The 288,358-nt window shown below is 39.3% G+C and overlaps 3 protein-coding genes across 3 annotated transcripts in view; 1 reads left to right on the top strand and 2 right to left on the bottom strand.

Annotated features, from left to right (window-relative positions):
* grin2aa (glutamate receptor, ionotropic, N-methyl D-aspartate 2A, a) overlaps positions 1-20,432 on the bottom strand; it is a 206,997-nt gene extending 186,565 nt beyond the window's left edge. Inside the window, exons 1-2 of the mRNA XM_059348942.1 lie at positions 19,781-20,432; positions 7,894-8,391 (exon numbers count right to left, since the gene is read on the bottom strand). Of these exons, the coding sequence (XP_059204925.1) occupies positions 7,894-8,388 (495 nt within the window). The 5' untranslated portion in view covers positions 8,389-8,391; positions 19,781-20,432. The remainder of the gene's footprint in view (positions 1-7,893; positions 8,392-19,780) is intronic.
* A 28,274-nt stretch (positions 20,433-48,706) lies between these two features.
* Positions 48,707-211,753, bottom strand: cacna1ha (calcium channel, voltage-dependent, T type, alpha 1H subunit a). Its single transcript, XM_059347414.1, has 38 exons — positions 211,713-211,753; positions 139,180-139,292; positions 137,460-137,593; positions 136,069-136,166; positions 127,689-127,848; positions 123,039-123,351; positions 118,014-118,106; positions 116,532-116,770; positions 114,971-115,503; positions 108,783-108,949; positions 107,369-107,563; positions 98,618-98,769; positions 96,578-96,763; positions 95,714-95,831; positions 93,125-93,280; positions 90,812-90,899; positions 90,417-90,700; positions 88,344-88,706; positions 85,250-85,353; positions 84,879-84,996; positions 83,825-83,893; positions 83,491-83,675; positions 82,648-82,774; positions 81,996-82,121; positions 80,770-80,859; positions 79,175-79,388; positions 74,670-74,821; positions 73,155-73,264; positions 72,465-72,598; positions 71,092-71,162; positions 67,127-67,205; positions 62,202-62,323; positions 60,698-60,871; positions 59,681-59,821; positions 57,520-57,688; positions 53,274-53,431; positions 52,447-52,607; positions 48,707-52,365 (listed from the first exon to the last, which is right to left on the bottom strand). The coding sequence occupies exons 2-38, from the start codon at positions 139,270-139,272 to the stop codon at positions 51,240-51,242; spliced, it is 7,002 nt and encodes a 2,333-aa protein (XP_059203397.1). The 5' UTR covers positions 139,273-139,292; positions 211,713-211,753; the 3' UTR covers positions 48,707-51,239.
* Positions 211,754-285,971: 74,218 nt separating this feature from the next.
* Positions 285,972-288,358, top strand: part of b9d1 (B9 protein domain 1) — a 3,718-nt gene continuing 1,331 nt past the window's right edge. Inside the window, exons 1-5 of the mRNA XM_059347811.1 lie at positions 285,972-286,220; positions 286,368-286,436; positions 287,299-287,407; positions 287,534-287,630; positions 288,074-288,136. Coding sequence (XP_059203794.1) covers positions 286,158-286,220; positions 286,368-286,436; positions 287,299-287,407; positions 287,534-287,630; positions 288,074-288,136 — 401 coding nt within the window. The 5' untranslated portion in view covers positions 285,972-286,157. The remainder of the gene's footprint in view (positions 286,221-286,367; positions 286,437-287,298; positions 287,408-287,533; positions 287,631-288,073; positions 288,137-288,358) is intronic.

The following is a 288,358-nucleotide window of genomic DNA, read 5'->3' as shown; positions in this document are numbered from 1 at the left end:
GGCTTACCGAGGTAATAGGATATGTGACAACACCCCAGTGATGTCATTATCGCAGTCTGGGCCCACACAAACACACACACACACACACACACAGCCAATTATAGACACACAAATACAAATCGCCTTTGTTGGAAAGGTATTGATAAAGTACACGCACATACACATATATACAGTAGCAGCAGAGGTGTGTGGCAGTGCGGCTGTGGTTTAGCAGGCTGAAGACGCTCTAGTTAAATGACAGTGTGATTTAAGCCAAACAAAAACAAACGTCTCCACGCAGTAATTGGACAAACTCATGAGTGATATCATAAAATGTTATTTCTATCCACTCTCTCAGCCTCCCTCTCTCTCTCTCCCTCTCTCCTTCCCTCCCTTCCGCTCTGATTTGCTATTTGACACGAGCAGGAAGCAACAAACATCAGAGTGCTTGTCTATGTGTGTTTGTGCGTGTGTGTGTGTGTGTGTGTGTGTGTGTGCGTGTGTGTGTATGTGTGTAATTATACCGCCTGAGGGGAGACAACAACAGGGATGGATGAATAATGTCCTTTGATCACAATAACACCGCGCACACACACAAATGTTTGCATCTACTACATTAATGCTGGCAGTTACATCGGGTGTGTGTGGTTAGTTGGTATTAAAAAAAAAGTTTTTTCAGCCACAAGCTTCCAGCCACCAGCAGCAATGACAGCTGCCATGAAACACATACACACATTTAGGCACAAGTACAAGGAGTACAAGAGCAATAGAGGTTATCAATATAAATGATCAGAAAGCTCTGCTCATCCTGGGATCTATTGACAAATGTCACCATTATGGATCAATCAATGACACAATTCAAGCCTGTTGGCGAGTGTCTGCTTGTGCGTCACAGTTTAATTAGGTAAATGGAAACATTGAGTAACGGTGACTGATACAGGGTTTCACTTTCAGTCCCACTTGTAAGCTGTAAGTCTGCACACAGTATAGAAATAACAATATTTTTCAGCTCTTAGGAATCGCTACCAAGCTATCATGTCAAATAAAGCCTTTTTAGTTTTTCCAAAGCACTGTCACCCCGTTCATCAATGGTGGCAAGCTACATGCAAGGCATTGGTCTAAGCCTCCTTGACAATTTATCCACTAGCAGCAAAAAGCAAAATAGTCAAAAGCTGCTGTGTGGTGAATGTACTACCAACAGGTTAAAGAACCTAGAACTAAATTTTTATAAACTGCCGAACCGAAAAAACAACCTTTTAAGAGGACAAATGTGGATAAGAACATAGCCTACAGTTACAATGAGGAAAACTGTGCTGAAACTATATAAAACTCTATGAAACTCTGTATATTAAACATTAACTTTTAGACAATCATAGGCTCAAACGCTAACAAAATGTCTGTTTATATTAAAACATATCATATTATTATTTTAGCACTCTTTGTCTACCAGAAAGGAAAAGTTGGTCGTTAGCAAGCTACTGCTAGCTACTGCTAGCTAATATTCACTGTTGTTCTCTTTAAAGTTTACATACAAGTTTACATTTTACATTTAATCATTTAGCTGACGCTTTTATCCAAATCGACTTACAGAAAAAGGGAAACAATCAAGGTATTACATTTTATAAAAACTCTGGGTTCTTAAAATTGTTGGTATTACATTTTACCACAAAACAGCTAGGCCACAAATCACCATTTTCTGTTTCTTTGCTAGCAGACGAAATTGCACCTTTTTTCAATGCAAGTCAATGGAGAGCTATAGTTTGTTTTTTTATAAGACTGTGGTAACATATGAGTGCTGGACCTAGTGGCTCCCATCAGACAACCTAGAAAAATAAGAGAAGAGCAAAAACTAAGCTAACGCTAACCCTGTAAAGCTAATGACATGGGCTTTGAACCGCTTTCAGACTTTTAAGTCTTTAATTCTCAAAAATATGATCGTCAAATATAAAGATTTACTTGGATTACCTTTAGCATTTGGCCTGTGGCCTTGTGCCTACTAATCACAGCCGTGATGATATACAGTACAACAACACTCCCTTTCCTGTTATATTACTTAATTAGACACCAATGTTTATTTTACTGGGGAAATAGCTTTGATTTTAGGGTTGGCTAACAAGTGACAAGTTCAAAACCTTGATATTGTTTTAGTGTCTTTTTCAGTTTTTAGTAGAGGACTAATCAGGGAGTCTCAGGCTTTCCTTTGAATACCAAAGCATATGAAAGTCTGTGCTCCACTAAGCATCAGACACTATATTCATTAATTTGTTTGAATCGATGAATAATTAATTAATCAACCCATGTAAATGAAGTGTCACTTGTTTAAGACGCTCAAGGGATGAATTCATAAGTGATAATACTGTGTGTGTGAGTGTTAATATTTTGCACATCTATCGTTGTACCAATTTGAGTTTTAGAACCAGGGAGTCAGCACAGTTTTGGAATGAGAGGACATTTTGGCTGGTCCTCACTTTGGGACAAACATCTAAATGGCTGTTCGGGGATGCAGATTAGAATTAGGTTTAGGTTAATGGAAGGTTAAGGGTTAAGGTTGGGCATTTAGTTGTGATGATTAAGGTTAAGGTGAGGGGGCAGGGAAAGCACTATGAGTCCTCAATGAGTCTGTGAGTCCACAAAAGTATAGATAGACAAACGTGTGTGTGTGTGTGTGTGGCAGTTGAGGTGACATCACCTTGCAGGAACAAAGGCAGGACTGATGTGGCACCATACAGAACACACACACACACAAATTGATATCAGTGTTATACTGCTGAGAAACATTAAAGAGTGTCACAATATTTTATACCTCTTTGAACACTTTTTGTTTTATTCAGAAGCAAATTGTTTGTTTTTCTTCAAGAAGCGAGAAAGAAAGGGCCATCTCCCATCGCTGCTGTTAACACATCTGGTGCATACGGACCATGATTAAATTCACAAGGCGTGCGCTAAAAAAACCAAGAGGAAAAGAAAACAGTTGCAGCGGCAGCGGCAAAAGACAAATCAAACTGGATGTGTCAATACGCAGCTCTAAGTTAGAGCAGACACTAACAAAGACTAAAGGAATACAGAGAGCGTTCGTGACCAACATGATCCAGTTGCCGTTATTGACCTCTGAGCCAGTCGATAACCATTTAGTGTGAGAATTACATGAAGCCAATCAACAAGCAGGGCCAGACATCCACCTACGCAATTACACCGGGTAAAGGAATGAGAAAGCACTTGTCTTAAAAAGTTGAGAGAGAGAGAAAGGAGAGAGCAAAAGCGACAAAATCACAAGAGACAACAGAGTAAAAAGGTAAGAAATGTCAGCAATGAGCAAAATAATACAAACTGAAGTTTTTTCTTCTACCCACACAGTTTTAAAGGAGATGCCAGGGTGGTACCTTTATAGTGGATTGCTGAGAATGCAGTAGGGAGAAGACTTTTTTTTTTCCTTAATCAATAATGTATTCTTTTCAATACAGGCGAGTGATGCATTATTCAACAAAGGCTGAGAGATGTATGGAAGGGACAAACGCAGGCAGATACTGCAACATTTATCTAATTAACAGGAATGAAAGACAGAGATGAGGATGGAGGGATGGGCTTAGGGACAACACAAGCAAAAAAAAAGACAAGAAAGGAAAGACAGAGAGGAGATGAGGCGTAAATAGTGCCTTTTTTAAATAGGGAAGCTCTTAGATAGTATTCTCTAGAGGTTGATGTGGAAATGGCTTTGACTGGAAGTCCTCAGCACCAGGAGATTTAGTCTCAAAGTGACGGGCAAAAGGATGCACACACACTCGCAGTATATTGAGTGCACGCTGAGGCATTAAGGCATATATACGCTGGGAAATTTCATGCATGTCTATGCACACACAAGTACGAAGGCGTAATCGTGAATAGACAAACACACTGAGGGTCTTACAAGGCGTAATCATTGGAGGCGAGCTTCTTCTCATATTTCACATGAGGATTAGCGAAAATCTGCATGGAACAAGGCGGCAGAAAGACTCGGCTACTTACACTTCAGAGGGTAACAGTATAAACCTTAACCTACAGAGGGTGAGGAGTTATATAAACTGTTAAAGGAGGGTAAAAGACTATGTAAACCTTACAAGGAGAGGATACAGCAGAGGACACACTAGAAGAATCTTAATCCCTGTTTGGGATGGAAACACACTGCAGCACTCACTAAACATATTTAACTCTTGTTATTTTTGTGTGGGGTTGTGGATATCACACACTTAACACTATCACAGACATTATCCTGCTCACTCTGAATATAAGAGATGCCAGGACCTCTAATCATATAATAAATTGCTCAGTCTAACATATGAGATACATTTAAGGTGGTCTGATGTATTCCACTCAGGTCTATTGACTAAAAAGTATTTTTTTTAGCAAAATAGGAATACAAATGTTTATATATGGTGGCAACTAGTGCTGAAAGATTAGTTGGTACATTTTTATAATAGATTAAATCATTCATCACAGAAATATGCCAAATTAATCTTCCTTCTTAAAAGGGATTTGGATTGTGGACTGTTCGGTCCCAAAGAAAAGAGCAATTTGAAGAAGTCATCTTGTTTTTTGGGGATTTTTTTTCTCTTTTTACTATTTCAGGACATGTTATAGAATAAATGTTTAACTGAGCCTTTCAAAGTCCTGCCGCTTTTTTGTTCTGTGCTCCAATAACAGTTGAGTAAGCTCGGCCAAACACAGAACCTCTGTCAACTTTATTATTGTATGCTAGACGTGTGCTACGAACAAAAGATCCTTCGCTCCTACAGCTATCAGGCTTTCTCATTCTTCCAGAGATTCTACCAGACTAAATTTCCCCTCGTGGATAAATAAAGTAATTTTGATTTTGATTGATTTGATGTGCTAGACTTGTACTATGTGTTAGACTTGTGCTATGTGCTAGACTTGTGCTATGTGCTAGATTTATGCTATATGCTAGACTTGTGCTATGTGCTAGACTTGTGCTATGTGCTAGATTTATGCTATATGCTAGACTTGTGCTATGTGCTAAACTTGTGCTATGTGCTAGACTTGTGCTATAGCCTATGCTAAACTTGTGCTTTATGCTAGACTAGTGCTATGTGCTAAACTTGTACTATGTGCTAGACTTGTACTATGTGCTAGACATTTGCTATGTGCTAGACGTGTGCTATGTGCTAGACTTGTGCTATATGCTAAACTTGTGCTTTATGCTAGACTTGTACTAGACTTGTGCTCTGTGCTAGACTTGTGCTATATGCTAGACTTGTGCTATATGCTAGACTTGTGCTATATGCTAGACTTGTGCTATGTGCTAGATTTGTGCTATGTGCTAGACTTGTACTATGTGCTAGACTTGTACTATGTGCTAGACATTTGCTATGTGCTAGATGTGTGCTATGTGCTAGACTTGTGCTTTATGCTAGACTTGTGCTATATGCTGGACTTGTGCTATATGCACGAGTACTATGTGCTAGGGATTTTGAAGACTATTTAAAAATGTGTCAGGAGGACCTGTGACCATTGTATATAGTCACATCTTAAGTTAGCTAGTGTCAACAAAAAGCTAGCTAACTAACTTCAAGAGGAGTAAGCCACAGAAAACAGTCAGACAGGTCTGCTCCCTCCTTATTTATGTTGTTACGTTTAAGAGATTTGGAAAGAGTCAGAGATAGTTGCGAACATATTTTTAATATGTCATGAATTATTGCTTGCCAAAAAAGATTGCGGCTACTGTTCCTTTGCTTATATTATCTCTGTAAGGCTTCATGCCACCACAAAGTAACTTTTGGTGTTATTTATTTGTATATACATGACATTTAGCAAGTATTGTAGTCCTAGCTGATTTTTCTGTTCAACTTGGCAGTTAGTAAAGGGGGCAGTACCTTGAACCAGAAAATCGAAACCATAAATTGAGAAATTATTTTATAATGAAAACAATAAGTTGCTAATAACAACTAAGAGGGCCAAACTTCCACCCTGGATATCCTATTAGAAAACATGGTGTAGGCCAACCATGATTGTCCTGTAAAGTGTCCTCAGATACACAGTACATTAAATGTTATCTTGTGAAATTCCCTAAAATGTCCAGAAGAAACAAAGCCGTGACAGTGATGGTGAACTTCACCCATTGTGAAGTGAATTTAAAGCTAGCAGATAGACAGATAAGCTTGGAGCCGAGTTGGAAAATGGGAGAAAGAAAACAAAGAGAAGACAAAGTGGTGGGTCGAGCACTTTAAAGTGGATTATTTTCTCCTCATCTGCTCCTGCAGAGGAAACACTCCTGCTGTCAAGGAGCTGAATTGCTGCTGTTTCAATGACACTCGCTGACAGGGGACATGAGGTGTGTGTGTGTGCGTGACTGTGTGAGTGTGTGTGTGTGTGTGCTGCTGAAGGAGGTGGTGTGTGGCAGGTGCCAATCAGGACATTCTGTAATTCCTCTCTACTCAACCTCGCCTCTGGTCAAGCCGCGAGATTATCCCCCACCCTTCATTTCCCCCTCCACCCCTCTCCACCCCTCTATTTCAACACTCGCCTCCCTCCTGTTCTGCCCTCTCCTCCAACACTTAGCCCCTTCTCTCCTTTCCCTCCTCTTAAAGGTGCCACGTGTAGCATTACAGGATCAATAAACCATTACCGCAGTAACTTTAAGACATTTGTATATTTACTGCAAACAAACAAGATAGTCGCTGAGAGGTTCTACAGTTTCAGTCGACCCTCTGCACCGCATGTTTTATTGTGGGCCACAGGGCCGGATTTGGTGGGAAATCTGCTGGAGCGCCTAAGAGAGAGATTGCTCTATGGCATGAAATAGGGAGAAGGATGCTATTCTTTCAGTTCGACTGGTGCTAAAGATTTGTGATTTTCTCGCACTGGCGGATCTTGAGGAAAAAGAAAGGTTTATAGAAAAACAATTCATCCTCTTTAGGGAAGAGAAAGAAAAGACAAACACACACTAGTGGCACTTGGTTATAAGAAAGAAACTAGGATTTATCAAAAGTGTGGTAGTCATTTTGAAATAGCACTAACAATGCCACTGGATAATAAGCCCTATTTTGTTTGTTTACAATAATTACACCAAGATATGTGTTGATAATTTGACAATGGACACATTTGTGTTACAAAATGCTATATGTAGCATCTTTAAGTCTGGCTAACACACTGTCTGGTAAGCCTTCTTTGATCTTCTGGGCAAATAACACAGATAAGAATATCCTTATTGTGAATCAGATGAATCCCAGGAGCTAAGCACTGCCTCATGAATCCACGGTATCGTGTGCTGCTCATCTATTCCTATTCACAGCTCAAAGTGATTGGCAGGCGCGGGGCATTGCCTATTCAAATGTGAGAACCAATCAGAATGAATGGAGACATCCAAGATTCCAGCTCACTGCACCACGCAGTTGCAGTTAGTCAAACTTGCAAACACCCACCCCTTTCCAAATGTCTTCACCTTCTCCTCCTCAGTCGCCCATTCTTCCTCTCTTTTTTTCTCTACCTGCTTTTCAAAAACTTCTGCCCAATCCTCCAGCACTTCTCAGCACATACTTACCTCATCCTCCTACCCCTTTACTTCCTCCACGTCATCTCTTTCTGCCGATGGTTCTTATACAAGTTTCTTTCTCCTGATACCAGCTATGCTGATATTTTAATTGGCAAGGTTTTTCTCCAATCTGTTGCTCTGGACAGCCCCAACCGCAAATACGAAAAAGGGGACAGGTAAGTGTGTGCTGGATTTTCTCGGCTCAGCAAAGACTCGGAGCCAGAACTCTTGGCTAATCACTCCAAACCAAAAGCAACCATTCAATCATCAATAAATTGCACATTTTTAAGACACCCATTCACCCACTCGCACAACTTCATCCATTCATCAACAACATCCATATAGTCAAACACTCTTCAAGCGATCATTCGTCCGCCCATCACCCCACATACCTTATCCGCCATGATCATGGACGACCCTCCATGGATGCCCAGGATTGGTATGAGCGTCTGCGATGAAATAAAATCCAAAATCTGGGCGATGGCCTCCTGGTCAGTGCCATCCCCAAACACCACGCCGTGGATCTTTGTCCCGGACATCAGGTCGCACATGTGGGTGATGATGCTTTTCGGGTCGGTCTCGTTGACCAGCAGTGTGACCACGTTGACGTCGATGGGGTCCTCCTTGCTCCACAGTGCCCGGATGTCCCGGTCTGAGATGTAGCGTGTGCGTCCCAAGATCACCGCAATGTTCAGGACCGGCACTTTTTCTGAGGCCCCGCCGCCACCTCGCTGCTTTTGAGCCGCCACGGGGTCCGCGATCAGGGTCACCGCCACCAGGAGAGCCAAGGACAGTAGCACACTATTACTACCACTGCTACTGCTGCTCCTTCTACTCCTCCTCTTACTCCTTTTGCTGCTGAGGGACATACTGCCAAACCACTTCATCCCCTGCATGGGAAAAGGATGATGGGAAAACGGAACAGATGAAGACAGATCAGAAAGAGGGAAGGAGGTGGCAGAGAGAAGTGTGGAAAGATGATGGCAGAGAGAAGAAGACATGGGAGATAAATTGTTAATGCACTGCTCTTTAAGCCCACACATTCAGGTTGCATCTTTCTTTTTTATTCCACTTCTTCTCAGTAACGTTATTAAACACATAAAACTTGTGGGGAAGGAGATGGCCTTGAGAGGAAGTTGCGGAGGGGTGAGAGAAAGAGAAGATGACTAACAAGTATATTCTTTATGGTCACGACGCTACCAACAGATGATTCAGGAGCAAGCTGTGCTGTTCAGAAGAGGCCGGAAGACAATTTTGCAGTTTACACATGTAATATCTTAAAACTCCACCTTCAGGATAGATTCATGCACAACTTATAGGGTGCTATTAACGCTTCTAACAGACAAGTTTACTAAACACTTTCTGCCAGTTGGTTGATTTAGTTAATTGGTTATTTGCAATGTTATGTGGGACAATAATATTATGTGCATGTAATCCAACTATTGGATAGATTGCTGTGACGTTTCATGCAGACATTGACCATACATCATAAGGTGACATTTTCATTTGTCCAATAATTTAGTACTTACACAACTATTGCCATCCCCTTCAGCTGTACTACGTGTTTAGTGCTACTTAGCAAATGTTAGCATGTTAACCCACAAAACTAGGGTGGTGAACATGGTGAATATTATATCTGCATGGTAGCATTGTCATTCCCCACATGCTAAAGTTAGTATTCAGCTGAAAACATAGCTGTGAGAGTTGCATGTGCACCAAATGCACTTTTGACCATGTTTTATAGATTGTTTTCAAAGGGCCATTAGTTTTGTTCAGATATAGTTGATATTTTAAATTGGGTCAAACATTTCAGCTTCTGAACGGGGATCAAACAGAGAAGCCATTATGTCCTTACTGCATTTAACCTACTGTTGTGAACATATATATATATAACTATAAAACTGGCATCCCATTATCATACTTGTATTTGTAATTAAATGCCTAATAGAAGAGACATCACAGTGCAGAATTAAAAAATTCATCTTTTCTCTTTTCTCTCTTACTTTTTTCTTTTTTAATAAAGTCAGTTACACATGCCCCATGAAACTGATGCTGGTTTTGAACATTTCTTCACCTGCTTTTATTAGATTCTTATATAAATGATTCAACACACAGAGTGGTGTCACAGCTGCGAGACACATACGCGGATCATTTTGTATCGAAGGTAAGTAAGAGACAAATTACATAAGGGCTGAGAAAGAAAGAACAGGCTGATATCAACCAGTGAGTGCTATAAATAATTTGGGATGCCACTGCAGGCCTCGGACAGGGGGGCGGAGGGTTTCAGGGGGGTTCCCTCATTTGAAACAATTGAGTGTGCATGTGTGACTCTGCACCAACCAGAGCAGAGAAGTGCAGTGGCATCATCATCGCACACACATCCAACATGGTCTCACAGAAATCAGTGAAATAGCCACGGATTTCGCTTAACTCAAAATCCGTGGAATAGCCACGGAATCGCTCAAATTTCCGTGAAACTGACACGGATTTCGCTACAATGCAAGTTAATGACAGTCATATCCCGTGGCTATTCCAACATACAAAGTGATTATGTACATTCACTGAGTGAAGATTTAGAAAATAAAACATATATTTCTCGCTAGAAATGTGATCAAAATCCATTTTTATGCAGAAACTAAGTCAAAATATTGATTTTTCACTAAAAATGAGAGAACTGTCCGCCATGTTTTTTGTTCTGACCGCCGGGACCTTGAAAGTCACGTGACTTGGAACAAACCAATAGGAAAAAATATCCATTGAATAGCCACGGGATATGTCAATAACTTGCATTGTAGCGAAATCCGTGTCAGTTTCATAGAAATTTGAGCGATTCCGTGGCTATTCCACGGATTTTGAGTTAAGCGAAATTCGTGGCTATTTCACGGATTTCTGTGAGACCAGGTTCCACACATCACAATCTGAACCACCCTCCTCCCTACAGAGATAACACTCACTGGACCTCCTTGGATGTCCAACGCTCAGGGAGCATAAAACATTGAGTGAGTATGTGTGTGTGTGTGTGTGTGTGTGTGTGTGTGTGTAGGTTTATTATCATGTGTAAGACATATGAGCAGGTGTGCTGAACAGTAGAGCGTGAGTGAAATCAGAAGGGCATGAAACATATGGTCACATAATGTGTCCATGTGCAGTGTGACGATTTATGGATTGGCTGACAGGCTGCGTGTTTTTGCGTCTGTGCGGTGCCTGTTGGTGCGTGATTGATTCACGGGAGCCGTCGTTTATCAAAACTAGCAAAGATTTAAGCACCGAGATCATAAGATCCCTCATTTCAAAGGGTTCCTGCCCATTAACATAAGCTGCAAAACAACACTGTGAAAAACACAGTGACACATCCCTATGTTGCCTACCAATGTTTTTTTTCACAAGTAACCAGTAATAAAGAGTGACTCATCGAGATTTAATGGAACCAAGGACATGATGTTTTCAAACCTTTGTCTCTTTGTTAACAGGATAGCACAAAATGTTAGACCAAAGCCAATAGAACAAGTTGGTAGTGTCAAAAATGATGTTACCTTTTTTGAGCACCAGCTTTATAGGTCACTCTGTCAGTCTGTCAGTCAGTCCAGAAAATATCCCCGCCCTCTAGCAGCCACAGTTTTCATCCTAGGAGGCTAAAATTTGGCATGGAGGTCAATTATTTGTGTCTTTGTTTTTATGATAACTGGCCAAATGGGGGCTACAAGGTCTTATAGTGGTTGCCACACAGCAACAGGGTCGCCAGTTTGAATCCAGCCTGCGGCTCTTCTGTGTAGAGTTTGCATGTTCTCCCTGTGTCAGCGTGGGTTCTCACCAGGTACTCCGGCTTCCTCCCACAGTCTAAAAACATGCACTTAGGTTTAATTGGTGACTCTTAATTGCCCGTAGGAGTGAATGAGAGTGTGATTGTCTGTCTCTATGTGTCAGCCCTGTGATACTCTAAGGACCTGTCCAGGGTGTACCCCGCCTCTCACCCAATGTCGGTTAAGGATAATGAAGGAATGATTTAATGATTTTAATGAATTATATATTGATTGTAAATATTGTTCAATGATTGTAAATATTGCTTTCTTTTATTGTTATTAGTTTTTCTTTTCTTTTAAAATGAATAATAGAATTATGATAATTTATTGTAAATATTGCTTTCCTTATCTTGTTTTTTTTTTTTTTTTGATGCTTGCTTTGGCAATATATACATTGTTACATCATGCCAATAAAGCCAATTGAATTGAATTGAATTGAATGAATAAATGGTCAAAATGGTAACGAATGTAGCTAATCGCAAGACGGTATGTGGCTTCCTAGGGGATTTACAGACTTGTAACAGATTTTGCGGAAAGGTTGGTCATGAGCCAAAAGGCAGCTGATTAACTCTTCCTGCCAACTGGCACAAAAGAGGGAGTGGCCTAAACATAGCTTGGCCAAACTGAACTTTTGTGGGAGGCATCATTGCACTCAGAGGAGAGTTTCTTTCTCAATGTGAGTTACACCCCATCTTTCTAAGCCACGCCATTTCCTTACTGATTAACTGTTTGTTTTAAACACTTGTGAGAGGCATCATTGGTCTCAGCAGTTTCTGTTTCAGTGGTTTTCTGTGCCAACCAACGTCTGCCAACTGCTGTTTAACTGACCCTCTGAGTTTCTCAATTGTCATAAACTTTTTTATGTGTCCTTAACGGACCTTTTTGGTGAGTAATGGAATGGAATTTTTTTTTTTTAATATTTGAAGTTTCCCATTACTGTCCACCCCTGCCTGCACCAAAAAAGACAAAACTGTGGACTCATTGTCTATTTCTAAGTATGATGGTGGTTTTAGATTATTTTCTGTGGGCTAGGATTTGTCATACCTTGTGATTCTGTAATGAAATTGAGACTCTAGCGGAAGGCTCTGTTGTGAGCTGAATAATGCATGTGGGCTCACTGTGTCATCCTGTGTTTTTAAAACAAGCCGAGGACTGCTTGTCCCTCCCTGCCCAACTGAGCATAAACACTGTTAGAGCAGACCTGAGGATGAATCATCCAAATCTCGGTCCATTCACTGCAGAGAGAGCACACCGATGCCTAATAGATTCCTACAGTAGTGTCTGTCAAAAAGTCGTCATCTTCCGTCACATAGAAGCTGCAGGATTACGTGAAGGCTTGCCTTGACAGTTTGTGAAATCACTTAATTCTATAGGATGGATATTGATTTCTCGGTGGAACCATGGAAGACTTTCTCTAAATCCTGCCTCATACATTTACACATGTTCACATTCAGTATAAGCACAGCCTCCTGTACTGTTGGTCAATGAACAGCTTGACCAAGCACCCATGTTGCTGGCGTGCTGCAAGGGGGCCTACTCTTCCTGTCATGAGGCGTTTAATGCAAGACTTCCAGTTGAAGGACTGTCTTCGTAATTGCTGGACCATCCTGCTGCTGCAGCTGCTGCTATTATCATTCTAAATATTACATTTCACTATTAATATAACCGTATCAGCTGGACCATCAAACTGTTAAAATGCTTTCCATCAGCAGTTTCTGGAGGTTACAGAAGAGAGATTAACAGAAACTCGGAGCAAAGGAGCTGAATAAGACATGGTCCGGACTGCACCAATACTGTACATACAGGGATTTGGGTGAAAACTCAACATGGTCTCACAGGAATCTGTGAAATAGCCACAGATTTGCTGAACTCAAAATCCGTGGAATAGCCACGGAATCACTCAAATTTCCATGAAACTGACACGGATTTCACTACAATGCAATATAATGACAGTCATATCCCGTGGCTATTCCAACATACAAAGTGATGATGTACATTCACTGAGTGAATATTTAGAAAATAAAACATATATTTCTCGCTAGAAATGTGATCAAAATCCATTTTTATGCAGAAACTAAGTCAAAATATTGATTTTTTCACTAAAAATGAGAGAACTGTCCGTGTTTTTTGTTCTGACCGCCGGGACCTTAAAAGTCACGTGACTTGGAACAAACCAATAGGAAAAAATATCCATGGAATAGCCACGGGATATGACTGTCATTAACTTGCATTGTAGCGAAATCCGTGTCCGTTTCACGGAAATTTGAGTGATTCCGTGGCTATTCCACGGATTTTGAGTTAAGCGAATCGGTGGCTATTTCACGGATACACTGTGTACGTATGAACTGAGGATGGTATAAAGCTAGAAAACATATTTAGAGAAAACACTCACACATATATATTACTGTAGGAGGCTACAGTAATGATGTATGGCAAAATCAGAATTAGAAAACATTAAAAAAGAAAAAAAGGTCAAACTGGTACCGATTTGGCACATTATGATATTTATAGTAACCGGCGAGTCCATTGTTGAAAAGATTATCTTTCAGTTCCAAAGGGTGGTTTGGAAATCTGACTAACAAAAGAGTGTGTTTTTTTCTATTTTTGCCTGTCTTAACTCTGCAGCATCACAGGGGGATTTTAGGGGGGAAAGGATAGCAGGAAAAGGGCAGAAGAGGAGAAAAATAGGGAGAGGAAGTAAGGGCAATGCAGAGAAAAAGTATAGTGAGAGAGACACGTATACAAAAGGAAAGAGGGAGAAACAGAGAGAGAGAGAGAGAGAGAGAGAGAGAGAGAGAGAGAGAGAGAGAGCATCCTCAGCCAAATCGGATTGGGGCAGTTTGTCGTCACACAAAGGCTACCGTTTCTTGGCACCACAACAGTAAATGATGTTTGGCAGGCACATCCATATTACTGGCTATTGTGCACGCACACACACACACACACACACAGACACACACACACACACTTCCTCATACAAGTGCATGTTTGTATACCAAATCTAAAAATAATCAGTGATCAGTGAATAAGAAAGTAAAATAGAATAAAGGTGGGGTTTTTCTTTAGGTGTTCAGAAAATCAGAAGCATACTCTACACACACACACATATACACACACACACTAGCACTGAAATCTCTCTAACCACAATTCCCACATGGAGTCACAGCCACAAAGCCCTCGTTTCTGGTCCACGCACAACCAGATTTCACGCGCATCAATAATTCAGCCGCATTATCTTTACATGATGATTAATATGATTGCATTTACTGCGGCGGTCACATTCGTTCTTCCCTCTATCTTCCTAAATGGCATTAAAATTAGATTAACATACAGTACACACTCTATGGTTATGATTTATTTACAGAGTCAGGGCTGGAATGGGTGATACTGAGGATGATAAGTGTATGTTTTACGACGCCACGGCCCAGAGGACGCATGTGTGTACATACGTTCTGGTTTGTAGAAGACTGCACTTAATATTGTATGTTTTTACTCCAACCCACATTGGCTCCTCCAGTCATTCCCCTGGCCTTCATCTATTTACTTATCTGTCCACCCTTCCCTTGATCTTTCATACTGCTTTTATATTCTCCCACCTTCAATCACTTTCCCCCCACTGTATTGATTTAAACAATTATTTGTTAAATAATAAATGTTTTAATACCCCTCAAATACATAGTAATTTGCATTTTCTTGTGAATATACTGAAAAAATTTCAACAAGATTACATCAAACCAATGGAAGACCTTTTCAGATAGTATACAATCATCTACTGGTTATATGCAAACTACAGATAACTACAGAGACTAATCTAATAATTTATTGCGCTTTTTTTATTTTGCTTTATTTTTTGGAACCAGAAGTTCCAAAATTAGGGTGGAGGGAGCTGAAGTAAAAAGCTAAGGCTAGCACTAGCATGGTTCCAAAACATTGTCGTTGACGTTGTCTAAAACGTAAATAAAACAATTGCCATGCAATTATTTGCTAATCCTTTGTAACATATCTTCAATTTAAAACTATACAAATACATTATATATAATAAATATAATAATGATATATAATATATTTAATGTTCAAATCGATAAACTTGAGCTGATAAACTAGCAAGTGCTAGTGCTTTTTATACACATACACTTTGAATTCTAAATTTGACGCAACAGTTTTCTTACAAAGTGTTCCAACTTTTTATTATTGCGGTTGGCTAAACGAATGCTGAACAAGACATGTTAAGGCAACAAAAAAAGTTAAATTAACACACAACTCGCAAGTGAGACCATTAATGTGTTAGGAAAATGTTGACTAAGCGAATAATCAAGTGAAAAGAGGGGAATTTTCTCATAGACATCTATACAATCAGACTAATTTTTTGGGCGACCAGTGAAGTTGCCCCCTGCTGGTCATTGGAAAGAATGCAGGATTAAGGATCTTGGGCTTCACTAATCAAACCCTCTTGGTTTTTAGGTATCTCTGCTGTCTAAATTGTGTGTAATGGGGAAAAGGGATAAAAAATAATCTGACATCAACGTGAGTAGTTATGATACATGGGCAAAAGTATACTGGTTATTGGCTATTTAGTTCCAGTGAAGAGAAATCTTAATGCAATTAACATTTCAATTATTCAACAGTGTGTGGTGTTGCCCGCCATAAAAAATAAAAAAATAATTTATGTTGCCTCTGTCAGTGACCGACCTCACTAGCCCTCTTGTGACTGAATGCTCGCAGCAAAGTTCAAAACTCCTTCCAATAGACTGTTTTAATAGCAGCATATTAATTCCCATGCCGTTTCAAAGACTTGTCATTAAAAGGTCCCATATGGGTCATATTTTCAGCTGTTCCTCAGTCCTTCATCTGCCTCCTCGTATTCAGTTGAGGAACATTTTTTCCCATTTACTGACCTTTTTAAACTTTAACCAGCTGTGTCTGGGATCAGGAAACTAGGGGTATTGAGTTTCCTCCTTCTCCCTCTGGTTTTGGCTCATTAGTCGCTTTCCGCCCTGTTCTACTGTCTCAACGCTGTATTGCAAAGAATTCTCAAATAGTTTGATTCTAAAATAACTTGACTTTGTTTTTTTCATTTATTCCTTCCCAAGACATTTCCCCTTTCTGCCATCTCTCTCTTATTCCTATTTCTCTCCGCTAATTCCATTCCCCAGGTTCTGTATCCTTCCATCCCTTTTCTATTTCAAGAGTTTCATTCTAAAATGGGATTCTGCCATTTGAAGAAAACAGACACCAAGAAAAAGGAATTGTATGAATGCAAATGTGCTGCTGGAGTTCAGAACTGTCTTCAGGTCTTTGCATACAAAGTGACAATGTTTGGAAGGATTATAAATGTTTTTTTAAAGAACAGAAGACCATTTTGCATTCTTGTTTTTGTTAAGTGGATACATAATGATTTAAACTGAGAAATAATGAATTTATGTATGTAATATGCTTTTCTTTTCTACCTTTTTATTATAAAAAGGATCACTTGCATGCCATTCTCATCTCCTGTCACATTGGTCTTCCTCTGCTGCACAGAAAGTGATGCATTTATACATTTACAGCATCAGCAACTTATTTTAGATAGTTCAAAATACATGCAGAAATTGATATTTAGCACAATCAGTGATTGACACCCTAGGCTTAACTGATGAGGAACTGAAACTAAGGGACATTACAGAAAATCTGCATCACGAAGCACCAGGAATGACATCACAGTGCCACCGACAGCGTCTGACTGACTGTTGGCCTATGGGAAGTGCAGTTCTGAAACAAAGAGGATGCTCCAATTATTGTGCCAGAATTAAAGAGGCACAGCAAAATCAGTTCTACTACAGAGCCTGTGAAAACAGTTGCAGGTCTTTGGTTGCTCTGGGGGAGCTTCCCAAAGTTGCCAAAATAACCCAAGTGATGTCATCAGAATAATCTGGCTTGGGCTGGCAAAAAAACTGCTACAAACTGGTGGAATCTGAAAGAAAGCAGGCAGGGAGGTTTTTATCAAAAGACGCTGCCAGGACTCATTATGTGAAGAAAAGGATCCAGTGTTCTTGCAGCTTGAACAAGACTGAGAACTATCATTTTAGTTGCCCAAACTTTGCTGGAGCGTCCCCTTGAAGTACGATTCCCCACCTCTATGGACATTCTTCTCCTTTGTCAGCTCATTCCTCTATCTATTTTCTCTCCCAGCCATTCCCTCATTCAATCCCTCTCCCTCTCTCCCAGGCCCCAGCCATCTGCTCTGTGTGCCCTGACGTGTGCATGAGCACCCATGAGAAGCCCAGTGGAAGTAATCGTCTGCTACCACTCAGGCTTCAACATGTTGTCTGCCCACTGCACATACCTCTTTAGCTCCCTGCGAACCCACTATGTGTGTGTGTGTGTGTGTGTGTGTGTGTGTGTGAGAGAGAGAGAGAGAGAGAGGCCGACAAAGAAAGAAGTGAGACCACTAGTATTATCTTATATAATGGGAGTGAACAGTGTTGCTCTCTCTCTCTCTGCACCTGATGCCCAATACACACCTATGCCTCCCTGCTCTGTTAGAATATGAATGTGCTACAATATGTCTCCTTGCTCGTTTACTTTCAGTTCTTCAGTGCTAATTGCATCAGTCAGTTTCTGCTTCATTAGCATGCAAAAGGCCCGTAGTAGAACATTGTCTCTCTTTCTGAATTTCAATTTGCTTTATAGTCATGTTGCAGAAAGGAAAATAGTGGATAAAGAATGATTTTCATAACACAAACAAATAATATATCGTTAGATGTAGGCTGACAGGTTATTTGTTATCTGTCCGTGTGGCTTTGTGGCAGCAGGCAACAAAGTGAGCTTCCAGTCCTGCAGGGCTTCTGCCTTTGCCCAACAGGAAAGAGATCTTTTCTCTGAAGCCACCTCTGAGGGCCGGAGTCAGAGGTGATTTCAGACTTTATTCAGCCATGAACAATGCTGATGAATTTGAAACACAGCGGTGCTGCCTTCGCCGGAGCAATCTGTTCGCTTCTTGATGGCGACTTGATTTTAACCCTTTGGATTTCATTTTAGAAGAAGTATCCCCTGACTGACTAACTTCAGAGCTGTGTTATTAGTGTCTCCATCTATATGCAAATAAAGCTGTATTAAAAATCCATCACATCTACCTCTCTCTCGCTCACTCTGTCTCACTCATCCTCTTTTATTCTCTCATATTCTTTGTTTCTGCACATTTCTCTCTCTCTTACTGTTGTGTAACGGGCAAAAAATTAATGCAATGATACTTCTTAAATGCACACAGGCACAAACACACGTACACTTGCTGAATGTTAAAAGCAGGCAGATCATAATCAGAATGGTAATGGTCCACACAGTGGGGCCCCAATCTGCATTTAGGGAGGTATTGGGTTAATACATTATTTCCTTTTGCTGTCATAAAAATATGGATTGCCCTTCCACGGGCTGCAGCTGGCGCCTTTACATAGAGAGAGAGGGAGAGAGAGCTTCTCTGTGATAGGAGAACTGCGCTTCAACAACGTGACTGAATCCGGAGAACAGGAGAGAGGGAGAGGAGGGGAGAGGAGATGTAAATTCATTTGGATCTCCCCATTATGTTCAATGGGGAACAACACAATACAAGTGCGACCCCTACTGGTATAACGTTGGCCTGCCTCCTCAACTCCTCTTGGCCAAGACGCTCCTATACATAGTGAAAGATTTTTTTTTTTTCGGGTAAAGCCCGTGTTCACTTTTCTGTCACGTTTTGGGAGCGCACATGCGCAAGATTTTGCCCCAAAAATAGGATTATAAGTTAGAAAATGCATGGTGCGTTTTTTTTTTGGAGATCTCCATCAATCAAACGCTGACTATTCGTCCTGTTATGGGATGGAGAAGAAGAGCTGGAAGTTGTTCCAACCAGAGGCGCAACCAAAACACCGCAATGTGTAATCCAACCTCTGGATAAAATCGCCAGAAAGCAGCCATTCTTTATTTTAGTGTGACGTGTGTGAAACTCATCTTGTTTCTGTAAAACCGGGTTCACAGCGTGATAATTTGGGGGTGCGTGTATCTAACTACCAAACGATGCACGCTCCTTTCTATTTCACCTGCACAGTCAGTTTCTGGGTGTACATAAATTAATCGCAAATGGATAAACGTGTTTAGTCTTTTTTGGCCGGCTGATAAATGCTGTATACAGATGCGCTTTGAAGCAGCCTGCGCTGCGCTCACTGCGCCAGCGTTATTAAATATTAGAAATTTATTACACTTGACGTACCAGCTGGGAGATGATCATTTGATTTTTATTTTTTATTTTTTTTGCGTGTCATAATGCGTGCCTCGCGTCGTTTAAACCCCGTGTTTTAGGGACAACTGTGGTGTGGTGTGGTGTGGGTGCCGCACTTTGGATAAGGGACGCCTGTGGGTAAAACCCGCACGGCGCCCGCTGATCAAGAGTGGTGGGGGTTAGAGACAGAGACGGTGCATGATCATCACAACCCAAATTCAGGGGGAAAATAACAGACAAAGTACTTACAGCATCTCCCTTCCACAGAGCTCCAAAACAGTGGTGTGAGATGACATTGCAACAGTCCCCCTCTCTCCTCTGAGCCTCTGATGGGGATCGCACTCACAAACACTGCACAACAGGAGAAGAAGAAGAATCTCTTGCAATGAATTATTTCCACCGTGTCCAAAAAAAAAGCTCAATGAAATCCCCCGTTTTATCACTTCACAGGCGCGCAGCTGCGATTAAAAATCACTGTTGTTGTAATCCAATCTTCATTGTGTGTGCGCCTACCGCTGATTCTCCACTGCAATCTCTGCTGGCCCCGCGCATTGTGGGGGGCTCAACCTGCCTCTGGAATGATTACAGCTCCCGGTATCCCGTTATTCCTGTCCCGGGCGAGGAGAGGAAGAGGCAGGTGAGCAGCCGCCGGACGCACACATAGACGCACACGCACATTGACTACAGTAGAGGCTCCGGCAGCCTCCAAACCGTGCATGGGACCTTCTCCCAACGTCTCTCTCGCTCTCTTTCTCTCTCTATCTCTCTCTCTCTCGTCGTGCACGTGTATGTGTGTGTTAGAGCACGCGTGCACGCGCGTGCGTTTGATTTGGCGTGTTGTCTATGTGTATGCTTGCGCGCTTCTGCAGAGGCAGGGGCAGCTGGATAGATAGACGGACTGTCGGTCCGTCGGTCTGTCGCGCTCCCTCTCTCTCTCTCTCTCTCTCTCTCTCTCTCTCTCTCTCTCTCTCTCTCTCTCCCCTGCTCTCTGCGCTAAAGCTCCTTCAGGGAGTAGCTCAGTCAAAGAAGAGACGGATAGGCTACAGGCAGAGTTGGGATGAATCGCAAATGATTCAGACAGCAATTTTTACCCTCCTCTCTCAGACATCTCCATTCTCATTTTTGTCAAGAATAACCCTCTCTTTGCCAAACAACTGTCTTCCTCCATTCATGCCCTTCTGGGATTCCTAAACACTCATTACATCCGGAAAACTTGACCACAGCTGGGCAGATAGGAGTATAGAAAAGTATACACCAACCAGTGAGCAAAAGACAATATTAGCCTAATACATTGCTAATGAAAGCCAATTTTCACCCAGCACTACTGAGTTAAAATGTGGAAACACTAGTAGTCAGGCGGCTTAGGACCAGATTTTGGAAGAATGGGGACACGGCGGACAAAAATACCACATTTTTTCCACATGCTCTCTATCTCCATAGGTTTCAATTTTTGGTAGGAGCCACTTCATCAAGATTGCGGATCGGAGATGGCAGCCATATAAAGTCTATGAGAACCAATATATCTTCCAAGCCACTTAGAAGGTCAATCTTGGTGTCAAAATACACATTTTCTGTTAGGGAAAAATGTATATACAAGATCTGACATGAGATGAAAGCGTTCCTTTGATTTTTTTTTTAGCAGTGTACATGGCAGATAATCCGCACTCTCCCGGGAACATAGATTCCAAACATTTTCAACTCAGGATTCCTGCTGCAGCACTTGAAGTGAGTTGCCTACCAGTCTGGGTGAAAATGAACATATCTATTTGTTCAAATAATCACCTAGTGATTTTCTCAATAGCTTTAAATGACGCCTTGACCCAGAAAATGTATATTTTGACACCAAGATGGACCTTCTAAGGGGCTTGGAAGATATATTGGTTCTCATAGACTTTATATGGCTGCCATCTCCTATCTGCAATATTGATGAAGTGGCTCCTTCCAAAAATTGATACTTATGGTGATAGGGAACATGTAGAAAAAATTTGGTGATTTTGTCCGGTGCGTCCCCCAACTTGTGAATGCGTGGACACCAATCAGTCTGTAAATAAAAGCAGGTTAACAATGTTTTCTTGAGCTTATTGAAAAGAATTAACCAACTGCTGGAAACAAAAACTCATGTTTCACGAAATATGTTGTCAAATGTTGATGTGTCGTGAAATACAAGAGGTCGTGTTGCCTGCCTGCGAATTTCCACTGAATGGTCCTCCGTTGCTAGGTAAAGTTTTTGGCTCATTAGTCCGGTGTTTTGCGAGGCAACTTAGCGTACTGTTGCTCAGGTTGCGTAGCGGGTTAACTTTAACTACTTCCGATCTAAAAACAGAAGACACAAACTTTTGGTTCCTGCTTCGCTAACATCCGTGAATATTCATAAAGTCCATGCTGCTATCATCTTTGTGAAATTAGAAACTCTGACTTAACTTGCTTTAAGAGACACACTTTAAGAAAATGGTTCAAATTACAGCAACAAGGGCGAAAAATACTAATTTGTAGTAGGGCTGGGCGATATATCGATATAAAAAATACTGATATATTTTTAAATGTGATATAAGCATTTTTTGACCATAATAGACATACTATAGTATGAGTTTTTTTTTTTTTTTTTTTCGAGGAAGTCATTTCGGACATCTCACAATGTGGTAATTTTATGCTATTTTTTGACCCATGAGTCCTGGGATTCGAACCAGTGCCCTGAGGTAACAAGCTGATTCCCTAACCTTTAGGCCACAGACCATGCGTATAATTGTTTTTTTCAGCTACTTTTGGACAAACTACACCACCATTGGCCTATTCTATTTCATAAGCTATTTTTATTTAAGATACGTTTTTATTTGAATGTGCACTTTATGAATCTTTGATTATCATTATTATTATTTTTAAAGGTACTCCTGTTATACAGTATTCATGTTCACTTAAATAAACACTTTGACACATTTGCTCTCACTTTGAGATAAAAATATCCGGATATATATCGGATATCGATATTCAGCCTAAATATATCGGGATATGACTTTTGGTCCATATCGCCCAGCCCTAATTTGTAGTGCTACTAAAATGCTGTATTCCATGGAATTGATAGATTTGTAATTTATGCTTTAGGGAGGCTTGGTGGCTAGTATTGTTGCCTCACAATAAGAAGTTTGTGATTCAACTCCTGCATAGGGCCTTTCAGTGTGGACTACATGTTCTCTCCATATTTCTGCTGGTGTCCTCTGGGTGTTGTGGTTTCTGTCCTCTGGGTGTTGTGGTTTCTGTCCACCACCTAAATAATGTATGATGAGTTAAAGGAATCATCAACATTTATATTTTTCCTCTTACATGTAGGTCTGTTTATAGGTCTAATTTGTTTTGGTTTGCTTTGGAAGTATCATTTGTAGAGATGTCTGCCTTCCCTTGAATATAATGGGGCTAGATTGGCTTTGTTCTTCAAAGTGCCTGCATTTTAAAATCTCAATAGCAATGTCTCTTTCCAGAAATCATGATCCGGTAACTCCAAATAATCCACACCCCATGTGGTGAGTAGTTTTATGTTTGACATTTTTTATAGTATAGTTCCTGCATGAAACCACTCACAACAACGTTTGTAGATTATCTTGAGTAAATGGGTCATGGTTTCCAGAAAGAAACATTGCTGTTGAGTTTTTAAAATGTAATTTTTTAAGCACTTTGAGCTCCACAACACAAGTGTATTCCCATTGTATTTGAGGGAAGGCTCACATCTCTCAGCCGATATGTCCAACTCCCCCCATCCCCAGTGTATAACAGGACTTTGTGGTCTTGCCAATTTTCTCAGACTTTACAAATTCAGACATACAAATGTTTTAATGGGCAGGCTTCCCACATGTAGTAAACTGATAAACAAACTGGCTCCAAACTAAAATTGGAGTTCCCCTCTAAAGTACAGTGAGTATGAATAAGTAGACTCTGGCAGCATTAAGATACATAAGTCAATAAGAATAATGAGTTTATGCTCAGGATCCCACCTATAAGATCTCCAAAAAAAAAGAAAAGCCAAAACATAAGACAGTTTAAAAACAAATATAAAGACATCATCTTTACAAAGTACAGAAATTTAGAAAAGCCTCTGTAACATGGACATATGTAGACTGTAATTTTGTAATATACATAGTAATTGTATTTATGTTTATATTTATATATATATATATAGTAATTTACAATATATACATGTATAAGTATTCACAATGTAATATAAATTGTTTATAGTATATGTATATATATAATTATTTATAATATTTGTATGTGACTATATTGATTATTCACATATGTATGTATATACTGACCCGTTAAGGGGTAGGACTAGATACGTTTTTTTTACTTCTTCCTACCCCCTTTCGAGCTTGCAGAAAGTGTCTGTTTTTTTCATTTTTTTTTTGCTTTTTTGTTTTGTTTTTTATTTATTCATCTATTAATATAAACTTATTGCTTGCATGTTCGAAATAAAGACAATCAATCAATCAATCTATCTATCTATCTATCTATCTATCTATCTATCTATCTATCTATCTATCTATCTATCTATCTATCTATCTATCTATCTATCTATCTATCTATCTATCTATCCTCTGCATCTAGCATCTTAGCAGGCTCAGCAGTAGAGGATCTCTACCTCTCCATGGCTTAGAAGCTGTCATGTGAATTTCCACCTCTCTCTCTCTCCCTCTCTCTCTTCCTCCCTCCCTCTCTCTCCCTCTGAAGAGAGCAGCACGGAGGAGAGAGAGCCTCAGTGAGAGACATAGAGAGGAGATGAGAGAGGGAGGGGGTGTAATACTGGCTTCACAAATGGGTATATAGTCACAATTCACACCTGACTGAGCAAACGACTATCAAACGATTGGAGAGGCTCAAAGAAGGCAGCGTTGGGTGCATGTCAGTGTGTGTGTGTGTGTGTGTGTGTGTGTGTGTGTACATGTGGGTGAGTTTGGGTTCTGGTCACTTGTTCTCTTGCAGTGTGTGGATGTAACATAAATCCATGCTATTTATGCATCTTGCAGCTTAAAATGAGGCTATTTTAGAATGCATTATGGGGGGGCTGATGCACTATGAAACCACACTTGTATTCGAGGAAGGCAAACAAACAAGTTTTATCTTCCAGTGATTCCTGTTACTGCACAAAACAAAACTGTAGTAATCTTAACAGGACAGGCCATACATACACTAACAAAGACCACAGCGGACCTGTAAGTAGAAAGGCCGTGATACAAATGTCACAGAATGCCATTGTGACATTAGAAATGCCATTTGTCTCAGTCAGGTTACTATGAACTCATTATTTGGTATCACAAACACATCATAGCATGTCCCTATGGGAATGTTACTGTGATACCAGTGAAGTACCATAAGGTCACACAATCTGAATATTAAGCAGTCTGGAGCATATATAGGAAGACTTTAAGGCTATTAAAACAGGAAATTGGAAACAGGCACATTAGGAAAGCAGATTCAAATTGTATAGAGCAGGGGTGTCAAACTCTGGCCCGTGGGCCAAATTTGGCCCGCAGTGTAATTTTATTTGGCCCACGAGGCAATACCAAATTATTATATTATTATTGTAAATTAATGACATTGATGTGTTTTTTATTTGAAATTTGATTTTGCATGTCTGCACTATATAGTTATATATTGTATGTTAATAAGCGTTGCTGGTTCCATATTTAATGTTAAAGCAAAACATGTTTGGTATATATTAAAAGGTTTATTTGTTCAATGTTGGCCCGCGATTTTATTCAAGTTTTAAATTTTGGCCCATTGTGTATTTGAGTTTGACACCCCTGGTATAGAGCATTTAAATAGAAAAACACAATTTGAAGGATAATAAGAATGCAATGAAGTAACAATAAAACTCTAAAAGTATTGCACATCACATATATCTTAGTTCTCCCCCTTGGTATATGATAACAATATTCTCATGGCTTGACATTTTTCCACTATACGCATCCCTTTGTGCAGCCTTCCCACAGTGCATTGCAGTCTGCCTGGTCAGAAAGTCTGTCAGTATTGATTTGACACATATATGGAGATGCAATAGCCTACATTTGACCAGTGACCTGTTTGTCATTTTCAGTTATTAGTCAGTAAGCTGCAGGGTATACACAGAGTGTAGACTCTGTTAGTTTCTTTAAGGGTCACAGTGAGGCTGATATGTATAAGAGAAGCCGGCGGTCAGATCAGCAGTCTACCATGACCTCTGCAAGCACACGCAAACTTTCACACTTTGCAATGTCTTTTTGTTGGTATTTTTTTAAAGTTAAGTAAACCACAGTGCTGCAAGTTCAGTTTTTATATTAAAATATTACTGGTATGCAAAGAAGTTTTGAAGGCAATATTTTATTTGCTGTTTAAACATTCAGTGAGATTTATCTTCTTTCAAGATAATCTCGATTGTTTTTCTGTTCCGTGAGATAACAAGTAGAGTGACAGAGAGTAAGCGTAGCAGCAAAGTCAGGAGTCAGATTTTCATCTGTAAAGGCAGAAAAGGGTGTATGACAGAGAACAAAAGGTGAGTTTAAGTGTCAGGAATAAAATATTCAAACCACAGATGGTTTGATATCATCAGTGTTTGACAATTTCTTCATTTCGCATCCATTTTGAAGTTGCTAATCCAGGTCAGAGGTGCAGAGACAACAGGTGAAGAACAGCAACCCATAAAACTCCTCCTTCACAGGCGGAGCTGGTTTCATACATCAGCATGTCTGCTGTTTGTACCTGAGGTGAAGGTGCTTTTCCACTCTGCCTGCGTCACTGTAACTGTTCCCGTGCAAATCAGCGATCATGGTCCACTGAAGCCAGAAGGACAATGTCAGGCGTCCCGATGCCTCCGTATTGGACCCTTTCCAGACAGTTTGGCTGTACCTTCTTGTACATGAATATCACAGAGAGGAAAGGAGGCACGACACATCCGTACCGTGAAAGCATTTGAATAAATGCTAATAAGGCTCGTTCAGTGCTCATAATACCTACAGCAAGTCCCTCAGGATTACAGAGGTAACATTGTCACAAGCTTTGCAGAAATCCACAAAACCAACATACAGGATTGGCAAAAATCCCATGAAACCCTAATTATCTGCGGAAGGATAAACTATTTATCGAAATTATTAACTATTTTGGGAACACAGGAGCCTAGCTCCTATCTAAGCTCCTTTGCTTCCTAAAAAAGTCCCTGCCCTTGTGAGAGCACTGCCCAGGAAGTGTTAGCGGCACCAACTTACCCCTCCACCACTGCCTCTTTGACGTTCCATTTAGAAACTACCATCCTCCACACCATTGCAATGTGGAATTGATGTATCTGACAATTTCTGTAACTTTACAAAACAAGACTGCTTCCCACAAACAATGCTCCCAAAGGCAGATTATTATGACCCATATTTGCATTTATTGTTACCCACTGCGTAGACTGCAAGCATTTTAGAGATGTTTTTTCCCTCATGTCTCACATGACAGATACACTCTCATGTTAACGCATGCAGCAGTCTGCACGTCCTGTAGTGTTGGTAGCAATTACAATGGCACCAAAGGAGTAATGCGCCTTTTGTACCGAGGCAGTTCAAGGGCTGGGTTGGAGTCGGTGCCTGAGCTCGTACAAGTTCCTCACTTTTATTTTTTTATTTTTATTTTTTTATTGGTGAAATGACGTAACAAACAAGGTGACATGAGAGACAAATACACTACACCATGTGGACCACAAGTAGAGACAGCAGACATACAGCGCAAACAACAACAAAGAAAAACATAAATTATAAACGATTTGCACAGAGGCATCACAGGTGTATGTGTGCGTGTGGGTGTGTGTGTGTGTGTGTGCGTGTGTGCGTGTGTGTATGTGGATGAGAGGCAGATGCTACGACATATATATAAAAATATATAACATGGCTCATTTATATGTATCACACAATGAAAATAAATAGGCAAACAAAGCAAGAAGCGCTAACGAGAGAAAACAAATAAACAAGAATAAATAAAATAACTAAACTACCAACTAAATAAATAAAAAATAATAATAATAATAATATAAAAAATAATAATAATAATTATATATATACCCACATATATACATAAAAAAAAGTTCCTCACTTTTCGACGCCAAAGAACCAGCTCTCGGCCTGGAAAACTAGTTCCAGAGCTGCACCAAGTCTTTGCTGGTCTTGAACCACGAGATGTTGGGGCTGGGGGTGGGACTTATCTTAACCAACGAGACCAAAGAAAATGTTGTGGCCACCATTTTTAAAAACACAGAGCTTCACTATGGACACAAAATGCTTCAATGTTTTATTAAATTAATTATAATGCTCGAAGTTTGTTGCTAGCGTTTCTGTTAAAGCGAAGATATATACAGACATATACAGTGATGTAATGATGTGGCTTTCTACCCTGTTGAAAAGCAAACAGGTTCTGTGAAGGTTCGTAAGTTCAAGCACCAGCCCATACATAGATACTTGGTTTAACATAACCGAGTATCTATGTATGATAGTAAAGTATTGTAACAAATGACACTGAAACCCAAACGATGATCTTTTTCTAAACCAAACCACAAAGTTTTGTTGCAAAAACTAGACCAAACTGCACCCATTTCCAACAAGTTCTCCAACTTAAACGACAGAAGAGGTCGTGTGTTAGTATCACCCATTACGACATATACTGTAGGTACGTATCACAGCTCACGTTTCACGGCACATACTAAAATATAATTGCGCGTTCCAAAAATAGCACACACTTACGGTTCGCGGTTATAAAAAAAGGCTGCAGTTTCTGTCGATTTATGTTGTAAAACCACTGACCTTAGGTTTAGGGCAAAAACCTTGGTAAGGCATTATAAACGACAGTTTAAACAGTAAATAAATGTTCGTAAATGCCGGAAGTGAAGTAGTTACGAGGATCACGTGACTACCGCAAGTTACGTAAAAAACGCAAGCTACCTTCAAAAACGTGATTCATGTAACTTACGTTAACAACGTAACTTAAGTTAATTATCGTTTACTTTTGTTTTCACACGGGACTCGAACCCCACTCTCCCAGATGAAGAGAGCAAGATGGCGGCGGACGCATTGCAGCGGTTGGTGAAATACGCCAATATCAATCGTTTTTTGCTGCCTTTACACACAACCTATATTGATATATTGAACAGCCTGCCCATTTCACTACTTCAGTGCCATGTGTTAAGGTAAGTTCATGCTGCTGTGAGGCTCTGACTATGTGGTGTAAGGGGTTGTCCGACTCGTCAACCTGACATTCACGCCACTTTTCATTCTTTACACAACTATCTCGTCACTTTGTGTGCAACCTATGAAGGCTTTCCAGGGGAGACTTCCTGAAAATATGTGATATTATCCCCATATTTAAACAATATGCTATATACTGTCCTACAAGACCTAACTGCAGTAACTACATTTTTGGTTGAAATTAACTAAAATTGAACTCCTTGAAGTCTGTTTATCTTGTGACAAAGGTTTAGATTTCAATTTTGCTTTATTACAGAGAAATAATGATATCAAAATTGCAGTAACTGCAGAATCCAACTCAAAACCAAAGCAGACTGCAGTAAGTTCACTTACCGCGGTCTGATACAGTGTAGCCTTGTATTTCTTCATTGTGTTGAATTGTGAAGACAAAAATAATAGAAATTATAAGTTTATTTGATAGGGAAATTATCTAGATACTGATTGAGTAAAAAAGTAAGATATAATTACACGAAAATGAAAATATAACACCACTTTATAATATTAAGTCTAAAATACACAAATCTTTAAAAAGATTTTTTAAATACATTTATAACAAAATCAATTTGAGAATGTTTATTCACTGAAAACAAAATATAAATGTGTGTAGTTACTGCACTCTGTTCTTGTTTTTACTATTAGAACATTTTACAGCAATGCAAAGCCAGAGTGTAGTAACTACATGTTTTGGGGTCAAAGGTCAAATGAATTGTCATGATTTTTGAGTATAAATATTACATCATCAATTCATGTAGAAATAAGTGTCATATCACTTACCTACTTATAACCCATTTGGCTAGCCAGTTAAAAAAAACATTAAGAAACTTTAAAGCAGTTTTTCTCAGTTTTACCCTTTACATAGTCACTGCAGTTAGACTTTGTAGGGCAGTATAGCTATAAACACTTATGCTTTTCAGCCTGATTTGACAACTTGTTGTCGTCTTTTCTAGTATGGCCCAGCCTTTAGGGTGGAGTTTGCAGTACTAGATGTTTCTGACTTGTCAAACACAAGCCCCGTCCTTCGTCTGCTCACATAAACTCCCAGAGCTGTCTGCATTTCAGATGGTGTTTTATTTAGACTGAACCCGACCCGAGTTATCAGGGTTGATCTGAAAATCCCCGGGCCTCAGTAAAGCAGTGTCCTCATGCAAGGTCCCTTCATGAACCATCAAGAAAAAAAATCTGTTTTGTTCCTTTTGTTGATGTTCAAAATCAACATTCTGAAGGCTTGTAAAAGAAAACTGTTGTGTTCTGACTCCAGCTATGAATGGACAGAGCTGGACGTGGGTGGGACTGAAGGTGTCTGTATGTGATTGTGTGTGTGTGTGTGTGTGTGTGTGTGTGTGTGTGTGTGTGTGTGTGTGTGTGTGTTGGCTTGGGGATACCAGTGGTGGCAGACATGCTGGGCTGCCATGTGTGTGGGAGTGTGTTTGTGTGTGTGTGTGTGTGACATGCTGGGGGGAGGGAGGCGAGGGGTGTTACCAGGTCACCAAACAGCTGTCTGGGAGACAGAATGGCCGCGAGGGGTGTGCAACACACACACGCTCACACACACACACACGTAGGGAGGGAGAGAGGGTAACTCAACCACAAATATGAAACAGACAGACAGGGAAACAGATGCTACAGTATCTAGCGCACACACCACTGCAGCGGAACATACACAGATCAATTAGTTTGCCTTATATTTCCTGATCCTTTTATTGAGAGTATAAGTCATAACTTCCTGTGGTGTTGCATATGCTGTAATCTGATAATAGAAATAAATCAATAATGTCTCTCTCTATCAGACATGCACACTGACACACTAACAAATCTATAGTATAACTAGCAGAGGTCCTCGATCCTTTTACAGCCAAGGACACCTTAGAAAATAAAGACTATGTATCATTTTTGTGCTAATAAGTTGACATCTTTTTTTTTTTTGCACTTGGAATGCATTTCAGACCATACACACACACATAGAACACACATAACCTAATTATTTTAAATGCAAATACAAAAAAATAAAAAACACATAAAACCAACATGGTCTCACAGGAATCACTCAAATTTCCGTGAACTGACACGGATTTTGCTACAATGCAAGTTAATGACAGTCATATCCCGTGGCTATTCCAACATACAAAGTGATTATGTACATTCACTGAGTGAATATTTAGAAAATAAAACATATATTTCTCGCTAGAAATGTGATTAAAATCAATTTTTATGCAGAAAGTCAAAATATTGATTTTTTTTTTTTTGTTCTGACCGCCGGGACCTTGAAAGTCACGTGACTTGGAACAAACCAATAGGAAAAAATATCCATGGAATAGCCACGGGATATGACATCATCACATGACGTAATTAAATTGCATTGTAGCGAAATCCGTGTCAGTTTCACGGATATTTGAGTGATTCCGTGGCTATTCCACGGATTTTGAGTGAAGCGAATCCGTGGCTATTTCACGGATTCCTGTGAGACCAGGTTCTATAAAACACAATAAAATAATACAAAGTGAACATTAATAGGTCTAGCTGTGGAATTGAAAATGATAGGCCTATAAAATAGTTTGAGGAAAGTAGGTAGTCTGTCTGAAAAAGTAATGAATGATAAAAATATAATCATAAAATAAGTGCAGGGTACGTCCAAAATTTAAGTCCTGCACATCCCATAAGGGGACACTAACTTTTACTTTGAAAGGTCGCGATGGAGGGAAAGAGACAGAGGAGAGACAGAAAGTGGCGTAATTCATACGATTAGGTGGCAGATAAATGTCAGTGGTAAAAGAGGATGAAGGGCAGAAAAAAATAACTTTTTTGTGTATTGAAGAAGAATCGAAAAGACACGTTGTTGTCCTAATAGCACCGTCTGTCTCCACCTGAGCATTTGAAACCCCATTAAGTTGTCAATTTTTCATCTATATACAGGGAATGATTGATAACACAAAAATGAATAAAAAGGATATGCTCAATGATGAATGAGTTGACCAAATCCACATTTCAAAAATGAAACTTAATGTCCCCTTAAATTGATAAACAGCACATTGGGAATGAAGTCCTGAAATGGACTCTGAAGATAATCAGTTTCAGCTACTCATTTGGAATCTCATTGCAATATAATCATTGAAGTGAAACAGCCGTACTTCTTATTATTTTGTGTTGTATTCAGTAGTACAAGATGTCAGGTATTCAGCATCCACCCACACTTTTCTCTGAGTGCTTCCAGACTAAGCACCTATAAGCCTCATTAGCTACCAATGGCATAATATGATGAGATCAGAAATGATTCCGCTTCCCTAAGCAGCATGACTTCATCCTTGATTGTTACTGCGCCACTGGTTGCATCACGAAATACCACCAATCTTGACCTTTCGCTGCATCACGGCATAGTTTATTCTGTGAACTCTGAACATAAATACTCTCCGTGCCACCATGCCAAATGCTGTTGTTGTTGTTTTAAAGTCAAGCTGGTTTTTCTTGTTCGAAAAGATGCAGTTTTATGGTGTTAAGAGAGGAAACCTGCAACCTGCTTTATTGCCTCACTAGGGATATTTTTTAAATAAAGTTTGCGATCATTGTTGTTATGTTAATGCCTGTGGCTCAGATTCTGGCAAGGGTGAGAGTATTTTATTTTCATATATATATATATATATATATATATATATATATATATATATATATATATACATATATATACATATATATACATTCTCATATATATATATGAAAATGTTTATAGCAGGCTTTTAATCTAGAGTCTTGGCTTCAAAATTGTTTTTTTTTGTTTACTATTTTCCATCAGATTGAGACTCATGTTTACCCTATGGTGTAAATGCATGCTTTTTTCAAGGTTTCCAGTAGAGTTGTTGCTGCTGTAATATAGAAAAAAAATGCATCAAAATCCATGTTGTTGTTAATCATTGACATATCTCTGACTGCAAAAGAAATTCCCTTAGCATTGACCATACAGAACATAATTACATTTTTGTTGATGCTAGGGGGAATTTTAAATAAATGAATTTTTTTTTTTATTAGGCTAACAATCTGGCATTTAACGGGTTTAAATAAAGTTAATAAAGTTAGTACAAAAACTGTTGTTGATTAAAAAAAATCTGATACAGTGAAATTGGAAATGACCCATAATACATATCGATTTTAAAGTATTGTTTTTAACATGCTATTACACTTTTGAAAGCATCAAAATCAATGTTGTTGCTAATAATTCGCACACCCTAGACTGTGAAAAAAAAAAAATATCCAGCATTTACAATAATTACATTTTTTTGTATTTTTTTATATAAAAAAACAGTATGATTATGTAAATGAACTGTCATTTAAGGGATTAAAATTCTGAAAACTAAAGAACATTTGGAAGATAAGATCAGGACCAATACTGACTGAAAGATTTAACTAATGAAAGTAGAAAATAATACAAATATCTAGTATTTTTAAAGCAGTTCTTGACATTTTGGTGGGTTTTAGAGAAACTTGGCACAAGGGTAATCAGGGCTAATCTGTTCATGAAGAGTGTTTGTAGTTTCTAGTAGTAGTTTTTATGCATGCACCAACAGAAAACATCTATTTCTGTCTAACTGTACTCATGGCCACAACAAGGATCATATATATATATATATATCCAATATATGTATATATATCCAAGTAAAATCCAACTCAAAACCTAAGCAGACTGCACCTACCGCGGCCTGATAAAGTCTTCATTGTGTTGAATAGTAAAGACAAGAAGACATTCTACGTTTATTTAATAGGGAAATTATTATCTTGATAGTGATTAAGTAAAAAAAGTTTGAGAAAATTATATTAAGTCTAAAATATAACATTTATAATATTAAATCTAAAATACACAACTCTTAAGTTTTTAACACTTTTTAATACACTTATAACATAGTCAATTTGAGAATGTTTATTCACTAAAAACAAATATAAAAATATTGACTTAAAGATTTAACTAATGAAAGTGGAAAATAATACAAATATATAGTATTTTTAAAGCAGTTCTTGACATTTTGGTGGGTTTTAGAGAAACTTGGCACAAGGTTAATCAGGCTAATCTGTTCATGAAGAGTGTTTGTAGTTTCTAGTAGTAGTTTTTATGCATGTACCAACAGAAAACATCTATTCCTGTCTAACTGTACTCATGGGCACAACAAGGATCACCCACACACCTCTCATCTCGGCCCAACAGCCGCACTAGTGGTGAAGCAGGGACTTCATCCTCAGAGCCGGCCCAAGCCACCATGGGGCCCTAAGCAGAATTCGATTTTGGGGCCCTCTATTTCTGCCAATAATATTGGTTGTTGATCATTCACACACCTACTATAAACTCATTGCGGCTCTAGCAGTGTTGTTTACATTATCATTTGTCAGCCTGATATGTCTTCACACATTTATGGGGGTGGCCCAGTTAATTACATAAATAGTACTAATGAATGAATGATGTCCAGGGCGTCACATATGGTTTTTAATCTCAAAATGTAGCACATTCAACTAGAAGAGTGAGCTAGGGTTGATTTAAACATCGTTCCAAATGGTAAAACATTATAAAAAAACCTACATTATATCTATTTAAGTAAAAGTGTCATCTGGTTTATTATTTTTGGCTTCAAAAAAACTGCAACAGCAATGTGCATAAATAAATAAATAAATAAAGAGCAACAACAAATAAAATCAATAAGAGATATCTATATATACCATATAACATCTTTACTTCTTGACTAAGTCAACCAGCTCCGCTTGACTTTTTCCCAATTGACTAACTGTCTATAGGTATAGTGACATGCCTTATGGGGAATCTGAGAGGAATAATAAATATATTTTTGAATTGCTCTCGGGGGCCCCCTAGTGGCCATGGGGCCCTAAGCAGTCGCTTAGTTCGCTTATGCCTTGGGCCGGCTCTGTTCATCCTCCACCAGTAGAGTCCACTCATGCTACTGGTCTCACTGGTGTCTCTTGTCACTATCTCTCCTGTGTTGGCACAGAAGCATTGGAGTCTATAAAAATTCAGCATCTAGTGGCGGAAGGTGCGGTGCTGATTTGGAGTGAAGTAAAAGCCAAGGAGGCACAGCAACGCCTCCGAGCCAAACTAGCTAAATTAGTCATCTCACTGGTACAAGAAGAAGATGACACTTTACCCTCTGATACAGCAGCCACAACAGATATGAGTTATGCTCCACCCCAGAGGACACAGACTGAGTCTCATGAGCAGCCAAGAACCATCAGACTCCTGAGACTGCTTCTTGTCAAACCCATGGACTGACGAGAAAAAACAAAAGCGCTAACCAAAGTGTACACAACACCTCGGTGGAGAATGAACTCGACACACAGTTGTGTCTCCTCCACCAGACTTTCCTCTACACAGGCCACACCAGCTCTCCCACATGGGACCAAGACACACAGACTACTTTGTATCTCTTTATCGTTGTTTTGTGTCTCTTTGTAGTCATTTTGTGTCTCTGTAGTATATTTGTGTCTCTTTATAGTCACTTTGTGTCTCTTTATCGTTTTGTTTCTCTTTGTAGTCATGGTGTGTCTCTTTATAGTTGTTTGTGTCATTTTGTGTCTCTTTGTTGTAATTTTGTGTCTCTGTAGTATATTTGTGTCTTTATAGTTGTAATTTTGTGTCTCTGTAGTATATTTGTGTCTTTATAGTTGTTTTGTGTCTCCTTATAGTTGTTTGTGTCATTTTGTCTCTTTGTTGTAATTTTGTGTCTCTTTATAGTTGTTTTGTGTCTCTTTTATAGTTGTTTTGAGTCTCTTTGTTGTCATTTTGTGTCTCTTTGTTGTCTATTTGTGTCTCTTTATAGTTGTTTTGTGTCACTTGGTCGTTTTGTCTCTTTATAGTTTTGTGTCTTTTTGTAGTAATTTTGTGTCTCATTATAGTCGTTTGTGTCATTTTGTGTCTCTGTTATAATTTTGTGTCTCTTTGTTGTAATTTTGGGTCTCTTTATAGTTGTTTTGTGTCACTTGGTCGTTGTTTTGTCTCTTAATAGTTGTTTTGTGTGTCTTTGTCGTTGTTTTGTCTCTTTATAGTTGTTTTGTATCTCTTTGTAGTTGTTTTGTGCCTCTTGAGGCACTTTCACAAGCCAAAGTTTAGTCCTTGAACTTTGGTGCAGTTAAATCCTTGTTAGGGTTCCTTGATCACATGTGAACGGTCCAAGCGTACTCTGGTGCGGATAACTTGCGAGCGAGGGTCTCTGCGAGGTTCCGAACAAACCCTAGTGCGCCATGATGCCACTGTGTGACCACTCTGACCAAATTTCAGTAAAACGAACCACACAAAACGCGGATTGTGGGCGACCTGCACAGGCATTTTGTGAGATGTACACAGAGCGACAGATGCAACTGGGCTGGGAGAGGATGGACTTGATTTGAATTGATTGGTTTGATTGACATATGGGCCATTGATTTGTAGGAACCAGACTAATCAAACAGACTTAGCTTATGAAAGCGCCCTTTGTGGTCCTTTTTACTCTCTATAGTTACTTTCTGTAGTTGTTTTGTGTCTCTTTGTGTTTGTTTAGTGTCTCCTGGTGTCTCCTTGTGGTTCCTTTCTCTCTTTGAAGTAGTTTTTTTATGATGCTTTGTGATCATTTTGGGTCTCTTTGTGGTCATTTTTACTCTCTCTGTAGTTGTTTTGTGTCTCTTTGTCGTCACTTTGTCTCTGTATTTGTTTAGTGTCTCCTCGTGTCAAGTTGTGGTCCCATTGTGTCACTTTGTCACTGTTTTTTGTCTCTTTGTGGTCATTTTAGGCCTTTGTAGTAGTTTTGTGTCTCATTGCAGCACTGCTGTGTCTGTGTAGTTGTTTTGGCCTCTTTGTAATCATTTTGTGTCTGGTTGTGGTTGTTTTATATTTCTTGTGGTCATTTTGCATCTCTTCCTGGTTGGTATGTGTGTCTTCGACTGACATTTTGTAGGTGAAGGCCAGGGGGGCCCCTGACACTTGTGGCCCCTGGGGTTGTGCCTGTTAGACCCGTTCAGTAATCCATCCATGATTTTACTGCACCCACTTCTAATGTTATGCTGAGCCAAATCATAAAATATTTAGACTGTCGACTTCACCAAAACAGACAACCTGCATACTACAGTATATAGCAGGGCTGTCAAACTCAAATACACAATGGGCCAAAATGTAAAACTTGAATAAAATCGCGGGCCAACATTGAACAAATAAACCTTTTAATATATACCAAACATGTTTTGCTTTAACATTAAATATGGAACCAGCAACGCTTATAAACATACAATATATAACAAAATAGTGCAGACATGCGAAATCAAATTTCAAATAAAAAACACATCAATGTCATTAATTTATTAAATAAAAATTTAATAAAAATCGTATGCCTCTTTTCTATTTGCATCCTAATGCATCCTTAATACATTTAAAAATAAAATAACAATAATAAATCTAGTATTAGCGGTAAATGCGCCGTATAATACCGGCGGGTCAGCTTTTATAGTACAATAATAATATAATAATTTGATATTGGCTCGCGGGCCAAATAAATTTACACTGCGGGCCAAATTCGGCCCGCGGGCCAGAGTTTGACACCCCTGGTATATAGGAATACATGATGAAATATAAAAATGTATAGCAGATGCTGATGAAACGGAGCAGATCACAGAACAGAAGAAAATGCTCAGCAACAGACAGGTTGATATTTACAGTCCATGTGGCACAGCTTTGTCCTGATGTGAGCCATGGACTGTAGAAACACAATCATCATTATAATGAAAAAATTACAATGACCACAACTTTGATTTCCTGAGGGAGTCTTAAGCCAAATGTCTGTCTGAGCAGGTAAGTGCTTAGTCAATTGTTCCTCCTTTAACGTGGTAAACCGCCTGAAACTGATCACTTGGGGCTGAGTGAAGACGTTCCACAATAGCAGATCAGTTTGAACAACGTCCCAGTGGTGTACTTGGCATGTCACAGAATTTGACTCTTGGCTGCAGGTGGTAAAAATAAGGTTAGTTTTGTCACAGAGGACTGTTCAGGAGAGGGGGTTTGTTGGATGTTTGTAACCAAGTTGTTTGAAATGATTCATCACTGCTGATTCTAAATCTTCATTCAAAGCCCCTTTCTGCTTCTCTGTGAAAAATAGCCCCAGCAGCCTATTGCTCAGCTGAGAGAGATGGAAACTGTTTGAGTGTGGGACACAGTTTTGATCTGTAATTCAAGTTGAAAAAACGGAAACAATTCCTCAGTAGCCAAAAATAAAATGTTTGTATCTTAGGCTACGTTTACACGAGGACGGTCTGAACAGAAGACGCAAAAGTGGCGTTGCGTCTTCACTTTTTTTCCTCGTTTAGACGAGCGTTTTCAGGAGGAAATCTGCGTGCATACGATGACGCAAAAGTGTGTGAAATTCGATTGTATGCATGCCAGGCGGCATCACTTAAAGCGATAAGAGCATCTTTGGGCATACAGAAGTTTTCACGCCACACATTTTCATCAGCTACTCCTTCCACAAAGTTCTCCACCATCACTAGATCTCCCAGGTCTCGTTCACAGCCGTCTGGCTCGCCTCCCACCAATTGCTGCATCCAAAATGTGATGGAGGTAATTCCAGATCCTTCTCTGTTCACTAATACTATCTGTACATATCCTGGACATTTGGTGGAAAGACTCCTGTAAGTTTATTAGAGCTGCCAGAGCAGCTTGAAGGTCCGACGCATGGAAATAATCCCACGTTTGTTTATTTTCCTGTACTGGAGCATGTATGTGACGTAAACACATACGTGACGTGAGCAGATCTGATCAGAGTTTTGTGTCTTGTCAGTGTAGACGACACGCTACGGCGGAGCGTATTTAACTTTTCCACTTTGGAGGGTGGTTTCAGATTTTTACGTCTTTAAGCCCCAAAAACGCCGTCACCGTCTAAACGAAAGGCACTTCCGATAAAATATTTTGTTGTTTTCACCCGCGAGCGTCCTTGTGTGACCGGGACCTTATATTGTCTCTTTTTTTCTTTTAAATTAACTCCAGATGCCTTAAATGTTCTTTATCATCCAAATCTGCTCTTACCCAGCTGTGCTGAATGATGAATCCCACTTAACTATAATTTATAATTAGCATAGGCAATGTCCCTAAACACCATATAAGGGCAGGTGTTCAGGCCCATGCACAAGAATTGGAGAGACGCCACCAAAAGAGTAGTGGTGAAAAAATCATAAAAATGAAATAAACTTAAACAAAGTTAAAGTGATTTCTACCAAAAACCCAGCTAAAACTATAATCATGGATTTTATTAATACAATAATAAACGATATATAATAATCTTAAATCTTGTGTTATATTCATGCATTTTTATGTTGAATTAAAACATATGTTTACTCGTGTTGGTCAGTAATTTGTACACTATGAAATAAGACGTTTCTTCTTATCTTGGTATGGATGCTTTTGACTACTTTTGACTAAAATGTTCTTGCTAAAATGAGGAAACACCAGTGAACCTCAGAAATCAGTGGGTATGACCCAAATAAGAACAAATCATGAATATCTCAGAAAAAAGAGGACATACTGTATCAATTCCTGTATGAGGTGCTTAGACTATAGACCAGTGGTGGAATGTAACTAAGTACATTTACTCAAATACCGTACTTAAGTACAATTTTCAGGTACTTGTACTTTACTTGAGTATTTCCATTTTATATAACTTTATACTTCTACTTCACTACATTTTGAGGCAAATATTGTACTTTTTACTCCACTACATTTAGCCTACAGCTTTAGTTACTTCTGAGGTCAAGATTTAACATGAATATATATATATATATATATATATATATATATATATATATATAAAAACTATAAACTATAAACTAAATATAAAATAAAAACTTTATAACAGTAGATTAAGAAGTTAAAATGAGCTCATTCTTTGCTAAATTAAAATGCTGCTTACATAAATGCATCAATAATGATGATCTAATAATATATTTGGAATATATAAATATGTTTGATACTTTAAGAACGTTCTGATGCTGATACTTTTGTACTTTTACTTGTTCTCGTTTGGGGTGTTGCAACTCTGACTAAACACCAAGTTAAACCATTGCCAATGAAGACAGAGCTGTAGAAAGTTTGATCTTTTACTGTCACACTTCTTCATTAACATGTTGGTGAAAACTGCAAATAAAGCAAAACATATTTTAACATAAACATTACAACAAACACAGCTGTAAACATGATTGCTGCCTGCTTGTATATAATTGTAAATGAAAATGCTTTTAACTTAATTTATCAAATACATTCATTTATGAAATCACTGCTTATATATTAACATGTCAAATGCAAAATCAAACTTACGGCATTGCCTCTATGATGCTTCAGAGTGGATGTGCAGATTCATGCAACACATGTCTGCTTTTATTTGTTCCAGTCAAACAGGAAGTAACTAAACAGGAAGTTACTAAATAGGATTTGATCCAAGAGGAAGTGACTAAACAGGATGTGGCATCATAGTATTAAGTAAACAAATAATAAAAAGTTACAAAATAAATCTGTAAACTTTAAGTAATCATCCACTTCTTGTTTCCAACTAAAATGAAATACCAATAAATTATCTAAGGTAAAAATTACAAAAAGCGTTAAAGGCGACCTATGTGAGGAACTCTATCAATAAACACCTGTCTTTAGTTCAATCCTTTGGCAGAAGAAGAACAAGAACAAAAACCAACATAAATGTGATCATGTAATTGTGTGGATCCTGTCATCCAACTTTTTACTATTACTATTTACTACTATTTTTATTCTAATCTGACTCTATTTTATTGTATCTTGTGTGTTTAGTGTAACAATTTTGGTAATTTTGTTTATTTTTTAGTCATTTTGTGTCTTCTGTGGTTTTTTTTGGTCATTTTGTCTTCTCATTTTGTGTCTTTTTTGGTCATTTTATGTCTTTTTTTTAGTCATTTAGTCCAACATAAAATGTGATTTTGACTCTTAAAACAAGATAAATTATGTAACACTTCTAAATATATATATATATATATATATATATATATATATATATATATATTTTTTTTTTTTTTTTTTTTTTACTTGTTTTTTTTTTATCTTGGTAAGAAACAAATAATTTGCAGTGCACTCTGCTCGGGCCAGTTCGTCACTGCTTGCAGCTTTAATTTATCTTGTTTTAAGAGCAATTTCTTATTTTAAGTGTATAACATGCTTATTTCTAGATTAAAATAATCTTAATTTAAGAAATCTTGTCAAGTGAAATTATTTGTCTGACCTATGTGAGGTCACTTAGAACTCTATCAATAAACATCTGTCTTTAGTTCAGTGCTTTGGCAGAAGAAGAACAAGTTCTGCAATTGCTGCCTCAGAAAGCTCTTCACACTGCCCTGGTCGGTTGTCTTTACTTCAACCTTTCTTACATGGCCATCCGGTCACTGTCACATTCCAGGGAATGTGACAGTGACCTTGGCCATGGGCCAGCAGTTGCGGGTGGTCTGTTTGTCCCTAAGCAGAACTAGAACTCCAACTTGAAGGTTTCTGCGTGGCACTGTCCACTTTTGTCTGGGTTGCAAGGACGGTAAGTATTCTCGGCTTCAGCGGGTCCAGAAGTGGTTTGCAAGAGCCTGAACTTGTCTCCATTGCTTTGTGTTGAGATCTTGTCTGAGAAGTCTCTAGGTGGAGGTGGAACTCCTGACCTCTGTGTGAGGAGCATTGATGGTGAGAGGCAGAAGGGCTTTTCTGGGTCTGTCGACACAGGTATGAGTGGTCTTGCATTTACAATTGCAGTGACTTCGGCCATTAGTGTGCAAAGCACTTCATGCGCCAGGCGAGTGTTAAGCTCTCAAGATCTCCATCCTTTTTCCACCACTGCTATAGACGATATATAAAAAATAGTGGATATAGTCTCTGTGATGTCATAAATTGGTTTGTCCTGGTTTTGGTCCTTGTTTGTCATGTTTAAGTCTGAAGTTGCAGTGTTATCAAAAATAAATAAATTAATAAAGTGAGACGTAGGGTCATTTTTGTCATTATTGATTATATGGTCTGACTTCTTTTTGCAGTCAGTGGAGTCGCCCCCTGCTGGCCGTTAGAAAGAATGCAGGTTAAAGTCACTTCCACATTGACTTCACTTTCAGCTCACAGGTTTGCACTTTATGAGGCCCAGTGTTTTCCCTACGTTGGTGAATTTTCCCATTTTCTAAATGGTGGGTGCCTCTCATCGACCAAGACACAGAAAATATATTTTATTGATCTGATGTAAAAGGTCAGCATCAGCTACACAGAAACACCCCGAGGCTGCTGGGGATTCAGTGTCTTGCTCAAGCACACTTCAGCAGTGTATTTGTCAGCTGTAACAGGGATTTACACCCAGGCCCTGCTGCCATTCTGGATACTAAATTTCCTTTGTGGCTTCATAACTACCGTCCCACCTGACAACGCTGTCATATCACCACCTGACAAAGCTGCTTCACACAGATTCTTAGCAGGTGCTGAAAGAGGAAACTTTTTGAAGAGTGGTATGACCGATCTTGTGGGTGCGTTTTGCTGAACAGCCAACTGTGGATATCCAATTAAAAGCTGATAGCGGATGTTTCATGACACCATAAAGATGGAAAAGCTGGCTGGCTGACAGCAGACTGTTACCAGGTGACTGACTTGTTTGAAGAGAAGATAAGTGCAGCGGCATATGGAGATGGGTGCGAGTCTATCTGCAAGGCTGGCTTTTTAAACCGCGCTTCAGAGAGAGTATAAGCCAGAAAGAGAGATGTTTCTTTAATGGTTGCAGCCAAAGTCAGTCTTTGAATGAAGCTTTGACCAGCTAATTTCAATCGTGGAGAAGCAGAGCTGCACTGAGACCCAGAATGTGTCTGTTAACACATCAAAAGGCAGCGCTGTCTGAAATGAACAAAAAGCTCGAGACTGATTTTATTACAAATGGGCAATAAATTAAAATTAAATTTGCAACAGGAAATCCATTAACCAGACAAAAGGCCTCGGTAAATAGTGGCATTTTAAAAGAAAAGCTATTAGCAGGCAGTGCGGCTCGTGTCACAGGAGGAGGAGGGGCGGGAGGCTTTTTTATTTTTTCTCAGAATCTGTCATCTTGACCTTTACTTCTCACAGGAACATATTACAACTGACATTGCTTCACTAACAAACACACATGCTCTCAAAGCAACTCAGCACAGTCACATTTTTTATTCAACTGCGTATATCACATTCAGCAGCACCATCTAGTGTTGGAGTGAATGGATTTACTGTGGGAGTCATGAGGTAACATGCTGCAGCAGAACCATGTGAGCTGATGGCCTGGAAGTACAGTTTGTAGCCTACCAAGCGCTAGTTGCTCCCCTCTGACCTATTTTATTCTGATATATTACATCATTGGCCTTCTGAAAACGCCAAACTGATTGGGACGGGTTGGTGAAAGATGTTACACTAAAAACTAAATAAAGAAATAGAGAAGAAACCTGATTGGAGCAAATATACTCCATATTAACTTGGGACAAACTACAAAACTGCAGGTTCAGTTGCCCTGAGCCTGATATTTGATACTGACTTCAATGATGTTAGATAATGTTCTTCATGGGGCTTCCACCAACTCTCAGACTCTTTATTTGACAATCAAATGTTGCCACCTAGTGGTTGTAATACTTCATTACAGTACAAAGGCAACAGTATAACCCTTTTAACAAGAACAACAAGGCAATTTAAAGTGCTTTACATCAAACAAAAACTCATTAAGAAAAGCTATAAAAGAAACACAATGTAATTAAAAAAGACACACATGAAAATTATTTTAAAAAGAAAACTTAACTTCTAAACTCTCATTCCAAGAACTGAGAGTCGTCTTGGGCTATTTTGTCCATTTTTGAATCATTTTTTATCCTGCCTTTACACACCACATAAAAATGTTTAAATGCCATGTTGGTATATTTTTTTCAGCACAACCTCACCTATATGACCTAATAATAATTGATTTTTTATGCTGACCTACTGGATCAACATTTTGAACCAAAAAGAAACAAAGAAAAACCAACATAAATGTGATCTTGTGATTGTGTGTGATCCTGTCATCCAACTCTGGTTTTTATTCTAGTGGGACTATTTTATTTGTGTCTTGTGTGGTCAGCGTAACAATTTTGGTCATTTTGTGTAGTTTTTAGTCATTTTGTGTCTTCTTCTGTGTTTTATTGGTCATTTTGTCTTCTCATTTTGAGTGTTTTTGGGTCATTTTGTGTCTTTTTTGATAATTGTGTGTCTTTTTTTAGTCCTTTAGTCGAACATAAAATGTGATTTTGACTCTTAAAACAAGATAAATTAATTTATCTTATTTTAAGAGTTAATTTCTTATTTTAAGTGTACAACATGCTTATTTCTAGATTTAATAATCTTAATTCAAGAAATCTTGTCAAGTGAAATAATCTGTCCATGCAGCAGGATAATTTCCCTCAGGTTTAGTGTTTTTATCATGTTTTTAGACACACCTTTTTTGCAGTATACTTAACATACTTTTATGTGGTTTTATTTATGCATACACATTGTGAATTCATATATTGTGTAACTAGTAACTAAAGCTAAAGGAAGTGGTGTAAAAAGTATGATATTTATCTCTAAAATGTAGTGACGTAGAAGTATAAAGTGACATATATTAGTAAAAGTACTATTACAGCACTGTGAAATGACTCCACTACAAGTAAAAGTCCTGCATTCAAAACTTATTGAAGTAAAAGTACAAAAGTATCAGCATCAAAATGTTCTTCTCCTGAAGTCCAGGAGATTTTGGTTCAAATTTGTCAACTTCCTATGCATTCATTTCTGTCTCTGTTTTTTCAAATTTTAGTACAGTATAAAGCTGCCAGGAACCCAAAATACAAACAAAAGACACAGGTTTCTATGGAAATGTATCTTTTTTTAAATTTATTTTTTTACTATTTATACACACAAAAACAGCAGAAAAAATAATAGATAAATAAAAATATAAAACAGTCTATTTGCATGTAAATTAAAAATAGTAATAGTTTTCATTGTAGAAAGAAAATTCACATTTTAAAAATGGTCTAGAAACATAAATGGCACTTTTAACAGGCTTTCTCAGCTTGTCTGTTATATAAATACAGTTAATACTGTAAATAAAACATGCTCAGTATATTTTCAATGAATCGATGGACTCCAGAGGGTTAAAGTATCAAATGTAAAAGTACTCGTTATGCAGAATGGACCCTCTCTGATTATTAAATATGTTCCAAATATATTACATTATTTGTACTGATACTTCTATGTAAGCAGTGTTTTCATGGGCTACACGGTGGTCTAATGTTTAGCGTTCTGGTCTCACAGCAAGAGGGACGCTGGTTCGACTCCGGCCTGCGGTTTGCGTGTTCTCCCCCGTGTCAGTGTGGGTTCTCACCAGCTACTGTGGCTTCCTCCCACAGTCCAGAAACATGCAGCGTAGGTTTAATTGGTGACTCTAAATTGCCCGTAGGAGTGAATGAGAGTGTGATTGTCTGTCTCTATGTGTCAGCCCTGTGATAGTCTGGAGACCTGTCCAGGGTGAACCCCGCCTCTCACCCAATGTCAGCTGGGATCGGCTCCAGCCCTCCATGACCCGAGTGCAGATAAGTGGTTAAGGATAATGAATGAATGTGTACTGTATGTTCTTACGCATCAGATCCAATCTGCTTTTGCCCTTGGTGCATTTTATCCCTTGCTGATGTCACTACAACAGTGTAGAATACCGTGACCGGTTTGGTCTCATAACTTTGACCCTTTCACTGTATTTTCACTTAATGACATAATGTTTATTTGAACGTTTTGTTCAGTAAAAATGTCTTGTTCAGCGTTTGGTTGGACTAACAGACACTCCAAGGAGTCGCTGTTCAGTTTTCTGAGGTCAGTAACATACACTTTGTTTTTTGCTAGCCAAAACTTACATCCCAGTTAATGCTAACATGAATTAGCAGCAGCTTCTCTCAGTCAGGTTGAGGTGTAGAGAGGCTGTAGTCAGTGATCAGATCCCTCTCCTCCTCCACAGTCCAAATATGGTCTGCTCCCCGTATCGGAAACAAGATGGCGACGGGTGTAACGCTGAACTCGATGCTTCCAACGGGCCACAAACCAATGGGTGACGTCACAGTGACTACGTCCATTATTGATATACAGTCTGTGGCATGAACACAGCGACAAGAAACACAGCAAGCTCTACTCCTTCCATCTCGGCGTCCCTTTGCTTATTGTTTACATTTTTGCATCTCCTGTGTTAAATCTGTCGCATATGTGATGTCACAATCAAAACTGTTGATAAGTGATTACGCGACGATTGAAAACCATGCGCCTTTTTTTGTAATGGAGACACGCTGAGTCAGCGGCCATTTGAGAGTGTGTGGCCTGAAGCTTTCCGGGTGGCCACTTTTACCTTTAACTCACCTACTTTTTACGGAAACGCGCCTATACACCAGTATTGTTCTTCCATAAATTTCAAAATAAAATATTGGCAGATATGCTGTACGGACAGAGACAGATTATCGGTCTAGTACACACCGAAGGAACTAATCATTAATCGGCAAATTAACAGCAACACCAGAAAATAAACCACACGTGTATCAGGAATAAAAAAATCTTGTATTTTTTTAATTGACAGGGAAACATCCTTCAGGACAACGGTTGGTCATCACACAATAATCAGCAACGATACAATGTAGAGAGTCCGACTGTGTGTCGAGCCTTTAAACACCTCCCCTGTCCCCTCCCGTCTCCCTCTGTCACAGGGAATAATGGAGGGCTTATTATTGCAGACACGTTGGCTCTCCTCTGACAGATAGAACACACCTCCTCCCCTCCTTGTAAGGCTTGGGGGGTTTGGGGGTGGGGGTGCCTGGGCCAATCACTGAAGGGTTATAAAAACGAAAGAAAGAAAGAAAGAAAACACAAGGCTTCTGATTCATCAAAGTCAAGTTCTATCACAGTTTGAACTTTTCTGGAGTCTGGTTTCGTTGCGTCGGGAGCGTGATCGGCCGGACCAGCTCGGTGTCAACTCAGAAAACAACTTATCACTATCTGTCCGTTACAGAGCGTCAGGGCTGAGGCTACTCCTACATAAAATATACATCAGTTAATTAGTTTCACCATCACCAGAGATCTAGCATGTTTAGAGTATCAGGAGGAAAAGTGAAAAAAGGCTCACCTCAACATTAAATAACGTTGGTTCTGAACAAAATCGAACCAACTAGGTTTCCATGTCTCTCTATAAAACTGTATAAAGAGGAGCTCTGTCCTCATACAGTAAATAACCACCCAGTATTGCATTGGACAATAAAGAATAGGGTCGTTTAATCAGTATTTTATCAGATACCAATTAATCAGAGCCCAGTGCAATTAGGTAGTCAATCTACAAATGGAAACATCTGAAAATGCAAATATCAAAATCTCTAAAACATCCAGATGATTCTTTCCCAAAAGAGTTTTTTTTTCTTAAATCAGAACATGCAATAGTCAAAACTGTTTCCTCAAAAACAGGATTTAAATACTGAGATCCAAAGATCTGTAAATCGTAAGAACAATTATGCAGTCACTCTACCAAACTGTGTCGATTAATATGGCAATATGCTGTACTGTAAGATCGGGGTTGTCTGCACTAAGTCAAATAAGAGCGAGACAGAAAGAGGCTGTCCTCAGACTACTTAAAACCTCCCAATGCGGACGATCTGTGCAGGAAGAGGACATGAAACAGGACAAAGCAGTTGCACAATAACAGTGTGTTCGAGCACATACTGTGTTCAAATGAGTTTAAACCAGGGGACGACCGGCTGTGCCATGTACAGGAGGGAGGACAACATCTCAGAATCCAACATCAGATGTGCTTCTGTGTGTCAGGACTGGAAGAAAGAGTGCTATCGAAAGATCAACAACTGTCTATGCAACATGCTCGCTGTTATCTGGTATTTATATTCGTACTCCAGCCAAGGATGACAACCAATCACAGGGCTGCCCTAAAAGTCCAAGGTGTCCAAGGTCCTTTAGCAAACTGAAGCTGACCTACAATGGTTCCATTCTTCTTTTTTTATTCCACTATGTTCCCTCTACATGCATACTGCTTGGGAGATGTAAAGCTGATGACAGAGAATGATAATCTGATGATAATATATGATAAACTGGACCTTTTTCTTCATTTTTTCATCACTGACCTCATGTTTACACAGGTTTCTGCAGGTATAAGCAACCTCTGGAAGCCAATTTTCATCAGTGTGATTCAAAGGAAGATTAAATAATTGGATTTAGAAATTGTCTCAAATTGCTTTTTGAAACTATTAAGAATATTGATTGAATAATGTTACTTTCTGAAGATGAGAAACTTTCTCAAAATAATGAGTTAGTATCTCAAAAGGACAAACCTGCGCAAAGTCATGAGGAACTTTTTTAGAATAATGACTTAGTGTCTCGAAATATAAAGAAACTTAATCAGAATAAGAAACATTCTCAAAATAATGATTTAGTATTTTGAAATGAGAAACTTTCTCAAAATGACGTGGTAACTCAAAATAATGAGAAAACTTTCTAAAAAATAATGAGAAACATTCTAAAAATAATGAGAAGCTTTCTAAAAATAATCAAACTTTCTAAAAAAAAAAAATCAGAAAATTAAAAAAAAAAAAAATCAGAAACTTTCTAAAAATAATCAGAAACTTTCTGAAAAATAATGAGAAACTTTCTAAAAAATAATTAGAAACATTCTAAAAAATAATCAGAAACTATCTTAAAATAATGAGAAACTTTTTAAAGATAATGAGAAATTTTCTAAAAATAATAATTTTGAGATACTAACTTATTATTTTGAGAAAGTTTTTCTCATTGTTTTTTTTTTCCTGGCAGAAATGGGCTTCCATGGCAACCTCTTACAGCCTTGTAATGCTAGTTTTAGCATGACGTAGGGCCAATTTTCTATGCGCTGGGCAAGTTTTATACATTTTTTAAACAACGTGAATAAAAATATATGACATGAATAAAATGTACTGGTTGCTATACTATTTCAGAGTTTTTACCAACCTTCAGAGACCATCTATCATCAAGTTAATATCAACACTTTTCATTTTGTCCGACAGTACTTATATAAGGTGGATACATTTGTAGCATATGAAACACTGGGCCTGCGGTGATTATGGTGCAGCATCAAAGCACTTTGGTTTTCACTCAGAAAACTGAATAGTTGTGCATGTTACATGCTGATCAGAAGAAATAAAGACGCTGACCCAGCCAGCTGCCTTTATAAGAGGAATCCTAAGTAGCTAACAAGCATGCTTCATGTGTACCTGTGCACAAAAAAAGAATAAAATACATATTGTGCTGTGTCGAATAAATGTATGGCTTGGTAAGAAAACACCCAGTCACCGGAAGGAAAATGCTGTTTGCCATTCACACAGGTTGACTCAACATAACTGATATGTAGGTAACAAATCAAACCTTATGTGGTGAGATTGGAGTGGAAATAAAAATCAAGGGGTGATAAATGAGTTATTCAATCCTCAGCAGAGATGCATGTCACTCTTCTGTTTACACAATCAGCGAGCGGGCCGGAGCTTTTAGAGAAATCTACAGTACCTAACACTGCTTCCAGCCGCACCCGTGCCACACGCAGGGGGCAAGTACCTACAGTAGCATGAACACTAGAGATAGAAATACTCTCGATCATCATATAAAAATGGGTTTATATCATATATAGTAGTTCTACAGTATGTACGAACACAAAGAGTGTGGTTGTTTTATGTGTGGATGTTACTATATTTTCCACAAGTATATATTATTATTGCACTCTGGCTACACATATTTAGTAAGTTAGTTAGTTTGGTTGTCTTTAGATGTACAGAAACACTAAGTGGTGTCACAGCTGATCCAGCTTGAAAACAGCTGCAGAAGGGGGGCTCAGAGATGACTTTTTTTTAATGATGGTGATATATGTTTTTAAATATTTTTCCTTAGTCAGCAGCTCACAGAGATTTAGCTGCCTGCAAGAAGTTATTTTAGAATTTATCTGGACAAAAAAATCTAATTGAAATATGGCTGCAACCAATGGTTATTTCTATTATGTGCTGATTCTTGATTAATTGTTTGGTCTATAAAATGTCAGAAAATAGTGAAAATTGTTAGTCCCAATTACTCAAAGTCAAGGGTGATGTCTTAACATGTCTTGTTTTGTCGGTCCAAATGCACAGACATTCAGTTTATTGTGATATAAAACAGACAAAAGCAGAAAATCTCCATATTTGAGAGGCTGAAAACAGCATCTTCTGCCATTTGTGCATTAAAAATGCTTTAACAATTAATCAATTATCAAAATAGTTGATTTTTCTTTCAGTAAAATGACTAACTGATATGTCAACTAATAATTTCAGCTCTAAATTGAAGTTTTTTAACTGCAAGTTGGTAAAACATATTCAATTGAATTTAGCTTGCATCACTGAGCCCGCTTCTTAAGACTGTTATTTAGACACAAAATACATAGAAATCTGAGACAAAGCTACAGAAACACATCACACCCCTGTTCTCTTCGTTCTCTTTTTCAAAATAGAAAAATAAAATCCCAATCCTCGACCTCAGCTAGCCTGTAGAGAGGAGGGTCGGTCTCCCTCGCTGCTCTCTCCGGTTTGAAAAGAAACATACATTCACAAGAGGACAACAGAGGAAAAACAAGCAACTTGAAATTCAAATTTGTGTGCAAAAAACATTTTTAGATCTCTATAAAAATATGTGCATATGGATAGAGCTATTTTTAAATCTCACCAAATACAGTATTTTCCTTTATTTACACTGCACAGATACACAAATAAACAAACACTACAGCTCTGCCCTGCTTCCCCTCTCTGTCGTTGCAGGCGTAAGAATAACATGGCCGACTTCCATGACGACAGATTTGACAATACTCGCACGTAGGAAAACGCAGACACGCTCACTCACACACACGCTTCTGCTCTGATCAATGTGATCGAGGAGCAGAGGAGGGGCAAGCAGAACTTCTGTAGAAAACCTGAAGTTGCATATCCCACAATTCCCCCCCAACGCTCGCATTTCGCAAACCACTTCCTGTAAAAAGGTCAGAGGTCGTCAGCCAGACGCTGCTTCCTGATTGGCTCGCGTGGGTGGGGACAAAAAAACTTTGGCTACGGAGTTAGGTGGCTTTAGTCCTGGTGTGTTTTTAGTATTAGTCCCCAAACACACCATGTACAGTGGGTACTGTTTGACTGGTACAACCTCGTGGATCTGCTGTCCTTCAAGCTGGGTTCGGGAAAATGGATCCACTGTCTTTTTATTCTTTGACGGGACTGTACCAGCGTCTCTCTGGAAAGAATAAGTCTTTTCAGTATCCATCCAAACAAAAAAACAAAAAAAATTCCCTCTCCCAGTAGACTTTCACTTTCTCCCCAGCACCAATCTCTGCTGAGGTCAGCCGAGGCCCCTCTACTCCAACCTTAGAGATTTAGGACCAATGAAATCACTTCCTGAAGGCAAAGCCCGCTGTTCATTGGGCGGTCCTCCGATTCTTTGCACTGAATCCTGCACCGCTTCCCAGTCTGTTGTCGAAAGGGGAAGAGCAGGTGGCCGTATCGCTGTCTGATAGGCCGGCTGACAGGTATCTGGACTGTGGTTGGTCGAAGGTGAACTGGGGGAGGGGGATGTAGTCCCCCGTGAGAGGCGAGCGCCTCGCGGCGGGGGAGAGGGATCGCGTCTGTGAGAAAGGCATCGGGACGAGAGGTGCGTGAGGCTGGATGAAGATGTTGGGGCTGATGGGGATGTGCGGCAGCGTGGGTGTGGATGCGTGCGGCGGGGTGTGTGTCGGAGTGGGTGTCAGTGTGTGTGTCGGTGAGTGTGCTTGCATCGGGACGTGGATGGGTGTGAGCTGCGCGTGCATCGGGGAGTGCATCTGTGTGCGAATCTGTGAATCTGCGTCTGACTGTGTGTGCGGGGTCAAGTCGTAGGACGGCGTCCTGCGTCTCAGCATCATGCTGCAGTCAGCCAGTTTTGGCGGCGAGGCGATGTGGGGGTGTTCCCTCTCCGAGGGCGGGTGGATGGATATACAAGGAGGACTCATCTTCTTCTTCCTGTGGCCGCCCCCGACCGACTGCACCCTCACAGGAAACCCCTGACCGACTTTTTCCGCGCGGTGGGCCTCTCGTGTGAAGTGTTGGTCGTGGCCGGCGATGACGGCCTGAGGGAGGCAGACCTCAATAGAGTGGCGCCGATGGTCGTCCGGGTAACCAGCAGACAGTGACGACGGCTTCTCCAGGAAGGCGGGGTTGTCGATGCTCAAACCCTTCCTAAAGTCTGTCAATCCTGCGCCGAGCAGACTGAGCGCGCTCCTCGAGGAGGAAGGTGGCAGCGGGGGAGCAGGAGAGGAGGAGGTGGAGGAGGAGTTGAGAGCGCCGTAGGGAGAGAGGGAGTGGCTGCGGCCGGCCTTCCCTCTAGTCTCCTGCTCTCCTCCCTCCTGGTCTCGCCACCTGTGGCGGGCCGAGCTGGTGATGTGGTACACCTCCTCGTCCGCCGGGTCGCAGAGGGAGACGGCGGAGGGCGGTCGAGGTCTCCGTAGGCTCGGGGGCCGTAGGGGGAGACGCGGGGAGGGAGGGGGAGGGAGGAGAAGCGAGGGGGAAGATGGTGGAGGAGGGAGGGAGTGAGAGGGGGAGGACAGGAGGGGATGCAGGGAAGAGGGAGGAGGGAGGGAGAAGGCGGACGGGGAGCAGGGTGGGAGGGAGAGAGCTGAGGGGGAGGAGGGAGGAGGAGGAGGGAGAGGAGATGGGGAGGTGTGAGGGGAGAGGGGAGGCAGATGGACGGGGTTGGGCCTCTCCTGTTGCTCACAACCATGAGACTCAACAGAATCCACTTTAACTGCCACCTGCAACATAAAAAACACACCGCCGTGAAACTTCCCATCAATATACACTACTGGTCAAAAGTTTTAGAACACACCAACTTTTCCAGAATTGAATTGAAAATGATGCAGTTTAATGTCTCAGTGTACTCTGAAATTAATGCAAATTTGCAACATTTAAAATTCTTTATTGAGCATGATAGTGTTTTGAAAGTAAAAAAAGATTCAAAATCACATTTTATGTTGGACTAAAGGACTAAAAAAAGACACAAAATTACCAAAAAAAGACACAAAATGACTAAAAAAAGAAACAAAATGACCCAAAAAAGACACAAAATGACTTACAAAGACATGAATAGAATAAAAAAATGGACAAAATAGCCCAAGACTCCATAGAGTTAAGTTGTTAACCCATTTCTTGTTCCCTGAAAAGGCCTACTTGTATAATTCTGAAATGTACATTATTTTTCAGATTTGGTTAAGCTTACCTTTTTTTATTTACCTCTGGCAGTTCACCACTTACCTTTGTACCCTTTCCTGTTTACCTGTTCATTTGACTTGAACTGCTTGAATTTCAATAAAAAACTGGAAAAATTGGGGTGTTCTAAAACTTTTGACCGGTAGTGTATATTAATGTTATTATTATAATATGTGAACATGACTGTGAAAGTAAGACATGGGGTCTCTCACCTGTCTGCGCAGGGCCTGTGGGGAGGGGTTGGGCGTGGGCGGGGCGATGCGGGGCAGGGTGAGGGTGGGAGTCGACCGAGGGTGAACGGGGGAAACGTCCGGTACCTGCAGCAGCGTGCGACTCTCACATGGCTGGGAGTGGACCGACGTCACTGAGCCTGAAGGTACACCAGTAAAGTGTTTGAATCGCACACAAAATGCAATCACATGTACACATTCTGAATGCAAACACATGCATTGTTGCAGAAACACATGCATATGTGTGCAAAATCACACATCACGTACTATTTCCTGTTACTTTGGGAACTTATTGTATTTGAGAGATGATTCCAAAAGTATAACATCCCTAACACTTTATTTTGACAGAATATTTGGGTTTCAGCAGCAACAAAAAGAAAGTTGCTTCCAACAATTACAATTGCTTCAAATCTGCTGTCAAGATAAAGTGTTTTCTCAATGACAAATCATCAGCACATACAGCAGGGTGCTCATACAAACAGAAACATTAATAGTAAAGTTGCAGAACTGAGCTGATTTGGTCAATAGATCCTGGTTACATTCACAGCTCCATGTGACTGTATTTAGATGCCAGCGAACATATAGCACTCTAATGCATCATACCAGTGTGATTGCAAAGAGATTATTAATCCAATCTGTGATTGATAACTGCTGTGGGACTGTGTAACCAGGGTCTGAGGCATTCTGCACACACAGGTCCAGTCCACCTGTGAGTTCAGATCATAGACTGTATATATAAAGATGGACGACATGACAGCTCCCAAGAAGTGAAGCCAAAACATTACAATCGCCCCCTGGTGGCTGGCTGCAGTATAGTTCGTAACCCCACCCCCTCAAATCAAAGTTCACATAAATTAAAATTTCCTGAAGATGGTTTCTGTCCTTTTAAGGTAAAGGTTTTGCTAAGTTTGCATTTAATTGGTTATTTGATGCTATTAAACAGGGATCTGATGTCATGATTGACAGCTGTGATTGTCTCCCATTGGGTAAGGCAGGTGTATGGGCGCAACCTTGATATTGAAACTCCACCAGCTGATCATTACTGCACAGACTCTGGCTCCAAATGACATCACTAGTGCAAGATGGCAGCGGCCATATCTGGGATATTTTGGCTTCATTTTTGTATAATGGGAGGAAGTGAAGACAGTCCATATTTACATACATTTTATGGTTCAGTTGTAATGAAAGAAAAACGGGTTAAAATCATTGCAGCAAAGTCAGAGTCAGATCTCAAACAAGTTCATTTTCATCGGTTGTTTCAGGCCAAGCTGTGAAGCCACTTGATTGGAAGTGTACTAGTTTAATCTTAAAAAAAGTGAAAGGTACACAAAGCACCACAGCTGTGAAGATTACTTTTTTTAATGTAGTTTTGTGACTTTGCAGCTTGGCCGTTAAGTGAACCGTCATTCTCGTCGAGTATTGAGCCATTCAGCTGAGCAGATGAGCCTGTGTGAAGGTTCACATTGTTATCAGCTCATCCACTGCAGTCAGTACCTTGGGACAGAGCAGGGCCTGTCCACAGCCTGGCCACAACATGCCATTAGAATCTGACTGCAGATAAAACAGTGCTTGTCAGTGCTGAGACTTGTGCTGTCAGCAAGTTAATACTTCTAATTCGTTTTGTGTCTTGTGTGTTAAGACCCAAGCCCAACTGGAAAGAAAAGCATCTAATTCCCACTGAATGGAAAATAAAAAAAAAGTTTGAGTTTACAAAGGAACACTGTTAACCATTGTGAGATGTACAAAACATAAAATGGTTTATTATATAAGAACTCCTCACTGGTGCAGCCAATTGATTTTTCCAGTTGCATAATAAGTTAAATATAAATCATTCAATGTGTGACAAATGACTTTAGGTCAAATGCGAGTATATCTGGAAGGTCCAAGAGCTGTTTTGTCAATATTTTTTTTTACCAAACTACATCCAGATGACAAAGTAATATTCTAAATAAATCAGGTTATTCATTAAATAAGGAGGTACAGGATACAAGGAGCTTCTAATCTATTGTCAGGACTATATTTTTTATTTCCCCCCTCCTTTCCTCGCCTCATGTCATGCTGTATTTATTTTCTTTCATCTCTGTCTTCCTGTCCTGTTCACCTCTTTGTCATATTGCATGTGTGTTTTATATGTTTTCAGACGGGTTGATGGCAAATTTCGTTGTACTAATACTCGTTACTCTGTGCAATGACAATAAAGGCTTCTGATTCTGATAATATTCTGTTGACAAACTATCCTTCTGTAGCTCCAAACTCTCTCTTGCTTTTGTAATACCTCCAACTTCAGCACTTCACTTCAGTTTTCTTCCAGAGCTTCCACCTGTCTCTGTCTAAGTTCAAATCTGCATCGCTGCTGAAGCCCAAACCTGTTTTCTTTCCAGGTTTCTGTCCTAATTAAAAGCAACAAAGGTACATTTATCTACATATGTATCTAAAACTGTCATGTCAGCGAAGGTGAACAAAGCATTTTGTTAACATTCAACAACTAAAGCTCTTATGAGGCTTGATCCTGTGCAAATGGCTCATTGACTCATGGAAGATATCGTGATGTAAGGCTGAGAACACATTCAGACTGTGCAGGTTGTACTGAACTGTGAACCACTGATTAAAAAAATAAACATTCTAATACTTAAAGCATTTGTAGACTTGTGTGGGACTGATGGGAATTAAAATTAAATCATAGCATTAGCCCACTGTGGCTGTAGTTTAGTTTAGTTAATTAGTTTAGATTGTCTTTCATTTATGTGTCATGCCAAACATCTGATCCATCCCACACAGGATTACAAGACACGAATATTTTAGAAAACATACATTTGGTAACACATACAAAAAAACAAAGAAAAAAAAAAAATATGGCATTAAAAAGAATGTTTAGATTATTTCAAACAGCATATCTGTCAGCTTTGATTTTAATTTGGCAGCTGGAAACATGCGTACATCATGGAATAACTCTAGTCCTTGTAGAGTTTATTGAATATTATAAGCATCTACACTAGCTCTCAAAAGTTTGGGATCACCAAGAAAATGTATGTTGTTTTCCATGAGAGTAGGAAAAAACAAAACTGTTTTATTCATGAAATGAGTTACAAAATGACTCGAAAATATAGTAAAGACACTGACAAGGGTAAAAATAATCTTTTAACGTGAACAAATCTCCAACTTACCTCTAGATGCTCAACCAGCCTAAAGAAGGATCATTTTATTGCTTCTCAAATCATCACCTGTGCTAACATAATGCTCAGGTGTTTTAATGATCGATGAGCCTTTCAACACTACAAACGTGGATTAACATAATGTGCCACTGGAACACAGGAGTGATGGTTGCTGACAGTAAATAACATATTTCATAAGAAAATCAGCCGTTTCCACCCCATTAACAATGTCTAGACCAGGGGTCTCAAACTCAAAATACCTGGGGGCCGCTGGAGGCAGTATCAAAATGACCAAAAAAAGACACAAAAAGACTGAAAAAACACAAAATTACTTAAAAAAGACACAAAATTACCAAAAAAAGACACAAAATTACAAAAAAAGACACAAAATTACAAAAAATACACAAAATTACTAAAAAAAAGACACAAAATGACAGAAAAAACAAAATTATGAGAAAAAGACAAAATTACCAAAAAAGGACACAAAATTACAAAAAAAAGACACAAAATTACCAAAATTACCTTCTTCCGGTAACAACAACACGGCAGATAATAAACGGTCCGGTAGCAGCTGCCTTTCTTTTTGTTAACGTCGTCATAGAAACAAGTGAAACAAAGCTCCAGCTGGAGCAATAAAGGGACCTTCCACACACAACACGGTAAAGTGGCATTCATATAAAACTAACATTAAACTTTCATATCAAGGTGGGGGCCACAAAATATCATCACGAGGGCCGCAACTGGCCCACGGGCCGCGAGTTTGAGACCCATGGTCTAGACTGTATGTCTGTTATTTAAAAAAAAAATTAAATTGTGCTTTTCTTTAAAAAATAAGGACATTTCTAAGTGACGCCAAACTTTTGAGCGGTAGTGTACAAAAGAAAACTAAGGGCAAAAAACAGCTGGAAACATCATGGAACACTTTTATTCATTGAGGAGTTTATTGAATATTATTAGCATCTATGTGTGTGGGTGTCCAAACCAATGACAAAATGCTGATTTCATGTTTAATATTTATATCCTGAACAGAAAACACACATAGATAAAGTCATTCTTCTTCTTGTGAGATGTTTTACCTGAATGCTGGTGCTGGGGACTGAGCTCTACCTCCTCCAGAGGGTAGGGGGCGCTGGCGGGCCGAACAGGTCGGAACATGTAGCTGTCGTTAGGCAGAGAGTGCATCCTGGATACAGACATCTTCTTTGACGACAGCAGATCGTCGTCACCGTACTGCACCTCCTCCTCCTACAGGGGGAGACAGAGACCACACATTGTAGCACTGAATGTATGTTTATGCAGTAATAGTGCCTATATTTATTCATTGATAATCATACTACTACATGCAACAATTTATTTAACCTATTTAACATAATAAAATATACTTTCTCCAATGTGCAATATCTGTAAAATGCAAAGTACTTTCAGGAAAATAAACAAACACAAAAAATATATAATAAGAAATGCCAAATAGCAGAAATGTATGTATAGAATGTGTATAGAATGTATGTACAGTAGTGTTCAAAATAATAGCAGTCCAATGTGACTAACCAGATTAATCCAGGTTTTTAGTATATTTCTGTCTGCCGTTGACTTTACAAACTCAAAACTGTTTTGTACAAACTTCTTTTTTTCTAGGATTTAGCAATCCTGTGAATCACTAAGCTAATATTTAGTTGTATAACCACAGTTTTTTATAACTGCTTCACTTCTGTGTGGCATGGAGTCAAGCAACTTGTGGCTCCTTTCAGCTGTTATTCCACTCCAAGATTCTCTAACAACATTCATCAATTCATTTACATTTCTTGGTTTTGCTTCAGAAACAGCATTTTTGATGTCACCCCACAAGTTCTCAACTGGATTAAGGTCCACTCCATAACATCAATGTTGTTGGTTTGGAACCAAGATTTTGCTGGTTTACTAGTGTGTTTGGGGTTATTGTCTTGTTGAAACACCCATTTCAAGGGCATGTCCTCTTCAGCATAAGGCAACATGACCTCTTCAAGTATTTTGCCAAATGCAAACTGATCCATGATCCCTGGTATGTGATAAATAGGCCCAACACCATAGTAGAGAAACATGCCCATATCATGATGCTTCACTGTCTTCACTGTGTTCTGGGGCTTGAATTCACAGTTTGGGGCTCGTCTCACAAACTGTCTGCGGCCCTTGGACCCAAAAAGAACAATTTTACTCTCATCAGTCCACAAAATGTTCCTCCATTTCTCTTTAGGCCAGTTGATGTGTTCTTTGGCAGATTGTAACTCTTCTGCACATGCCTTTTTTTAACAGAGGGACTTTGCGGGGGATTCTTATAAATAGATTATCTTCACACAGACGTCTTCTAACTGTCACAGCACTTACAGGTAACTCCAGACTGTCTCTGATCATCCTGGAGCTGATCATTGGCTGAGCCTTTACCATTCTGCTTATTCTTCCATCCATTTTGATGGTTGTCTTCCGTTTTCTGCCATGTGTCTCTGGTTTTGCTCTCCATTTTAAAGCATTGGAGATCATTTTAGCTGAACAGCCTATAATTGTTTGCACCTCTCTGACAATAAGTTTTCCCCTCTCCAATCAACTTTTTAATCAAAGTAAGCTGTTCTTCTGAACAACGTCTTGAACGACCCATTCTCCTCAGGCTTTCAAAGAGAAATGCATGTTCAACAAGTGCTGGCTTCATCCTTAAATAGAGGCCACCTGATTCACACCTGTTTTTTCACAAAATTGATGACCTCACTGATTGAATGCCACACTGCTATTTTTTTTAACACACCCCTTTCAGCTAATTGCCCAATAGCACAGCCTTAAGAGCTGCATATCATGGATGCTGGGTCTTGTTGGTTTTCTGAGAATCTACTGCACCTACTGGTACCTTGTTTGCCATGTAGCAATAAAAAATATACTAAAAACCTGGATTAATCTGGTTAGTCACATTGGACTGCTATTATTTTGAACACTACTGTATATGTCTTATTTTTGATATACTTATTCTGTCTTCTATATCTATGCGTCTCTGTCTTGAGCTGCTGTGACAACTTAATTTACCAACTGCGAGATAAATTAAGCCAAATCTTGTCTTATCTTATTGCAACACAAACTGATATACAATTAAGCAATTAAATAAAAAAGAACAAATTCATAAACATGTATGGCATGCAGCCATTGATGTTTTTTTCATTGCACCCCAAAACACAGTGGCAGCTTCAGGGTTATTCAGGTTCCCTAAATGAGTCCTACCTGTCCAGGTGAATGTGGACATGGCCCAACGTAGGTTCCTGCTGTCGAACTGTTGTTGGAGTTTGTGCTTAATTTGCGTTGCCTCTCCATCGCCATCTCCAAGGCGATCTCTGCATCCATCTCTGCATCTTCTTTAGCCTCCTGCAAAAGTACATTTTACTCGATTATTATGTTTTCAATGTATATATCCATCAAAAAGTTGTCAAAACTTTAATGAGACAATAACCAACACATAAATATCATCAAATGTACGTGTCTCTACCTGTGGTGGAATGTAACTAAGTACATTTACTCAACTACTGTACTTAAGTATATTTTTGAGGTACTTTATGTAACTTTATACTTCTACTTCACTACACTGCAAATTATTTGGTTCTTACCAAGATAAAAAAACTGAGATTTAGAAGGGTTAGATAATAGATCTTGTTTTAAGAGTTTATTTCTTATTTTAAGTGTTCAGCATGTTTATTTCTAGATTTAACAATCTTAATTCAAGAAATCTTGTCAAGTGAAATTATCTGTCCATGCAGCAAGATCATTTCCCTCAGATTTAGTGTTTTTATCTTGTTTTTAGACAGCTCTTTTTTGCAGTGTACATTTTGAGACCAATGTTGTACTTTTTACTCCACTACCAGCTTATGTTACTTTTCAGGTCGAAGACAAAAAACATGATAAATTTAAAGTGATTGGACTTTTTTTAAATGAAAATCTCATAACAATAAGTAGTTTAAATAAGCCCTGACATTACAAAATGAATTGACATAAATGCATCAATAATAATAATCTAATAATATACATAGAATAACATTACAACTAACAATCTGAGTTGGGCCATTCTGCATAACATGTATTTTTACTTTTGATACTTTAAGTGCATGTTGATGCTGATACTTTTCTACTTTTACTTAAGTAAATTAAAAATGCATGACCTCTACTTGTCGTGGAGTAATTTCACAGTGTGCATATGTATGTGTCTGCATTTGTACACCTTTTCTGGGTCAAAGCCTTTCTAGTTACCTTGTTGCTTTCCTCCAGATGTTTCATCAGAACAGCCACCACCACATTGACCAGCACAAACTGGGCCATGAGCACAAAAGTGACAAAGTAAATGGGAGAGATATAAGGCAGGTAGGGGAGGCAGCTTGTCTGCTGTTTGTCTGTTGGATCTTTGGGACACTCCCTTAACGTGTCCTTCAAAAATACAGAGGAGGATTCACAAAGAAAGAGAGAGAGAGAAAGAAAGGAGAAAAGGGGAATAAAAATTAATACCACACACACATAATCAGTTATAATCTCTGAATGTTCACAATTTAACCACTATGTGTCCTTAAGACCAGAGGCTATATCACAAAGCTTTGAAATTTTACCTCTTGGTTAGATGATAAAGAACCTCATTTAGAAACTTCATAAAATTTGAAAGGATTTAAGGAAAAACAAGGACAGTGGGAGTGATGTAGGGCAGCAGAGTGTGTGTTGGAATAGCAGCTGCTGTTACTGTCTTTACACACACATCTAGTGTACATCTGCTCCGGCTGCTGCTCTAACACTTTGCTTTGTTCTTGTGCAGGTTGGCATGTGTGAAATGAAAGTGAGTGATGACAAACTATATATACTTTTCCTAAAGAAATAAATAGGAAAAGTATACCATGTTGAATAAAACAAATATTACAGTACATATAAAAGTATATACATATATATATATATAGTTTTTTAAAGGAAAAGAAGTGGATGAATGGCATCCTGAATAAGAAAATACACGGAAAAAAATGCAAATTAAATCTAACAAAATTTTGAAATGCTGCATTAAAGAAAATGCGAAGTTTCCACCAACTGGTTTAGAGCATATTAACAAAGCTGCATTAACGCACTTTGGTCAGAAGATGGCGGTGTAATGTATTCCTGTCGGCTAATCCTTCAGTAAACAGTAGAAGTAGAAATTGTGCAAGAGGGAAAAAACAACAACAAAAAAGAAGTTGCTAATAATCAGACAACTTTGGCCACCCACTAGAGAAAATAGAGAGAACTCTCTAGGAATAAGATTCAATTGGGAAACTTATAATTGTTCTTTCATGTTCGCTACATCAGAACTTATTTGGAAAAAGCATTTCTATGTCCCGTTTAGTGCATTGATTAATTATTTTTTGAAAAGGACAAAAACTACCTCAATTTTGGTGTTTCTATCAAGCTTTATTAAAAAATAAAAAAGGGTGAGAATAGATTGGATCAATATCAATTTCACATTACTGTTCGACACAAAAAATCAACAAAATATTTATATGATCAACATTTATAGCCAGAGAAAAAGTTATTCTCAATATTGTTCTACATAGCATATCTTTTAATAAAAACTCAAGATGTGAAAGTGTTGACATTGCTCAGCTCTAAGCCACTTTATTATGTCATAATTGGTTTTGGAGGTCATTGCTCTCTCTGTGGTTATGGGATAATCTACTCATCATTTATGCAAGTCTGTGTGTGTGCAAGTGTGTGTGTGTGTGTGTGTGTGTGTGTGTGTTCATACTTTCATAATCCCATTCCAGTTGTCTCCGGTGGACACTCGAAACAGTGTGAGGAAGGCCATGCCGAAGTTCTCAAAGGTTGCGTGACGACTCAGACCCTCACATGGGTTGTCGTCAGTGCACTCTAATCAACACACAGACACAGACAGACATTAATTACACCACAAAGCAATAACTGGAATAAAAGCAACATGATCTCACAGAAATCCGTGAAATAGCCACGGATTTCGCTTAACTCAAAATCCGTAAAATAGCCACGGAATTGCTCAAATTTCCGTGAAACTGACACGGATTTCGCTACAATGCAAGTTAATGGCATAGTCATATCCCGTGGCTATTCCAACATACAAAGTGATTATGTACATTCACTGAGTGAATATTTAGAAAATAAAACATATATTTCTCGCTACAAATGTGATCAAAATCCATTTTTATGCAGAAACTAAGTCAAAATATTGATTTTTCACTAAAAATGAGAGAACTGTCCGCCATGTTTTTTGTTCTGACCGCTGGGACCTTGAAAGTCACGTGACTTGGAACAAACCAATAGCCACGGGATATGACTGTCATTAACTTGCATTGTAGCGAAATCCGTGTCAGTTTCACGGAAATTTGAGCGATTCCGTGGCTATTCCACGGATTTCTGTGAGACCAGGTTGAATAAAAGTGAGCTTAATTGTACAAGTGTACACGCAGTGATGACTGAAGACACGTGGCATGTCCCTGTGGACGTGATAGAGGAGAAGAGAACAAAGTCTCCTTTAGTCTCAGGGTCAATTTGACAGAAAAGCCCTCAGGAGCTTGTTTACAGGATATAAACAGGCACCAGGAGACGTCTTCCTTTGTTTGGAGACACAGGTCACATTAGCAGGACGCTGGAGGGACGCAAGACGAGTGTTTTGTACCTGGTTTCTTAGTCTAAGGATCGACCACCAGGAGAGAAATAAGAGGTGTGCAGCTCAGAGAAAAGAATGTTACCATAAAAATAAAATAGAACCAAATACACACATACATACAGTACCAGTTAAATGTTTGGACACGCCGTCTCATTCAATGTTATTCTTTACTTTTTATTATTTTCAACATTGTAGATTAATTACATTAGATTGTTTTTATTGTATTCATGCATATTTTATTTTGTGCGGGCAGTACATTTTACATTTTATTTTATTTATTTTTATCCCATTTTTAATTTATTTTATCTTATTGCATCTTACTGTTCTATTGTTTACTACATCTCTTTGTATTGTGTTATGTATTTATTGTTTGGGCAGCACTTTGGAAACCTTGTGTTTGCTAAAATTGTGCTATATAAACAAAGTGGATTTGGATTTGGATTAATACTGAAGACATCAAAATTATATTGTTAACACATGTGGAATTATGTGGTTAAAAAAAGTGTTAAACAAACCAGAATATGTTTAATATTTGAGACTTTTTCGAAGAGTTAATTTGTGGAATTTCTTGTAAGCAAAAGGCAGCTACTTTAAAGAATCTAAAAAATGAAAAAAATTCTGGGTGTTTAACACTTTTTTGTTGACTACATAATTCCATATGTGTTCCATTATAGTTTTCATCTTCAGTATTATTAGAAGGTATCATAAAAAATAAAGAAAAACCATTGAATGAGGTGCTTCCATACTTTTGACTGGTACTGTATGTGTTTATATTAAAATGCCACAGAGTAAAAGTTGCACAGATTCTTTAAAATAAACTGGTATGAATGAGTATTTGAGTCTCAGCTATAAATGAATGTGTCGTCAACCGTTCCTCCAGCAGGCAGAAATAACTTATTCTCAAAGTCTGAGTCATGGCTCAGTGGCGAGAGGACGGGGATTCATCTGGGCATTAGATTTCAAGAGAGCGGAAATTCGATTTAGATTCAATTTGAAATAAATTCAATACCAGCTATCGGCACCGAAGCTTGAATCCAGAGCTGTGAGTTTTAACATTCAACCCCTTATTCTCTCCCCTTTCATTCTTATTTCCCCTGCCTATGACCTTCTCTTATCTGCTCACACAGTTTAGACTCCCACAGTGGCAACATACAGCACACTATCAACAATGTCTGAGCTCTCCCAGAGGAACTTCAGCTTTTACACTGGCTTTGTTCCTGTCTGAGGGCACAAAGATTTCATGAGCCAATTAAGCCAGTTATTGGTGGCCAGTTATATATCAACAGTGTGGAGCGGGAAAAAAACGGTAACACTTTACAATAACCTACGGAAGCTCTGAACCGCAAGTGAAGAAATTTTTTTTTGAGATGTTATCTTGTTATCTCGAGATCATATCTCGTTATTTCAAGATAATATCTCATTATTTCGAGATAATACACATATGTAAAAAAAAAAAAAAGAATTAAAAAAAAAAAAATCTTCCAAATTTTTTTTTTCTTCAGATATTATCTCATTATTTCGAGATAATATCTCGTAATTACGAGATAATATCTCGTTATTTCGAGATAATATCTTGTTAACTATACATAAATATATATATAACTAACTATAAACTTACATTAATATACCAATTATTTGTCATTTATAAATTATGTAGTTAGTTAAACATTAATAAATTATGTATTTACCAGTCTAAAAGGCCTATAAATGGTTTATAAATGATGATTAAACATTAATAAACTATCTGTTTACCATTTATAAATGATGGTTATTGTCAAGTGTTACCAAAAAACCCTTCAAAAGCTCGTACAAGTGGACTATTCTATATCTGCACTGCAAAAAAGCCAACTTGTATTTTTTGGCCTAAAACAGTGATTTAATTTGGTAAAACTTGGAAATATAAATTATTGACATTTAGGGCAATAATGTAAGTTAGCACAACAAAGGAAGCCAGTTGTCTGCTCAAAAACAAGTTGGTGAGTTGTTGTTACTTATATCTTTAAGTTGGGGTTCACAACAAGGGACAATAGTTCTGATAACTCTTATTTCTTTGTTGTGAAATCCGGTCATTAGCGAACGCTAGCGGCTAACTGATGCTAGCGGCTAACTGATGCTAGCTGCGCTGCTTGTTACAGCTACAAGAGCAGCCATTAGCGTATCAATGCTAACTCAAAATTGTGGTTGCAAACATTAGCTGACATTTCATAGCGGCGTTACAATCGTGCCAGAGAAATTCAGAGTCGAGCAAACTCAAAAACAAAAATATTTAGTTTAATTGTCCAACTTAAAATTTTATCGAAGTTTGTTGCCTTGAAACTTGGAGTTCACCCAACTTTTCTTTTTTTGCAGTGTGGTTGCTTTGCATTTACTGTCAGCTAACACATCATCACAGTCCACTAATGGAAAAAAGTGAAGTTCCTTTATTGAAAAGCTTTCATGGGGAAACTAAAAAAACGAGCAGAAGAAGAAGAGATGTGTTTTGAATGTTGTTGCTTAACCTTTGTGCTTCCTTAGGGACATTTCTGGCTTTTAATTTATTCATTTCAAATAATTTTGGCTGAGAAAGTGCCTTAAGCATGGGTGTGTCATTTTATTTATTTATCTTCTAGTTTGGAAATTCAAATTCTGCTTTAATAATAATGAATAATAATAAACTGCTAATTCAAAATACAGACACACACACGTATGGGCAAAAAAATGTTCCCAGTGTCCCCATAGAAAAACAGATAAAAAGGACAATTTTTGATCTTACAAAGAGTTTTTAAATTATTTTTCACCAGAATGAGCCATGAGCTCATGTTTGGCCTATGGGGCAAACACATGCTAATTTTCTGGTTCCCACTGGAGATGTCCTGCTGTGTTATGGGGCACTGCAGTGTTTGATGCAACACATTAAAATTAATGACCCACAAAAAAAAGACAAAATAATACCAACTTAAAAATGCATGAAAGTGAATGTCTCTAATCACCGACAAAGCCCAGACTGTGGAAAATAAAAATAAAAATCCCCACTTAACAAGTATTTTCTCCATGTTAAGTGGGGATTTTTATTTTTGGTTGTTTGGTTGTTTTTCAGCCCATAACAACTGTGGCATTATGTAAACAAACTGGCATTTACAGGTTTAAAATTCTGAAAATTGAAAAATATTTGGTAGGGATTATCTGGACAAAAGTTGGTTAAAAGATTGAACTTAATATAATTAATATATAATTTTATGATGAACTAGAGGGAATGTTTTAAAGGGATGCACAAGTTAATGTAAAATTCAACTAAATGTAAAAAGTTATTAAAAAGATAAGGTGAGGAACTCAACATACTGTAACTTCCAATGATGACTGGGCAAAAACTGGTTCAGCACAATACGATCTTGTGCATACGATGTAAAAAATAATAGTTTTTAATCCTGACCAAGCTGTATTGGAATATCCCCCACACCAGAACCAAAATATAAATCACCCCTTCAGCTCTGTAAGCCCTAAAACAGGATTTAAAGTTTGGCACAGATAGGGAAAGGAAGGCATTCGGCACATCCAAATGCTTTCGTCAGCAGCTTGATAAAAGCATAAATAATAGAAAAAAATGGAGAGGGGTTTTTACTTCAAGTGGAAAACAGACATCCATTTCTTTTTCCCAGTGTCGAGTGAAAGCACAATAACATTTCACAGAGAGTAACCTCTTCATCACCAAGTCTTTCTCATTTTATCCTCCGAGAATGTTTCGGTAATCCTCACCAATTGTTGCGCTTTTGGAGAAAATGACTCTGGCCTATTGAGGAAGCAATATGTAAATAAATGTGATCATGCAAATGTGATCTTTCCTTGTTAGAAACAGGCCTCTGATGTGAGAGTGGCGGAGAGAAGGAGAGACAGGAGAGACAGATGGGGGAGAGAGGGAGGATTCAACAGAGACAGTTCAGGCGGGGAAATTTGCTGTAAGTCGTGACTGTGGTAGTAATGACTGGATTCAAAAAGTCTTTTCTGAGGGAGCTTGGAGACTGTGTTGTATGTATTTTTCCAGTAGTGTGACTGACCCAGTTTGCCAAAGAGCTCCACTCCCAGCGCAGCGTAGATGAAGAAGAGCAGCATGAAGAGGAGACCGAGATTTCCCACCTGGAGGCAAAAAACATGTTAGATCTTCCTCTATAAACCAAACACTAATGTAAATACTGCTTCTTTAAAGCTGCAGGGAACTTTATTTCCTTTTATTTATTCCATCTGACACACATACTGTATTATTAAGGTAGAGATGTTAGTTTTCAAGAAGACTTTAACCCATAAGAACCCACGGTGACACGGGTGTCACAAACATTTTAAATGTTCTAGTAATGTTCATGTATGTTTTCTCAAGTACATAAGTGTGTTTTTCAGTGTTCTACAGCTACAGTAGCGCGTTGAGAAGCCGTCCAATGAGGCAGTGTTATTTATATTGATTTATTATTGATTTATTATTATTTTGTTACTTAAAAACAAATCTAAAATGGAATTTGTTGTCTAACAGCACTATTAAAGTCACAATTATGATATATGTTATGGAGATGAAAACAAAAAGGCAAATGGTTATTTGCTTTTATTTATTATTGATTTATTATTATTTTGTTACTTAAAAAGACATCTGAAAAATAATTTGTTGTTAAACAGCACTATTAAAGTCACAATTATGATAAATGTGGAGATGGAGAGGAAAAAGGAAAATTTGTGTCTCTGTAAGCAGAAAATGTGTCTAGTTTATTTGAGTTTCATTTAAAAATAAGAAATATCATAAACATGAATACCATAAACGCCCAATGTAACATATATATGTCACATCACAGATCTTTGACATTTAGAGGTAGTATTTTTTTTAAAACATCACAAATGTGTTCTATGTGGTCCACTTGGTCTGAGGTATATCCCCCAATATTTACCTTTAAGGATTAGTGGGTCTGGGTTCTTATGGGTTAAAATCTAAAATTATCAAGGGTTACAATGAAATTTGATTGAATTTGATTTTTCAGTTTAAGGTATCATGTGTTTTGTAACAATGTGAATTACTTAGTTAATGTAATGTATATAATGTAATGTATATGCATGTAGATGGTACAGGAGAGGCAAAAATAAGCCTTGGGGCTTCAGCCTATTCCTTTTTCGGTTGCTGTCTGATGGATTCTTTTATAAAACATGATTTTTCTTTGTTGTCTTTATTTTTATTTTTATTTTTTTTGTAACCGAAATAAAGCATTCATTCAGAATTCATTCAGAAAACAGGACATGCACAATTTTTTCCCATTTTTAATCAAAATCTGCATACATTAATAAACTTCCTGTAGGACATTAACCCTATTAACCCCACACGTCCTGGCAGGTTTAAAAAGCATGTTTTTGGTAAAAAATTATAAAAATTATAGGCAAAATGGTAAAAACACAGATAATCACTGGATTTTCATTTATCTGTCAGTCTTTAAACAAAGCATGTGCAATGAATGCTCCATTAATAAAAATGCCCAAATCTACTGCTTATGGAAATGTGAAGAGATTCAAAACATTTTGAGCTCAGTGTTAAAGTAGATCTCTCAGATCACAACTTCCCCTGTACTTTTTGCCTTAAGTTATGTATTTTAGATATTTATCCAGATGACTGTACTCTATCTTGTAATGAAAACAAATGGTTGACCTTTGTTTACTACAGGCCAAACACTGTACTGCATTGTGTTGGAAGAATGTTGGTTGCCCCTCTTTTAACCACTGGTTATATAACATCGAGTTTGGCTCTTGAGAAACTGACCTATATTGTTAGAAAGAGAGCTTCTGAATTTTACAACATTTGGAAGATATTTCTGGAACTGTTGAGGAGTGGAGATACGGATGAGGCAGTGGGAGAATAAGATAATGAAAAATGTCTGATTTGGTGTTGGGAATGTACTCTGTAACCTACATTAAAAATATATTTTTTTCTGTTTAATTTTATTTTGCTATATTATTTATCTATTGCTATCTACATTTGTTGAATTATTAATTCAGTTTGGTCCTTACAGTATTATTAATATTTTAATTATCATTTCATTACTGCCATATGTTCATTATGTTTTAAGTGTTGGATGTTGTTGAATTAAGACAAAAAAAACAAAACGATCAATATATGTTTTTAAAAAAGAACAAAAACAACAAATCTAAGCTTAGAATCGTAAAGTTATCATGTCTCATTTTGTCAAATTTAGCAAAAAACAATAAACAATTGAACTAACCAAATCCTGTAAAAAGCATAAAATTCTGTGTTCCTCACCGCAAATGGGAAGCCATAAATGACCAGCAGTCACATGACAAGAATTCAGTGAAACTTTGACTGAACTCTGTGTTTACACAGATATGAGCAGAGAGGACAAGAGCATTAATTAACATTAAATGATTACTTTTTTAATGATTTATTGCATAATACTGTGTTACTGCACAAAGACATTATTATAGTGCTCTTGTCATAGAGGTGCAGCACTCATATTTTGTAGTGACAAACAAAGCCACAATGAATAAATTGTGTCAGGAGCGAAAGACGCCCTGAAACTGCTTGAAAAGCAACACACACTAACCATTTTTGAAATTAACAGGCGGATGTGTTCTGTGTTTTTGCTAGCTAGGAATCACAGAAAGCTCTGGCATTTTCTATCAAAACTCTGAGCTGAGTTATTGACAGCTGAAAAAGAACCTGTAGTGCTGTAATTAAATACCTTCTGAAGGTTTTTTCAGGCAGATCCTGTGATCATAATGTACTTTCTATGACTACACCTGCATCATTCCCTCACAGATTCCACAGCATGTTGCCTTTTATCCACTACCTTAAAAGTCTCTTCTTGTGCAATCTGTGCCCTGATGTTTATATCCGTACACTTGACATTTAGAAAAAAGCAGAACAATGGAGTCTGTCACTGCATGTGCATCATAATCTGTGGTGCAGCTGCTCTTTGCCTCCAAGAACTGTGCCAGGCAGCCCGAGAGAGAGCCCTGAGATACTCCCACAACATCCGGGGACGTCCTTTAAAAGGAGTGTGTCGACAGAAAAAGCTCACAGAGGAAGATCAGGGAGGAAGTCGGCTGTATAGTCCCTCAAGGATCAAGGTCTAATGCAGGGGTGTCAAACTCCGGCCCGCGGGCCAAATTTGGCCCGCAGTGTAATTTTATTTGGCCCGCGAGGCAATACCAAATTATTATATTATTATTGTACTATAAAAGCTGACCCGCTGGTATTATACGGCGCATTTACCGCTAATACTAGATTTATTATTGTTATTTTATTTTTAAATGTATTTACCTGTTGAAAAACTTTATTTTGATATTTAAATCAGAAGGATGCAAATAGAAAAGAGACATACGATTTTTATTTAATTTTTATTTAATAAATTAATGACATTGATGTGTTTTTTATTTGAAATTTGATTTTGCATGTCTGCACTATTTAGTTATATATTGTATGTTTATAAGCGTTGCCTGTTCCATATTTAATGTTAAAGCAAAACATGTTTGGTACATATTAAAAGGTTTATTTGTTCAATGTTGGCCCGCGATTTAAATTTTGGCCCATTGTGTATTTGAGTTTGACACCCCTGGTCTAATGCATGCAAAAATGGCGTAAAAAGTGATATCTATAATATTTATTTGAATCACTAATTGACAGTGACTGGTTTCTTTGTACTCAGCTGCACCATCTACTTTTATTGTGCCTTAAATTTACTGCACATGGGACTAATTTTGTGTCTGGCATTTATCATCATGCACATTTTATAATGAAACCAAATGTAGTGCACAGTTAAGTTGCAGTGGGGTTCACAATGAGACATATTAGGGTCAGGGTACAAACTTTGGGATATGACTTGAGTTAAATATTCATCAGAGAGCATAAATCTTTCAGAGAGCTCTCTATTCCAAACAAAACCTTCATATTTACCCTGCATTCATAAAATAAACCATAAATAAACCAAACACCGAAACCACTCTTTTGTGTTTGAGACCCCGCAGAGTCAGAGCTTACCTGTGGCAGCGCTTGCATGACAGTATCCAGCAGAGATCGCATCCCTGTGGCCATCTTGAGAAGTTTTAGCACTGCAGAGAGACACAGGAGCAGTCTTAAACAGCCAGCTCTTGCTGTTTTCCGTTGGCCCATTTGCTGAAGAATTTACAATGTCACGGCATGATACTAGTACAGCAGGGAGGCACTCGGATTTGTTCTATATTTATCGGTAGAAGCCAGGAGGCATCTGTGACATATAACTTCTTAAATGCTGAATTTACAAGCATATACAAAAAAAATACTTGGTGATAAAATGTGCTTCACAACATCATTAATGTTTATGATGAGTGTCAGTCCGTAGTGATGATTCACAAACTCTTCTGTAAATGTATACTAGATAAATAGGCTTTGACTGTCAGTGTGTCAGTGTTTTGTTGACTAAGGCTACCTTCAGGGGACACATAGGGGTATTAAGACCAGTTAAGTAGGGACAGCTTGTCCAAAATAGATGATGGTTAAGGTGAGGATTATGTTAAATTTGGCATGAAGTGATTATAATAAGGATTAGGGTCTTTATGTAACTATATTGTCCCCAAAAGTAACCTATCTAAAGCATGTGTGTGTGAGAGTATAACTTGTACTTGCGTTGTGGGGACATACCTCTACTTTTACAGTCACATTGTGGGGACTTGCCTTCCTTATGGGGACAAAATGCAAGTCTGCATAATGGACATTATTAAACTTAAGGGTAAAGTCTTTGTTTAATGTCAAACCTCCAGGAAATGAATGTAAGTTGATGCGATGTCTTCCAAAGTGTTAAAAAAAACACAGCGAGTGAGTGTTTGTGTGTGTGTGTGTGTGTGTGTGTGTGTGTGTTCTTGTACTTCCTACATAGTGAGGACCGGAAGACGTTTTTAACCAACAGAGTGGGGACATTTTTGCAAAGTGAGGACATTTTGGCCGATCCTCTCAAAAATGAGAGTTTAAAATTAACTGAAACTGTATTGTGTGGTTACAAAACTAACTAAAACTTACTAAAATTATAGTGAAATGTCCTTCGTTTTCATCTTTGTCAACTTTTTGCAGATCCATAAGACAAAGGAAATAAAGGCAAAATTTACTGTGACCTTTTTTAATCTCCCACCCAACAAATACCCCATTACAAAAAAACTAAAACTAAACTAAAACTAATCATTTCAAAAAAATAAATACTAAACTAAAACTAGCAAACCCACTCTAAAAACTCATTAAAACTAACTGAATTTGAAAACAAAAATTCACAATAAAATTAAAACTTTTAACCTTGCAAGGGAATTTACTATGACAATGAGGGCCCTCACAAAGATAGAAGTACAAGAATGTGTGTGTGTGTGTGTGTGTGTGTGTGTGTTTACCTCGTGCTATCCTGAGTACTCTCATGATCCTGATGATGGTAGGATTTATGGGCAGAGCTGCATTCATTTTTAGCTCCTCCAGAGTGATGCCCATGATGGACAGCGCAACTATCGCTATATCCAGCTGGTTCCACCTAAACACACACACACAGACTTGTTTCAACATTTTAGGCAAAAATAGTAGCCCACCACATAGTTGCCACCTTAGTATAAAATTAGAATGCTATGGATGTACACATTATTTCACGGCACATACAGTACAGGACAAAAGTTTGGACACACCTTCTCATTCAATGCGTTTCCTTTATTTTCATGACTATTTACATTGTAAATTCATCAAAACTATTAATGAACACATGTGGAATTATGTACTTAACAAAAAAGTGTGAAATAACTGAGAACATGTCTTATATTCTAGTAAGCAAAGGGTGGCTACTTTGAGGAATCTAAAATACAAGACATGTTTTCAGATATTTCACACTTTTTTTGTTAAGTACATAATTCCATATGTGTTCATTCATAGTTTTGATGCCTTCAGTGAGAATCTACAATGTAAATAGTCATGAAATAAAGAAAAACGCATTGAATGAGAAGGTGTGTCCAAACTTTTGTCCTGTACTGTATATGGTAATCTTGAAATTATGACATATAAATATCTATTACACTCGGGTATTGTGTGCACTGTGTTACCTGTCTTTGAAGAACCTTTGTATCCCGAACGCTGCCAGTTTGAGCAGGGCCTCCACGATGAAGATGCAGGTGAACACGTAGTTGCAGTACTTCAGAACCTCCTCTAAGTACTGAACACACACAAACACATGCAGAGAATTATCTCTCCAAGACTAAAAGCTTATTCATTTTCTGCGGCAATTCTCAATAACTATTTTTAGTTTATAACCAACACATTCTGAAAGCTATTAAGAGTTTTTAATTTTTGTAAATAAAATTCAAGTTTATTTGGAGAACAAAGTCAATTCCAATTCCATTTCCAAGCAACAGCTTCTCTGAAGCCCAAAGTTTATCACTGCTCTCAGGGAAGATCGTGGCATCTCTCCACAAATACATCAACAACTTTTGGCTTTTCTAGAGGAAAACAATCAGTGGCAGTGCTCAGCTTATGACTGTGGAGTTGTTTTATCTGACAACCAATGCTAAATTGATGCTGGGTCAACACAGTAGGATTATTTTTGGCAGAAAATCCAAAACACTGCAGATTTATAGCACATTGTCACTTGGCTAAAGCGAGCCAACACTTCAGTCATCATTAGAGAGTAGTTCTCAACCTTAACATGCATGTTGTCCGCGACCCCCGCTCACTGAACAGAATCTCACAGGCACAGTTCAGATCACCCAAAAAAGAAACAAAATGACCAAAAAAGACACAAAATGACCAAAAAAATAAACAAAATAACCCAAAAAAGAAAAAAAATGACAGAAAAAAGACACAAAATGACCAAAAAAAGGAAAGAAAATGACCACAAATTGACCACAAAATGACAAAAAAAACCCCAAAATGACCAGAAAAAGGAAAGAAAATGACCAAAAAAGACACAAATTGACCACAAAATGAACAAAAAAACCACAAAATGACCAGAAAATACACAAAACGACTAAAAAAAGATATAAAATGACTAAAAAAAACACAAAATGACCACAAAAGACACAAAATGACCAAAAAAAGACACAAATTGACCAAAAAAGACAAAAAATGACAAAAAAAAGAAACAAAATAACCCAAAAAAGAAAAAAAGTTACCAAAACAAGACACAAAATGACCAAAAAAAAAAAGGAAAGAAAATGACCAAAAAAAACACAAATTGACCACAAAATGACAAAAACACACACACAAAATGACCAGAAAATACACAAAACAACTAAAAAGAGATACAAAATGACTAAAAAAAAACACAAAATGACCAAAAAAAGACATTAAGTGACCAAAAAGACTAAAACACATTAACACATGAACACTTTAACACAGAGCTGACTTCCAAAATGATTTGGCAACCCCCAGAAATCATCTCGCGACCCCAATTGGGGTCCCAACCCCAAGGTTGAGAACAGCTGCATTAGAGGACAGTTAGACACATGTGGAAAGTTTATTCTACAAACTGCAACAATTAACTGTGTATTAAAATAAAATTAACGGAATGGCTGCCGAGGAGCATCAGCCAGAAAAAAAGTTTATTTTCCTGTAAAGATTACCTTGGGCTGATCGTAGTGCTCGATGCTCATGGTGAAGACGTTGATGCAGATGATGAAGGTGATGAAGAGGTCCAGGTAGTGGCTGGTACACAGTGTGTGGATGGACAGACGCAGGGGAGAGTAGTCGGCATAGTAAGGCCTCTGCTTGGCCTCTGGAGATCACAAACAAAACACAAACAAATATATGCAAAGACGACAGAAAAAGACACAAATGTCAGAAGACGGACAGACAGAAAGAGTGAAACTGTGAGTAACTGTGCTCTGAAATACTAAAATGTGTCCAGTGCTGGGCCCAGGAAGGTGCAGGGGCCAGGGAAAGGGAACCACCACTTCTTCATCTTTTTGCTCAGGCTGCAAAAGTCAATATTAAATAATTAAATTAATAAATACAAAAAATAAATAAAAAAATATGCCTATGAAGTAAATTCTTAATAAATGTACACTGTAAAACCCAACGTTGCTTGTTTGTTATTATAACTAATTTTTCCTTTTCAATACAACAAAGATTTGTGCAAAAAGTCATTTTAACTTAAAATATTAAGTCAAATAGCAAGATTAATTTGAGTTAACTACATTGTCTTTGTTGTCTCGACATAAAATTATTTCGCAGCATGGACACTCAAATATTTAAGTTGAAACAAAAGTTGGGTTTTACAGTGTAGATACAAATATATAAATGAATCAAAATAAGCCAATGGCATTATGAAATAAACATGCCCTGAAACATATAAATGTGAAATTAGGGGGGGAAAAGTCCCCTGAAATAAATAAGAGTAAGGCATTTAAATATGTATAGCTGTATTTATTTGTCTCAGGATTTATATCATATCCATAAATATGTATTCCATAGGCATATTTATTTATTTGTTTAATATTGACATATATAGCATTCCATGAAATCCCCCTACTATGTCCTGTGTCCCTTGTCACTGGTGGTGTCCCCTTTTTCCATTCTCGCCCCTGCCCCTCACACAGTCTGTGCCCACCACTGTCTGTATGGTATGTTCAAATAAGACAGGACATGAGAGTCACACCAAAGCTATATTACTAATTTAAAAATTTGCAAACAGAATTAAAATGGATCAAATGACACACACTGCAGTTCATTAGCTCATGTGACTCATGCAGATTACAACCACTCCTCACCTGCTACAAGCCATTTTTTATCATTTAAATAATCGTTCTTTCTACCCGTCTATGGTAAACAGATCCCTGACCTGTTCTGTATTGGACTAAAGGATGTAACAAACAGGCTGTTTTCTGAGATATTTCACAGGGCTCCTTTAATGGGAGCATTATTGTGAAAGTCGTAGCCTCTACAATAATTATATTCTTGTCAGGGCAAGAAGGTCTTGCTACGTATTCTGACCTTTCTGGGAAGTCTCCATTAAAATCCAGACTACAGACCAGACTTTCTGATAGGTGCGCTGCTCCTCTTAGAAGGGCGCAGTGAGATGCATTACAGCCTCAGAATAATAAACAGACTTTAAGTATAAGTGTAGCTGCAATTATGAAGAAAGCTCAGAGGTGGACAGGACTAAGCAATATGCATCGACTGGTTAAAAGAAGTGGACGTAGCCTCCGGGTCTGAAATGTGAAGCCGATGCGGAAGTGGGCTGAACCTCAGTCAGATTGTTTAGAAGTCTATGGGAAAATTACCCCACGTCTCAGTTGATTTATTACCTCAGTAAATATTCTTCTAATGAGTTTATGGTCTCAATTACGAGTTGCAAGTCTTATTCAATACAGCGAAATGTGCTCTTTGTAAAGCATGGTCCCATTTACAGTGAAATAGAGGAAAAAGCAGGGTATGCTTAAGGGTGTGGCTACCTTGTGATTGCCAAGGTGTTACCATGGAGACCTGTCAATCAAATTAGAGGCGTAGTAATGCAAATACATGGCACTGTGTACATTTAAATAGCCGCTAACTTGTTTTTTGGGTGTCCACATTTTGATCTGTTAACTTTGAACCAGTGTTCTTTCAGGTCATGAAAGTTAATTGTACATTTTCAATTTGGTTGAGTAAAAATGTCTAGTTCAGCCTTTTGTTGAACTACATCCTACAACACACTTTTAAGAGGCAACTATTAGCTACATACATTTTGTTTTAAGCTTGTTTTATTCGCTAGCCAAAATTACCATCTAAATTAACCCATAAGAACCCAGACCTATTTATCCTTAAAGGAAAATTATGGGGGATATACCTCAGACCAAGTGGACTACATAGAACACATTTATGATGATTAAAAAAAATACTACCCCTAAATGTCAAAGATCTGTGATGTGACATATATACAATACATTGGGCGTTTATAGTATTTGTGTTCATAATATTTCTTATTTAAAAATAAATAAACTAGACACATTTTCTGCTTACAGAAACACAAATTTGCCTTTTTCTTTGCAACTCCACAACATTTATCAAAATTGTGACATTAATAGTGCTGTTTGACAATAAATAATTTTTCAGATTTGTTTTTAAGTAACACATTAATAAATAAAAACAAATAACCATTTGCCTTTTTGTTTGCATCTCCATAACATATATCAAAATTGTGACAGGAAATATGGTCAGAAGAAGTGAAATGCAATACAGGACACCGTATTAATGGGTTAGAATTGTTAAATGGGTTTAATCTTAGATTCTAGAATATTCTCCGTTTGTTACAAGGGTGTCACCATGGGTTCTTATGGGTTAATATCACAGTTGCACCTTGCTAATCAAGCTAGTTAGCTAGTGCTAGCCTTCGCTATCCCTTGCTCCTTCACCGTCTCATCCAAATATGATCACTTCTGTCTGCAGAAGATGGCAACAGCCATAATTCAGCAAATGGATAACACCATGATAGCTACATCCACATCTTTAAAGTCTGCGTCAAAATGCGACGTTTATGAAGCTTAGCACTCAAAATCCCTATGAACATACTGTATGTATATCTGTTTGGATAGACTGTGTACTCACATGTCCATATATGGTAAATGATGATTGCATTAATGGTACGTGCATGTTTATGTCACCTTCCCAAGTCCACCATGCCCTGTCTGTCGACGACATGCTTACATGCCTTTAATGTAAAGGGCAATGTCTATGGCTGAGAGGGGCTGCAAGGGTACGTTCAACAATGCAATTAGTAAATACTTTTTGAATAAATACCAATTTATATTTTATGGTACAATTTTCCATGTTGTTTCTAACTGAATTGTGAAGTTGCAGAACATGACTGTGATGTTCAACATACACTTGAGCCACTATTCATCACTACAGACATTTTTAAACCCCTCACAATAATCTCAATAGTCCAAAACTTCCAAACACTTATTTTGATCGCTGAGTAAACTGTTTGCATGGCCAAAACATGGAGTTTGGAGTTTTTCTCTGAGACAACTGATTAGATTAGAGCAGTTTTAGACCAGTGAGACATGTTACTAACACAAGATGAAAAGACCAGCGCTCTGCTCACACCATATACTGCCTTTCTAGTGTAATTCTGTGATTGATGTGTTGGGTAGTTGAGTATAATTTAGTGTTGTAGCCAAATGTGGGTGCTCTTTGATGTTTCAGCCAATACAAACCATGTGCTTCTACCAATTTCTTTTTCTCTTTTCCTTCAGCTCAACATATTACCACAATAAAAGAGTCCTCACAAAATGCTGCTTTGTAGTGTGAGCAGCTTTTGCAATAGGTGGTGTGTGTCTGATGTTTCTGCCAGCATTTGCTTGTATTCTCTACAAGCTGGAACTAAAAAAATCCTCCATATCTAACAAACTTAACATCTTCGAACAGCTCTATTACCCAGGGTATTTGCAGGTATAGCAGCCAAAACGTCTGCTATGTTTCTGAGTCTGCCAGTCAAAGCAATTTTACAGGAAATGTCCTTTTCTTCTACCCGTGTCGAGGCACGCCGCAGGATCAGGGTTGCACATGCACCCGGAGGAAGGGAAGGGGCATTGGTGTTTCACTGATCGCAATTTTGCTAGCAAAATTTCCTGATAAACATGGAGGAAAGCAGCAACCTCATTTGGCTTCACATGCATTAATTGTTGTCATTATTCATTAGCACTGGTATTAAAAAAATGTTTTATCTTAAAGGAAATAATTCAAGCATTTTAGAAATTAAATAGAAACTAAAGATTATTGCATTTTGGCTATCTTTTGACACAACAGCAGTGGCAGTTTGGTTATTTTAAGGGTGAGCAAACAATTTTTTTGAAAGATTAACACAAATGTAGAGTTAAGAGGTTGGTTAGGTTGGCCCGATTTCCAAAGTTTTGCATGCAGTGTTAGGGGAGGGTTAGGGGAGGGCTGCAGTCATGCAGTTTCATGCATCAGACTGACGTAGCCTACGCCTTCTGTCAGTGATTAATCACTGTCTGCGTCAGCTAGCCAGTCTCTCCCTCTTCTTTAGTCTGAATACATTTCCCTTTTTTCTTTCTCTGTCATTCTCTTTCTCTTTTTTTTTTCAGGCTCTGAAAGCAGGCAGTGCTCAGAAAAATAGACTACCGACCAGCCCCTCCATTCTCCTTACTCCTGCGCTTTTTCTCTATCATTTTGAGCCTCTTCTCTTCCCGTAAGCGAGCCTCCTCCTCTTCCTGGTCCTGCCGGCACTTGTGGAAGTTCTCCACCACGACGCCGACAAACATGTTGAGGACGAAGAAGCTGACGATGAGGAGGAAGGAGATGAAGTAGAGCAGCATCCAGGGGTTGTGGTTCCTTACAGGCTGGGAAGAGAAGAAGAGGAGAGTAGAGTAAGGGCCCAATCAGACAGAGTGCTTTTTTTTTGCAAGTTGCCTCATCTTTTTTTTATTCAGTGTTGCTTGGCAACCAGGAAATCAATGTCCTAAGCTTAACTGTTTGGAGTAAACTCACAGATCTGGCGCATTACCTTTTGTGTTTTTAGCATAAAAATGGAAAGGCAGAGGGCACTTGCTCTGGCTGAGAGGCTGTTCTCAAATATTATGTTTGGGATCTCGAGACCCTCAGAACGACTTGAGATGTTTTTTTAATTTTTTTATTTTTTATTAAAGTATTTATATAATTTTTAATTTTTCAACATATAATACAAACACTTACAAACAGCCGAGACAGACACCAAAAACAGACAGGAAAAAAATAAATAAATAAATAAAAAAAAAAAATTAAATTAAATTAAAAAAACAACAAAAAAATAAAAAAAAACTGGCAGTCAACCCAAAACGAGGACAACAACATATGCTTACTGTACTCTCCTTAATGTATTGAACTTGAGATGTTTAGGATGCTTACACAAAAACTTAACCAATGCAAAAAGCCATCCCAGGCTGCTTTTTTGGTGTATGTATTGTTTAGTAGGAACAGAAAGGCCCGGAACTATTCTGAACTGGTTTAAACAGATAATGTTAAGCCTCACAGTGTGCTATCAGCTGGTAGAATAATGTGAATTCTCTGAAAATACCTGGGTAAACTTTATAGAATTAAAAAGGATCACTTCACAGTCAGTGTAGTGGTTTTAAGAGTGCTGATAATATCACAAATTAAGGTTTTTATCCTGCGGTTTCCAGACGCTAGATTTATTATGTTGTTGCAAACATAATAAATGACTATTTCAGCACATTACACCACAGGCAGCCTGTATCTGAGGACAGCCTCATCAATTGAAGCTTTGAAGTGCTCTAAACTCACCTTTTGCTCAGAATCTGTTAACTAATCTTGCTGCCATTAAATCCCACTCTTTTTCACTTTATACTCAAAGCATCCAGTGGAGATTATAGTGTCTACTATAACATCTACTTTGCATTTCAGTTCTACTATGTCAAGCCTATTTACAGTACATTTTATTACTGATTATGCTGAAATAATTAATTTTATGATATTTTATATACAGCTGCACAGTGTGCTCTTAACCAAGAGTGGGCTTACAATAAAATAAGCAGCATGAAGCACAGTTTTGGGAAATTGGTTTCCTATATTGTTTTATAAAGTGACATAAAATGTGTTGTATAATATCCAAGGAGAGAGGAGTGTGCAGAGTGTGGTTCAGGCTTCATGGAGCTGAAACGGAGCCATTAAAAAATGAATTATAACAGTTCTGCAGAATGACTCGGCACATTCCTGCATCGTTACCTGTTGGTCGACTCCCACTGCATCCAGCCCGTCATACATGATGTTGACCCAGCCATCCTTACAGGACAGCACAAACAAAGACATCAGAGCCTGAGAAGGAAACATATAAGTCAAAACACAGGGATTTACCTGCTCATATTGTTATCACACTAATGTTATTTTTTCTCCTCGTAGAAGATCCTTTTCACTTTCAATAAAGCTTTACCTTGACGTTAGACAGCCTTTTCCATTCAGGATCAGAAGCTCTACATCAATCTATGCTCTTTTCAAAGTCACCAGACTCCATTGACAAAAACAATAATTTTATCTCACAAAACACAGGATTTAGTGGTTAACCACTGCCTCAATTGTTTAGTTTGTTTGCATTAATGTGTGGCTTTGGTAAATCCAAACTAACCATTTAAAACACCAAAGTCACACAATAACACAAACAAACAAACAAACTAATCGAGGCATCGGTAGACCAGCAACTCCTGTGTTCTGTGAGGTGAAATTCCTGTTTCTGTCAAAGGAGTCTGGTGGCTTTCAGTAAAACTTCAGTTCCTAGTTGGAAAGAGCTGTTTGACGTCAGAAATTATTGTAAATAAAAGTGTTTATGAAGTTTCTAATCCTAGAATGTAAGACAACCCTACAAATTAAAGACGTGGTCGTATAAGTGGGGCAGAGGTTAATCAGCATTTTTTTTTAAAAATATAAACAGGAAAAACACAAATTGCTTCCTATGTTATACTGTACCACTCCTGTAACCACAGATCCTTATTAAGAACCTAAGCTAATAATGTATTTACAGTACTACAGTACAGTACTACTATTAGCAACTTTATTTGTTTTTGTAGCCTGTAAATGGTAAATGGACTGCACTTATATAGCGCTTTTATCCAAAGCGCTTTACACTACAGACAGTGCTCATTCACCCCTTCACACACACATTCATGCTGGTGGCAGAGGCTACTCTACATGGTGCCACCTGCCACCATCAAGAATTAATTCACACACCGATGAACGCAGCATCAGGAGCCATTTGGGGTTCAGTATCTTGTCCAAGGATACTTCGACATGTAGGCTGCCATGGTCAGGGATCGAACCTCCGACCTTCCAGTGGTTACCCGTTCTATCAACTGAACCACAGCTGCCACAGCCTGTGTTGGCTTGAACACTAATCCCTTCCCTTCCTTCCTCTCCTCCCCTCTCGCTCCCTTTCTCCCCCCTAATCCATCACTCCGTACCTGAACCAGGTTGTCGAAGTTGTACTTTCTGCGTACCCAGCGGTAGCCGGCATCGTCACAGTCAGACTTGTTGGTGATGTTTTTCGTGTCCAGACCTTCACAGTGAAAGAACTTCCCTTTGAACAGCTAGAGAGCAGCATAAAGAGACAGAGAGAGAGAGAAAGGTCTGCAGGGCTATTTGGCTGCCATTTCCACATTACCTCTACTGTGCTGGAGCTTACGGCTTTTTAAACATCCAACTATGAATGCGAGCAATACAAAGACGTTTCATAGAGCGCATTCTTATCGGTGGTTTTCCCTGAGTGCTCGGCTAAAAGCTGGCCTGGGGGTCATGTTGTCCCTTTTCACACTTAACCCAATTGTCCTTCTTTTAAAACTCCCACTCTTAAGGAACAATTGCCAATTGGATATTCCAGACACTTCCAATCTGCCCTCAAGCCATAATCACATATGCAGCTGCTCAACTAGACTGACATTTAAGCTATAAAGGGTAAAAGGTTTTGTCCACAAGCTTAGAAAAAAAATAATGACAGAGCAGTTATCATCAGTGCAGCGTGTGCTTTGGAACTCTACCTAGCATACACGTCTGTGTAGTCAATTTGTGACTTGTTTAAAGCAAGCACCAGTTTGTTTGTGTAGGAATGCAAACTACCTGCACCCCCAAGATGCCGAAGACAATAAAGAAGGCGCAACAGATGAGGACAATGTTTCCGATGGGTCTAAGAGAGGTGATAAGTGTCTCCACAACCAGCTTCAGTCCCGGGGCTCGGCTGATTACCCTGCAAAACACAAATAAACACATTGAAATGCAGTGGTGGAATGTAACTAAGTACATTTACTCAAGTACTATACTTGAGTACAATTTTGAGGTACCTGTACTTTACTTGAGTATTTCCATTTTATGTAACTTTATACTTCTACTCCACTACATTTTGAGGCAAATATTGTAGTTTTTACACCACTACATTTAGCCGACAGCTTTAGTTACTTTTCAGGTCGATATTTAACATAAAAAACATGATAAAGTTAAAGTGATTAAACATTTTAAACCTCATAACACTAGGCCTATATTACATAGTTAAAATGACTCCTATTTTAACCAAATTAAAACGCTGCTTCCAAAAAGCATCAATACAAATAATCTACCATATGTAGAATGTATAAAACAATCTGAGTGGGTCCATTCTGCATAATAAGTACTTTTACTTTAAGTACATTTTGATGCTGATACTTTTGTACTTTTACTAAAGTAAGTTTTTAATACAGGACTTTTACTTATAGTGGAGTCATTTCACAGTGTGGTATTAGTACTTTTACTTAAGTAAGGGATCTGAGTACTTCTTCCACCACTGTTGAAATGTTTGTTTGTCACTGAAAATATAGTCCAGTACCTTCACACACAAATACAAGTGATAGAAATATGAAATACGGTGGGGTGTTTCCTGTATGTCTACACAAACCAATACCTTCATATACACACAAATGCACTGTGTACCTCAGTGGGCGTAGTGTTCTCAGCAGGCGTAGGACTCGGAGGATGCCCAGGATCCTGTTTCCGCCAGAATAGGCCAGAGACACCAGAATGTCGATCAGAGACACAAACACCAACAAACCATCCAGAACGTTCCAGCTGGACTGGAGGTAAGTCTGCTTCCCAAAGCAGAAACCCAGAGCTACAACCTGCAGAAACCATTAAAGAATTATAACAACGTCACTTTAAGCTTTAAATCAGATCTATTACTTGTAAGCTATTGAAGCAGAATCAAAATGTTAAAACATTTACACAGCACATACAACAAACTACACTTTTTCACCACAGTGTTGTTTACCTTAATGGCCATCTCTGCCAGGAAGATCACAGTGAAAACGTTGTTGGAAATAGTCAGAAACAGGCGCTCCTGAAGAAGAGAGGGTCATCAGCATAAGACAATAATGATCGCTTTTAACCCCTTGCTGGCTGTTGGATTTTATGCCGTTTTATTTCCTTTCATAGGCTTAAGGTAACAGACAATATATTGATATCACAGGAAGATCGAAGGAATCCATTGGTACTATGCCATTACATCTTGCGGGGAAGGGAGTCAATTTTAGGCTATTTTAGCAAAGACGTGGCATGTGTGGCATTGACTGTTGACCTGCTATCTCCCGCTAAAAATCCACCACCCAAAACCCCCAATTCTTCATAAAGGTGCCTAAGCAAGTACTGTTTAGTGTTCTCCACATTTATCATGTTACTATAAGATCGTAATGTACTGTGGCTCGCTTTTAGCCTTAGTGTTGCTAGGTTAGTGAGTTTCTATATTTGTATCTATTTGTATCTACTGGAGTAAATCCAAAGGTGCAAACACATCAGGGGTAAAAAGTTGGCAAACTTCAAAAACTCATCAGATATTCACAAAAACTGCAATTTTAGCTAAAAGGTAACACATTTCACCCCTGAAATTAGTATTAAAAGGCCCTAGTCTGGTGAATGTACAGGAGTCTATTGGCTCATGTTACACATTTAACCAGTGGAAATCTGAGAAAAGTTTACATAGAAATTTGTGGAAACAATGGACAGCACATCCTCTTTCAATTAACCAAAACATGCAGTTTTACGTTGGTTTTGTTTGAAAGCCAAAAAAGCTAAATAATGGGCAGTAACTGCTGAATACACAACAGCTACAGAGAGAGAGAGATATTTATTTTTAATATATATATAATATATTAACCTGATAATAACTAAATGTAAGAGATGTCAGTAAAGAACTGGTCTGCAGCCAGAGTAGAATGTTTCATTCAATATTTAAGAAAAGTGTATCAGTTCTGAAAGACTGAACAGCATAAACACTACAGGAAGTGAGTGTGTGTGTGTGTGTGTGTGTGTGTGTGTGTGTGTGCTACCTTGGTTTGTATTTCAGGTCTTTCCAGAGCAATGGTGATGCAGTTGAGGAAGATGAAAACCAGAACCACATGGTCAAACCAGTGGTGAGAGATCACACTTTGGCACCAGCCACGGACTCTAAACACACACACACACAGCACAGAGGCATTTATAAAACGTCTATGCTCGGTTAAAGCTATTGACCAAATAATTAGCAGTGAAAAAGCAGTAAAAGAAGAAAAATGAGAAAGGGGAACTGAGACAATTAAATAAAGCAATGAGAAGAAAAGAAGAGGAGAAAGGGAGGAGGGAAGCCAACTGAAACCAGAACCATACAGATTGATGAGCGTGTGTGTGTGTGTGTGTGTGTGTGTGTGTGTGTGAGACTCACTTGCTCTCTGGAGAGAACAAGTACAGCGTCCAGTCTTCGTGCTCTTTGCACCAGCGGGGCTTCATATCACGCAGCTCTTTTTTGAGCCAGCACCAGAAAGAACTCTGCAGAGGTGAGAGGTCACATGTTAACATGATCACCATCATCTAAACTAAAGCCACAATCACCCAGTGAAAGCCTATTCTAAACATGTACAATACTAAAATACTAAACTTTATTCCCATTCATATCCGTTATGCACAATAGTGAGAGTGTCTTTAGAATAAGTGGCAGCGTTGCTAAAGGGGAAATGCATCTTTAATCCTCTCCACAGATGGATCGCTGCCCAAGCTAAACCAGAAGTCGTAATCCAATTTCATTGTTCCTAACCCTCCAGCAAAAAACAGTAGTCCCAAATGAGACATATAACTGTTATAGTATTTAGTATGTACTTGTTCAAGAACTGATGAGATGTTACCTAGACAGTGAAAAACCTTCAGCTGTGGAATAACTGAGGAACCTCTACTGATCCCATAGATATGGTCAATAAAAAATTAAAATATTAAACATTATATAAATGCATGTTTTATAACTTTGCAGTGTGTTTGACAGCATCAATAGCTGCACTACGAGGAACATACTTTTCCAATCAACAACCATTAAAAGCATTAAAAAACATTGAGGTTCTGTAAGCTGTCTTGGTTTTGAGTGGAGTGAGTCTGAATTTCAGATGTTTGGAGAGAGGGAGTTCGAGAGAATTGGGGCAGCAGTGGCAAAGGCTCTGTCCCCAACGGTGCGGTGCTTGGTCCTGGGGACGTGAAGAAGAAGTGGCTCTACTCCGAGATCCCTCTGGATGTCTGAGCTCCTCCACCTATGGAGAAACCGTGTCTCGGCCACTTGTATCTGCAATCTCACCCTTCGGTCACTACCCAAAGCTTAGAACCACAGGTAAGGGTTGGAACGTAGACTGACTTAATCACAATAGTCCAGTAAAACTCCTGCATCACTCTACCCTCACTCGTGAGCAAGACCCCGAGATACTTGAACTCATTCGCTCTCCCAAACCCAGAGGGGGGAAGTCCAGAACCATGGCCTCAGACTTGGAGCTGCTGACCCTCATCCCTACCGCTTCACACTCGGCTGCAACCGCCCCAGTGTGAAAAAAACTCTGATATAACAGATGTTACTCCTGTCAGAAATTCAGGGACACTTGGTCTGCCTTAATAGAATTCACTACACAAACATGAATTCAAGAATGCATTTGAAGATTTGAGGGTATATGTATACATATTTAAATTTATTTATTTATTTTTTCTCTCCAATCTGTTTACCTCTTGTGTGTACGAGGAGGTTGGGTGTGTATGCTTAAATGTTTGTGTAAATTTGCTGGGGAAAAAAAGTATAAATTAAGGCTAAAAGACAAAAACAAAACAATGCAAAGTGTAATTTGAGTTTCCACAGTGTTGCTGATGTTAGCCCTTTCACATTTAAATCTACGGGGGCAAAATAAACAAGTGTTTTCTTGCATAAGTGGAGAAGGAGATAGCTCCACAACTCTCAACTTAGCTCCAACACAAGCTCGATACAAAGTGTTGTAAAACTCATTAAAGTTTCTAATAAAACAAATAGAGGGAAGCTTGGGTGCACAGCTTCTGTACAGTACTTTAGGATTCTAATTAAAAACAGCCCAAAGTCAAGCCTCTCAGCTTATTTGGCACACTGCCGCTTGTGTGTGTGTTTGTACAGTATGTGTGTGTGTGTGTGTGTGTGTGTGTGTGTGTGTGTGTGTGGATGAGAATAACCTGCTGCTCAGATATCCTTGTAGCTGAAATCCATAATCTCTGACATACACACACACACACACACACACACACAAAGCACTACATTTATATACACATCTCAACTGGCATATGCACACTGATATACATACACACAAACACACACACACACACACACACACACACACCCGTACGTGCATACACTGGCGGAGGATCTGTTTTAAGCCTCCTGTTTTCAGCTTGTCCTGGGAGAGGCCTTTTGTTTCAGTGGATTTCATGGCTTTATAAACTCAATTTAGAGCCAATAAAAGCATCAACACTGTCGCAACAGAGGTCATCCAAAACCATTGGGGAGCACACCCTTCTCCGCCTCACACACACACGCAAGCATACGCAAATGTACAACCGCATGTTCCCGTGCATACACAAGTGGTTTTGTTCCCACTGAGAAAACAATTACAGTCCAAGCCAATCAATTACAGCATGACAATAAGCGTCCCTGCAGGCCTTGCAGCACACACATCATAATATCTCAAAGTAGAGAGAGACAAAGGGCAAAGGAGACAAAGAGGAACTGAGGAAGTAGAGAAAGACTGGGAGAAAAAACTGAAATAAAATATGTAAACCGAGCCGAAGAGGGCAGATTAAGAGATTAAGAATTTACATATGAGAGAAAAACCACTGAGGCGTTCAGGAAACTTGTCACCAGACAGAAAAAAACTGAGCTTTGTATGTAATTGTAAAACAATCCTCCATGTAAATAAAGCATCATCAACATTAGATATGATCTTTAACCCTATAAAGCCTGAACCGTGAAATAATTGCCAGAAAATTCTAAATTTTCAAAACTGGAGTGTTTGTTGAACCGGCTAACCTTTTTTTTAATTCAATATCAATTTTCATATATGAATTTAATTTGGATCATATTTGACACATCAGGTCTTTTTGTGCAATTTGTTGCTCACAATTTGCTTTTCTTGAACTAACATAATCACATAAAACCTAATATTTTTAACCAAATAAAACTTTGACTTTCCTTTTAACATTTTCCTAAAACATACAAAATCTTTTTTTCCATATAAAACAACATCGTACATCTGCTGATATGAAGTTTTCACGCAGCAATGACAGATCCACCAGTGGAACCAGCAAATCATTTTTGTTACATCTGGTATTTTTGTGAAATTTGTTGCTCAGTTTTTTTAATTGTCAATTCATGTGTTAATTTGGTTTTTCAGGAAAAAAATATCACACTGATGATGTAGAGGTCTCAAAAACGTATGTATCAAATATGATACACTTGGCTTTATACGGTTAAATGACTTGTGATTACTTACATCATCATCCAAGTCATCTTCAGGAGAGGAGTCGTCCTTGGTGTCGCAGTTCACGTTGGGGTCATAGTTCAGGGTCCGTCCGTTACAGTCGCCGTACTCCGCTATGATGGACGGGCAGAGAGTGGACGCCTGCAGCAGCTCCAAGGTCTCCGGCCGGAGTCTGTTGTTTGCCCCGGCCTCCGCCCTGTTCTCCTCCCCACCATCTTCCTCCTCTCCTCCCTCCCCAGACAGCAGGCTCTCCCTCTCTCCGCTGGTGTCTCGCCGTTTGAGGCTCGGCGCTCTTCCCAGGCTGTTCCAGCTGGAGCGCCGGCTTCCCCAAGAGCGGGGAGGAAGAGGGGAGCGCCGGCCGGGGCTTGAGAGGTTCTGCGGGGACAGGAAATAGGGGTGAGCATAAAGTGTGGGGCTATTGAAGTGTCTGAGCAAGAGTTGTAGTATTTTCAGAAGCACTATCTGGACATTGAGGGGAAAAAGCTGCTTTTGACTCAATTCTCAACTTCTAATGTTTGTTTCTTTGCAGAGAATCTACCATTCTGATTTTCATAAAATAGGATTTTCATAAGGCCAAAGAAGATCCAATTTGTTAGAAAGCCCATGCTGTTAATGTGTTGTTAACTTGTTCCATTCAGTTTTCATATGTCCCATGCTCTCCAACGCACCATAGCTGTTCCTAAGCTATTGGATGCACCATACTTGTGAATTGCCCAGGCGGCAACCTCCGGGTCTGAGCAGGGAGACAAAACCAGGAAGTACCTTAAGCTGCATTCTACCGAAAATTCCAGCAGGGGGCGCTAAGTTTGGATGCAAAAGCATTTCTGTCCATTCATTTCAATGCAAAATGAGAAAACTTCTCACTTGGTTTATTACCTCAGAATTTTTTTAGGACAACACTATGGTCTCAATCACTAGTAAAACATCTTCTTTCAAGACAATTTCATGTTAATAGTTCAAATAATGGCCCCATTTAGAAGAAAATAGAAGATAAAGAATCGTATGATTTGGGGCGTGGAGACAACCCCCTCTCTCCTTTTTACTTTTACAATTTTGGAGCAGCTCTGAATCACAGGGTGAATACAAAATTATTTTTTACTTCACTGCATGTTGGAAAATTGATTCCCTGCCTGGAAAAAATTCATGTGAACGATCCCTCAAACTAACCAACAAACAAACAGAAAACACAACCTCCTTGGTCGAGATAATAAAAAGAAAAACCTTTCTCCTGTAAAAATTGGACTTGTGAGATGAGCTCCTTCTCAGTCCTCTGAACAGTTTTTAGGGATTCAGGAAGTCCTTCATGGTGGTGGAGCTGATTGATTAGTGGGTCCCCCGTAGATTGAAACATTCAAAGCTTGTGATTAACTCCAGTGTTCCCTCATGGGACAAGAGTCAATGGTTCTTCAAGTCCTTTGTGGGTCTCCATTTGGATCCACTGGGGGTTTACCTCATATGCCTGTCTAGTCCTTGGCTGCTGCTTAGTAAGTGGGTTATGCAGCCACCATGTTTTGTATTTGCATCCATCTCGTAGCCATTTCTTATAATACTTCTTTTCCAAATCACACACTATATATATATATATATATATATATATATATATATATATATATATATACATATATATATATATACAGTACAGGCCAAAAATATGGACACACCTTCTCGTTCAATGCGTTTCCTTTATTTTCATGACTATTTACATTGTAGATTCATCAAAACTATTAATGAACACGTGGAATTATGTACTTAACAAAAAAGTGTGAAATAACTGAAAACATGTCTTATATTCTAGTAAGCAAAGGGTGGCTACTTTGAGGAATCTAAAATGCAAGACATGTTTTCAGTTATTTCACACTTTTTTGTTAAGTACATAATTCCATATGTGTTCATTCATAGTTTTGATGCCTTCAGTTGAGAATCTACAATGTAAATAGTCATGAAAATAAAGAAAAACGCATTGAATGAGAAGGTGTGTCCAAACTTTTGGCCTGTACTGTATATTATAACACTTCCTTAAAATACTGTTTATACAACCTACATTTTCTTTTTAAAGACTAATTGCTGGTGTTTGATAGAACCCACCAGAGAATGCTGGTCGAAGGCCAAAGGATCCATGGAGGTGGAGCTGCCACGGCGGGACTCTACATGACCGCTTCCTGCCTCGGAAAACCCCAGTCCCATCTCCCCGTACTGAGGCACCTCCTCACTGTGCATGAGCTCCTCTCCCAGGATGGACTCGGGTCCCAGAGAGCTCTTGGGAGTGGGCATTGGTGTGGCCGCCGTGCGCATGATTATTGGAGGAGCCATGGAGCCGCGAGGGTCAACGTGACCGTTGGCTGTCATCATTAGAGAGTACATCTTTAGCTCTGTGGTATGGAGGAATAAAGCCATTATTATAGCCACCATGTGCTCATACAGCTCAGAAAATATCAGCAAATTTTAATGAAATTTCATGTATTTTCTGTCATTTAACCTACCGGTGTCTCTCAGCTGTTCCACCTTCTCGTCCTCCTCAAAGTTGTCCGATTTCTTCTCGTCATCTGACTCCGACCGATTTGCATCACCCTACAACACACATAAGCACATTTTTTCACCGTGCCCCTGGTGCACAACATGACAACGGCGTTGAATGAGGAAGAACTGATTAACTAAAATGATCAGTGGGTGTGTTTGGGGCAGGTTATAATCTTCCATCTCTCATCCTTTTTAAAAGCAGCGGTGCCTTACAGGATGTGGCAGTTTGGTAATTGAGAGTCTGGACCTGCGGACCTCAGATGGCTCCACAGGGAGTTAATTAACAGTGAGAAAATGCCCTCATATCATATTGCATTCACACAGTTGTGGAAAGAAGATGCTTGTTAAGAATTAGACATTCCTCTTTACTGTTCCCCTGACATTACTGCCATAATTGTAAAAGTCTTCTGTATATTATCCGCATTCAGAACTTAAAATTTGCATATTGTTTCCACTTAATTAGGTACAACTTGCTAGTACCAGATTGGACCTCTTTTTGAGTTCAGAACTGCCTTAATTCTTGGTGGCATAAATTCAACAAGGTCCTTAAGAGATTTTGGTCCATATTGACATGACAGCATCAGTTCATGCAGATTTCTTGGCTGCACATCCATGATGTAAATCTTGTGTTCCATCACATCCCAAACACTTCTTTTGTCCAGTTTTTGAGAATTGTAGCCTCAGTTTCCTGTTCTTAGCTGAGAGCAGTGGCACCTGGTGTGCTCTTCTGCTGCTGTAGTCCACCTGTTCAAGGTTTCGTGTGTTGTGCAACATGAGAAGCTCTTCTGCAAACCTCTGTTGTAACAAGTGGTTATCTGAGTTACTAGTGGTGTTTCCATTAAAGTCGAGGCGAATTTAGAAGCAAAATTTTGAAATATCCCATGAAAGAAAATGCGAATTATGGACGTTTCCTGGCTTAGAGCGAATAAACAAAGCTGCATAAAGGAACTTTCCCCAGAAGATGGCAGTGTAATGTACTGCTGTAGGCTAATCCGTCAGTAAACAGTAGAAGAAGAAGAGAGAAAACAACAACAAAAATAAGCCGTGTTTCCTTTAGGGGGAAAGGTGGCCACCTGGAAAGTCTCCTCTCAAATGTCCGCTCACTCTGCGTGTCTCCACTACAAAAAGGCCCCCAGAGGGATTTACGAGACTCCGGAGGTGACGTATGGTTTTCGACCGCACAACGGATTAAACACCGGTGACACAACAGTGGTCGCTGTCACTCACTGTGCACAAAGTCAGCAGCTGATCATAAAGAAAGCAGCATGGCTAATGAAGCACAGCTTCTCCGCTGATCAAAAACATTGTGATCGTGAATTAACCGGCATCGCTAACTGTGCACAGAGTGTCCGGTGCTTATTGTAAACAAACAGAGATCGCTAAGTGAACACCTCCTGCAGCAGCAGCACATAAACACTGTACTGCTACAGAGCTAACTGTTAGCCTGTTAGCACATACACACTGTACTGCTACAGAGCTAACTGTTAGCTGGCTCTCTGACCGCAGCTGGGAGAGAATGCTGCAGGAGGAATGTGCCGCTTTGACTCGTTCTGACACCTCTTAACGAGCCGCCGGCCCCCGCAGCTCCTTAAGAAGAGATGAAAAGTTTCTAATTATAGCAACAAAGTCGCTAAGTTGGCAACACTGCTTCGCCGGCTTTTACAAATGGTGCGTGTTGTTGTGGCATCGAATACTACGTCACATCCTGCTTAGCGATCTATCCAATCAGTAACCAGGTTTTTTTCAAGGGAGAAAAAAGTCCCTGCTCTTCATTTTTTAAAAGGACAAAAAAACACCTCAAGCAAGCAGAAAAACTTTTATGCGCATTTTCAAAAGTTTTATCAAATTTTGTTTTTTCCATCAAGCTTTTCTCATGCAAATCTTCAAAATGCTCATAGAAATTTGTTATTGGAAACACGACTCCTGTTGACTTTCTATCAGCTCAAATGAGTCTGGTCATTTTCTCTGACCTCTGCCATCAACAAGGCATTTAGTCTCACAGGACCATTCTCTATAAACCCCACAGATGGCTGTGTGGATAAAAACCCCCAAAAAAACCAGCAGATCAGATCAGCATTTTATGAAATAGCAAAACCAACAACCCCATTCTGATACTTGATGAACTTTTGTGGATTGTTTTGACCACATCAACACATCGAGTCACTGTCACATTAGTTGGCCAATTAGATATTAACAAGCAGCTGAACAGGTGTACCTAATAAAGTTTCAATAAATTAAATTCACTGAATTAAATATTGCAGTAAAGTTGTTCTCACCTCAGCCTGGAAGCCTTCAACCAAGATGGCCACAAGTAAATTGAAGAGGACATAGTTGCCGAAAGTCATGAGAGCAACAAAGTAGAGAGCGGCCCATGGAGAGGTGGAGGCCATGCCGTTATACAACACCACATTCCAGTCCTCCTGTGTAAGAATCTATAGAATAAATGAAACACAAAACCAGGTTTAGGGATGTGAAATTTAAGGGTCCACAGACGAAAAAAGAAGGCACAGAATGAGACAGAAATGGAGACAGATGGAGAGGTAAGGTGGGAAATGGAGGAATATTAGCCTATACAGCCCTCATGGGTTTTATTCGCTTTATAAAATTCAGTACGGAGCTGCTTTTATTGCCATCATGCGGCAATACTTTAACGTCATGCATATGGGATTACCACAATGTGTACGTGGGCGTGTGTGTGTGTGTTTGCGTGCGCCTGTGCTTAAATCAATGTGAATGATGAAAGCGTTTAAAACTAGGCCGGTGTGCATGATGCAGCATGAAAGCTCACTCCGTCTCTGCCCACTCATTAAGCGCTGTGGCAGGAAGGCAATTCACCGCGCCGTGTCTGTGTGAATGTGTCTATGCACATATGCATGTGTAGCCACTTCCCCAGGAGAAGAACTATAGTAAGTATATAGTGAGCGTAACGCCTTCACATGACAGTCAGTTCTGGATAAAATGCTTTTTCAGCATCACACTCCCACACACACACACACAAAAAGTGAGACAGTCCACTGCATTCTGTGTTCCACCTTTCTGCTGACGCATCCAGTAGAGAAAAGGGGACAATCTATCTGGAGCGATTGAACAATATCTCCCCATAGGGAGAAAGGGAAGAAATAGAAATGATAGTGGAAGAGGGTGTGCATAAGCAGAATTTCTCATTTCACAGCATTTGACTAATGAGCAGAACTTGGCAGTTGAGTTTGGCATACACACACACAAATACACACATGAAAACACTCAGCTTGACACATTGATTTGGGATGGCCAAGGAGTACACATGGCCTGTGTTTGGATAAAAATACACAAACGTCCAGTTGATCTCTTACTAATAAACTGTTGGAAGGATGTGATGCTGCAGCTCATATTTTTTCCTCTTATCATGCATTGAGGTCACTGAGTCACTCGTGGGCTCTTGTTTTAGGTAAGCTAGTTATATACCTGTTTGCTGCAGAGAGTATAGCCTAGGGAAGGGCGTTTGGAAGAAACCTGCCAACACGAGCATCAATAATGTTAACCATCAATTGATCGATTAATCGCTGCATGCATATGTGGGCAAAATAAAAGATATATATATATAGAGAGAGTACTATGAAAAAGCCTGTTTTGATAACAGATGCTTTTATTTTGAAAGGACGAAAAGAGATTTCCGGTCGATCTTAATACTAATACTATTAATTAATACTACTACTACTAATTAATATACTAGTAATTCATGCTAGCAAGGTTTGATACAGTAAGCTAGTTTTACTCAAATTAATATTCTTGTATTTCTCTGTGTTTTATGGTTGGTATTGCAACTTTCGGTTTGCAAACTGTAGCTTCATCCAACTTAATTCTCAGCTCATTGGCTTTTGACATACGGCCACAGAACTGAGCACTCGGCCGTGTTTCAGTTCAATGAGTACTGATACGCAGTCAGAGAAAAAATAAAAATTCAAAAATACAGATCGATTATAAATTCCTACCAAATTCTTAACGACCATTAATCGCTTATCGATTAATTCTTTCTATCCCTAGTTTAGCCGTCTATTTTCTGTGACCTTTTGAATCACATACTCATCATAATCTATACAAATACACAAAGCATCCAGAATAGAGATGGACAGGGAGGTCCTGTTGAGTTTTAGGTTGAGTTCTATCTTTGTGGCTTGGGTTTGTTCAGCACTAAATCCTTCTTCTCTTTATTTTCCTTGTTGCTGTTGCTGTAAACCCAGAGTCTGAAATATTTCAGGTATACCCTGTGTTTTTCTTATTATTTACTTTTTTAGGTGTTTTTTTTGTTTACTCTTTCTGTCTTATTTTTTTGCAGGGGCTTACCATGTACAATGTTGATATATATTCCACAAGATATTGGTGCTTGTCATGTTATGTTAATCATCAAAAAAAAAAAAAAAAGCAAAGCATCTGAACTGCAGATAGACAGACCAGAAAAGTTTACTCAGAAGAGTGCAGATTTTATTGGAATGGAACAAAAGCTTAAATATATAATAAGTTTGTGTTATTTTGCTCCGATCAAACAATTCTGGCTGTTGTTGCACCGAAATGATAAGCCTTTCGTTGTCCAGATCGGGTAGGATCAAGATCCAGGCTAGTAGCATGCAGGATTAGCTGCTGACAGACAGACAGACAGACAGACAGACAGACACACACACACACACACACACTGAGCTAACACCTGGGAGAGGTAATTTTTACTGACAGTACAGGAGCGTAGCTGAGTAAAATCTTACATGAAGTCAGTATCAGTGCAGTTATGGCAAATCAATATGACTTAGAAAAAAGTGAGTGAGCAAGTCAATTTGTGGACTAGAGCCAACAAGTCCAAAAACATAGTAGTACTGTTTGAATGAAAAATTAACCTGGAATACAGTGACGATGGCCCACAGCAGAGAGTCGAAGTTCTTGCGGTCTGAGATGGTTTCTCCATTCTCTGTCTCCTGATTGAACTTACAGCCAAAGAGATGCATGCCCAGTATACTGTAAAAAAAAAAAAAAATGCAATCATACTTTTGTGTGTTTAACATCAATAAAATGAGAGGATGTGTGTATTCTGACGTAGACCAATAAGGAATATATAGATAGATAGATAGATAGATAGCTAGATAGATGATAGATAGATAGATAGATAGATAGATAGATAGATAGATAGATAGATAGATAGATAGATAGATAGATAGATAGATAGATAGATAGATAGATAGATAGATAGATAGATAGATAGATAGATAGATAGATAGATAGATAGATAGATAGATAGATAGATAGATAGATAGACTTTATTTATCCCAAGCTGGGAAATTACAGTGTAGCAGCAGCATTACACACATAGACAATGACAACACAATTAAATAAAAAGAACAACCTAGGCATACTTCAAGCAATAAAATATAAAAATACAATAAAAATACAATAAAATATAAAGTGTCTAAAGAAGGAGTAGAATAGAATTCCAGTGCAGAATAAATATGAATATACACTATAAAAATGTTGGTGCTATGAAACAAATAAGGTGCAATGAACAGTGTGCATAAAGAACACATAAAGTGCATAGACGGTATGTAATGAACCAGGCTATTATTTGTTATTGTACAGTGTGATGGCATGTGGAAGGAAAGATTTTTTATATCTGTCCCTATGAAGGCGGAGCTGGAGCAGCCTGTGAGAGAAGCTGCTCCGCTGTCTTTCTACTGTGTGATGGAGAGCTCTGCTGTATGAGTGCGTACCTGAAGGTGAAGATGAAAAGCATCAGCAGCATGCAGAACGTGGCCACGTTGTCCATGGTCTTCATCAGCACCACCAGCTGTCTCCTCAGGGCGGGCAGGAAGCGAACCAGCTTCAGAACCCGCAGCAGACGAAATGTTCGCAGGACTGACAACCCACCGTCCGCCTGACCGATTATCTCCCACACACTGTCAAACACAAATTTGTATAAAACTGTCACACCGCAGTGAGGTGGTGTTGTATTTTGTGTTCTGGTCTTGTTATTTTCTGTTTTATTTTGAAATAGTGACTCTCCTCTCGTTTCAGGTCACTTGCCCTTCCCCGTGTGTCATCTGTCTGATTGTCTCCCCTAATTACAGATTGTGTTCACCGGGTGCTCCCTTCCCTCCATGTGCTCCAATAGTCTGTTGCTGTGTTTCAATACCCATACTTCCATGAGTACACTTAAACGCAGTACAGTATCCGCACTTACTAAGTACGCAGATTTCAGCAGGTGAGTGTTGTTCCAAATCTAATCCTCCATAGTGCACTTACTGGAAATGACGCTCGCGACAGCCGCCGCGGCTCGTCACCCGCGAAAAACTTCCGGCTTTGAACGGCGAAAAAATTATCCTTTGTGTTGTTTAATCTTTACTTCTACAATCTGGCAATATGGCTCCGTTAACGCAGCAAATGTGGAGAATGCGCCGCCATTACAAACATTTTTTTCGAGCTGAGCGGCTCTGCCTGGCTCCGCCTCTTCCGCTACATAGACAAGATGGCGGCCGTTGAGTGCGTATAGTGTACATCGTTCCACACTCAACGTTTTGACTATTATGAGGGCAACATCCGGGTCCTTTAAGTTCACTTCTTTTCGCCGTGATCGGAATCGAAACACCATGCGTACTCAAACTAAGTATAGTAAGTACGGGAAGTATGGGTATTGGAACACAGCATGTGTTTCCCTTGTCTTGGTCCAGTGTGTTTGACCCGTCACCATACCAGCCAGTTATCTCGTTCTAGCCACAGCCACAGCTTGTCTTGTTTTCGCCTATTAGTATTCCTCGCAAGAGTGATTTTTCTTTGTAATTGTTAGTGTAGTGCAGTTCTTAGTTTTTAGCTTTTCGTGTCAGCTTTGTTTTTCCTCCTTTTGGAGTAAATTTGTGTTCTTTATTATTTTTCCCCCTTTAGTCCTTATCCAGTTTTTCATAGTGTTTTTGTAGAATCCTTTATTTTTCCTACCAGGATTTGTAGGTGTTTTTATTTATTTTTGATTTCCCCTTGTGAGTTGAGTTAGTTTTCCCCCTTATCTTAGACTAGGATTTATCTATTTAGTTTTTAGTGTAGATATGTTCTGTGTTTTTTCCACCTTTGGAGCGACTTTTCTTTGTTAAGCTTCATCTCAGAGTCAGGAGTTTCATAGCCCTTTTCTTTCACTCTGTGAGGATTTACCCTGCTGCATTTCTTGAATAAAGAAACTTTTAAGTCCACCTGCTCTGTATCTGAGTCCTGACTTGAGCCCGGCCTGACAAAAACATTATTGGACAACCTCAGAGTTAAAGGTTATATTTGGTGACTTCAGTCTAAATTAACTATGTATGAAACTATAATTCTAGAGAAAAAAAGACAATATTAAAAATATGGAGATTTTGGAGATAATTTCCTGTCAGTACCAGAACTAACCCAGCCACATATCAAACTGTCCCCTGATGCAAAATGAACTCTGTCAAACTAAATGACAGCCACACAGCAAACCTCGAATCCCGACCCGATCAAATATCTGCTGCTGCAGCAAGCAAAGCCGCTCCTGTGTGATCCATCATGAGTGTGTCAATCTGAGCTATTGTAAAGACGGATGCTGCAGCAGTGAACCTGACACACGAAACGCACTGACTGACAAGCTGGAGAGGAAATAAGAACAGAGGGCGGCTCCAAGGCCGAGCACAGTCGTCTGGCTTGTGAATCTATGTTGGATGGAGCCACCGTTTTGTTTTTTTTACTGTGAGTTTTGTTTTTGCCTTGACTTTGATGATATAAATATTCTGATAAAGATTTATTATTACCTGATGATCACAATGATGCTGTCGAATATGTTGTATGGGTTCTTGATGTATCCAAACAAGCCAAAAGCCAGCAGCATGAAGCCCATCTCCAGGACGAACATGCTGGTGAAAACGATGTTACTGATCTCTAACACATCTGTCAACTCCTCGGGCTGGAAGGAGAGAAGAGGGAAGCATGGAAGAAGAAGACAGGGAGGGGGATAAAAGAGATGGAGGAAAAAGGAAGCAAGAAAGCAAGGAGACAGGAAAGAAATAATAGAGCAAGAAGAAAGAGAGGAGGAAAGGAGGTATAAAGGCAAGGAGGCATTCAAGAAAGAAAGGCAAGAAATAAGAGAGCAAGAAGAAATAGAAGCAAGAAATAATGAGAGAGAAAGAAGGAAAGAAGGCAAGCAAGGAAGCAGGCAAGAAAAAAACAGACAAGCAAGAAAGCAAGAAGGCAGGAAAGAAAGAAAGAAAGAAAGAAAAAGACAAAAATAGGAGAGTAAGAAGAATCAAAAGCAAGAGAGGAAGAAAGGGAGGAAAGAAAGAAGAAAAAAGAATGAAAGACAAAAAATAGGAGAGCAAAAAGAAACAAAAGCAAGAGAGAAAGTGAGAGGGGGGAAACAAACAAACAAACAAACGAAAGAGACAAAAAATAGGAGAGCAAGAAGAAACAAAAGCAAGAGAGAGGTAGGGAAGGAAGTAACAATGACAAGAGATAAGAGAAAGAAAGAAAGAAAGAAAGAAAGAAAGAAAGAAAGAAAGAAAGAAAGAAAGAAAGAAAGAAAGAAAGAAAGAAAGAAAGAAAAGGAGAAAAAGAAAGAGTTAGTTAATATCTGCACTCTTTTATCCCTGAGCTGTGGAACCTGTTTGGTCTTAGTGCCCTGAGCTGAGACATTATCAATCAAGTTCAGAGCTGCAGTCACGCCCAATCAATCAAATGGGAGCAACAGCACCAATCCATCACTGCTGATCTACTCCACTTACCTCTCAGTACAGTCAGTGATCCGGCTAGATGTGACTGCGGCCCTCTCATAAAGCATGTAGTCAATTCTTTTGTGGAAAACAGCAATTTTGTGCTCTGCTAAATGCATCGCGGGCCACATCCTCAACTTTTCTTCAAAGAGACATTTTGCCAGAGCTGCATCAGTGATCGTAATGTGCTTAATGTGATTAAAAGTCATGACTCCAGTTCTTTATCCATCCGACACTGAGACTGTTTCACTGAGGCAGGGCGGTGTTTGTATTGTGCGTTTCTCACCTTGCCAAAGGTGTTAAATGGTCCGTTAAATAGCAACAACTTATGTATGATTCTTGTCTACAAGGCTGAAAAGAAATAACATCTTCTTGTGATGCTCTCTTGTAATAAACACACTTTTACTCCTCCTGCCTTGTGTCATGATTTAATGCCGACAACCTTTGTGCAGTCGTGACAGAATTTGCAAATAATTCAAAATTATGATCCCCTGACGACTGAATCACTCTGAACCATAAATTATCACACTCTATAGTGTGCCTCACTGTTTCTAAAGCCCTTTAGCTTATGATCCACAGTTTAATTTTCATGTCACGCGTTGCAGTCTCATTAAAATTAATTGTGATTCTTTTCATGTGGGGATCAACATGCAAGAGGCCCAAAGCCCATTTTGTGTCCGCGTCTAATGGCATATAAAATCAGGCAGACTATATTCTGGACTAATAAACACACTGACAAGATTAATGTATACAATCCTGGACAGTAGATAGGGGCTAACCTTCAGCCTGGGTTATTCTGCACTATCAGCACACTGCAGACACACTCAGAGCGCGATTTGTGTTTATTGTTGTTGGAAACACATCATGCATACAAATATGTTCCACAAAACTCCAATCAAGGAGATAAATGAGGTTTTCCCATCACAATCATACTAGTCAATTGTGTGAAAATAATTTAAAATACAATCATCCATATTTATAATTTCATATTATTATTATGTATGATGCTTTCTTCTGGTAGACTTATAATACTATATAGGATATAATACTAAATAATATAACATTTTTATTAAATCATAACTTTTACAGCCATTCACTGCTGCTTCTGCTAAAGTACAGCTGAGGATGATGATGACAGATAGAGGGCGCCAGACTACACAGCACACCTCACATCTCCTCACACCACACACACACACACACACACACACACACACACACACACACAAAACCTCAACTCCAAGCTTTTACAATCAACTTTCAAGACTTTTACGGAAAAAGAATAATCATGAAAGTAACAAAGTACATTAACTTACTTGCAGTGCTTAAGTATATGTTTGGGTTTATGTTTTTTGATATTTTCCTTTTAAGCTACTAAAACATATACTTAAAATGTCTTTTTTATTCCACAACATTTATCTGACAGCTACATTTCAAATGTGTGGTAAAACTGTAAAAACTTTTATGCACATTTTTGAAAGTTTTATCTGATTCTGGTGTTCCCATCCAGCATGAAAATCTTAAACATGCGCATAGAAATTTGTTGATGGAGACTGGACTAATGTTTCATTCAGTGTATTGATAAATATTCTAATTTTATACTGTGATTGCTAAAACACACACATTTACCCAAACAGTTTCCAGAAACAGAGAATGTCTAAACAAGGGGTCAGAAACCTTAGGAACGGGTGTCACAACTGCCACGCAGTAGCAAGAGAGTTTTTTGAAAATGTTGAAGTTCCTTCTCATCTGCATGCCTAATAACCTAAGATAAGATATTTATTTATTAGTCCAACAACTGAGATTCAGTGTAACAGCAGCAAAAACTGACCTCTCGGATAAGGATGGCAGTTTGTTACAGTTAATTCTCCTTCTTTGACATTTGCTGCTATTGCATCACTTTGTAAACGAGGGAATGCCAATTAATGCAGTTATAATGGGAACTGTGCATATAATTTGTAACCAGAGCGGGTAAAAAACCCCACTATTTATTAAGTTTATTCCTGATGAACCAGTTGATTTCAACTCTAAAATGATGTTTTCATGACCTTTAAGTACCAGATGGACTCATTACCCAGCACTTTCTTGGTCAAATCACAACTTTATACCCCTTAAGAGCCTAGAGGGGGTCGGGACTCCAGGTTTGGAACCAGTGGCCTTTATGGACAGAATAAATCTGGTAAATTAAAACAACAGATCCATTGTAGATTGTTTTTGATGTAGTGTCATAATTAAACTTGATATGGCACACAACAAGAAAATGTAAAAATGGTAATTGATATCAAAAAGGTTGCTAAACCCCTGCAGTAAAGGGTATGTGAGTGTGAGTGTGTGTGTGTGTGTGTGTGTGTGTGTGTGTGTGTGTTTGTGTGTTCGTGTGTGTGTTCGTGTGTGCGTTATGAGGGGCATTTTATGCCAGCGAACTATACTAAAACGTGTGTACAGCGGCTATGTGATGACATCAAAGCTCTAACGAGGGTGTGCAAATTCCATTGACTTTCAATGGACAAACGAGCAGACACTGCACACGCTTGTTGCGCATACGCTCATGGCGGCTGCGTGACGGGTGAACTACGCCTCAAATACGTGACATGAACACCAGTGTGACTGTTAAGTACATTTCTACATGAGCGTACAAGCACGCGCTGTGTGGTGTTTGTGGAAATAAAATAGCGATGGGTCATTTGTGCCGTCCCACGAGCGTATGGAGCGGACGCCTGACGCACGCTCGTCTCAAGGTACAGAACAATAATTATTGACATAATGATGACACATTTTTAGTTTTACAGCTAACGTTATGGCCTATAAGTGCAATTAAACTTCACTACACTGCATGTAGTAAAGTGTGACACCGACAGCCAGTTCCCAGCTTCGTGAGTAATTTTATGCGCGCATACAGTTCATTACGCACCAGGTGTTTACTTAACTTGCTATTAGGTAGGTTTACGTGCCTGCAGACACCATAATCGCTGTCACCGCTGAATATTAAGTAGCCATGTGGACCCATCCAATGAATATTAAGTAGCCATGTGGAACAGTCTGTTCACAATATTATTCCATCAGACCTCATATCTACACTGTTTAACCGAATTTGGCACCTATGCACAGTCCCATTTTTTTAAAGACATTTGTAGTTAACTTATAAGGTAAAACATTTTTTTATGCTGCATTTTGCTGACTTTTCCTTTAAATCGTGCATCAGGCACTTCCCTCAAAACTCTCTCTCTCTGTCTCTCCCCCTCTCTCTCTCTCTCTCTCTGTCTTAAGGTTTGAATGATATGGAATTGATATTTAATGATAGCAAGGCTGAAAGGGATAATTAAAATAATTTCAGCTACTAAAATAAAAATATCCTGACAGCTCTCTTGGGGCTTGGGGTTCATCTATAAGTTATGCTTTCTTATAAACAATCCCGTATGAACCTGAGACTGTGTGTAACAGTTGATCTGCGTAGATATGCCACAGGACATAGAAAATAATGATCCAGTGGACCTCGTGAGTAAATGCGCACAGCCTCTTCCTCAGTTTGGCGCCTTGAGCAATGATACAGTCCCTGATATACTCTTATAGGTGTACACATGTGACACGCATTAACACGTGTGTCACTATTGTCCTAAAGCCAACGCTTCAGACGCCATAACGTGTGCACGTGTAGACCAAAATAGCCTAAACTGTCTCATCGCTCTCTTTTGGTAATACATGGACTGCTTTAATTGTGAAGTGAAGCAGCTGTTAAACTCAAAATTCGTCATCATAAAGTCAATAATTATTTATAAATTGAGACAAACGTGCGCACAAGCGTCCGCTGCATTTGTTCATGGTATGACACTTGTCACCAGTCTCCCCTTCATTATCTGATGTACTCGCAATACACGTGCCTGTACGCACACATATTTATCAGTCTTTATGCAGGCGCAGACGACGCGGTTACGCCGTTTCAGTATAGTTCGCAGGCACAAAATGCCCCCCATAGTGTGTGTGTGTGTGTGTGTGTGTGTGTGTGTGTGCGATTACTTCCAACCGCTAGTATAACTGTGACCTCACTGTCAATTTAAACTGGGTTGCTGCATGAGGAATATACCTTCAGTGCAGTACAAGGTTGTGTAATATTAAAGCACGCAGCATCTCTCTCTGTATCGCTACTATTTTCAGCTGACGAGCTATTGAGTTAATTGGGACAGTCGTGAGCCTTGAAAGCAGAAACTATGCAAAAATAAAAGGGCACGAAAGTAACACCAGGGATTTCGAGTACAACTTTCGCCGTCCTGCATGGTGAGGAAAACAATGCCATGTTTATTTATTTTTTATAAGAGCTTGGCAGACAATAGAGAGACTATCTGTTTGCTGTCCTGGCTGTTTGTTCAAATTGTCTTTCACTGTCCAGCTAGCACATAAAAAACTTTAAAGCACTTCACCGAAGCTTTAAAAGAGCTCTCAGTCAGCTATTCTACCCCAAGCAGTCACAATCCCAGACTCACATATAGTATATTATTATTTAACAGTGGGCTACTAGTGGCAGTTTCATTACCTTTGTGGCCCTCGCGCTAGAGAAATGAAAGAGCGGACTGCTGACTCGCAGGGCAATCATTTCCATATGCTACACAGCAGTTTTTATGCCTGCTAGGATAACATATGTATCTTTACAGTGTGCTGAGGGGGGATAATATAATGTGGCTGATATAGTAGATTAAAACAATGCTAAATAAAATACAGCAATAGCTGAAGGGCTCAGAGCTGGACGTCCCAAGTGCTCCAAAAGTAAGTGAGCTTGCACCGGCTTTGATGTTTTGACGTAAGCTGAATGAATTTACACGGAATTATGATTCCTGTTGTGGCTGATGGCATTATGGGTAACAAGGTGGAAAGAAGAAGAAGTTCAGGAGCTGGTCAAGTTTAAGGGTTGAGCTACTTGAGTCCCGCGGCCAACAAGAAACATGTGAGTGAGGAAAATGAAAATAAATGAATATGAATGAATCCCAACAAGGTGCCCTTGAGTTTTCATCTGTATCCCATGATGCACTCTGTGTTATAGTAGTATCTCTACATTGCCGTGGTCATTAGTAACTGAGTGGTTTTGAAAAATAATTAGAAGCTCTTAACCATATGTCAATATGTTTTATGTAATCCGCTATCAGCCCAAATGAGCGTTCTGAGCCATCACTTTAAACTGCTGCTGCTCTCCTCCACTATCATCATTATGTTTGACAGACCAGGCAATTAATCAGACATAAATACAGTGTCAGTGAACGCAAGAAGACGTTTAGAGAGTGTTTGAATACAACTCTGCATATGACCTCTTGCCCTCCAAAATATGAGGCACAGCAGACACACACACACACACACACACACACACACACACACATACAGAGCAGGGTAAAGGAACAGCCTTGATTGACATAAAACCCTGATTCCAAAGAAGTTGTGACACTGTGTAAAACCAGTAAGGCCTCATTTGAAAGTTTACATCTTATACTTTTATGTGGTTCTGCTTGTTTAGCATGTGGCTAAAACTACATCAGTCAAAAAAAGTTTTCTTTTTGTACCCCTACATCTAGGGCAGGTGGGCTTTAAGGGGTTAAATATGATGTTTTGTACAGTTTCCAATTGAATATACAGGTGCCCCTCAATATATTAGTACCAAGTATTGAGTCATATAGATGAACATACTGTTCAGAGGCTAACATTTCCATATTAAACATACTTTTTAAAATTGGTCTTTTGTAACATTACATTTTTTTTGTGACACTGAACTTTAGGTATTCATTAAATGTAAGCCATAATGATTATAATTAGAAGAAATTAAATAAATTAAGACATGAAATGTTTCATTCTGTGTGTATGGCTCTATATAATGTGTTATTTCCACTTTTTGAATTTAATTACTGACAAACTTTTCTATGATATTTAATTTTTCTCAACCTGATGCACCTGTATGTTACAAAGGATTAGGAAATTATTGCATTCTGTGGTATTTAAGTTTTAGACAACGTCCCGACTCTTTGGAACAAATCACTCATATAGTTGTGATGAGTAATTGATTAGTTGATTAAAAAAAGTTTCTCGAGCAACAATCATGCAAAAAGGGCTCCTTTCAATCTTGTGTTCACCAGAGATGTGCTCATAAATTTCCATGGAAATAACTCATTCAGCATTAAAGAAAGATAAAAACTAAAAACTAACAGACGACAGAAAATTTTGTCCATAAAGATCAAAAAGACTTATTAGTACAATAAAACTAATTCACTAAGAGCCCCACTATCAGCCACTGGCAGTGAGACTTCCACAGGGGCTACACCAAATATTGCAGTTGCTTGGTTTGGTTGTATTTCTTGATCACAGATCTATATAAAAAAAAAGTGTCAGTCATAGCTGCCAGGACTGAGCAAGTTAAAAACATGTGATAAAGGGTGGATTCGTTGTCTGGATAGCAACAGGAGTAACTTGGGTCTGTTCCTGGGAACATTTTAAGATGTGTATCAAGCGGAGTCTCTCTCAGAAAGACGCACAGAAAGACGTTTAATGGATCTGTTTAATTGCAAACTGACAAACTTCATCTGAAATATAATATCCAAGTTGAAATTGTTCCTTGAGATGGTGCAAAGATGAGATGCCACCTTTTGAATTGCACTGTATAATCTAAAATCATCCAAGAGAGATGGAATTGTGCACAACACACAATTACTATATTTTGTGTTTGTCTGTGTCCTTTTAATACACAACCATCCAGATAAGATGTTCAGCTTGCAGGCAAATGTGATTTGCTTCTCACATGTAATCTTAAGGATTTAATGTCCATGCTGTTTTTCGCCAGTGATCAAGTTGGATTTGTGTCATTCATTAATAACATGTGGTCGCTTTTCAGAAGCCACAGTTTAATGTTGGAGACTAATAATGTTCTGACTATAATGTCAGTGTATTGAGATTTGTGTAAAAGAGAGTAATAATCCAATTTGAGTTGCCAGTCAATGTCTCTCAAATCACACACACACACACACACACACACACACACACACAAACACACACGTCTACTCTATGCTTCCTACATACACTTATAGTCTCATAAAGTTTGGCTAGGTGTCACATAAGGGGGATGATGAGTACTGAGGGGAGGAGAAACTCTTACATAACACTTCAGTCTGTGTGTGTGTGTGTGTGTGTGTGTGTGTGTGTGTGTGTTATTGGCCCAATAAGGCCATGGCTCTTCCAGTCGCTTCTTATGTTTATACCACAAAGATAGAAACACACACACACACATCCCCTGGAGAGGGAATTAGAGAGGGAGTTAAGGAGAGATGGAGAAGGGGAGAAGAGGGAATGGACCGTGTGCATGCACAAGAATCTTTGAGTTTTCATCCATTTGCTGCACTGCTTCCTGGGAAACTAAAAGGTTGTGTGCGTGTGCGCGCATATATAATATTCTTGGGTGTAAAAACTCTGTAGATGAATGTGTCCGTGCGACCACACAAATTTGAGTGTGTGACAGCGGAGCGAGGAAAGGGGGAGCTGTATTATTAAGCCGATACTTCCCAGATGTTGGCCACACAGGGTAAACTAGAAACATAATCCTGGAGAGTGTGTGTGACAGAGTGTGTATTTGTGTGTGAGAGGGTGGGTACTGCTCCTCCCCGCTCTGCCTTCATTCCCTTACCCCAGTCCACTCCGTCTCCTCCCCCCACCTATACACTCATTTCCTCTCATTATACTCTCAGACAGCCAGTTTCAAACACAAATGCCATTTCTGACAGTTCTCATCAAACTACTGGTTTCTCTCTGAAGGTCAGCAGTCTGTGGAATTCTCACCTGCTCGTGGTACTCTATCCCCATGCTGAGAGTATTGACGAGGATAGCTATCATGATCCCTCGGTTGAAGTATTTACTCTCCACAATCCTCTTCAGTTTTTCTCTGAAGCCTACCCAGGCCCGAACCACTCCATTTTTGTAGTCCACGACCCCTCGGCGTCTGCTCCGACATCTCCCGCCTCTCAGATCCACCCCCTAGAAGATAAAATAATTTTTTTTTAAAAACTGCTTATAGCAAGACTGCAAAAAAAGTCAATGCAAAGATGCAAGTAGACTTTTTAATGACGCTTAATTATTCACCTCTATGAGAGATTAGTTTGACGCTGTGTTTCAAAAGTCAGTGTTGAGATTCTTTTGCGTAGCCCTGATTGATCCAAACTCCATTCAGAAAACAAGGATTTTAAAAGTTGCTTGCTCCGCAGAATTACCTCAAAAATCATCAATTTAGACCTTTTACAAATCGTCATCATGATCGAGTAATCTCAACATACTTTTGATTGGTTTATTGCAGTTGAATCACTGTAAATTCCACTGATTTTGGGTTCATACTTCTCATCCAGACAAAATTATTGGTAAAGGTATTGAAATTCACCAAGCTTTGTGCACATCCGGATGATGTTAAGAACCCAGGCTGGATGCCGTTTGGTTTTTGAGGTATTTCAGACTTGAACAACAGGTAGAAACAGCAATACTTATTCCTTTGGCGTGGTTGATGACGGAAAGACATGGCGCCGTCTAATGTGACTAGTGCAAATAAACATGTATGATCTGCAGTAAAACTCAGGAAATTCAATTCAAAAGGTTGCTTCACGTTTGGTGTGAACACAGCATAACTTTTGGTAACACTTTACAATAACCAACTAAATAATGTTTATAGATGGTTTATAAACCAATTATTAACCATTTACAAAGTGCTTTACGTACAAAATCATTAACATACTTAATGTGGAGTTAAAAATATTAAAATGGGTGCAACTAAAACCATTTATAAACAATTAATTATAATTTAATTGTTTGTTAATGGTAAAGTAACTATAAAGTTACATTAATAGACATGTTTATAAATGAATATACATCTTTTTGCCATTTAAAAAATGATTAAGTTAGTTAAACATGAATAAATTATGTATTTACCATTCTAAATGGTCTATAAACAGTTTATAAATGATGATTAAACATTAATAAACTATCTGTTTACCGTTTATAAATGATGGTTATTGTAAAGTGTTACCTAACTTTTTTATTGTAGTTTTTGTACTTTCAAATGCAATACTTTAAAAATATAATATATTGCCTTAGTTTTAACAGGTTGCTGTTTGGTCACCTTCACCACCCTCATTAAAGCCAAATCACCACTTCCACAGCCTTCATCCTCACTGTTTACCATCATGAGTGCACGCCCGTACAGTCTGACCTGGGGGAAGTCGTGCAGTCCGTCAGCCTCTCCCCTGCCTCCCTCCAGGTCTCCTAGTTCCAGCTCCAAGGTCTCCAGGCTGCGTGCGCACAGAGGGCAGCTGAGCAGCTCCAGGAGCAGAGGGCTGGGCACCACGCCTGCCAGCTGGTACAGCAGCCTCTGGCGACCTGATGGGGGAAACGGGTGGAGACGGTCAAACATCGCAAAGGGGGTTTCCCCCGGTGTCCTCATGTGCTGCTCTTGTCTTTTTAGCTTTAACCCATAAGAACCCATGGTGACACCCATGTAACAAACACGTTAAATCTTCTATTTTTTGTTACTAGGCTAACTTTAAAACCATTCAACAATTCTAATCCGTTAATAGGGTGTCCTGTATTGCATTTAACTTGTTTTGACCATATTTCCTGAACAAATTAAAGTCACAATTTTGATAAACAAAAAGACACATGGTTATTTGTATCTATTTATTATCGATTTATTATTATTATGCTACTTTAAAACAAATCTAAAAAATAATTTGTTGTTAAACAGAACTAATAATGTCACAATTTTGATAGATGCTGTGGGGATGCAGAGGAAAAGGCAAATTTGTGTCTACTTTTTTTTTTAATTTTAAAATACGAAATATTATAAACATAAATATTATAAACATAAATACTATAAGCGCCCAATGTAATGTTTATGTCACATCACAGATCTTTGACATTTCGGGATAGTGTTTTTGAAAACACATCAGAAATGGTGGTATATCCCCCATAACTTTCCTTTAAGGATAACTGGGTCTGGGTTCTTATGGGTTAAGTCAAACATGTTAGAAATATTTCTACAGCCTTTCACCTGTTGCACCATTTTACATTGTGAGAAACTGTATTCAAATCTGTATTTTTGATTAAATCCAATTTATGCCTGACCCAAGCCAGTGGAACATGTTTTAAAGTACTGTTTCTGAAGGGCAAATGTTTCTTTATGGTTATTAGAGTAATCTTAAAACCAAATAATATATCATCAATAATACATGACTGATGTTGAATCATAGCATCTTTTTTAGAAAAATGTAAATAATAATTTTAAAAAAGCATGTAGAGTCCTTTTGTAGGCCCTGAGCTGTGCCCGAAGTCAACAACCTCCTCCCACAAGGAGAGGCCGGAGAGGCAAAACCCAGGGCAAAGCATTCCCTTTTGCCTGTTAAGCTTATTGCTGTGAGCTGTGAGTGCTGGATAATTGAAGGTGACTCAGACGAATGGATCAACATTGTTATCAACTTCTGTCTCATTTCAATTACGGTGTCTAGACAATCAGAACAATATGCAGAGAAACTCAATTTCTTAATCAGTTAGAAATAATTAAAAGAGAAATGAATTAGGTAAAAGTAATGACAAAAATTTGATTTGGAAAAGTAAGAAGGAAACGTCCCCATTGGACCCAAGTGGATAATTAACCTTTGGCTGGGTATAATTAGTTTTATTTATTTATTTCTTAATGTAGTCTTACATGAACTTTGCATTTTCATTTAACAATGTAGAACACTGTCTTGCATCACAGAAACTGTAAAAGGTATCTATCTATAAAAGCAAGAAGCGTGTGTGTGTGTGTGTGTGTGTGTGTGTGTGTATGTGTGTGTATGTGCGTGCGCGCGCATATCTCGCTGACCGTTAGTCAGACTGAACTAAGATTTCGTATGTGGCTTGTCCATGGCACGAAGGTGTGCATCCTTTATTTTGAAGATTTTTGAAATCATTTTTCAAAATATCATTATTTACGTAGGACATGTTGCGGCATTGCACTGTTTCCGATCGGACGCCTTTTAAAGGAGCTCCGCCCCATTGTGTGATAGGCCTACACCTGGTCAGTAACACAATTCACTCTGGATTTCCACCCTGACTCATCTCATCTGTACGTCTATTAGCCTATCTTTCAGAGTTGTAAATTGCGCTATAAGGTTCGAATTTCCAATAATATTCGAATAGTTTCCAGCGAATATCAACGTTCAATGTGTATGTGCTGGATGGTGTGTGTACCTTGTGATTTTGATTGATGTGATTGTGTTTTATGTTGCAGAAAAGTTGCAGACGTTGTAGTGATCTGTATGTAATGTGCAAATTCTGTTTTTCACATCCATCTGTTTGTGCTGAACTTATTCCTTCCTATATCTGTGTCTGTATATACAGTACAGGCCAAATGTTTGGACACACCTTCTCATTCAATGCGTTGCCTTTATTTTCATGACTATTGACATTGTAGATTCATCAAAACTATTAATGAGCACATGTGGAATTATGTACTTAACAAAAAGTGTGAAATAACTGAAAACATGTCTTATATTCTAGTAAGCAAAGGGTGGCTACTTTGAGGAATCTAAAATACAAGACATGTTGTCAGTTATTTCACACTTTTTTGTTAAGTACATAATTCCATATGTGTTCATTCATAGTTTTGATGCCTTCAGTGAGAATCTACAATGTAAATAGTCATGAAAATAAAGAAAAACGCATTGAATGAGAAGGTGTGTCCAAACTTTTGGCCTGTACTGTATGTCTAACCATGTTGAATAATTAAATTTCTTTTTCTTAAAATAATTATTTCTGTGTCTCTTTATATCTCAATGTACATCCATGTATTACCCAATATACACTTTGGATATTAACACTACACAAGAGCATTACACCTCATTGTACATCATACTTTAACACACAACCTCATTTGGCCATAATTGAAAAACCTACTTCATCTCCCACTATACGAATACATACTTCCTATGGGCAGTGCACTAGGTAAAGACAGACACATAGATGATGAGGCATTATGGCATAATGATAGAGTTGTTGGAATAAAATGCAGGTGAATTTTACATGCAGTTCTGAAGGGATGTCCTCTGTCAGTCGAGAGCCAACACAGGCTGATTTGTAGTGTGAGCTCGCCCACAGTACTGTACGAGATCCTGGCTGACTCCCTTCACCCTCTGTTCTCTCACTACATCCTGTTAAAACCAGTCTGATGGAAGAGGAGCAGCTAAACAGGACTCCTGGAAACATCAGTTCAGCTGCAACAGCTCACTATGTTGTTTACAATGCAATCTAAAACCTCAAGCTATAAAAAAAGGCTTGAGAGAGTTGTCACCATATTTTATTATCTTTTATAATCTCTTGAATATTGCTGCTACAAATACATTTCCATGTCTATTTATCTAAGTGTTATGCCTCCAACTATTGACAGATTGTTTGCATTCTTTTAGCAAATGCCTTCAAGCGACAAAATATTTGTTTGGCAAAAAAAAGCTTGATCAAATTCAGCCCAACCTCACATCGCCTTATATTACATTATCGTAGATTAGATTACATTTAAATTAAAATTAGATTTGAGAGTCCCAGACATGAAAAAGCATTCCCAAGACCAGTATAAAAGGATCCATTCAACCAAAATCAGCATTCAGACTCTAATCCCATTACATTGCAAGGTTTAGCAGAGATTGAGTCATCTGACAACGATGAAAGCAAACATTCATAAACTACGGATCCAGAAATGTCTGACAGCGACTGGAGACTATTTACTCATTTAAACTTTAGTTTCAAGTCAACTCCAAACCCTTAAATTACACATTAGTGGTGTTACTCTCACTCTCCAAAGGAATCGTATCGACTGTGAGTAGATCAGAGGTGTATTGACTGTTTAACACTTTGAACGCACACTCGTGATGTTTTTAAGCCTTTTTCAGCACTCTTCCTCATCGCTGTCTATTCTGTATTTATCACACGTCACACAGTAACTCTTCGATTGCAGCTAGGAACTAATTCATGTGCTCTTAATTATGTTCGTTGGCAGCCAGCAGTGTGTAAATTTTTGTGTATGTGTGTGCTTGTTAGTAGACTCACTTCAGTGGGACAGAATAGACAAACCTATCACGTTTCAGCCTCCCTGGTGTTTTCCTATTCAACCAACTCTGTCCTTTTCTTTATGCCTCAAGCTTAACGTTAATTAATAAAGTAGCCTACTGAGCATATTATCGTGTAACGTCCATGCCAATGTAAAGTGGGCTTTTTATAAGCTGACTAATTACATTTGGTTTCGCGATTAGGTTACATATGTACTGATTGTTATGTTTATCGTTATAAAGATGGTCATCAGGTTACAATGGCAGGTATTCATTAGTTTGAATGGGCCACATTACCTCCACCACTAACACCAGAGTAAACAATGAGACCTTCAAATTTGGATTTAACTGTATTTATAATGTTAGGTAGCCCAAAAATTGCTTATGTTAACATTGGCTGAAGTTATTTAATTCATCTTTTTGCAGCTATCTAGCAAGCCAAACATATTTTCTTGGGAAGTGCTGCTATACTAATGTTAGCTACATTATGTGATGATTCACATATTGTAGCTAACGATTCCACCAAATAAATTAACGTCACGCAAACAACAACAAGGACAAATGCAGTAAGTTAATGAGTTTAATAGCGACATTAGCATAGCTAGCTAACATTAGCTAATATTAGCTAACTCAAAATGAGATCAAGTTATTTTCTGCTTACTTTATGCTAGCTAACTTTATAAGTTAGTTAGATTAAAATATTATGGTTTACTGCTCATTACTCAACATCCAATTGGTCTGACGCATAGATACATAGTAGCCCAGCAGTCAAAAAACACGGAAACTTGTAGTTTGCTTATGGATCCAACATGGCTGCAGCAAACGGGAAGCTCTTTTTCGATCTAGCAGTAGACAGTGTTCTAGATAGTTTAGATCGAAAGTTTATTTTAAAAGAAGAACAACGTTTGGCTTTACACTCCCTTATCACCACCAAAAAGGATGTTTTAGCCTTGCTTCCTAAAAAAGCCTAAAAAAAAGCCTAATCCACCAACTAGCCCCGTAAGTGGCTAAAGGAGGCAGCCCAACTCGGTATCTCCGCGGCACAGCTGGGTCCCGAGGAGAATGCAATCAAAATTTTTCATCTGGTATAATTGATACGATTGGCTAAGAGCCACGTACAGATGCATTCATAGTGCCCAATAAACGGCTCTAGATGATCGTAAACCACGCCTCCTCTACGGAAAAATGAATAGGTGGTCTCCAGACTGTATCTCATTTGTGATATAGTCTGGCGTAAGCCAGGCTAGGAGCCTTTCCTGATAAATCTGAATACTTCATTCTTTATGCATCTCTTCTTAACCATCTAGTTCTTCTTTCAACTTCCACATTTTTCAAAACGACATCATACAGCTGTGTTTTTGTTTCTGTTACTTCACACTGCCTCCTCTTCCTTTCTCTGCCAATCCCCACACTGCGTGTTGATTCCCTCAATCCTCCCCTTTATCCACCTCTCTACACTGATGACTGTAGCACTTGAGACATGGATTTACTGTCAGGACTCTCTAAGGGCTGCTTGAGACACATGCACACACAGAGCAGATGTAGCCAGAGGCTACATCAGGTCAATCTTAGGAAGAGGACCGAGGTACTTGCTAAATGAAAGAGCAAGAAATGAAGATGAAAGCAAGAGTGTGATGACAAAAATATAATAAGGGGCCCAAGGGAAATCTGGAGTATTGAGTACAGATTGAGAAGAGGAATTAAAGGACAGTGAAACCAATTAAAAATGAAAGTGTGAATCCCAGTTCAGACCAAAGAACTGTCAGGAGACAAGCTGAAACTTGCAACTTCTTGCAATGTGCCGGTCTGCAATGTTCCTAAAAATCCTCCCAGTTAACACCAATGAGACTAGATGAGACCACTGGCAGACTCAGGAGTTTGAGGGGCAGGGGCGAAAACAATAAAAAGGGCACCTGCTGTATGCAGTGTGGCACCAGCATGCAAAAAGGGCACTTTATCATGTTTTGTTCATTGAAGGGGCACCCTGGAGGGACTTTGTCATGCTTTCTTAACCACGGGGGCATCCAAGAGGGCACTTTCACCCCTGCCCCCCCTTGTGTCCATCAGTGGAGATAGTATATGGTCTTAAGGGTAATGACTCTCTGACACTTCTGTTCTAACTTCTGGCTTTTAAGGCGTTTCAGTTGAAACAATTGACAAAACTGCCAAATTGGCATACTAAACTGCTATTTCTACAGCAGCTGGCTAGTTAGCATCAGTTAGCTTGTTAATTCCGCCATAATTTCATGCTACTGGTTACAGAAAATAGGCAGAACATGTTAGTGTATGTGTGTGTGTGTGTGTGTGTGTGCCCTCTTACTGTGCTGTCCCATGAGCTGGTAGAGCTTGTTCAGTGTCTCTGTATGTTCTGATGCTGGGTGGTTGGGTGGGTGCTGCTCCGGACTGTGCCCACAGTGCTGGGAGTGAGGGGGCGGCGTCTTACTGCTGTAGCTGCACACGAACGACGGCAGAATGGTGGGATAGTTCATCCCTCCGTTCAGTCGGCTGAGCAACGCCCCCATGCGTTGGGTGACATTGGACGGTTCGCCGCCACCGCTGCTATTTCCATTTGTACTTCCTCTCCGGACAGGAAGCGACTTCATCTCCAGCTCCTCCACTCCTTCTCCTTCCGTGCGCTCAGCGGTTGCCACGCTGACAGTGTGCTGCCCCCCGTTGCTGAGGCGACAGTGCTGGTGCTGATGGTGCTGCAGAAGGTTGTGGATCGGTCTCAGCCACATTGCGCTACCAGGACCTAGGCCTCCGCAGCCCCTGCTGGAGCCGTGGCCGTGTCCATTACCCCCGCCATTGCTGCCTCCACTACTGCCATTGGGATTCACCTTTTTACGCCGTTTACTGGTCAAAGAAAAGAAGAAATTAATAATTATAAACATGGACGTTTACAGAATGTTGCACTGTTTGTTCAATGTGTGTGTGTTTATGAGTGTTTGTATCTGAAGGGATGTGGCTCTGGGCACTATGCATAATGTAATTCTGTGAGGTACAACATTAACAGAGCACACAACTACTAAATGCTCAAAACACATTTTAGTTGCCCCAAATGACTCATACAATGCTGTAAATAGACACAGGAGGACCAGCAAAGACTGTAAACTTCTGAGGAAAGCCATGATTAATTTAACCTGGGGAGAAAGTGTGATTATATTTTCAATGAAATGTTGTTGTTTTTTGACAGAAAATAAATAAGCAAGTGTGAAATGAGTCACAGGTCCTCAATGTTTTGACGTCTCAGGCACTGACTGGAGTTTGCCTGTTTAATACCTCTGATGACACATTTATAGAAGCTCGAGAGGAAAGTGAGAAATAAAAAATCTTGTGATGCATTTTCTTAGTCTGATCTAAAAAGTTTTCTGTCCTTTGTTTATGGCTTAAGAACAGGTGAAAAAAAAGTTCTTGCAAGGATAATCTTTCTAAATTGCATTTTTTTCCCCCATCTGTGAAACAGTTAAAAAATGTTTTACTTGGATAATTTTTCTAAGTTACTTTTTTTTTGGTCAACTGTAAAAACATGAAAGCGAAAAATGGTCCGAGCAAAAACAACAACAGAAAAACAAAAAAAGGAATAACCTGACAAAAACTTTTTTTAGGGAAATATTTAGTAATCTAGATCAGACTTAGAAAATACACCCACAAATGATATATTTTTTCCCACTTGCCTCTCAGGGCTTCCGTACATATTACTGCATAATAACATTTAACATTTAGCCTAAATTAAGCCTTGAAAATTGCACTTTCTGATTGGCAAGTGACATTGTGACTTAATTGTATCGATATAGATTGAATATTTTTAGACATGGAAATATAAAATAGACATAGAAAATAAACAGTACCAGCAAACAGCCCCTTTCTACTTATGTCAGTACCTGTGCCATCCAGAGTATATCCTTTGAAGTCTGCGTGTGAACTTGCGATAAAGGTGGCTGATGTAGCGGAGCATCTCCTCGTAGCACGAGCCTGGTTCACTGTAGCTGGCGAGCGTGGAGTCGTTGGACATGTAGCGAGCGCGCTGCTCCCTCATCAGGGCGTTCTCCCTTTGCTTTGTCTCGGAGAACTGGGTGGCGATGACCACGAGGCACAAGTTGATCATGAAGAAAGAGCCCACCTGGTTAAGCAGATTAAGAATACAAGTCATCAAACTGAGATATTATAATGATATAAGAGCAGTTTTGTGTGTTTTTTGTCATCATATTCAATAAAAGTGCTGTTATGTATCTGTGAAACCTTTCCCCTTGCTGTTAAACTACTTCATCAATATTTTACTTCAGAAACAACTCACTGTTGAGTTTCCTCAAGGTGTTATTTGTGTAATAAAACACTGCCAACAAGAAGCCAAATAAGTGTTATTAAGATCCAGAAATTTGGGCAGATAAAACTTTTTTTTTTTTTTGAGTCTCTGCTCTGAAATCATTAAATTTAAATCATGCTCTGACGAGATGGCCTTGACAGGAAGTTAGAAATATCCGCCTATTTAACAGCTCATTACCGTATGATCGGGAAAAAGAGATGGGAAATAGATGGGCACTTACTCCATATTTTGTTTTATTCCTTTCTATTGCATTCTCATTTACCATCATTATTGTGTCATCCACTTTCTATATACTTCTATTTTTTTTGTCTGTTCTTCCTCCTTCTTCCCTCAAATTTTTTTCCCTCCCTCGGATTGCATAAAAAGCACTTTCACATTAAACGACAGGCAGGCAGGGAGCTCATCCAGCATTGTCAAATAGAGCTAAAGCTGGGATCTTTGAAAACCCGACAACAGCATGATAAGAGCGAAATTACACACGATAAGAAGGTTCAACAGAGGGATGCTGTGCCCAAGCAGAGTCTAGTGCTTTGCTTGGGAAAGGTTATTCTGGTTTTTCCAAAGCGGGACTGAAATGCAAGTACACCAAAATATCTTTCTGTGAGCCGTATAAAGAAATGTGTATTTCAAATAGTGCAGAGTTCAGAAAGGTTTTGTCGCACAATAGCAGATTTAAATTGAATTCCGTTTACATAACTTCACATCCTGAACCCTGCTGTAATGCATGTGCCAAACTGGACTCTGCAGATGGCTGACTCCATAAACACAGCCAAGGTATTTAAAAAAACTATAGCAAGTCAGGATTACAGTGAGCTTTACTGGGTTTGGGCTCATTAAATGCTGGAGAGGTTTCTGCTTGGTTCCGTTTCAAACAAGACCCATGTTCATGTAGATCTGGGCCAGACATTTTGGACCCGCTCAAAAGTGTGGCTTTTAATTAATTGTGCTGCTATTTTGGCGCTTTGGAAGCTGAACAAGACATTGAAATAACAATTAAGGTTGTTAAGTGAAACAGAAATAAATACAAGGCGATACTTACGATAATGAGCAGTATAAAATATATAAAATTGTAGAAGGAGTGAGCGTCCATGACATAGTACATGATATCTACCCATCCTTCCAGTGTGATGACCTGGTGGTGAGGACAGAAAGACACAGAGAGACAGATATTGTATTATAATGATCAGGAAAAATGTTGCTTATCATAAACACACTATGCATTCACACACAAACACATGCGGATGCTCAAAGTCCACAGCAGTCATATGCAGTACATTTCCAATTCTGTTTTTAATGGCCTTTCCTCAGAAGAAAGCCTGTGGTGTCCCTCCAACGTCTTTTATGTGTGTGTGTGTGTGTGTGTGTGTGTGTGTGTGTGTGTGTGTGTGAGCCAGGGGACTGACGCAGCTCTTTCATGTAGCCACTATGCTAATGAGGCGGGATGCTGAGACCCGAAAGCGGCGGCTCAGCTCAGCCAAGCCGATAATACGCTCACACCTCAACGTTTACACCTCAGCTGGCAGAACACATTACAGCATGAAGTGCCAAAGCACACACAGCAACGGCATGAGCAAACTACACAAAAGTCCAAACACACATGTCAACGGGCACTATGACGCACGCATACCTGTGTATTCGTAAAGAATCGTACACAAAACGACCAAAAACAGACATCACATATGCATATTATGCACACAACAGCGACTAATCCGCTCTCTACTGGAGTGCTCTACTTGCACCGGATTAACAGAAGAGCCAAGGATTCTCATTCTGGAGAAGAAATACACCTGTAAAATGTATTCAATACCTCCGACTGGGTGTGCTTTCAGTTTGGTTTGTTTGTCTGATTGTCAGCAGGATTACAGAAAAACTACCAGCCTGGGTTTCATGACACTTGGTGGAAGACTGTAGAATGGGCCAAAGAAGAACCCATTCCATTTTTAAGTGGATCCGAATCATGGGGTGGATACACACATTATTTTTTACTTTTTTTAATCATTGCTGAATGGGCATTTGGCCTTGGCAGAGGTCTGGCTCTCTGAGTGCCCTTCTAGTTGTGCATCTTTTATTCTACAGAAACAGACGGGAGTACACAACAGCCACCTGACCAAATATTTAGTCAACCAAACTAATAATCTGATTAACATGACAACTGGAAAGCAAGAAAACCAAACAACCATCTCTCAAGTCTACCCAGGCCATTTGAACAGACTGTTCCTTTTTCAGACAAGCCATCAGGAATTGGAATTTTGATGGACATCAGCAACAAAAGTCAATTTCTTTTATAACAATTCATAAAGGACTATCATCCCTTGTGCAGTATGTTATTAAAAATCTTCATTTTGTGTCAAGCCACGTTGTAAAAGTCAGTGATGTGCATCGCAGTAAAGACAAGGTTCTCAGCAGACGCTCAGCTGAACCCAAGGACACCCCATCCTCTGCTGAGTCCCACCTTAAAGACCAGTGGTAGCTGGCAAAGCATAGGGTCCTTTAATTCATGCTGAAGACAAATGTGTGGAGCAGAGAGTGTGTTCTCGGCTGTCATTGGTGAAACTTCCGTATTTTTCAACCTAAATCCTATTTTTTAAAAAGATGACTAATGGAGACAATCATTTTGGAAATTGGTCAAGTAAACCGAGAGTGTTGAAGCCATCAGCTGCAAAATGAGCTGCAATGTAAATCTCAACAAGTTTCATTTTGGAATCTTGTTTCACCTCTTCCACATTGTCCGAAATGGGGTGACTATTCAGCCATGACATTGAGAATCTCACAGAACAAACTCTTCCTGGCACTCCTCTCTTTCCACCGTTGTTCCGGCAACGAGACTTCTCCTTGATCAGAACTTGGTTAGACGCAATAACTAGCTGACCATATCAAGCGAAAAGGTAAAGAAAAACATTTTTATATCCCCTTAGGGTCCTTTCCATAATGTTGTGAGACTTATATTAAGAATCTGAGTTTATCAGTGGCAAAAACGAGCAGTTTTAGTGGACGTACATTGACGGTGCACACTCGCCCCATGCAATAAGAGTGCAGTTTCCCAGCTGCAGTTCTCTCACGCAATACTGGAGCCATTTAAAAAAACGTTATTGCCATTAGTCACTTGGATACAAAAGGGTTGAAAAATACTGAATTGTTCCTTTGACCAACACATTGTTGAACCCCAATATGGCTACACGGTCAATAGTCATTAGCTTGTGCGTTGATCGAATCATTGGCCTGATTACCCAGAGATGTCTTCATGCTCCTTGTCATCCTTTATCTCTCCACATGTCATCTCTTCAGTCTTTTTACCATATCTTTATCAACAGCTCTGTTATTTCTGTGTTGACAGAGTTTAGAGTCTATCCCCTGGTCCCTAAACCCTGGGTCAGGACTGGGATTGACTGACATCCTCCAACAAAATCAATCGTTCTCACAAACTAGGTGGGACCCAATCAAGCCCACAGGCTTGGTTGTGGTGGGTATCCAACGTGACTTGTTCACAGCTTGTTGTTTTCTGCAGTAGTCCCAGGGTAACCCTGAATTAACTCAATTCAAAACCATGGGCTGAAATGTTTTCAAAACCCTGCGCTGAAATGTATAATTCATGTTCTTTATATTTACAGATACTGAGGGAATAGCGGCTGTAGACTGGGATAACAAGCCAAGCAACTCATTTAACATTCAATAGAGCCTCCGCCTTTATTTCAACCAACTTCTAATCTTTCTCCCACTGGCTGGATCTCAATCGCTTTTACATTTCTGACTCATTACAGCTCTTTTACTTTCTCTTTCATTTCTTTTCAACAAATACTCTGTATTATTTATGATATATTTAAATTATTCTTTTATTGAGAAATAATAACATCTAATTCAAATATTCTTTTTGCAGATTTTTCCCAAATTATAGAGTTTGTATCTTAATGTTCTATGCAATATAATTTATTAAGATAGAATAAATTATTATACATACACCACTACACCTGAGTGTGCAGGAAGCCTCACTAATGCGTATAACTTTCCCAATCAACATTAGTATCCGCTACATTAACACTTACTGCAGATTGTAAAATACACATTAGACACATTAAATACCTGGCTAAAAAACTAATCCCATCTAAGACTCAAAGTAATGCTTTCTAAACCACCACTGAGGAGAAAAAGAAAATCAAGAAAATCTGATCTTTAAAGCCTCTGACTGTGAGCGGAGACCAATCACACACACACACACACTTGGAAGTTGTGAGTACCTAACAGGGATTAGTATGTCTGTGTGTTTGTGGATGTGTGTGTGTGTTCAGTATTTGTGCTGTTTGAGGTAATTTGAAGGTAAGACACTCTTTGAGAAAGTCATGTTGTGCAAGTCAAAGTCTATTAGGCACAGAGACAGGTCTATCAGCGGAGCCTGGACAGATCTATTAGAAGGGAATTCATATCACAACAGCACAGACAGTGTTAGCACAAAGACGGTGATAAGGGAAAAGCCTGTCACGGTCTCCCCGGGGAGCTGGAATCAGCAGTAGGGGAAAAAGACATTTTCACAACCAGCATGTGCCGGGGAAATGGCTTTTAGGTCATGATACATGGCCTTTGATTGCCTGTGTGGAAGAATTTGTAAAAAGATGACTTGGAAATGTCAACATGTCTGCAATCCTTTTCAATTGTGCGTTGTTTTTAACCCTCCTGATATATTTTTGTTTTCTCAGGAACACTCAGAAACTAAAAAATCTATTAATTATTAAATATATTTCACTTGTTTTTCAAAAAAATGCATGTTAAAATTATTTTACGTACATTGGAAGGAACTACATATAAAATACAATGGTTTTACATGACATTGATTTTTGATTGAAATGGGTCAATTTGATCTGCAACATAACAGGAGAGTTAATAAGGACTTATCTATGTATGCAAACAAATAGTGTTTTATTCAATCAATCAATCAAACTTTATTTTTATAGCGCTTTTCATACATATAAATGCAACTCAAAGTGCTTTACAAAACTCAAAGTGCTTTACAAAATATTATTAGTATTTTAACTGAATTGCCATATGTGATCAGCTTTTTATCGCTGTGTTGTTAGCAAAGTCTTCATTTTATAACAACTTATGCATGCAACCATCCTGCTTCCCACTGGGCTTAAAGTCCACTGTGGTGTCCATAAACCATGAAAACTCTAAACCATGAGCTAAGTTTAGACAGGGATATTTTGTTCTTCTGTTGTTAAGACTGGTGCTTTCTGGTAGACTTAACATATCTTGCACAAATGTCTGCATCAAAGTAAAAGAAGAGCTTTCTGTTTTTTTCAGTGAAATGGTGACACAGTATTGCAAATAAAGTGAAATAACATTTTAATAAGGTATGTTTTAAATTGTATTAGAATCAGTTGCTCTGCAAAATCAGTCTGCTAGCTAGCTTACAGCTATATGAACAACAGATACGGGGTCTTTGTTAACAAAAATGATGAATTAAAGGAGAACTACACCCATTTTTAAAATTTGTACAGGTGATTGCTATGATATGAGACAGGGGTACTCCAGGACCCTGTGACATCACTGTTGGGTGTGGTTACAGGTGCAACAGACCACAGTTTTGCTGATTGAGGTTGGGTGACATAGGCTTGAAACTTTGGAAACGCTTTATAATAAGGTCCTTAATAACCATTAATTACCAAGTAATAAGGCATTGTTCTCGCTTTAGATCCGGTAGTTGCAAAAAGCATAGTTAACTTATGGTTAACTTATTATAGATGAGCAATAAAGTATATTTTAATATCAATAAGCAAACAAAATATGATTAATAAAGGCATGGCAAAGACATAATGGGTGTTTGTAATGCCATTATTAACACTTATATAAGCTTATAAACACACAATAATGTTAATAAGCATCTTGTAAGGACTTACAAGGGCCTTATTACTTGTTAATTAATGGTTATTACAAGGACCTTAATATAAAGCGTTACCGAAACTTTTAACCAAAGTGGGATTTTCAGCCTGGTGTTAAACTCCTCTCCAAAATAAAATCCTGTACTAAATCATTAACACTCTGCTCTCCAAACTCCACATTCACCCCTTCTTACCTGGAATATGGCTATCCAGGCGTAGCCGATATTGTCAAAGTTGACAGCTCCCTTGTGAGGGTTGTGGTCCCCAGCGCGACACTCATTGAAGTATTGGTTCCAGTTAACACAGCTGTTACCACTGGCCCAACCCATTCCAAACACAGCTGGACTCCCAAAGGGAGCGGGCAAAGTGCACTCGGCCCCGGCTTCTGTGTTTGGTGGCACACTGCTGCATCGCAGCATCCCGTTCTCCCGGGGCGCAGAGCAGATGAATGGGCTATCTTCACCTTCTTCAGACATGTAGTAAGTCTTTTCGGACATGTTGTAAATCCTGGATGGGAAAAGTAAAAGAAAAAGAAATGGCCACATTGTTATCATGCATTAATTGTGGTTAAATTTGCTTTAAGGTGATGCAAAATTGTCATTGTTGCAAGTTTAAGGACTAAACCAGTTTCACATTATAGGACAACAGAATATATTTGTGATTAGAACTCAGACAATCAGTTAATCTAAGTCTGATACTAATTTGTATTTATTCAGGAATGGGTTAGTCCTTGCCTAAATTAAAGTTTAAGTGCTTGTGTGGAGATAATACACAAATCCTCCACATGACCTTGACTGCAATAGATAAGAATCCGTTTGCTTTCTCAGAAAATGCCAAAATACTGCTTGCACTTCTTGTGTAATTAATGAGAGCGAATACATCATTGAGTTTATTAAATAGGCACCCATCCAATCACAGATGTTGTCTTTGAACACCTTCTCCGACAACGACCAACTACTACTCCCACACTATTTTCACACTGTATCTACACTGTGTGTTCTCTTCTCCCGAAGAATCTTAATCAGTGATTTCCAGCCTCATCATAAATCATCTGAACAACATAACGTAATGCAGAGTAATGGAACGGATGCACCTTCTGTCTTTTTGTTTGGTCAATCCTGTTTGTAGTTGATTCTCGGCATGAGTCAGTTGTACAATATAGACAGGAGTTCCCAGTTCCACTACATTTTTGTCCTCACTTATCTACCACTCTATTCATTTGATTCATACATTTGGTTTGCACCCTTCGACTCGAAAGAAAAATTCCACCTATCTTAAAAACAACATATTATTGTGGGGTTATTTTGTATTTAAAGTGAAATAGCACATAGCAACTCAAAAGCAGAGGAAGCGAGGCAGCTATTCTATGGTGACAGCTGTTTCCTACCCATGGTAAAAAGGGATGAGTGCATCCCACAGTTTACCTGCTTATTTTTACACTCCCCTTTAAAGTGAAGAGCCCTTCACAACAGAGAGTGCCTTTATGCAGAGTGACACTATTGAAGCAGTAGTGGGAGCCACCAGTTTTATTAAGGATCTTACTTTATACCAGACTGTCTAGTGATTGACTCTAATTATGTTCCTGCCACTCCTGTCCTTTTCCCCCTCTGCTGCTGTCCTGTTTATAGCTTTTCACAGCGTGGTACTGCATGACTGAACTCGCTCCTTTTTGGCTTTTCATGAGCAAAAGTTGTGGATAGTACCTTTTTTTTTTGTACCACCTCGGTCGAGGTTCCATGTGAGCTGAGCCAAAACTAGAGGGTGGAATTAAAACACTGCACACCACTGATTGGACAGAGAGAATTGTCAGTGACATGGGACAAACTGTCAGCCCTACAAAATGGTGTGTATGTGACTGACTGACTGACTGACTGACTGACTGATCACACTTTGTTCACTCATTTCATTTTAAAGGTAATTATTAGGGCCCAAGCACTGAGTGCTGCAAAAAATCTGTTGTTCTTTAAAGACTTATTATATCAATAAATGTATTATTCCTTGTTTGCATCATTGGGATAACAGCATATTAACTACTTATATACAATAAATATTCACATCATAGACACTACCATTGCACACAAAATTCACAAAATCACATTAACCCAACATGGTAAGCTGTCTATAGTGACCGCAATCTTTTTATTAATTGGGCCCATAATTTAATAAAAATGGTATTACCCAAAGATCTAGCCAGTGTTGTGTTGAAGGTGATGTCATAGCAGTTTCACGTGGTGGCACTACGGCGATCCGTTGAGAATCCTGGCTACACTGAGGGGGTTCATCTACTCTGCACTGGATTATAATTAGTGGATACATTAATGTGTTTATTGTTTTAATGTTGTACTACTGGGAAGATTTTCTTTGGGGATCAGCCTATAGTAATACATTATAATTTATTTATGGAATGTATTTTGTGTTATCATTGAGAATCTGTAACTAGTAACTTAAGTTATCAAATAAATGCAGTGAAATAAAAAGTACAATATTAACCTTGTGGAGTAGAAATACAAAGTAGCATACATCTGACAAACTCATTAAAGAACAAGTACCTCAATATATTACTTAAGCACAGTACTTGAGTCAATATACTTCACCACTGATATTCAGGATTTATATTCAACTTGAGGTCAGACAGGCATTTGTTCTGTGAGAGAAAACACAGCTGCCTTGGTTATGAAATATTAAGCTGCTGTTCTCTTTCTGACTTTCTCTCTCACACACAGGAAGGACTCAGCAACATTAACTCTGGTACAATTTGTACCATTACATCAAAACAGAATTAGTTCAAGGATGGCTCAGTGACATTTTTGGCTTCCTGAGGTTGTGGACACGGAATGAGATTTTCTTTTTTCTCTTTTGCATAATTTCAATCCCTACAGCTAAATTGGTGATCTTTCTTCTGTCTGTGAATGTGTAGGACGGACTGTGTGGGAGATAGTGGTTGTTTGTCTGTTACCTGTCTTTTTTTAATACATTTTATTTATCACAGGATAAGACACATGTGGGAGCCCGGGTTTTTGTCCTTGTGTTGTCCTTGGACATTTTCTCCAAGTCTGCACCCTGTCAGACCAAGCGTTTTCTCCATTTTCAGTCAGACACGATGTCATTTTCTATTTTGTCAATTTGGTAAAAACAAAGATTGATTTTTAAATCTATTTGGAACTGTTCAAAATTTCATTCCCAAGAGTTTGAAATGTTGCTTTCTGTTTATTAATTTCCTGTTATGCTGATTCTCCATCCACCAACAAAATATTTTTGTTTTCTTGGGCTATGGGCCTTATCTGGAAAATTATAATTATAGATTTGTAAAGTTGTATTTGGGTTTATAGTCACATCATCATATATTTTGTAATATAATCAAACTTTACTTTTGTCATGTCACATCGGACTTTCTGTGTCAGCCTCGGTGACTTTGTGTCCTCCACTGCTCCTCTCTCAAGTGGGGTCCAGCAGGGCTCTATGCTTGGCCCTCTTCTTTTCTCCCTCTATCTACTCCCACTTCGTTCCTTTCTCAGAAAAGATGGAATTTCTTATCACTGTTATGTGGATGACAGCCAAATCTATGTCCCCCTCAAAAAACCTTTCTCTGTTGACCCACTTCGAAGGTGCTTACAGGATATTAAAGCTTGTATGTACGGGTGTCTTCAAATATTTTAAGTTTTAATGAAAAAAGACTGAGGTTGTGGTCTTTGGTAGCACCTCTTTGACCCATTTTTTTTTGCCATTGCAGCTCCAAAACTTTGGAATGAATTGCCGCTGCACATTAGACAGGCCTCCTCACTGTCTCATTTTAAATCTCTTCTTAAAACCCAACTCTTCTAGTTGGCTTTTAACACCACATAGAGTGTTGATATTATGATTTTTTTGTGCGGGCAGTGCATTTCATTTATTGTTTTTTTTATTCAATTTTTTATTCTATTTTATCTTATTGTATTCTATTGTTTTATTGTCTACTTATCTTTTTTGTTGTGCTTTTATTGTGTTACCTATGTATTGTGTTTTTGTGCAGCACTTTGAAAACCCTGTGTTTGCTATAAACATGCTATACAAATAAAGTGGATTGGTTTGGATTGGATCTTAAAACATGAGAACATAATCTGCAAAGAGGAGGAGTTGTTTCAAAACTGGTGCATTAGTGATTTATTTTAAAGGTAAGTTCATTGTACACATACAGATAATAAATAACATTGGGATGAGACTGCAGCCTTACCTTTCCCAACCTCTATATTTATCTCTCTGTCTTTCTCTCCTTGCTTGTCCCTGTATGTGTGTGAAGCCATACGTTGGTTTCCATCCTGAGGGCGCTATGCAGTTTGTGTACTCTAACAAGTTACAATTTCTGTATTTTTGCTACAGGCAACAGCTGACTGATACACCACATGACAACTCAACACAAACTCTAACAAGAGCGAGCAAAAAGGGAGAAGCAGAGGGAGAAAAAGAAAGATGTTAACAGAAGGAGAGAGGGAAGGGGCAGAGAAAAGAAAAATCATGTTTGAGTTAAATGAGCTGAGTGTGTTTGAAGATTTCATGTGTGCTTGCTGGAGGCGGTGCTGGTCACCATATGGATGAGAAGAACAGCACTTGCAAAGCAGGGTAGAGAGACTTTTTCTGTTTGGGGGAAATTAAAAATTGATTGCAACTTCTACCGAAGCAGTCTGTATTTTTAATTTATCTTTGCTTTGTCTAGAGAAATAACTAAAATCTTTTTCCATTCTCACCAAACTGCTTTGTCCGTCAAATCTAATTTATATGTGAGCATGGTCTTGAAGAGGAAATATCCCAGGGAGTTCCAGCCTAGAAGGAAAATAGGGAATGCAAATACATGAGCCAAAATGACTTACCTGCTGATGTCTTTTCTCACGAAGCAGCGGTTACGCAGTAGCCCCGCCCACAACTGGACTCCCACAATGCCAAAGATGAAAAAGACAAAGAAGCAGAGGAGAAGGACATTTCCCAGCATGGGCAGGGTGTCCAAGAGCAGGGTCACCAAGATCCTCATACCTATAGCGGGACACAAAAAAAGATCCCATCAGAAATAATCATTTTCACCACTTTAAAAAGGTTCAGGAGGTCACTTTAATAGACATCATTTTAAGAAAAATAACTTATAACATTTGTGTTTTCATTCAGGCATGGTGGATTCTTGCAAATGACATAAGAAGCACCACAGTTTATCCGTCTTGAGAAGGTTATAGTGTACTGTAAGGATAAAGTGACAGTTTTAGCAAATATGATGTTTTTTCTTTTAATTACATACATGACAACTGAGTTTGAATGTGATGCACCAGCTAGCGTTTTACTAGCCCTCTAGTTACCGCAAAACCTGACAGCCTCTATTGATCTGTGAACTCGGAACCAACGACTTCATCCCCGCAGCCAATAAAATTACAAGTGGTGACAATACTGAATGTGACAGTTTGACATTATTTCATCCTCTGGGATTTGAATTCACAGCTTCCCTGTGGCCAGTATTACCTAACCACATGCGTTCAGCATCCATCTCCAGTTGTCAGATGTGTTCAGTGTCAGCAGAGTCAGGAATCTCATCCCTGATGTCCCTCACAATGTGTTCTGTCCCCTTTCACATATATTGCAGCCTTGTCACAATGACCACACTTACAATATGGCAATTCCAAATTGTCACTAATAATTTTAAAAGTGGCAGTGATACTTCAAATTAAATCTGCTGAAGTCTCCAGAACCTTATTTCCAGGTTAGTTTGCACTGTGCCACTGCAGGAAAACAGTTTCCCTGAATCTATTATCATTTGGTGAGAGGTTAAAAAACAAGTGCTCTGGTTTGCTTTGGATTTTTACAGTTGTCAATGTGGGCTAAACAGCACAAAACTAACCCGCATTAAATTTTGGGATTTTTTCATTGTTCAGTTTAGTCTTCAATTAAGCTCAATGTGGTTGGCTCCAACTGTTGCCATCTTGGCAGTGCTTACCACCCGGCTAAACAAAAAATGTGCATAGAGGTGCAGCATGGGTGATCTGAGGAGGGCTCCCACCTGTCAATCAAGTGGCCACTATGCTCTCAATTATTTTTAAGCCTTATATAATTTACGATGTCTTAAAAATCCACCCTGGCCTTGCAGTTGTCATAAACTGAAAAATTAGCTATAAAAAAAGCTTGGGTTTTATTTCCGAAACAAATCCTGCTTTACTTACAGTGCTAAGAAGAAACTTGTTGAAGCCACTTTTTTTTTTATCTGTAATTGACTATGGTGATGCTTTGTACTATTTCAGCCAAGTCTCTCTTGAAAAAGAGATTCTGAATCTCAATGGGACTTCCTGAAAAATATTTTTTGCGGTTATTTTAATTAAAAACTGTTTATTTATGCTGTAAAGTTGTAAATTTTAGTCTATGAAGACTCTCACGCGTTTGGAGCCAGCCTCAAGTGGCCAATTGAGGAACTGCAGTTTTCGCCACTTCCATATTGGCTTAATTCTTCAGCTCAGGAGGTTGCTACTTGTTTTTTTTAATCAAAATTATTATCAATAATAAATACACTTTCAATAAGTCGAAGTTTGACTAAAATAAAAGTCATACAATTTTCCACATGATTATCACTTGTTATATTTTCATATTTGGACGCACAGATGAGCAATATGTGGATATTATTCCATCCCCTCCACCCCTTGTTTACAACCACAGAAAGTTTTCTAATGGTAGATTTTTTATGTTGTTACACTGTGAAGTACTTACTGCCGTTCAGCGGGGATGACTCATCAGCATTTAGTATGCATCGTCTTTCTATTAGAGTTTACCCGTATGTGCTTCTATATGCACTCACAGCCACAAAGTTGCTGTATAGAACATATCTTCTGCATAGTGCTACAGCATGAAATCTCCTATGATGGCCTTTTGCTTTGATCTTTACAATGTATATAGGATAGTGAAAATGAGAAAAAGTCAACTCTAAATCCATCTTCATTCATCAGACTGTCCATTCAACCATCTATCCTTTCTTTTAGATTTACTGATCATGGATCAGCTGCAGATCTAGAGTTGCATGTGCTGTAATGTGTTTTTGTGAGATATGTGACAGCAAGGCAGGTGCGGGTCAATCCATCAAACCAGAGCTCTAATGAGATGGGGTCATGGCTTTGGGGTGGAATAGAAACCATAAAATCAATGAAATGTCCAGTTTAAATCATTGTCTCATCACCAATCTGTCTCATATTATCCTGTGTTCTGACTGAGATTTACCACTTTAAACATATGTGGCTTTTGCATCCTTCAACTGCCTTTACTCTTTTGCTTTTTTTCCACCTTCTCACAAAAAGCGAGCAAAACAAGAAAACCTTACACGTACCCTGACAATACATATTTGTTAGAAGATGGAATATGTCTGTGTGCATGCTTGAGGTAGACAGCAATACTCCAGAGACTCTAGGATATTGCTGTCTGCTGTGAACACAGCACATGGAAATGTACACATGCACACACTAAGTAAACAGCACACAGATGCCTTACTATAGAGGCATCTGTGTGCAGTGAAATCTGATCAAACACAAACATCTCACAGCATTGACATCCCCTAAGCAGAATACTAATGGTTTCACCATTTTGGGTACAGAGATGTGATTCAGCAATAGACTCAATTTCATTGCCTAAAACAATGCAGACGGGGTAAGAAAAAACAAAGAGATTTAAACCTAGATTGACACTGGGTTCACTCCCAGAGTTACAATGCATTCGAGTAGGTTTAATTAAACTAATGCAATCTAATGACGCACAAGTGGCAGATTCACTGAGACCACTTGAAACAGAGAAAGGCAACCTATCCACAGAGTCATGCCATGGGGATAAATAAAGTTTTCAAAGGGCTGGATTTAAGGGAAATAATACATTTATATTGCCATTATAAACATTATTTAAAGAAGCGATCGGGATAATGTTGTAAAAAGACAGCGACAAATATGAAAATATTGGAAGAAAGTCCAGATGTTTTCCTTTGATATATTGTGGAAAGAGGTAGGCTTTTGGACTCAGGCATTAATCTATGAGAAGATCTTGTAATAAAGTCCAGTCTTCTAATAAAACAGCCTCTTAGATTAGATCTGGGAGTAATTAAATATGTTAATGTGAAATCATTTTCATTGGAAGAAGAGCAGACAGCCATGATGAACAAATGGCCTTTATCCAACCACACTGTCCAGGAATTTAATCCAGTCATAGCAGAACACAATAATAAACGGGTGATGGTATCTATGAATAAGCAGCAAATAATAGTGTTTTGGTGTATAATGTAGAATAGTGGTGGCTGAGTTTAGCAGTAGCTGGGTTATATTGTCTTCTGTGGACAAAACATTAAAGGGGACAAAATATGCTCATCTTCGGGATGGAATGGACAGCGTGTCTTCAATTCCTATCATTGTACAAAAGTGAAGCCAAAATATCCTGTATATGGGTACACTGGTGATGTCATTTGGAGCCAGAGTCAGCACAGTAGTGATCGGCTAAGTCAGCATTTTAATGACCTGGGGTCTATCTCTAAAAACCCAATGAGGATTTCAATGGGTTGGTGGTTAGATGCCAGAAACGAGGTCTGTGGTTAACACAAGCTTGAGAGATGTTCGCTTTTTGTTATACAACATAAAATATGTTAATAAATAACAACTTTCTCACTCACTTTTCAGTGCTCTAGTAGATTGTAGATTAGGTTAATAAACAATTTATTAGGCTACGGTTTCGCTAGCTTGTCAAAACTGCTCTATAGCTTGTCGGAGACTGTCTGAAGCATAACGGTAGTTAGCTAGTTCAGTCAAACCGTGATAGCATAATGTTAGCTTATTTACTTTCAACAGCTTCATTAACGCTTCAAATTTCATTAGATTATCCTGATGAACAAAATATGTTAGTGTATTTGCCAAAGAGTGCTTACAAATCCCATAGGCAAATTCTCAATAGACCCCATATATAACTTCTGGGTATACACCTGCCCGACTAATCATGTATCAATCACAGCTGTGAGTGATGTAACCCCCTTTTTATCGCATTAAATAACTAAATGTACCTAAACTGCATGAACTGCAACAATGCAGGAACATACATGACCTTATAAAGAGCAGCCTCAAAATGACCAAAAACCACCAAAATTAACATGTAACTACAGTTTTTAGTTTGGCCAATGTCCCATATGCATGCAGAGGGCTGGGTTTATGACCTATACTGCAGCCAGCCACCAGGGGGCAATTGAGATGTTTTGGCTTCACTTCTGGGGAGCTGTCTATCTTCATAAACTATCTTTGGTCTTATGGATACTGCCAAATATCAAAGTAACAATGACGAAAGTAGCCACTTGTAGTTCTTTTCATAGGAGCTGTAGTTTTTTCTGTGCTCACAAAAAAAATGTTGTGGAGCCCAGAGACTGCTGCTCACTGTATCTGGGCTACAGCACAAAAACACATTAAACATTCTGTCTAACAACGAATACTTCCCATCCACTTAGGCAGAAAGACAAACAGAGAGACGGAGCGATCGCAGAATAGTTCGAGACAAACAGAGACGGTAAGTATGGAGAGAAAAACTTTAGCCTGGCTGCTAGCCCGGCTGGCTCGCACCCACAAACACTCAGTCTCTGATGACAAAGCAAAAGAAAACAAAAGATTAGATGGAGTGTTTAAGAGAGAGGAAAAATTAAGGGAAGTGAGCTGGTGTCAAACAACCTCAGGGTGTCTTTGTGTGTACCTGTGAATGTACGAGTCTGTAGCCTTTGGGGTATATTTGTGTCTGTTTGTATCCACGCTGACCTTGAGATTCCAGCCCCAAGTAATAGCTCTCATTGTAATTCTCGCCCTCTTTCTTCTCTCCATCTACCTCCCTGTGTCAGATCCCTCAGGGAGAAACTGAAAACTTGTTACAATAATACAAGTTTCACTTCACCTCGTCCACGGCTGTGGAGATTACTTCTCGGGGCTACTGTTGGCTTAGCGATAAGGTTAAAGTTAATGTTAAATTTTCAGTCCTCGCAGAGATAGAACACTACAGTGAATGTGTGTGTGTGTGTCCCTGTGTGTGAGACTGTTTGTGATGATAGCTTGAGAGAAACAGACAACCTGCCATGCTTTGTGATTGTGTTTGGGTTATCTACGGTGCCCAAAGCATTCATACACACACACTCACACACACTCGCACACGCACATAACGTCATCATTTACGTGGATGAATCTTGGGTCATACTGTGTCACATGCTAACAACGGGCTTATTTCTGGGGTCATCATTCTCACACACACACGCACACATGCACACACTCACACACACACACACACACACACACAGTCATTTAGCTCGCTGCAGACATCTGTAACCCTGACAACATACTTCGTCAGTGTAGCACAAACACCTGTCAGGTTCCAATAATTCTCTCATGCGTTCTCCAATGTTGTTAGGATTGATTTTTTTTTAAAATGGGTTGCATTTTATAAACAATAAATCAGTTTTTATGTGTAAAAATACAAAACAGGTTAACATCAGTCTGAAATAGCTATGTAGACCAAGAAAGAAAGGTTTAAACAGGATACACAGGGGTATCCAGGACCAAAAAAGCAATGCATTTTTACCAAGATGAGGAATTAAAAGTAAAAAATGTTTAATTGCAAAAAGTGTTAATTTTACTTCTTGTAGGAATTTCATAGGAACAAAATAAAAACGGTAATGTGATGAATACAGTATTTATGTGTCTGTAATGTTATATATATAATGTGATTTGGATGTTATACGATAGTATTATCTTGTCAGTGTATTAGTTTAAAACCGTTAGCTAACTGTGGCTAAGGTCAACTGCCGCAGAGTTAGCTTAAGAAGCTAGCTAGTGGAACGTCTAGCTTCAAGGCACAAGATAACAAACTGAAAAAAATAACAGCCATTGTGTATTAAATGTGATTATTATAATATGTTTTATTCATGCTTAAAATCTACCCCGATTTTTCATTATATCCTTCATTCTTTTGCCAGTATGGCCTTAAATTTGGCATTTAACCTTGTTCGAAGAGGTATAAAAAAAAGTCTTAAAAAGTCTTAAACTGGACTTGGAGAACCCGGGGCTACCTTTTTATAACCCATTGTATGAACCTGTTTCAGAGAGGTTTAGTGAATAAAATGGCTACCGATACTGGCAGCCTTAACTTGAAAAACATCTTGGCAGCCTTCCTAATGTATGCTGGTTAATAATGTTGTACGTTGTTATGACACCGTTGTCTAGTGATCCTCTTTAGTTGTAGATTCATGGCCACCTCTGTCACAGAGCTTTTAGGAAAATGACAAACTATGTGCAAGTTCTCCCTCAGCGCTGGCTCAGTACCACCTCTGGAAGTGAGATTAAAGCAAACATCAAGTCCTGGATCATCGGTCAACTCACCGGTAAGTAGTGAGAATGCAGACACCGAAACATTCAGCTTTTTCATTGTGGTTTTGCTTTCATAGCACTGCATTGTTGAATGATAACAGGTGGCTAACATTACACAGCATAGAATCATGAATCATGTTCCTCAGGTGTGTAGGAGAATGGAAAAATAAATATAATGTGAAGTAAAATTTATATAATTTAACCTACACTGTAAAGCTTTTTACTGTAAAATTACAGTAAATTACTGGCAGCATTTTCGCCACTAAGTTACTGTAAAATTTACAGTACATCTACTGTTTTATAGAAATATAGGTCTCTTAACGAAGAAAAAAGAAATAGCGTGACATTTAAATGTTTAACTCTAAATTATGTTACAACTAATCCATTTAAACTCTATATTAGGATTACTGGAAAAACAACACATTGTGATTATTTCAGCCCAGACAAAAAAGAAATAAAATAAAACTTGTCTTCTTTTCGAAAATAATGACTTTATTTTCCTGACATGCTCAGCTGAAAACAGTAAATTCCTGAAAAAAATATATAATTTTGACCGTTGGAATGCCTGAGCAATCATGATAACTCCCACAATGCATTGTTTTCACAGCAATATACTGTACAATCATAATACAGCAAGTTACTGTTAGAATTTGACTGTAAATTTACAGCAAAGTCTTACAGTGTACCTGTGCTGTGTGTATATTACAATAACTGTAGTTTTATTAAACAATGTTCGGGAATAAAAAAAAGTAGGCTACTTAAGCACGACCCAAAATCCCCCTTTTCTTTTTTCTTTTACCTCTCCATTCTCTCTCTCTATTTGATTACAGGAACCACTGGGGGCACGATCTGCATCCTCCTCTCAGATTCTCGACTCCCTTGGTTCCCTTCTGTCTCTCTGCCTTCAGCAGACACCGTATCATTGTCACTCGACCATCCATCCGCCTACAAACCTGACCACATCCCTTCGCCTCATCTTCCCCGTCCCTCATCCACCCTCATCCCTTTATTCTTCGACCCTCATGGCTTCATCCAGTACCTCCATCCTCCCCTCCTACATCATCATGGCACTCAATTTGCTTTAAACTTTTCTGAACTCAAATCTATATTGGCGTGGTCTTTTTTAGTGAAGATATTGTCAGGAAAGGAAGCACTGGGCAGCAGTTAATTATGATTTGCTCATGAAAAATAATAATAAAGCAAATGTCCACAGGTAGATAAATAGTAGCTTGTCGTTAATAGAGGTACACTACCGGTCAAAAGTTTTAGAACACCCCAATTTTTCCAGTTTTTTATTGAAATTCAAGCAGTTCAAGTCAAATGAACAGGTAAACAGGAAGAAGGTAAGTGGTGAACTGCCAGAGGTAAATAAAAAAGGTAAGCTTAACCAAAACTGAAAGATAATGTACATTTCAGAATTATACAAGTAGGCCTTTTTCAGGGAACAAGAAATGGGTTAACAACTTAACTCTATGGAGTCTTGGGCTATTTTGTCCATTTTTTTAAATTATTTTCATGTCTTTGTAAGTCATTTTGTGTCTTCTTTTGGTCATTTTGTTTCTTTTTTTAGTCATTTTGTGTCTTTTTTTGGTCATTTTGTGTCTTTTTTTTAGTCCTTAAGTCCAACATAAAATGTGATTTTGAATCTTTTTTTTACTTTCAAAACACTATCATGCTCAATAAAGAATTTGAAATGTTGCAAATGTGCATTCATTTCAGAGTACACTGAGACATTAAACTGCATAATTTTCAATTCAATTCTGGAAAAGTTGGTGTGTTCTAAAACTTTTGACCAGTAGTGTAGTTAAACCATCATGCAAATCCGGATAAAAAAAGCATCCCTGCAAAGGTTCAAACATTGACTTACTTGGTACTCTGTTGATGGCCCGCAGTGGTCTGAGCACTCGGACGGTACGGATAGCTGACAGACTGGCGTTATGGTTATCCAGAGAATACTCCATCACCCTGGGGACGGGGACAGAGAAAGGTAGGAAGAGAGAGTTTTACTTCTGTACAACAACAACATCAAAATATAATAATGCTTACAATGGCAGCTACCCACGTAATTACTGTACATATGACATTTAATTACATGGAGTCAAAAGTTCCTTCCCCTCTTTATGGTCTATATTTCAGCACCCAAACGTCATAAATGCGACAAGAAGGCAGAGGGAAACAGTCATGGTCTGTGATTGTGTGTGTGTGTGTGTGTGTGTGTGTGTGTGTGTGTGTGTGTGGTCATACCGGCTAAGCCCTCGGAGCGTGGGAGTATTTAAAGGAATGTCTGCTGCTGATTGGGTCCTGCCCTCAACTCAACCTATATACTAGTCCCAGACTTTAGTCTGGGAGTGCAGCTTGCACTCCTCAAGTCTCCATGTCTTGGTTACTGATCAGTGCATTTTCAAGGTTCAAGACTGGTAAGTATTGTACTGAATACCTCTTATCTCTGAGGAAGGAGAGCTTATCTGACTGGTGTTTTCAACCTGATTATACGGTGCCATTAGAGGCCCATTTTAATATTAGGGCTGCAGCTAATGATTATTTTCCTTATTCCAATTAATCTGCTGATTATTTCCTAGATAAATCGTTTAGTCTATGTCAGAAAAAAGGTAAAAATGTCCATCCAGGTTTATTAAAGTCCAAGGTGATGTCTTTTAATCTCTTGTTTTGTCAGTTTAAAGCACAAATATATTCGGTTTTATATCATATAAACACAGATGTCTATATTTAAAAGGGGGAAAAATTATTTTGTGTGAGTTGTGCATGAAAAATTACTTTACAGATGAATCAAGTATCAATATGCTGATCATTTTTCAGTCAATCAAGTAGATGAGTAAAGTATGCACTAAATGTACTAGTATTTATACTTTATAGTATTTATACTTTAGTATGTACTAAAGTATAAATGGTTCAGCTGCAGCATTATTGCGTGTTGAGACCTGATGTGGATATATGATGTCATACATTCACACTGCACCCTTGTTACCCTTGATAGGGTGAAATAAAGCCAGAAAACAGAACACCTACCATAAGAGACACTTGTATTTTGATAATGACATAGTGATATTGTGAGGACAAACAGGTTTTTAAACACATTAACACATGGGCCTATATCATATATGAGCTGTGTACCCATATTTACTCTGAAACTGTTCGTATGTGTGCCTGCTTCTGTGTGAGAGATCACATCCGTTGGTTTGTTTACTTTATCATGAGCAATTTGTGGGCATGAGCAAAAAAGCATTGCAGGATACCAACCCTGCCATGACGATGACGAAGTCAAGCTGGTTCCACTTGTCGCCAAGGTAACAATTGGGGCCGAAAATTCCCAGGGCCACCATCTTGATGATCATTTCCACAGCAAAGAAAGCAAAGATACAGTCGTCCAATGCCTGGAGAAAAACAGATAGATACAGACAGAATTACAACAATAAAAACAAGAGGAAATGGAGCATCTAGTAAAAAGAAAAAGGTCAAGTCCTTGTTAAGTTTCCTCATCAATATGGAGTCTCATTTTGAAAGAAGCTGCTGAAGTGCCAGACGATGTTGTCTGAAAAGAAATTCTTGTCTCCATTAGTTAGTCTCATCCCAGCAGGGAATGGCTCTGGCTTAGCATGGCTATGTCTCAATTAATTAGACATCTACCACAGCAAAAAATAATGTCTGTATTTGAATATAATGAGCACATCTCAGTGCGCCAAGAATCAACACTGTTCTGCTGTAAAAGCATGCTGAAACAAAAGAGACAAGAAACAGAATGAAAGCTGTTTTCATTACCATTTGTTTACAAATTGGAATTTGGATTACTGTTGCTCTTCCTGTCAATAGAATGTGAAAGGGGTAGGCTGGTGCAAAAAAAAAACACTTTAATTGCGATATCTCTGTCCACACAAAAAAAAAAAAAAACCAAGTCCTCGCTGAGCAAGTTGGTGGCGCTAAAGATAAGACCTACGACATGTCAAATACCAGAGGAGAAGATTCTGACCTTGTGTATTGTGCTTATTTTACTTTGGTAGTATTAGCAAAACAATAGCTGAACAAAAGAAGCTAATAATGTCTATATTTATACATATTTGATACCTATTTAACATATTTCTGGTGCACGACCAAAGGTGCTATATGGCAAAACTTAAATTTGACTCATATACAGGCAGTGAATGAGGTGGAGTTGCTGCTGAGTATTATCTCTTGTTTCTCATGCATGCTCATTACACAAAGCAACAATAGGTATGCCCCAATTGCAATGGCGGCATAATTTCCCATGTCCCATAATTTACATGTCTGCACAGAAAAACAGTACCTGGATTTTTGCAAAATCTGCAGCCGTTTTCGAGAAAGAGCAAAGGACGCTTCCTGTTGATGAATTGTTTTCTGTCCAAGTGTGTTTGTGTGCAAGTTTGTGTGTTTAAAATGAGAACGAGTGGCCGGAAGAAGGACTCCAGCACTCGGCTGTACGTCGGTCAAATCAATGTCAATATGTAAATGAGAATCGTCACCCTGATTCCCTCAACCCTGGCATGGATTCTGCTTTTTTTCCTACAAACTTATTTCAAACAGAGATTTTTGAAGCTGTTTTCAAAAATCTCTGTTTTAGTGACCTGAAACTAGGTTTGTGTATGGGTGACAACCTAATACGTGGAGGAAAAAATCATAAAAAATAAAAAAAATCTGTTAATGTAGAGACAGAGCCTTAACGTGACTTTAATAGAAATTAGTAAAATCTAAACATGACTAATTTCTTTACAGCAACAGGTGCTCATGTGGAAGAACCCCAAGCATGTCACTAAGCTTTTTCTACACCGTTATTACAGCATGAAACACACTTAGTGCCCACACTGCACATGGCCTGGCAGAGCCTTATATAAATCTACCATTAAAGGCAGCATGTAGAGTCATAGTGTGAATGTCATGACGTGTTTTCATGAAAGGAAACAAGCTGTGCTGTGTAAGATAATGCACCTGTGGGCGTTCTACTGACCTGTAGGATGCGGCACCACTCCGACTGACAGAGGACGTCTTCACAGGGCTGGAACATCCCCAGAGTCACACAGTTGAGCAGGATCACCAGCATGGATACGTGCTCGAACCACGTGCAGGAAGAGGTTAAGGCCAAAACACATATTGTAGCATGTTGTATACATTCAGAAGTAGCACTGTTCACTCCAGAGCAGATGCACAGAAACACTGAAGACAATCAGATGCAGCTGAAAATACAAATAAAAATGTTTTCTCTCTTCTTTTTAACCTCCTGAGAACCTGCGTCCCCATATGTGGACATTACATTTTAGGTTTGCTGGACTTTATACTTCATTCTGCTTAACTATGACATGTTGTCTTCAGTAGTACACACTCTAGAAAATACACCAAGGAGTGTAAAAATCAGATGGCAGCATCTTGGTCAAGTCAATCAACAGCTTATCCCCAGAAAAAAGTGGACCAGGTACAAAACCTGATCAGATTTTATGGTTAAAACTTGTTTATTTGTGCTTAATAATGTTTGTAGTTTGAGATTCTGTACAAATTTGACTATTTTTAGCAATAGCAACAAGCTACGACTGCTAATCAGGAAGTTCTCATTTGACAACGAATAGATTTTGCAATCGTTCTTTCAAAGAGAGGCTGTAAATGTATGGAAATAAAAAGTTCTACAGTAAAATAACGCTTCGTTTTTAATCATGCTTTGTTTTTAATAATGCTTAGTTTTTAATAATTCTTAGTTTTTGTACTTATGTCCTACTAATCCTAAATATCTAGGAGAAACTAACAATACTTACCAAACTAAAGCTTGGGTCTCAGGAGGTTAATGATGTAAATGTTGCATTATCAAGGCTGGGGACAGCTTTTTCTGTAACACCACCTCTAACACTGACCACAGGTGCACCCACAGCAGGCATTATCAGGTGCAAGACATACACAGGAGAAACATGGTCCAAACAAGCCTGTTGACTTGTTGCTGAGTGAGACACGCAGTGATACACAGAGCTCCAGTCCATAAAGAAACAATGATATACAAGAGATATGTAAGCATACAAAGAAAGTGCTAAAACACCAGAAAAAAGATCAACTGTAAACAAACACCCCGCCAACACACTGGAGCAGGATGCCAATAGGAAGTTTAGTGCGAGTCTAATGCACATAATGGGTCTAATAATGACCCGGTGGGACTGGATGTTAATCTGTTTACAGGCCTTTTCACAATTTCACAAATAAACATTTTAATGGCTCCATGTCTACTGTACATCCTGTTGAATCATCTGCTAATCTAACTGGAATGGAAGGACTCTGTGTCCGTCCTTTGATTTTCTCAACAACCGTTCATCAGATCGAGAACAGATCAAGAATGAGAGACAGAGCAAACTGGAGATCTCAAACATTTCAAATATCAGTAGTATAACTTTCAGAATGGTTGCTTTTTTCTTCCAGAAATAACCTGGTCCTAAATAGGTAGCTGTTGGCAAATTATATGCATTGCTAGGGGATGCAACTATGTCATTGCAGGGTTATTGCTCAGGAGGAATCACAGTGTCCAGTGTGTATTTCTTTGGATGAGCTGTTCTTGAGAAGCTGCAAGTAGCAATACGGGAAGCCAAGCAATCAACTCTGAATCCCTAAGAAAAGATGTCTATCACAACTAAGGATGGGTATTTTATAATCCTACACATTTAAGGCAATTCATTTCAAGATCTGAAAAGAGACAAGTATGACAGTAAGTACTGCATACTGTATGCAAATCTTTGGTTTCTCTTAAAATCTGCCTTGTGACTGGCTCTTAGAGTCCTACTTTCTTGCCACAAGGTCGAAGCACAATTTCAAAAGAATAAAAATGTCAGCTGTCACCTCCTGACCTGACTGAAATAGCACTTGTGAGTAATCTTTTGTTGATTTCCTTTCGCCTTTGTTATCCTTTCTTTATCCGTTTTATACTCTCAGTGAGATTATCTATTTGGGACAGGGCAAAAAGTTACCGTGGGCACTGTCAGCAGTGGATTTTTCTGCCTTTTATTTCGGCTCCTGCTCACATTACAAGAGCTTCAGATATAAAGTGGTGACAGGGAATGGAGTCTTGATAGTTTGGCCAAACTAAATGAAAAGCAACTAAAGCTGCACCCTGGTTTCTATCAACTAAATGAAAGATAACAAATCGGAAAAGCCTCCAAAATCCAAACAAAGCAGGTAAAAATCTGGTAAAGGTGATGCTCTGTACAGCCATGTTTGTGTTCATCATGAGAACAAATTCATAAATCCATCATAGCAGCACTGAAAACAGCATGATGCAGCACCATAAATTAAACCAGTCTATAAAAGCACAGGTTGACTAATAAAAAAATATATATGGACAGTATATCACAGTGCATTTCCAGCTACAATAAAGTCAGAACATGTCCCTTTATCATATTGAGAACAAATAATAAACAGCAAGTAATCAAAGAGTATGAAGAGAGCGCAAGCGAGGAGAACGAGAGCAGGGAATAGCTTTAAATCGTGTCTCCTCAACTAGAAAAAAGGCACCGATGCTGCTGTTTTTCTACTTAAGTTTGGCTTTTGTCCCAGAATCACACACTCACACACACACATGCAGTGATCTGGTGTGTGCACCGAGTTGCGGTATTGAAGTATTCCCAGGGTGAAGTGCTGTTCTAATTAGATAGGGAGTTAAAGCACAAAACAAATGGTGACCACTGTCTCCCACATTACTCACACATATGCAGTGCATACATACACACTCACAAAACACACACAAATGCCTGGATATAGGCAAATTAAGTTTATGCTGCACACATACACACATACAGACACACACACACGGACGATCGGGAGTTGCTGCTGTGATCAGGGGCCAAGACAGAAGTTTGTATCAGCGAAAAAGTCTGACCTAAAACTTTTCTTCTCTCCACTAGCTGTTAGAGTAAGAGGTAATGCAGACTGCTTTATTTACTAAATGCAGTGATGACGCTCAACAACATTGTGTACAGTTATACACACAGTAAACCTGCAATGTCTTCAAAAATGTTTAGCAAACTTTCCAAACTAAACTTAAGTACTACACCCGAACTGAGATCACTTGCTCAGCAGAGTGCACAGAGAAAAACAGCTGGGTGGAGAAGAAGCATAGGCAGATGCGACGTGGAGTCACATGTGGCCTGCTAGCTTGCAATGTCATCAAAACTTGATAGCAAACTTTCCAAACTAAACTAAAGTTCTACACCCGAACTGAGATTACTTGCTCAGTAGAGTGCACAGAGAAAAACAGATGGGTGGAGAAGAAGCATAGGCGGATGCGATGTCGAGTCACATGTGGCCTGCTAGCTTGCAATGTCATCAAAACTTTAAAGCAAACTTTCCAAACTAAACTAAAGTTCTACACCCGAACTGAGATTATTTGCTCAGTAGAGTACACATAGAAAAACAGATGGGTGGAGAAGAAGCATAGGCGGATGTGATGTGGAGTCACGTGTGGCCTGCTAGCTTCAATACTAAGCTAAGTCAGGAATGTTTACATGCAGACAGGTCTCCAATATGAACATAATACATTTATCGGTGTGGTGGTTGGTTATCTGCAGTCTCATGTTGTCCAGCTTGTTGACAAGAAAGCGGGAAATGGCGATAGAGACGGTGTACTGTGCAGGTTTATTTGGGGACACATTTAGCCTAGCATGGATCCTCGCTCGCCTGCTTCACCACTGCTTCCTCATGCATAGCTGCCTTTGACTCTCTGCCTGGTTGTTGCCCTCTGACCAATCGGCTGAGATGAAGCTAAAGAGAGTTGGCAATATAAACATTGGAACAGTGTCTTAAATGCAAAATCTCTCTTTGAATGCAATATAACGTCATTGTTAGATTTAGTTAATGGTGTAATAAGGGTTTATGTGTAATACTAAGGGAAAACATAACGTAAAATAAACCTCTTTGACACAGCACCACAGCCAGGTCAAAAAGGACTCTCATCTGAATACATTAAGTGTTTATCATAATGTCAAGTGTAGAGACAAAAATCAATCATTTATGTTTTTGATTATTAAGGATGTCTGGATAGGAAATAAAAAAAGCAAAGATCCCTTTGAAAATGCATTGGTTAAAGATCTCAGTCAGTCTATAGTGGTTATCCACAAGCTTTTACCTAAATATGCATTTTAAAACAAAAAAATGTACAACTCCAATTCCAAAAAAGTTGGGATGCTGAGTAAAATGAATGGGAGTATGTATTTACAAAATAACAAAAAAAAGTTTTCCAGTTTGAGCATTAAATCTCTTGTCTTTGTGCTGTATTCAATTGAATGTAGGTCGCAAAGGATTTGCAAATCATTGCATTTTGTTTCTATTACATTTTTAATAGCTTTTTTGGAACTGCGGTTGTAATATAAAAATAGCCTATTCTCTCTGCTCTGCTCCCTCCAACACAGCATCACTATGACGGCCCATTTGCACGTCTGACAGAGGATTTCCTGAGCCCTGGCTGCCACCACTCACCTATGTCAGACCACTTAATTAACCAAACCTGACAAGTGTGCAATGTGCTCTGCCAAAATGCCACGTCTTTATTCTCCCTGCTGACAAAAGCTTCCCTCTGTCTGCAGTTAAAGACATAGATCTCCTGGAATATGTCGATCAATTAAAGCTTAACTGTGTTAGGTTATTTTGTATGCGCACCATGTCTATGCAGGTCTGCAATGCCCACCTGAGCATGAAAATATAATAATCTCACATACTCATGCTAGTCCCGTTTCTCACATTTTTAAAGTAATAATATGGTGATACTTTGGGAATCAGGGTCTGCTATTTTTTTGGAGAAAGATGGTCTCTGCCAATGCGCCAAGCTCCCACTGCTATGGTATGCAGCAGCTGGATATTGTAGTTAACAGAAGCAGGGCTACTGTGGGAGGCAGAAAGAATGCCGCTTATCCTCAGGAGACGCATTTAAAAAGAGGGAGAGGGAGAAATAAACAAAGGGCATTGGAGTAGTTAACATTTTAGAGGGTAGAGTATGTAAAAGAGGGGACTTGTTGCAAGCAAATATTAATGGCACGTTGAAGGGGCAGTCCAGTTCAGAGGCCCTGTTCACACAGGAATCGTCACATTTTATTCAGTAATTCTGCAGAAGCAACAACAGCTGTGAGGCATTATGGCTGTCGCTTGTATGTACCAAGTCTGCAAATCAGTTCGATGTGTATTTAGCTATTACCAACATGTAAAACATGTGTTGTACTGCCTCCTCGGGGGAGAGGCAATAATACATTGTCGATAATACTGTTACAATTGTGTTGTTGTGTGTATAAATTGAGAGGACAAAAAACATATATTCACACACACACACACACAGTAAGTCAAGCGACGTAAGGTCGATCCTTCCTTCAGAGATGAAAGATTCAGTAATCTGCGGCAGAATTAAAATGAGAGATTTGAATATTCAGAGTCTCTCTCTCTTTCTCTCTCATGCATGTTGCTCTATGCCCCCCTGTGCTCCGCTTTCTCTAATTCCTCTTTAATCTCCACAGTCAACACCTCCTGAGCCCCCTTCTGTCTTCAGCACTCCCACACACACACACACACCACACCACACACACACAAACACACAAGTGTGTGCATGGAAACACACAAGCAAGTCCTCAAAGTCAAACCAGGCTGTCGCTGCAACGCGAGCTCAGCGTTCGCGCTGATTTTCAGTAAACAGAAAACAACAAGGATCCTGGTGTTTTTCAAATTTTGTTTGGCTTCCGTACTCACACACACACACACACACACACACACACATACACACAAGCTCAAATATCAGAAGTATAGTTATGTTTTTCCTATGTTGCTGTGAGCTAGATCAAATATAGTGTACATTGGTTGGATTTCCTCCTCCAGCAGTGAGAGATCCAGGCCTGGTTCGCTCCTGGTTATCACTCACTTGCTAAGGTCGATTTACGCCTCACCACTCTGAGCAAATCAAATGAGGTCTGTGTCGTGTCACACTGGACATGGGGGATTGTGGGTATTCATAAGTCTAGTAATGGGCGAGTATAATATTAGCATTTATCATCTGTCCATATAACAAGGCCACATACGCACAGAGGACTCTACCTTGGACTTGGCGCACAGTGGTGCACACAGGCGCAATTGTCATTTTTACATCCAATGCCCACATTTATATAACTTGTGCCCATCTGTGTGCCTATGATGGTCTGAGATGAAGATCATTGCTATCTTAAGGCAGCATAAAGTTATTGGCCCATTTGACCAACAAAAACATGGTCTAAAGTCAATGGCGCATTATGTACTTACTCGATTCCTATGGTCTGTGTCTAGTACCATCAGGTTGAATGCACTTATTGTAAGTCGCTTTGGACAAAAGCGTCTGCTAAATGACATGTAATGTAATGTAATGTAATTTTCCTGCTATTAAACAATGCATTTCAGGTAGTAAGATGCACCTACATAGGCAGGTTCATAACATGCAAACACTCTGGTTATTACACAGAGACGCACAGCAGCACTCCCCTTCCTTAGTTAAATAAGTTATATAGCTGCCTTTGGTCATAATGCAGTCAAATAGAGTTGATGATGGGTTGTTGATGGATGATAAAAACTATTCATACTGGCAGGGATGCAATACTTGTTCAGATGAACAGATTGGTTCCAGCTCATTTCTCACAAAAATATAAGGATTTAACATCATTCTCTATTTTATTGAGTTTCCTTACAGCAAAACTGTGAGTGAATATGAGTTTCCTCTGGTGAACCACCACAGGCTTTTATTGTGAAAGGTTGGAACAGAATAAGTTGATCTGCACTGCCTTTGCCGGGGTTGAAAGGAGTAATAGAATCTGTTTTTTAAGGGGGTCTATAGTTGTCGTCATTGGTCACCAAAGGCCACTTTTCACCTTGTAATATTCGTTTTCTGTGTCAGATTACTCATCTCAAAAACAACAGCTCAAAAACTATACTGGTGTATGAATGAATTGCTCAAAAAAACGCCCCCAGTGCATAAAGGCCTTCAGGAGAAACAAAGGTTAGAGGACAGTGACAAGCTTGCAAAAGAGACTGATATATGGAGCCCCAATGACATTCATTAGTGACTGTATAATGGGCACTGAATGACTCAGTGTTTATCTTCAGCATCTGCTGTGCCAATATGTAACAATACAAGCCTTCCAAGGTAAACAAGACACAAATATCACAATGCAATATTAAGCATTTGTACAGTAAGAGCCTGTTAAATTTGTACCACACTCTGTCATAGCAATGTCTCACACCTACAGCGACTGTGATAACACTTACACACATTCACAAAGTGAACATACACACACACACACAAATGCATAGTGCTTGTATACACGAGTACAGTCAGGGTGAAGCACGGTTTGTGTTTTCCTGTTTTTTCTGCCAACTGGACATGAAAAGTACAATTTACCATTACAAACATGCATATTTAGACACAAGCGGCTGCTGATGCAAAAAAACAACAATTTCCCTACACAACTTCTTAGGCATACATGGATGAACACAAGCATGAATCCACTGGAGAGGTCTCACAGCACACACACACACACATCAGGCCCACTCCACAATGCATACACAGTGTCAAGCCCACTCCAGTTGAGCTGTCAGGTCGGTGCCGGTGCACGCAGAGAGAGCGGAGGGGAGGAAGGAGGGCACAGTAAACAACAAAGGGGCACTGAACCACTGCAAAAAGAATTGTCCATCACAGAAGTCAGTGCACAAAATGGCAAACAATCATTTTGGTTTCATTAAATTAAGGGTGCATTATCAGCTGTTTTGTCTCTTTATATTTTTCTTCCCCTGCTAAAACTTCCCCCCTCTCATCATCTTCCCTCCGCCCCTCCTCATCCTCCCATGGTTCTCTATCTGTTTTAGGTTTTAGGTTTTATTTATTTGCACAGTTAGAATTACATAAAATGACAAAGATAACATATAATGTAAAGTGCACGGGGAGGCAGAAAACCCAGATGGGCTTATTTAAAGCCTCCACCTAAAATTTCATAATTATTAGAAAGTAATAAACTGATAATAGAAAAAACACATGTATAACATCAACAAGTTATAATGACAATAACAAAAACAAAAACAAAAATGAACATGTTAAAAAAGTGTATTTGTGTGTTAATTAGAATTTTAAAACAGCAGTTAAATGAGCTTTTAGACATCTTTTGAAGCATTTTACAGAGATGGAGTCCTTTGCCAGATGGGAAAAGGTATTCCATAATTTGGTCCCTAAATTGAACAATAAATTGACTTCTGCATGTCAGAAATCTTGGAGGATGAAGATCTAAAGATTGACGCGTTGAATAAGAGAGAATCTGAGAATTACATTTAAAATAAGTCTTAAAGTGCTTTGGAAAGTTTTCATGATCTGAATGTACCTTAAAAATAAAAACACATATTTGAGAAATATTGATGTCATGAACAGTAAGTATTTGGAGTTTCTGAAAGAGGGGTACAGATGAAGCATGTGTCCATATGTGTTAAAGAGGAGCTACAGTGTTAAATCTCAGCACACAAGCAGAACTTATCCCTGTCTGCTCCTCGGCTCAGCGCTCTCTGTTCTGTGATGAAACTATAAATTCAGCCTGTCCCGACTGGTTAGCAGATCTCAAACTTCCCTCTGCTTCAGCATGAGTAAAAGGTTTGTGTCTGACCGCATGTTCACGCAACAATACAAGTTTGATTTATAAAGTACACGCTCAAATAAACTGTTGGCACGGTCCTCATTTCACTGTTTTCTATTTCAGTATGCCACACAGTCGGTAGAACCAGCATTTTCTCTAGGGGAATCCAGCTTTTTAAAAAACGTTCTGTGCAGATGCTTTTGGTCACAGTTAGTTGTCACAATTGTCAGAGCCTCGTGTGGCTCCTGGCTGAAGCTTATTGGCTGTCGCTCTCCTGTGTCAGGTGAAATACCTCAGCCAAGCGGATGAATTTTCAACCTGTCTGTTTTGCTTTGTTGCCTCATTTCGCGGAATTTGGAGCTAAAGGAGAGGTAATTAGTGTGAATGTGAGAGGTTCAGATCAGTGACCAGTCACGCAGCGCTTAACACTGCCATAGAGACAGATGGCTTGGGGGAAGCAAAATCTTTGCATCCATACACACAAAGATAAAGAGTTGGAGATGGAAGCAGACCTGTCTGCAAAGAATGAAGTGCATTCTTTAAGTGGTTTGGGGAGAGTGGAGATCTTTATTTATAATTTACTGTATGTGAGAATGTTGAAATGGGTTTGTATGGATGTTCAGTGTCATCATAAACATTGTGATTTAAAAGCTTCACACATTTAACCATTTTTTCTTGTCTGTCTTTATGTGTATGCAGCAAGGTTATTATAGTTAACGAAAACTAACGAAATAACGAAAACTAGAATTGAAATAACATTTTTGTTAACTGAAATAAAAATAAAAACGAGAGTTTTTTAAAAAACAACAACTAACTGAAACTGTATTGTGTGGTTACAAAACTAGCTAAAATTATAGTGAAAATGTCCTTAGTTTTTGTCTTTGTCAACTTTCTTCTTGCGTAAACCTTTTTGGTTGATATGAAATGATTTAATAAATTATTGGGGCTGAGATGGATCAGACAAAGGAAATAAAGGCAACATTTATTGTGACTTTTTTTAATCTTGCACCCAACAAATACCCCATTAAAAAATAAATAAAACTAACACTAAAACTAATCAAAACTAAACTAAAGCTAAGCATTTTCCATAAAAATAAAAACTAATTAAAACTAGCAAACTCACTCTAAAAACGAATTAAAACTAACTTTGAATTTTTTGAATTTGAAAACAAAAAATCACAACAAAATTAAAACTAAAACTAATGAAAAATCCCAAACTATTGTAGCCTTGGTTTGCAGACTGTAAAAAGTGATACGTTTGGCAAATTTACAGGAATATTCATGGTGAAATATGGGAAAATTTGAGGAATTTATGGATAATTCATGGAACATAATGTAAGGTGAATAAAATCGAAGTCTAGGTGTTATCTGTGTATGCTGAATTTACCATGACTTATGCACGATATTATAAACAGACGTAATCCATTAATTGGTCATTTAAATCTCTGAATTTGTAAAAAAAAAAGTTTATTACAGTGAGAAATGTGTCATGTGGTGTGTTAGCTTGTTAGCTAGCAAATGAACTAATGGGGAAAGGTGTACAACTTTGAAAAATTGAGCCAGCAATGTGGGCTTTTTATAACTTAAGGGCTTACAGTGAACAACTAGTTTGGAAAAGAATTGTTTTACAAAAAAGAATGAATGGAAATAGATAATAAACTTTTAAATTTGCATACGACATGGAGTTACAGCTAGCTTGCACGCACAAACTAGCATAATGTGTTATACTGTGTACTTTCCTTTAGACTGTTGTCTGATAGTTAATGAAAATATCCTAAAGAATACAAAATATACAATATTTACTCCAGTGATTTAATCAAAACTTTCATGAAAGCACGCTGTCCTTGGCTCAGACAGTGCTGTAGTGTTGGCTTTAGTGATGGTAGAATGCACTGTGCAAGCAGAGAGTTGTAATTTAACTGATTTCCAATTTGATTGGATGCTTTTAAATGATGTGTGCATGTGATGGAAGAGTGCTGCTGAATAAAAGTCATAAGATTGTGCAAATATTTAAAAAAATCCCAATTTTCCTTGGAGTATTAATCTCAAAACAGTGCAGAAATATTACTATCAACCCTACTGAGAACAAGGTTAAGGCTCCCATCCTTCATCATCCCCCCTTCCTCATTTCCTTGACCCTCACCTTCACCCCTTCTCTCTCTTTTTCCCCCTGCTGCTACCTTCATTTCTCTACATTATCCCCATTCCATCTCTCCTCTTAGCCTTTCACCTCCTTCTCTTTATCTTTGCCTGTCCCCCCTTGTAGGTTTTCTTCATCCACCTTGCAATCATTTCTCTGACGCCCCCTCCTCGTTTTTCATGCTCCAGTCCATCCCTCTTTCATTAGAGGAGAGCAAACTCAATCCCATCAGATGTAATAACCTAATCACACTGTGTACTCAGGTCGATCAGCGGGGCAGCACTGTGTGTGTGTGTGTGTGTACAGTCAGAATGAAAACACATGTGTATGTGTATGTATTTGTGTTGTCTGTTAGGATGAGCATACTAATTTAAGTTGCAGTGTCCTTTGTCCTTTCCATATGTGCTTTATGTTATTACTTTGCACCAGCTGGTAGTATAAACCTGACAGTGTAATATTCCTTGTCAACAGCCAAAATAACCCACAACAGTCATGTGGTGGGGGTTGGTGAACAACATTTATGCCCTGCTTGTGGTTTGTGCTACCTAAATGCTTGGTTAAGTGCGGGAAAGATTGGGGTTTTTGTTAAAGGTATAATATGCAGGATTTTCCTTCAAAACAATGTATGGACTCAAACAAAAATAATCCCTCTCAGTGACCTAATCGAAGTGTATAGTGGTAAGGAAAGGCCAAAGTTGACTGTTGCGATTTTAAGTATTGTGATTCAATATTATGATTGTTAACAGTTTTTAGCTTGAGCACTAGACCACGGGAAAAAGTTGAATCCTAAACAATCTCATACTACAGAGTATATATGAGGCATATTCCAAAAACAATGGCTGAATATGATAAAAGTTTGTGTCCTTGCCTTGTCTTGTATTTTCTAGCTTTGGTTTTGCTTGAAATGGATATAACGCTAAAATAGACTACCAAATTAAAAGCGAACAGAAATTAAGCAAGTGAATTTGAATTTTATCGATTTAGTCATTAAAAAAATCAATTCCTACAATTGTAAAAGAAAATATTGGGATACCTGAGTGAATATTGGTACAGACAGAAAAATAAAATACTATATTTGATGGATAAAATGCAAACATACATGGAATGGATCACTCTATCACATTATGATATGTCAGATTATTATGTTTTACCTTTTCCACCCTAATTTTTTTAGATAAGTTGCTGCATTTAATATTTGCATTTGTGGTATCATATGATGTATCACTTGTAGGCACCTTAGATTCGTTGGTGAGTAAATCTCAGAGGAACTCATTTCTGCTTCAACCAAGCAGCCGCCATGAAGAGTACGACTGGGTTCAGAGCTTCTCTAACTGCTGGCATCGCCCTGCAGACCATCCCTGGCTGTTTGTCCTCCTTCTTTCATCACTCCATTCACTGTTAATGAGCTCTGTTCCCCCTCTGCTGTCCTTACTTCCTTTTTACCCTCTACCGCTCAACTCAAAACTTTGTTGTGCTGCTTTTCCTCCCTGTCATGTTTGTCTTTGCCTGCCTCTCCATCTCAGTTTCTCCTCTACTTCGCCTCCTAGTGATCTCCCTCTAACTCTGTCGATGTGGCAGTAAAGTCTTTCCAATCCAGATTCCAAGCCGTGTTTGATTGGGATGATTGTTCATTTATTTCACCATCTGCCACAGAAAACAAACACGCACACACACACTCAACCATTACCTCAAACATAAAAAAACTCCCCCCTGCTGTGTTCACTACTTTAAGGATTTTGCCAACAGAATTGACTAGCTGCCGCATGTGTCACTGAGCATGTGTGTGTGTGTGTGTGTGTGTGTGTGTGTGTGTGAACTCCAGATCGGCTCATCTCAGCGAGGTCCCTGAAGACGGCACGATTCAGAAACAGAAACTCATAAATCAGCCTGTCCCTGAACTCGCTTCTCCTCGTTCCCGCTTTCATCTCTCCATCCCTGCATCCCTCCATCCCTCCACCTCCAACACCCCCGAGAGGAGGCTGAGGCAGCAGTGACGCAGTTACACCAGGATTCCCTCTGTCTTTCCGTTACGGTCTCTCTGCTGCATGCGCTTTCATCTCCCACTTAATTTCCCTGCCTTTTTAATCTTCTGTGTTGATGCCACTTCTTCCCATGGCGAAATGTCTTCTGTGAAACTTTACATCAACTACCAAAATCCACAATTATATGAAATGCTATTCTATGTCTCTCTGATGTCTATTTCAAAACAGAGAGAAATATCTGTGGACGCAAGCATCAGATAGTCTTTTTCAGTCCAGTACGACAAAACAGGAACAGTTTAGACAAGTGTTTATTCTCTGCAGCGCTGCAATGTGCAGATGATGTCCTGGACTGAAACGGTCCTGACACACAACACACCTGAACAAAAGGCATCCCAAGGTGAGGTTCTCTTTCCTATGGCATCTGTCCCATCAAGTGCATGTATAGTGTGTGTGCAAGTATGTGTGTGTGTGACAGCGTGTCAAGGGGAGGAGAGATACAGAGAGCCTTAAATAGAGCAGCTGCATCTGGTGGGGCCTGGCCTTAAACCTGTATAGACACACACATACACACACACACACACACACAAGGAGCGACCCAACAGGCCTGAAATGGTTCAACCGTGCAGCTCGACCTTGAGTTATTGGCTCCTCTACATGTATGAGAGTCAGCGCCAAACACACACGGGCACACAAACATTGGCAAGTTCATATTACCTCTTGTTTGAAGGATGATGCTGGTGATAATAAGTTTTTCTTATCAGAAAAAATAACAATATTTGGCACTACCAACAAATAATGTAATGTGTAGTCAATGCCTGACTTATTTCTCTTCGTCATACAGCTACATTTTCATCCAAAAAACTGTTGAAGTCCTCCTCCTGATGCGTTAAAGTAAGTAAATATACTTTCCTAATATTTTGTTAAACATGGCCTCCCAACATAAAGTGAGTAAGTATGAATAAAAACTGTCAAAAGGAGCTGGAAGGAAATCTATTTTTTTCTTCATCAGGTAATTCTGGATCTGGCACAATGCCCCGCCCACCAGTGCCGCTCGCGCTAGGTTGACCAGTGAAAATGCAGTGCACAGCATGTTAAAGGAAACATCAGAGAGATTCAGCCATATATATTTGAGCCAACAGACTCAGTTGAGCAATCTGTTGAGCACCACAATCTGCTACAAGCACATATCAGAATAATAGGCATAGCTAGCATATTTTAGCTTGTTTGTGTTTTTGTTAGCTTGTCAGCTTGTAACTGTAGCTGACACAGTGAAACATGCAGTAATACCTGCTACGACATAACATAATGCATTTTAAATCTCCCTTCTATTCTCTCTGGCATTGTGAAAAATAGTCAAACTTAGCTTAAAGATATGTAGCTACACCTGACTTTTCCTCTGATAGCCCCTCATTCTGCTGTAGAGTTCTTGTCATTGGTTACCCAAGTGAAAATAATTGACCATGGTGTTGACTTCTATTTTGCTCATGGTATGTTATGTAACACATATGAGCATGTAAACAAGGATGATTTTCTATTGGAGGAGGTCTATAATAACACATTAGCGAGCCATAGTGACACATGAACTTTCATTGCAAATAACAAGGCCAATGCAGTTTCTTTTCTTTTTTTTTTAAGGTACAGCACCCTTCCTGAAGAGATAATCCAACAATGTACTATTGTATTTCCATAAAGTTGGAGTACATATAAAAACAGAAAGGTCCAACTCAAAGCAGCAGAAGCTGAGATGACTTTCATCTCTATTATGGGCTTAAGCTCCAATAACACTGGTGCCTCCATTTCCAACAATGCAACACAATGGCATCTTCATTAAGACCTTCCCCGCCTGGCAAACGGCCACGTCTTTAAGCCTTCCTGACACAACTTTTTAACGATGGCTTTTTTTGTAATTAATTTAAAGTAACCCTGCTGACATCCGTATGACATCATCATCAGCGTAAAGATTTATGTCTCCAGTAAGAACTAATGGGTTTGGAGCTGATTGCAACTGACAGAATAAGGAATCAGAAAGTATGCATACAGAAGTGAATATTCTTTTTCACATAGAACTACTGACAGTAATAACAGCACCCTCATCCTGTCATATAAGGACTCTGTCGCATAAACACTGTAAATGGGTTCTAGTAGGCCTGCGTACGTTATATTGTTGTTGTGTTGTAATGCACACATAAACATCCTGACTGATTATAGCGATTAGGAGAGCCACTTTTATCATGCATGTTTTTTTTCTCTCGGTCTCTGACACAGTTTCGACAGAATTCTGGTTGCTTAGTAACCGTCCGAGGATTCCAGAGAAGTGTCCGCAGAGAGACAGAGAGAGAGGAGAGTTAAGGACAGGAAGGTGGAGTGTTTTGTGTCTTTTGTCTGCATTTTGGCCACCGTGTTTACATATTTCTTTGATTGTTTCCTCTGTATTTTCAGTCTTCCCACCCTCCCACCGTCTCTCTCCTCCTCCCCCTCTCCCTCAACTAGTCTCACGCTCCGTATTGTCAAGGGAGTGGGGGATAAAAAAAAATATCACCTCCCTCTCATTTCCCATCTCTTTTCTCCTTTTTTTCCTCTCCTCTCCCCGCCTCAGCATGCCAAACGCACATCACCAATACATGTCTTATAATCCAAGTATAATCCATTACATATGAGCTACCTTCTCACACATGAAAAAACATTATAAGCCTCTCTCCAAATGTATTCATCAATTAATCCCATTAAACTGTTATGTTAAACTTGCCGAGGATCATTTATCCTTTAACAAATGACTTAAATGCCGGTCAGCGCCTGCAATAGTCCGGTTAATGTGTTTGATCGCTGTGGTTGAGTGTTTGTTTTGGAGGTTCATGTCTCCTCAGGGGACCGTAGTGCTGACCCCACACTATCATTTTTACAGCTTTAGAGTGTTTTATAGATCAGTCCTGCTGACTGCTTCACTGTTTGCAGGGTTACACAGACAAAGACCAGTGGCTGGGAGGGAAGGAGAGAAATAGCCAAGGAGTACCTTCAGATGTTGTTTAAGATTAGACATTAAACTCCATAGCAACCCCATGACAGTGAGCTTTCCAAAACGGAAGAAATAAACTTCATGCTGCCCCATTAAAAAACATATAACGCTTCTGAAAACCAAGTTATATTGTAGCTGCAAAACAGAAAGAGGTATAGAACGAATTACGTCTATTTTAAACCATCCATTTACTGTATGCATGACCACATATTAAAGCAGCTGGTGGCCAAAAGAGTTATTACATGTGGTACATTAGAAATGTGAAGGAACATGGAGAAATTATAACTGAAACTAGTCCTCCGTCCCTGAAACATTATCACAGTGTTTCAGCATTTATGCAGTATTCAAGGTGAGGCCCTGCAGGCAAAGACAAGAAGTTTTGTTTCATGCACCGGCCAATTTTGAGGTTTTTTTCCGTCATCTAGGTGTATATTTGACTAAATTTGATCCATTTGTGTCTGTGGATTTCTCTTAAATTCACTGAAAGCTAGTATTCTATTGCATGTAGTACAGCAAGCATGGTCTAAAGCTCGTCATCACAGGCTTTGTTACAAAGATCCCACTCTGCTGCACAATAATATGTGCTCTGCATGTTCTATATTGCTGTTGCTATGAGTTAGATTCAATATTTTGTCTTCAAAGTATCAAAATTCCATTAAGAATATATGAAATCTTTAAAGGCCGTGAGTTTTTTTCTCATGCTCTGAGCCATGAATCTAAATCAACCTCAAATACAGTTTCATGCACCTTAGCAGTTTAATTCCTAACTATATTCTGAAGGTTTCAGCAGAGGGGGTTGTCTATGCATCATTCATAACCTGATTTATAGAATATTTTGCTTTTAAAAACATGACAGAAATGGATTTTTTCATGGCTTTTGATGGTATTTTCTGATTGTATGAATTAATAAAAGGAGATAGACAAATTTTCTTGAGTAAAAAAAACTTTGAATCTTATCGACAAACAAAATAAAATAATAACTTTGAAATTAGCTTCATCCAATGTTCACATTCATGTTCTGGGAATAAATGCGAACTAGCGCATATTTAACAAGTGTGTGCCTCATTTGCATATCCACACTTAAAATCCCAGAAAACTTATAATGCAAAAAAATATTGTCTTAATGTAAATGACAAACTAGGGAAGTTTCATGGTGTTATCTATAAGTTTCAAAAAAAATGTCCCTATTCACCTGTAGTGTAAAATCCAGATGGTGTGATTCTCAATACTGTTAAAAATACAGATGCTGCTCTTTCAGTCTATGTTTTAAAGTGATAGACAAATGCTGTATTGAGGGGATGAACTGTAGTGAACAGAGCACACCAGCAGGCGGTGGAGCTGAGAAAGAGGGCGACGGCACAGTTGAAAACTTGGCATTGTTTTGTAGTTTGTGTAAACATAGATACAAATATCGTCATATAAAGATTACCCTGGTGAAATGTCCTGAAGCTACGTATGATGCTATGAGGTTCTGAAGCTCCCTGATGGAGCTAACAGCTGATCCGAGTACAGCTGCGTCACTTTTCTTTTCTTTTGTTTTTTTTCCTCCAAACGGCTTTGTACCAAAGACTCACTCTCGAGGATTCACTGTATCGAAACCATCAACATATAATTATATAACTATTACTTGGAGAAGTATGAGTTCTCTAAATACAAATGAGTGAGGGATAAATACAAGAAAGACACTGAAAACAAAAAATGATGTGAAGGATAGAGAACAGAAATATCACATGGATAATTTAAAAAAAAAGTGTAAAGCAGAATATGTGAAATATGTGGTATTTACTAGGAAATGTTTCGAGGTTAACACAAAGTATTTTTTTTTATTACCTGCAAACTAATAAAAAAAGTGAACTAGATACTCAACTCTACATAAAGAATCAATGGCAACAATTGCAGCGTTTTCTATAATTCTGCAAGATATTCTGCATTCAGTGAAAACGCTAAGTCAAACATTAGGATATCAAACTTCTTTAAGAGACTGGCATGAGAGAGGCAAGCCAGAAGTGCTTCCTGACGTTTATTATGCTGCTTTATCTGGAAGTTTACATGACTATCCATCATCGGATTACCACATTTTAACCCCCCTGTTATGTTGCGGGTCAAATAGAGCCATTTCAACGTTTATAAATCTAAAAAAAATAGTTCAAAGTATTTTTTCGGGAAAAAAATCCTTCTGCTTGGCTCAATAAGTGTAATCTACATATAAAATGAAAATGGTTCATTTCACATATTTAATGTATATTTCACATATTCTATGTAATAGTTTATATTACATAGATACTGTTCAATGGTCAATCTGACCCTGAACAGAAGAGATGACTCGTGTTAATTTATCAACTCACTCATAAAATAAATAAATACATTTATATATATCTATATATATCTATATATATAGATATACATATATATATATAAACTCAATGTAAAACTATTGTATTTTATACGTAGGTCTTTCCAGTGTACATAAAAATAGTTTAACTTGCATTTTTAATGAAAAAACGAGTAAATTTTCCTCATTGAACCATGATCTGTGAGAGTTTTCCAATGACAATAAACATGCCCCGGGTCAAACTGACCCATGAAAATTATTGCTGTTCCTGAGAAACTAACATAACAGGAGGGTTAAATGCTATTTCAGAACTGAAAATGTAGCATTTAAATGTAATCCTTTGCAATATCACACATCTACATTTTTTTTTTAGTTTATTCCTCAAGATAGAGCAATGGAATGACATGCAAATAACGAAACAAGACAATTATTCAATGATGTAAAGCTAAGCATCAGACAAGCATTATGCATGCAGGCCCCATTACTGAAACCAAATCAAAAGGTCAAAGCCTATTGGTTGTATTTCTATCTTCCACCAGATGGCCATATGCCCTGCCCTGCCTGGCAGCATATGGACATCTGGACACAAACCAAGGCATGAGCTGCACACACACACACACACACATGCCCACAAACAACAATACATATGCTTACACATGTATATGTAAATAAACATGCATGAAAAGGCAAGAAAAAAATCTATAGTTACAAGTCTGAAATGCACAACAAATTAACCCAATAATATAAGCAAACATAGCAGGTATCCAAGACACACACCTTTACACAGCTTTATAACCTGTGTGAGAATGTGTATGCGTTGAAGCACCTCTTTGTGTGCACGTCTTGTGTTTATCAATGCGAGCCCTCCATATGAACCTGCGTGTGTCTACGAGTGTGTGTGGGTGGCCATGCGTATGAGTGTGAAGCCATGTGTGAGTGGTGAATCTTGGCAGCTTTCTCTATGAGCTCACCTGAATCACTAGCAGGCTGCAGCCTCTAATGGACGGGCACATTACCTTCACGGGTAACTATTATATAAGCCTGTCCCCCTTCAGATTTTTATCTCACTTCTATGCCAATGCTTTTATGTAAAATCACTTAAAAAAGGAAGAGCAGTAAGTCCAGTGTGACGCTCCGGCTCAAGCTGAGTCTTACTTTGTTTGCAGCCATTTCTCTCTAATTTTTAACACAACAATCATTCGTCACAAAATCTGATCACTTGTTTGACTGCGGAGCCATAAATCGTAGCTCTAGTGGGTCAAAGGAAATTAAAAGCAATAAAAGCTTTATTGTTTTAGCTTGTGGACATTCACTGATTTATAGTTTGTTTTCAGTTAACTCTCTCAATCTCAAGCAGTTTTAGGACTTTTTTTTCACATTTTATTCACTCTTGACTCATTTTTCACTGCAATATTTAAGTCCTGCTCCTCAACTGGTCTCTAGAAATATGGAGAACTGTACAGTAAACACAGTTATAATGTCAAATCTTAAACAAGGAAGAATCACAAGTTGAATTTTCTTATATTTCTTAATATAATTTACAAAGATTATGACAAAAAAATCTCTCTCTCTCTCTCTCTCTATATATATATATATTATATTATTTCAAGTGAACACAAGTTTATCAATAAATGGGGGTTTCACATAGTACACATATTAAACAACAATTTACCCTTTCCTCTCTGCTCTGTAAGCAGCCTGTATTTCAGTCTACGTTACACAGAATTTTTTTATCATGTGACTGTTCGTCTCAGATGAGTCATTTGTGACTTCCTAGTTGAGCTGATGAGCACAGCATTTAATGTTTTATACAGGATCTTCTGATTCAGAATACCTGAACCTGAAATACAATGAAAGCTCCGGTCTTTTTAGGGGTCCTCGTCCCCGAAAGACTCACTCTCCCTGTTCAGCCAGTGTTGGAATCAACCTTCTGGACAGAATTCAGCTTCTTGTACCAGAATGTTGTTGTAACAATATACCAAGTTGTCCATCCAAGTGATTACTTCATTACCCTGCTCACAATGAGACTCACAATGAAGTTAACACCAGGTACGTTTCAAATAAGGTTATGACTTCTTGCATGACATTTATGCACCCAAATGCTGCAAGTGTGTGTTATGCAACCTGCAGGTTAGAGTTCTGGCTTCTTCTTTATTAAAGCACTGGTTGTAATGACTCTGTGCAAGCAAGTTACCAGTGCTGAACAACTAAAAACATTGAGGATTGACATTTAACTTAGGACTTCCACAACAACTGCAATCTAACTGACTCATGCATTTAAAAACAGTTAAATAGTTGAAATAAGCATCAACCACTTAGTTCTGCACATAAACAGAATGATTGATTTTCAATAAGCTGATGGTGTAAAAACACAAATACAACTCTGAGCAGATATTTGGCTGATTTTAATTAGCAACACAAATTTAGTTAAAGAAGCAAACACAAAATGATAAGAGGCTATTAAAAAGTGGCAGAACCCGACAGTGCAGTATGGAGCTGGCTTTATAGCCATTAGGACGGAGACGCCGAGTACGACAATAAACACTTAACAGGAGTCTGCTCTGGCCATTAAAAGCACAACGCCGGTCACGAAAAAGTATATTTAGAACACACAGTCATTCTCATTTTGTTCTGTGTGCTGCTGCTGAGTCATAATTGAAAATATCCCACACTCAGGTTGACGCGACTGTGTGTCAGAGCAGTGAAACAATATGCAGCAACTGATGGTGCCCGTCTATTTATATATGTGTATGTGTGTTGATCCCATATGTGTGCACCTCCACCTTCAACTCTCCTTTAACATGAAGGAGCTACGATTCCTCCAGTTTAATGAGGTCCCTTTTATCACGAGCACTTTGAAAGGATTATTCCAGCAGAAGAGAAACTCGGGGACACTAAAAGATGACATTTGTCTTCCCTCCATAAAACTTTTCCGTCAGGCTTCTCGTTTTTCATTTGGGAACAGAGGGGAGAGGAGCCGGAGGAGCCAAAGGGAGTGAAAGGGAATAAAAGATGGATTAATAGAAAGACTGACAGGAAAACAGAAGAGATAAAAAATGTGAAAGAAAACTGTAAAAAAAAAAAAAAGAAGAAGAAGAAAGAACTTTGCAACCCTAGGCTGTGTTTAAGGATTCCAATATTTCCAATGCTAACACTGTAATGCTTCGTCTCACACACACACACACACACACACACACTGACCATGATTTGGCGCGCTCCACAAAATTTTCTGCTTATTGCCTCAGAGCTGTAAAATAACTCCTCTTCACTGCTCTCATCCCCAGCACAGCCAACCATGCCGAAACATAAACAAACAAACACACACACCTACACACACACACAAGACCGCCAAAATCTGACATCTGACAGATTGGTGAATGTGTTGTTTCCCCGCTTTCTTTCATTTAAAGCCTAAATCTGTGGCACTTAGACGCAACTTCCTGCCTAAGAGTCTGCTCCAAATCACCTTTATTACCGAGTGCCAGACAGAGAGCGGGAGGAAGGAGGAGTGACGAACTGCGACGAAGAGACACAAAATGGAGATCAGAAACGGCGAAGGGCAAAAAAAGAGTAATTGAATTTGTTTCCATATTTTCAGGTCGCGTTACCATAGGAACCACATTTCCTCATAGCACATCCTCGCACACTTCTTTTATTTTCTGCAGAGTCCAAGGTTTTGTTCACCCAGTCCAGGGTGTTTTAGATTACAGAAAAAAGTGAAGCACAGTCTGAGGGTGGTGGTGGAGGAGACTGGGGCACATGACATCTCCTGTAATTGTAATTTATTAGGTGCAATTAATGCAATTAAAGGAAGAGTGTGCTCCAGTTTCCCCCTGGGCTCCACTACTGTGCTGATTTTGATCTACAATGACCCGTCCTCTGAGAGTGCTCCTGGAGTGCAAGATGTAGTGCTGCATGATTACTGTGCCTTCATTTATTTACTGTACAGAACAAATGTTGTTGTAAACTCCACCATTTTTTCCATTTTTCACTCTTGAGCAAAGCAGAAACATGCTTAATATACCAACTATTATATAAAATACCCTTAATAATATATTTTTCTTATTGATACTTTACTTGAACTTGATGTATTTGCACCAAACATGGGGGCTGTTGTGATTGCAATATTGATCAAAATTATCATGATTATCATTTTGGCCATAATCGTGCAGCCCTACCAGGTAGCTAAAAGTAATTACTTAACAGTTCAAATAATGGTTGAACTGTGTATCCATTAATTTAAGCCTTAAAGATGTGGATACATTATTGAAATAGTTAGCTTAAAGTAATTGGCAAACATCTGAAATAGTTAACTAAAAGATAAGTATTTGGGTTGAAATAACTGGCATACCCATTAAGCTAGCTTGAAATAGCTAGCTAATAGTAATGGATACATTTAATTTAAAGTTTGAACCAGTTAGCTTAAAGTAATTGACAAATGTCTGAAGTAGTTAGCTTAAAGTAATTCTTAAGTGTTTAAACAGTTAGCTAATAGTGCTGGATACATGTTTGAAACAGTTAGCCTAAAGTAGTTGATAAACAGTTGAAAATAGTTAACTAAAATACATTTATACAGGGTTGAAATAACTTGCGCAGACTTTAAGCTAACTATTTCACTGTTTCACTTTTAGCCATTCATTTCAGCTTTAAAGTAATAGATAGCTTATATTAGAGAGCTTATCTCCCAGTCGTAAGTATTGACAGTTCAATTGTGTAAAAAATAAACAATAGGCCTATCCACTTTTATATAATGAAAAGTGTTATATATTTGGGTACAGACTAAGAACCAGGGCTACGTTTGATGCCTCCGAGAAAAGGAATGGGGCAAAGCATTCAATACTAATTTAAATGTGCATTTGACAACATTGTGGCTGTAAACAGTACTGCAAGGATATTGCATGAATATAATACTAAACAAAAGCCTATGCCACAAATTCAACAACCAATAAAATTAATCAGAAGGAGAAAAAAAAAAGCAGTAGGCCACTGTAAAAAAAATCAAGCATAGAAAGTTATATGATGGTATGTGTTCTTTATTAGCATTCATCCGCCTGTCTCAAATGCAAATCTAATCGTCTTTTTAGCAAAAGAAAGAGCAGCACTGCAAATGAAAGCAGCGTTGTTCCACGTGGGCAGTGTTTCTGTGTGACTCACTGTCATTGCAAGAAAAGAAAAAAAAGCGGACTTTTCCACTTAAAAGAGCTGACCAGTAGATTATTAAATTTCTACTTTTCATAGAAGGAAGTGCTGCCAGCCTGAGGAAACAATGGAGTTACAATTTTTAATACTTTGATTTAATACTTGTTGAAAAGTGACATTAACTGACAAAACTATTCATATATTCCCTGTACTTTGAGACAAAGTATCCGAAAGTGGGAAAAAAAGCAGGTTATTCTTATATATTCATTTATTATTGATAGTGATAGTTTTTCGTGTGCCCTGCTCTGTAACCTGTCTAGGTAACCTCTAACATTCAGGCGGGTTGAACAGAAAAGGAGATGCAAAGCCATGCATGGCTGACTACACACCCAGCCAGAGGTCCTCAACCTTTTTACAGCACAGCCACAGGAGAGTGGGCAGGATATTTCACTGTGTTTTATTATTAGCTGAGACAGCGGGAGACACAGGAGACTGGCTTTGGTGGATGGGATCCAAAGAAAGGGGAGCTTTAAACGCACATTCAAACTCTCCTCGCAGCATGAAAACACCAGCGAATGTAAACAAAGAAGGGAGAAAATATCTTAATCTGTCGCTGATCCAAAAACATGGATTTTATCACATTAACGGCTAAAGTTTCACCACACAAAACAGTCCTGTTATATAAAAGGGTAACAATGCACTTTGTATTTTAAATTCAGTTCACTTCAATGGACTTTTGTAAAGCTTATAATGTTCACTTGTTGCAGATATTGTATAACAGGGGTCATCAACTTAATTTGTCCAAGAGCCAGACGTTGTGGGTGCCGGTTTCAAATAAAGAAAATATAATGTACTTATGCCTATTAGCCTATCATTGTTTGATATTTTCACTTTCTTACTGAATTCATGCTCTTTTTATTTACCTATATCAGTTTCAAAATACTCCTCAAAGCATGGGAAATCCATAATGATAACTAGATACTTGAATAGAAAGAAGCTCTCAGACTTTTGCAAGGAGGCAGTTCACTGAGGAGTGATCAACAAGAACGATAGAATAGGTTGTTTGTCAAACCAGCCATAACGACCCATATGAGCGTTCTGGAGTACAGACCATAGCAGCGTGCTCTAACAAATAACGCACATGTCATTATATATTGACGTACGATTTGCGGTTGTAAAGGTCTGCAGTTTTTATGAAGTTAGGCTACAAAATCACTTATCTGGGTTTAGGGCAAAAAAACAGCCGGGTAAGACGTTAAAAATTACATTTAACAGTAAATAAATGTATGTAAATTCAAGAAGGACGTGAAAACTGGAAGTGACATAGTTATGTAAAAACGTGATGCACAAAACGTGAGGCGCCGAAGTGCAATGATGTTTAAAATCACATCATTTACTTTTGTTTTCACATGGGACACAAAGCCTGTTCTCCTGGGTGAAATTCCCATCCATCGCGGGTGCAAATTCCAACTTTTATATTCTGCCTGGCCGTCATTCGTAGTTACTACGACCGCTAGAGGGCGGTGGAGGACAATCTAAAACAAACCTGTGGGTTGTATTTTTCTGCCTGTACAAACGACCTATTGGGTCGTTTTTTGGGGCAGACCAGTCTTGAATGATTGTTAAAAACTGTGATTACGGAAACATTATTGTAATAAGCTAAATACCAGAACACATATTTTCCTCCCCACATTTTCTGAATTCATTTCGCTGTAATTCTGCCTATTCTGCTGTTGATGATCATTGTTGTATAGCATGGCAATAAAATACAGTACTTTGCAACTGCTGAAGCATCATATAAACCCTGAGCCCCAAATTGAGCTGACTTTTTAATTTTGCTCTTTAATTTAACCATCTTGAGGGCACCGCAGCATTTGAACAGATTTTATTCCCATTTAATCCGAAAGTTACAGACTTAATTTGGGTAAACCTCCATTACCAAAAGACAATATCTGAGATAATCACCCTTATCGCTCTAATTGAGTTTGTGGGAAACCTGGCTGGTAATTTGGATGTTTGATTACAGGAGCAGTGAATGAGAGTTGCTCTGGTAGTTCTGTGGTATATTGGGGTGGTGGGTGCTATCATCCCAGCTTTAAAGAGATTTCACTCGGAGCAGTGACTCAACACTTCAGAGGGTCAGGGAAGATAATTTATTTCATATCTCACCACTGCTCGTGGCTCATTGGCCCACGGTGATCAGTAAACAATAGTAAAACTGTATTTACCGTAACCATGGCAACAAGGGGAGGCACAGGTTCTGGCAGGAAGTACAGGGGTTAATATTAACTTGTGTAAATATGCTACACAGGCAATATTCAGAGAAAGTGATCATGTGTTAGAGACCTGTTCGTGTTCAGAGTCCACATCACAAACATCCCAATATATTGTATGTTAACAAACTGACTGTAAGCCTACTGACAATTACCATGGAAACAAGGCTTACATGGAATGCAAGAATGAACAGAAAGAAGGAAAATGTATTCTTCTTTGCTTTTTTCCAAATCAAGACACATGCATATAAACTCACCAGCCACTAGGTGAAGTGTGTACCTAATAAAGTGGCGGTGTGGTCTTCTGCTGCTGTCGACCAGCTGCTTCAAGGTTGGACGTGTTGTGTGTTCAGAGATGCTCTTCTGCAGACCTTGTTTGTAACGAGTGGTTATTTAAGTTACCGTTGCCTTTCTATCATCTCCAACCAGTCTGGCCATTCTCCTCTGACCTCTGGCATCAACAAGGCATCAAGGCTCACTGGATATTTTCTCTTTTTTGGACCATTCTCTGTAAACCCTAGAGATGGTTGTTAGATCAGCAGTTTGTTAAATACTGGCAGCAACAACCATGCCACGTTTACATTTCTACCCCATTCTGATGCTCAGTTTGAACTTCAGCAGCTTATCTTCACCATGTCTACATGTCTAAATGCATTGAGTTGCTGCCATGTGATTGGCTCATTAGATATTTGCATTAACAAGCAGTTGAACCTAATGAAGTGGCCAGTGAGTGTATGTATTGTAAATGCATGTGCTCCTCTTTGTAGTCAGTAACTCAAGTATTTATAGTAATTGCATATTTCATATGAAATCACAATTCAGCTTTGTATATAAATATGTTGTACTGTTGTATATTGTATCACAACAGCAGAAACTTGTTATTGTTAGGAAGACAAAGTGTTAGTCCTGTTAGCAGTAACCTTTTAATTCACAAACATCCCCGTTATATGTGTAGTACAAAGGCCAGACACCACACGTGCAAGTATGTTTATGTGTGTGTGTGTGTGTGTGTGTGTGTGTGTGTGTGTGTGTCCACCAGTTGGGCCAATGATCACTTGTTTCACTATGTTGTAGACAAATCATGTTTACACTGCTAATCCTTCAACTGTGGGGCTATTAAACACACACACACACACACACACAGCACCCTTAATCAAATATTATCCCAAACATAAAACATTTCCATGGAAACAGCTACAAAGTCATCTCTTGCAGCAGAGCAGTTCTCTATCACACTGCATGGTGCCCCACACACACACACGCACACACACACACACACACACACACACACACACACACACACACACACCTGCTAAGACGACTTGTTGAAAAAAGGTCAAAAACAGCAGCGACGATTATTAAAACCTCACTGTTTGCACACAGAAACAAAACAAATGTATAAACAGCAAAGACAGTAAATATTCAGATAATCCATTTCCACTCCTCGCTACTATTTCTTTTGTACATTATACAATTTTTTCCATCACTTCACCCTTCGCTCCTGCAGTCTTCCACTCCGACATCAGAGCTAAACAAGGTAGGTAGCGTTTCCTCCCGCGGGAGACGAGTGCAGTGAAGCTTTAGTATAGCAAATAGAAAGTGACAATACATTCATTACTTATGCCCACACTCTTCCTTCCCCACTCTGGCTCCCACACACACAGACACAGACACACACTCTCTCACACACACACACACACACACACACACACACAGTCCACCTCTCGTACATATTATGAACAAGCTCTCTCATCGAGGGCAGCAGGGAAATGTGGACCATTTTACCAGGTTTTCAAATCACTTTCGACTGAACCTCAATAACACATCAGTGACTTTGCATACAATGACTCTAAGAGAGAAAACAAACAGACAGGCTTCAACACATCAAACTCAGATTGGCATACTTCACCACATTATATTTTGTTGCACTAGTTACTAGGAGTAAAAATGTCCAATGTCTGCCTGTTCCAACATGCCAATGTCTGCAAAGCTACCATGTCTTCAGGTTCAAGATGACTGGATAATGTTGGTATTGTATGTTTCTATAAACCATAGATAATGTTGAATCTCTCAAATACATTAAATATAAATAGTGACATGCTGTAAACACGTACGAACTGCAACACATTCCATAATAATGATATATGAAAAAATCAAGAATAAATAGGAGTAAAATAAATACCTAAATAAACATAATTACTGGTCAGTTTCAGAAAATTGCTGACTTAAAAAAAAAATCGATAGCTAAAACCATTTCTAAATCACACTAAGGTATTTTTTTGCATTATATATTGTGTAAAAAAGTTTTCATAAGAGCACATATTGGGCAGCATATACACAATAGTAATATGCCTTTATGCATATGATATCTCTGTAAGGCTCGAAAAAGCAGCCATGACTTTCTACATGACACAAAATCATTACTGCCCATCCACTGGGACTGCTCACATACACGACTTTTAACATCATATTGCTTCGTCACCGGACAAAAGAAAATGTTGCAGATTACCAAATCAGCTGGGCTGTACATCTAATTTGCAAATGTAACTTTTTACCTAAAAAAACCCAAGTGGATCATAATTGCCCCGATATACAACTGACTCTAATTTACACTACTTTCCTGAGATGTTTTCTTTGGCGGTCTGAAAAGTACTTTTTATTCACTCCTGTGTTATGTAACTGTGGAGATTTGCACTGCTGAAGTGCTACTGAGTGACAGCTATTTGCATAACAAAATATATGCAAATGTATTTCAATAGCGAAGCAAATTTCCCCTAAATTAAAAACAGAAGAAATGGCTTTTCTCTCGCTTCAGCTGTCAGCAGGAAATGACCTGCTGACCAACTAAAAGAAATACCTTTTTTGTTTTTACTACACTCGTTTGGTTCCGCTATATAATCAGAGAGAGTCTATTATAGCTTTCAATTTTAAGACACTTTTTCTCCCTTAGCCAAACGAAACAATATCCTAAATGTGAAGCAGGTTGCTTAAATAATGGTGCCTTCTCTGCCTCTGAGATGAGACACCAGACTGCACTGCTGCACCAAATCTGTCTCACACTCAGTAAAACACACAGACAGTGAGAGTGTGACTGCATGCATATCTGTGTCTGCTATCTCTGTGTTGGAGTACGTGGACGTAGATGCTGTTTGGTCGACAAAGAAAGATTGACTAAGAGGCAGGTAAATGTCATTGATTTCGTAGCCGACTGTGTCTCAAGTTGCGGTTTCCATAGGAACAGATAAAGCATGTACAGTAGCCTCTCTATCTGTGTGAATGAGCCATACCATAATACTCCAAGTGGTGTGGGTGGACAGGCACCAACTGCAGGAGTCTTTTCACAGTGTAGAAGAGCTCTGTCTGCATGCTGCTGCTTTTAGACGACAGGAACAGCTTCTTCCCAAAGAAACACAATTGTACTGAGCCTGAAGATAGACCACCCTCACTGTCTATGCTCAGTAGGTTTCTCTATTTCATGACTGATGATATGTGTTTGTGACAAAATTGTACTTTAAAAAGTGGAAAAGACAATGAAACAGTATTTTTACCATCATATAACACTGTATCCATTGAGTGATCCAAAACAGCCATTCACTCAGCGTGTTACTGCTTAATATTATAATATCTTCTCCTGCAGTAGCAGAACGGAACAGAAAGACACATCACCTAGACCACCTTATTGTGTGGTCAGCTAACAATACATGGCAGCAGATAAATCAGGATATATCAAGCTATGACTAAACAGTCAATACTTGTTTGGAAAGTTATCAATAATCATTTATGGAATGCAAACTGGAATTATGCCTTTAATTCAGAATAAACACACAGCAAAGTCTGTTGTCTGTTTGAATTGAATTGGTTGTGGACTGTTTTGGCATTCAGCCGTAAATGGTAAATGGAGTGCACTTATATAGCGCTTTTATCCAAACCGCTTTACACGCCAGACTGCGTTCATTCACCCGTTCACACACACATTCATACTGGTGGCCGAGGCTACCTGGGCACACTGGTGCCACCTGCCACCATTGTGAATTCATTCACACACCGATAAACGCAGCATCAGGAGCAATTTGGGGTTCAGTATCTTGCCCAACGATACTTCGACATTAAGGCTGCCATGGTCGGGGATCAAACCACCAACCTTATGATCAATGGGCGACCGCTCTACCAACCAAACCACAGCCGCCCCACCATCTTATTTTTTTGAGCCAGAAGTGACAAAAAGGTGAAGGAGGAAGAGGGAGTTATTACCTAACACTTCTGCTAGATAGCTAGCTAGCTTGGTTAGCAAGGTGCACCACTAATTCACTGCTGTAACTTAACTAATAGCTAGTAGCTTAATTTTGCTAATGGAAAACAGACTTAAAAGAAAATGTGCTTTAGCAGAAGAAAAAAAAAACACTAAATCACAAAGACAAAGACGAACAATGACTTTAAATAATGTTTAATTTAAAGCAACAAATATATTAAAATTAGGGCCTATTTTTTTATAAACTACAACTCACTGTGATAATTCAGAGTTCTAAGACAAAAACACAGACAACACCCAAAAAAGTTCACAGCTCTTATCCTGACTGACAGGTCACCATGGTATTGTCTTGTCAATCAAAAGCTTGCCCCGCCCTTAAGCATACCCCCTTTTCTCCTCTATTTTACTCGAAATGGGACCATAATTTAAAAAGTGTATGTCATGCTGTATTGAAAAATACTGGAAATTAGTGATTGAGAACATAAACTCATTAAGAAAAACAATTGGAATTAATTTTGGAAGCAATGGAGTCGCTCCCTGCTGGCCGTTAGCAAGAATGCAGGTTTATGGTCTATGGGAGATAGCAAGAGTTCTTATAAACATTACATTGCTGCTTGATGCAATTTTCTTGTCACCTTAAGAGACACTGCTGGCACAGCATAGCAATAGCAATTTAGTCATCTATAAATTAAATTGTTCATTATTATTATTATTATAATTAAAGTTGAATTAAGGCCACAATCAAGCAAGGCCTAAATAACATTAACTTCCATATGCCCATTGGCTTAAGATGCTTCTTTAAGTGGTTATTAATTATTTACAAACATTAAGACGGTTACTTACTACCCTATGTGCATCCTCGCTAGCTCTTTAAATAGAAAGAGTCCCTTCATTTGACACAGCTGCTTCAGAACAGATATTACGCCACCATTTTCAACAATAAATAACGTCTTGGTTGTGCTCCCAAAACACACATGGAGCCAGAAAAGAGGGCAAACCACATTGATTCTGTAAAGAATTCTATTTCTTCATGTACTCTTGATTCACAGGATCAATGAAATCCATTTAATAAAAAAAAAAAAAAAATCAAATCCCAATAACAAGTTTTCCAGGAACCTAGCTCCTGGTGAGACCATGTGACTTCAGACCTGCTTGTAGTTTGGCAGCATGAACCTAAATAACCAGCTGCAAAATGCAATAAAGTAAACTTTTCTGCTCCAGTTTTGGCCAAAGAATACACACTATTGGTATGAAGAGCTGAATCCTTCCAGGAATCATACAGTCAGGCAAAGACTCAAACCTCCTGCCCTTCTATACAGTGCTATTACATCTGTGTCAACATAGAGATTGATGCAGCTGAGTGCAGCGCAAGATATTTCAGCCCTCCGGGAAGCTAATTGACCATAAACGCTCCCCTTGACTAAGGTTGTGTTGACCGGAGGACTTGAATTAGTCTTTAACCAGCGCGTTGCAATGTGCTCTGCAGGGAATGTGTGGGCAGACAGGATGTCTCAAACACTGATTCACTCTGCTGTCATCCTGATGTTTATAGACACACACACCTTCTGTTTATCTTATCGTACTTGTGACGAGTCTTTACTGGAGCCCGTTAGTCGAGCCTGACCGTAAGACTCTGACCAAACCATGATCCTCCTTCTCCTCATGCCCATCAACATTATAAATCCAGTCTTTACTAAGCTATGCCCTTCTTTATCAACTTTTTTACTGTAAATGGGACCAAAATTTCCAAAATTAATATTGTGCTGTATTCAAGAAGACTTAAAACTAACAATTAAGACCATAAACCCAGTAGGAAAATGATTACAGAGGGTATAAATGAGTAAGAAGTAGGGTAATTTTTTCATAGACTTCTTTACAATTGGACTTCTTTATGCAGCCAGTGGAGTCGCCCCCTGCTGGCCATTACAAAGAATACAGGTTTAAGGTGCTTCAGAATTTTTCACATCCATGAACAAATATGAGCTGATCTGCTGGCACTTTATTTCCCCTGGTGATGCTCTGCCAGGCGTCTTTAAGAATATATATAATGTACTTTCTCTGTATGTTTCGAATCAACGCACTGCTGCACTGCCCTACAATTGATGGCCTGTATCTAAAAGAGGAATCCTGCTCTGTTCATGTGATATGGATGAACAATTTCTCCTGTATGGCTGTAAGTGAGCTCTTGAAACTTACAATCAAGGCTTCATTCCCAGTCTATTGTGTTCATTGTACAACACAAACTGTATCTCTGCACTTCAGCCATCCTCTAACTCTTTTTTCTCCTCTTCTGATGTTTCTTTAACCCCATTTCTGCCTTTTTGTGGTTCTATTATTCTGCTCCCAGGCAGCCTTCCTCTCCATCCACTCGCTCTCTCCACCATCTCCCATCCCTCCTTATCTCTCCCCTCCTGTCTACTAGATGTCACATGCTTGAGGAAACTGAACAGAACGCTACGGCCCTACTTGACAGCCTCCTGCTCTACTTGTGTGTATATGTGCATAAATGGTGAGTGTGTGTGTGTTTGTGTGTGTGAGAGAGAGATTATTGGTGGTGTGTGCAGTGGAGCAGGTCAGTACATAAACACCCCACTCCAACCACAGGCTGGATGATTCCTTTATGTCATTTTTGGTCATAAGGGAATACATGCACACATAAAAACACACGCATGAAAACAGAAGATGCAGATACAAATATTTAAAGCACTGTTATTCTGTGTGTGTGTGTGTATGTGTGTGTGTGTGTGTGTGTTTCCAGTCTCAGGGTGTGTGCCGAGACATTAGTCCATTAGCTGGATCACACTTTTTACAAATAGAGCTTAAAAACCAACTTTGATCCAGTTGAATACAACAGGATTAGCCTAAAGCCTTTATGCACACAGACACTCACTTTGTTCCTCACACTCTCTCGCTCACACACACAGCTGAAAAACCGAAACACTCATCATCCACATAATTAGTCTCTTTTATTTAACCTACACTGAAGGAGTCAGATCAGCGAACAGTGAATTCTCTGGCTTTGTGTTTATGCAGGAGTAGCATTTTTCCTGAGTTGCAGTTTTTCTCTGCCTCTTCCCGGTTTACTATACTGGCCAAAATCTAAGATAATAAGAAGATACAAAACACTTTAAGACGACTCCTGTTTTCCCATGAGAGGCTATTAGGAGTAGGATAAGATCATCCTCACCCTTGAAGATTTGTATCTCATAACACATCAAAACAATTCCATTAAAACTTAAATTGCACAGCTGATTTTGTGCAATAAAAATGTCTGGAGACCAACACATTACATGAACCGTCAGAATCTCCTGCGGGTTAAAATGAGCTTCCTAAACACTAAAAACAAGTGCTGACTAACCCCAAAAAGGCACATTATAAACTGATTCCCTAGCCTAGCACCTTTAAAGGGATAGTTCCAGACAATATCTCGGCCAATTTCTCGCTTGATGCAATTTTCTTGTCACCTTAAGAGACACTGCTGGCACAGCATAGCAATAGTAATTTAGTCATCTATAAATTAAATTGTTCATTATTATTATTATAATTAAAGTTGAATTAAAGCCACAATCAAGCAAGGCCTAAATAACATTAACTTCCATATGCCCATTGGCTTAAGATGCTTCTTTAAGTGGTTATTAATTATTTACGAACATTAAGACAGTTGCTTACTACCCTATGTGCAGCTTCACTAGCTCTTTAAATAGAAAGAGTCCCTTCATTTGACACAGCTGCTTCAGAACAGATATTACGCCACCATTTTCAACAATAAATAACATTTTGGTTGTGCTCCCAAAACATACATGGAGCCAACAATAACTCTAAAGTTTGGTATCATAACAAAAAAATGAGGGCAAACCACATTGATTCTGTAAAGAAATCTATTTCTTCATGTATTCTTGATTCGTGAACCGTTATAATCTCCTGCGGGTTAAAATGAGCTTCCTAAACACTAAAAACAAGTGCTGACTAACCCCAAAAAGGCACATTATAAACTGATTCCCTAGCCTAGCACCTTTAAAGGGATAGTTCCAGACAATATCTCGGCCAATTTCTCTTTCATTCTGCACTTTTCATCAAAGTTTAATTCAGATTACGACTGCGATGCCAGGATGGCAGGTTGAAGAGATTAATGTCTGAGTCTTTGCACCTTCTGTCAGCCACAACAGCTTGGATGTATTAAAGCCTTCTCTTTCAGCTGATTAACTCCCTTTACAGACATCTGAGAGCGCCAGGTACAGGCTCCATCTGTAGTCTCCAACTTGAGTGGCATGCATTGTCAGAGTGTGATCAAGCATGCCACATCCTCTGTGGTTTCCTGCCTAAATCCTGCTGTACCCGCTCCAGGCTCAGCACCCTGCAGGAACACTTCACTGTGACATCACACACCAAATTAGTGCCACACATGTCCACTCCAGGAACTATTTTGTATATGTTATACATTTATCTGACATTGCTTTTATGTCCTTGAATATAGCTTGTTGCTATTCATCGCTATGAGTCTGTGACTTGTCTACAGATCAAATTAGGGACTTTTAGGATGAAGTTTAACAAGTGCAAATTTGCAATAGCTGTGACCACGTACATGCAGGCACACACACACACACAACCTCACATATACTTGACCTCCATCCCTAATTGCGACCTCCTAAGGCGAAAACTGTGCCGCCAACGGATGGGGAAATTTTGTGGACCAACCAACGGAGGATATGAGTCACAGAGCTGCTGGTCGCAGCTAAAAATGACTCTCTACTGGGTCCAATGACGCCTCCTGCAAGGCTGTATGACAAATGGTTTCCTCCCATAAGAGTCTGGGGGCGGGGCAAACCATCACTAATGAAAAAAGGGACCATTTAGTTAGAATGTGAATCCATTTAGAATGTGTGCACTTTTTTGTTATAGGCCACTCTCACTTCCACACACTCTTTTTACAAATTTCATCAACACTAAGCTGTTCTTTGGCTCAAACTTTCGACAAAATCATGTCCAAATGTGAATCCATTTGGAAGTTATGCACCTTTTTGTGATAGTCTGCTTCCATTGCCACGCCCCATTTTAGCCAAATGGCACAAACACACCTTCCAACTTGACCTTCATGCCAAATTTCAGCATTTGAGGTTGACAACCGGGCCGTCAGAGGGTGGGGACATTTTTGTGTACCAACCAACAGGGCATGTGAGTCACAGAGCTGCAGGTCGCAGCTAAAAATGACTCTACTGGGTCTAATGACGCCTCGTGCAAGGCTGTATGACAAACAGTTTCCTGACATAAGTGTCTGAAACACAGTTAATGAAAGAGGGCGTGGTCTAAGTATAGGGGGTGTGGTTTACTCATATGAATGAAATAAGAACTCCAGTTTTACTTCCTTCAAGAGTCTACAACAAACCATTCATGAGTTATGAAGGAGCGTGACCAAAGTATAGGAGGCAAACCATCTCTAATGAACAAAGGGACCATTTAGTTAGAAAGTGAATCCATTTAGAATTTATGCACTTTTTGTTATAGGCCACTAGCATTCACTACCACACACACCCTTTTTTCTAAATTTCATGAACAGTAAATTAGCTGGTCTTTGGCTTCATGATTTCCACAAAATCTTGTCCAAATGTGAATCCATTTGGAAACATTCACAGTGCGTACGCATACGGTTTGCATAAAAAATGGACCACCAATTAGAACACAAAGAAGGACTTTTTATTTTATTTTGTCTCACCCAGGGATAGGCAAGTAAAAAATAATTTATGCAATAATAATGTAATGTATATGCATACAATTTTTATTAGTAACTTTTCGGTTTTGGCAGCCCACCACACAACACGACATGTTCAAAACAGATTACTCAGAACTCTTCCTGGGATTAAGGGTTTCCCATGGAATTAAGTCTACTTCTGGTTTCTTCTGCAACCAACATGCGTGGGAACTCTTGTGTGGTGCTAGAGTAATGATATGTGGTCTATAGAACAACCTACAGAGCTGCTTGTTACAGGTGAAAAGTAACATTTTCATGTGAACATATTGGACTGTTTTTTAATATTAATACCATCATAGTGTATACCAAGTTCGTGTAAGATCTTCTTCATTATCTTTCACAGGAAGTGACGTGTTTTCCAGCATCAGTAACATCAATTTGTAAAGAATAAAAGGGCAGAGAACAAGGATGTCATCATGAAGAATAAAAAATCAGCGCCTCCTTCATCACACTCTCATCTCCTTCTTTCCTCTCCTCACGATTTCCCTCCCTCCATCTCTCCTCCCAGTGAAGTTAAAGGTCAGACCTGTCTCTGCCTCGGAGATAAATCGGCTCCCATCACATCACTGTGGGTACATCTTTTTCTGCTGAACCACAACACACACACACACACGCACGAAAACACACACACACAGACCCCCTGACCGGAGTGGCATTCACTGTAGAGCAGCATAAAAACAAGAAACATTGCAGTGAACATGATTAAGGGAGTCATTCGCCATAACCCTCCTGGCTCACAGGTACACACACACACACACACACACACACACACACACATACCCACACACACATAAGCACAGAGCTGCTTGTTTAAAGCTGTAGCAGTACAAAGAGTTTTAATGTCACATTTATCTTCTCTGTCACAGGCACTTATTGCTGAATAAACTGGATTGCTTTTTCTCCCTCTTTCCTCCTCTCTCCAAGTTGATCACTCTCTCCCTGCAGAGTGGATAAAGGACACAGTGAGTTTTATGGCGCTGAAGACTATTGTCGTTCCCATAACTTTAGAGGTTGGAGTGAGTGTTGCAGCTCGTGAACGCCACACACTTGGCATTGACCCGGCCAGTAGAGTCACAGCAATATATGTGAATACGTTAATAAAGGTTAAAGAGACTGAGGGGGGAGAAGATATATGATGAATGAAACAGGGAGAGATGTGCACATGGAGAGGTTAATGTGGTTTTGATTGAATAATGGAAGACGGAGTCACTACAAGAACCAGATATGGCCTGCTGCTTCCACACTGCATTAAATAATGTGTGTGTGTGTGTGTGTGTGTGTGTGTGTGTGTGTGTGTGTGTGTGCAGACATGTTGGCCCGTGGTATGTAGTTTATGGTCAGAAAGAGATGGGGCACAGATTGATTCTCTCTCCTGATGACGCTCATTCAACCTTCAAAACCCATTAGTTCTCCACTCTCTCCTTAGTGTCTCTCCATCATCCTCTTCACCCAACCTCAACTCAATTCCTAATGTAATTAACCTGACTTCACTCCATCTGCAATATTTACCCTGGCTGCACCGTTCCCTCCTCTTCTATTTCTGCCATGTTTTATAGCTTTCCTTTCCTCCTTTAAAACTGGACTCTTCCTTCATTCCTATCACGCCCACTTCTCTCTGGTTTTTCTTTTCTCGTCTTTGTTACTCTCTTGACTTCTATTTCCACCTTGCCTTTATCTTCCTTTAATCACTACATTTGACATAAAAGTAGACTGAAGTAGATTGATTTATAGTTATTAAAAAGGAGGCTACTGTTTTTGAGCATTAAACCCTAATTGCTGTTAATCGTTACCTTCAACAATTTGTCAAAACATACTGGAGTTTTGAGTGCTAATACCTTTTTTTACGGGTCCATTAAGTTCTTTAAAAAAAAAACCAGGACATTTCCTGGAAAGAAGTATGAATTAAAAAGAAGTATATAATTTGGTACTAAATATAGGGAAACTTGAGATGGAATCGGCACTTTAAGATGTTCTATGTTAGAATGGTAATTACTTGGAATTAAAGTACCTCACTGGAAGTGCATCAGTTGACTTACTAGTCCCACAAAGGCGAAATTCAACCTCTGCATTTAATGCATCCTTCACACACCAGTGAACACACCATGCTGGGAGCAGTGGGCAGCACATTACTGCACCCGGAGAGCAGTGGAGGGGTTAGATGCCTTGCCAAAGGGCACATCAGCCCTTGACCTGGGATTCAAACTAGTGACTGCGGTTACAAACCCAATTCTCTAACCTCTATGCCACAGACTAACAAAAAAACATCTCCATAGCTAATGGGGATCTAAATAAAAACAAACAAACAATATTAGACTTCGAACTTCAAGTTCCAATATTGTACAAAGTGAGATATCAACATGTTTTTTGATCATAGAGTGCATCTAGGTGCTACATTAATATTGTGAAAATATCAAAATGTCCAATCCGCTGAAATATGCACACAGCCTGTATTCAGAGACTGTGCCTTTAAATGAGCTGTCAGAGTTCTGTAAGGCTGTGATGTCACAACTATACTATAGTAGTAGTGCGGCTACGCTACAGAGCCATTACAGTCATTCCCCGGCTGCAATGATGGTGCAGAGACGCTGAGAATACAGACACAAAAGACCCAGAATCACTGACCAAGCAGAGCGCACTGGGCTTTTTCTGGAGGCGGTCTTAAAGAGACAGGTGCTAAAATGGAGCTTTTCGGATAGAGTATGAATACAGGTATATTCAGACAGACGGTATAAGAAAACTATTGTGCTTTTTTAACATTAAAGCATGTAAACATGTTCAAGTAGAAACCCAAAATACACTTACAAACCCGAAGATGAGCATTATGTGTCCCCTTTAAGCTTCATCATCTGCATCACTGAACAGTGTCACTGCAGTTACGGTTATGCTACCTTTATGTACTTCCTCTGGATATGTTTATGTATTTTGTTACTTAAAATAATCACGGAAGTAAAACTTTTTATCTACAATTTCTTCTGGTGGTGGGGAGTCCTTGTCCTGTTCAGGGATACTTCTGAAGGGTGAAACTCCTAAAGGCAAAAAAAAAAACCCTTTCCACTACCACTAGAGATTGGACTTTTTATGATTCCCTCTTGTAAAAGTCTTTGAAAAAGCCATTACACCGTAAAAGAAACTAAAACTGTTGACTGAAGCTAAGAGGATGAAGACAAACACACTAGTGAATTCCTGTCAATGAAAGAAGTGCATTATAATCAGTTCTGATTAAGCTCTCTCCATGAACAAACATAGAAATTTAACAGCATTACAATAAATATGCAATCATACAAAGTATATCCTAGCCACTATATTAGAGGCGGATGACACCAACTGGACAGAATTCAATTTTCATTAAAAGGCCAATTATCAGGCAAGATTATAAACCAGTAGGTGTGCAGAGTGGGCAGCACAGAGAGCCAAATTTACAACCTATACTGACAGGATTTCAGTCTGAACTGACAGATTTAAAGGCCAGCTGGAGGACTCTTAAATGAGTCTACAAATATTGGCCTTTCCTAGACTCGCCCTAATACTCTTCTGGCCTTTTACATCTTCTCCTCTGCTGTATTTCTAAACCCTTATATGTGTCAATTTCTACTTATACTCTCTATCAATATCTCTCTACACTGTAAAAAAAAAAGTCTGTCGATTTTACGGTGAAAACCTGCTAAACCATGACAGTAAAAGACCGTAAAATGATAAATGAAACACTGTAAATTTATATATCAGCAAAAACAGTTTTTTTTAATACATTACTCCACTGTAAAATACAATGGCACCGTGTTTGTAACAAAAGTATACTGTTATATATATATATATATATATCTATACAGACTGTAATTGTTGCATTAATTTTTTTGTAAAAATAGTTTTTCTCACTGTTAAATGTACTAAACAACATATCTCTAATAAAAATATACTGTAATATTTAATGGTAAAATCTTTAATTTATGCAGCATTTATGAAGTATTTTCTTGTCAAATATATGGCAGAACAGCATTTGTTTTGATGGGAAGACTTTTTATTTTTTATGGTAAAATATGGAATCAAATCCTAAACATGAAATCAACAGTGCTGATATCCTTTACCGTAATATTAGAAAAAATTGCAACGTATTTATTACTCTTGTCCCGTGTGTGTGTGTCAGGAGTCACAAAAAGACCCTCCTAGCTCCTAATGAGAGGAGCTGCAAGAGGCCTGTCATTATATTAACCTCATCAGCAGTGTCCCCTCTCTGTAACACAGACAAACACACACAATGTACAGGGTGGATGCTCACATGCATGTGCACATGTGCCTGCATTTACGGGAATATTGATCTGCATTGCGGCCATTTGTGATTGATGTCGCTGAACTCTTTGACATGAGGTCAAAAGACTGACAGAGAGAGAGAGAGAGACACACACACACACACACAGGCCATAGTACAAGCAGATGAAGGCCACCGGCTTCTGACTCCATAACTTCTCTTTTTTATTTCCTCTGAAGCAGCTTAAAAGGTTAAAGAAATCATCTTATTCCACACTCCCTGACATGATCATATATTCAGTATCAACTTGTTCCAGTTCTACACTGAAGCTGCATGATGCTTATACTCAGTGAAATATTCAAACTCAATTTTTATGGCTGCACCACTCCGTCAAATAGAAATATTATACTCTACTAAATGTCTCATGCACCATTTTATACACATTTCCCCCAAATGCTCTGTGACATATTTGTATCTTTGGAAACGCTGGGCTCTCAACTAGAATTTAAAATAACTTTTCTGTGGGTTTGAACACTCTCCGGCAGCACGGCATGAGTCTGTACCGGCTGATCCACCTGCGGATCATTGGGGGTTAAGATGTTAGCACTTTTCAAAAATAGCAAAAAGTTTCTTCCTTGACTCACAGCTTTGATGACACTCAATGACTCAACATACAGAAATCCACTGCAGGAGCAGCAGATAGGAGCTGACAGTAGCCTTGAGAGACCAGTATTCAATGCAGCCACATGATGTGTAATGTTTTGAGTGACATGCATGACTCATGCTTCCGCCACCTTTATGTAAAACCCACAGGTGAACTCAACAAGTTCTGATCTAGAGCCGAAACGATTAGTCGATCGACAGGAAAAAACACCAACTACTTTGATAAGCAATCATTCCTTGAAGTTCCTTGAATTGTGTTTTCAGCCGCTCAAATATGGTGATTTCCTGCTTTAATGTATTTAATTAAATGTATTACTGTTAAATGGTTAAAACCAGACCCTCCAACATACAATATGTGGATTGAGAAGGTCTGGGAAATTTATCACATGGAACAAATAACTTACTCCTTGAGGCTTCAAAAAGATATATTTGTTAACAGATGGAGACCTGCCATGACCATACTAATGCAATAATTTCATGTTACCTTTATTTTATTTTACTTTATTTCACTTAATTTAATTTGATTTATTTCCATTTACACAGTTTATTATTTAATTACTTATTGCTTGTTTGTGTTACTTTGGTTTAACCATATCATTTATACATACTTGACCTGATGTATATGCTTTAATGCTGTATTAAGCAGATCTCAAATGAAAAAGAAATCAAAATTACACCATGTATCGTAGACTTAAATGGTAAAAACAGACATAATCGTCAAAATTTTAAATAGTCCTTGAAGTGATTGTGAATGTGTGACAAATGCTTTCATCAGAAAAATTTACCAAATCAAAGCGTAAAATTGTGATTTTTTTTCATCATTAGCACTTTGTTCTACATGTCTTATTTTAAACTGTGGCCAAAATTAACCATTTGCACAAAGCAGATTCTGTGAAGAACATTAAACAGGGAAGCTATGAATGACTCAACTGACACCAACAGTTGGTGGCAGGTGACCAAAATTCAGTTAAGCTTGGATTGGCTGTTTACACAGAGCAGAGAGGAGAGGACATGAGAGGTTGGAAGTACATGTAATAGTTGAACATATATCAGATATGGAGCCCCCATTGTTTTTTTTTCCAAAGATTGTGGGCACATGGAAAAATGTATTGATTTGTTGTTGTTGTTTTTGTAAAATAAATTATCAAAGAAATTCAACTTTTTATTTGCATCATAGCTGTGTCATACTGCACATAATACTTTTTTGAGTTCTCCCTACTTTTAGCGAATATTGTGATGTTCCCATAGAAGTGCAGGGTTTAATATTGCAGTGGAAAGGCCACAGTGAGTAAAATGTAGACAGGAGCATAAATCGCCCTGAAACCACTTGGAGTTCAGATGCTGAAACAGACAAAACAAGAAGTTTAAAGACATTACCTTGGCCTTTGAAAACCTGAAAATTCTGCCAATTCATGGAGAAAATAGGCAGATTAATCCATAATGAAAATAATTCTTAGTTACTTAGTTCTTATTTACGTAGTTAGTTACCTCATTCTGAAGTTCATCCTAAAGCTAAACCAGCCACTGAATAAAGAAACCAATGTTCTCAATTAGCTAAATGTTCCTAATGGATGTATTTAAAACTCAAAGCTCTCCGGAGAGGAAATATAAAAAGAGACAGGCACAAACGTCTCAACCTGCTGAGCATCTGCTGCTGCACAAGTTGCACCTCTTTGCCTTAAACATAAACATATCTAAACATAACAAACAGATGGTGTGTCATTATAACAAATGGCTTCAGTCCTGTGGTGCTAAAATCAAGGGTTTATTTTTTACTTTTACTGTACATCGTGTGCTGTGTGACCCAGGGCTGTTTTTATATTCTGCTCTGCAATCTATTTCTTTATCTAGAAGAGCTTCGATGAGCCTTTAGCCAATCTATCCAGAGCTATCCATCTTTTACCATCTCTCTTGTCCTATGCTTTCATTCCTGGCCTGGCCCCGCCCTTTCTGTCCCTCGCTTTCTCTCCATCCGTCCCCCTGACTTTGTATTTCCCCATGTGTGTGTGTTTTCTGTGCCTGTGTTGCATTAGCTGTTGGCATTTTTATGTTTCTGCATGCCTGGGCACTTCTGTATATCTGCGAGCACATAACTGCATAAGAAATGTGTGTGTGTTTGTGTGTGTGCCCCCCCAAGGCAAGGCTCCAGATGGCCTTAAAACAATGAACAATCTCCCTGACCCTCTCATTATTCTCTCCGATTCGATTAGCAGCTGATCAAACCAAGCGGAAAAAGCTGCTCACGTCTAGAGGCTTTGTAAATCACCTAAGCGACACACACGGACAGGAAACCATAGGCACTGTGATACAACAAGAGAACACGCTGAATCCCCCCCGGCGCTCACACACCTGATGCAAAATTAAAGTTTCACTGTTTGTTGGTGCATCACAGCTGAGACTCACACACACAAACAGTTATTTTTATAATCTAGTATATGTATAGGTGTATGCAGATATAACCACACAGTGAAACATCCTGGCTCTATATACTGCAGTAAACTCAACTCTCATCTAGTCCTCTCCTCCTTTTCTCAGACTTCCTTTCATCCACTTGACTTTCATTGCCTCTCTCCGTCTCTGTCTCCATCTTCTCCTCTCTTTTGTTGCTGCTTCTTTGTTACTTCTTTTCCTTCTATCTGCTTTTAGTCACTTCTTTTTTTCAACCTCTTTCTTCTCTCTCCTTCGGCTCCCTCTGTGCATGTGCTCTTTTCTCTGAAGTCCTGTAATGTTTGAAGTTTCCTCTTCTCACTTTCCCTTTCTTGTTTTCTCAACGGCTTTTAGTCTCGCCTCAACTGTGCATCATCGTCTCCTTATCTGTGTTTACATGCAGCCTGTGATTCCATTACAACTCAGAATTAGAGACCAATTACAATAAGAATGCATCTAGATTCAAATAAAATGCCTATTAAAAGATCATCCTATTCTAACAATCTGTAATGTAACTCTTGTTCCTGTTACGTTCTATTTTCAGAATCTATTTCTGCACACGGTCAGTCACTGGGGTGAAGTCAAAGAGGTTTCTGTGGAGGGCACATGACTCTCTTCTGCTGTTGCATCATTTACAAGTACACTTTGCCACTGGTGGTCTTTTTAAAAGTCTTCCCAGTGAAGATTTGTTGAAGGTATTCTAATTAAAATTTCAAGGATGGCTCCATTTGAAGGCTCTTTGGCTTCAGGATGGAAGATGACAGAACCAGACTAAGAGTCTGCCGCGTCTCCAGTCTGCGCTAAAAGCTAATGTCAGCATGCTAACATGCCCACAGTGGCACTGCTTGCATGCTGATATTCAGCAGGTTTAATGTTTAGGATGTCTCCATATAAGTTTAGCATGTTTTGCTAGCTAGAGACCATTTTGCAACATCAAATCTGGCCTGGGGCATTAGCATTTGCACAAAATAGAGCTACAAATAGATACTACTCACCTGACATAAAAATTAACAAAATCGGCCTTAACATAGTAACAACTAGGGCTGGGCGATATATCGATATAAAAGATATATCGATATATTGATATATTTTTAAATGTGATATGGAATTAGACCATATTGCATACATCAATATAGACTTCATATATAAATGCTGCTCTTACTAGGGTTCATATTTAGTTCTTTTGTGATGTGCGTTATTCTTTTCTCATATTAATATATTTATTTCAGAAAAAGATTGGCCTGTTTTATTTCATAGGCTATTTTTATTATGGACATTTTTTATTTAAATGTGCACTTTATGGAGCATTGATTTTTTTTTTTTTAAAAAGGTTCCCCTGTTGTTATACAGTATTTATGTTCGCTTAAACAGTTTCAATAAAACTACTTGTGACATGTGATATTTGACTTTGACTGAACATTTACTCTCACTTTACGATAAAAATATCGGCATATATATCGTATATCGATATTCAGCCTAAATATATCGGGATATGACTTTTGGTCCATATCGCCCAGCCCTAGTAACAACTACCTAATTACTTGATAAGAAAAAGTAACGTGTTACGTTTCACTGATGGAGGTTGATATGGATACATTAACTCAAGTGTTAACAGTGTTAAGTATGATCTAAACTGTTTTACGTTGTATGTTATGTCAAGTGCATACTAAACTATTTCTAGTCCCTGTATGAGCAATGCATCCATGAGTGATTATGCTATAAAAATACTATGTTTCCATAGTCACTCACCACATTATCTTACTGATTTCTGTACTATCTGTCCCTGTGTGCATTTGTGTCAGTTCATCCATCCCTTCTTCCAGTCCAAGCCCTGCATGACAGCGTGCTCTTCAGATAAGTGCGCACTTCAAATAAGTACAGACACGAAGCTAGGTGGGCTAGGATGAGTGTAAAATTAGCAGCTATCCACACCAGGCTGTTAATGCCACATCCCTCCTCCCACGGCCAACATTGTTTCATCCATCTCAATGGGTTCGTATCCAACGCTTGAACAAAGGCAGACACATTTTTAAGGTGGAGGTCATTTTCTACTAGAACAAAATCCCAGCATACTAAAGTTATATCACCTCTCACTGCTCACGCCTTTGTTTTAAAACTAAAAGTCATATTGTGGGACTCGTTTTTCTCTCCTCCCTGGTGATATCTTTATGGCTGGATATTTCTCCCACTCTCAAATGGCTTTATGCTTTCTTGTTGCTTTACCTCTCTGCTATAACACAGGAAGCAGGGTTTGCTTCTGAACAATAACACTCTCAAAAGTGTTAGCACACGCACATTCACAGGATCTACCCCACCTGATAGTAATCATTCAGAAAACATTAGCTACTAGCGAGAATATACACACTCTCTCTCTTTCTCTCTCTCTCTCACACACACACACACTGCATAGCTCGCCATGTCAACTACCAAATTAGGAAATAATATGCAAGGTCGCACAAACATCATGTTCTGCTCCGTCGGGGAAACACACACACACAGACACACATACAGGTGGCTGTTGCTTCCAGAATACCAGACATATTTAGTTAAATCGGATCTGATTTATTAGTCAACTCCAGTCTGCACATGAGTTTTATTAACAGATTGTGGCTCTTTACAGTGGAAGGGTAGCAATAATAAGGAAACATCACTTTTTGATGATAGGATCAGACATGACTGTTTCCAAGCCTAAACAGCTTAATACCAGGGGTCCCCAAGTGTAACCAAGATTTAATCTAGGAGGGGGAAAAATCATTTGTTTTCACATTAGAAGCTGTCCCAGGTTTTATTGTCCTACTTGCAGCAGGTGTTCAGCGTCAATGCAGATACATTAAGTATGGTTCAATAGCATTTTATCCAATCCAAATACAGTATCAAATCCCAAGCCTTTCAAATCATATCAAATCTTATTCTTCTAAAATTGACATGATGCGATCACCTCGACCATTTCTCCAGAGAAGAGTTTCCACTCTGCTCCTCTTGTCGGACTATAAAACACATCATAGTTGTACTGTGGTGTTAGAGTGTTAAGTGTTTTTTTTCTTTGGCTGGGCCTGCGGAGAGCATATTAAGCAGACAGCTGCCAAAAGTTTCATTTTACAGAATTAAGGTTAATTACCTACAGCAGATCTTGTTCGTATCTGCCATGTTTGTCATTGTAACCAGTAAAAGTGACAATAAGGGCAGACTAAAAAATATGAAAGCCCTGCTACCTGTCTGGTCCCATCATTTCCCTTTGCTAATTAAAGAGGGAGCAGAGATGACAGGATCCACAGGATTTGTTAGCCTTTCAACTTAAAGGCGCTAAACATGACATTCAGAATATTAATATGGCAATTAACTAATATTGGCTATGTAAAGATATATTGGAGTAATGACGTCCTGAGCAGAGAATAAAGTCACTCTGCTGTGTGTGTGTGTGTGTGTGTGTGTGTGTGTGTGTGTGTGTGTCTCAAGTCGAGCTTCTCTGTTCTTTAGTTGGTAGACTGTACGTTCATGCTAGTCCCTCACTTTGAAACTATTTGCCCATGTTTGGGAGCGTGGTGCTCGTGCGTTAGCTACTCATGCGACAACCACTAGCAACCATGGGTCAGGTACCATTGGTTGTTATGGCATCGTTGTGGAAGCCAGGACGGCCCAGTTTGAGTGACCTGACCCTCATTAACAGTGTTAGATCTGTCAGCACTGTTGCCAATGTGAGCACTGATAGCACTGTTAGCACCATTAGTGCAGCTAGGACTGCTAGCCCCCATTTCGGCTTAACCTCCTCCATGTTTGCTTGAGACTAGAGGTTAGGAATCGGGCTTGTAACGGGAGAGTCACCGGTTCGAATCCCGGTACTGACAGGTCTAGGACTGAAGTTCCCTTGAGCAAGGCACCTAACCCCACTGCACAGCTCCCCGGGCGCAGTAATGTGCTGCCCACTGCTCCTTGCATGATGTGTTCACTTGTGTGTAAAAAAGGATGGGTTAAATGCAGAGGTTGAATTTCCCCATTGTGGGATTAATAAAGTAATCTTCTTCTTCTTTAACAAATGTGGGTGTTCTGCCGCCCAGGAACCAGTAGATGCTAGATCCCAACCACTGAACAATGGCGACAGACGGTATGACCCGCCCTACTCTGCCTGACTCTGCCTCTGATTGGCTTACCCTGATATTCTTACCCTAACCTTAACCAATCTCATGCAACATGCAACAACATATTTAACCTATTTAACATGCTAAAATACATTTTCTCCAATGGGCAAAAGCACTTTCAGGAAACAAACAAACACAAAAAAGTAATATTAATAATAAATGCCAAATAGCAGAAAGATATGTATAGATAAGGTGTATAGATTGTATATATATATATATGTCTTATTTTTTTCATTCTTTACATTGTGTTCTATGTCTATGTGCCTGTAACTTGAGCTGCTGTGACAACTAAATTCCCCAACTGTGGGATAAATAAAGTCAAATTTTATCTTAGCTTATCATTCGTTATGCCTAAGCCTAATCAACACACCACCGGTTTGCCTTTGGGATCTAGCATCCAGGGCCGGATCCATAACCCGACCCAACATGCACCAGCACTGGCAGTGAACTTGGCAATTCTATACAGTTTGTTTATAACAATGAATCACATCAGAATCAGAATTACTGATTCTCTGATTAAATAATCTGTACAGATACTGACAGTGACGTGAAGTCCAAACACTGCACTGGACTGTTACTGGCCTGTTTAAAACCGTAAAACTAAAGACTTTGATCTCCATCAGCTGCAAGGGTGCTGATCTGTAGCTAATAACAAAAAGACAAAATTCTCTTTGAGAAATCAATACAGCATGAAAAACTATGACTTTTTATATTCCTGACATGGTGCTCCTCTAATCATCTCCTAGGCCACAAACACTGATTTCCTCCAATTGATTTCACTGCCCCTAACATCACTGACGGGTGTGTCGTGGAGTTTGTTCACAGAGATGGCTGTGTTTTTTCAGGACACTGAGGATGAGATATTACGTCGGGTCTACATTTTGTTTACTTTTCAATTAAAGATCGGGCTTTTAAAGATTTTCCCTCTGCATCAACGGCTGATGTAGTGGAGGATAACAGGCCAATATGGACTTCAGTTTCGCTGTCCTGAGCCGGGCTGACAGATGACGCTCCTATCAGACACACATCCTCCGTCTCTCTCACACATGCCCACACACACACCGCCGCTCAGTCGGCTGCTCTCTGATCTGTTCGTTAGCACAGCATCTCGTTAAGTCTCTGGCGCTCAGCAAGCCAAAGGAGGGCCTGTCCGTCCGGCGTCCATAGCCATGCCGACACAAGGCCGCCAACCGGAACAAACCAGATCAGAGCTTGGTGCGTGGGAGGTCTGTCACACACACTCTATGTCCTCTGACTGCAGTGCGCTATGGCACACACACACACCATTGGAACTCCTAGCAGAATGCTGTTAGACACACATTGACACACGGTGACACACATGGAGCCGACTACCGCACAGGCTCGTGAAAACTGTCCTCCTGCTGCATTATGCATGAACACCCGCAGACATACATTACACATTTACATGTATACATACACACACACACACACAGAGCATTACAACATAGAAGAGCAACTGATGCCTCTTAATTGCATCTTTATCATTTGTTTTTTAAAGGTGAAACACTGAATCTTTCTCCTTGCTGGGTTAATTGCAGGTTAAACTGTCTGAACGATGTTGTTCCAGAAAAGTTTGGCATTTCAGTCTGTCCAATGTGCCTCCAAATGGCTGGTGGGAAACAGATGATGCTGTTTCCCAATTAGCTGTCTGCAAGCTGTAGACATTTACCACTGGAGGTCTAGTGTTTCTACGTACTGCTTCACACCGTGACATGGTTTTTACTAAAGAACCTGATGGATGCAGCTTGCACCGTATCCAGTCATTCACTCTCTGAGCTCCCACAGCTCTACAGTGTCGAGTGAGGCACTTTCTGGATACACGGGGCGCTTTGCAGCTGCACTAATTCAATGTCAGAGTGATTTTGTCGGGCCTGTTTTAAGTCATGTCTTCAGCTCTCAATTCAGTCCTACTGGGATTTCTCTCATTTTTTTCGGCACTTCAGAGAGCATTAAACATAAAAGGAGAGTTCACAGTAAAATCTTGATATTCACCACTTGTAACCATCACCTTTCTGAAGTCACAAAATCACACCCTAAAGTTTATAAATCCCCAGCAGGGAATTGTTCATTACAGCAGCAGAAAGAGAGCCGTGTGTGTGAACAGAGAAAAAGGTACTAAAATATATTATAGAGGAGAAACGACAACATGATCTGCCTATATTGGTCTATCATAGTATCACTATATGTTTTCCAATACGCACCAAGGGGCCAGTGCTCGGGGCAAAGCACTATTGTTATACTGTGGATTTTTTCTTCTTCCGGACACAATTTCGTCCTGCGACTAGTCTTCGAGTTGCAGGACAAATTATATATAAAAACGTGCGGTTTGATCGGGATCGGTACTATTTCTTTTCTCTAGGAAATATGAATTTTTCGACGTAAGTTATTGCATTGAAGTGAATGGGACAGCCAAAAAAAAATGAGCGAAAAAGAACAAGAATTGGAGATTTTCAAACGTCTACTTCTCCGGCATAATTTCACCTAGAGACTCCATTTAAACTTTATAGACACAAGTCTTGTGTATTGGTTTAATCCACATTTTGATAGGTCATGTAGTTTTTTATCAATCCCTGTTCAATGACCATGATCATTTTTGGAGAAATTCTGAGATTATAATGGGTGTGTATTGCATGGAATGTTCGTGTCACAGTGTGTGACATCATTGCCAGAGTGTAGAGGGAGAGAAAAAATTGTCAAAAAATAATTTTGAAAACTGCGCTCCAGGCCGCAAATTCCACTCTACAGAAATAATCTATACATAGAAACATAGGAAAATTTGTCTTCTCACTCACAATCCTCTGGTAAAGCTGTCAGAGTTATAGTTTGGGCGTAGGACGCACAGATGTGCCACCAACACGCAGCAACAGCCTCATTGGCTCCCATATTAAAAACGCAGGAAGATTTCTGTAGAAAAGCATATTTAACAGTTTTTCAGATCGCTCTTACAAAGCTATTTCTTCATTTTTCTTCACAAAAAACATATGTAGCTGTTCAGGAAGAACTAAGGACGCTCAAAGTGAAGTCGGATCAATGGTTTGATTGGTTATGGTTTTGCCAAAAATGCTTTCTGTTCGAGGCCAGAAATTCCAGTCTGTCCACCTCTGGACACAATATTTTTTGTATAAAATTGTTAATATAATAAAATATTTTTTATTATTGTTATTATTTTTTAAACAAAGCAGCCCTCTGACAACCTTGCATAGTATAGCGTATTGGTGCACAATCCAGATAGAGACGGTCTATTTTCATACAACTGCTGCCATGTCTGTAATTGGTTAATATGTTTCCCTCAGAAATCATTAAACTTAAATCTACAATGTCATACTAAAAAAAAATCACAGCGGTCAGGCTATTACAGAGCATGTCAGGCTCTTCGTGTGACAGCTTAATTTCCTATTGGCTTCCAGCTGTGTTTTTATAGCTGATGCTGTTCCCCAGTCAGTGACCTCTGACCTGAACATTTATCACAGCACAGAGAGGGAGCCATAAATACAAAAGTGCTTACAACTCTACAGGAATTAATCTATAGACGTACAGAGTGCAGACACATTCTCATCCACACAGGTATTTTTAGATCAGTATTAAACTAAATCCAAACAGATTCTGAGCGTTATGCTTTAAGTGATGTGTTGCCAAGAACCCCCTGACTCACAAGTCTACCTTTGATATTTCTGCAGAAAATTTGATTCAGGGATCAGGTTTCCTTTATTACAGTTTTTCTCTCTGCACAATTAGTGTCGGCAAGTGTGACAACTATATTCATAGGTATTCTGCAGTGTAAACACGAATCGGTATGTAAATGCATGCATGGAGATAAGAGGACAGCAAAGCCACCACAGTTAACGTTTGTCTTTGCAGAACTAATACTAATAATGAAACGCTTCTGTTGATTCATTAGAGAATGTTTGACTTGGAGTAGCCAGCTAGGGGGGTCCAGTGAGGCTGCAGACCCTGGCCTTTCACCCAGGAAAACAGGTCCCATGTGAAAACAAAAGTAAATGATGTGGTTTAAACATCACTGAACTTCTGTGCGTCATGGTTTTAAGTAACTATGTTACTTCCAGTAGTCACGTCGACCTTGTAACCTCTTCACTTCCAGCATTTACGTACATTCATTTAGTCATTTACATTTAGTCATTTAGCAGACGCTTTTATCCAAAGCGACTTACAGGAAGAGTAAATTCATTTACAGTTTAAACTGTCTCTTATAAAGCCTCACAGATTTTTTTTTTTATCTTAACCTAGATCAGTGGTTTTTTAGCTTAAATTTAATGAAACTGCAGCCTTTTTTTTTTTACAACCCCAAACCACATCAGACATATAGGTCATAATGTGTTGATTCAGCAGATGCACAGGCGCTACATAGCAGACAGGTGCTTTAACCAGCTAAGCCACAGCACCTCCATCTAACTCTTTATGCGCCTAAAGCTTAACAACCTGCGACCGCTTGACAACATTAACCACATGTTTAAATTTCCAATTATTACATTTAGGTTTGAGGACGTGTTGAACATCAAACATGATAAAGGTATTCTTGTTTTTATGTGGCTGGCAGGAGCAGCTTCAGTGATGAATGTAATGTATCTAACTGATGATCTGCTAGTAGTAGCAGGCTCTCAGTTTGGGAATATTGCTGTTATTCTGCATTTATAGTGTATGGTTGTCACAAAATTATGCAGCACATCATTTGTGAACCACTGGTCTAGGTTAACCATTATTAAACATGCATTGATGTAAACTTCCATACTTGTGCAGTGTTGTTTCTCAACTTCAACGGCTGTTGTCATATTTGCTGCATAATGAGGTCTGGGCTTAATGTTGGCTTTATATTCATTGTAACAGAGTTTTGTACGATGATGTATGTCTCTTTCCTCTCCAGACAAGTGTATAACTGCGCCATTATATAGCCACTTCAGCTAAAATCAGGCTGTTTAACACACACCAGACCTCCTGTACTTCAGCTGGGTCAGCTGCTTCATGATGCACTTTCATCTCACACAGAGGCAGCATGTGTGTGTGTGTGTATGTGTGTGTGTGTGTGTGTGTGTGTGTGTGTGTGTGTTGTTTGTGTGTGTGTGTGCGTGCATCGGTGTGTGTGTGTGCGTGCATCGGTGTGTGTGTGTGTGTGTGTGTGTGTGCATGCATCGGTCGGTGTGTGTGTGTGTGTGTGTGTGTGTGTGTGTGTGTGTGTGCGTGCGTGCATCGGTGTGTGTGTGTGTGTGTGTGTGTGTGTGTGTGTGCATGCATCGGTCGGTGTGTGTGTGTGTGTGTGTGTGTGTGTGTGTGCGTGCATCGGTGTGTGTGTGTGTGTGTGTTGAGGAAAATGTGTGTGGTAAAGCTTTCATGTGTGTTTTGAACTGTGATAATAGAGGTCCATTAGAAAGCAGACAGGGGACCAGTGAGAGCAGCGTTCCTTCATTATAGCCTAATGGACATTAAACAGCAGTGTCTCACACACACACACACACACACACACAAAGCAGCAGCGAGTAAGAAATGCTTCTGATAAGGCTCCCTTACCTCCAAGAGACAATTAATGATCATCTGAGCTGTCTGAGGAAGATTAATCCATCTGCATTGACCCACTGCCTGTGTGTGTGTTTGTGTGTGTAAGTTTGTGTAACCTTTTGGTGTTGAGACAAACAATGCCTAGTTCGATCCAGAGAACAATAGATCATGCACAGGGAGGGCAGTTCATTGGTTTTTGGTTTAATCATACTGACGTGGGGGAGTCTAGTTCCTGGTTTACAACAGAATGCCTTTAAATGATCTGTTCCTCCGCCCCGCCTCTCTCCCCTCAGCGCATTAATGACAGCATCATGGCACGGATTAGTCTCAGAGCTGATGTGTACTTAAATACATCCACATGCAACTCTTAAACTCAACAGTGGAACTGACAACAACCTGCATTGACACTAAAATATTGTGTCAACATCATTTTAAAAAAGGCTGGTACTTAGTGCTCTGTATTTAGTCTGTGCCAATTTATATGAGAATGTGAAAATGTATCCACGACAAAGTGCCCGTAATAAAGTTTAAATGAGCAATGGAGCATTAAAAGGAGTGAACTTTCTGCTAACAATCCCACAATGCAATAGTCTGTATTTTAAATATGCAAAAAAGGCCATTTAGAGGTGTTGCAATGCAAATGACAAGGAAATGATTTCACATCTAAATATTTGCAATAATATTTAGCTATTTAAATCATATCTTACTTGCCTCCTCGCCTGTTGAAAACATTTTGAACTCAAACTGTGACAACAGCAGTGTGATTCCCCTTTTTGTCAGTCTGATTAATATTCCAGTCAGTGTGTAGAACTTTAACCCTGAAGGTGGCGAGCTGAAATCACCTAACTGAAGCTGTGATTGAAGGAAATATTGTACATTTGAATATTTTAATATGATACTCCAAAAACTCTGCCCTCGTGTGACTCTGTGACACTGCTGCAGTGTCCCTGCACTAATGGGCAGAATAAAAGGTTTCTTACAGGGAAAGTTTGGATTCTTTGAAGTGGGGTTGTATGAGGTACTTATCCAAAGGCTGTGTATTACCTACATCAGTGGTTCTTAAATGGGGGTAGGTGTACCCCTGGGGGTACGTGAGATTTTGAAATTTACATTTACAAAGTAGCATCCATGCAAAAATCCTTTAAAAAATAATTATTTAATAAATATTTTAGGAAAGTATAAGTATAAGTTCATAAAATCAATTTTATATTCAGTAGGCTATTCAATTTCATGATCCCCCATAGGATGGTTGGACCCAACCTGTCATATGCCACCTGGCATCACCTGTCAATCGCTTGAAAAATCAAAGATGGCGTCGTGGTTGAAGCGCAGCTGTTACAGTCTTAAATGGTTTTATGGTCACTGTTTTTAGTTTGAATCACTACATTTTAGTGATGAGAAATATTTGCTATAAATTTAGTCATGGATCATTAACATTTAAAATGTTTGAAATTGTTTTTTGTTTTTTTTCCAAATGTTTGATGATAGCACAGTGTCTGTTTTTAAGTCTTTTTTTTTTTTTTCAAACAAAAATGCTTTGCCCTGGTTAGGGGGTACTTGGCTGAAAAAGTATTTCACGGGGGTACATCACTGAAAAAAGGTTGAGAACCACTGGTCTACATTACATTACATTACATGTCATTTGGCTGAAGCTTTTGTCCAAAACGACTAATAATAAGTGCATTCAACCTTGATGATACAAGCCTTAGACCACAGGAATCAAGTAAGTGCATAACTTTTAGGAGCTACAGTGCTATATAAGTGAAACACAATGTGCTAAAGAAGAAGAGCAAAGGAAAAAGAGGGTTTTGGTTTTTTGTTTTTTTTTAGCAACCATGACCTAACCGAGGTATTGTTGGAAGAGGTAGGACTTCAGCCTGCGGCGGAAGATATACAGGCTGTCTGAGGTCCTGATGTCGGCGGGGAGCTCGTTCCGCCAGGACAGAGAAAACTACAGAGGATGGCGATCAGCACGTCCCAGTTTGGTGAAAGATAGGAGTAAGCGGTGCACAACAAAAAACATATTACAGCCACTCAAAACAACTCGATATTATTTTAAGTGCACCCTACATTTAAAATAATTCCACCGCTTTACTTTGCTCTCAAACAGCCCTTTGTAATGGGAAACTGAAGCCTTTATCTATGATCTCTTTAAAGCCACCAGACTTATTTGACAAAAACAGTAATTTTACCTTGAAGAACACAGGAATTGTTGTCTGTCGCTACCTCTATCGGTTCATTTGTTTGTGATATTGTGTGACTTTGGTGAATAACTTTGGTGTACCAACCCTCTAAACTCCCACGTTCTGCAAGGAAAAATTAGTGTTTTTGTCAATAGAGTCTGGTTGCTTTAAAGAGAGCATAGAAAACAGATTCAATTCCTCTTTGGAAAGGGCTGTCTGACAGTAACGTTAAGTGGTGGAAATATGCTAAATGCTCCCGTCTTCATGAGTACATTACTTAGCTGTTGTGCTGGTACTCCTTCCTGGTTAGTAATAATTAATTCTAATATTAATATTAATTTAAGTGTTCCCTACATTTAAAATAATTTAACCGCTTTACTTGGGGATCTGAAACTTTATTTTTGATCTCTTCAAAGCCACCAGACTTATTTGACAAAAACACAAATTTTACCTAGCCTGGCTAACACCAGACTAATCTCAAATGAGATTAGTCTGGAAACCAGCCGTTCATTTCTCCGTAGAGGAGGTGTGGTTAACGATCCTCCGGAGCCGTTTATTGGGCGCTTAGAATGTCTATCAAAGGCGTCTGTAGGTAGCTCTTAGCCAATCAGATCAGTTATACCAGATGACGTAGTAGAGCGACAGAAATTGATATTTGTTGTGTGTGTGTCTGTGAGAGAGTGTTGCTTGCTGCTTTGCTTCTCCAGTTCTCGCTTTCTGCAAGATTATTTATTTTCACGCTTTATTCCCCCTCATGTCATTCAGCCACACACATCCACTGATTTTATGGGCAATAAACACGGTAGCGGGGCTAATAGCGGTAGCGTTACTGCTATTAGCCCCACTACTAGCCCCGCTACCGTAACGCCGGTGATCTGGCTACGAGCTGGGGGGCAGTGGAGCCGCTGAGAGACCTTTCGCCTTTCAACTTTCGCTCTAAACTATTTAAAACACCATCTACAGCTAAAGAGAGTTTCGCGTCTGCAGCAGCCATGTTGGATCCGTAAGAAAACTACAAGCTTCCGTCTGCCGAGTGGTACGCGTCATCGTCCCTCCCCGTTCTGTGATTGGATCCCTAAAACAGGGCTAAGAAACCTCTCTGGTTGCCAGACCCCTTGGCAGTTCGAAATGAAATCGAGCGCGCAAGGCAGTGTGGGTATACCCAGGCTAAATTTTACCTTGAAGAACACAGGAATTGCTTTTTGCCGCGACCTCTATCGGTTAATTTGTTTGTGTTATTGTGTGACTTTGGTAAATAACCTTGGTGTATGAACCTTCTACACTCCCACATTCTGCAAGGTAAAATGACTGTTTTTGTCTATGAAGTCTGGTGGCTTTAAAGAGAGGATAGAAAACAGGTCTGACAGTCATGTAAAGCGGTGGAAATATTCTAAATGCCCCCATCCTCAGTGCTAGATTGCTTATTTGGTTGGTAGTACACTTTCTATGGAGTACCTCATACAACCCCACTTTAAATAGTTCAAACTCTCCCTTTAAGGCAGGGAATCTATTCTGCATATGCACATAATGCATTTCAAGCAGTGACCTTTATCATTTTTGGATAATTGTGCAGACTAAGAGTAAAAGAAACAAAAATTACAGACTTGACATGTCTTTGCTCAGATGCTGGAATTCAATCAAGCGACAAAACAAGCAGATGTGACGTTTTCTCTGACTCCACATGTCTCTTTGTGAGTTCACTGTCAGTTCAATCTGGTGTGGGTAAAAACCTCAAACAGATATGAAGTCACCCAAAGAAATCAGATATGAGCAATTCAGCGTTGAACATGACCGCTAGGTCAACTTAGCCCTCTCTCCTTTTCTTTGTCTTATATGGTCGGGTGGGTAGTGCATCACTCCACCACTATCTCCAACTGCAACTATTCCAAAATGAATTTCAAAGCAGCTCCTCTGTCATGCAATAACCATCTTATTGCTTTTTAAGCAACTGCAAAAGCGGCTTTATCACGTTAAATAAATCTTACCTTCACTGTATGACGGTAAAACACACACACACACACACACACACACACACACTTAAACACACACACACAGCCTGAATTTACTTGTAATTTCCCCTCCCCCTTTCTGTGTCTCACATACTTTCTATAACACTCATAAATAATATAGGTTTTGACTCAGCACTCAAACATAAGACACTCACACACACAGTGTAGATAGCCCACCCCCCAAACACACACACTCACACATGCACACACTCCCCAATGCTCTAATGTGCAGCAGTGCCATTCTGTTGCCTAGTAACCAGGTAGAGTTTCTAGTAAGAGCCTCTTCGTCGAGAGAATCCCACTGTCCTAGACTTCTCCCTTTACCTCTCTCGCCCACTCTAACACTCTCTCTCTCTCTCTCTCTCTCTCTCACACACACACACACACACACACACACAAACACACACACACATTCAAATTTTATAACATATATGTGTGCTGTTTGCAGCTGCGTTTATTAAACCCTGCACATGCACTTTAAATTCACCCGGCACTTTTCTTCCACCATCAACCTTCAATCACCCGTCTGCCGTAAAAACTAGGTTGCTGTGACTCTTATTCTTCACACTACACTTATCTACACACACACACACACACACACACACACACACACACACTTACACACACACACACACACTTACTCCTGTGCTTCCAGACACCCCCCTCCCCTTTTTTTTTGACAAAGCAAAGACACGTGCTGCAGAGCAGAAAGAGGAAGAAGAGAGGAGAAGCTGCAGTTTTCAGGTCTCTACGGAGATATAGTTAAGTATCACGCCATATCCATTATACACCACTGCTGTAAAAGCATCTGTTAGACCTACACACACAAAGATGGGTGCCCAAAAAGCCGGAGCCACACATTTACAACAAGAAACAGTCTTAAAATTGAGGTCACTTTTCTCTTTCTTTTTTACAATTGATTGCAAAAACAAAACCTATACACTATATTCAAAAAACGAATTAGTGCATAAACTATGCAAATATTAACCCCTGCAATGCCAAACAAATCACTCCACTCACTCCGTTTCTTCACAAGTGCAAAATATTTGAAATTCCATTTCTTTGCTTTGCACCAGAGACGGAAACTGAGAGAAAAATGTCTGTCCTTTGTTAGTATTAAAGGAGGCCTGGGCTGAAACAAAGTTCCATATACATGCTAAAACATTGCAGTGATATGATCTCTATCTCCCTTTCTCACTCACACACAGTGTGCTGTGCTGTCCGCATTGCCATGACAACCTAGTGCTAGATGCTGATGGGTTTCCTAGATCTTTTATTTATTCATCCATCTCTGCATTACTCTTTCATACACACACACACACAGATGTGCATCCTTACACATGAGTGCATCCATGCATGCACTCCCACCCGTTTGCTAACATGCATGCGCCCTCATTTACAAGCTGGTTTGATCATCAGAGATGTATCGCGGAAGGCATAAGTGTCAGGGAAGAATGTGTGCCTGTATTTATGCAGAATGGGGTGAGCAATTTTTTGTTGCCTTCAAAACATTGTTGGGTGAAATGAAAAGCTGTCCATACAAAGTAGGCCATTACAAATGTTCTCTCCCTCTCTTTCTGTGTGTGAGTTTCTGTCATTCCAGCCATCTTTCAGACAGTAATGTGATCAGCGGCAAGACGAAGGCTGCTGTGTTATTCATGTGGAGCTCGACTGTGGGGAAACGGCTCAGAACAGCAGGAACAGGGAGACACACATACAGTGGGAAAACACACACACACACACACACACACACACCAGCAACAACAAAAAAAAGCTCATTAGGAACAGCAGTGTAGCTACTAAACAGCAAATGCAACAAGGCAATATGACCTAAAAACATAACTGAATACTAAGCACCCTGTTGAAGACGGGATGAAGAGAAAGAGGTCCAGCCAAGCGGGGGGGTCCACTGATGAACCCAAGCCCAGAACCATGCACCGTCCCTGGGGAGCCCCGCGCTGACCTCCTCCTCCCAGCTCCTCCTCCAGTAAAAGAAATACATTATCGCCTTTTCGGGTTATTTATCACATCTTGAGGATGCTATCGGGTGTGTGTGTGTGTGTGTGTGTGTGTGTGTGTGTGTGTGTCAGTGTGTTGTTTTGAAAATGCACTATGAGCTGGAGTGGTCCCTCTGAATCTGTGGCAGCTCAGTGTTTCAATTATACCTGCTGACTCTCTGCCTCTCCACCCCCTGTTTTATAACTGTCAGCCTGGATAAATCCACTTTTACTGAACTCCTTTCCCCTCCAGATCAACTCCTTGACCGCCAGAACATCGCGCACCAACACACACACACACACACACTTGTGCCTATTACATCAATACAGCCTGGCAGTCAGTCCATGTTAGATGCTGAGACACTGAGAGAAATGATGAGAGGGAAACAAACACTCTGGTATTTTATTTCAGCTAGTGGTCTCATTATTAAAAAAAGAAGAAAAAAAGAACCCTTTGGCTATCAGCGCTGGACAATTAATTCAATTTTATTTTCAATTAAAATTTAGGCTTCCAACCACCATGAAAACAAGATAAAACAAGACAAAATGATTATTGTGGCACATTTAGTTTCACAATTATGCTCGTTTTGTTTTACAGAAGGTTGCGACTACCACCTATGTGATCTAATTTATTTTGTTTTAATTTATTCTTTTTATATACTGAATATATATTTAGTAGTTTTCACAAGGTTGTGGCAGTGCATTGCAACTTAGTTGATCCAATTAATTTTTGTTTAATTTATTTATATTTTTATTATATATTTTATTATGTTGAGTATTTATGTTTAGTATTTCTCAGTTGGTTGTGAAGCAGTTTTTATTTATTATTTTACAATATTTATATATGTATGGGTTTTTTTATTTATCTAATTTTTCCCCATGTATTTACTTTATTTATTATATATAGATATTTATATAAATCCTCCTTTATAAGAAGACAAGATTTATTATACATTTTTAATAAAAGCATGTTTCCAAAGTCAATGAGTAATCCTGTTAAATAATCAGCATCTCAATATTGACCGAAATAAACAGAATTATGATTTCTGTCATAATCGAGCAGCCCTGTTGCCTAGCATGAGTCTGTGTGTGCATGTAAATGCGTATTTCATACTGCGGTGCACAGAAGAACAAAAACATGCATAACCAAGCCATGCCTTTGAAAGAGCAACATAGAAAAAAACACTACAAGAGAGAAAAAAACAAAAACAATCTACAAGTGCTTTGGTTCATTTGCACTCAGGACACACACATTCTAGCTGCAGGAAAAGACAAAGGAAAGAGTGTAGAAAGAAAGAGAAACAAAGAAAGAGCACACACATTATTCAGCAGCAGCTTTTTTGGAGAGACGGGGCGAGGGAGGGGGCTGCTTGAGAGAGTAGTTGTGTCTTGAGGATGAGGAAGCCGCTGCATCTTCACTGCAGCAACTAGCAGAGAAAGACAATAAAAAGCACAATAGAGCAGGAGAGAGCAACGAGGAACGTGCTCATCACTCACACTTGTGATTGGCCGAACGCTGTGTCCAATTTTCAGACAAGAGCACCGTGGTAAAGTACACACGGCGTGCAGAATAGATTGGATTTAAATGACCAATTTCTGTCCTTTTCACATCTCGCCGTGTTCTTGTTCGTCTTGTGCGGCTCCGCTCTTTCATCATCCCCTCTCTGTCCTGATTCTCGACTTTATCCTCTTTATCCCTTTCATCCTTTTCCTTCTCTCTTTGTCTTCCTCGTCTCGACTTTTAACTCCCACCTTTTTTCAACATCCTGCTCTTCGCCTTCCTTTCCTCTCTCTCTGACCTCCCCCGTCTGTTTTCTATCCCGGGCCTAATTTGCTTCCCCGTTTCCTCCATTTCTTGACTTTCCTTGCTGTCATCCATCCGTTTTTTCTCCATCTTTCTCTCTCTCCTCTCCGAAATTCTTTGCCTTGTGTCAGCTTTGCCTGACACCTACCTACCACCTGCTGCACTCACTCACACACACACTCATTACCCGTCATTATTCTGGTCGAAAAAGAGCTTGACTGAGAGATACTGCATCATATTTTCTGGATGGATTTCCATTATGAGAGTGACATAGCAGGTTTTGGATGGTGGGCTGATCTGTGGAAACACAGAATACACTTCTAGACCATCATCAACACGATGCGTAGCCATGGCAACAGCTGGCGAAGATCCCTCCCATCGTAAAGGAGCGCCAATCAGTGTGGCACTGCCACTACAGGGAATTTGATTGACAGCTGAGTGAAAAGACATACTGGACAGACAAGAGCTGTGTCCTTTCCTCTATATATACAGAAGGGAACTCATTCATTATCTTTCAATCAGTTGTTTTTATCAGTAGTTTTTTACCACGTATTTCTTTCAAAATAAAGCAAATAAAAGCAGAAATATACCATGAAAAGGCCGAGGAGCTATTCCTGGGTTGTCTGATAGTATCAGGACACTGGCAGGTGAAAAGAAGCGTCTGGCAGCACCATGTGTCACAGAGGTGGCACATGTCTGTCTGCAGATCTCCCCAGGCCAACTGTGCACTGAGCAGTGACAAGGACTGCAGTGTGCAGGGGATAAGACATGCAAAACTGAAAGAACGATACATTTAAGAGAGCATGTTTCATCCGTATTTCACAACACATTGAAACACTAATAAACCCTTAGGACTGAAATGACCTGTTTTGCAGTTTTAAAGAGCAGAGGGATGTTCAACAACTCAATAGTCTGCTCCTGGAGAGATTAACCCTCTGACCCTGAACACCAGCAGCCACCAGCTCCACTCTGATTGACCTTTAGTCTTTGACACAAGAGACTCATCAGTATTCTCTGACGAACTGCAACCTGGTTGGCTGGCAGAAAGCTAGTGAACACACTGACGGTGACACATCGTCTCCTTATTCATACCACTGGAGTTATGGGCATGGACTACATTTTTCCCCTTAACCCTTTGACCTCTGCAGTAGAAATGGTCTACGAGTGTCTACATTGGTATTTTTAGGAGTGTGATGAAATTCTTTAGAGCATCTTGAAATGAAATATGTACAGCCTATGCTAAAAGGCTATGTGAGTCAATAAACCATATTAATAATAAAATAAAATAAAATAAAATAAAAAGGATTAAAATTGTGCCATTAATAAAACAAATATACAAAAAATTGGACAAATTATTTTCATTATATTTTACTAAATAACAAAAAGAAAAAAATTAATTATATTTTCAAATCTAGAAGCATAAACATTTTAATAATAATTTACTCTTTTTTTTTTAAAAAATATGCTGATGTTAAGCTCATTTTCATAAGCAGAGTGACAAGGTTTTTCTTAGCTTAATCTACATTGGTGATTATTGTGATGACATTTCTTTATTTGTCTTCATATCCTTTAAATATGTACAACCTAAGTTAGGTAAAAGGTAACCTAAAAAAGGTAAGTTAATAAAGCATTAATCGTAGCATAATGATGTCATCTTGATTGGACAAGAAATTGCCTATAAAACCCCATACAACTATACAAATGTTTTGTATGGTTGAACGAACAAGGTATAATGTGTTCATTAGTTCAGTCAATTAGATTTTGTTACCCTCAGACGAATCCATGCAGGCTGTTCTGCTGTTCCTGTCGTTTCAGTTTTTATGCTAAGCTAAGCTAACTAGCAGCAGTTTAATATTTACTACACAGACATGACATTCGTTATCAATTTTCTCGTCTACCCCTCAGCAAGAAAATGAAAAAGTGCATTTCCCCAAATGTGAAATGATATCATATTTTGTCCATAATTTCACACTCACTAGCTATTCACTGGACGACAGCACAAACCCACCAAAACTGAGACACACACACACACACACACACACACACTCTGGAGTGTTTTGGAAAGTCAGAAGCTAAAGAGCCTGAGGCAGGAGAGGGTCACTTGCTAAACACAGGGTGTGTGTGAATGCACACTTACACACACACGCGTACCGTTGAGTATACACATACACACTCCACGTGTACACCCTGCCTTTCCACACATGAAAGTCTGGGCTATTAGTTCCAGATCATTTTGCTCAGCAGTCTGTAAACAATGAGCCTGGGGATAAACAAAGATCCTACTGTACTGGAAGTAATCCCAAGACTCACACACCTCAACGTCCTGTGCACACATGCACCTACCCCGTCACAATCACGCACACACACACACACACACACACACACACACACACACATAAACATTAATAAACACCTGGAGGGCCGACAAAAAGTATTACACCGAAATGCAATTTGTGTACTTATTGTGTCTGGCTACATAATGCATTCCTGAACAACAGCAATAATTATCCACTTAGGGCCGGGAATCATCTGAAATGGTACTGTAATACTGCCAATATGACACCTGAGTTTCAGTACCAAAAAAATGGCTCGTGTGCAAAATGTTTTCCTTCATGACTGTCTGAAATAGGCAAGACAATTATGAATAAAAAAAATGTTTCAGTAAATAAAATTATGTCAATGCCAGCTCTTGCTGCTTGACATTGTTCTCAAATCCGTACTGTGTATGAACAAAATTATCCCATAAAATACGGATTGACAAGCGAGCAACAGTACCAGGTTCTACTGCCTCCGAGGACACCATGGCAAAGGAGTAGAGAAAAGAAAAGAGTGACCGAGTAAGAGGCCGCCAAATAAAATTAAATCTCTTAATGGCTTTTAGTCGTTGGCAAGAGCTTCACAAAACGAAAGGCTGCAAACAGACACCAAGCTGGTAAACTTGCTGTTGGACTGCTAGCTAATATTAATTGGCTTGCTATGTCTTGTGTTGTTGCACTTGATGTTTGGCTGTATTAGCAAAGTTGTCACTCACTAGTTTTTGATAGCAAGTATTTGTAATGAAAACAGATGCACATGCAAAGGTATCCATAATGACAACAGTGAGTGAAAGTCAAGTGCACTCTGAAACTGTAGGGGCCACACATCATAAAAAACAAACTTCTTGCATAATGTTGTTTTTAAGCAGATGTAAGTAAAACGATTATATTTGAATGCCTCGGAGCCAAAGTATCATTTATTTTTATGCATAAATCTGCTAATTAGAGTTCAAGTTTATGAAGGCATGTGTGTGAGACAGACTGTTGGCATACTGCTGACACCATGTTGGCTAGCACGCATTGTTTTGTGACTGTTAATGGCATTACACATGCATGACTAAATATTGTGTTTTTATTTAATTCTTTATTTTGTAAGAATTGTATTCATGTTGTTGTAATATCAGTGCCTGTTGCCATGCAATCAAGTGCTAAAGTGGAAGCTTTTTGCCTTGTACGTTATGAAACATAACACAGAGTTAGACTCACTACTCATATACTGTACAAATACATGAACACAGATACACACAAGCACACACATTGTGAGAACTGTGCAGGGTGTGCCAGGACTTCATACGTCAGAGAGATAGGATCCCTCTGTCTCTGCTGCGAAACACACCTCATGACCCCCAATCTGCTGTTATCATGAGCTCAGGCCAAATATAATGAGTCACCAAACACACACACACACACACACGATCCAGCAGACGCACTGCTCAATATAAATACAGCGAGATGAGCGCAGAGACTGTCGGAGAGGGAGAGATGCACAGAAGCTTGTCTGTGTGCACATACAAACACACTAACAACTCAGGGTTCTTGTCTTGAGTGGCAGTATGAGAAGGACAACCTGCTGACATCAAGGCCAACTGTCTTCATCGCTCCACTGCAGCGATTAAGTCATTTTAAGACATAAACACACACTCAACAGAGAAAGAGACCTTTGAAATGACATCACTGTGGGAGTTAAAGGAAATGGAGGATTCAAACTTCTTGCCCTGAAGCCTGAGCCTATTAGGGGTCATTTTATCACTGCTGCACTGTAAGCTGTTAGCCCCCCTCAGCAAACAGTGAGGCTCTTATCATCCCGAACACTTATCTAGGCTACATTTTAATGAGATTCTTCATGCTAGCGATTTGAACTTGGATCGGTTGCCGCCCCGTCTCAGACAGCTTTAAATCTCTCTCCAGTTTTATTCAGCTGGAATCTGCCAGAACTTAGAATAGCCAGATAAATCACCTGTGTCAATGGTCCTCACAATGTTTTCCTGCCCAAATAAAGGTAGAAAAAAAATCTAAAAATCGTATCTGATGATGAATATCGTAAACTAATGCCTCCAAGTTGATCTGTGTGTGGGTGTGTGTGTCTTAGCACAGACTCATCTGTATTAATTTATGAAGGAAGTGCAAGAAGCCCTCTCACCGTGTTTAGAGTATAGGATGACTAATGGAGACAGATAGCGTGATGAATCCACTCATCTGTAATGGATTAACCTTGTCTGGCCCCAAGAATCTGATCTAATCAGCCTGAATCAGCTTGTTATCCTATCACACCATCGAACCAGAGATGCCCAAACATTCAGTCTTGTGACAGTGTCACAGGAGGTACTGGCACTAAAAAAGTTGATTCAGGTGTATTTGACTTTATTATCTACTGGGCAGATTCCATCTTGGTTTTCTATTTAAGGCCCACACCACAGACTGTATAAAAGAAGGGGACGTAGACTCTGGGTCTGAAAGACAAACCTGCGTTCTGTCTGATGGCCAGCAGGGGACGACTCTACTGGCTGCAAAAAGAAGTTCAGTTGTATAGAGGGCTATGAGAAAATGACCCTATTTCTTACTTGATTTACTACCTCAGTAAAACATTTTCCTTATGAGTTTATTTTCTCCAGCTAGTTTCAAGTCTTCTTTAATACAGCATGGTGTTCATTTACTAAATTATGGTCCCATTTAGAGTAAAATAGTTGCTACCTCTGCTACCTATCAATCAGCATGGGCAATGCATAGCCATGGCACCAGTACACTGAAGTAGCCGTGAACCTGTTTTAGGGTGTTCGTCTTAGAATGATGACTATTTCAGTGTTTTCAGTCCATCAAAGTTAATTGTAACATTTTGGTTAAATACAAATGCCTTTCTTCACCATTTGTTGTATTTAAAGAAAACTTAAAGGTGTTTCTCCGGTAAGCATATTTTGTTTTAAGCCAGTTTTTAGCTTGCCAAAATTAGCATCACAAATTAATATCACAGCTTGCTAGCCTGGTTAGCAAGGTTAATCCTTAGTCATGTTGGCTGAGGATTAACCTTGCTAACCAGGCTAGCAAGCTAGTGCTAGCTCATAACTCAGCTCCACCCTTTCATCCAAATATGGTCATTTCTGTCTGCAAAAAAACAAAGATGGTGACAACCAAAACCCAAACTTGAGACTTCAGAATGGTAGCCCACAAACCAATGGGTGACATCACAGTGGCTACGTCCACTTCTATTATACAGTCTTTGGACAAACATGCCTTAAATTGCTTTACATAATCCAATAAACAGTTAGTAGTGATTTCCCTAGACTGCAGATATAAACTATTAATAGCTCAATATTAATTATTGTGCTGCATCATCTGTGTAATAATGAATTTGTTGTTTTGCTCATAAAATATGATGAAAAATGAAAAATCCCCATCACAAGACCACAGAGCCTTTGGTGTTGATAGTTTTGTCAAAACAACAGTTCAAAACCTAAAGAGACTGGAACCAGATTTCCACTTGAAACATAAATAAATTAATATTATTTAACTATTCAATTCAGTGTAACAGTCCTAGACTTAGGGGATTAATTACTTTCAGTTTTTTGTCTGTGTTATGTTCCCATTAAATGCCAAAAAAGCAGTTATAAGCTAATATGTATGAAAATAAAAACCTGGGGGAGGAACAAATATGTCTCCAGTTTTAAAACCAGTCGTTATTCAGCAGCTGACAATCTTAGAGCTTGAACGGCAATAGCAAAGTATCTCAACATGGAGCCACAAATACAGACACCAACAAAATGTTGATTTTCTATCTTAAAGTGGTCACTGCTCTTTGTGTCTTGAACGCCAATAAAAAATCCATGCCATTTTTCCACATCTTTTCATTGTATTGTGTGGCTGGAGAGTCAAGAGCAAAGCAGTAAATAAAGTAAATCAATAGCCCACTGCTGTAATTGCAGCCGGAGCAAAGATGCATTTTTCTGGACATGCTAAGATTTTTATGTACAGACAAGAAAGCAGGTCAGCTGATCAATGATGATCAGCATCATAAACATGATGAATGAGAAATGCTATTGCCTGAAATGCTATTTTGGTGATTGCGTGGACTTGTTGACCTGTTTTTATTGTCACGTATGATTAGTAGCTTCCTGTATGTATGATAAGTTATGGCTGTGATAAAGATCTATCCCTCTCTCCTCTCCAGACTCACACTTAAACCAAAGTGTGCATGCCTTTGTGTGGTTAAGTGGCAGAGCATTTATGCTGCAAATAATATTTACATAGCCCACTGTGGACCACCAACTCTGCAATGCTTACAGAGTGGGTCCTGCACACACACCCACACACTGAGACACTGAGGAATAAAACACAAAGAGCCGTCTAGTGAGATCAGCTCTTATGACATAACCTGGTTCCCGTTTTAAACAAGCCGTTATATTGCAATGCCAAGCATGTGACGGTGTCGGCTCCTTCATTAGCCACGCCGTCTTGGTACAGTCGCCAAACAACAACGTGTCTTATACCATCAGCTGGAAGTCAGAAATGTGATCAGGACACAAGCAGGGAAAAGCACATGTGCTGACCATAGGAGCATCTGCTTCATGCTTGTAATCTACCTCAGCAGGCACTGCAGTATTATCCATGCTACAGTGCTGTGAACAAAACAGACATAATGTAATGCAACATAACATCTGTCAAACAGCATGTACTTTCATTTCTTAAATTTGTTCTGGAAAGTTAAAAAAAAAAAAGGGCTATGCCAGTATGCTGCGTCCTAGCTTGGAAGTATATAAATACACCTTCAGTTTTTGCATGGAATCACTAACATAAGAGGAAATAGACTTGGCCAGAGTCCCTGCCACTTTATGCCGTATCCATTTAAAAACCGCCAACAAGATGTGCATTTGTATGATTTCCAAAATGCCTGTGCAGGTCTGCCAATTCAATCCCCTTTAAATTATTTTCTAAGATGCAACTGCTCATACTGCCGAGGCCAGCCTCCGTGAATTGTGTTACACTTTAATTTCACCAAGTAGCTCTGTTCTGCAAGAGAGCATAACATGCCTTTCATTTCCACGGATGGGTTCTTTGGTGTCTCTACAATGAGCCGTATGGATATAACACTGGGGAAATCCCCTTTGGGAGTGTGGTGTAAGCCACAAAACAGAGACCTTGGAGCTGTAAAAGACCCTTTGTAGTGATGAGGGGCACTTGATGGAGGAGATGACGTGGCAGTTTGTGTCCTGGTCCACCAGTTTTAAGAAGGTCTGTGTCACTACTCGGCCTTTCCTCAAGGACACCGATCTAACCTTAAAACACACGGGACCATTTTACGCACAATGATCAGTTTTCTCACCCTGGAGAGTTCAATCCAATCTGCAAACACAGATGTATAATGTCTTCTGTTTCTCTGGAGGGAGCTTTTCTGATTACGTCGCCGGGGTTACCGGCAGTTAATTAAGTCAGTTAATTTCAAAAGTTTGACAGAAAATCTGCATTATTAACTGGGGGCGTTGAGTATGAAAGATAAGGGTATTTAACAGACAAGACAGATCTAATAAAAGACACGATTCTATTATTCTTTATATTCTATCATTATACCTCTACTGGGGATTGCACAGGGCATGACAGAACATGATCACCCATACCCTTTTTCCACAAAGCTAGTGAGTATAAGCAGGTTTTTTTTAAACCAGCTAAAAATAGGAGACAGACTCCTTCATCATTGCCAGTATAGTATGTTTTTTTTTGTTTTTTTCCCGGTGTGTGACATTTAACATCATAATTCACTGGAAAACAGGGTTAGGAAAAAGCATAGAGGCCAGGGAAAATGTTGGGGTGGTTACTTGTTTTTACCTTGTGTTTTCTGTTTGTTTTTCTGTCAGAATAACTGGCACGATTCTCATGAAACTTAGTGAAAGGGTGAAGCATGGGCGAAGGAAGAATCCATTCAATTTTGGAGCAGACCTGAATCATGGGTTGGATACAAGTTTCACTTTTGTTAATATTGCAAAAAAAAGGGCATTTGTGCTGCATTCATGTGGTGCCGGAGTAATCAGAAAATCATGTTTTTTCTATGATATTTCATCGATCTTCTGATCCATTTCCTTTGTACTTTGTCATCAAATAGCAGCGCCCAATGTGTTAAGTGTGTAAAAGCTTTGAGTGTAAAATAAAAAACATGTTATTTGTATCTCCTATGATGTTTCCACGATATAACTTAAAGCTCACAAAGAGATCGACGTCAGAAGAATGACTTCTTCACTTTGGAAATGTGACAATCTGATGTGCATGTGAATGCACCATTAGTCTTGGTGGAAGTCTGTCCAGTAGCCGTGTTTCCATTATAGTTGAAGCAAATTTTGAAGCTAATTTTTTAAATGTCACATTAAAGAAAATGTGAATTAGGGACGTTTCCATCAACTAGTTTAGAGCAAATAAACAAAACTGCATGAACATATTTTCGTTTTGCTGTAGGCTAATTCGTCAGTAAACAGTAGAAGAAGTAGATATGCGCAAGATAGAAAAAAAAAAAAAAATGTCAGAACTTATTCGGAAAAAGCATTTCCAAAAAGACAAAAAACACCTAAAGCGAGTGTGAAAACTTTTATGCGCAGTTTCAAAAGTTTTGGTGATTTCATCAAGCTTTTCTCATGCAGATCTTCAATGTGTGCATCGAAATTGGTGATCGAAACAGAACATTAGCCGTGTTTCCTTCTGGGGGAAGAGTGGCCACCAGGAAAGTCTCAGGCCACGCCCTCTCAAATGTCCACTCACTCACTCACTCAGAAACACAGCCCTGCTCTTCCACAGGGCCAAAAAAAGTCCTGTCAAAAGACCACTCAGGACGGCTCATATTCAAATTAGCCTCATTCTGGGTATTGGGCTGTAGTGGAAACACCCTTAATAGTTGTTTTTATCTGTTACTCATTCAACCTCTTTTTCAAACTCAATGGCGGCTAATTTGGAACAATTGACAGAATTTGTGGCTGAAATGACAAAATAATCATTTTTTGTCATGGCTTTTTATCCAGTTGGAAAGGTGCTCTTAGATAATCTTTTCATACCATTATTAAATCAATGTCCATCCCTGACAGAAACAGCATTTCACAAAAGCCAGGTAGCATCAGATCCATATTCAAGGGTCAAGGGTGTGAAGGAGACTTGGCAAACGCACATCGACCCATTCAGACGGACCGTCGACGTGGGTTTGACCCGCTTCACAGTGTCGCTCTGAATGGTGTATGAGTCATCAACTCCCCTTCATATAACAGAAGTAAATAAATATTTACATGCAGCTTTGCAGCTTCGTGCTCAGGAAACGATGGAAAACGTGGAAATGCATCTAACTGTTTATCTACCTGTCTGCAGTATCCATCTCCAACTTCAAAACACCTTGTCAAGATTCCCCTCCAAAATATTCTGCACACTTCCCTCTCCGAGCTGCCAGTCATAAGCTTGTACAAACACAGAAGATATAAAAACATCATGCAGTACTGTTACAAAACCCTCTGTGGATGCAGTCAGTCAGAGTCTACAGCAGCTATCACCTTCCCACTACACCAGAAGACAAAGAGAGGATATGAGGAGAGGAAGTCTAGTTTGCATTTACAATTTGATATTTTTATACTCTCAGTAGTCTGCAGATTAGATTCCAGGTACACAGGAATGTACTTAGCAAATACATATGACTCAGGTCCTGATTTGGTTTTTACACCACCCACTTCGCCGCATCAGGAATGGAAAAAGAAAATATTGCAGTGGTTGATCTTCAAATTCTTTTCATAGTGCTCAGATTTGGATGTACATTCTGTTCTTTTTGCTCCAGTGTGTTAAAACATCCCACAGATGAAAATTATCCAGGCGGGATGTTCAGCTGAGGGGTAATAATAGATACTAAAACAGACATGAGCGGCTAAAAGCTGATTCCACTTGGACTATTTGGCATCCCCACACTAACATGAATGATTTTTTTGCACAAAATGGCTGCCAGAAAATGTTAGCAGAGGGACACTGTCACCTCAAAGATTAATCTGTGCAGTGTGATTAATGATGGGAACATCAAACATACTGGACTGATAAGAATAAGAAATATCTTTGAGTTTGATCCATAAGCAATTCAGTGATGTTTCCCAGCACGTCAAATCTACACAGAAGATAAATCCAGGTAAAGTATACAACAATGAAGTAAATCCAGAAATGATGCCAAGTATGATTTAAGACGGATGATATGGATACATACATCATCAGTTTAAACATGTGACCAGAAAAGAGCCTGATTCTGTGTTGGGATCTCCTGCAGAATGCAGTGTGGGAAATGTGTCCAAAAACAGTCTGAAAACACTGAAATTTGCACAAATAAAGCACATTTTGCATTCATGTGTATGTGACTATACTTTTGAACGCCTAAAAGCAGTTCTGCCATGTTTTTGCTGCATGGTACATCTCGCTTTTTTATTTAGTTTTTGATTACTGATAGTGCCTCCTGAACCTGCCACGACATCATCTTCAAAGCTGCACTAAATCCTTTCATCAGCCACCAAACAGTTACATCTGTAACATCCGTACCAGACATGGGCAATATATATAAGATTTGAGAATAATTAATGGCGATGAAACTACGCTATCGTCTTAGATTTTGGTTATTATACTGTGGCATAAGTATTGTTTTTTCCTGATTTTAAAGGCTGCATTTATTCACCTTTACACTCAGTCATCTACTTCTACTTAGTCATAAATCCACATTACTGCAGAGCGTTTTTTCAAAATGTTATTGTATAAATAAATAATTTGTGAATGCATCAATTGTCAACCCTACAATGTTGTTGCAATAATATTAGCAAAAATATTTAATTTGATTTTCTTCTTATTTGCCAGTCTGAACTTCTGCAATCAATGCTGTAGTGTTCACAGAATACAGTTTATTCTGTAGTTTCGCAAGGTGCTCTTATTTAAAATCTAGGTCGAGTGAATAAGAAATTGCAGCCACTATTGACGGAAGCCTAAAAAATTGCAGGTTTCTGCAGGATGCCTCCCGTTGCGACGAGATGGTCATTCAAACAAAGTAACAGATATTATGCACAAATTTTCCTGCAGGAGAACCAAAAAAAGAGCAAGTCAAAGTGAGTCGTTAGCAGTGGCCAGGATTTGATTCCAACACACGGCCCTTTGCTCTAATACAGGCAAAAAAAAATGTTGTTGCCAAATAAAAGACCAACTCATTCGGTTTGGTGCATAATACCATCCAAAAGCACAAAATACACCAAAAGCACAGATTAGTACACAAGTTCAAAATATGAACCATTCAAACCTTAAACCAGCGTAGGAGAGAAACTCAGTAAGTGTAACACTGACTATTTTCCCCAATGAGGATGAGCTCAAGACAACTGCAGCCATACCAGTCATTCCTACAAGTGCAGCCACACACTTCATTACTCATCTCATGTGCCCAAACAATAAGGAGAATCAACCCCAGTGGTTGGACAAATGACCTGACAAATCCTGCTCCTGCTGCTTGTTTAGTCTCATGGGAAAAAGCAAGTTTCTACATGTGCATGGCCAGCACAAAGCTTTTAGAAAGCTGCACCCATTTGCAACAGCTGACTGCATCATCATGTTTTGGACTTAAAAGCATATGAATCACATACCTTTTAGTCAGGGGATATGTGGAAGCTTGGCAACGCTCACATACACAGGAGTGAGGACATATTTGGTCTTACCAGGCGTCAGACAGAGTTGGGTTTCCAGCATGTGAAAGGATATGGGTTACAGACGACGCGGAGAGACCAGTTGCGAGGCCTTGTTGTTTGCTTTAAGCAGAAGAAGGCCACAGGGGCCAGGGCCGGGTACGGCTGCTGCTCCTCCTCCTCCGAGACACAGTCTGGATCCCGAATAGGAGCCCTGATGCGCACTCCCAATGTTGGTCCAACTTCCACTTCCAGCTCCGGCTCCTGGTCTTCATGCTCCTGAACTTCAGGACTCCATTCCACTCCATTGTTCCGACCGGTAGCGCTCCTGCTCCTACTCCTCCTCGTCTCCACCACCTCATCCTCTTCCTCGTCGTCGTCATCACCATCGCCTCCTCCGGGGTCAGCATCATGACCCGGGGCCTCATTCCTGTAGGGCGTCGGTATAGCGAGCCTCACCTCCTCCTGCACCTCCTCCGGCTCTTGCCCCTCCGGGCACTCTGCGTACTGAAAGCGCGCTCTCCCCTCGCCATCAGTCATGATAGAGCATCAGGCAGAGCCACTCTGAGGGGAGGTCAGAGGGAGAGGGGTTAGAGAGAGGTGGGAAGTGGGAGGGGTGGAAAGATGGACAACAGTGTGATGAGAGAGGCAGAGACAGGAGGATTTTTGCAAAAGATGCAGAGGAAGAGAAAAAGGAAGAGGGCGGAAGAGAGAGATCAACTTAGCAAAGAGCAATTGGAGACAAATCGCATAATGAGCCAAATAAACACTCAGACTGTTTCCTCTTCCAATCCCTCATCAGAAAAAAACTACTTGCTTCCAATCAATCTAGACACAGATTACCAACAGCAGTTTACTAACCTTGTTAAAGCTCATAAGCATTTATTTTGTTAAACATTTCCTTTGTCTCTCTGGCTCCACTGAAAAATCGCTCTGACACATCAAATAATCACACAAAACTAACAATGTGGTTGGCACATCAAATAAACAGCGTTGATATGATATGAGAGATGCATGAGCACAATAAACTGACTATTGAGCATCTAAGACAGACAAATATCTGCTGTTTCAGAGGCACCATATAGTTTAAAAAACCATTATGATAAAGTAATAAACTCCATCAGTGCCACAGAATTATAATGTGATATTGTGAGAATACTGGGGATTTTTTTTTTTTTTTTTACTCTCCCTCGCTCTTCCTGTTGCTATGTGATTGAACAGATGGACTGCTCTGTCTCTGGTCTACTGGAGGTTTTTTAGCCCACACCACGCAATGGTGGGCAGGGAATGCGCAAAAAAAAAAGAAAAAAAAAACACATAATAAATGCCACACTAATCCTGATTATTGTAATAAGTGGAATAACATCGAGAAGCAAACATTAGTCATTATAATCCAGCTAACAGACTTTTCTCCTTTAAAGGCTTTTTAACGGGCTTTGTTGTGCATCGTTGGAGAGAAAAGCGCATCTGACGCTTGAGGGCAGTTGTACGCTCTCCTGACAAAGAGAGGGAAATGTTAAACGTGCCTTTCATAAGAATATCTGTTTAAAAGTACTAACGCATTTAAAATGGTGTCAAAGGAAATAAAAAACCGCCCGAGGAAGCGGAGCGCCCATCACCTGTTTTTGTTTTTTCGCCATTAAAAAGTGGAGTCAATATCTGACGCGGTCGGGATTAAAGCAATATAGGCAAACAGAACAACTTTATTCATTTGAAATACCTTATCGAGACGGAATCGGAAGTTCCCATAAGCATGATCCGTGACTTTCCGTGTTTCTAGCGCACCCAGCCTTTCTCAGCAACCCCGGAGCTTTCCTTTCTTTCTTCCCTCTCTTCCAAAAAAAAAATCTCCTTACTTCTTTTGTTTGTCACAGATCAAAGGTAATCCGTTAAATAAATCACTGGAAGTCATCAAAGAAGCACTCGAAGTGGTCTTCATTTTCGGTTAAACGTCCATCCACGTCCGTGCATCCATCCATCCGTCCATCCTCGCTGAGGTGTTGGTTACGCAGCGTGGAGCGGAGATGCGCGCGGGAGGGTCGCGCCGTGTGTCTCTGCTGTTCTGCGCTGAAGCTCCGTTGGATGATCTGACACAGGAGAAACTTGGCCCAGGACCCGGGAGTCCTGACACGTGACGTGATGCCTGGGCTATAGGGACGTAGCGCACAGTAGGAGACACACACATGCGCGCGCGAAAGAGCCACGAAGAGCCAAAGCCGGGCGCGCACGCATCACCATGCAGTCAGCAGTAGATAATGGAAGAGGAATGAAAAATGTATTAGCACATACCTTCCCAGTCACAGAAAGACTAGGAACCATTATTATGGTTATTATTATTATAACTTTTATTTCTGTTAATGTATTTATTCCATGATATTCCTAGAATATGAAGCCAATAGTTGCGTGCTTTTGTGCTTCTATATCTCCCATGTTTTCAGTAAAAAAAATATTTTTAAAAAATTAAAAATTAAATAATAAAAGATGAATATTTCCCCTTGGGCTAAATAGATGGGTTTGGCTTTTCTATGAGGCTTTCAGATGTTCTGCAGACAGGGGTGAAAATAAAACAGGATGTCTGAAAACTGCTCCAAGATGATTTTTAGCAGTGGGGACAGTTGTAATTGCATGACACCTAAAGCCCACTGGGTCCCAAAGACACTCAAAATGACTCTTTGTGATATAAATTCAATATAAACTAAAAAAATGGGAGAGAGCCTTGTTGGTTAGATCTGATTAAAGCCATACAAATATTTTTGAGTCAAAGCAAGATGAGCCATTTCATAAAAACAGATTCAGATAATTTTATTTGACCAGATTTTGGGTTGGACAGATCTGGTCTGGATCTGTAATCTTTTCAATCAGGAGCCTGTCTTTGCTGTGCCAGTGAGGGACTCCAGGAGCTTATGATACCTCCAGAACCAATCCAGGCCAGAGTCAGCTAATGCTGTCAGGGATTCATGTGTGAGGGGAGTCAGCAGGATGTCACCTGGGTCAGCATAAAAAAGTTTTGTATGTATGTAGCACAGAAACCTGTAAAACTTCTTTGGCATGTGTGCCCTATGAGCTGAGTAGCCATCTTGGAACACATCTTATTCCTATTAAACTACACAGTTATACCAGGTCGCCCATAAAGTTAGAATAATTTTGTTTTCAGACACAATCCTGTTAGTTGTGGTTTCATTGTGATATGTTTGGAAGACATTTATTAATAGCGTTTTGAGAAGATATACACTTTATCTGTCAAGAATAAATCATATTGTCACAATAATTTCATGGAAGGAGGTAAAAAAATATTTCATTCCAACTTTATGGGGGACTGTGTATATATATATATATATATATATATATATATATATATATATATATATATATATATATGTTTGTTTTTTAAAGAAAGAAATATGGGAAAACACATACCTATTCAACGAGGTGTTGGCTTGCTGGCATTAACAAATAAAAATTGGGAAAACCACACTCAAAACTTCGGATTTTAAAAGATAATTGTGCTCAATCATTTTGTGCTATTCTGTATATAAACATCAAGCAGTAACATTCAGGGCTGAAATATGAAGCAAATGCAAAAGAGCCAAAAACTGCAGTTCCTCAAATGGCCACTTGGGGCTTGGTAAAAGTGAGTCTGTCCCTATAGACGCCCATGTTAAAATGTCAAACTTTGCAGCAGAAATAACATGGAATCTTTATATACCTGACCCATTCAAAATATATTACATGGTCGCCCATAAAGTTGGAATAATTTTGTTTTCAGACACAATCCTCTGTTAACTGTGGTTCATTTACATTGTGATATGTTTGGAAGAGATTGATTAATAAAGTTTTGGGAAGATATACAATTTATTTGTCAGGAATAAATCACATTTTCATTTCATGGAAAGAGGTAAAAAAATATATATTTTATTCCACCTTTATGAGTAACCGTGTATATTAAGGTCTAAAACTATGCATAATTAAGGACAGGGCAGCTTTAAGTGACAGGCAGATGATATTACAGGTGACATGTTTCGGCTTTATTCAGCCTGCCTCAGATCCACATTCCACCTACGAATACTTTATTTTTGGATAGGGACAGTGCACATTAATGAACATCGATAAACATCTTTGTAAATATGCATCCGTAGTCCCTAAAAAAGTTAAAATAAATACAAATATGAAAGACAGCAAGTACATAGGTAAGATACAAATAGAGGAGACAACACACACACAACACAACCTCTTTATCCTTTTTTCTGATCAGCTTGGAGTTGGGAGGAGTCAGGCACTGCCAAGATGACAAAGGCCGGAGCAAGGAGCGTAGAAAGAGGAGATGTCATGGGTTCAAATGGCGTTATATCATTGCGGTACAAAATGTGCAATAAAATCTTGTCTACACATGAAGCTCAATACGTAGCACACAATCATAGAACACTTTTGGATCCGCTGTGTGTTGTACCTCCATTATATGCTGTTTGAACCCATGACATCACTTGCTACGGTCCTTGGGACGGAGCTCCAACACTGAACTTTATTTTGGCTCTTCAGAAACCTGTGGATGACATCACAGAGATCACACACACACACACAAACACAAACACCGGCACAATGTACGCAGTGTTTACTAAGACGATGTAGTTTTTCCCTGTCACTTTATAGTTAACCTGTAAGATTAAAGCTTAAGCAATGGGGGTTTCTAAATTATTTGTCTATGCATTTCCTCATAATCAACATTATCCTTTATATTTCGTTCAGCATATTGGTCACGGTTCACTACCTGTACTCAATCAGGAAACTGCTGCTGCTTCTGTGCCGCGTCAACGTCTTTATAGGCAATTTGATCTTGACAATCAATTTAAACTCCCATGCTGCCTGGATGATTGATCACAAATACATACACTATATTTAATGAAGAGTGTTTCAGTGAGAGAAAGAGAGGGCAGAAAATCACGGAGTGAAGAAGACAGGGTGTTGGACGGAGGTTTATGCTGGGGCAGAGTTTAGTGGTGTACATTTGGATCCTGAGCAGCTCGCTGTCGGGGCCCACGCTGGTGCGCCTGCTGACATCAACACCATTAGAGGAACCTGCCAGAAACTTGACAGTAATTGATATCTGGATGGAGAGAATGAGAGAGATTCAAAACTCCTCTCTTGAATCAAATCCCTTGGGGTTGATTTAGATCTGACAGGTGATAGGCTGAGAATCCCATCAGTCAAACATGGTCAGAAAGGCTGAGAAAGTGTCAAGTCACTCAGACACACGAGGTTTGTGGGAGATTTGGGCAGGGAAACAAAGTCAGGAAAGTCTTCCAAGTGTTTCTGGCGGATCACTTACACAGGCACTTCATACTATACCACAGAAAAAACAATAAAAGTGTTTTGAACTACCAGTGAGGCTACTGCTCCCACCCAGGGCGGCAACCTCCGGGTCTGAGCAGGGAGGCAAACCAGGAAGTGCCTTAAGCTGCATTCTACCGAAAAGTTTGCCTGCAAAAACATTTCCATCCATTAATTTCAAAGCAAAATGAGAAAACTTCTCACTTGATTTATTACCTCAGAATTTTTTTTTTATAGGACAACACTACGGTCTCAATCACTAGTAAAAAATCTTCTTCAAGACAATTTGAGGTTAATAGTTCTAATAATGGCCCCATTTAGAGGAAAATACAAGATAACGAATCTTATGATTTGGGGCGTGGCTACCTTTGATTGACAGGTGGTCACTAACAAGGCGAGCCGTCATCAGGAGAGAAACAGAACAAGGCGTATCCACAGCAATAAAGTTATATAAAACATTATATATATAGAAAAAGATGTTTAGTGGTTTGGTCTCATATAGCTGTGACCCTTTCACTGTATTTTCACTTAATGACAGTTTATTTGAAGGTTTTGTTCAGTAAAAATGTCTTGTTCAGCGTTTGGTTGGACTAACAGACACTCCAAGGAGTCGCTGTTCAGTTTTCTGAGGTCAGTAACGTACATTTTGTTTTTGTTTTTGTGCTAGCCAAAATGAACATCCCAGTTAATGCTCCAGTTAATGCTAACATGAATTAGCAGCAGCTTCTCTCAGTCAGGTTGAGGTGTAGAGAGGCTGTAGTCAATGATCAGATCCCTCTCGCTCCTCCACAGTCCAGATATGGTCTGCTCCCCGTATCGGAAACAAGATGGTGACGAGTGTAACGCTGATTGATGCTTCCAGTGGGAAGTCCACAAACCAATGGGTGACGTCACGGTGACTACGTCCATTATTTATATACAGTCTATGCTCCCACCGGAAACGAAGGAGAGGGAGCAGAAGTCAAAACAAATATAAGCCTATATAGATACTCATTAGACAGTAAAAACAGGCATACACTGGTGAGTCTGAGAAGCTATTACATATTTAATGTTTATCAAAAAATATTAAAAAGATGAAATGCGAGCACAAAAACATCTTACAAATGTAATCAAAATGTCAATGTTTTAACTTTGGATAATGCTGCTCATCCATTGTTAGCATAAATTATGCGCTGGAAGGGCTAGGACATGGAGTGTTTTGTGCTCAAGTAGCTCGGTCAAGCCAGTCTCCAAATGACCTGATGTAATCCCTTAATCTTGGTATGCATCATACAGAGGGATATGAAAGTTATAATCTACACACTTCCTGATCCCGCCCTCCTTGCCCTCATGTCTATATGTGTCCCACTTTCTATATTTTCTAGTTTACTTGTTTCAACTTACCTGGGAATTGTAGCTATTTATTAAACTGGGTCAGTATTGAGATTTTGATTAATTTAAATGTACAGATTAAATGTTTAACCAGCTAAAGGAAACACAATGATGCAGCAGTAAGGCTGCTACAGATTTTGTGCTGTAATCACATGTGCATATTAAAAAAAAATAAACACAATTACTTATACTGATTTCTTGTCATAACCATGGACTGTATAAAAGAAGTGGACATAGTCATCATGATGTCACCCATTAGTCATCATTTTCGTTTGGCATTTTGGTCATCACCATCTTGGGTCTGTGGAGACAGAAGTGAGCATGTTTGGATGAGAGGGAAGAGGTCAGGAGGAGGGTACTGAGTTATCAGCTAACGCCAGTGCTAGCTTGCTAGCATGGTTAGCAGCATCCGTAATGCACCTTAACTGTGAAATTGGGATAAATAACAGCCGACGTCTCAGAGTGTCTTTTAGTACAACGCTGGAAAATACATTTTTTGGCCGACTGGAATGTTAAAATTAAATCATGAACTGAAAATACACTGTGAAAGGTTCAAAGTTTGAGGACAAAACTATACCCAAAAAAAACAAGTGCACAGCTTTTTAAAGTACACCATTCTATGTACAGCGTTGCTATGCCTCTATCCGGACAGTTCGCCATGGTAGCAACTTGTCAATCACAAGCTAGCCACGCCCTAAAGCACACCTGGATTCATCGTCTATTTTACTCGAAATGGGAAAATAATTTACAACATGAGCATCATGCTGTTTTGAAGCAGACTTCAAACTAGAGATTAAGGTATTAAACTCAATAGAAAAATGTTTACTGATGTAATAAATCAAGCTACAAGTAGAGTCATTTTCTCATAGACTTCTATACAATGGGACTTTTTGGGCAATAAGTAGAGGTTCCCCCTGCTGGTCATTGGAAAGATTACAGGTTTAATGCACTTCTGCATGTTTTTGATCCAGAGGTTTCTCCTTGGTTACAACTAAAAACATCAGACCAGATGTAACACTTCAGGCCTCTCCAAGCCACAATCCATCTTTGTTAATTTGAAACACCAGTACTCTCATGCTTTAATACCTTGTCAAAAAACTAAATGGCTCAAAACCCTCAATCCATTGAAAGTCCACATAACAAAAGCAGCAGCCTTGTTTACAAAGATCTTAAGGACTCTTAGCTGGGTTAGAAAATGTTTAAAGTTCAGTCAACCAACCCTTTTGGCCACTGCTCTTTGATTAATGTTACATGATACAATAAGATTTGTTGTGAACACACTGCCAGTAATTCAGCCTTTTATTGAACAGCACTGCCCCGGAGCTATCTTGTGCAGTTCACAGATCACTCTAAAGCATCAGCTACGCTGGAACAAACCGAATAAATGCTGGGCACACAAATGTGAGGCTGCTGCCAACCTTCTCGTCGCACAAGGCTAAGCCGATCAAAATAATAATTTGCCAAAAGGTTGATGTTCTCCTTCAAGACCCTTGGCAGCTGAGCCGTGTCCCCGAAAGCCAATTAGGGAGTCGTTTGAAGTAGTGGAACTGGAGGGACAATGGAGACACACGTGGGTTGTGTTAAAAAAAGTGGTGACGTTTAATCTGTCGCTGTCAGAAAAGAGGATAGTTTGCATCTTGATGGTGACGCATTACTGAAGCGAGGGTTTCCTAATAAGGTGTTGTGATTAATATAGAAGGGTCCACATGAGCCCCCAGCCGCGCTGAATCACACTTTCCCGTTATCTGTCTGTGGAATGGGACATTACATTATCTAAAGTAATGTCCATCATGAGGACCTGCTGAAGTCATTACAGGAGTTAAATGCTCTGTGCGTGTGCGTGTGCATGTGTGTCCAATCATTCTCAGCTGTGAGCAAAAGCGAGCGGACAGATTGCAGCACACAAGCCTTCGACACCTGTCTGTCTCTCCCACCTGTCTGTCTCCGCTCCCCCCATGGCTTTCCACCATGTACAGAGTTGGAGCTCGTATCCTCATTACTTGTAAGCTTGGCCCCAAAATGGCTCCCATGAGGCTTTTGCTATAATGTTGGCTCCAGTTTCACACCACTCTCAGCTTTTTGTACAAAAGCCTGAAAGCCTGGTTTGAATTTTCTCAATTTGCTCTGTACCAACCCTCAGCAGCACACTCTGCCTTGGAGAAGCAAATATATCCGATTTTGTCTGCTTGCTTCTCTTTCATTATACCACAAAGTCACTCCTGAGCTTGCAACTTTACTGCTGATATGGACAGTATATGCAATAGATTTGGTTCCACAAGGGGACAAATAACACACCAAGGAAAACATCTCTCTTCACACACTGTATTTAATTCGTTTATACACTACGTATTGCCACCAGTCTAAATCAATAGCAATGCGTGTGCTGCCCACAGATAATCAATAGTCCTCCGTCAGCCTGCACTCTTCCATTCCCTGGCTGTCCCATCCACTTCCCCATCCCCCTATCCCATCATCCCCCTTCCTCCCCTCCACTCTGACTCCCACGCTTTCATCATCCAGCCCTTTTCTCCCTGCTTTTCTCATCTCCTTCTCATCAGCGACCATTACTAGATCCTACTAGGTGGGATTTTTGAAGTAGAGGAGGAAAGCCGTCGGACACACAGACAAAGCGATGGGTTTTCATTTGAAAAAATACTGTATGAATCTGAAAAACCAGACATCCAATCAGACACAATCAATTTTACAGGATGAAGGAGAAGTGATTTTAATTCCGCTTTTATTCATTTTGGTCTTGAATGTAGCACGCTATGTAATTCAGACATCTTCATGTAAGCAATCATATTGGGTGTGTTGTGTTTGTTTCACTTTCATTGACATCGGTAAACATACATTCCATTGCATAATGGTAAAGCGAGTGCAAAAATGGCTGAACACAAAGAAACACCACAGCCCCGACAAAAAAAAAAAAAAAAACTTTGACAGAAACCGCAAGGAAAATCATGTCTTTGTCCTGCACGCACTGTTTGACTGACATGTGATCTCTTGAGATGCACAGGGCAGAAACACAACAGACATCAAAGACGTCTCTAAAGTAATAAATAAAAACAACAAAGTCGAGGAAGGGTTCTTAAAGATTTCAGCACGATCTCTCCAGCTCTATCGCAGCTTGTCCTCTGATCCATCCATATTTCTCTCTCCCCCTGTCTCTGGGGACGGGAGTCTTCTCATTAAGTCCTGCTGACGTATATGAGGAGGGGGGAGACCCTGCAAGTCTTCCTTCAGAGGGCTTCCCCCTGCAGCAGCACGGGCACTTCGATACTGTACATGTGCAGAGACGAGTTTGCGTCACGAGTGTATTGTACAAAACCGCTGAAATATGCATACACTTGATGTATTATTGAAATCGAGCTAAGAAAAGTACACCGAGGTACATAACAATGTGAAGGAGAGAGTGGTTGGAAAGAAAGAGAAAAGGATGAAAGATACTTTTATGGTGGTTTTTCATCCCCCTCTCCATCTGCATGCCAAAGCAATCATTCTAATTAGGGATATCGGAGAGGAAAAAATATCCCCGCGTTCAAAAACACAACAGGAACAGAGGAAACAGTTACATAATCACACAAACACCAGCAGACCACTTTGTGCACACACATAGACACACATCCGTCAGCTTTAGAAGGAAATCTGTCATGCTGGAGTGCATTCAACCATGCAGCTCAGTCATACATGTTGACATGTGAAAGATACCTGTGTGTGTGTGTGTGTGTGTGTGTGTGTGTGTGTGTGTGTGTGTGTGCAGAGCATTAGTTTTGCTTTCATCTGCCTACAGTCTTTGAACACGTCTGTTGGCTCATCTGCATTATCTTGCATGTTAATACGTATATCTTAGCATGTGTGTGTCTCTGCTAAGTCACGTTCAGTCCTTACTTCTCTGAATGATCGTGACTTTGTTCTAACTGCTTATACGATATGTGGTGCTGAAGGGCTACTTCAGTTGGCCAATTACTGTAGCTGGGGAGATAAAAGGCAACATGCCAGCAAGCTAGAGAAGGAGAATGCTAGCGCTAGCCAGCAAAAATGCCACTTCAAGCTTCAAGATAGGGTTGCACATCTCTCTGTGATAAACGATTCGATTTGCATCTAGATACACAGGTTACGGTTAAATTTAGATTAGCAGCAGAGGAATCCAACTATAGAGAGGTCTGCGTCTTATTCCAAAGCCCCAATAGTCCAGAAAATGTTCCATTGGACCAAAAGCCCATTTGTCCAACAGCCCATTGTCCTGAAAACAAAAGGCCATTGCTTCGAAAACCCAAGGCTCTGAAAATAAACACTCCCTGTAGCTAGAAAATAATAGGATTAGGGTTAGGAGCTCATGGCTAATTAATATGCAGAATGATGTCATCAGACCTTCCTGGGTGCAACATAAGGAAGCTAGTCTGTCTGACTTTGTGGTCAGATATTTCATCTAACGATTCTTCTTTCCTGGTTGGCATTATGTAGCGTTCCATGAACCTGTGATATTACAACCGTAGTGAGTGCGACCTCCGTGGATGCACGTGCACACACGTTTTGTTTTGTTGATGGGGAAGAGGGTGTGGATCACTGGACGCAGGGCCACCTGAGGCCACCAGTCTTTTTAACTGCAAGGAGAGAGTGTGTTTTCTGATGAATGGGCATTTATTTTCAGGATAATGGGCTTTTGGTCCAATGGGACACTTTGGGACTAGGTTTTTGGAGTAATGGAGCATCTGAAGAAGGCATGACACTGCATCTCCAACCCTTATGGGCTTGAGTCTAAATTGGATCATTATATCACATAAATAACTGGTGGTCAGATGGGAACTGAACCTTAAGATCGCGACCACGGTTTTTATCTACAAGAAAATACTTCTTTATGATACTCCAGTTTTAACAGTGGTTGAAAACACAACCAGACACACTAGGTCTTATTATTTTTTAAAGAAGCTGTTTATACGCAAGCCCCATTGGTGAACACAACACTCCTCTTTATGATGCTCTGTGATGCTAACCTCAAAGAAAAATCTTATTTTATACATAGCATAGAGTTGCATCTTCAAAGGTATTGTGATCTGTCTGCCCAGAATGATAAAATATTTGCTCTGGTTGAAAACCAACTTCATATCCAGTCTTGTGTGCATTACAGCCTAGGCCCAGTATTGGAATATAACTGAGTACATTCATTCAAATACTGTACTTAATCTGTTGTACCCATCCATTCAAATACATTTGTTGAGCTGTTTTATTCTGAATTCTGAAAGCCTAACCAGGGACAGGGGCTGTACATCAGTTTCAGTTAAACGCCCTATATACATTACAATGTTTATCTCTGTTGTCCTTGTTAAGTGAATACATAAGTTAATAAATAAATGAAATTAATCTCCCTTATGCAATCCTTCCAGGCTGCGAGCAACTTTCTCATGAATAAATAATTCAGGTTGTTTATTGGAACACCAAATTATCATATTTTCGCCTTCGTATTTAAATAGCCAAGAATCTGATGACTCTCATGTCACAATGTCTTTATGTCGTGTGGATCTATTTCCTGGCTGCTGCATCCTCTGTTGTGTGTTTCTGTTGTGTCTGCACCCTGTCTGCTTTCATCTATTGAAAAATAAAAAAAAGAATAAACACACACACGCAGGCGTTGACTGCCTGCTGGCCTCTTGAAAAATATAAAACTCATTTTCAATACAAAGACTTGCAGGTTGCAGGGCGTCCTCACCCACACACACCCCTACTGGTAGACTTCAAACCGGTTCAGAGAGAGACAGAGAGGCTGAGACCAAAACAGGGGAGAGAGTGAATAGAGAGGTATACAAAGAGAAAGAGAGATGGAGGGAGAGAGAGGTAAAGAGAGAGTGCTGAGCACACAGACAGGGAGAGAGTGAGCTGATGATGTGTCATAGCAGCAGTAATGAAAGTAACATCTGGATTATAATCTGATGTTGTACAACAGCATCTGGCAGCCTTCTGCGTGACATTATAATAACATGGACAATCACATATAAAGCAACAACCATCCTCCATGTAATACCTGCGTATAAACACTCAGTGTCAATTAAACATGTTCAAACACTTTTACTGCCAATTTTTAACTTAGTTAGAATAAAAACAGATGTATGTGGATATTACTAACACTGGCATCAAATTGACATGCATGTGCATAATAAAATAACACCATAAAAGTATCACGTTAAGTTTGTGGTATGTGTTTTTACAAAGTAACTCAATTGATAAAGCAAATGAAGATTATCGTTAGATCTCGGTGTCCATGTGCCAAAGATTTTTGGACCTGATCTAAAACAGACCTGAGGAAAACGGACCCAAAACCAAACCTTAACTAGAATGGAGCTCTGAGAGAGCCGTCTCCCAGGATGTTCCCATTTCCTGAACTGTGAAGTCTTTTTTCCAACCTCGGTGTGATCATGAACCAAGTCGTAATGTGGGAATTTAATGGATGCTACAAAGAAGATGTGCTGTGTTTTATTGCTCAGAGTGATTAAACAGGACTTTTCAATTATTTGCATGACAACGAAGGGCAACGAAAACATGAAATGACCTCTCGTGACCCATGCCTTCCCACTGTTTTTGCAACAAAGCTCAAGAAAGTCTCAATTTCGTGACAGTGTCAGTTCTAAATGCTGTGTAAATTGACGGATTAAAATAAAATCACAGGATTTTCGTCCTTATGACCCATTTTGAAAGTCCAGATCCACAACAAACTAAAACTGGGACACTTGAAGCTGCAGGGTTTGAACGAAGCCATAGGAGTACATTCAGCAATTAATTTCCTGATTGTCCATTTATTGCATTTCTATCAGTCACTACTTCAATTATAAAATTATAACTCCCCGTCTCACTTTAGTATAAATGGGATTACATAACTGGAAAAATGATGCCATTGTCAAAACACCTAAAAAAAGATGTGTCATTTTCACCACATACAGTAAAATAAGAGGACACAAACAACTGAGGAGAATACATAATGGCGTGGTTACATAAACGTGTTTTTGATGTCATTACATTGCCTAAAATATAACCACTGTGTGGGGAGGAGCAGATAATTACCTGTTGCAATAATGGCTTTTTCTCTTTGGACTTAGGGTTATATTTTAACGGAAACACAGCAAGCCAACATGTAGGCCATGGATGACATTTATCAATACATGATGTGCAATCTGACAAGAGTTGCTTAGATTATATTTCAATTTTAGTTTATTTTTGTTGCTTCTATGTTGCATTAACTGTTTTTTGCCTCCCAGATGATTGTTGGTTGGTTGGTCTCTCTGTTGTCATTGTATAATAGAACGGCCTGTGCCAGGCTAAAGCTCCAGCTATGGAGGTGAGCTGACGTGGAGTCATGACGAGGAAATGTTTGGATCTTTTCTATTCCGTATAGGTTTAGCCTCGCGGAGGGGGGGCAATGTATGTCTAAGGCCCCGTTCACACGAGGACGGTCTGAACAGAAGACGCAAAAGTGGCGTCGCGTCTTCGCTTTTTATTCCTCGTTTAGACGAGTGTTTTCGGGAGGAAATCTGCTGCATACGGTGACGCAAAAGTGTGTGAAATTCGATTGTATGCAGCCAGGCGGCATCACTTAAAGCCATAAGAGCATCTTTGGGCATGCAGAAGTTTTCACGCCACACATTTTCATCAGCTACTCCTTCCACAAAGTTCTCCACCATCACTAGATCTCCCAGGTCTCGTTCAAAGCCGCCTGGCTCGCCTCCGACGAATTGCTGCATCCAAAATGTGATGGGGGTAATTCCAGATCCTTCTCTGTTCACTAATACTATCTGTACATATCCTGTACATTTGGTGGAAAGACTCCTGTAAGTTTATTAGAGCTGCCAGAGCAGCTTGAAGGTCCAACGCATGGAAATAATCCCACATTTGTTTATTTTCCTGTACTGGAGCATGTATGTGTCGTAAACACATACGTGACGTGAGCAGATCTGAGCAGAGTTTTGTGTCTTGTCAGTGTAGACGGACACGCTACGGCGGAGTGTATTTAACTTTTCCACTTTGGAAGGTGGTTTCAGATTTTTGCGTCTTTAAGCCCCCAAAATGCCGTCACCGTCTAAAGGAAAGGCACTTCCGATAAAATATTTTGTCGTTTTCACCCGCAAGCGTCCTCGTGTGAACGGGGCCTAAAACTCTCAAATAACAGACCAAGAAGGCCATTCATACCAACCTAATAAAAGAAAATGTGGGATGTACACAAACAGGTGAAAAGCTTCCACAAGTCACTTCTGATGGTGTGATTTGTCATTTTTAGCAATGGGGACATTCACAAACCCTTGCAGAAGTTCCAAGCATAAATCATGCATTACATTTATCTCATTTATCTAAGCGTAGTTTGGGCAGTAAAATAACACAGTCAACAACACCACAAAGTACACACTCATACACTAACACAAAACTAGCTCAATAACGCTAATGTTAACCAAAGAAATGGCTTTAGCTGGCAGCCCGCTTACCATCCAATCTCAGTTCTATGATTTGCCATTTCCACTACCTGGGCATAGCTACGCTAAGTAAGTAAGTGGCCTCACACACTCTCTCTTACTAAAAAGTAAGTATTTTATGTAGCTGTGAGCTATTTTGTTTAGTTTTTAACTATTTTGTTAAGTTGCTTCTTAGCAGAATGCTCTCTGGTAAGCCTTTATTGTGAAAGAAAGAATTCAAAGTTGTGCAGCAATAATGCACTGCTGATGACGATGTGCCGTCTTGGTTTGGACAACAAAGCCTCCGTGTCATTACTTTATAACCTTCATAGGTACAGGAACAGCTCACAGGCACTTGCTATGTGCTGTAGATTAAACCTTTCCCAGAAAATCAGAACCAGTGGCAGACAGAATGGGATAGTGAAAGCGAGGTGCGTAATGGTGTCACTATTCTATAGCCATTATATTGTGCAATCAGCATTTTCTTCATAATAAGTTAAAGCAAAAACTATTATTACTATTATACTCTATGCCACATTACTGTGACCTTCTGGCTTTGATTTTATGTGGCAAACAAAATATCTGCAGATTTTTTTATACCATAATGTACATCATACAGATTACTGTCAGTTTAAAGTGGTGATTACTATTAAACAACAAGTAAATATATGCAGGTAACATGTTTCAGGTGGGTTTACCTTTTACTTACTTACCATCTGTGCTTTAAACCCATAACTGTGTGTGACAGCTCGACTTTCCACTCCACTGAGTGTGTCTGCAACTGTTGTGAGATGAGTCTGCACTGTCTGTCACATTATGAGCTCCTGCAGAGAGACAGACATAAAGTGAGACAAAGACCGTAAATAAGAGCGTGTGTGTTGAGAGCGAGTGCGAGCTGAACAGAGAGCGCACTAATAAAGTAGAGTTGGAGGGGGAAAGAGAGAAGGAGATGGATATGACACAGAGGTAAATACAAAGATGAGCAGACAGACAGGAGGAAGCACACTTCCACTGCCGAGTCGCACAGATCTGTGAAGTCTCACTCCACTTCCAGAAACTTCTGCGCAGTCCTCGCATACTCAGCTGTGTAACGATATGCAAGTGCATTCGTGTGTGTGTGTGTGTGTGTGTGTGTGCGCTGGTGCAGCTGTTCATTCCAATCAGAGAGATTTAACCCTGTCGCCCCTGCTGAGGGCCCCGCCCCCCTCCCACCGGCTCCCTCACATTATCCACTAAGACCCGCTGCTTTCCTACCATCTGGACCACTCACTGCTACCAGTCAGCATGCATGTGTGAGTATTTGTCTGTCTCCAGCCTCAGAGTCACAGAAAGAGAATTAGCTGGTTTATGTCCTCCCCTGTTATCCTTACATAAACCTCAATGACAGAGAATACAACAGGCTTTTTGTTACAATCAACATGCTCAGTAGGTTAACATGACTGTCTGCTGCTATACTGAACACATACAGCTGGAATATGGAATACGGATAGCACTTCATGCTAAAGCTGAGAAAATTGTTTTTATTGATTTACAGATATTGTCAGTTTAGAGGAGTAAAACATGGCAAGTAAAAAATATTTATTTGCTACATCTACTCCATGCTGCTGTAGCTGCCATTTAGCCGATATAATCTCCTGTCGTGTTTGTCCATTTTGGCCACAATTCACACTTTAGCCTCCAGGTTATCAGCTGCAGAGATGTCAACTCACAATATAATTGGTAGTAGTAGCAATATTTTCAAATTACACAGTTAAAGAATGAGTCGATCTGCACTTGGAACCAAAACACACTAATGAGGCAGAGTGGTGTGTGGATGATGGAGTGTTTAGGTTCTTGTTTTTTATCTATGTATTATAAAGCACACAATATATGTATAGTGTTTCTTATAAACATTTTTACTTTATTGAAAAAAAAAGTACATTTACAGGCTCATTGTTATGCCATTTATTACAAATGAATACAAAGAAAGAGCAGCACTCCAAAGCATTGATAAACAAATAACCACATTTAGAGAGGACATTTATTGTGTGCATAAGAACGTGTAACTCATTACCAATTCGCTTTTGAGATTCTGGCGGCCCCTGTGGACAAAAGCGGTAGTGTTTCAATGAGCACCACCCCCTTATGTTGTAAAATTCCTTTTGAAAAAAAAACTCCAAATCCATTTTTGCAGCAGGGTCTTCATTGTTCAGTACTGGTTCTGGTTCCCCCATGCCTCCCTTTCCAGGAAGTTACGGTTGTAAGTTCCAGGTCCGGTAGTTTTATGGATGTTAAAGAGAAGTGGAGTGGGGCTCTGGAGCATGATGCCCCAAAAAGTTTAACTTCTGTGCATTAAAAATACCCGGATCTTCTGCTACTCTTCTGCATCTATTGGGCCAACAGGACATGCATACTGAAGACTTTCGCCGACCGAGGCGGCTACTCCTCCACTCTGCTAGCTTGAAAGTGAAATCTCATGAAAAGTAAGTGTTTTATGGAGTTGCACACGTTGTAGTGGTCTGCATGTACCCAGTATACACTTTGGATATTAACACTACGCGAGTGTTACACCTCATTGTACATCCCACTTTCACACACAACCACAAACACACAGTTATCTATCGTTCAATAATGTCATGGAACTCTTTGCCTCCTTGCATCTCTAGCACGCAAAACAAATTGTCATTCAAAAAATGACTTAAGACACACTTGATGCCGCCCACCAAATGAATAATTACTAATATGTTGCAATTTATTTTTGTTTTGTATATCCGTAGCCGGATGATTCTTCCTTTTAAATGTTCTCCAATGAAAAGATAAATTATAAGTGTATACAGCTGATATTGACACTATAGACATCTGAATTAATGATTTTTACAGTATAAAATTTGTCGGGTAAATATGAATGTAGAATTTTTTTAACAGTATTGCATGTATGTATTAATTGAGTTTGTTATTGTTTTTCTTGTATGTACTGTTTTTGTTTATGTTGTTTGTATTTCATGTTCTATGTCTTTTTAGGGACCCCAGGAAGACTAGCAGTCGCCAAGGCGTCAGCTAATGGGGATCCATTCAATAAACAAATAAACAAATAAACCTAATTTGGCCATAATTGAAAAATCTACTTAATCTCCCACTATATGAATACATACTTCCTCTGGGCACTGCACTAGTGAGTTAAATTCTGACATTGAAATGAGTCATTTTGCAGGGGCTGTGACATTTGAAATCAAATCTTTAGAAAGTTTTTTTGGAACCAATGGTATCACGTGAGGCCCCAGGAAATTGTAATTCCATTGTTTCATCACTATGTCAAATAAATGCCAGGTGTTCTTTCTGGGAGCCTGAGTAGTTGCAGGTCCAGTACCCAGCTGCAGCTTCTCTCAGATGACTGGCACACACACACACAGTGGAACTTCCCGTCCAAGTTGATCGTTCTGGACTGCGTGGAAGATCCTTGTAGAACCATGTCTTTGATCATCTCCATCTGGGGACCGGGACAGTTGCTGCTGCTGGCCATGGAGCTCCGACTGCAGGTTGACGGAGAAGCAGGAAGTGCTGGTTGCTGTCAAAATACCCGTTTTATCTGATTTTCTTAAGGAAGAACTATACTGATATAGCCAGTGGATGATCATCTCGTTTGCTTATGTAGGTCATATTTCATTGAGATTGTTTTATAACTAGTTTAAAGCTCCTTGTAGAAACTTGAAACTTTATATTATCAACCACATAATGGATGGCAATTAAAAAGTCAATACTGCGCTAAAAGTTGGAAGCTACTGTGTACTAACAGGAAATGCTCCTTCACATTTGCTATCATCTTTCTGCTTCGGTTGCTCCGTCTTCACTAGACTTTCAGCTGAGTTTCATCATCCCTTTTTCTATTCACAAAGAAGAGCACACACACACACACACACACACAAACTAACTCACACACAAAGAAAGGCGCATGGATGGGGGACCTAAAATCCAGTAAATATGGCTTATTAGATCTGAGTGTCAAATATTACGCTGTTACGACGTACAGCATTTGTGTGTCGTGTTGTGTGTATGTGAGGGAGTACATGTGCATGTGTGTGTATGTGACTTTGTGTAAGCAGAGGATCGTGAGGTTAGAGGAGAGGATTTCTAACGAGGTCTGTGGCGGCATCGCCTCCATGGAACTGGCTTGACTGCTCTCACTAATGAGACCGTGATGCGCACACACTCTCGCACGCACACGCACACGCACACACACACACACACACACACACACACACACACGCAGGAGCAGCTCTGTGAAACTCTCTGTACAGACTCGGTGAATCACCATTTCATCCGATCTGCCTCCAAACAACCCCACTCACTAATCCATTTCCTGGACTGTAAGTGTGTGTGTGTGTGTCTGTGTGTGTAAGAGAGAGTGTGTGAGGCCAAAAGGTCCTCGTCCAGGCAGTTTCTCATGGTTAATCCCCCCCATCTCTGGCTCTCCCTGTGGCACCTCACGCCCTTTATCCATTTTGTCTCTAAATACTTCACTCTTTCTCCATCTTTCAATGAAAAAAACTTGATTTTTTTTTTCCTTTTCCTTTGCCATTGTTTGTTTCTGTCCATGTGGTATGTTTTGGCACATATAGTAAATACAGTGTGGTAGTCTGTGGGTGGGTGAGTGGGCGTTGGATTAAAACATATGTTCATCAAAGAAGGATTACTGTCCAGTGGTGTGATCTAATCTGAATACAGCCCTCGCAGGAGAGCGACCTGCTGATACTGATCTCTCTCACACACACACACATACACATACACAGTCCTGACCTACAGAGGCTGCGAGGTTGGCTTTGCTGGGTCACTGGACCTACGTATCACCCAATGATAATCACCTTCCCATACAGCGAACCAATCAGAGCGCTGCTTCTAGGAACAGATGGCAGGGACTCTAATCTGGGGGCATGATTTTATCTTGAGCTTCAATTTGTTGCCTTTCTTGAAGAATATTTGTGTCAATCATCGACGTTGTTTTGCGGTGGTTGCGGAAACTGTAGCTGATGCATGTACACGTCAGGGTTTTGGATGCTGTGCTCAGGAATTTCCTATCATACATTTTTAAACATGATGAAAAACTGGTGAAACATGACCACTTGTGTCAAATTGCTTTGCTGATATTTGCTAAGCCTTGCATCCCTTAGTTTGCTCTGTCTGTAAAGTTTTCCATTCTCACATGCAGAGTACCACAATAATGGGCACAGATTTAGAAGCCCTTCATATTCTTAGACATTTAAAAAAAAAAAAAATGGGCCCTTGTTTCTAAACAGCACTAGACAAAAGCAGGGAGCTGAATTGTAGCTGCTAACTATAGTATTTACTGTAGTTGGCTAGTTAGCCAAGAATAATTAGCTCAATGAGTTGATTGAAATATATAATCAGCGTCACCATATTTAGACAAGAGGGTGAAGCTGCAGAAGTTACACAGGCTACCAGCTATACTGTTAGCATAGCAAATGCTACAGCACGTTACCAGCTAACTTTAGCGCTATGTAGCTAACTTGTTTAAAATCCAGGTTCTATTATCATCCAAAACCAGTTCCTTGCATACTTTTTTTTATTCCAGCTCAATTTTGAATTCTGGGAACATTTCAACCGAAACTAAACTAGTTCGGAAGTTAAAAAGATGGTTCCTAGCTTAAACCAAAACATAGCAGGTTTCCCTTGACCAGGAGTGTGGAATGGGCATGTCATATTCTAGGTTGGGGAAAGACACTGGAGAATTGTTGAGAAAAAAAATAGCATGCAGTGGTCTTGTTAATAGTTGCCCCAAACCTGTTATGGGATAAAAATAAAAATGCGTAGGCCTAATAATAAAACAACTGCTTAAAGATAATCAATGTGATTTGCCATCTTACTACAACTGTTTCTTTTACTCTCTTACAAAGGTTCCACTCAAAACTATTGGAAATGCTGGATGGAACTGGTTCAATAACCAGAGCTAATTTGCTGGAAAAGATGGCGCTCATATGACACTCTGCGCCTGAGAACAGAACAAAGTGCTTTTGAGGTTCATTCTTTTGCTCAAAGACACATCCAAACACCAACCTAACTACAAATGGACAACCCGCTCCACCACCTGAGCCACAGGCGCCATGCTTTGCGGAGTGATTGGCTAAATGTAAGCTAGACATGGACAAAGATAAACAGGTAATAAATCTCCCTGACATTACTGTTCTTCAACATTATGCAAATAGCTGTCTGCTCCAAGCTTTCCATTGACTTTATATGCACTTTTACTGTTATTTATGTTCTCGTCGTTTATGCTGTAAGCTGACCAACGAGCCGGCCCCCCTAAAACTTATAGCATTCCTCTGAGATCTGTAACAAATGTGTGTGTTTGTGTGTGTGTATTGAGCACTTGTCAGTTGATATATGGGCTTCTGGGAAGCTGCACAGTGCAGCTGCTGTCATACCACAGATCAAAGGGGATTCCTAGACAGGCTGGATGCAGTGGGGGTGGAGGAGGAGAGGACATGTTGGAAGAAGAAGGAGGTTGCTGCAGTGTGAAGAACTTAATGACGCTGGCTGCACCGGTGTCAGCTGTATTGAAGCTTTGAACTTCAGAGGTGGCTTCTGCTCCCACAGAGTGACCCTTCAGACCTCAACATGTTTAGCCGATCAGCCTGTGACAACTACTTGCTCTCGAGGCCACTGCTCAGAATTAAAAACTGAAAGGATTAGAGGGCTTCTAACTGGGAACAACCATGTAAATCAATAATAAGGAAAACGTATTAACGTACCATACATTCTTGTGGCCTGCAGCCACTTCTGGACTGCTTTGGTATTACTGCAGGATAATTTAGCATTTTTTATGCTCACAATGTTTTTTGGGCGGATGTGGCTCAGTTGGTAGAGTTGGCGAAGGGTTGGCGGTTCGATCCCTGACCGTCGCGGCCTACGTGTCGAAGTATCCTTAGATACTGAACCCCAAATGCTGTGTTCATCGGTGTGTGAATGAATTCCCAATGGTGGCAGGTGGCACCGTTTAGGGTAGCCGCTGCCACCAGTATGAATGTGTGTGTGAAAGGGTAAATGAGTGCTGTCTGTATAGTGTAAAGCACTTTGAGTGGTTGCAAAGCGACTAGAAAAGCGCTATAAAAGTGCAGGTCCATTTACCATTTACAATGTAGTTCAATGAAATTCCCCATGACATACGGTTATTAGACTGGATTAATTCTTACCAGATGTACCTAATAGACTTGCAAATGACTGCATATTTCATTTGAGTCTCCATTGCTGTTGTTCTCCTTCCTTGTGTTATATTTGCTGCAGCAGCCCATTATTTCCATGATGATCATTAATCATCTAATCTAATCTACCGAATGATGCTGCTCTACCCTGCTGCTGGTTATGTAGCTCGTGTAATCCAATTGGTGCGTCAGTCGCTAATTCTGCGGAACAGCAGACGTCAATCCAGATGGCAGAAAAAATCACCCCAGGACACCAGAGTTAACCACATACACCAAATAATTTCAGATCACATTTACCACAATACAAATTATTGCTCTGGACAACTGGCATTTCTTTGATAGGGAGATTCAAAAAAATAGTCAAACTACTATTGGTAATTGTAAAGGACATCAGAGAGAGAGTGTTGTGACACATCCTTATTTCCACTAAAACCAAAGATTATACATTTATAATGACAATATCATCATTGATTTATAAAGTACTTAAGGTGTTTTAATACCTTAGCTGACCACAAATGTACCGTCAGTGGCAGTTCTACACAGGGGCCTCCAGGGGCCACTGCCCCTGTGAAGAAGCTTTTGGCCCCTGCTGTGGCCCCTGTGTCAAATTAATAATAAAATGATCAATTCAATTTATAACGATGAACAATGGAACAATTCTAACCTTTTTTTTTGTTCAAACAATATCTCATTGTACACAAAAGAAACCCAGAATGTTTACAATGTATAATAGTTTAACTCTATGGAGTCTTGGGCTATTTTGCCCATTTTTGAATCCTTTTCATGTCTTTACATGTCTTTGTTAGTCATTTTGTGTCTTTTTTTTGGTCATTTGTGTCTTTTTTGGTTATTTTGTATCTTTTTTTTGGTCATTTTATGTCTTTTTTGTCATTGGTGTCTGTTGTGTCATTTTCAGTTATTTTGTGTCTTTTTTTTTTTGGTCATTTCGTGTCTTTTTTTTTGGTCTGCTTTGTTTTTACTGCACTTTCAAAATAAAAAAGTGATTGTGCACAAAATTGAGAAATGTCATTGTCATACAAAAAAAACTGTTATTGTTGGTGAGTCTCATTATTTAAATCAATGTATTTGTATCTTCCAAATATACTTAAATGAGATGTTTAAATCAGCTAAAATAAAGATTTTGAATGCTTAAATATCATCTTTGCCATTTTTTTATGTGCTAATGTGCCCCTCTGATTAAACACTGGCCCCTCCTTGGCCCCCACAGTAAAATTGGTCTAGAACTGCCTCTGTGTACCGTCCCTCTCGCTCTCACAGCCTTTTTCTCTATACACACATGTGGTCCAAGCAACGCGACACAAAATGTAAATTGTCTTTAAATCACAGACACCATCTTTACAGTAGGAGTCAGGGGGTTAGAAGTTCAAGGCTAACACATACAACCCATAAAACAACTTCACCCACCAAGCATTGTGCATACTGTTAATAGTGACAAGAACAAACATTTTGAGTATAAAACTTCAAGAAAAGATATCCCTCTTAACTTATGGTCCCTTCACATTATCCGGAGTGTAAAAAAAAAAGGATAATCAAGGAAATGAGGTCTAAAGGATGACAGTTAGGGTGGTTGGCTCCAACAGACAGGACTTTGACCCAGAAGGCCGATGTCTGTGTTCTGTGTGACATCAAAAGTCAACATTGTTATTTGAATTAATTGTGTTGTCATGTCTTCAAATTATGTTCTCTTTTGAATGTTAGACTTTGAATTCCTCTTCGTCTGAATATTCATTGCATCGTAAACTGTTCCTTTGTGCAATGCATTGTGGGACAATAATGTCCATCAACAATATATATTTGAGGAATCCTAATAGGGCGCCACAGAAATTAGTTCTTAAACCAGTTAGTAAGTTAGCAATTTTAGCTCCCTTGAGTCTAACCTCTCAAACTAAATGAGGTTTTTGAATGGGTTTGTGGTTAGATGCCTGAAATACGGTCTGTGGGGAACACAAGCTTAAAAGATGATCACGTGTTGTTGTACGACATAAAATGCGTTAGTAAATACCCCCAATGGTGAATTGTTATGTTTATATGTGTCCTTAAAAAGGCAGTTGCTAACAAGTGGCTAAACCATGAACAAAGCAAAAATAAATGGAACAAAAAGTGACTAAATAGTACGGAAATGTGTTGCTACAGTGTATGATGTATTTTTTTTTATATAAGTATGGAGCTTGAATGCCCAGGGATCGTCTACAAAGTGCATGTTACCATGGAAAGGTATAGGGTAAAAAAAAAAAAAAATCCATCCACACAATAATCCATCCCAGCTGGTAATTCTACAATATTGTTTTGGTAAAATATGTTTTTAGAATCAGAATCAGAATCAGAATCAGAATCACTTTATTAGTCCCTTGAAGGGAGATTGGTTTTGCAGCAGGACACACAAGACAAGGTACACAACAATACAACACAAGGTACACAACGATAACATAAGACCCAATAAATATCTAATAAAACACAGTTCAAAGAAACGCCATACGCATATATAAAATCACTGACACATGTTCGTTGCAAAGCTGATACCCCTTAATGGAGAGTTACATAGTTTATGTAACTTATGTGAATATTTTAGACAAAATATTCAAGATCTGTAAAAAAAAAAAAACTAAAAAAAAAAAAAACTACTAGTACTACAAAGTTGAAACATATCAAAGGAAGCGATCATGTAGAGAAAACAAGATAAGGCAGACAGCAGAGAAACAAACATGTGAGCAGATAAAAATATGTCAGTGCAACACTAGACAACTGATGATCCACGAAGAGAAGGGGGAGGACAGGAGTGGGAAGGAGGGAGAGACAAAGGAGAGACAGGCGGGTGTCAAGTGTTTGGAGGACTGTCGAGACAGAAGTGGGATTGTGGGATAACATGCGGTCAGCGAAAAGAGGATGAGTCAGAGAGGAGGGGAGTGAACATGATGTAGTGGGGGGTTGTGGAAGGGTTTCTCCACATGCCAGGGTAAGATACTGACAGGAAATACTTCTTGGAACTCATTTTACTACTGGGAGAGCCAGAGGGGCGGGCTTTACTGTAACAGATGTGAAATTTTAACCAATGATCACAGTATATGAGTCAAGTATGAGTAAAGTAAATGTGATTTTCTGAAAAACTATACCCCCTTGGCATTTAAAGTTGCACTAATGTAAATGTGTTATGCACTGTAAAAAATGTCTGTAGCTTTTACGGTGAAAAACTGCTAAACCACGACAGTAAAAGACCGTAAAATTATGAATGGGTTAATTCAGTTTCACTAACAATGAAACACCATAAATGTATATATCAGCCAAAACAGTATTTTTTATAGTTTCGTTTTTTGAAACATACATTACTCCACTGTAAAATACTTTATTCATACAGTAAAAAATGTAATAAACTGGCAATCTTGAATGTAAAATCAACAGTGCATCTTTTACAGTAATATTTAAAAAACAACAGGGTTTTTTTTTACAGTGTGGTCCTTTAGATATTCCAGAACAAAGTGTTTCAAGTGCCTCGATAAGAAAAAACACAGAAGTGCAGGAGCAGGACTAAGATATCAAAGACGTCATACTTACATACGAATGAGATAAATTTTAAATGAACCCATCAAATGAGTGTGAGTCATATATCGTGCGAGACAGCAACCAAAAAAAGAAAAAAAACCCTGTCATGAGCAGCTACACAGACCGAGGCAGGACTGCAGGACAACTGATGGTCAGGTCCAATTACCAGGAAAAACACTCCTTCTGGGAGATCACACTGTGGGTAAACACTGCTCTCTGACAGGTGTGTGAGTGTGTGTGTGTGTGTGTGTGTGTGTGTGTGTGTGTGTGCACAGGTGGGTGTTGCCATAAAAGGAGCAGAAACTGTGCTTTCATATCAAGCTTGCGATTTTAATTTATTGCCCATGTTCTTTTTGTCTGGCACCAAACTGTTAGCACAATTTCCTCCACCGCATGAATGTACTCTGTCTAACAAAGTGATTGTGATTCAGAGCACAGTGCAGGATTGTATTTCTCCAACAGAGGGAGGAATATATCGCCGCTGGAAACACACAGATCCAACCTCGTCTTTGTGTTCATTTGCTTTTTGCTCACGTGAACCATCAAGACTCACATTTCACTGCCTGTTCGATGTTGAAAATGGAATCTGGGTGGTGGCATGTTTTACTCAAAGGACATTCTGCCACTGCAAAACACATTTCAAATAAACATAATTTGTTCTCTTCGTGAGTATTGTTTGCCTAATTGCAAGCCTTGGGGCATTTACCAAATTCATAATAAACCATTTTCACAGCAGACATTGTAGAAAAAGCACCTGTGTCATTTTCACAGTGTGCATATAAAATACTTTAAATAATAAACATCACTAAGTAGTAGGTGCAGGAGGCCGTTATCAGCCCATAAAATAGCCAGTCGCAGTTCCATTCGGTTTGATTTTTAATTTCCTTCAAGTTAGGCATCTAACCACATAGAAACAAAAAACTAGGGGGCACTTACAGGATATAAAAATTAGCTTTAACACAAGTCTTATGGAACGCAAATTTTCTGGCTCTTTATACTGCTATATTTACTACGGCCACTAGAGGTCAGCACTTAACAATTTACGTTAATATCGGAAGCAATTTAATGGGCTTTTAGTAGGTGTAGTAAAAATATGATCAATTTAAAATGATTACATATGTTTATAGAAGTATATTAAGTAGTTTAAATTAGCCCTACCTGGACAACAGTAAAATGCTGCTTACATAAATACATCAAAAATAATAAAACAATAATGTACTCCATATAATCTAAGTGGGGCAGTTCTGGATAATGAGTCTCCACCTTAAAGTACTTTTGGTACTTTAGGTGGAGTAATTCTGCAGTGTGGTATCATTAATTTTTAATTAAGCAAGGGAATCTAAATACTTCTTCCACCACTGGCTGTTTTCCCTTGTTTCCAGTCTTTGTGCTAAGCTAACTGACTGCTGGCTATAGCCTACAGGCTAATACATACTCCACGAGAACAGAGACATTTGTTCTCTCTCCCAGGGCTGCGAGAACAGAATGATGTCATTCTTTTCTTGCAGCCCTGGGAGAGAGAACAAATTGCTCTGTTCTTGACACATCATCTGGGCAGAATTTTTTTTCTTGTGTGGTGTCTGACAACTATTGTGTGATTGGTCAGAAATTTGAATTTGATGTGTGTTGCAGTGGGAAGGCGATATGAGGACGTCCCAGGAGTTCTGCACTTGAGTTTCTCGTGAAGTATGAAATGTCCTGGCCAGAACTAACCTTGGTGTTTTTCTTGCCACCTCGAGAAAACTAAAACATTTCTCTGTTGTTGTGGAGTATGTATTAGCCTTAATACTTTATATACTGTACAGCATTGGTGTCCAACAGCCTTGTCCAGCACCTTAAGAGCCACATACATGCATGTTTTTTAGGTTTCTCATTATCCTGACAAGCTTCAGCTGCTTGATAATGAGCAGATCATTTAAATCAGGTGTGTTACGGCGCTTTCACATCCCAAAGTTTAGTCAGTTTCAATCAAAATCTGGTGCGGTTAAATCCTTGTTACGGTTCAGTTGGTTGCTTGTGAATGCTCCAACCGTACTCTAGTGCACAACAAAAAGGACCCTAGTGCCGTTCGATTGCACTGTGAACGTAATCCGACCAGAATCCAAACCAATTGACTTGTTGTTTTGGTCCGTGAGTACAATTGGAGTGTTCACAAGTAACCAAATGAACCATAACAAGGATTTAGCCGCACCAGAGTTAGCTTAAAACTAAACTTTGGGTTGTGGAGAAGCCCTTAGAAGACATAAAACATGCAGGGCAGCAGCTTTCCGGGAGCACGGATGGTACCAATGTTGTCATCTGACACCCAGCAACAAAGTAAATAAACATATTTCTCAGAATATTACTGTATTCCACATTTAAGGCTGTAAAACCTGTACATGTTAAATAAATCCAAGACTCTTAATTTCATCTCTAAATTAATTGTGTCTACTTGAAAAATGGAAATGGTCGACAAGAACAAAAAACGTCCTCCAAAGTACTCACAGTCCTGATGAGATTCTTTAATAGAGCCACTTAAATATATTATAATAAATGAAAAGTATTATATCTTTTCTTAGCAAGGACGTTCATCAGGACATGATATTCAAGTTCATAGTCTCCCTCAGGCCCTCTATCCCACCCTCCAACACCAATGGACAGACATGCTGACCAACCAGGACAAACCAGTGGTGCAGCAAGAGGGTAATGATTGCGTGCCTCCTTCAGACCATCTACTGTATACTGCCAACTGACTTTGGTGGATTCACATCCAAGCCTGAGGCGCTGCTGCTGGGAGCAGAATCTCGTTTCCCGCTGTGGTCTGTGAGGCTTCGTAGCTTTAGAACTCACTCAATAGCTACAAAAGACCATTAAAATGAGAAATGATAGTACAGAAACCATCAAAAGATGCTGAATAAATGTACGTGAGAAGGTGAGACAAGCTCCAAGCTGTGCTAGACAACAAGTGGCAGTATGAACAGCAGTTTAACCAGCAAAAAGTTGATCTTTTCTCAGCCTGGAGTAGCCTTCAGTCTGATACAATGCTCCTCGAATCACACACACACCTGCACACACACGATTTATTCACACGATAAAGAGCGATCGTGTGTAAACACAACTCATGTACACACAAATACTCACGTAAATCCCCTGCCCCTGAGTGTTTTCCTTTTATCCTCTGTCATTGTAAGTTCAAAATGTATTTGCTGTGTGAGTGCCCGTCCTGTCACAATGGAGGAGACAGATTGGAGGCAACACGTCACCGCACAGGGCCACAATGGAAAACAAATCTCTGCCATTCAAATGGCCCACTCCTGTGACACTATCAGCCCTTTTGACGTGATAAGCTTCACCGAGCAGAATTCAGAAAAGTGATGCGTGGCTGCTGCCTGTCCTGTGGGCTCCGTTGTAATGCTGTATCTAGAGATGGAGAAAAAAACACTGAACATCTGGGCTGATTCTAGCAAGCTGCCACCGTTATGTTTAATCAGTTTGGGCTTTGATCATCAGAGTTTAGTCCAAATCTAGTGATCTCTTTTCTAATATAAAGGGCACCTGGTTTCCACAACAACTGTGACTTCAAAACTGATATGTCTCCAATGATGGAAGGACATTTATACAATTTTTTGGTCCTTAAACTTGAGGATTTCATCTGGTGCTTCTTTATAATTCTAATCCTCTTCGCAAGTAAGGCTGTCAACAAGTATTTAAAATTTGAGCTGTAAAGAATCAACATTTGATTGTGTGCCATCAACACCTGTGTGTATGAATTTACTCAAACACAAACGATTTGCCACGGCACTCTGCAAAAAAAAACAGAAAACTTCTCACTTGATTTATTACCTCAGAAATCTTTTTTAGGACAACACTAAGGTCTTAATCGCTAGTAAAAAAAAATCTTCTTTAATACAATTATGTTAATAGTTCAAATAAGGCCCCATTTAGATGAAAATAGAAGATAAAGAATCATATGATTTGGGGCGTGGCTACCTTTGATTGACAGGTCACTGACAAGGCGAGCCGTCATCAGGAGAGAAGCAGAACAATGCGTATCCATGGCAACATGTCAATACAGTTATATATAACGTTATATAGATATAAAAAGTCCAGTTAATGCTAACATGAATTAGCAGCAACTTCTCTCAGTCAGGTTGAGGTGTAGAGAGGCTGTAGTCAGTGATCAGATCCCTCTCCTCCTCCACAGTCCAAATATGGTCTGCTTCCTGTATCGGAAACAAGATGGCGACGCAAGATGGCAACGATTGTAACACTGCTCGATGCTTCCAATGGGCAGTCCACAAACCAATGGGTGACGTCACGGTGACTACGTCCATTATTTAAATACAGCCTATGGTACAAGTAGACAACTGGCTGCGTCGTGAATTTAAATGTTCACACACTTGCAGATACAACACGTGTTCCTGGAGGATTCCTCTAGAGAGAGCACCACATAAATCAGACAACGAGGCTCAAATAAAACACAGAAGTAGAGCTCCCTAACAATATATGTAATATGGTAAAATGTAAACAAACATGGCGACACACGAGGAGGTTGATCTAATGTTAATTCTCAGATCACAGCGGCGTAAAAAGCGAAAGGTGATAGATGAAATTGTTTAGCCAGCTCAAGCGTCGGATGATTGGTGGACAAAATATGCCATTGGCACCGTCCCCACTCTGTTCTTTCATCATTTTCCGCTGTGCATGGCAATATTGGTACATTGCTCCTGTTATATGGATATAGAGGATATGTGCAACCAACGCTACAAACCACCATAGGATAAGCAAAGCTTGCGTACACGGATGACCATCAATGATCCCCACTGTTTTATTTTCCCCCTTTTCAAAAATCCATCTTATATTTTCCTGTACAAGTCATTTTGCTTCCTGATAAATCTTGTTAATCTGAATCTTGATGGCCTTGCAGCATCAAAACCTTCTTGTTTGTTTAAAGCTTCCTAATTAATTAGATTCATTAAGCTTTGCTCTACTCAGGCTTTTTCTCCTGGTCATGGATGCTCCCCCTGTAACAGCTCTCCAGTCCATTAAAAGAACAACTTCCCCAGTTTGGGAATTAGTGCAATTAGGTAATATAAATAAATTGCCACTTTGAAATGGACCATTTCAGCACTGCATCTTTCCAATTACAACCTTATGAAACAGACCAGACAGTTTGTGTTCTAGTAAACTAAACAGGTTCTACAGCAACACTGAAGGCGTCTTTCTCCTCTCTTTCAATCAATTCCATTAACAAATTTCTATGCACATGTTGAAGACTGGCATGAGACAAGCTTGATGGAAACACCAAAATGCACATAAAAGTCTTTACGCTCACTTGAGGGTTTTCATTTGTCTTTTTTGAAAAATAGTTAAATAGAAAAACTAGAGATGGAAAAATGCTGACATAGCAAACATTTAACTAATATGACTGATCAGCTGTTTCCTCTATGCTGGTCAGGACGAGCTGAAATGAAAGGACTGTTATAAGTTGTTTAATTGAATCTAATTCCTGAATACTTCTCTCCATTTTCTCTCGTGGATGGCCAAAGTTGTCCGATAAGCAACCTCTTTTTTGCTCTCGTTTTTTCTCTGTCGCGCAATCTCTTCTTCTCCTACTGTTTACTGATGGATTAGCCTACAGCAATACATTACACTGCCATCTTCTGGCCAAAGTACGTTCATGCAGCTTTGTTTATTTGCTCTAAATTTCTTTTCTGAATAGAAACGTCCCTAATTTGCATTTTATTTAATGCAATATTTCAACATTTTGCTTTAATGGACACAGCTATACTCTAGTTTCTACAACTGACAACTACTTCATCATGGTGGCTGTCATGGTAACTTTGGGGAAAAACTTTATACATCAGATCTGAGCTAAATACTTCTTGTGTTGTGTCCCAAAGAAACCTGCTTTAGATATTTAAAAAAAAAAGGAGCAGTGGTGCAGATATGTTACAAAGAGGGCACATCCTTTAGTGACTTTTCATTAAATTAGCACCATGACACCACTGGGAGACTCTGCAGTAAATGGAAGCTTAAAAGTTGTGCATTGTGAGTCAGGATTTAAGGGATTTAAAGTGCGACGGTGAAGTCACCAGAGTTCTGACAGCTATCCCCGCTCTCACTGACAGGCCTCCCCGCCTGCAGTCTTTTTATTTATGTTTCTTCCACAGTGTCAAATGAAATCAATCACTCTCTCATTCGCTCTCTCTTCCTCCTCCCTCCCTCTCTTTCTCGCATACACACAAATGTAAAGAAACCTACAGGCTTGACGGCAAACACACACAGACTTGCACGCACACCCAAGAAACAGAGGTGGGTGTTGTCGTTAGGGTTTCTAGGTGACCTGTCATTGAACCCTCGGGTCTGTGGTTACAGTAGAGCTGGAAAGATGTGGTCACTCAGCTGTCAGTAACAAACGAAGTGTATCTAATGGTGTGTGTTGGTGTGTAAACATGTTACATACAGTTAAGTGCACAACAGGAAGAGGAAGACGCTCTATGTGTGATTGCAAATGTGTGCGTGTGTGTGTGGGTTTTAAAGGCTCGGGTAATTAAAGCGAGAGGTTTATTGGGTGTGTGTAAAACAGTCCTCAGCACAGTGGGACAGTAAAATCTCTCAGAAACCGTTTACCTTACGTCGACACATCACTTCCTAGATTACTTAAATCTCTTTAATGGAAGAGCTGTGTGTGTGTGTGTGTGTGTGTGTGTGTGTGTGTGTGCGCGTGCTAACACACATGAGTTTCCATTAATCTGGTGGTGAATGTTTAACACAGAAAGCTAAAGAAGCGGATAGTTCTTGTACTCTCAATGATATTGTTCTTATTGGGCCAATTAAATGATAATAACAGTAAACTGTATATATGTGAAAGGCCCACTGGATCACTGATCAATACCAGTTAATAAAGTGATAACGGCCAACATCAGCTAATCACAGATGGATCTGTATTGGTGTTAATACTATCCAATATAAATATTAACTATTTTTGCAGAATATAATGCAAAAAAGGATGGGTGATTTAGAAATGGTGTCATCGCATAGTTTGTCCAGCATAGTGCACTGCAATGGTAAGCAACACAGAATAAGAGACAAAAGCTGCTCTCAGATATCAGAATTTTTTCCTCCCCAGTATCGGTACTGACATGATGAAGACAATAGCTGGGATAAGAGTAGTAAATATCATTAATATCATCATTAAGGCTGTTTTAGATATTGCAATCCAACATTTTATTTTATAATTAAAGGGAAAAAAATGTATTTTTGAATTTTATTTCACAGAGATTGATGAGAGGACTCATTGCACTCTCATGTCTCTATGGTAAACATGTCAGCCTAGCTGCAACCTATCAGCTTAAACAGAAAACACGGTAATAGCTAGCCCGGCTCTGTCCAAATGTAACAAAAACAGACTATAAGCCTTTCTAAAGATCACTTATTAAGCTAACGTCACAGAATCGCACATCGGCCGCCTTTTGGCTAACATTCTATCAAAATTTCAAATTAACTACTAATAAAAATGATTGTGTTATGTTTCCAATTATTAAGTGGTGTGAATCTAAAGTCTAACCTCTTATCTTTCAAACCGCATATCGCTTTAACCGTGTACGTTAGCCTTGGGTTTACCAGAGCCAGCAAAAGACGCTAACGCCAATTAATTAGCTGTTCGCTATTTTTGTCTCAAATCAGACACTTCCATTTCCTCACTGTAGAACAATAGGCGCTGCTGGTTTTTTGGGGGAGATTGAATGTTTCTGGGTTAGCCAGACATATATTAGCGTTGTTAACCATAACCATTGTTATCAACACACCCAGGACCAAACTTCCGTCCTTCACAATAAGTGTCACCCAAGCATTCTTACTGCTTTCTCTCATCAAAGTAACTTTCATATTGTAATTACACATGGAAAACTCCATGTACATAAATTCAATTTTATATGTAGCCTACTGATTGGAAGGTTGGTGGTTCGATCCCAGCCTACATGTCGAAGTATCCTTGAGCAAGATACTGAACCCCAAATTGCTCCCAATGCTGTGTTCATCGGTGTGTGAATGAATTCCCAATGGTGGCAGGTGGCACCAGTGTGCCCAGGTAGCCTTGGCCACCAGTATGAATGGGTGTGTGAACGGGTGAATGGGTGTGTGAACGGGTGAATGAGCGTAGTGTGTAGTGTAAAGCGCTTTGGATAAAATCGCTATATAATTGTACTCCATTTGCCATTTACATAGACTGTTAAATATGTATTCATCAATTCTACCTATACTTGCGATGGCATTCTTATTCGAAATGCTCGCGAAACAGACAGTGGAAACGTGTGACCAGGGAGGGAAAATAGTACAGATTTCTGTTTTCCTAAGTGGAGTCCGGTTTCCAAGGGGACTATCTTTACAAAAGCTAAACTATCTCAATATATTGTCATACATTTTTTTTACCTGGAAAAAGCATAAACTACAAAAGCAACATGAATCCTGGAAGTCAAGTGTAATGCACTCTGATGGCGATGTCATTAATTATAAACCAAGCTCTGCACTGCATCATACATTTGAATGGTATAGTTTTATATTTCAGCCCAATGTTTTTTTCAAAATAAGAGTCAGACTATTGCACTACATAGCAATAGCTTTATCAGATCCTGAGATGGCAACTTAACTATTCAGGCTGTCCATCTTTGTTCTCAAATACAGCAGCAGCTATTGCCAGCTGTGTACTGTATGCGTACATGCCGGGGTCATGAGGAGAGGTCACGTCTGGGTATGGATTATTGATTAAATGAGTGATCTACAGCTTTAAGGGGCAGCTTTACCTGACAGCCCACTATACCTCCTTGGTGCACAACCCCATGAACAATAAAAACTAAATGCTGCAAGTGCTGATACGGCCCTGCCTGTTTTCCGCTGATGTTGATGCTGACGGTAAACAGAAATGGTGTAATAGTATGACATTTTGCTTGGAAATGAGTAAAAAGATAAAAGCAGATACCTGAGGGAAATGATTTTGAGCTTAGATTTAAAATGTAAACGTAGTAAATATTTCATTAGCGATTGCCATGCATCATAACATAGATTCATGTGAGCTCCATCCGGATGAAAGTCAGGATCCAACCAACGATGCTATCATTAGAAAAAAAATAAGGTGATTCTGCATGAATTTATATTCTTAATCTGAGAGGCTGTGCATTCTAGTTGTTGATCTGCCATTTCATTAGTTATGCATAGCAGCTTTATGACATTACTCTTCTATATTTAACTGTCAGGAGCTAGATTAGGACCAAAACACAGGATCCCAGGAAATCTGTACTTTGTTCTTCCTGCTGTGTGTGACAGTGATTGCATAACCCTGCCCTCCCTTACATAAGTGTCATTAGTTAGCAGTAAATTTCAAACTGTTAAAATGCATTAAAAAAGCATTCGGCATGCCCTCATGGAGGCCTAAATTCATAGGTCCAACTTAAATACTTTTGTTAGTAGTGACCCATAATCCTGGAGCCCATCTCTGCACAGCAGGGCACAGCAGTGGGAAACAGCACTTATTTTTGCAGACAGAGTGTCCTGCCTGGTGTTTTGATGTTACTGGGATAAAGCAGTGGGGAGCCTGAAAAATGCTGTAAAAGCATGGATGTGTCAAGAAAAGTTTTTATCAGTTTGTGTTTTTGTGCATGCCATGATGTGATATGAAGAATTCAATTAATAATGACGAAACTTTAAAAAATTCAACTCTTCAAACTCATCAAAAGAAATTGGGTAAAACTATTATGAGACGCCAAAATGATCTGAATTTCAAATACTAGAAAATAAAACCACTAGGGGTCTCTCAATCAAAACAATAACAAAACAGGGACTATGATGATGTTGTGAATTAGTGTGGGATTATGGGAGTTGTTGTCTTCATTGTTTAACACTGATGAGTTCATATAATAAAGTTGTATTCATGTAAAAAGGTATCCATGTTTATTCACGTTATGTCATTTGATACAACAGCCGCAAGTACCATTAGCTAAAGTTAGCAAACATAATGTTATCTAGCTTACTAACGTTAGCTAGCTTACATATATTAGATCAGTCACCTACCCATACAGCCACTGTAGCTAATGTTACGTTGTACATTCAATTGTGGGGTAGCCCAGCATAGCATGTGATTGTTTTGACTACAAAAAGAAAGTAAAATAAACTTTGAGTGTACAACGTTTCACGTACAACGTTGTTGTAGCATTGAAATGTTACGGTACACATTAACTTGGTGGCAAGAGCCACTTGTCAAAGCAGCACATTGTATTAAACTGGAGAGATATTTAAATATGTGACTAAATTAGGTCTTTAAATAAAGGTTAGAAGAAAACTGCTGTATTACTGTTACTTAGTATAATTCTGAGACATATAGTTTGTTGAGTTACATTATCCCAACTGTTTCTATAACTAGGTCTGGTAGCTTTTAGACATTGTAATGCCAATTACAAACATATTATGTCTTAAAATCTGATTTGATCAGACCCTCTATACAGTTAAAGACAATGCTGACTACATGGTTGTCTGACTGAGGGAGTCAAATTGTGCAGTTTCACACCACATGTCAGTACAAGTCAGTCGGCACTTCGCAGCAGCATTGCCAAGGCTTACAAATGACCAGCTGGTGCAAAGAACATTATGGCCAAAACTGTGCCGCCAAGCCAATTTGCATTTTCATGTCAAATTATTTAATTCTGCTCCCCAAAGTGCACTAACTCTATAGTCTGGTAACAATTACATTGAAAGCCACAACACTGTTAACCTGGCAGCAGTGTAAGAATACAGAGGGCCGTTAACTTAAACAGATGGAGTGTAAAGTGAGTTGGGGGAGAGCTGAACGTCTACTGGCACCATCTTGTTCAAAACATGAAATATTAATGTGCAGTTTTCTTTCTACATCACATATATTGAGGTCTATGGAGGATTCACCCACTGAACAAGGTTAACTTTGAGTCTGGCTTATTAACTCAAAGCAAGTACAAGATGAAAATCTTTCAACATCAGACTGAACAATCTACAGACAAACATTTGGCATTTAATGTATTCCCTCAGTTATACACAGTTTCTTAAGTTGCAATAGCATGTTCAAATTCTCAGGGGGGAAAAAAGGAAAAAGCATCTGTCACTGTAGCCCCAATAATCTGCTTTCTGCTCTCATTTTGTTCAGGTTTGGGAGTTCTTAGACTCAATTCTCTAGCAAAAATCCCTTCCGCGGGGCTGTCGCAGCAGGGATTTGGAGTTTGTGAGTCTTTCTCACGCTGTCAATCTCCTCTTCCATATATCTTAGTGAAAAATAACTCCTCTTATCTCCACTTATTTTCTATTTGTGGCACCGAGGATCCCGTTCATATCAGGACGCCCGGTCAGTTAAGGTAACGGACCTTTTTTAAACTAAAGTTCATGAACAAATGTAATCAAAGGACAAATATTAGCTGAGGAGGATGTAGCCCTCTCATAGTTACTAAGATCAGAGTCTAAAAACATGTCGGAGGGAAAAAGAGGAAGAGGGTGAAAATATGTGTGTGTTTCCCTCTCTATCTTTATCCTTCACTAGAACTTTACAGGGAGTTCATGGGGAAATGATAAAAATGATGGGGGCAAAAAACTGCTTCTACACTTCTGGGTTCACTTTATGTCTTTTTTTTTCAAGCTGACCTTTCCTGATTCCTGACTCTGCTGGACACTCATTACCCAAAATGTTCCCTTGAGAAATAGTAATCAAATATGAATGAGACCTTACAGATTTTGCTGAAAGGATAGGTTTGGAGTTCATGAGCGCCAAACTGACAGAAAAAATTGTCTTCTAAAGAACATATATGCAGAAAAGGATATTTGGGGTGAATAAGAAATGGTGACTTGAAGCCATTTATTTGAATTGTACTATATTCTTTATTCAAATGTTTAGCATTCGACTAACATATAGTACTGATTAAAGTACTTGTTTGTTTTCTCACTGTTAATTCCTAGAATTGGTTGACATTATCCCCCTGCAGACTGCTGTTTCAAGCTGTGATATTTACGCCGCTGTGATGTTTCGCCTTCAGTCTGAAGGACCCAGAGGTGTGACGGGGGATCAAGTGATCCCGGTTCTGTACCGCCTTCAGAGGTAGTAACAGAGGCATTAAATTGGACAGACTGTTGGGAAAGGAAAATAGATAAGCATGTTATTTACAGTATGTGACCAAAATTCGGGTAACAAGAAAGGAAGAGGACCATATCATCAAAAACACGCCTCTTACCTGAGTGTAACAGTAATCGAATCAAGCTAAGAAAAATGCAGAACAACTTTGCTTGAGTCTGGAGAATCTCTACAGCAAGAAACAGTATGATGGGCAGTTCTTCTGCCATCATTGTTCTGAATGCTCTCGCCGCTGCTGTCACTTATTGTACATGCACTGCTGCTGCTCTGTTACATGGCACTACTGTCTCCTCCCACTTTGTTCCACAATGCCTGATAGCAATGTGCACGGCCAATATTACTGTATAACAATGTGAATGTCTTAAGGTGAAATGACGGCAGAGCTTGTTACGGCACTTTTTCCAGAAACACAGCGTCAAAAGGGGTAATGTAATATACTGTAAGTGTGACGTATAATATTGTTTAAAAGCCTTTAAAACAGTTATTTGTAGGCTTCAGTGTACCTTTACATTGTCATATTAACAGTGTGTCCACAACAGCCCAATACTTGGAATGAGGCGGGTCTCACTCACCGAAAAGCCCCTAATTTGAATGTGAGCCATGCTGAATGGTCTTTTGACGGGACTTTTTTCCTCCCTGTTGAAGAGCAGGGCCTTTTTTCTCCCCTGAAAAAAGCCTGGTTGCTGATTGGATAGAACGCTAAGCAGGATGTGACATAGTACTCGACGCCACAACAACACGCGCCATTTGTTAAAGCCTGCAGAGCAGTGTTGCCAGCTTAGCAACTTTGTTGCTATATTTAGCGAATTTTCAGACCCCATTAGCGACTGTTTTTCAAAAAAGCGACGATAAATCCATCAACTTTTTCTGGTGTTATTGGAGACTTTTTGACACTCCTTCTTACTCTTCTTAACAAGCTGCGGGGCCGGCAGCTCCTTAAGAATAGTAAGAACAAGTCGATGCGAGACAGTCCTCCTGCAGCAGTCTCTCCCAGCTGCAGTCACAGAGCCGGAGGGGATGTTAACCCCTTAGCGTCCAGTCTGCAAATTGCTAATATGCTAACAGTTAGCTCTGTAGCAGTACAGTGTGCATGTGCTGCTGCTACAGGAGGTCTTCACGATTTTTGTTTGTTAACAACAAGCACCGGACATTCTGTGCACAGTTAGCTATGCCGGTTAATTCAAGATCATGATGTTTATGATCAGCGGAGACGTTGTGCTTAATTATACATGCTGCTTTGTTTATGATCAGCTGCTGACGTTGTGCACAGTTAGCGACGGCGGAAAACCATACGTCACCTCCAGAGTCTCTAAATCCCTCTGGGGGCCTTTTTGTAATAGAGACATGCAGAGTCAGCGGACATTTGAGAGGGCGTGGCCTGAGACTTTCCCTGGTGGCCACTCTCCCCCCTAAAGGAAACACGGCTATAGGTACACAAAGAAAAGGCTGCTAAATCAATAATAAGCAACTTAAATCGGTTTTGGTCTGGAAAAAAATGCATTTTCAAAGTTTTTTAAAGGACTGAGCTATTCTGAGCTCAGAATAAAAAGGGAGTGGGGAAATAGGTTTGGTGTGGAAACAAGCTCACATTCTCGATTTATCAGTCAAAAACATAAACATAACATACAATTTATTGTTTCCCTGATTCAATTTGAATGGCAAGCGTGGTGGAAAATCGTTCTTTCGTTTCGTGTTACGCATATCAAGGTTCGGCAATTCCAGTGAGAGACAGAGAGGGGGGGGGCAGGTGATATTAAAATGATCTGATGGTGGAGGAAACACACACACACACACACACACAGACACACCTGATGCAAAGAGGATTTGTGGTCATGTGAGCAAGCGACCAAAGAGAGCATTTACAATTATATATAAGTGAATTATGATTATAATTGATGTAATAATCAACAGTGATGAACATAAAAGCCTCGGCAACACATGCTGATTTGTACTTAGTGCTAACAAAGCTCATTGAGTGGAGCTAAATTGAACCTAGATTAGCAATGAAGTACAGGAAGAGTGGATGGAGGGACTCATGGGAGGAAGATAATGATGGAGATGGAGGGAAAAGAGATGTAAGTGATGGACAAAGATGGTGGAAGTGATGGTGCAAATGGCAGAGGAGGGAGGGAGGGAGGGAGAAAGGAGAAAACAACATGTTGGTGGAAAGCGGACGCAAGGAACAGAACATTCTCTTTGGTTGAAAACGACAGCAATGTTTGTCTTTATGTAAGTGTGTGCGGTCTTGTGTGTGAAAGAAAAATGCCTGCTCAGTCCTGTAATATGGGCCAGTGTTACCACAACACAACAGGGTGTGTATTGTCTTTCATTCTTTATAGAAATGACCATAACTACATTAACATATAGTAGCACTAAAAGATAAGCATTATTTGTCTGATTATAAATACACACACACACACACACACACAGTCATTGAATACGTCCCTGTTTACTATCAAGGTAGTGTGTTTCATGTTTCTGTGTAAATCAAACACGGATGAACATATGTTTGCTGACACAACAAAGATAATGTCTCTGAGGCAAATAACCAGCTGCTATGTGAAATTTATACTGCATGCAATCATCATTTTTAGGGCGGGGGGACAATACGAGAGGGGGGGGGGGCTGGGAGAAGAAAAACGAGCAGTCATGTTGTGGGTGTGTTAAGGTGAGAACAAAACCTGCCATTCTGTCTCTGTGTGTTTAGTCTCATCATTTCTGCAGCTCTGATGCTGAAAAGAACAGGTGCAGGACCTGATGCTGAGGCAAATATACATGCAGACTTTTACTGCAGAGCTTAACCCTAAACCAGACAAAACGTTCACACAGAACAAGTCTATAACATGACCTTGGACATGTATAAATACCCACACAAACAGTCGTGTCATGGTAAATGTGCATTGTAGTGAAACTGCCTGGCTTTTCACAGTAATGGATACTAATTCCCCCTCTGTCCTCCGACCAGTCCTGAATTCTTTTGCTAACAGCTGCAAATGCTAAGATTCCTTGCACCACATTCACACACACACACACACACACACACACACACACACACACACACACACACACACACGCTCACAAACATGCAGACGCTTGCACATAATGCACAAGCTCAATGCACATGTGGTCATATCATACCCCCACTTGGGTTGATTTTCAGCTCCGCCAAACCCAGAAGAAGGGTAACCGTAAAATCTAAAATAATGTTAAAGGAATTTTATAACACATATCTCTTGAATTTAATTCAATTAGAATAACTGGTGAATCAATAAAGACTGTAACCTGGTGTCCCCTTAAATTTGGAGCTGAATAAATTAGGGACACACTCACATTACAGCAGGACTGAATGATTGCAAGTGTCTGCACCAACAAGCAGCTACAGGGCAGAAACAATCAATACAACAGGCCGGGTGATTAACCCATTACCAGTCGATTGGCGGGTTTACAATTTCCCATATTGTTTGTAATGAAAGGGCTGTTTTGTCTTTTTTTATTTACAGAACTTTGTTAGCAAAACAAAAAATGTACAAAATCACAATACAATCCAATACTCTCAATCCGATAGATTAGATATGTACACTACTACACACAGTTTTTTATTGAAATTCAAGCAGTTCAAGTCTAATGAACAGCTTGAAAAGGGTACAAAGGTAAGTGGTGAACTGCCAGAGGTAAATAAAAAAAGGTAAGGTTAACCAAAACTGGAAAATAATGTACATTTCAGAATTATACAAGTAGGCCTTTTTCAGGGAACAAGAAATGGGTTAACAACTTAACTCTATGGAGTCTTGGGCTATTTTGTCCATTTTTTAATTCTTTTCATGTCTTTGTAAGTAATTTGGGGTCTTTTTTTGTCATTTTGGGTCTTTTTTTTTGTCATTTTGTGTCTTTTGGTGTCTTTTTTTAGTCATTTTGGGTCTTTTTTTAGTCATTTTGGGTCTTTTTTTAGTCCTTTAGTCCAACATAAAATGTGATTTTTAATCTTTTTTTTTTACTTTCAAAACACTATTATGCTCAATAAAGAATTTTAAATGTTACAAATGTGCATTAATTTCAGAGTACACTGAGACATTAAACTGCATAATTTTCAATTAAATTCAGGAAAAGTTGGTGTGTTCTAAAACTTTTGACCAGTAGTGTATGTGTGCATGTATTTATCTAAATATTATGTCTAAGGTATATATCTAATGAGCCAATCACATGGCAGCAACTCAATGCATTTAGGCATGTAGACATGGTGAAGATGAGCAGCTGAAGTTCAAACTGAGCATCAGAATGAGGAAGAAAGGTGATATAAGTGACCTTAAATGTGGCATGGTTGTTGGTGCCAGACAGGCTGGTCTGAGTATTTAACAACCATCTCTAGGGTTTACAGAGAATGGTCTGAAAAATAGGAAATATTCAGTGAGGAGAATGCTCAGACTGGTTCAACAGTAACTCAAATAGCCACTTGTTACGCCCAACCTTGAAGCAGCTGGCTACAGCTGCAAACAACCTCACCGGGTGCCACTCCTATCAACTAAAAACAAGAAACTGAGGATACAATTCATACAAGCTCAAAATTTGACTATAGAAGATTGGAAAACAATTGCCTGGTCGGATAAGTCTCGATTTCTGCTGTGACATTCAGATGGTAGGGCCAGAATTTGGTATAAACTACCTGAAAACATGGATCCATCCTGTGTGTAATGGTGTGGGGGATATTTTTTGGGCACACTTTGGGCTCCTTAGTACCAACTGAATATCATTTAAAACGCCAACGCCTACCTGAGTATTGTTACTGACCATGTCGTTCCCTTTATGACCATGATGTACCAACTTATGATCCGGTAGGACAGCACGCTGTCACATGTCACAAAGTTCAAATCCAGAAAACTGGTTTCTTGAACAGGATAATGAGTTCACTGTTAGTCCAATGGCCTCCACAGTCACCAGATCACAATTGAATAGAGCACATTTGGGATGTGGTGGAACGGGAGATTTGCATCATGGATGCCAACAAATCTGCACCAACTGCCTGATGCTATCATATCAACATTGACCAATATCTCTAAGGAATGTTTCCAGCACCTTGTTGAATCTATGCCATGAGAAATGAAGGCAGTTCTGAAGGTAAAAGGAGGTCCAACCAGATTCTAGCAAGTTGTACCTAATGTAGTGGCCGGTGAGTGTGTGTGTGTGTGTGTGTGTGTGTGTGTGTCAAGGTTATAATAGTTTGGGATTTTTCATTAGTTTTAGTTTTAATTTCGTTGTGATTTTTTGTTTTCCAATTCAGTTAGTTTTAATGAGTTTTTAGAGTGAGTTTGCTAGTTTTAATTAGTTTTTATTTTAGAAGAATGCTTAGTTTTAGTTTAGTTTTTATTAGTTTTAGTGTTAGTTTTAGTGTTTTTCGAATGGGGTTTTTGTTGGGTGCGAGATTCAAAAAGGTAACAATAATGTTTCCTTTATTTCCTTTGTCTGATCCATCTCAGCCCCAATAAGTTTATTAAGTCATAAAACCAAATAGATGAAATAGGTTTCATATCAACCCAAAAGGTTTACGTATGAAAAAAGTTTTCATACATTTTCATTCTAATTTGAGTTAGTTTTAGTTAGTTTTGTAACCACAAAATACAGTTTCAGTTAGTTATGTTTTTTTTAAAAACTCTAATTTTTATTTTTATTTCAGTTAACGAAAATGTTTTTTCAATTCTAGTTTTCGTTAACTATAATAACCTTGGTGTGTGTGTGTGTGGTTAAACTGACTGTGTTCATATATAAACAAATAATAGCATTATCATAGTATTCAGATGTGACAGTGATAGCTGACACCTGTTGAGACAAACATTATCATGAATAGTGCAGCATCAGCCTCTCTGCATTATTAAAATCATCTTTGATAGTTTAATCGCTTGGATATCAATTATTGAAGTGGCTAATGTGCATTATCTGAGCTAACACACCGGCTAACACTTAGCTGAACGAGCCCCAGTTTGGCTGTTTAATTCATGAGGCGCCATCACTGTGTCTGGATTAGACAGTGGCTGATGAATATGGATCAAGGCACTTCTGCAAGCGCCACACACCGACCGAGCACTGCTCAATAAGTCCAAGTATTAGAAATGCTCCTGACACTAACTGCCCAATTGACTTTTCAAGACAGCATTTAACGTTTTTTTTTCTTTGTCCTTACTCGTGTTAGGTGGGTGTTCCGGTTAAAAGCAAATGAGACAGTTGTTATTTCTGGCAGCAACAGCCGATGCAGTTTCTGACTTTTTTTTTTGGTGCCGTAGGCGAGACAGCGATAGTGCACTCAGTAGACTTATTACCTGTCAGAAAAACCTGTCATCAACTTCCCTTTCCCTCTTGCTTTTATCTTTACATAATCGGCTAATATATATTCTACTTTTCATCGAATGTCAGCTCAGTTCAACATGAATTTGAATGTCTCCCTGCACTTCATCTGCACGAGACCCTGTGATGCCCACACTCAATCAGGACTTTGACTATCTGGGGTGCAACCAACTGAAAGGGACCCCCTCTTGTGGCCAAACTAGTCACCTAATTGCTAGATTTCTCTCAAAGCTTCTAGCAACAACTCCACAGCGTGTCATTATAAATTGGTACTTGAGCAACTTGCTCGCTGCCTTCAGAGATTCGAGTCACAATGCTGGACAGTGTTTGACAAATGATTTCTGCAGAGTGCGGCGTGAAAAACACTCCAGGCCCAAAACTGTCTTGTAATTTCAGCTCTTGTGACAGCGTGAGTGGCTGCGGACGAGGAGAGGACACCCAGAGACAGCTCATCCTGTCAGCCAGGGCCAAGAACGTTTAAGAGAAGTTTAGATGCTGAAGTTACCCTTCCTCCCCCTCTCATTACATCATCCTTGCTTCCTTCCCTCATCTTGTCACCGCCACTGTCCCCCTTGTATATACCTTCCCTCCTTCACCCACACCCACCTGCCTCAGAGCGGGGATGCTGCTTGGGATGTGAGGAGAGCTTTAAAGTCACCCTCACCAGTGGAGGAGATAAAAACAGCCATCTGAAGATTTACAGCCATAAAGAACAAGAAGCGACTGAGACCAAATGACGTGTGTTCATGCTGATGGTGTACTATATGAGCCATATAACATTAGATTTGATCAAAAGTGCTGTAGACGGGCCTGCTTCACCTCATAAAGCTCCGGCTCCGCGGTGTTGTGTAGAGCATCATTACCCTAGTGAGGATGGCACAGGTAGGGAGCTCATCTTCCTTTTCCAATCACACTGTGATGCAGTTTGTTAACTGTGAAAGTGTGATCTGATCCGCCTTCTGTAAACAGCCTCCACAAACAAGGTCTGGACAGATGTTAGCCTCTCCCAGCCAACAGTAACTCATGCTTAGAAAGCCTGGCAGAACAAACTGACCTGTGCTCAAACTGCCACCTGGACTGATTTACTTTCTTCCCATGTTTAAACTGGAATGAGCAGGCAGCTTCTTCATGGTTTGCTAAATCTATTTAATCACATTTTCTTCACACTACCATGAGCACCTTTAATGCAGGAGCAGAATTATAGACTATCAAGTCTATTACTGTGTCTCAGTTTGCACACTTCTGCACTTATGCTGATAGCATGATAAAATGCTGTGTGAATATCTGATTTTTTTTTTAAATACAGAAAACAAACTGATTTTAAGAGCATGCTACACGGTGGTGTGGTTAGCCTCACCTCACAGCAAGAGGGTTGCTGGTTCAATTCCGGCTTGTGGCATGTTCTCTCCTCCCACAGTGACTCAAATTGTCCGCTCTATGTAAATTAACACATACATAATTTAATTTCCAAATGCACTGCCGTTTTTAACCGACGGAAGAAGAAGTAGTAGTAGTAGCATAGACTGTATATAAATAATGGACGTACTGACTGTGACGTCACCCATTGGTTTGTGGACTGCCGTTGGAAACATCAATCAACATTACACTTGTCGCCATCTTGTTTCTGATACGGGGAGCAGACCATATCTGGACTGTGGAGGAACTCATTTTGCCACGATGACACATAGACTCACCCACAAGGTGAAAGCAATACCAGCCGTATCAGATGACAACTGGAGTGGGGTGTCAACTCTCTGTGGATTTGTCATGGTAAGTAACACCTTTCACATTGTTTCACATTGTTAATTATAAACATACTAAATTGCACACCTTTTAAGATGAAGAATACATAGTCTTCAATCTAATTGGAAAGGCTGACAAACAGTAGAGAGGGCAGAAAAGAGTACCGGCAGCTCGTAAAAAGTGCAGGTGAAAAAGAAAAAGGCACAGTGTCAGCAAATCAGCCTACTTCAAGCATTGGTCATTATGAAAATATTTATTATAGCCCCCTTGAATGACAAATTTATAAGAATGTAGAGAATAAGTCACTCATTAAATAAAAAATCCAAACATCTGCTGCTCTGGTTGCTTTTTATCGTTTCATATCAGCATTAATTGAAAATGAGCACTTAACATTATTATGTCAGTGTGTTTCCCATGATATAAAAGCCTTGATATTATAAACATAACCAAATATAAGCATGACACTCAATCGTAACACCATCTTGAGTGCAAAAGACAATAAGTTTGAGTCATTAAAACAACAGCATTCTATTCCAGATGTTATGAAGTGCCTTTTATCTGCAGCGCCTGCACTGCAGCTGACAGCATTTCACCAATCTTGCTTTGTTTTGCCTTCCTCTGGCAGGATTTAACTTTTATTAATGTTTGGATTACTGGGTCATAACAAGCTCTCCGCTGGCTCCACGGTGAGATACCACATTACAATCACGTTTATCCAAATCCAATCTTCTCATATTGTTAAATGCAGAAAACCGCCTGCCACATAGTGCCACAGCCAACACGGGGCATTCCCTCACTTCAAACATCACACATCTGTAAAACACACAATTACAGCGCAGATAAGCCTAATCAGGAGCTGTAGTTGCGTGGGTTTTTGCTGTTCTGAACTGTGTCGATTATATTCTGTGTCATGATTACTGTTGGATGTGGAGATGATGCCTCGGGGCTGCATGTGTCGCACACATCCATACATCAGAGCGGCATCTTATCCGACATCAGGAGGCTATTACAGCGCTCAAGTAGATGATAAAAACTCAGTTTTGCGGCATCTGTTAGTACTGTGAATTATCTAGTGTACTACTTTAGCTGCAGGGGTAAATGAAGAAGTTATGCATATTTTTCTATCTAGGCCACAGGGAAGGTGGGGAGAGAGCAGCGGGGAGGTTGAGGGGGGGTAATGTGATTGTCAAGACATGCAGAATTCCCACTTTGCTGTGCAAGCACAGAGCGTGTGTGTGTGTGTGTGTGCGTGTGTGTGAAAGAGAGGAAAAGAGGGAATGGAGGAAGAGAAGGAATATGAAAAACTACTGTATAAGAGAGCAGAGCAGACTTTAAAGCCCTTACTGATATTTTCAGAGTAAAAACATCAATATTCAGCCTGAACTGCCGGCTTGATTCGAGTTCCCCGTCTCTCTCTCTCTCTCTCTCTCTCTCTCTCTCTGTCCGTGATACTGCAGAGTGGGGAGGAGGACTTCTTCCTCTCTCTTCCTCTTTCATGTGTTCAGCTCTGTGGAATCCACCGATAACAGGCATACATAACACACAGACCGAGAAAGAGACACAAACACACACACATGCAAAGCAAAGCAAGGCGACGCACTGAGAGGTGAGTGTGTGAAAGCCTTAAGAATGTTTTTAGGTTACACTATAGTTCAAACACTCACACAGAAAAGGGAGAAGAAGAAAAAGGAAGGGACGGAGGGGAGTGGAGTGAGTCTGTTGCTATGCGACCAGACTGTGCTGTTTGAGAGCATAACCATCCACTCTGCAATGAGTTAACGCATGCTTGTGCACACACACACACACACACATACACACACGCACGCATGCACCCACGCACATGCAGGAGCGGTGGGAATCCGCGCAGACAGACACCAACACACCCGTGGCTGTTTCCCACCGAGTGTTCAGACACATTAAAATATGTGACATGCTCACGTCATGTCAGGATTTCTCTCTCCCTCTCTAATTCATATGCATGTTCACGCGTTCAATGGCTGATTGGTTATCAGAGATTGGCTCCCTCCTCAAAGCACACAGAATAATAGTCCTTTCATTGCCATGATAGAATTTCTTCCTGGGATCCAGAAAAATGACCCAAAGCATATTGTAAATTCCGTAAGAGCATCAGTCTGCTCTCATGTGACCCACCAGGACAAATCATACAAATGCATGAATACCTTCTTCTATTCATTTCTATACCACTTCCCCGTCCCATGGTGTTTTGTTCCAGGCTGTGCAATACCTTGCATTTGCATGTTTGAAAGAGTCTCATTGTCAGCGGGGAGATCATCTGAACACCCTTCACACATCAGCTCATACAGCCCCCTGTGTGCTGCACACCAGCATAGCTAATCCACTATCAATGCTACTAGCTACTGATTGTGCCTGTTTGACCATCACAAAGTTATTCATTTATATGTGTTAGAATGCTTTTTTGTGATCCTGCCCAGTAAGCCGCTGTAGACTCAGCACAAACTTTATATTATTTAGGTACGTATTTATTTCGGGAACTGAATAAACGTCTGCACTGTCAGAACTTGAGTAAGATGTTGTTTCTGACAGACTGACCATGAAAGGACATTCTTGTTTTACTTAAGGAACCTTTCAATGCATCAAGAAGTTCCCCAACATAGATGGCACAGGAGTTGGTGTGTCAGAACCACAAATTACGCCACATAGGTACATATTGTACATTTTATTTTTATATTGTTTATTATCTATTATTACATATTATATTATATATATTATATACTGTACTATTATTATTATTATATACCGTCTAGTCACTATAGCATTGTTGCCATCATATCACCTGTTTAATTATTACCATCATCTTGCCAACCATCCTACCAACTGATGTTCTTTTTTTTTAACTTCTTAAGTGTCCTTGTTCTATTGTGTTTTTTTCTATTGTTGTTTTTATTTATGCTACCTCAGTATTTTATTTTATTCTATTGTATTTTATTGTATTTTATTGTACTTGAATACCGGACTGCTGTGACAACAGAATTTCCCTTCGGGGATGAATAAAGTAATCTATCTATCTATTGCAACTGACGGTACAACGGCGCACTGTGGTAGAGTGGTCACTGATCAGAAGGTTGGTGGTTCGATCCCTGACCGTGGCAGCCTACATATTGTAGTATTCTTGAGCAAGATGCTGAATCCCATATTGCCCGGATGCTGCATTCATCTGTGTGTGAATGAATTCCCAATGGTGGCAGGTGGCAGCGTTTAGGGTAGCCTCGGCCACCTGTATGAATGTGTGTGTGAACGGGTGAATGAGCGCTGTCTGTAGTTTATAAGTGCAGTCCATTTACCATTCTAAAAATATCACACGGTTGAAAAAAAAAGCTGCAGTTTCTGTGGATTTATGTTGTAAAATGACTGACCTTAGGTTTAGGGCAAAAACTTCTGGTAAGACGTTATAAAAGACAGTTTAAACAGTAAATAAATGTATGTGAATCCCAGAAGTGAAGTCATTCACTTAACTTACGTAAACAACGTAATTTAAGTTAAAAATGGTTTACTTTTGTTTCCACACAGGACGCAAACCCTGCTCTCCTGGGTGAAGGTCCACCATTTGTTTGGCCCATCCACCACCCCCTGCCTCCATCTGAAAGTGGGTATCCACCCATTTAATCTTCCCTTAGCTGTCAATCACTACTACGTCAGCAAGATGGCGACAGACACACTGCAGCGGATGGTGAAATACGGACACATACACTGAAAAAAGAACCAACTTAATTGAATTGTTTCATTAGGTAACACCTAAATGAATTAAGTTCTTTCAAATTAATTTTTAAATTAATTTGAAAGAACTTAATTCATTTAGGTGTTACCAAATGAAACAATTCCATTAAGTTGGTTCAACTATTTTCTTTTTTCAGTGTAGCTCGTTTTTCGACCTAAATAAACGTTTTTGACAGGAGAACAGGCTGACCAAAATAGCTGGCACTGAGCCACGACTGTATAAATCCCTCTACCCTATTCATTCATTCATTCATTCTGCAGCATGAGAGAACTGAATCCGAGCTTGTGTGCATTAAATGCGCATTGAGCACAACTTCTCCACTTCTTTTCCTTTAACATCAAAAACGCATCATATCAATATGGCATTAAGAAATGTTTTGACATCAAAGATGAATAAACATGGACCAAATCCAACACGGAGAAAATAAAAGGTCGTCTGGTCAGCATGGATGTGAATCACCCCGTTTAAGCTACAAAGTAATGTGGGCTTGGAATGTTTCTGTGGTCAGTTCTGTTCCCACATCCTGTGCTGGGACTTTTTAAAAGCAGCCTTGATATAATATGATATTGAATTCTCGATAAATCTTTTAAAGAGCAACTCAACACCAGGCTGAAAAGCAAAGTTTTGCTGCCAACTTTGAAAGTTTCCTCCTTTCTCCTTAAGTGTGGTTTGGTTTGGTCACACCCAACAGTGATGTCACAGGGTCCTGGAGTCCATGGGCCTTTTTCAAACCGGACGCTCCGCACTCACACTCTGTCACGGACTGTAACTCTGTCTGTAGTCACACTCACGGCTAAATGAAAAACCCTTTATTATATTAAGGTGTATATAAATCTAGCAGCAAGCTTTGGGACAAACTGTCCTCCTCATGACCACAACAGGGACTTTCGTAATTTTTTGTATTTATGGTTTTACACCAGCCTCCTTTGGAGGCGGCAACTGTAGCACTTCTTAGGTGGCATTTCTTCTTTTTTTTTGTAAACATATTCTTATTTTATTTCATACGTGTATAAGCTGCTTGGTTTTTTAAAACAGTCCCTATAAATATAAAATACTCTACATACACTGTAAAAAATGTTTGTAGAAATTACAGTAAAAAACTGTCAAATTGCATCAGAAATAGGTTGTAAAATTAAACATTGTACATAACCGTAGTAGATACTTTTAATTACTGTTAATCAAAGAATAGTATAAAACTTTAAATTGTACCGCCATAAACTGTAGAAAACACACAGTTTTGCTGTAAAAATATAAAATTTTCATGCAAAGTTAATGGAGGAATACCACGATGAAACAATTATCCTAAAAGTAATGGGATTATTCAGTATAAATTACATTTTTTGTTGATATTTACATTTCCATACACTCACTGTATTTTTTACGGTGATGTTCTGGCAACCACAGCTGCCGGTATTTTACTGTAAATTAAACAGATTTTACTTTATAGTGTATAAATGAAATCCTAGACTAGAGAAGGGTATATTTTTTTCCTAAATTCAATGTAACCTTAATTATGTTCATGTCCATGTGACAATATTGCATTTCTATCTTAGTTTGAGAAGTTAATGTTTAAACAAATAGTCAGATGAAATTATAATTATTCAGAAAGTCTTCTACGGCGAACACAACCCAGGCGCAGCACATGGTCAGTATCAATGTAGACTGGCTGTTGGGAGGGTTTAATTATCTACTTCCACTCCCTGCTAATTGGTTTGGGATGGCACTTAATGTGGCAAAGGCTCAACATGAAAGGGAGTGGAACAAATGGAGTGGAAGTGGGTAGGGGGAGAGAGCGAGGGATGGGTTGTACATTGCTCCATTAAAGTAAAAACATAAAGATTTTTAGTTGGTGTTGATCAGGGGCGCATATGGGATTGTTACTTTTCCACTCCATGCCTTAACCCAAATTTGTTTTATTTAAATAATTTTAACGAACTGTATTGTAAACAACAACCAACATATTTACATAAATAAAAATAAGTTTGCACATGAAATTCCCAGTGCAGCCAAATACATTTACTGATTATAAACTGACTCAATGAAGGACCCAATAACATCTCTCCTCCTTTCATTACCCTGAACACACTTTCTTGTCTGTCCAGTCTGTCAGGACACTGTAGAACCAGTGTTTCCCATTGGATTTTCTGAGCCTATGATGGGGGGACCCAAACAAAGTCGGGGGGTCCGGGGCCATGGTCCCTCTGAGAAATTTTTGCCCTAAAAGCCTAAATTTGGTGCCTCTTTCACATTCTAATGCCACTATTCCATCTTAATCATTGCATATTTTAATGAATTATTGTAAAGAATAAGGGTTCTGTTTTATTTAAGGCATCATATTTTGACAGTCTTCTTGTAAATTATGTTGTAGATTCTGCTAACACATCCATGTGCTCTTATTTTGAAAAGCTACATGTGTTTGCTTTTACTTTTGAAGGCGAGTCTTCACACCGTAACGCCTTATGGTGTGGTACGGACGGATCACTATGAATCTGGGGGCTACATGTACATACAAAATATGAGTATTAGTTCATTAATTTAAATTGGAATACAGTTACTATATTTAAAAGTAGATTACTAAAAGGGATCACTTACAGTACCTCATCTAAGGAGGTCATGTTTTCCATTCATAAATTTTGTTTGTTTGACATCAGCAACAGACTCAAGCGAAGTTGTTCTGTATTTTTTTTAACATTATTCGATTACTGTCGGACTCAAGTGAGAGGCGTGTTTCTGATGATACGGTCCACTTCCTTTATTATTACCGGAGTGTTCGCCGCACAAATATGGTATGTCACAGATTTTATGGCTTAAACTGTTTCGCCAATTTAACGCCTCTGTTCCTACCTCTGAAGGGGGTCATCCCTATGTTCCCTGGGTCCTATATTTAAACAATGAGTTTGTGATCCAAGTTTTATCATTACTGATTGAACTAACATTCATTGAGAGGATCCCTTGGTCCAAGATAAAGTGACATAATTAACAGAGCAGCCAAAGAGTTGCATGCAGCTCGAGACCTGCAGGTTCTCCACCCCTGACCTAATCTTTCCTCGTCTAGGCCTATTTGCATATGCACGTCAAACAGCCCGTAGGCCTACATAAGCCTATTTGCCATGGAATTTGGCAGCAATGGTGGAAAAAGTAACATACTAGGGAACATAGGACCCGGGGTACATAGACACGCTCCCCTCTGAAGGCGGTACAGAGCCGTTCAGATGAAGGTGAATCGTCACAGAGACAGTCTGAAGTGCTTATAAGTACTTGCTTTCTAAAAAAGATGGAGACTGAGAAAAGAGAAACAAAGACTAAGGAAGGATCCTCAAACGGCTGAATTTGAAGGATACTATGTCATCTACATCCGCCGAAGGCCTGTCCCAAAGTCCAGGATCCTCCAGAGGACAGAGTCCTTCTTCTGCCCAAATTCCAAGATGCATCTGTGTATCCTCTGTGCGCCCGCGTACCCATAATGCCTTGCACACGGTCTACCGGGAGATTTAAAAGCAGCGAGTGAAGAAACAGCGTTGCCGGCGGCACAATATGAATTTCAATAGTCAAGTATTTTCAGTTTACATTCAATATTTTTTTATCACATAACTTACAAAACTTGTGTTCAAAGTCAAGCAAAACATTTGCACAAACAAATGCCAGAATATTTAGCTAAAAGATAATAAACATCATCTTGATACATTGCCAGTTAAGTTAATAAGGCTAAAGTTATTGTTAATTCATAAATATGTGTCAGATAATGATGTACTATGTGCAAAGTATACAAACCTATGCCATTCAGAAAGTTATACATGTTACATAGTTATTGTTATTTATCAATAACTGTTATTGTACTGTAAAAAATCATAGAACACATCTCCATGGTGAGTTATGCGTCACTGCTTGTATTAAACTAAGTAACAGCCAAATTCAGCCAGGATCAGAGAAATATTTAGGCTTAATCTTTTTTTTTTTTTTTTTGCTAAATCGTGGAGGTTCAATCTTAAAGCATCTTCCTCCATTTCTACAAATATGTGGCAGAGTGCTGATGCCAAAGCCACATCCATATCCTGAACTGGTTTTGAAATTGCAGTGCTGAATTTAAGCAAGATGTCCAATGACACACACCTGCACACTCGTGCGTTACACCAGTGAAAGTAAGGACTCTGGCCTCGCCTCTGGAGGACCCGACTCTGAAGGAAGGATCCCACCAAGGAAGGATCCCACCAAGGAAGGATCCTTGACTTTGGGATAGAGCCAGAATGTGCACCAAGAAACTGCTCCATTTCATTAACAACTGTAGCTTAGAGCAAACATAGTTTCAGCTTGCTATGAACACTTTCTTGAAACAAAATCTACTATCGCTGTCATAAAAAAAATATTGTCGGTCTGGCGGGTAATGCGGGTCCTTGAAAGGTTATGTCAACATACTGAATGACAGGCTGAAGTCAACGGCTGGTTTCCAGTATCAGCATTGACATTTGAAACACTTCAAACCCTTAACATTTTCAGAGATGATAAAAACTCCAACTCGCTGCAGAAGATAGAGAAGCATTCTCTCTGTACTGAAGGAAGTATAATTTAATGGCACGAGGCTTTAGCTCACCATAAAAGGAAAGAATTAGCAATCACAACACCACATCAAAGCCTACATTAATCCTTATAGTTTTATTCTCATAACTCAGTGAGCTGTTGTTTGATTATTTATGTTGCTTGGAATACTTTAGAAGTCGGCAAACTAAAAGTCTTGAGTTCACAGCACTTTAAAACAAAAACACGGACAAAGAGAGATGTACCAGTTCATCTTTTGAAAACCTTGTCTGTAATGTATGCCCTCGGGGGTGTTTTTGTAGACAATGGCAAATAATGACAGATAATGGAGTCATCATTTCCATTTAATCTCTTCGCTAATTTGCCGAGCAGCACCGTCTGAAGCGTGTGGTGTTATTTTCCAGCGTGTTGCTACACCAGCACTTGTTCTTGCTGCTTGAATCTGGTGATTATGATCACTTCTGATTTCTTTCAGCCTTCTTTCCCATACTTCTATATTCATTAAATGTGTCATATTCCCCAGTCCATCTCCTTCCCTCCAGTCCTTGGCCTCTACTTCCAGCTTCCTCCCCTTCCCCTTCTCTCCAGCCACCACCCCCAGCCCTCTGGTCCTGGTCTTCAAAGCAGCAGGCAGAAGTCTTCGGCAGCTCTGCAGCTCTTGAAATATAGATTTTATTGCCTTTGGGATCCTGCATGCTGCACTGTACATTTCTAGTGATGCAGCTGGATGTGTAGCTGTGCACACAAAACACACACGCTCACGATGTTACTCCATATGCCCTTTTGTAATAAAGTCTGTACTCTTGCAGAGAGGTTCGGCGTTATGAGCTGATCGGTGAGGAATGAACTGCAACCTGTGCTAATGTCTTTCTCACCTCCTCCACACTTCTCTATGGTCTCCTACACTATCAAAATCTGTTCCAGCCCGGCCAGCAGCTCTCTGAGACGATACTTTGGAACCGTGGTGTTTGGGGCTAAATGCTAACATGCTCACGCTGACAGCTTGCTGATGATTAGCAGGTTTTTAGAAGATAGCTTTGTGGTTGTTTTGAGTCATTTTACGGACGTTTTGTGCATCTTTGTAGTCTTTTTGTATGTCTTTATGGTCGCTTTGTGTCTCTTTGTAGTCTTTGAATGTTCTTATGGTCGTTTTGTGTCTCTTTGTAGTCTTTTTGAATGTCTTTGTGGTCGTTTGTAGTCTTTTTGTATGTCTTTTTGTATGTCTTTATGGTTGCTTAGTGTCTCTTTGTAGCCTTTTTGAATGTCTTTGTGGTCGTTTGTGTCTCTTTGAAGTCATTTTGAGTCTCTTTGTAGTCTTTTTGTATGTCTTTTTGTATGTCTTTATGGTTGTTTAGTGTTTCTTTGTAGTCTTTTTGAATGTCTTTGTGGTTGCTTTGTGTCTCTTTGTATCCTTTGAATGTTCTTATGGTCGTTTTGTGTCTCTTTGTAGTCTTTTTGAGTCTCTTTGTAGTCTTTTTGAATGTCTTTGTGGTCATTTTGAGTCTCTTTGTAGTCCTTTTGCATCTTTTTTCGTTTTGATTGGTTTTATATTCGTTTTGTGTCTCTTCGTATGCTTTTGGAAATATTTTTGTGGTCATTTTGCTTGTCGTTTGAGTCGTTTTAATGTTTTTATGGTTGTTTTGTGCCTCTTTGTAGTCATTTGTTATGTCTTTTGTCGTGTTTTTGATAATATCTGTGATTGGTTTGAATCTCTTTTTAGATTTTTTAAATCTTATTGTAGTCGTTTGTGATTTTTTTGCCTTGTTTATAGTCATTTGACTTTCCAACAAATAATATTAAAAATCACCTTAAACCACCAGAGCGCTCGCTGTGCAGTCGAATGTTAATTATGGGACGATAGGCCGTTTGAGAGTTCGTATTAGAGCGTCTTTGGGATGTTTTGGATCGACGTGTCCGCAACTGTGTTCCAGTTCTGGATAATGTGCGCCAGATCCGCGTCGCCCTCCGGGAAGAATGGAATAACATTCCACAGGTCACGATAGAAACCTGATCAGCTCCATGAAGGAGATGTGTTGCTCTGAGAAATGCAAATGGTGGACACACTAGATATTGAACATTCAATTTCTTCAATCTGACCCCCAACATGTTCAAAGGATTGTCACTCCTTTGCAGATGCCAATATCAAGATGTAATGGACGGTGATTTAAAGATTAGTCATTAACAAAAATGATTTTTGATTCGCTTCATACAGTACAGGCCAAAAGTTTGGACACACACCTTCTCATTCAATGCGTTTTTCTTTATTTTCATGACTATTTACATTGTAGATTCTCACTGAAGGCATCAAAACTATGAATGAACACATATGGAATTATGTACTTAACAAAAAAAGTGTGAAATAACTGAAAACATGTCTTGTATTTTAGATTCCTCAAAGTAGCCACCCTTTGCTTACTAGAATATAAGACATGTTTTCAGTTATTTCACACTTTTTTTTTAAGTACATAATTCCACATGTGTTCATTAATAGTTTTGATGAAACTACAATGTAAATAGTCATGAAAATAAAGGAAACGCATTGAATGAGAAGGTGTGTCCAAACTTTTGGCCTGTACTGTATATTGCATAACCCTAATGTTCATAAAAATTCAAAAATTTGACATGGGGCGTTTATATTTTTGTTCAGTGTAATTTGAATGACCATTACCAACATAAGACATTTTTGTTGGTGCTGTTGTGTAAATGACACTTCTTCGTCACTGACGATTGTATTTTTCCGATTCTGTGTCACCAACTCTCCCAATAACGACCAGCTCTATTCACACATGGGTTTAATCGGACATTACACAGACGTTCTGCTAACGAGCTGGCAGGGTAAAGTCCGCTGCAACTGATTGACACCATTCATGTTCTCACATAGAGCTGCTCCAGTTCAGGGTTGCTGTGCATGTTTCAGCTGCTGAATATTGACATCCCTTGAGTCTGTGTGACTAAAAACATTTTCAGGATTTTCTACCAATCTACATCTCATCATCACTGTCTTACCATTTACAGACTTCTGCCAATAAAGCGGCATCAATATGTCTCAACTCGTCAACATAAAAACTAAATTGACCTTTTTACTAATTAGTGGAGGATATTTATCCCCGCATGAGAAGTAAACAACAATAAATCATTAGACCGCACAAATTCAAGCAAAGTCAGTGAAAGACAGCGAAGGGAGCAACAGCAACTTAAGTTTCAGCAGAGGGAATAGTGGTTTCCAAACAGAGGAGAGCTCTTTTTTCTTCTGATTTAGAAATGATCAGATGTTTTGTAGCGGAAACATTTGTTTATCCCCCTTTTACATTTCATCGCTGGTCTGAAACATCTACATACACCAAAAAGTTAACTTCTCCAGCACTCAATTCTTCCCTCTCTTAATCACTTTACTTTTCTCTTTCTACATTTGTTTGTCTGTCCCTCTTCCTGTTACTTTAGAATCCATTTCACCCAAGTTACAGTAAATATGAGCCAAGTCGCAAAAACATCTTAAGCACTTCTCAGTGCATCGGTTTATAATGGAGCAGATAATCTAACCACTGAATGCTTTTGGGGAAAATGGGCCCGTATAACTCTATTGTAACTGCAAAGCTGTATTGGAAACAACTCTCATGGGAGGCCTCTCCATCGCTCTCCATCTCTCTCGTTTTCAGCCGCACGCCATTTCCCTCCAGTCTTTCTCGTTCACTCGCTCGTTTGAGCTCTTTCTTTCATTTCCCATCATCCCTTTTTTCATTATTGATTAGTTCAAAAACCTCTCAGATCCCAACGAGTTGCCCTGCCCAGGCTGAGTGTGTGTGTCCATGTGAGTGTTCGCTCCAGCCAAGTGGGACTTCGGGACCCACTTTGCTACATTGACATCAGCAGTTGAAGGGTGTGTTCATAACTATGGTGACCCTGTTGTCTGGGCGACCGCCATTATGTTGTCACGGAAGCACTCAGGCTAATGGAGGAGCCGTATAAATGATGATGCGCTGTCCCTCCACCCTCCTTCTCTCTCTCTCTATTCCTCTCACACATATACACATATGCATACATTACTAATGGACTTTCATAATAAATAGCTTCCTCATTCCTCAGACGCCAGCCATAAATCGATGACACTTTCACCTGACCTCCTTTTTTTTTTTTTACTCGTTGACTGGCGCACACGCGTACACAATCTCACAGAGCTGCTGTTTACCTGAGTCATTTCATGTATTGATTAAAGTTTTATTGAGGCCCGTTTTTTATCTGTAAGCAAAACGATGCAGACGTCTGCCGCAATAATAGACATTATCTGTGACACACACACATCCACAGGCAAACATGTTGTACACAGACCAGATGGAAATCATTATCAGTCATATCATGGTTTTCTCTCTGTCGGGGAAATGCTACAAGGGAAGCATCCTAAAAAGCTGACAGTAAAGAGCAACTGTGTGTGTATATTAAAGAGACAGTGGGCCTCATTTATCAAACGAGCGTAAAAACGAGCGCAGAAACGAGCGCAGAAACGAGCGTAGAAACGAGCGCAGAAACGAGCGCAGGCATCGATATAATAGTCTCAGATCGATTCTCTGTCTCAGACGTGTGGACTTCACGCTGCCTCAAATTCGCGTACACGAGCTGAGAGCAGACTGAGATCTGATCGTACCCTCCGCTCACGTCCAAACTGATAAATACCGAGGCTAGCGTAGAAATCATCTTACGCCCACTTTACGCTCACTTTCTTTTGTACGCTTGTTTGATAAATGAGGGCCATTGTGTGTGTGTGTGTGTGTGTGTGTGTTTTCTTGAAGAGTACTGGTCAGCTGGCCGGGCTGATAATAAAAGTCAGTGAAAGGAAATATTACTGAAAGGACAGATCGATGATGGGTAAATGGTTTCAGCCAGACAGCAGGTAGTGCCCCAGTGTGTGTGTGTGTGTGTGTGTGTGTGTGTGTGTGCCCATCCATAGTGCAAAGACAGATGTTTCTGAATCAGACACCAACTTGCCTGTATATGTGTGTGAATGTGATTGACTGTGTAAGGTCTGTGACACACTCGTGACCCTGAGCAGCAGACTAGAAAATGAAGAATACACAGCACATGGGCTGAATAAAAACAAAAGGCGTGTTTCCACTGAGTACTTTTTGGAAAGCGGCTGAGTGTTATGGCTACGTCAACTAGTTAGCTCCCCTTGGCCTCTGTTCCCATACTGGTACTTTTGTAGCGGCTAACCAACGGAGTTTGAATGCAACGTAAATAGTTCTGCGACACTTGCGTGATTATTCAGCAACGATTTTGACAGTGACGTGACGCTGACAATAGACCAACAAGTCCAAACAGCCGAGACATTCTTTATCCTTTGTCTATCGTCTTCTCTTCTTTGGTTTCGTGTTCTCGATTCTCTCAGAAAGTACCTACCTGGGGCAGGTACTTTCTGAGCCACTAACCGGTGAAGTTGGGCAGATCCTCTCTCCCAGCCACACCAGTAGTGGCTCACTAGAGGGAATAGTACCTAATGGAAAAGCACCTAAAAACACACCATTAAAAAACCTTACATAAGTGGTTAGTAGCTTGTACAATGAATAATGTACAACTCACCTGAGAGTCTTTGAGAGTATGTGCTAATCTCTAAAAGAAAAGTTTCTCCATATGAATGCAGAATCTGTAGGTAAGGAGGATCATATTTTAGTTATGTAGTATTGACTAATCCTGTTTGAGTGGGCTTTGTTCAACTGCAAAAGACTGTCAATAGTGGAGAGCAAGCAATTGAGCTTTTTATTACCTACCTTGATTACCTTCATAGTTAAGCTACCTAGCTACACTACTTGTGAAACAATCCCTTGTCTCAAATTGCTAATCGGGCTGCAACAAGCACATGGAAACGCAAGTATTGGCTGAATCATTCCGAGATTGGGTTTACACCACCATTTGTACACCACAGGCAGTTACAGAATGGATAATAGCTCCACACCTGAAAAAATAAATATTCACAGCACCCATTGTCAAGTAGCTGGTTTCTATGAGACACAATGTTGCGTTCATATTGCAGGATAAAGGATGGATGCTAATGGTGATGGTTGAAAAAAAACTACTATATATATATGCATATATATTACATACATACACATTCAATTTTAATTAAATTACCTAAAAAAAACTAGGTTTAATGGGTACTGTATTATCAAATGCCATTTTTTTCCCAGAATATTAAACAGCATCAACCCCTGCCACCTAACACCTTTCAGTTAGAATAACGAAGAGTGCATCCAACAATTTTTGTAACCTTTTGAAACAGGCAATCTGACAATCAAGCCCACTTCACGCAGCTACTGTCAAGGTGTGCAGAAGTGAGAAAGTAGGTTTGAGCGATGTGGAAAAATATCTTATTGCGATTATTTTAAGTGATGTTGAAATTATGATATGTTTTACAATACTGGAGGGACTGTTTTGCATCATTATTCAATTTTTTTTGTCTGCAGATTACCATTTATAGGCCTGGACATCTGTGCAGCATCTCAATACTTCATTCAGAGTGCTATTTCAACACATATTTTGCTTTTAACAAAAGCTGTGCCTCTTACAGTTTGGATTTTGATCAAATTCATATTGCAATTTCAAGAAAAATTCAGATTAATTGTTCAGTTCTATGAGAAGTGTCTTTACGTGGCTCCATCTGTCATGTTGCATGTGTACAAACAAGTGCAACAAAGGACAAACTGCTCTAAAGTCTTCACCATTGTCCTCATTGAAATGATTCAATCTCATTTTACACCAGCATACCGTTTTGTTTTTAGCTTCATCTGCCTTTAGAATCCTGTCTTTAATTCAGAGTCAAAGTATTTGCTGCTGCATTTTGCTCAACAGTCCCCTAAATTATCGAACAAGCATTTCTCCAAACTTTTGTCATTTCAGAAAAAAGCCTGCTGAACCTCGAACTGTAAAACTGTTTGACTATTGAAGCATTGACCTGCTACTGAAACCGACGAGTGTTGGCTTGTGTGTAAGCCAGCCTCCCTCTACAACTACTCCCCCCAGGCTGTTACTGTTATTACGAATGGCTCTTTAAACAGCTTGCTTGGTTAAATGAAGGTTAAAAATCCAACATGCTCTTCCAAGTCCCCGAGCAGAGTGGAGGATGTAGGGGAATGGAGAAAGTACACAACAAAAACACTCTAGGCTCCATCACTTCCCATTAAGTTTCAATGAAGTTTAGATCAGGTGACTGGGGAAACACCTGCAGTCATTTGAAACCACTCTTGTATTTGTTTAGCAGTGTATTTTAGGGAATTATTGTCTTGGAATAGGGGAACATCATGAGATATTCTATGCTCACACTGTTCATGCACCTGGTATTGTAAAATGGAGCATAAAGTAATCTAATGATTTTTCCAATATGGTACCTAACCCAATAAAGGTCATGTGTACCAGCTGAAGGCATTCTTTGGCTTGCTCTATCTGTCCAGATAAAGAAAAAAGGTGTAAGATAATTATTGGCGCCATTTATCCAACCATCCATTTCCCACACATGGCTGTGATCAGGGTCAGAGGGAGGCTCTGAGGCCAAATACATGGAAATATATATATTTTTTTCTTATTGCTCAAGCCACAGCTGGGCCGTTGCTGCAGCTAAGTTATCACAGGTTTTATGTTCATATGCACTGGGCTTAAACACTCAAGGCTCCTCAACGGCAGTGCTGATACATACAGGTATTATAAAGTCTACAGCATCCAGAGGTCTTTGCTAAAAACAAAAACAAAACCAGGCTCATTCAGCTTAAGATAGCTTGATGAAAGGAATTGCATTCTGTAATTTTAAAGTTTATGTTCTTGGCTTGAGATGTTTTCATTTTGTTGTATGACAAATTACGTTATAAACAACCCCACTTGTGAATTTTGAAGTTTATACATGTCCTTTAAAAGGCGGTCGCTAACAAGTGGCTAGATGAGACTACAGTGGTTCTCAGGGGCATTAAACATCATCACACGGACAGGAACTCTCTCACTAGTCCGCCTCACAGCCTCTAGTCCTGTTTTTCTCCTTGTAGACTGTAGATTAGGTTAATAAATTTATTAATTACAATTTATTAAGCTACGGTTTCACTAGCTTGTCAAAACGGCTGGTTAGCTTGTTGTAGATCGTCTGGAGAACCATAGCGGTAGTGACCTTAAAGTCATGCAACCGTGGAGTAGTTCACTATAGCATAACGTTATCTTTTTACTTCTGTCTGCTGCATTAACGCTTCAAACATCCTAAAAGTGGTGTTCATTTGTGAAGATTATCCTGCAGAGCAAAACGTGTTAGCAACAGAAACGTGTGTTTGCCACAGAGCTGATTTTCTGCAATGATCCAAAATCCAATGCAGAAATCCCATAGGAGAATTCTCAATAGACCCCATGGGGATGGCAATCATTGCCTTTGCCTTCTATTGTATAAACTGCCTGAAAGTATCACTGTACAGCACTGTAACAGCAGTTCCATTATAAAATTGAACAGGAATCAATAAGGGAACGGATAAAGAATCAGACTGATAAGGTCTTATTCATTCCCATTCCTTAAACCAGTAGTTCTCAACCTTTTCGAGTCGCGACCCCCAATTTAACATGCATGTTGTCCGCGACCCCCGCTCACTGAACACAATCTCACACCCACAGTTCAGATCATACAAACTCAGTTGATACAACAAATTTTGGACAAAAAATGAAGCACAAAATGACCCAAAAAAGAAACAAAATGACCAAAAAAAGAAACAAAACGACCAAAAAAAGACACAAAATGACCAAAAAAGACACAAATTGACCACAAAATTATCAAAAAAGGCACAAAATGACCAAAAAAGACACAAAATGACCAAAGAAAGACACAAAATGTCAAAACAAGACACAAAATCACCAAAAAAAGAAAACAAAATGACAAAAAAAGACACAAAATTACCCCAAAAAGACACAAATTGACCACAAAATGATCAGAGAAAGACACAAAATGACCACAGAAAGACATTAAATGACCAAAAAGACTAAAACACATTAACACATGAACACTTTAACACAGTGGAGACAGAGCTGACTTCCAAAATGATTTGGCGACCCCCAGAAATCATCTCGCGACCCCAATTGGGGTCGGGACCCCAAGGTTGAGAATAGCTGCCTTAAACAGATGTATAAATTTACCCAAACAAAACAAATGTGATGCTCAGAGAATCTGCTTCTATCTGACAGGCTGGAATACATAAAAACCTCTCCCTGGTAGCTTTTTTCTTTTTCCAACCGGAGCCAACAGCGTCATGACTTATTACTCCACCGCTGGGGAGCTCAGCAGACCAGGCTGACCTTAAAGACTCACTCCAGTGATGAATATCTAAATATCCTCCCCTCTGAGTTCTCCAGATGTATCTCTCCTTTCTTTATTCCCTCTCATCTACTGCTTGATTTTCTCCCCTCCCCTCCCATCACCTAATCCTTAATGGTACTCTCAAACAGCTGATTTTTTTCAACCAATAGCCTCCTCATTTTTTGCCCCTCATAACTTCCCCAACACCTTGTCCTTTCCTGCCCCTCCCCTCTCCTCCTCGGTGAAGGACAGTAGAGGTTACAGAGCCGTGTGGTAGCCTGCGGGCAGAGCAGGCTCTCTGAGAAAGGGAGATGAGGTTGATGCTGCCCGGAAATGTAGGTGCCTCTCACACCAGTTATATACACATGGAATCCCTAACAGCTTATTTTACTGCCAGCTAATTGCATGAAGACTTTTGTGGCAAAGCCCAGGGGCAACCCTATGGTTAGAAAATTTATGTTTGATGCACTCAGAAGAATGATGACTACATATGCGTTTCCTGTTTACAATCAGTGATAATAGTGCACTCATTGGCACAAAGTTATGATAGCTTATACAACTTTTTCCAGCCTGTTCTCCCGTCAAAAGCGTGAATATAGGCCGTGTGTACAGGCAGTGAGAAACGAGCTACGTCTACATATTTCACCTTCTGCTGTAATGCGTCCACCGCCATCTTGCTGACGTAAAAGTGATAGACATAGATATATATACAGTTGAAACCAGAAGTTTACATACATTATATAAAAAGACACATATGCTTTTTTTCTCACTGTCTGACATGAAATCAGACAATCACTTTTCCTTTTAGACAATTTTTTATTACTTTCTTCAAAGTCAGAAGTTTACATACACTAACATTATTATGCATTGAAACAATTTGGGAAAGCCCAGATGATGCTGTCATGTCTTTGGAAGCTTCTGATAGGTTTATTGACAACATTTGAGTTAATTCGAGACACACCTGTGGATGTATTTTAAGGCACACCTGAAACACACTGCTTCTTTGTGTAACATCATGGGAAAGTCAAAAGAAATCAACCAAGATATCAGGAAGAGAATTGTGGACTTGCACAAGTCTGGTTCATCCTTGGGTTCAATTTCCAGATGCCTGAAGGTTCCACATTCATCTGTTCAAATAATTATACCCAAGTATAAACACCATGGGAATGTCAAGCCATCATACCGCTCAGGAAGGAGACGGGCTCTGTGTCCCAGAGATGAACGTGCTTTGGTCCAAAATGTGCATATCAACCCAAGAACAAAAGCAAAAGACCTTGTGAAGATGCTGGCTGAAGCTGGTAAGAGTGTGTCATTATCCAGAGTGAAACGAGTCCTGAGACATGAGCTGAAAGGCCACTCTGCCAGGAAGAAGCCATTACTCCAAAAGAAACATAAAACAGCCAGATTACAGTTTGCAAATGCACACAGGGACAAAGACCTTAATTTTTGGAGACATGTCCTGTGGTCTGAAAAAAATGTTATCTGTTAACTTGTTAGTGACCAGGAGGTTGCCGCCTGTTTTTTTCCCTCCCTTGGGGTAGTTTTTATCTTTCTTTGGAGAAAAATAATGTATGTGCTAAATGGGAGATGGAAACACTTTTTCTGTCGTAGCGAACATTTATCTCATTAGTTTAGTGAAATTATTTTCAAAAATGTTCAGGCTACAACTTGTTGACTTGAGATTTTCTTTCCTGGAAAGCCTGCCTAAATGATCACAACAGTCAAAAGAAGCCTTCGGGCCAAAACAAGACCAGCCTGATTCTGGACAGAAGTGCCCTTGGGACCCGGGAGGACTCTGAGACTGAGGCAAAAAGACATTTGAGGGTAAGCAGAATAAGGGGAAGGGGGGCGGCGTGGAGGGAGGAGGAGGATAAAAATATGATGTGGAGTTTTGGTGCCTCTCCCTGAGGGAAAGAAAGATCTAAACTGGGCCAGGGACCACACACACACTCACCTACATGCATGCACCACACAGCTACATGCACACAAACAGCCAACTGTAAAATACAGCAGAGCAGTCCAGATTAGGAAGACAACAAGATGTCTTGGACAGGAAACTTCTGCAGACAGCTTAGCCAGAAACAGAAGAGACAGAGAGGAGAAACAGCTCATTAAACAGACAGCCGGGCTGAATGTACCAACTGTTGCAGGTATCAATACACACATAGTTCCTGATAAAGACACTGAGAACACTGGTTTGTAATTAATGGACATCTTAAACAAAGGACTAGAGCAACACAATCTGCCTTGTTAGTCAATAGGTAAGGACGGCATGTACGGTAGTTTAGTGAGAAAATCCATTCATAGCATGAGAAAAAAACTGAAGTGACTAATTCCAGCATGTTGGTATCAGCAGCCATAAAAAGCTCAGCAACTATTTCTATTAATCTTGTCATACCATATCCATCTCCTCTTTATTTCCTTCTCTCATTCGTTCTAGGGCTGCAAACAACTTAAGCTGTTATCTCATAGGAACTCAGGGCCACACTATGTTCATACCCAATTATCATTGTCCCTTTACATATGTAGCACACAAATGGACTTATTTGAACGTTTTGTTCAGTAAAAATGTCTTGTTCAGTGTTTGGTTGGACTAACAGACACTCCAAGGAGTCGCTGCTCAGTTTTCTGAGGTCAGTAACGTACATTTTGTTTTTGTTTTTTGCTAGCCAAAATGAACATCCCAGTTAATGCTAACAGGAATTAGCAGCAGCTTCTCTCAGTCAGGTTGAGGTGTAGAGAGGCTGTAGTCAGTGATCAGATCCCTCTCCTCCTCCACAGTCCAAATATGGTCTGCTCCCCGTATCGGAAACAAGATGGCGATGCAAGATGGTGACGAGTGTAACGCTGAACTTGATGCTTCCAATGGGCGGTCCACAAACCAATGGGTGACCTCACGGTCACTATGTCCATTATTTAAACAGTCTATGGTAAAAACATGGTTTGTACTCAAGAGCTGGCAAGGTAAAGTCTATTTAAAGTCCATTTAATGTCAGATCCAACTGTTTTGGACAGCAGCCTTCTCACAGCACCTCCAGGTAATATCTACATAAGCTCAGGTTGCAGTGCATGTGTGAAAGAAGATTAAGAAAGCAACAGTGCGGCAGTCAGACAGCGTGCACAACAGCAGGAGCCTGAAACTGAAGCAGCTAAATGACGTTCAGTCAATCATCCAATTTTATTATTTACACCTGTGCTTTTCCTACTATGACATGTCAGAATGTCTCGTGAAAAAGGTCAAGAAAATGATGTGTAAGTTGTCTCAACCAACAGCTAACAGGAGAGTGAGGAAGGTGTCAATCAAGTGCAGTGTGTACACGCCCACACAGTCCTGAGAGTGGCTCTATTTCAGCGTGGTATTTAATACTCATCACCACTGGAAAATGTTCTGTAATCGATAAATGGCTTCATAAAATACACTTTCCTCACTTCATCTGTTTCTTTTTACACTTTTTCCTCTTGTGTCATGTTTTTACTGGCCCGATCACTTCCATGGCTCCTTTGTCAGCAGGTTAAGTGTCGGGGCTTCCTCTTAGGAGCAAAGTCAGTGAACCGGCAGTCATGGACCATTAGTCACACGCAGTTTGAAACATTAACCTCCATCATCATGTCTCAATAGTGTGTGTGTGAGCAGCCGTTTGAAAATTAGATAAATATGACTCACTAAATTATGCTTGTCATACATAATATTTTGTGACAGTTTCTTAGTGAGTCTGTGTATGGTGAGTGTGTGTGAGTGTGTGTGTTTTGAAGCTCTCTAATGCTCTTGTTTTATTCCTCTGTTCTGGATGAATCACACACACCTGGTAGATACCTGTGAAGGGCCCTTCAGCCACACATTTTCTCCAAGACGATGCAGCCTCAAGGGATGAGATCATTGTCCGCTCTGTGACAGAAAATAAATCTCCATAAGGAACACGTATAAGAAGCATGTAGTGTCTGTTTCAATCACATAGGGGCCTGTAAAGGGCACTAGGTGAGCAATGAAGTGTGTGTTCTCGTGTTCAGTGATTAATAAACAGTCTCATTAAGTGTTCATGCTTCCCATAAGCTTCCAGGCAAATGCTCAGAAACCTTAATCAACATGATCTCACAGAAATCCGTGGAATAGCCACGGATTCGCTCAAATTTCTGTGAAACTGACACGGATTTCGCTACAATGCAAGTTAATAAAATAGTCATATCCCGTGGCTATTCCAACATAAAAAGTGATTATGTACATTCACTGAGTGAATATTTAGAAAATAAAACATATATTTCTCGCTACAAATGTGATCAAAATCCATTTTTATGCAGAAACTAAGTCAAAATATTGATTTTTCACTAAAAATGAGAGAACTGTCCGCCATGTTTTTTGTTCTGACCGCTGGGACCTTGAAAGTCACGTGACTTGGAACAAACCAATAGCCACGGGATATGACTGTCATTAACTTGCATTGTAGCGAAATCCGTGTCAGTTTCACAGAAATTTGAGCGATTCCGTGGCTATTCCACGGATTTTGAGTTAAGCGAAATCCGTGGCTATTTCACGGATTTCTGTGAGACCAGGTTGCCTTATTTGTGTGCTTGTGGCTGGAAATGCACATATGCAAGTTGTGTAATACACCCCAGCTTTCATAATTTGTTTTGTTTTCATGTAAAACGCCCAAAAAAACTGAGATCCCATATGGCCACATGACCCCTTTGGACTGACCACTCTACAGCCACTTTAAATGGGCTGTGAGTCGTGAGGCTGACTCTAAATCAGGCATTTGGCAGGGAGAAGGGCGACTGGAGAGATGGAAGGAGAACAAAAGGGGGTCAGAGGAAGAAAAAAAAAAAAGAAGATGAGGAGAAAAGGGAGGAGACAAGACAGGTGAATGAGGAGATTGGAGAAGATGGGAGGAATGTTACGTGTTAAACAGAGGAGAAGGACAGGGAGTCAGGATAAGAAAAAGAGAAAATAGGCAGGACATCGGGGAGAAAGAGGAGGGAGATGCTGGCAAGAAAAAAAAGGCCAATAGGGAGAGGACTGAAGATGAAAACGGAGCAGAGGGATTGCAGGAGGTGGAGAAACAGAAAGACACAGCGCTGGCAGGTGGAGAGGAAGGAGGGCCGGTGAAGTGCTGGGAGAAAGAGAAGGAGGGATAGAGAGATGGTGGGAAGGAGATGAAAAGTGATAGGGCGGTGTTATGGAAATATGGAAAAGGAAGGATTGTGGGAAGAGGAGGGGATACAGAAGAGATGAGAGAGAGGGAGGAGGGAGACTTAAAGGCATATTATGCAAGAATTGTCGCTTACTGTTTGTAAACACAACATTGAAAGCTGGCCCCTCCCCCCCAGCTCAACGTCCCCTGACTGTAGTTGCCACACTACACTGTAAAAAATGTTTGTAGAAATTACAGTAAAACACTGTCAAATTGCATTAGAAATAGGTCGTAAAATGAAACATTGTACATCACCGTAGTAGATACTTTTAATTAATGTAAATCAAAGAATAGCATAAAACTTTAAATTCTACTGTCGTAAACTGTAAAAACACACAGTTTTGCTGTAAAAATATAACATTTTCATGTCAAATTAATGTTGAAATACCATGATGAAATGAATGACCCAGTATAAATTACAGCTTTTGCTGATACTTACATTTACATACGCTCACTGTAATTTTTACGGTGAAGTTCTGGCAACCACAGCTGCCGGAATTTTACCGTAAATTAAACAGATTTTTTTTACAGTGTACAGACTAGTGTACCCCATAACTGCATTACATTAGCAAGTGTGCAATCTAGAGCAAGAGAGAGGGAGAGTTTCTGTATCTTGCTTGCAGCTGTTGGTTAAAGTGAAGGTGGTTAGCCCCAAAGTTACCGACAGCCAGTTAGACTCAAAGTTATCAGGCTGAATCGAATAGATTTTCTTGTGGAAACCCTCCAAACAGAAACCCTCAGACTCACTCTTTCACCGCACAATATTTGAATTTTTTTTGCCGCTGCACTCGCTATTTTTTAAGCTTGCACATGCGTGCGGCTACACATGACGTGCACAAAGCCTGACACCCAGAAACATCCACAACAACACAGCAACATGAAAAGAGGAGAGAAAACACAGGCAGAGAGCAGGTCTGACTGTACAGATACAAGCCGCGTTTCTATTAAAGTCAAAGCAAATTTTAACAGTGAAATTTTGAAATGTTGCATGAAAGAAAATGCCATTTAGGGACGTTTCCATCAACTGATTTAGAGTGACTAAACAAAACTGCATAGACATACTTTGGTTAGAAGATGGCAGTATAATGTATCACTGTAGGCTAATCTGTAAGTAAATAGTAGAAGTAGATATTGTGATAATTGATTGACCAAAAAAAAAGGTTGCTAATCTGAAAACTTTGGCCACCAAAGAGAGAAAACGTCTTCAGGAATGAGATCAAATTGCGCAATTTATAATTTTTTTTTATTGTTTCATGTCAGCTCATCTTGACCGGCAAAAACAACTGATCAGTCATGAGTTAAATGTTCGCTATGTCAATGAGAAAGAGTTATTTTTTTATTTATTTTATTTTATTTTGGTAGTAAAATCCGACATACAATATCTTAAAGGGAGGGGTGGTATGATGGATGATATGGCCCCTAATCATGGAGTATTTACTTGAATGTCTTCTGTTCGCTGACAGAGTAATGGTGGCCTGTTTACTAATGAGAAGTTATGGCTTCACTGGCTTTATTCTGAAAGGATGAAAGAGGGAGGGGAGGGGTTCATCTGGGAGACACGGATAAAAAAAACATCACAAGATTCGAGGGCTGCATATAAACAGTACAGTTAAAAGATGGAGGGTGGAAAAACGAGCTGCTGTTTGGCCAGTTGGAAAAGGTCAGAGACTCGGGGGGCCCGCTGCTGTCTGACAGCAGGACACACAGCAACCTGTCAGACAGAGAGCTGGGGGCAGCAGACAGACAGACAGACAGAGGGGGAAATTATTGGTGTGTGTGTGTCACAAACAGTGGATTTCCCCCACTAAAACTACAACATAGCTAATTATCCGAACAAAGGCAGCAAATGGATACGTAGCCTAATAATTAGCTTTAAGTACATGCTATTTGGAGCAGTCCTTTATAACAGGCCACGCTCCTCACAGTTATGGTGTTGTGCCGACATGGCTGTAATTGTTGATTGCTCCACGGGTCTAAAATCTGTCAAAGCTTTCTCTGCAATGCCAGATAATATATATTTATGAAATAAATTATTTCATTAATATAATCCAGATATCCCGAATATTTTTCCTTATCTTAGCCATTTTCTATTATTTATCGGTGTTGAAATAGTCAACTGTTGATTTCCTAACGCTAAAATGTTATTTAAGTATTATTTTAAATCAATTTCTCATCTTTTATTTTTTCCGTTCCCTTTTTTTAAAATGGTTGACTAATTCTTATAGTCTGAAATATGTTTGGGGAGTTGTTTTCCGTAACTTATCGTTGAAGAAGTATTTAGATCCTTTAAGTAAAAGTACTAAAACCAAACTGCAGAATGACTCCACTACAAGTTAAAAGTCCTGCGTTCAAAACTTACTTAAGTTAAAATACAAAACTGTCAGCATCAAAATGTATTTTAAGTTTAAAAGTAAAACTACTTGTTATGCAGAATGGACCCACTCAGATTGTTACGTATATTCCAAATATATTACTGGATTATTATATTTGATGCTTTCATATCAGCAATTACTGATCTCAATAGGGCGAATTTTGAGAACTTAATATACATACTATGTGGTTACATAATCATTTTAAATGAATCACATTTTTCATGTTAAACCTCTAACTGAATAGTAACTAAAGCTGCCACCTAAATGTATTGGAGTAAAAAGTCCAATATTTGCCTCTTAAAACGTAGTGAAGTATAAAGTTACATAAATGGAAATACTCAAGTAAACTAGTAGCAAGTACCTTAAAATTGTACTTGAGAAAATGTACTAAGAACCATTCCACCGCTGTTCTGTTTAGAGTGCCAGTGCCATTGCATGACTCCATGCCAGGACAACAGTCCCCTAACCAACGCTAGCCCAGGTCATATTAATAATGGATCTCAGGGAGGAGCTTCAGATCCATCCACACGCGTGCAAACACACTGAATAACAGCTTCTTCCCAAAAGCTGTGTTACTGCTGAATCAAACTTCTCCTCAGTCTGACAAGACTGATGTACTGTGTAATATCTAAAGTCACCTTAAACCAGTACGTGCAATATCTCTGTGTCTGCTGCTGAATATTGGACTACGGGTATTTACTTGTATTTTGTTTATTTAGTACTCTGTGACCAGCGCTCTAATAGCTGCAGGACTAGATGGCTGCTTGCCTATGCTGGCTCCCCCCTCCCCTGTGCCATGTCATAAGTCTGTTCATGTTATGAACTCTATTGAGTATGTGCCTATGTTGCAGAGGTTTTTTTCATTGTTTTTTCCTCCTCTCCTCTCCTCACTTTGTGCTGTATTTCTTTCTTTCATCCCTGTCTCCCTGTCCTGTCCACCTCTTTGTCATATTGTATGTGTGTTAAGTATACTTTAGGACGGGTTGATGGCTAATTTCGTTGTCCTAGTACTTGTTACTCTGTGCAATGACAATAAAGGCGATTCTGATACTCATGCACTTCATATTCTTATTTACCTTTATATTTCCTGTTGCTCTTTTTTATCATTATGGCTGAATCTTATAATAATAATAATAATAATAATAACTACATTAACACACTTTGTGTCTCAAAGTGCTACATTGTGGACAGTGAGATTAAAAAAAAAAATTAAAACATGGGAAAAAAACAAGGATGGCAGCTAAGCTTTGTTAAAGGGTGGGTTATTTGTAATATATATATATATATATATATATATATGGGTGATTCTTCAATTAAGGGAGTTTTTCTGTCCCCAGGGTAGATTTTCAAGAAAAAAATGTTTTTTAGGAAAAACAATTATTGTATTTGTTAAGGTTAGGTTGTAGTAGCTATGAAAAAAATAACTGTGTCTCAATGATGACATTTTAATACTTTTTCAGTGTTTGAAAATTGAAATGGGCAGGAATTTCACTGTTTTGGGCTTGTCCCCAACCCAGACTTTTTGACATCCCCTCTTCAATAAAGCAATAAAAAGTGCTAAATTCATTAAAACTTTACTTTGCATTTCCTCATAACAACTTAAAAAGACATTTTTTAAATTCATATAATATATATTTATTCAATTTACAATTTATTATTAATATTAATTATATAAATATCACTGTCCCTCATACATCTGTCATTACCATCACACTCAACATTTTAGAGAGCAATAAAGTTTTTACAAAAAGTTACTTACATTGTTGCATGCAAATTAGATGCTCCAGAGGACCAATCCCAGACATGAGGCAGTAGCCTAATTTTTTGATGCCCACATATGTAAGTAATTTGATGTTTTATACATCCTGATCTGAGCATATGTTTATTAGGCGTCATTACCAAACAAGTTACTATTTGAGTATTTTAATTAATTAATAGGAAATTTCACTTTATTTACGTATATTTAGTGTAAATTGTATGCTAGCTAACCAGTCAGCTTAGCTTAGCGAAAACCTAGCCAACATTTTGTGCGGCAAGTGAAAATTGTCATTACCATCACGTGTCATTACCATCACACAAGTGACTGTGATGGTAATGACAATCAGTGATGGTAATGACAATTTATCTGTTTATTACCTTATAACTAGAATATATTAGCTTAATTTACTATTTACTACTTTACTATGATACATAATTGAACAGTGACCAATTGTATTTACAAATATTTAGAATATGATTCTTAAAGAGCATGTTTTGTACTTACTGGAATGATTGTGAAAACTTTGCTTTTCAAATCATTTTGTATTAAAATCAGTGTTTTGTTTTCGTGATGGTAATGACATTTTGCTCTGACAATTTTGAAAAAATTATAAAAATATCAAAATCATCATGAAATACAATCAAAGCTATGCTAAGATCTTTGTTCCAGACCAATTGATAAACTTTTTGAAATAGAAAAAACAGAGATTAAAAAACATTATTTTTTCAAAATTTGGGGACAGAAAAACTCCCTTAATTGAATAATCACCCATATATATATATATAATATGTCATTTGTGTGAATGAGAGGACCTTTAGGATAGCTGAACTGCAGTTTTTTTGTGCCTGCACAGGGAATCTTGAATAAGCTAACACAGACCAGGGGAACATCTTTTTCATGTTCCCATTCCGTGCTAGAACTGGGCAACATGGGACACTGAGAACATAGGAGCTGGTAAATAATGGTAAATAGTGTTTTTACAGTATTAGCTAATAGTTGGCATGTAACTGACTTGGAAAAACTTGTGAGACAGTGTCAAAGTATAGTTTTCTCAGAATAAGCTCAATTAACTTTTTGTCATTTGCTCAACAAAATACCTTAACACCACTTACTTTATGTATTCTAGAGCTTCAACCACATCTTGTTACCTTTCTCGGGGGCTGGAGATGCTCCGTTGTTATGCAAATTAATTAATGAAAAAGCCTTTCTTACTGGTGCCACTTTAGTTTTTACTCAAAACATTCCTGTAGCAACGCTGCTCAATCAGCTTCCGGCGCAGGTGAATGCAGATTTCCTTCAGGTAAACTTGCGCCGCGTGCTCCATGATCGCTACACTGCCGCCACCTTGTGGATTAATTCAGCACCGTTTTGGCGCTTCTGTTCAGTTTGGACCAAGCAGGCCGCCGTAGGGGAGAACAGCGTCGCCTTAGCAACAGAAAGGTTTGGCTCAATGAGTAGCAGCAGGATTCGTCTAAACTGGTTGAATTGCTTATAAAGTAAAGAAGCGTTACATTTCCGGGTTAATAACTGAAGCTGCGATGGCTACAAGCAACCCGACAGTGTTTCTTCTCTCAGTGAACGGACAAATTGAGGGAGCAAACGTATGTAGTGCTTCTGAGTGTTAGCCTAGCCTAGCAGCTATACTAGCAACACTACGCTAACGACATCAGTGACGTGAAACTGTCTTAAATGTGACTTTGTGTTTCACTACTTCCGGTTATGAAATGGGTATTTTTGTTTTATTTCAGTTTCCAGAGTATGACAACTTGTACTGCAAATATTGTTTTGTCTACGGACACGACTGGGCTCCCACCTCGGTGAGTAACTGGCTATTTATTTAAGAAATTAATATTTTAATATTCTGGTCGGCTGCCAACTCTAACTTCACTATATAACGCTGGTTAACCCTCCTGTAGTCCTTCCGGGTCAAATTGACTATTCCTTCTTTCCTCCCCCCTCTTGTCTTCCTCTCTTCTTTCCTTCTTTCCTTCCCTCGCCCCTCCTTTCTTTCTTTCCTTCCTTTCCTCCCTCCTTCCCTTCTTTTCTTTCCTCCTTCCGCTATCTCCTTTCCTTTCTCTCTTCTTTCCTTCCTCCTGATTTCCTCTCGTTTCCTCCTTCGTTCCTTCCTTCCTTCATCCCTCCCGCCTCCATTCCTTCCTCTATCCTCCTTCCTTTTTCCCTTCCCTCGCCCCCCTTTCCTTCCCTCCTTTCTTTCTTTCTTTCTTTCTTTCCTTCCTGCCTCCCTCCTTTTCTCCCTCCTTCCTTCTTTATTTTTTCCTTCCTTTCTTCACCTCCTCCGCTTTCTTTCCTCCATCCTCCTTCCTTTCTCTCTCCTGTCCATTCTTTCTTTTTCCTCCTCTCTGCTTTCCTTCCTCCATCCTTCTTTCTTTCCTTCCTTCTTTCCTCCATCCTTTTTTACTTCTCTTTGCGTCCTTCCCTCTTCTTCCTTCCTTGACCCGAGGACAACAGGAGGGTTAAATTAAACTCAAGCAGTGCATTGCATGTTTGCATGAACAGTAGATACTCTTCTGTAGCAATAGGTAAAATAAAGATTAAGTACGTGTTGGTCTCTGTCTTGTAATTTAGAGTTGAAGTAAATAACGTGTAAATTAAAGTATTAAACAGTTTATAATCATGTCTGGTTATCATTTAACTGAAAGTTGTTCTTCTTCTCTGTAGGGATTGGAGGAAGGCATCACTCAAATAACCTGTAAAGGCAGTCAGTCACACAGATTAATATGGAACTTCCCACTGGAGACAACGTTCAAGAGCACAAACCCCTCAGGATGTGAGTATTTGACACATATATACAAACCACACAACGTTGTTTGATAGCTGTTGCCTTTAGTCATATGTTAATAACAATTTCTTACAGAGAATATGACAGCAAAATGCTTTATTTCCTTTTTCCCAGGGCCTCAGCTGGTGGTGAGTGTGTACGGTCCAGATGTGTTTGGCAACGATGTGGTCAGAGGCTACGGAGCAACACACATCCCCTTCACATCTGGCCAGTCAGTATTACCCACTTCATTTACATCCTTTGTTTATAGGAATGCTTGGACAAATTGTTTGTTTTTTTTTCTATATTGATATAAATATCAATATTTTGTACTGTGCAACTGGAGGAGGACTGCTCCAAACAAAATGTCATTGTCTTGTACAATGACAATAAAGTTCTATTCTATTCTATGCTTTCATTTAAGCTGCTTGTTAGTTACTTTTGTTGGGCAATATATTGTTCTAGAAATGAATGCTATTAATGATGTTATGGCTTTTTAAGACCATTTTTGCCCATTAATATAATGATAATATATATATGATATAATATAATAAGCACGGAATTAAGTTGTTAAGATCTTTATTGTGACAGGCCTACTCTTCAAATAGTAAGGTAGGATCTGATTTAGATTTTTTTTTTTATACATAAATGCTGTTATTTATTTTTATTTCTCAGACATACACGAACTATCCCAATGTTTGTCCCGGAGCCCACATGGAGACTTCAGAAATTCACAAGGTGCGATGTGTGTTCAGTTTTGTGTCTCAGCAGCTGATATCTGGGTTTTAGCAAATATTTACTGCTCCTCTGTGTGTGAGTCTAACTGAGAATAAAGTCTTATTACTCCACATCAGTACATATTGTTCGCCAGCACCTGTTATCAGCGTTTGGAAAGACACACACACACACACACACACACACAAAAGTATTCACAGTTCCTTTCAACTCCCTCCAGCACAA

The sequence above is a fragment of the Centropristis striata genome, chromosome 13 (assembly GCF_030273125.1).
Source record: "Centropristis striata isolate RG_2023a ecotype Rhode Island chromosome 13, C.striata_1.0, whole genome shotgun sequence".
In the NCBI taxonomy this organism is placed as follows: Eukaryota; Metazoa; Chordata; class Actinopteri; order Perciformes; family Serranidae; genus Centropristis; species Centropristis striata.
The sequence above is the reverse complement of the archived record's forward strand: the minus strand, read 5'-3'. Positions and strand labels throughout refer to the sequence as shown.

Excerpts from the sequence above, each read along its gene's own strand:
- cacna1ha (XM_059347414.1), bottom strand. The coding sequence starts at position 139,272 with ATGCTGGTGATCCTGCTCAACTGTGTGACTCTGGGGATGTTCCAGCCC. Across the intron at positions 83,894-84,878 it reads GACCTGAAATACAAACCAAG|GAGCGCCTGTTTCTGACTAT; the intron begins GTAGCACACACA and ends TCTCTTCTTCAG. Across the intron at positions 52,366-52,446 it reads TCCCTCCCACCCTGCTCCCC|TTCCCCCTCGCTTCTCCTCC; the intron begins GTCCGCCTTCTC and ends TCCTCCACCATC.